A 288,358-nucleotide genomic window follows, 5' to 3' on the forward strand; every position below is an offset into this window, starting at 1 on the left:
AGGTTAGGACCCCCATACGAAAGACAAGTGTGCAGATGACCAACTCTGAGATGGTTTCTGGAGAAATAATTTGGCTACGCAAAGCAATTGCTGCAGCAACAGATGTTGACACGAGATGAGGAGGTCCCGGGCTTGCATGATTAAAAGTGGTCTAGAGTTGCAAGGCCTGCGTGATGCACTTGATGCTCCCTCTAAATTTGTGCCGTGAGATAAAACTGCACATATTCAAGTGGCCTTTTATACAGGCCAGCCTAAGGCACACCCGCGCAATAAACATGCAAACATGAGAACTAGCCCTTCCAAAATGACTGGCTTTTAAATTTGTATATGTATGAATCCATCCATTTTCAGAGCCGGTTATCCCCACAAGGGTGGCGGGAGTGCCGAAGCCTATCCCAGCTATCTTTGGGCACGAAGCAGAATCCATTACATATATATTCTACGGGAGCAGGAACAACATCCCCTTTGAGTGTCAGTAACTTTCAGTGCTTCAAGAAGCATCTGATTTTTGGGTTTGAGTTGATTTCACTTGGAAGGCGAGCAGCAGCATTTTGGGCCAACTGGAGCTGTTTAATCAAGGACTGCGACCTCCAAAATAAAATTCATTACAGTAGTCCAGCTGAGATGTAAAAAAAAAAGGCATGGATTAAGTTTCCAAGTACTCTGGAAGCTGGATCTTCCTCCTGCGCCAATTTACCGATCCAATTGAAAATCCCCGTCCATTTTAAAACCAAGTTTGACATTGTTGGCTTTGCACAAGTCAACAAGTGAGCATTTACAAAAGCCACTTGGACCAAACACTGTATTGTATCTTGTACACTGTACAAGAACACTTTTCTTTTCATTAAAATTAGAATTTTCAAGGCCATCCATTTTTAAATGTCTTCGAGACACAATAGAAGTTTTACTGATGAACCATTTTTCTTTTGCAGAGGGACATGAACCTGCCTGCTGACAGCATAACAGCTGTGCTTTATCAGGATCAAACCTAAGGGCAGCAAAAATAAAGAAAAGAGCAGTGGCCCCAAAACCGAACCCTGTGGAAGTCCGCAGGTCAGCGGACCCGAGCAAGACTCAGAACTACAAAGGCTCACTTCTATACAGTAGTTCTGTTTGCCAAATAGGATCTGAACCACTCTAGCAAAGGATGATACAATGGTCTACTGTATCCATGAGATGTAATTAATCTAGTGAGGATTTTTGAATGGATGCAATAGGAAGTATCACGAATCATCTTAAGTCTCAGACAGATGACTAAAACTTGAGTCATAGACATAATGCTTTCATCTTTTCTAATCTGTCTCATATTATCGTGACTAAAACAGCAAATAAACAAAAGTCCTTGATATCCCCTAGTGTCGTACAGTAGAAGTACATGTTTACATCAAATGGGAGAACCTTAAAAGTTGCATACTTTTGCCAATTCTGAACTTCCAAAAGATGGAAAGAACAAAAAGTCAGGTCAGCATTGCACAGACTTCCACATACATTAAAAGCGCAGTGAGTAATAAAGCAAGGCAAATTCAAAGCGAGGCAAAATTCTTTGTATAGCGCATTGCATACACAAAGTGTCGCCTTTACGTGTGCATCCTTATTCTTTAATTTGAAAAAAAAATGTTTTTATAATACTTACTTTGTCCCTAATAGGATTTCCGACATGGAATGTTAAAACTGAATTGGTCGAGCTACGTATTGTCTTTTTACATTGGTGGTGGTAGTCAAAGGGGCTACCAAGAGCTACCAAAGAAAGAAAGTCGCTTCGTTTGTGTTTCCACACATTTTATACATGTATTTAACTTTTTTTCTCAGAAGACACCAGGTATTACAAAGATAAAGAAAGAAATTCTCAACCGTCATGCCATCACCCTGTAATTTTACCGCTTATCGCAGCAAAAACACAGCGAGTCCACGATCTCGTTTTCCCGGTTCGGTCACGGAATTGTGAACACAGCCACATTACATTTATAAGAGGGTGTCCGCAATTGTGCAGCCATATTATATGAGTTGTTCATTTTCACTTTCCCTCTCAAAACCTTTTTTTTTTTTTCTTAATTGAGTTCTACAGGCTCACAATCTTCTTCTACTTTTCCTTTCGGTCTGTCCCGTTAGGGGTCGCCACAGCGTGTCATCTTTTTCCATCTAAGGCTATCTCATGCATCTTCCTCTCTAACACCCACTGTCCTCATGTCCTTCCTCACAGCATCCATCAACCTTTTCTTTGGTCTTCCTCTCACTCTTTTGCCTGGCATCTCCATCCTCAGCACCCTTCTACCTGTTAACACCAAGCGAGAACCTAAGCATCTTCATTTCTGCCACCTCCAGTTCTGCTTCCTGTTGTTTCTTCAGAGCCACCGTCTCTAATCCGTACAACATGGCCGGCCGCACCTTATAAATTTTCCCCTTCATCCTGACGAATACTCTTCAGTCACATAGAACACCAGAAACCTTCCGCCAACTGTTCCACCCCGCTTGGACCCGTTTCGTCACTTCTTTACCACACTCTCCATTGCTCTGTATTGTTGACCCCAAGTATTTGAAGTCGTTCACCTTCGCTATCTCTTCTCCCTGTTGCTTCAGTCTTCCCCCTGCGCCCCTCTCATTCACACACATGTATTCTGTTTTACTTTGGCTAATGTCCATCCCTCTCCTTTCCAGTGCGTACCTCCATCTTTCTAACTGTTCCTCCGCCTGCTCCCTGTTTTCACTGCAGTTCTACAGGCTCACAACAAAGGTGGGAAATGATATGAAACAATGTATCTTCTCTTTTTTTCAAATTACAAAAATAATTCTTGGCACTCGGATTAGTTTACTGCTAAAAATGAGGTGAAACACTACAAATACAACACCAAACACAACAAATCCAATACAAAATGTTTGATTTCGCTTGTAGGCTACATATTTATACCAGGAGAGGGAGCCACACGACAGTGGGAGTTTAAAGTTTTGGGTTTATTTTAAGTTAAAAGTTGGGTGGGCATGGGCCCAACCTTTTGCAGTCATACTAAGGACAATTCACATAAAGAACAATACAAATTACTGAATAGGAATCTGTAAATGTCAAAGATCAGTTTAGTCTGTGAGGATTAATCTTCTTCAAGGAAATGACATTTTTGGTAAAGAAAAAGTAATATATTATTTCAACGATTCAGTCATTCAGGTGAATAATAATATTTGGAGTTTAGGTTGTTTTTACTCAGTAGTCAATAGCATCAAAGGTTTTCCACGATGGAGATACTATTGCATAGTTTTGCAATGTTTTCACTTTCCAGCCTTGATGCTTTCACCCAGTTTCCCCCCTCCGCGTTCAGACCTGTCAGCTGGTGACGCGACAAATAAATGGAGCTTAATGGCTTGGCCTTGCCCTCCCAGTCTGGGTTATTAATGCATCATTATGCCGCATGTTTACAGCGCTTAAACATACAACTGATAACCGAGCTGCCGCTGCGCTTTTATCAGTGAAAAGGAAGAGGAAATACACATTGACATGCGTTTCTTTCAATGCGCTCTATGGAAAGAAACGCACCAAAGACGAGGGAAGGGCTTTTCACATCAAGGATGAGAGCTCTATTCTGTCTTCAAGGATGCACTCAATGGACTCCAGCCTGCTCTTTTCAGTACATAATTACACAGAAGCCCGGCATGCAGGCCTTTCAATTGTGTTGGATGGGCTGTATGAACGGGGATATATGGACTCCACATGATGGACATTTCCTTCAATGGAAGCGCTTCTCCATCTGGTGCACAGTACTGAACGTGAGCAGGGCAAAAATGGTCATTTGGACCCGGGAAATGTAGAGATCAATTTCAGACAGATGAGCCATGAAGCTGCAAGGCATCAGTGCGTCTCTTTTATATTGCGTTGAAATACTTTCCAAATAAATTGTATTGGGGTCAACCAATTTCTTTACCAATCATACTTAAGGCTGCTATGATTCTTTGAATCCACAAAAAATAAAAAGTCAAAGCAAAATCTGCCAGAAAGCTTTGTAGTGGACATTTACTACATGAACAAATGTTACTTCAGATTTACATGGAAAAAATAGAATCGGTGCAATGGCAGAGTGTCCAAAGTTCGGGATAATTTCACTCCTGGAAACCAAAAAAAAAAAAAAAACGTTACTACAAAGCACAACATGACACTTGACACGTTTACGACAAAGGACAATATGACACTTGACAGAGCTTCTTCGGGCGCCTTCAACAGACAACTTTACACTCTCGTTCGCTGACTTGCACGTGATTCAGCAAAGCAGGCCCGCCTTTTTACAGCCATACATACTCAAAGTAAGTATGATACTGCAATATAGAACTTGAGGATGGCGACCACAAGTGAACAAAAACAGTAAATTAGTGCATTTTCCGCACTTTTAGGCGCACCGCATTTTAAGGCGCACCTTCATTGACTGGCCTATTGTAAAGCTTTTTTCATATATAAGGTGCACTGCATTATAAGGCGCATAGAATAGATGCTATAGTAGAAGCTGGATTTAATATTGATCCAGATATAAGGCGCACCTGGTTATAAGGCGCACTGTCAGCTTTTGAGAAAATTAGAGGCTTTTGGGTGTGTCTTATAGTGCGGAAAATACGGTACGTAGCTTACATACATACAGTATTTTATACTGGTATTTTATTAAAGTCTGTATTCATGGGGTTCAACTAATGACTGGATTTTAACTGCATCTAGTTGGAAACTCTCTTCCTCTTTTATTTCCCAAATATTTTTCACCCATTTACGTGCTGTAATATCCACTGCGAGTGACTGATCTAACGTGACGTCTCTCAAATGCACACATCGGTTCCAATTATTGAATTTGTGGTACAAATAAAGTACTACGCTTCAGTGTTACTGGGAATTTTTCGCTGAATACTTGTTATTGTTGATATTTTCACTCGTGAAGAAAATATTGAATTAGGACAGACAGTATGTCAACCTGTTTTGGTTTGAGGTCCAATAAATAGTAAATGAAATGAACTACCCGTCTATGCAGCAACTGGCCCGTGAAACCTATTTAAAGACATCGGAATTATTTTAAATACAGTATTAGAAGTATCTCCATGCAATAATTCTCTTGTTATTAATTACATGAATGAATGTTTCTAATTACAGAGTACAGAAAGCCCTTTTAAGATAAGTCAAATGTGTCAGTGTGTCAACAATAACAAACTAATACTGCATGTTTGGAGGGAGGCCTTGCGGCGGTATCACTCAGTGATGTCTGTTCAATTACAAAGCATAACTTGTTTTCTGCATGTACAGAAACTGCTCACAGACTTTGAGAATTCCAGATGGAGTCATTGGCGTGTCACAGTTTCAGCGCGTCTGTCCGTACTTGCCCGAACTTTGTCGTGTTCAGTGTATCCCCTCCTCCCATTCAGTCTAAGCGTGGCCTCCCATCTGCTCTTGTTTGTCTAACGTGTGCGTCTAAATCCGCTCTGCTTACTCGGCAAACATGCTCGGTTTCCTTGAGTGATTTTTTTGTCATTCTCTCATGCAGGCCACAAACACTTGTCCAAGCGCATGTGCACAAACACAATATAGCCGACGTTTTCCGAAAAAACAGCAGAAATGCGAGATTACCAAAAAAACTGAAAGACACAAGCTCATAACCAGTACTACAATTAGACACACATCTAGTACGGTAATTACAAATCACTTTGCCGTGAGGGATCGTCGGGTTCCTGGCATGGAAAATTATCAAATGATAGCAATACAATATCATGTTGTGTCATTTATTTTAAACACAGTAGTTCACGGGTGTCAAATCCAAAGCTCGGGGGCCGGACCGGGCCAGCCGCATCATTTTATGAATCCCGCAAAAGCAAATCATTTGGGTCAATAGCCTCGAGAAAGATATTGCAACTACATTTTATTATCAATCCCACTTTTTCAACAAAGTGATTAGAAGCTAAACAGTTTTTATTAGCTTCTGATTTCTAAAGTGATTATCCATTCATTTATTGTGCATTTATAATTAGATGATTTTGTAAACATTAATAGGATTTCACATTTGTAATTGTACAGAGGGAGATCATAACTATCGTGTGGCTTGTGATTTAAAAAAAAAAAAGGAATTGCCATAGTTCAAGAGACTATAAAAGCCGGGGATGCTGCCAGAGATTCGGGACCCCATAAAAAAATGAAACAAATCACTTGTGGCTTAGACAGTCGGAAAGTAATTGCCAATGGTCATGAAATCTCATTCCAAGATTTTGAACTAAATAGTAAAATCGAAACGATGATGTGCGGAATAACATATTTTCCGCAATATAAGGCGCACCTAAAAGCCTTTAATTTTCTGAAAATCCGACAGTGCGCCTTGTAATCCGGTGCGCCCTATATATGGATCGATATTGAGCCTTAAGTGTAGCTCCATCTAATGGATGCATAACGTAACCCCAGCCTCTACTGTAGTGTCTATTCTATGATCCTTATATGTGAAAAAAGCTTTAAATTAGGCCATTCACTGTGTTGGTTTCTTCGTGGCCAGCTACTTCGTCTGAATTCGAACCCGTGTGCTATGTAACTGGCTCAAATTGATAACCTTTAACGCATTCATCAAGCTCGTATTCTTCACAGTTTTCATGGGACCCTTCAGAATAATGTTCGTTGCTCGAATTATCAGAAAATTCATTGCCGTTCTTACAGTGTATTCCTACAAGATCCATGTTTTTGTCACAACGTCCTACGTCACGCCCCTGATCAGCTTTTTCCGTCACGTTTCTGTCCTTTTCATATACAGCAGTGTGCGATCATTTGTTGCGGTTAATCCAAAAATAAAAAGGTTTCCTTCATAATGGATTTAAGATTCATATTCAGCATGAAAACTGTATAATATTAGCAAAAAGGTGCAATGCGGTCCTTGTTATTATTTCACCCCATTGGCATAAAAAATGTGTGATACTTTTAATCATAAAAAAAAAAAAAAAAAAAAAACAGTAGATGGACCATGTCTAAGTGTGACTTTGGGAATGGTTCTATTCAATCTAGAAGTGTGTTTCTCAACCTTCACTGAGGCAGGGCAAATATTTTGCATTACAAAGCCATCAGCACCAATAAAATATGTACACCAACTTAAACAATTATTCCAATTTACTTACTCAGGTTTAAATGTGTTTTGATTTAGTTTATCCCAAGGTAATGATTTGGTTGCATGGACGTCGACAGGTGGAAGGGAGTTGTACCTTCTGCCATCCAGTAGAAAAAACTTGTCTCTGTTCCGGCTATCCCTTTACGTTGCTGCCATAGACACGTTTCTTTTTCTGACAAATGAGGTGAAATTGGATCATTTACAGCGGCACACCTGGCGAGCTCTCGCAGCGCAGTAATTGGGAATCGCTCATTTGGACAAATATTCACGACATCGGATGTTACTCATCCTCAAAATATCGATAATAGTTGAGCCCTGGAAAGTAATTGATGGGCTTACATTCTTCTGTTTCCATACTAAACTCATCCGAGCACCTGCGTGTTGCGCTGGGGCACAGTCAACACCTGCCTGATTACAAAGAGATGTCTGAGGACTTTTGTCTATTCACCAAATAGATCTGACGCACACACACACACACACACACACACACAAAACGAAAAAATTGAAGTAGTTGTGCCTGTGAAGTGTAATATGGATACGAGTGTATACAGACGTGAGTGAAAATGTCCTGATGTTTGCGCCATCTGCCCGGCCTGCGTGTCGGCTCGCGGGGGCCTGGCACCCATCACGCACAGGAAAGAGGCCCTGGCTTGAAGCACACAGGAAGTGCTCTACACACAGGAAACCGTGGCTCAAATCCTCGCGCACGTCTCGCTCACTCCTCCATCCTCGCAGTCACATCCTAAAAGAGGTCGGCGTGGCTGTGTGTTGCGCACGTAGCTGACAAACGGTTTCATTTCTCTGCAGCGCTTCCAGGCTCTCACGTGCAAGAGTCAGCCACCCACCCTCCGTCCCTGGGGCCAATTCTGGCGTTTGGGGCTCGGGGTTCAACATGGAGGTCAACGCTGAATTATCAACAACGTTAATGGTGAATACGAAAGCAGCAGAGTCAGCATATGTTCCTTCTCTCCGAGAGCTAACGTGGCCAAAGACTTTGCAGTTGTTAAAAGGATTGATTTCTCATTTCCATTAAAGTCAGCTTAATTCCATTAAGATAATTAAACCTCCATCTTTCGCTTCATATCCCAAAGTTAGTAGATGGTCCTTGCTGAAATGTTTCATTTCTGGAAAATTCCACTAGATATAATACGTCATTGGGAACTCCTGCACATTCTAACGAGATCGATTTTAATTGCTACAGTCACAAAAGTATTAAGTATTTTTTAAAGACTGTCACTTTCAGATTTGGAGAACTGCACTCAGTCCACTATTATCATAATAAAAGCGGTTACTATTATTTTTTTTTCTTGCCAAGTGCAGGACAGAAACTAATAATCTTCATCAATGTGATATATCATCAATATCAGGTCAACACTTCCAAACACTACAACAATTAAAATAAACTTGATGTATTGCTAAATGAATCGCCAAGTTTTTTTTTTTTAATGCAGAGACTCTTGAGTGATGCTTGAAATCCAAATCGTATGAGTGAATTTGGTAATCATCCATCCATTTTCTGAGCCACTTATCCTCAAAAGGGTCACAGTTGTGCCGGAGGCTATAATAACTGTATTTGGGCAGGAGGCGGAGTACGCCCAGAACTGGTTAAATTTGGCCATCTTAAAACTACAAATTGTGCTTGTGCTTATATTTACTATGGTACGGAATACTATGGTGATTTCCCCCCTCCCCAATTAGGTCCTCCAGTTTGCTCCCACATGCATCCATCCATCCCTTTTCTTTGGTGCTTATCCTCACGAGGGTCACGGGGAGTGCTGGAGCCCATCTCAGCTGTCAACGGTCAGGAGGCGGGGGTACACCCTGAACTGGTTGCCAGCCAATCGCAGGGCACATTGAGACAAACAGCTGCACTCACAATCACGCCTAGGGGCAATTTAGAGTCCAATTAATGTTGCATGTTTTTGGGATGTGGGAGGAAATCAGAGTGCCCGGAGAAAACCCACATAGGCACAGGGAGAACATGGAAACTCCACAAGGGTCGGTCCGGGATTGAACCTAGGTCCTCAGAACTGTGAGGCCAACGCTTTCCACCGTGCTTCCCTAAAACATGCATGCTAGGCTCATTAAGATTCAAAAGATGTGAGTGTGAATGGTTATTAATTTATTGTTTATATCCACTGCGATTGACTGGCAACCAATCGAGGGTCAACCCAGCCTCTTGCCAAAAGTCAGCAGGGATACGATCCGGCCCACCCGAGACCCTAATCAGGACGGGCTGCAAACAAAACGGATGCATTCACAACCATTATTGTTTCATATTTTTCCCCCCCGACTATTTAAGGCTAAAGCTAACGGTGATGACTGTCTCTCTCTCGTCATGCCCCACAGTCATATAACATGTCATATATTTTCAAATATGAGCTTAAATTACCACCTTGTAGTTTGTATTAGTCGTAGTTTGTCTGAGATTTGGACAAGGTAGACTCATAGTTACACTTTGCAACACGTGAAAAATCATCATCTTTATGTGAAGTATTAAGTCTAAATTGCACAGATTTGTCATTAGGTCGATATGGTAGGGTATGGTGGTGTTCCACATCCATGTATAAATACATAAATATCATCAGTATCATATATATTATACATTTATAATATATACACACGTATAATACATTTATTTATCATAGTTTTTAATGTGTTTATTGTGTAATTAATAAATATGTGATTATTTCTATGATTTTAATCCTCTCATTCAAGGGTCCTGCTGATGCATTCCTTCAAAATTAAATAATCAAAATGTAATCAAATGTGATTACTCATATTACTTGGAGAAAGTAACTGAAGTAGTCATAACACTATTGTATTTCCAAAAGGGGTAACTTATAATTATAATCAACTAACAATTCCAAAGTAATCTTCCCGACACTGGCCATTTCCCAGGATAGACCACACAAAAAAAAAAAAAAAACAAAGCCATTATTGTATTAAATTCCGTTTACGTTAAATGGGCTGAAAGATGGAAATTTATGTGTGTGTATTTTAGTTCACAGATATCCCGGGCTGATAAAAAAGTGATTGATAGCGGAAAAAGTGAGGTCGTGCACGTTTGATAGAGGCACGAGGCTACTTTGATTCCTCCGAGCTTCATAAAAAAAAGATGGATGAGGAGTTTGATGTGAGGAACGAGCGGACGATTGTTCGTCGATCCTTCGCACACGTGGCGCTGTGACTTAATTGGAAACCGACTCCTGAAGTTTCAGCCTTGTCTGCCCCCCATCGGCCCCCCGGGGGGGGGGCGACCTCTCTGGCCAAGCCCTGATGACCTTGTGTTGGGGCCGCCTCGCTTGATTGATACTCACCTGGTTTTCATTAGCTGTCAATCAACACGCTCTTCGCAGCGGCAGCCATCAGTGTCGGGCAAGACTGGATCGAAAACCCTTTGAGCATTTGTTTGTTTTCCTTGATCTCTACCTTTAGGTCTATGACTGTGCTCCTACAATTTTTCTCCTCACTATCACGACAACTCTTCACACAAGTCGAATGATTGTTTTCCACATATGTACACTGTATATATTTTTGGGTGCGACTCTGGACCTACGAGTGTGCAATTAAACCTCACAGTAAACAGTGATGCACTAGTAACGCTACTAGACCCAAGTAGACATGTGTCACACACTATTAGCATCCTTTCCAAACAGTCATTTATTTGATACCCTTGATATACCGTAATTCCCTGCCTACAGAGCGCACCTGGTTACAAGCCTCACCGACTACATTTGTAAAGGAAATACCATTTGGTACATACATACGCCGCACCTGTGTAAGAGCCGCAAGTTCCCAAATTGAAACCCACATTGAAACACGAGATATTTACAAAGAAAGACGGTACACAGAAAGAGTTTAAAGCTAGCACCGTGCTAACGCTAGTGCTAACCCTAGCGCTAATGTTAGCGCCGAGCTAAATCGAGCGAGCCCTAACAGGGCCCGTTAAAATCAAACTTACGAGTAAATATCACTGAGACATGCCAGTAACAGAGCAGCAACACGCTAGCATAGCGCTAACAGGGCTGGTAATAGTCACTTCCTTGGTACATATATTCCACCGATCTCATTCTTTCCTTTTTCACTCGAGTGCCCCCTTGCGGACAAATTAGTCACATCACCACATAAACCGCAGGGTTGAAAGCATGTGAAAAAAGTCGCGGCTTGTAGGTCCCAACTTATCGTCTTTGTACTACTACACTTTTGTTCTCACCAGTAGGACAACTTTGTGATTGTAGCTGGATAACTACAGTACTATTCAGGCATACGGTAACACTAAAAGTAAAAGTGAACAACTGTGTGGTACCAGTACTGTGAGTGACATCAAATTCTACCAGTTATTTAATCAGTAGGCTGGTTCTAGTAGTGTTAAGATATCAACTAGTGCAAAGTTTTGCCTCAAAAGTAACGTACTGGTCCTACTAGTATGTCAAAATTTATTTGTTAGTGTGCAGAAATGTCATATAGCAATACAGGAGAAGTAGTAGTAGTAGCTGTAGTAGTTGTAGTGGAAGTAGTGAGGGGAAAAAACAATTAGAAAGCCACTTTTTTTATACGAGTGTGGTAAACCTGTCTCAGCCTATGCTTCCACATTGTTTCGGAGCACCGACAGCAGCCCCATTTGCCAGAAACTGTCAACCAACGGTGCGGGGGTGGACCCAAATGCAGGACTTCCAGGCAGAGGCATAATGTTCAGTGTAGTTTTATTCAGGAAACTGGTCGATACTAAAAACCAGTCCAACCACCCCAATGAGTCCCTGAGGCCCAAGGGCACGCTATTTCAGCCATGGGTTTACCACAGACGGCAATAAGTTTTCTCCTGGTCTGTCATGTTGCGATGGGATCCTTCCCCTTTCTGCTCAGAGCTGAGTGTGCCATCGTCGGTGGCGTTGTTCGTCCATCAGCGATGATATGATTATACATGGGCAACACGGTGGGTCAGATGACCAACCCCGGCTGAAGCCTTGATCGTCTCATCGTGCCTGGGCTGCGGCATTGTCGTTGCTCGTGGCTGAGTACGCTACATACTGTCAGACTCTTGGGGAGTCTGTTGTTAGTTAGAAGTGATCCGCATATCATCTAAATATCGCTCGAAATGTTAGGGTAATATAGCCCTGGCCACTTCACTCAATTGTGACGAAAAGAGCTTCCGTGTCAGGAGGAGCATAGGAAAAGTCCGAGAATCTCTTTTGTTCCTCTGCCATAGCAAGTCCCACTACGTGTTTTCAATGGGGAATGTCCCAGTGTGACATCTGCTGATGACGTAGGCAATATGGCTGCCACTGGGATGTCGAGTGAGACTTCCGCAACTTTGCACATGAATGATACACTTTCTGCTCATTTTTTACCCCGTATAGACATTGAAATGAGTATTATATGTAGTTTTCATAGCAATATATATTTTAAAATGTTTATAGGGATGTCACTTGGACTTTAAATGTTTGATACCAAGACTTTGCTGTCAACTAATTCAATTTATTATTAAAAAAAAAAATGTTATTCACATACACATTGGATTTGCGCAGGGTTCTCTCTCTCTCTCTCTCTCTCTCTCTCTCTCTCTCTCTCTCTCTCTCTCATTATGATGCTTTATGAACAGGTTTGCCACAATATCAACATAGGTTGGGAGAGAGTGTGAATAAACATGTTTCCCCAATCTTCCTCTATTACCTACGTGCTTTCGGGTGGAATTGAATTCACCCTCATTTTTACTCATCCGCAGCCTGACTGCCGTGGCAAATGTTTTGACAATTTAGGCATTTCACCAGGCCAATCCACGGCCTGTCACCTTTGCTAATCCCATCGCTGTCTCACAAAAACGCTGTTTTGTCCACATTGGCCAGAAAGGGCCTCCTAAACATGGTATAAATGTAGCCTAACTAGTGAGGACAAAACCTATACTCGGACAATATGGAATTTAAAATGGATAATCAAGTTCTCAAGTACATTTTCAAATGCTTTCCATATGACAGAAGGTGGGATGTTTTCAAAAAGTCGAAAAAAACCAGAATAATTGCGGTCATATGATACACAAGCTGTAACTTTATGTGCGCTAGGTTTCTCTTCCTTATATCCGGCTCACTCCTTCTAAAAGCTGCTCATCTGCTGCTGTATTTTGTTACTCCACACCGCCTTACGGAACATGTTCAGAGCCGCATCCAGATGGCCGCATGACCTGCGTGAATAGGAATGATCATGAGGATTCCTGGTGCACACACACACACACAAACATCTGTACGGAAAATCTCAGCTCTGATGGAAAAAGTGTGCGGTTGAAAGTCTCCCGAGAGCTCATTTTTCCATATGTTGAATGCTGCAATCTCTCCACTCGCAGCACGCTTGATGGCAATGACAGTAGCCGAATGTAAATCAGTCCTCATAGCCAGCGATTAAGCACGTCCGCTCTCGCCTACCACCGCGTGTCAAGTTATTCCACGCAACGCACCACAGCAGTGACCGGTCCCGCTCACATAGTCTTCACACCTGGCTGATCTCCACGGGCCCAATGACCCAAGGAGGAAAGCGACGGTCTTACCGGGGTCCATTACGCGCAAACAAGACTCTAGGTTTACACCCTGGCAATATAACATGTCTTTAAAATCACCCAGCGTAACCTTGATCTCTCGGTTTTAAACAAGTCAACATGGAAATGGAACCTTGCAGCGCAGCGTATAAACAATTCTGATGGACACAGTGCAGCCGCAAAGGACAGCAGACCACAGACAAATAAATGAATGATGACGGTAGGCTCTAGGTATTTTATTTATTTTGTGCACGTGTGTATTTGTAATTATTTGTAATTTATTACTAACATCATTGTTTTCCTTTCTTCTGGCTGCACTACTTGGGATGTTGGATGTGTTTTTGTTGCCCAATCAGATTTTAGCCTCTCTGTGTTGCCAGGTGAATCTAATTTGCCCTTCAGAATCAGGTGTGTTGGCTAATGTAACTTAAACGAGCAATGGGGCTGTTTCTTTAACCAACAAAATTTAGCCGAGCCTCGGCGTCCGGGGCTAAAGGCCTCCACCGCCTGGAAGATCAGCGCACGGCCCACCGCCGGAGCTTGCTGGTCAGTCTGCGCGTCTTTCCTGTCCGAAGAACCATCCAACAGTGTTCATGCAAAGCACTGGATTTCCACTTTAATAATCAGCATCTCTGTAGGGAGAGTGTGATGCATTTTATTCATTTTTCAATGAGTTTGTGATGGTCTCTATAACTGCGATGTAGTAGTGGCGTATCAAGGCCCAAGCTACCAAATTCACAGCCTGCCAAATCAACGCTGAGCATTCTTCTCCTCGTAAACGTAGACTAGCTCAAGGGGGCGTACCTAATAAAGTGGCCTGTGAGCGCCTTTGTCCAAACTGGGCCGTATTCACTCATTAAGACAAAAAGAAGAGGCAATGACACGCGTTGATGCCTTCAACTTGAAGAAAGTGGAGACGAAGGCAGGACCTGCGAGCCCCTGGGGGCCCCGACTCAAAAGCTTAACTGCCTTGCAAAGTGCTGTACGTCATAAAAGCAACCATTGTTGAGAAAATGTGACCATCGTTTGGAAAGGACTGTCATGATGCTTGCTGAGGCCACACGGAGAACCCCCCCCCCCCTTGAACCCCTCTGAAACCCACCACACTTCACTCCTCCACTTCCTCCCTGGTAGATCATCTAATATTTGAGGTAAGGCTACACCAAGTTGTGGTCTGATGGCAAAGATTTGTTGAAGTAATCATACTGCCTCTGACTCCATATAATAAGAGTCAAATCCTAACACATTGGCCTACCACTGGCGATGTCATATATTGTCTAATCTTATTTTGATTGTAGAATGGTCAAATTATCTGTTCTCGACATCAGAAGGCAATTCCTGGCCGGTGAAGCAAATTAGAGAGTGTAAGTATTGGAGCGACTGATTTAAAAGTGCAGCCTGTCACGTCCCTCGGCTGAGGATGTTGTGGCATGCGGTGGGTGCGAGGAAAGTGCCTCCCCTGGGAAATATTGGGTTGCAGCTGCTGCTTTTTAGATCACAACCGGGATTCGGGATACGGCGGCCCAATGTTGGTTTGGATCAGCGGGCGGATCAGGCGGCAGCTTCCAGGCAAATACTGAACTGGCCGCATTTGGACGACGTCGCCTTTCTTGCCTGTGTTTGTATTTTACTGCACATTTCCAGTTAGTTGGAAATGTGCACCGACTTCCAACATGAAGTTGTCAGTGCAAGACTCAAAATATATCTCAAAATATACTTTATACTCTATGAGACAGTTGAGTGACATTCTGCCGGGTGAAAGGACGAGAAGTGTGCTGGATGGCAGAACTACACAAGTGTGACAAAGCAGACAAAATAATTTCACCCCTATCATTTTTTTATGTTTCGACGGGAGTTAGCTTTAAGCTTTTCACATTAGACTGCCTTGTTCTTGTCAGAGCTCGTGCTGCTAGGTGCAGAAACTGTTGCTCACCACGATGTGATTGGACAAACAAAAACATATACGACACTCCGCAACTTTTTCCCCCCAAAATGTAGCAACCCTAGAGTACTAATTTCATCTGCAGACCACGTTGAGGAGTAAAGCTAAGTGGTGGGTTCCTGATGGTTCTGCAGTGATGCCTCGCACGCTTGCTTCGATCGGAGGCCCGTTTTCCTGCATTCACAGGAAGCGCTCACATTGGAAACAGATTTCCTCCGACGCACGATTTAAAACGAACTCCAGCTGAGAGCAGCCTGCGCACACAAGCAGAAGAAGGCCTTCAGGGAGAAAGCAGCCTGCGAGCTTGTCTCCCTCCAGAGTTGAATCCTGCTTCCTTCATTATTTGTGCAGTTTTACAAGTACATATTTTCTCTCCATCTTCTCCTCCTCCTAACTCCGGGTTCATGTTTCACTATTTGGCTTTACGAATGTCAACACACGGGAGCCATGCCCGGATGGAGGAGGTCCACGCCAGCCACGCTGGTACACAACGCGGGCCCGAGCAGAGCCCCAGCGAGACAGGCTAGCGGGGGCCCAAACATAAATACACCATGCGACACACACACGCACACACTCACGCTCTCTTTTAAACACTCAAGGGGAGGAAGTTATCGTCTACGTGTCGCGGTTCGAGCAGACGCTCATCTGTTGAGTGTATAAAAGTGTCAAGAGAAAGCCGAGTGACCCTGGACTCAACCCAAACAGGCTTTGTGCCGAGTGCAGCATGCAGAAAAACACATGTTGGGCATGTGCACACGCAGGAACAAGGATGCATTCTTCAATGCTTCCTTGTTTGTATTGCGAAGACCCGAGGGGTTGACTTCCCACGTCAACAACACGCATTCCTAAAGTGCATTTGTGCGTACACGCTGCATTTTTAAATCAGTTTGAAATTAAGAAAGGCACATTTCCAGGAGGCCGGCAACAGTTGCGATCGACCACCATGCAGGGCGGAGCAGCTGCTGCAGAGAGCGCAGGTATATCGAGCCGGTAGCTTCAGTCATCCCTCACAGGGGCCGTAAAGCCGGGATTACCATGGTGATAACCCTCAGGTCAAAGGAAGTGTGCCAGGGCCGGGACCCCCCACACTGCAAGCGACGCATGGAAATCAACCTATCTTTGATATGTTCTCATAATAAGTGCATCCGTTTGCATTGAGCTCACGTGCCATGTCTGCTTTTAAATTCTCGTAATGCATTCTGGGCAAATGTTAATAAACATTGAGACCCCACGAGGTGATATCTTCCATGGGGCTCCACTCCGATTGAGATTGACCATCATGCTCTAACAGTGGACCCCTTTTCACCAAGCTGCTTGGCAATTTTTCCTTTGCGCTTTCCAGCCATGTTGAGTCGGACAATTTTGTCTCTGGTGTCTTTGGACTGCTCTATGTTCTTGGCCATGTTACAAGTTTGAGTCTTCCTGATTGTATGGGGTGGACAGGTGTCTTTATGCAGCTACCGACCCCACACAGGTTCATCTGATTTAGGATCATTCATGAAGTGGAGGTGGACTTTTAAAAGTGAGCTAACAGGTCTTTGAGGGTCAGAATTGTAGCTGACAGACAGGTGTTCAAATACTTTTTTGAAGCGGTATCACACAAATAAATCGTTAGGAAAATCATACATTGTGATTTCAGGAATTTTCTTTTTAGATTATCTCTCTCGGAGTGGACATGCACCTTTGATGAAAATTTCAGATCCCTCCAGGATTTCTAAGTGGGAGAACTTACAATATAGCGGGGTGTTCAAATACTTATTTTCTTCACTGCATATATATGAACACATTCTCCAAGTATATGTGCATTATATGTTTGAATTTGAACTGAATTGTACTGTCTGACATTTTATAAATAACTTCAGTACATTCACTTTAGGCATGGTGACTCAGTTCTGAGAACCCGGGTTCAATCCCAGCCCTCCGTTGTGTGGAGTTTGCATGTTCTCCCGATGCCTGCGTGGGTTTTCTCCGGGCACTCCGGTTTCCTCCCACATCCCCAAAACATGCAACATTAATTGGACATTCTAAATTGCCTGTAGGTGTGATTATGACTGCGGTTGTTTGTCTCTACATGCCCTGCGATTGGCTAGCAACCGGTTCAGGGTGTACCCTGCCCCCTGCCCGTTGACAGGTGGGATGGGCTCCAGTATTCCCACGACCCTTGTAAGGATGAGTGGCTAAGAAAATGGATGGATGGATGGATGGATGGATGGACACTCGCTTAATTATATTACTCGATTTTTTTAAATCCCATGTTTTGAAAATGGGCAACACCATCCCTAGTGTCTGCCACAGTTTTGGGGTTCTGGGTTTGAAACCCTAAATCTTAACCCCCAGAGGAACATAATTTTACCAATTAACTATATACCATCGGTTATCGAAACAGATATACTTATATTTGCGATATTCACATTTTTTTCAGCAATACATGTATTACATTTTCTGTTTTCAATGCGAATAATGTGGTACCCACCGTCGGCTGTGGGGCGGCACCCTAGCGCCCTCTAACAACTGTTCGAAACGCTGCTCATACCGTGTCGAATTTGGATGTGCTGCCCGTGCGGCTTTCTTATTTCCCAAAATGTTAGCTTTATTGATGCTATATTTTTTGTCAGTGTATCCGCATACAACTACTTATTTGTCTGTGCCCTGCACTTGACTGGGGACAAGTGCCTCTGAGCCTAAGTCAATTGGGATTGGCTCCAGCTCACCTAAAGAGAACAATTGTCATAGAAAATGAATAAATGGATGCTTTCCACATCGAGCATTCTGCATCTTTGCCTCCAGGCATTAAGTTTCTCTTTCGCTAACCCTCGCCTTTGTCCGACCGCGTTGGTGGGCCAGGCGTCCCCGTACCTTCCAGGTGGAGGTAACCTAGCAACCTGCCATGAGCCGTTTCTGCAGGCAGATGTGGGTAGCCATAGCATCCGCTTTCAGTGGCATTTAAGTCAATCAAAACATCTCTGCTTTTCCCACCGTGCTATGTTTTAATTAAACACGCCAAATCCCCATGTCGCAAAATGTGCAACAAGCCACTGAGGACGGAAGGAACCACTCGAGACAGAGCAAATATGCTGAAGGCAATGAAAATGAAAAAGCTTTTCCACGTATGTGACAATTATCTGTGGCTTAGTGTGCGTTTCTTCGTTGTACTTAAATCATATTTTGTTCTAAGAAGAAGGACGCTGCCAAAGAACATTTTTGGACCGTTTCAGTGTGTGTGCATCTGACTCTTCAGAGTGTCCTCCCTGCGTTCCTGGAGCCTCACCAAGTCTATAAATAAGCATCGCAACCTCCACTTGGGTTCACATTGGGATGTTTGTCTAGGCAAAGGCCCGCTGCTTAAAAAAAGTCGGAGAGACACATGAGAATCAGAACACACCGGACCGTCAAAACATTTCACTGTCTCGGGGCATACATTTATTACCTCTGTCAATAAGTTGTGTTTTCATTGATGTTTGTTTGCCCTGATTAATATATGACTTGGCTGATGGTCAGACATGGATACTGTACAACTTGCACTTAATACGGCAATTCATATATATGGTGACACAAGTGATCCGGCTTGCAGTGTGTCAAACGCGTGCACATTTCCTCTCTTAAGTCCATACTCTGCTAAAAATGCTGGTTGGTGCTTCTTTTGGGGTCACAAAAAGCAAAACAAAAGCTAATTTTGTCTTTGGAATTTTGTGTGATGGACCACTAAGGCATATTTTACCCAAAATGTGGATTGAATTTGGAATGACACAACCTTACAGGCAATAAACTGGTATTATTCCATTGCACGTTTGTTTTTTATTATAGGATAAATCACAAAACCGTGAACAGATTTTGGATCCATGCATGCATTTTCTTTGCCGCTTATCCTCACGAGGGTCACGGAAAGTGCTGGAGCCTATCCCATCTGTCAAGGGGCAGGAGGCGGGGTACACCCTGAACTGGTTGCCAGCCAATCGCAGGGCACATTGAAACAGACAACAGTCACACTCACAATCACACCTCGGGGCAATTTAGAGTGTCCAATTAATGTTGCATGTTTTTGGGATGTGGAAGGAAACCGGAGTGCCCACGTAGGCACAGCAAGAACATGCAAATTCTACACATGCGGGGCCAGGATTGAACCCGGGTCCTCAGAACTGTGAGGCCAATGCTTACCAGCTGCGCCCCCGTGGTGCCCCAGATTTTGAATCAAATTATACTTATAACTCAACTACTTTGTATGACCCGAGGCGAAAGTGACCACATTTGCTTGACGACTCCATGTTTCTCAACGTTTATACATCCAAGGCATATATTTTTAAATTTCACGCTAAACCCATCCATCCATCCATTTTCCGAACCGCTTATCCTGGCAAAGGGCGGAGGGGATGATGGAGCAACGTGCAAACGCCACATAGGCGACGCCGGACTTCAACAGGGTCCTCAAAACTGTGAGGCAGATGTGCGAGCAAGTCGACCACTGTGCTGCCTCGTGCCAAACTACCAACAACAAAAAAATGTCACAAAAAGTATAGACAGTACCGACATCATGATGATGTACTGGGAGGACTGGAAGAGTATTTAATTCTTTTTGATGGCATAAGTGGATGAAGTAAAAATGGGAATTGGGAATCACTGAATCAAGCCACTGCAAACAGGCACACACAATTCCCATTATGTAATACATACTTCGCGATGGATGTATGAAGCAGGCCAGATGTTTGTACTCCATTAAACGCCCCCTCCTACGAAAAACACATCAATAGAAAGGACATCATCTGTCTTGTTTAAAGTGCAGAGCTCTGCCGTTGTTAGTTTCTCACCACACGTCCTATTTTCATTCTCCCTCTTTAGCTCACCGAGGCATCTTTCCATCATGCAAATCTCATCAGCTCCGTGCAAAGGTGACGCTACATCACTGTCCAATCGGTTCTGGTGGCGCCCCTCCATGCACCTGGACGCCATGGGAGGTGAGACTGCTGTACAGTGCAATGTAGCACCTTTATGTAACACCTGTAATGAGGTGTTGGCCAGCTGCACCTGGATCGCATCTGGGAGTTTTTGAGTAATTGGGTTTTCCTGATTTATAGGTTCGCTTTAGGACTCGCTGGACCCATGATCAGACAATAAAGTTAGCAGATTGAGCCTAGCGTGACGATGGGTATGAAAGCACAGGGAAAGCAAAGCAAAAATTGCAGTTTCTTCAGTGTGTGGGGCCATTTGTCAGACAAATAAATATATATAGCAGGGACATTGTACAAGCTTTCACATAGTATGCAGTATTCCTATATACAGTATTCTGTGCCGCTTGCTCGAGTGGCTTTATAACAGAAAGTCTTTGCCATGTCTGTTGGCTTGTCATACTGTAGGCAACAGTACTGAAAAAACTGCATGGACCTTTTTTCCCTACTGCCCAGTGCATAATATCTATCCTGGAGTGATAGGTATGTACCTTGCACGGAAATCCTCATCTCATCCTCGTCGCTACACATGGCGGTTGCAATATTTAGTTTTTTTGCTGGTGGTTGAGGGCCCGATAGCCGTTGGAAAAATTGTTGGCATAGTAGCTGCTTTCGGCCTCTCCATCTGTATCCAGCTCCTGTATCCAATACTTTCTGCTAAGTTTTTCTCAAAACACGGCAGTGCAAAGTGATCAGAGCAGAGTTTGGAATGCTCGCTAGAAGGCACCCTTAACCAACCACGCTTCTTCCCGTCGAATGAATTCGCCTATCCACTGGTCATGCACTTGTTTTTCACTTGTAAAAAAAAAAAAAAACCTCTTGCCACTGCCTGGACCATTCGTACCACCAAATGCTACCCAGTACACAACTGTGACATCACTCAATCATACGACGACAAATATACAAAGATGGGACCAACAACATAGATCAATCGCACACAACGTCGAATGAACAGGCTGTTGGGCAGCGCCGAGTAGAGATGAAGACCAAAGGGTCCTTGCCGAAGCAGAAGGTGCATTCATATTTAGTGATTTAACTGCCGTATGTCTGCTATATAATCACTTGGAAATGGCACGTGGATGGTTTGTAAAGGGGTTCTTAGTTTAAAAAAATTTTTGAACATCTTTGTCGTCTGACTTTTAATGTTCAAATTAGTTTATTTCCATCATATCTCATCAAATTGTTTTGGGTTTTTTTTTTTTTTTTTACGAGCAGGGTTTATGTCGAATAGTATTAAAGGTTTGATCCCTTGAATTAAGCGAGACCTGTTTTTAGCTATTACGATCCAACTTGTGACAAATGTTCGAGCTTTGGCAGATGACCACACACTCCGTGTGATGTAATTGACATTAAAGCAGCAGGGTCGTAATTTGCATTGATTTAGTGAACGCCATTACCATACGCCGTCCTGGCGTGGACGGTATCCTCTAATGAAGCCGTGAGAGGGGGAGCGAGTTCAACTCCTCCTCTGCAGCTCGGGGTCTGCTGCCAATTATCTAGATTGGACAGGGCCTGCAGTGGGAAGGTGCCACCAAAGGCTCACACCTCAGGTGTGAGAACACATGGAAATCCTGAAACAGGACACTGCCTTAACAGGGGGTGCGGTCCATCTGTGATTCACTCAACAAAATTAAAATTTTGTCTTTATTCAGAATTGCTTCTTTCCCAGATGACTGCGCCAATGTGGGTTTTGCACGCGCCTAATCAGGGGAAAGGCTGCAAATATACTCCTAATTAAGTTCGAGCCAGGTTTAATTTCAGTGTGAGCAGAAGTATTTTTCCCCTGCGAATACGTTTTAAAAATACTTTTCCTCATGCAGTTTTCAATGTAGCTCAAACTGGACACACAAGCCGGCTTTTCCCATCTCTCTCTCGTGCTGAGTGATTACTTTGTGATGTGGGGTGCGTTAAGCGTTAACCTTCCTCCCCCAATCTGGTCAGAAAACTCCAAGAGCAGACAATCTCAAAATAAATCTGTTCAGTATTCACACCGACTTCGTCATTATGGTGTAAAACTGACGGATTACAGAACGAGTCAGTTAGGAAGCAACCTGAATTTAAGATGTTGCCAGACACTAACAGAAGAACTTGTTGTGGCGAGTGTTTGTATTAAAGGGCCACTGTCATGAAATGCATGATTTTTAGTATGTTATTATTGGAAAAAAAACGGCAGCCGACATGGACCCATGTGTTTTTTCACCACAAAACATGATTTTGACATATACAGCTTTTTGTAACTCCCGCCATGAAAATCCTCTCGAAGGATTTCTTTTCGAGAAGGAGCAGGAAGTGAGATAGATGGCAGGACCGCCCTCAAGTGGACTTGTTTGTTTCCATTAGTTTTACCTCCGGGAAGGTAGCTCGTTGTTCCTTCGTGTGAGCCAAAATGCCGGCTCGTTGCATTGCTGGACATTGCTTGAACACTCGGGAGGATGGATTTACCCTTCGTAATTTTGCAAGAGACCCGGTTCGTCGTGAAAAATGGATTGCACAGGTGCTTCGTGGGTTCCTAATGACAGGTAGGTGTGTATACAGCTACTTAAAAAAAAATAATAGTTTGGGACGGACCACGTAATCTATTTCTCATAATGTAACAAAAGATCCGCGTACGTATGGCAGGGGTGCTAAATGTGTCGATGTGCACGTTGGACAGCTTCCGCCTTCGTCAGCTTCGGCGCCGCGTCCGCCAGTCACAGACGGTTCGGCTGGGGTGGCTCATCTTCGGCGCCGAGCATGGCCACTTTACGGTGTTGTCATCGCACGCGCCTGGTGCGCCATTGCCGACTGGGTTGTTCATGGCCGCCGCCTTCATCGGCGATGAACAACTCTGCCGATGGTGGCAGCAATAAACAATTGTTTATGGCGCACTCAGCCGTGAGCAACGACAACGTCGGAAAGCGCCTCGGCTCGGCGCCGTGATAAGCCACCTCAGCGGCGAAAATGAGCGACAAGGCCGAGCCGGCAGCCGGCCTTGTCAGCTGGGGTGGCTCGGCGCGGCGCCGGGCCGCGATGGCTCATTTCCACCATGGAAGTGGATTGGACGGGGAGGCGGTTTGGCCATGATCGCATATCATCTGAATATGGTGCAAAACAATAGGGTAATATTGCCCCGGTAACTTCACACGGTTGTGTGATGTTCTCTTCTTCGAAAAGAGCTTCCATGTCAGAAGGGGTTTGTTCGTCTCCCATAGTAGGGTCCACAGCGTGTTTTCAATGGCGAATGTCCGGGATGACGTCACGGACAGGAGATGCAGCCAATATGGCGACCACTTGGATGTCGTCGAATGACACTTCCGCAACTTTGCGCATGGATGACGCGCTCTCTGCTCATATTGATTTTTTCGTATAGGCATTGAAGTGAATAATGTTATATGTATTTTTCATTACATTATTTTAGAATGTTAATAGGGATGACACTTGACCTTTGAGTGTCCTGCAAATAAATTTTCTCACTTTATTTGATATCTACCGAACTAAACTTAATGGTAGTCCAATGTCCAACCTCCAAAATGTCCTGATAAGCCACAGCTGATAAGTCACCATGTTCCATATATGGCTCTTGTTGAGAAAGTGAAGCCTTTCCACGTCTCCCTTGCAGTTGTTTGGACAAGTTCCTATAAACGTCTGCCCATAGGGAGGACTAGTCGAAATTAACTGCGCTGTTTAAAGTCAACAGCTCCCATTGCCTCGCCGCCTTTCTCCTTATATAGACTCAAATTGTGAGTTTTGTTTGGCCGCAGCATCACATTTCCTGCTGGGGTGGTGGACAGTGGGTGAACCCCACAGAAAGGACACCACTGGAGGCGTACGAGGTCACCGGCTGCGGGCACCTTTTAGCCCTAATGGAGTCCCCTTTGTCTTTGTGAGAGGCCCTTTTGTTCGTGACTTTCAACATTGCCGCACGCCACTCCGAAATTATTAGCCGGTCAAGCCCCCGGTGGTCACATTGTGCAGCCCCACAGAGGAGCGGTCTGTCACGGATGACCCTTATTGATCTTATCCCGGCCACCATGACATCTGCTCAGCACTAATTGAGAAGTTGCATGTAAAACTGCAGCACTGTTGTAAAACCAATTCTTGCACTGGTGTTAACAAGGCTGTTTTGTTTAATGGCAGGTTTCAGCCAAACACTGCTTGCCATAAACAGGACTCAGACTGCATGTACCACTCACTAGCCACAACATTAAGGGGATTAGCTAGTATGACCGCCACATCGCTTTGATTGCCATTATTAACGAAGATAGTTTAATTTGTTTCGAATTATGGTGGCAGTTTGCAGTTATGTGAAGCCCCACTGCTCCAAAATGAGAGTTCCATATTTACAGCTCGTAGCACAATAAGCCAACCAAAATATTAAGAACAGCTCTCCACTGCCGTGCACTTGACAACCACAACAACAGTATATTAAATACATACAAGGCAAGGAAGTTGCATTTCTCTAGTTTAGTTTCCATTTCATACATAAGGTAACACTATCTAAAATGAGCATTCAAAAACAAGGCAACTTTTTTTATACATCCCATGTTGGAACGTGGGTCTAATGTTATACTGGTGCACTGTATGAAAATTAAGGGACAGTATTGTGACAATAGTTTTTTCTGTATTGGATGCAAGTAAATACAATATTGCAATGCACGAATAGTGAAAAATCCCATCGAGTGCAAGGGACCTGTGACCTCCAATTTAAAAATGGGAAAATTTTTGTTACAGCTGCAGAATATGGAATGTTCTTTGTGAAGATCTGAAGATTTGGTTAAATAAGTCAGCGCCCACTTTTTGATCAAAATAGGAGTCAACATTTTAATTGGTTATCTCTTCGCATGGCAATATTTGCTTTTTATTTGACGATCCAATCAAAAAAATTAAAAACGGCATCATTGTGGAATGGAGTGTGAAACCTTTATAAAACAAAAAAAAGGCATTCATGTTCCTTACTAAAGACTTAAAAACTGTTTCAAAGACATTATGTGTTTAGTGTGATATTGCAAAAGTAAGTCAAAGTTAAAATTGTAATGTTTCTCCAATATAAATTGACAGCATAGCTATACTGTCTACCACGGTCTACATTCACATTCTTACAATGGAGAATATTCAAATTAGGGCTGCACAAAAAAAAATTACATACCAAATTTTCTTTTGACCTGCGATATATTTTGCTATGTGAAGTAATACAGGACAGGTGTGACCGATTTTCATTTTCTGTGGAATGCCTCAAAGTTCAATTCAATTCCAAAAAAGAATGAAAGGATTCTTCTGGTCTTTTTAAACAGGCACTATTTTGACAGAATTGTCATCTGTACATAAATTAAGCACATTTTCCAGTTTTTACCAGGTTATTGGCAAACATCCGGTTGTCTGTAGCATGTGACCTTCACACCGTGAGAATGAAGGGTGTAATCCAGCCGGGGATCTAAGGGGTCAAGAGGAGCTACGCTTCCTGTCCCCCGGCCCATGGAAGCACTGCAAACTGTTTTACTGGTCTTCTCCATCTTCAGATTTATCATCCCTCCCATTGATGTGGCCTCTCGCAGAGACCATTAAAGACCAAAGACTATCACCCCAAACCAGATGTTTCAACTAACCGAGTGCAGTATGGCGGCAGCCACACATGCAAAGTGCATGACGGACTGATGAGCTGGTCATAAAGCACCAGACCTATGAGATGCCTGCTTTTCATTTGAACAAGCGTATCATCTCACAGGATGCATACATTAGATACTGAGACACAGCGAGTGATGGAAGGCATCCAGTGAGAAAACATCTCCATTCGCATGATGGAATGCACCTCACAGGCTTAAAAACTCACTACTGGCGATAAAACACATCAAAACCTCTCAAGTCCGACAGTTCATCTGTCAGAGACGATGCGGAATTTGACATATTGTGTTGAGAAAATAACAAAAAAAAACACTGTGAATACAGACCTCAAGGCACTGTCATGAATCTGATCATGTGAAACTCCATCTAAGATTGCAGATAGCATCAGAGAAGGGACCAGTGATGGCAAGCCAAAAAGGAAAAAAATCTGATGATGAGCATAGGCCATGAAATTGGAATTTTTGGAAAGGGGATGAAAGTTCACATAAGTCTGGCACCATTTGTTGTGAGGGAGGACATGAGGACAGTGGGTGTTTGAGAGGAGGATGTACAAGATAGGCTTAAATGGAAAAAGATGGCACGCTGTGGCGACCCCTAACGGGACAAGCCGAAAGAAGAAGATAAAGATGACAGCCATTATGTTGAACTGTTACTGAAAGACTCAAGGTTTTATGATCAAGTCAAATTGATTGTTTTGATTTCCATTATTTCCCAATGAATACACACACACACACCCAAACACGGTTAAAAAGTCCATCCATCCATCCATCCATCCATCCATCTTCTACCGCTTTTCCAGAATACATACACACACACACACACACACACCCAAACACGGTTAAAAAGTCCATCCATCCATCCATCTTCTACCGCTTTTCCAGAATACATACACACACACACACACACCCAAACACGGTTAAAAAGTCCATCCATCCATCCATCCATCCATCCATCCATCCATCTTCTACCGCTTTTCCAGGTGGGGTCAGGTCACGGGGGCAGTCGCTTTAGCAGGAATACCCAGACTTTCCTGTCCTCTGCCACTTAATCCAGCTCTACCAGGGGGATTACAGGATGTTCCCAGGCATCTGAGAGAGATTGCCTCTCCAGCGTGCCCAGGGTCATCCCCAGGGTCTCTTTCCTGTGGGACATGCCCAGAACACCTCACCAGGGAGGCATCCAGGAGGTATTCGGATCAGATGCCACCTCACCTGGCTCCTCTGAATGTGGTGGAGCAGCGGCTCTACTCTGAGCCCCTCTCAGATGATCGAGCTTCTCACCCTCTCTCTAAGGGAGAGCACTGATACAGTACCCAGCGGAGGAAACTCGTTTCGGCCGCTTGTATTCGGGATTTTGTTCTTGCGGTCATGACCCACAGCTCGTGACCATAGGTGAGGGTAGGAACATGGATCGACTGGTAAATTGAGAGCTTTGCCTTTTGACTTAGCTAATGTCTTGGAGTGGCCATCTCAAAGCAATAATCTGATTCCCATCGAAAATTTGTGAGCAGATCTGAAGACGCGTGTGTGAGCAAAGCAACTGATAAACCTGACTCAGTTACACCAGTTCTGTCGGAGGAATGGGTCAGGATTCCCATAGAATGCTGTCAGAAGCTTGTAGAAGATTACCCAAAACATTTGATGCAAGTCATAAAGTTCAAAGGAAATGCTATTCGATACGAAGAAAATGTACTGTATGTAAACTTTGACATAGAAAAAAATAATATATAATTCTATAAGAAATTCTCCTTGCCATTATTGGGGCATTTAACAAAATTAAATAATTTTGGTAATCCCGACTGACCTGAAACAGGAAAGGTTAAGTCTGAATTGACATTAGACACAATGTTTTTGCACGGTGTATGTAAATTTCTGGCTTCAACTGTATGTGTGTGTGTATATATAATCAATTCGATCTAAAACATTTTTTAACAATCAAAACATTTCTTCCATTTTTTGCATTTCATGTTATAGCCACTATCGTATCCAACTGTAAATGCATTCAGTGTAAGAATGCATTGTCGTGGCTCTCAAATACACTTGCGAGCGTCTCTGCCAAAGGTTTCTAAAATGGCAATCATTTTAAGACTCAAATATTTCCTTCTTACATCGGTGGCAGGCATTTGGGGACAATGACAGCGCCGTAAAACATACAGCTCATGTGTAATTTAGCTGTCAGAGGCCAGAACGAGCAGACCATTTTGGAGTTATTTTAAGGTCTTGTGTGCATTTTCTAGCAGGCAGCTTTGTGATTGTTCTGGTCGTGATGGTCCCTCGAGGAAACGCGAGGTGGGTGTGACGTCTGCTGCGGCCAGTTGGAGCTCCTGCAGGACCTGGATGAAGAATTTGGGGGTGTAAACTCTTTTAGTCTCTGTACCCGCCTTCAGCTTGTGGTGGCAAGCTTCTAAAAACAAATTTTGTTCCAAAGTGCATTTTGCACAAGTATCCAAGGAAGAAATATTTTGAAAACTTGGCTTTGTGGGGGAAAGATGACAATACCATGAAGTATATGCTGGCTTGGGAAATTCCTCTGATAAGCAATAATTACGTCAGTGTTTCACAGTTGGCGCGTGAGTGCATCTCGTTTCCTCGGAATGTAATCTTGAGATTTAAGACAAATTCACCTTATATGTTCAATATAAATATTTAAAAACGCTAACTACATTATTTCACCTAATTCCAGAGTACTATAATTCCCGGCCTACAGAACAGGCCTGGTAATCCTAACCCTAACCCTAACCTCACCGAGTACATTTATATAGGAAATACCATTTGGTACATACATACGCCGCAAGCGCCCACATTGAGACCCACATTCAAACACGAGATAGAAAGACGGTGCACAGAAAGAGTTTAACGCAAGCGCGGTGCTAATGCTAGTGTCAACGCTAGCGCCACGCTACTGCTAAAGCTAACAGGATTGGTTAAAATAACATTCCCGGTAAATATCACTAAGACACGCCAGTAACACAGCAGCAACACGCTAGCACAGAGCTAACGCAGCGTGAATAATGCATTTCGACGTTAAATTTGGCTATAAGCGGAATGGAGATGTTATGAGATCGGTTCAAAGCCAGCCGCGCCACAAGCGACACGGCCCTTGAACAGGAAAATCGTGAAAGAATTTCTGTTAGCAACTCACATCGCACGGACATCGGCAATGGACTTCATGCACACTAACGCGCTAAACTTTGGCGCTGGGAAGGTCAGATGGCATAATTCCTCCTAGAAGCACTCCTTATTTCGTTGTATGCACAGTCATATGACATATGACATTGAAGGCTTTTGATTTGATTTGATTTGATTTGATTTGGTGCACCACACAGACATCAAAAACGTTTCCCTAAGTAGCACAATTATCTGAAGCCATGACTGCCTTCATACAAATACTAAAATAGAGCGTGCATTTGTTTCATGACACAAGTAAAGCCCATGCCAAATGACAACAGAATTATTGTTCTCGTGCGAACATGTTTGCCACTTGCAACCTCTGCGAGCATATTTCAGGACATAAAAGGCCCTTTTCATTTCAAATAGTCCGAGGGCAAAAGCGGACATGTGGCCAGCTGTGGTTCTGGAGCTGGACATGGCTAATTACGATCATGTGATTTCTCTCTCGCGAAATGGTGGCCGTCCAACTGAATGTCTTCATTGAGCTCGAACCATAGCTTGACGCAACTGCGCCTGCAATCATGTTTAGCATAACCCGCTGCGTCATCGTGGTTAGCTTGGAATAACCAGTTATCTTTTCTATCCTTAAAAAAAAGGAGGCAACCCTCACAGATGTGGCCTCCGTCGAGCGCACGGGCTTAACTTGAGGTTTTCCCGCTTGCATCGCTGCGCTGTTCCCACAAGTCCAAACATCAAGACGCGCTAAATCCCTTTGAGATATGTTTAGACGTGTGTAAAGCGTAAACCTCAAGTGTGGTTTTAGTTTCATTCTGTTTGGATGAGATGACACTTAAATCTCGGTAATGATAATGTATGGAATTCCTTGCCACTGTTTTAGGGGATCTTTCTATTCTATATTTGAGAAGAAAACTCACACAGTAGAGGGGTTGGCCTCCATTACTCCTAACCTTAGATTGACGCTTTTGTTTGACGAGAGTTTTTAATCATCAAGTCTAATTTGATCCTTTAAGATGACGACCAAATGCTAACAGTGCGGCTGAAACAGGCTCAATCCATTTAAATTCAAGTCATCCTTGCACATCCAAGCACACCGTATTGCCGTTGTTGTAATTCCACAGGAATTCAAATAAGGCACATTAGTTATTCTCGTAATGTTGCACGTCGTTGAAAAGCATCCAAGAGCATCAGTTGACTTCTCTTTGTCGTTTATCTGCGCTCATTTGCCTAATGTGTTTGTATTCGAGTGTACAGATGGAGAAAAGGGCACCGCAGATAAGATGAATAACACTGCTCCGGGTGCAGTCCAAGTTTTTCTTTCAGATATTATTTGTCGACGGGGGGATTGGGGCCCCCCGAAAGGCTCTGGGCCTCGGAACAGTTGTCCCCTTTTGGCCCAGGGCGCCAGTGTGTGGGGGGGGGGAGGGCTGGGAGGCTGCTGACTAGTCACGAGGGTCCAACGAGGTGACAGAACTCCACAACAAGGTAATTAGACACGGTGTGGTGAGGTTCTGATGCCACATGTAAAACTAGAAGTCACAATTTGGCTATAGTAGCAGTTCGCCACAGCAACCGCAGTCATTTCCAAAAAGGGCATGCATCCCTGTTACATAAAATGTCATAATGCGTGGCCTTGTTGGCTGGCATTCTTCCCTTTGACTACGACGCATATGAAAAAAAATGGTGACCAATGACAAATGAGTTTGTAACATGGCGTGCCTTCATCGTGGCACCAGCAAGAATCGCGCCAATCACACTATCAGAACTTGAGTTTCTTTGTTTCCATTTGCGGTCATATGGCGCACAAAATATTGTACCGTTTCAGTTATATAGCGTATAGTAATCTAGTTTCATAGGCAGTAGTTTCGTGCATAGGGCGACCAAACTCCTCGGTTTCAATTTTCTCAAAGTTTTTCTCATGACAACATCATCTCCAGTCTCCAACTCATCATGTGGCAGTCACGGTAACGTCACGCTCCATAAAATTAAGCAACAAGTCCGATCAATTACGTTCATCAGATGAGACCAATCAACGTACAAAAGTCACTTTGTGCTTCTTTGTCTGTACTTGTGCCCCAACAGCCGAGCATGTGACCCAGCGGAGAGAGCGAGTGGTCCCTACACACGAGAATCTGCCCCTTAACTCAACAGTGTGCCGAATTCTATTCACTTGTTCACTTTTGATGCCGTCCGATACCAACATGACATCGTGCACTTGACTTCGGAAGAGATACACACGGTATTGCCATGGGAGATCTTTTGATCGGATATTAAAATGTTTACACACGACCAAGATAAATCATTTCAAAACGTTTTCTATTATTGTGGCCTTATTTCAATTGGGAAAAGAAAATGAGAGGAAATTGGAAGAAGGCCGGAGCCCGGGTTTTAACCCTTCACCTCATAACAGTGAGCTAACCACTCATTATTATTCCATTTACCATTTTTACTTCTCTCATCGAAAATATATTTTTTAATCTGTTTATGGTGGGTGCGACACGGTGGATCAGCTGGTAAAGCGTTGGTCTCACAGTTCTGAGGTCCCAGGTTCGATCCTGGACACCACCTGTGTGGAGTTTCCATGTTCTCCCCGTACCTATTTGGGTTTCCTCCAGGCACTCCGGTTTCCTCCCACATCCCAAAAACGTGCAAAATTAATTTGACACTCTAAATTGCCCGTAGGTGTGATTGTGAGTGCGACTGTTTGTCTCTATGTGCCCTGAAATTGGCTGCCAACCAGTTCAGGGTGTACCCACCCTCCTGCCCGTTGACAGTTGGGATAGGCTGCAGCTTTCCCCGTGACCCTCGTGAGGATAACCGGCTAAGAAAATGGTTGGGTGGATGTTTATGGAGGAAAAGGTTTTGACATTTATTTGAATCAAACTGTTTTATAGAAACAAAAACTTGGTATTTGAAGAGGGGTGTGGAATCTTTTTATAGCCACTGTATATCATATATTGGTGCATTTGTGAAGAATCTGCATGGAAACAATCTAAAACTAATTGAAACTTTCGATGGCGAACTCTACGTGGGTTGGGTAGTCAACTTTTCAACATTAGCAAGGTTTTCTTCAATTTTTTTTTTCATAGTATGTCAAGGACTAAAAATGATTTGAATAATGATTTACAAAAGATGAGCCGAGGGGTGGGATGTTGATCGAAGAAGCCTCTACATTATTAGCTTAGAAATAATGAAATCATCCATCTAGCCATCCATTTTCTTTTGCCGCTTATCCTCACGAGGGTCACGAGGAGTGCTGGAGCCTATCCTAGCTGTCAACAGGCAGGAGGCACGGTACACCCTGACCTGGTTGCCAGCCAATCGCAGGGCACATCGAGACAAACATCCGCACTCACAATTAATGTTGCGTGATTTTTTGGGATGTGGGAGAAATCCGGAGTGCCCGGAGAAAACCCATATGCAGGCACGCGGAGAACATGCAAACACCACACAGGTGGGGCCTGGATCAAACCCGGGTCCTCAGAACTGTGAGATCAAGGGTTTACCAGCTGATCCACCCTGCCGCCCTAAATGAAATCAAATGAATCAAATAACTACTTCCTTGTAGCTAATCAGTAACCAAGAAATATTTGGGTTTCAAAATTTAGAGACTTCAGTTAACATAAAATGTAAGTTTAAGGGATGTGAGAGGAAGAATGCGTAACTGGGGGAGCAAAAAAAAAAAAAAAACATAAAATTATGGAGAGAGCATACAAATTCCATACAGGAATTGATGTGGCAGCTCTCAAACCCGCAGGATATTCACCAACCACTTCTTGACTGTGCTGCCCTAATTTAGTTATATTAAGTGTAATGACGTCGGGCCATAAAAGGGGGCGGGGGGGGGGGTTTGGTGTTACTATAGTTGATCATTTTTGACATGCAGACTGATGAATGTTTACATAAAAATTGAGGACATGGCTGACCAATCAGCTGTGCTGCAGCTCACGACTGATTTAATAATGAGCCAAAGATGGAGGCAATGAAATCCTGGGGTTGGTTTTAGACTCCCAGCCAGACAATTTCTGTGGGTCCCAAAAAGTCAAAAGGTTGTCTGGAAGTAGTAGAGGTACTAAAAGTGAGAATGTGCACACTGTTCATGGCATGCATTAAAAAAAAAAAAAAATGTTGCGGTTGGACACTGAACGATTAATATTTGACCCAATCAGCAGTAGGTCAGTCACACATGCAGCATTTAGGACTGACAGCTGTGTTTAATATCAACAGTAGTCCAGGTGCTGGAGAGTAGACCATCTGCTGCCCACGAGCCCACCTCCACTGGGTCTTGTTGACACAAGGGACTGCGAGCAGGATGCTCTCGCTACCTACCAGCCTGGAGTTTTAACTTTCACTGAAGTCGTACGTCGCATTTTTGTTACGGCTGCGGCAATCAGCATTAGGAGCCTTTTTGAAGGTGTTCTGGCTTTGCTGGTTCAGATAACAGGCTGAAGGCTTTTTGAAGCCAAAGTAGAATGAGTTAAAAAAAAAAATAATAATAATCTGCGCATACTAGATAAAGCGAGGCTTTAAAATCATGAAACGTTGTCTCGGCTCTTAACTGCAGTAGCTGCGTCCGCAAAATTTGCTGAATCCATCGAATTGTAGCATTAAATGAAGAACAAAATGCTTCATTCCTTGCATTAATTGTTACTATTTTATAAAGTACAATATTGTAGAATTTTGTTTTTTAAGGGAAGGCTGAAATGGATTAACAGTATCTCCACTGATTTCAATATGGAAAGATGATTTGGCAAACAAGTATTTTGAGGTCTGAGCATTGACATGAAACAAATTGAACTCTTATCTAAAATCACCACTGTGCGGCATAGTTTTCAGTCCTTGCGCAATTTTATTAATGATCATTAAACAAAAAGTATTTTCAGATAAATTTCAGAATTTCATTTATAGCTACATTAGAGAGATAAACACTTTTCTCAACAATGAATGACTTTGGGTCTTTTTTTACAGGCGGTGTGCATATCGTTGGCATGGAGACAAGTGTAGCAACACTTCAGGGGCCAAAAATAAGGCATCTCGTGGCCCACCTATTGAGCGGCTATACAATGAGTACCATCCAAATTTTTTTTGTTTTTTGGTATATATTTTGCATTGAGTAATTTATTTCTGTGTATTTCTTAAGCAACAGAAAAACAACAAAACAGGATCAATCCATCCATTTCTCCTCACTATGGTTGTAGGCATGTCAAAGCCTATTCCAGCTATCATCAGGCAAGGAGGTGGGGTACACCAGGAACTGGTCGCCAGCCAATCGCATGGCACATAGAGACAGACAACAGTTGCACACACATTCACACCTACGGGCAATTTCAGAGTCTTCAATTAACATTGCATGTGTTTTTAAGAATGTGGGAGGAAATCCGAATAGAGGGGAGAACATGCAAACTCCACAAAAGGTAGGTCCAGGATTTGAACTCCGGTCCTCAGAACTGTGAGACAGACGCTCTAATCAGTTGTGCACGGTGTCGCAATAAAACGAGCTTTTAACAAAAAAAAAAGATTTGAAAAAGTATAGGAAGACTTACTTCTTTGTAATGCAATAGAACATCAGTATAGTACCATATGGTGTAGTGGTACACACGCTTGAAATTGGTACGGGCAGCGTGGGATCGATTCGCGCTCAGTGATGCCTGTGTTTGCCCTGCGACTGACGAGCGACCGGTTCAAGATGTAGTCTGCCTTTCGCCCGAAGCAAGCTGGGATAGACTCCAGATTTCCCGCAACTCTTCTGAGGATAAGCGGTTTGGATAATGACATGACATGACATATAAGGCCAAAAAAAAAAAAAAAAAATCAATGTATACACATCCTTATTCCTGTATACACTCAAACAATAATAGAAATGATAACGTCAGTATCAACAGTATCTTGGATTTAGATAATGAGAAAAAGAAAAAGAAAAAAATATGATCAACAACATTTGAATTTTGGTCATGTCACAGTAAGTTGTTGTCATATGATAGATTTTAAGATTTGAGTCCACGTGTTTCTTTCTCAGACCATCTTCCAATGTTGGTCACATGACATAAAAAGAAGCAATTGTCTTTTGTCAGCGTTAAACTCTTTGAAGTTTTGAACGCGTGGCCACACAATGGTGGAAGCCTTTCAGACGAAGCTTATTAATCACCATGACTCATGAACATCTGCTTTTAATATCTGGACTGAGGCCACGTCGGTGAAACCAATCCAAAATGCTTGAAACGAGGTTAATAGTTGGGTTATTATTATTTTTTTTTTAAAGGATCACACAACACTCTGCTCGTTCCGTCTTGTTTGCAGATTAATCTGTGCGAGGGCGCACACACAGAGTCTGCAGATTATCACGAGACGGATTATAATGTGTGCGACCCTCACTTTTTTTTTCTATCTGAGCATTTTTTGTGTTTACACTCAGTCGTTTCTGGCATTCATCAAGACAAGAGGTGGTCAAACATGCTTACAAATGTTGCATACACACAGCGTGAGAACGTCGCATGAAGCGCTGGTCCGTAGTGACAAATATCTGCCGGGGTGGGGGGTACTCAACTGACCCAGTTGAGATGCAAATGGGTCATTAATAGATAGAGAGGAAGAGACGGGGGATGTGAACAGGAAGTGAGGATGAGAAAGGAGACAGCCATCTTTGAGAGCATCTTCAAGAAGGAGAAGGACTCCATTGTGCCGAGGGTCTCGTGCGCCGCCGGAGCTGCGAGCGGGACCTCACGCTGAGGAGGCTCCACAGGACGTGACCTCGCCAAGGTCGCCTCTCTGACCTCGGCTTCCTGCCTGACACAACGAGCGCCTGTGCCGGCGCACAGGCCTCGCTCTGTGACTCTCTCCTCGCTCCCACGTCAACCAAAATGGCTTCTTGCTCGCTCACTTATGCAGCGTTCCTGTACTGCATTCTATGTAGATGTACTGCACCGTCCACCACAGACGTTTTCTTTCTTCCTTCCTTCCCCTCCTCACATTGCGAACTACAGCAAACTAACCCACTTTCAATTAAGTCGGGACCTTTTGTGAAAACAGAATATAATGACCTTTCAAATCCTTTTCAACCAACTGAATGCACAACAAAGATATACTGTATTTATATATAGAGGTATCTATATTATTCTCTATGAAGTAGCCTGCAAATGTCTTCTTTTTTTTTTTTTTTTTAAACTTTTATCACAGGAATTTTTCACTCTCTGCGTCATGATGGCAATTCCCCTCTGCCCAGAAATGAGTCCTTTCGGTTTTCCACACATAACTCTGCAGGTCACATCGACTGTATCTTTTCGGAACTGCGTTCATCATGAGATTAACTCAGAAATTGCTCAACTAACTTTTTTTTTTTAATCTGTCCTGTTCAGCTGTTTGACCACACAAAATGGAGAATCTGTATGGGATTTTTTTTCCCAAGGTTTTTCTGTGCAACAGGGAGTAAGAGTACTCCCTTTGCTGTTATTTATACTATGAGAGATATTTCAGTGGAAATGCGGTCAGGCAGAACAAGGTTTGAATTGTAGATATTACAGTTTGGGATACACATCCAGGAAATGTGTACTACCTCAGTAGGAATTTAAGTTAATTAATATGAAGATAACGGGTGATTTATGTCTATTCTTTCAAAAAGAGGCTACTTACATTATTTACTTGATTGAATGTTGATGGTTATGTTTACAGTAAGCAATAAGTACATTGTTTAATGAATTCACTTATGTATCGTATTTAAATGGGCAGAACATTGTAAGCATTCTTAATACTGACAAATATGTTATGGCTCAGCGGCACGGTGGAGCAAGTGGAAAGTTTGCATGTTCTCCCCGTGCCTGCGTGGGTTTTCTCGCTGCACTCCGGTTTCCTCCCACATCCCAAAAACATGCAACAATTAGCTGGACGCTCTAAATTGCCCTTAGGTGTGATTGTGAGTGCGGCTGTTTGTCTCTCTGTGCCCTGCGATTAGCTGGCAACAAGTTCAGGGTGTACCCTGCCTCCTGCCCAATGACAGCTGCAATTAGACTCCAGCACTCCCCACGACCCTTGTGAGGATAAGCGGCAAAGAAAATGGATGGATGTTAATAGTAATGCGGTCAGAAAATGTCGAGTGCAGTCTGTCACTGTCGTGTAGTTTTATATTATCTTTATCTTTCCATTTCGCTATCGCTCTTGTTTTGCTATTCTATGCACCTCATTATTCATTTTTGTCACTTTGGGCTAATTTTGTTCTATTGTGTTAATTTCACGCACGACCGTCTGGAAGTTTTATTTACAGGCAATATATGTCTTATATCATTCTTCATGAAAGACAAAGTAGCCTTAAATGTAACAAATAGCACTTCATTTTAATTTCCCACTTTTTATGACTGGATTTATTTCCTCTCTGTAAGTCACGCTGTCAGTTCCTCCCTGCCCCAGGATCGAAAAACAGTCCCGTGGTCTCTGTTGCAACTTCTCGAAACTGTTTTTATCATGAGCGTAACTTGGGAATTATTTACCTCATTGATTTCCACGCAAGTTTGTGGAGGAGTGTGCCCAAGGAAGAAGCAATTAAATTGTGGGATTCAGATCCAGGAAGTGTGTCTGACCTCTACCAACATGGTTGGAATGCAAAATGGGAGAATCTCTGTTCATTCATGTACGTCTTGCATCATTAGGAGTAAATTTCCAGCTTACAAATAGCAGTTTCTTTTTTCACCCAAGTCACAATTTAATCTCAAACAAACTACCGGCAGGTGAAACATTAGCCAGGGAGGAAGATGATCAGGAAAAAAGGCTCCAATTGAGGAGCTGCAGCCATGTTCAATTTCCCCCCTTATGCTAACATCTCAATGCCAGGTGGCTGCATATTAGCATTACAAACATTCATATATTCGAACCAGGAACTTAAGCCTAGCATGTGACGTAGGATGTTCGATTGAAAGACAACACCAATGTCAATATTTGTTAAAGATATTGGTTGTTTGTGAATGTTAGTCATCCTGCAAAAACAGAAAACAACAACAAACTAAGGCCGTTTTTGAAAAAGCCTTCAACTCGGGTGAGCCTATATGACCTTCAAATGCACCCTCAGAAAAACATGGCAACACTGTGGCTCTGTTGTTCAGAGTAAGGCAGCTCTTGCACGTACTGCCACCTGTAGGACCGGAGTGGAACATTCCACAACCCCTTTTAACGCTGGATTTAAATTCATTCTCTTCGCCACTTATCCTCACGAGGGTCGCGGGGAGTGCTCGAGCCTAGCCCAGCTGTCAACAGGCAGGAAGCGAGGTACACCCTGAACTGGTTGCCAACCAATCGTAGGGCACATTAAGAAAAACAGACGCACTCACAATCACACCTATGGGCAATTTAGAGTGTCCAATTAATGTCGCATGTTTTTGGGATGTGGGAGGAAACCGGGGTGCCCACCCGGAGGAAACCCCTGCAGGCACGGGGAGAACATGCAAACTCCACACGGGCAGGGCCGGGATCGAACCCGAGTCCTCAGAACTGTGAGGCCGACGCTTTACCAGCTGATCCACCGTACTGCCCACACTGGACTTTTTTTTCCTGATGAATAACAGAAGCATTTTTTTAAAGAGTTCTGCCTCTCAGTTGTTTTCTTTTCCAGGAATCCCCCCCCCCCCCCCCCCCCCCAAGCCAGGGAACAATCCACCGCAATCCACCGTGCTTGTTCGGAGGTCTCCGGTTTATCTCTGGTGCACGAGCCACGCAAGCGCCCGCTCCCACGCCACCGGAGCGCGTGACAAACCCTCTGAGTGCAGTATTTGCACGGGGAAAAGCTCGCATAGCTTAAAGGTCAACGTCGTGAGAAATGCCGCTGAGTGGAGCGCGACTATTTATGAGGACACTGGGGGGGAAAGTTGCCGCTTTATGAAGGGTGGCCGCCCCGACTATTTGAGTCAATGAGGTGACAATGTTTACGTGGATGAGGTAGTGAATATTTGTGTTTGCTAAAGAAAGTTGGAGCGTGCTTGTGTATACAATTACACGCACACGGTGAATGGGCGCTTTGCACTCGCGTCTTCCAACAGCATGAAAGAATGCGTTTTGTCTCCCTCCACATGTGGTTTTTGGGCAACGGGGTGTTTGCAAACTTGTCTTCAGGGTGTTTGTTGTAAACACCAACATCCTCTGCATTTTTCCCCAAAGCCACACTCCATAAATACAATACCTGCAGAGACACAACATCTTATTTTTAGTCAGCAAAAGGAAAATTGGAGTTTGAGACGGTTGAATCATGAAACTGAGGAGAGGGGGGGAAAAAATAGCCTGAGGAGAATTGTTCCGTTTTTCCATCCTCATTACTGTGGTTTTTCTTCCCTGTTAGCCAACAGCGAGGCAGAGACGCGTCACGGATGAAGCGGTGCACGCGGGCCCGGGACGCGGAGTGACCCACATGTGGCTGCATTCTGTTCACAGAAACCGACACATGACAAATATTATCGCCACATTCCGCACACTAATGGATCTTTTGGATCTGATATGAGTGAACTGACAAGAAGGGCTCAGGTCGAAATTGGATGTGTGTGTGGGGGGTACACAGTGATGCATAAGGGGAGATGCAGTAGACCAGGGGTGTCAAACTCATTTTTGTCGCGGGCCACACTGTACTTGCAGTTTCCCTCAAAGGACCGTTATGGCTGTGAAACGGTAAAATTCATATTTACACATGAAATTTTAAACTAGTTTTGGAATCAGAAATCAAGGGTAATGGGTTTTTCTAACTATTGTTGTTTGGTAACACAAAAATGCTTGAAATAGCTCAACATTATCATTTATGATGGGACATTTTGAAATTTTGGTACAGATTTCAACAAAAAAAAAAAAAAAAGCCATGGAAGTTGATACACATGATTTGCTTCCACGGGCTACATAAAATCATGCGGCGGGACAGATCTGGCCCCCGGGCCTTGAGTTTGACACTTGTGCAGTAGACCTACAAAATTGTATTTATACGTGATGACAAAGACTACATAATGATTCTGGAATATTTGATATCATAACTTCAGCTCAAACGATTGCAGATTGTTGTTAAGGCTGAGCGAAATTTGTGACTCCGCATGATTTCAATCCCTTCACAGTAACAGTAAATATCGCAGCATCAGCATTAGCGGAAAAATTGAAATGGAAGTACTTCTGAATGGGTTGTATTGTTCAGCAAAACTGAATGGATTTTTTTAAATGTGCAAAATGAAAAACATACTGAAAAATAAAAACAAGCACATCATGTAATTTTGAGAACCGTTATTGTGCAGATCTAACTCAAAATGTAAAGTTCTGTACACAATGAACCATTATTACGTAAAAGAATGTAAAAGATGCTGAGATTACGAATATTTAACATATAGTGCAGTCTCGAGATAAGTTTAATTTGTTTTGTTACGAAACTCATTACATAAAAACTTGTATCTCAAATAATCTTTTCTTATTGAAGTGAATAGAAATGCCATGAATCTGCTCCCACAAATTTTCATTCATCCATTTTCTTACCCGCTTATCCTCACAAGGGTCGCGGGGAGTGCTTGAGCCAATCCCAGCTGCCAATGGGCAGGAGGTGGGGTACATCCTGAACTGCTTTCCAGCCAATCGCAGGGCACATCAAGACAAACAGCCGCATTGACAGTCACACCTAGGGGCAATTTAGAGTGTCAAATTAATGTTGCATGTATTTTGGGATGTGGGAGGAAACCAGAGTGCCAGGAGAAAACCCACTCAGGGATGGGGAGAACATGCAAAGTCCACACAGGCGGGGCTGGGATTGAACTTGCGACCTCAGAACTGTGAGGCCAACGCTTTCCAGCTTATCCACCGTGTCGCCCCGAAATTTTCAATTTTTTAATAATTAAAAAAAACAACACTATAATATTGCACTTTATAGAAACACAGTGATGAAATTATTAAATGGAAAGCAAAGAAATTAAACAGTTTTGTCACTTTTTTTGCTTCAATTGAATAGACATTGTGCAGCTCCTTCTGGTATGTGCAACGTAGCCACCTGGGAATGTATAATACAGATACATAAAATAAAATGATGTTTGTTTTATGTTTAGTTTGACCAGAAACTTCAACTGGGGGTGGCATTAAACATCGTGAAGCCTCTTTTTCAAATGTTTATTATTTGTCTAAACCGCTGCTTGTTGTGGGGTGCATTGAGTTGAGTTCACTGACATGTATTTCAAATTTTTGCTTGCGAGTCAAAGCAAAAAAAAAAAAAAACTCGTAAGCACCACGATACTATATATTTGGATTATTTTCATATGCAGAAATTTGAAAGATGAACTTAGCAAAGGCTGAATTTTTTTACCTTTTGCACGGGACTGCTGTACCTAATGTTTGGGTCGGTGTGTATACCAATTTTCAATTTATCCATCGATCCTTTCATCAACATCAAATGTTTCCCGCGCCATGCGTTGTGACCCAGGAGCCTCCATTTGACCATGAGAACCAAAGCCAGAAAAAGAAATGTCCCGGGATATTTCTGGTGGGTCATCGCCACTGTTATCCTTCCCATGAACCGCGGGGTCCACTTTCGAGTGGCGAGCGAGTGGTTTGTTTGGATCCCAGGAACCATTAAAGACAAACAAATGAGTGATCACAAGAAAGGCTCCGTTAGTTTTGCTAGTTTAGTTAAGATCTTACCAGGCATGTGCGTTTACATGTTTTTCTTCTGAGTCTTGGTTTTAAGGTTCGAGGAAAAAGGCAGACAATCGAAAAAACATTCGTTGTTGTCTTAGCCAACAAGCCAAACAACCCCCGCAATTCACTTCCTGTCTCAGTTTCTGGGCTAATAAGGGGTCTCGTATGTTTATGTTTATGTTTATACTGAGTTCTTGTGAGCCTATACTGTAGCTACATTTCCTTGATGGACTATTAGGGGAAATGAATGATCAATTTTTAAAATATCATTGGATGGAAAAACATATACAGCAGTGTTTTCCTGACTAAATCGATGACGCCACGCTACGAAGGTGCCGTGGGAGATCGACGGCTGTGCTGCAGGAAATGATCGATTTTCACTTAATTGGTCAGAAAATGAGCTGTTCAAATTAATTGTTGCCATTCATACAGCAGACACATCGTTTGGGGCTCAAATGAGCAGCAAGTACATTTGGCCAGAAAAATACAGATGACATTGCCATTATTTCAATAGAAAGGTTATTTTCATCTCCTGTTTAATGAGGAATTGGGAATATTTATGCTCTTATATCCACAGAGTTTGAAGGGTAACACATGTGACTTGCGCGACACACACTTTTATGAAGCTGTTTTTGTCTTTACCCTTATGTGCTTTTTACATTTGCTATTATAAAAAGAAGTATATTTTAATGGGCTATCAAATGGACTCACATTTAAATTCATGTCCAATGAGAGGCACCCCTCACTTGCCACTATTTACAGTGGCGCTGATAAACCCCAAACAGATCTCAGCTGTTGCAGTTGGCTTTTGCTGACATTTTTCTAGTTACAGCTTCCAACGCAAGGTCTGCGGCGCATCAGATGGATCTCATTGTTCAAAGGTGTTCGTCAGAAAATGGCGGCTAAAACATTACAAAGCGTCAACGCCACATGTGTGTCATATCACATGTACAACACATGCCAAGGACTTCAATAAAGGCCCATCAGATGTGAAAAAACTTTGGGTGGAATTAATGACACACAGGATAAGTGTTGTCTTTTTTAAGGACTGATGAAAGGGCGGCACGGTGGAGCAGGCTGTAAAGCGTTGGCCGCACAGTTCTGGGGTCCCGGGTTCAATCCCAACTTATAAGAACACTCACTCATTTGAAAGTACCACGCTGAGTGTGTTCAGGACAAAACTAAGAGAAAACTAATCCTGAAACTAAATTTGTGGTCGCAGTTGCAAACAAACAGCGTGCGTGCCCACGGGATGATTACAAATGCCGCGATGAGATGGAAGCCGGCAGAATCAATCAACAACAAATACCCTCCAAGCCTTCCAATTAAAAGCTTTGGCTCAATAGATTTGCATTTTGAAGACAAAACTGCGACTCAACACGAAGTAGCAAACACTTTGGTCAGTCTACGCGACAGCGACAAGATCACGGCTACACAATCTGTGAGGTCACAAGAACACGAGACCTTCCCATTTATAGACTGTTTCCGACCACGTGACTACATCCGGGGCACCCGGCCATGTTGGATGAGTTCACTCTACTGATGCGCCGTTCACTCTATTGCTTTTGCATTCAGACCGGAGTTCCACAAATGTTCGTACGACTGTTAAAAGTGACGCATGATGGCTAAAAAGACTTTGGAAAGTTATCGGGACTCATTAGATGCTGTTTCAAGAAAACGTTACGACAAGAGGTGCGCTTTGATCGACAATATCGACCCATACGCCTTGGAGAAACACAAATGGAGCACGCAAATGTGAGCGTCGGAAACCTATCCAGACATCGTCCACTTATCTCCTCTTCTCGACAAGCGCTTATACCGTGGACCAACTAAAGCATTACGAAGGTCTGGAGGCCTACAAACGATTCATCAATGGCTGGGTTCGTCATGCGGCGGTATCCATTGAAAGCAACTCGTGTCTCCACACTGCAATTTAAATATGTACCGCGTGATTACAGTCAGCGTTGTGTTAAATTGTTGATTATACCAACGAAAGAGGTGTAGATTATTATTTTAATTTTTGTTACCGAGAGGGAAGGAAAGAAGTTCGACCGGGACGAGTCCCAAGTGGAGCCTGCACCTCTTTCTCCACTTCCACGGCGACACTTTTAACTCAACTCACGAAACAGCTAGCGGTGCGCTAACTCGTTCTTGGAAACTTGTTATAATAAAACAGAAAATACAGATTTTGGAGACATGGATTGCAATCACACACGAGTATTGTGCTTGGCTGCTAGATCGACTCTGCTAATACGAGACAGCCACAGTTGTCGCCGTTTGGTTGCTAACTGCTACGTTTTCTCACACTGGTTCTTGATCACAGCCGGCAGTCGAAAGAAAGACGCTTTACAACGCCCGTAACAACCGGTAACATAGCAATGCGCCCCCATTCACACGCCTTTCTGAAATGATTCCTGCTTGGTTACGGTTTGTTTATCCCTCCAAATCACCCCACAAAAATGGCAATCCCGTTCTCAACCGGAAGGTGCGTGACGTCAGTCGAAAACAGTCTTTTCCGGCGTGTAAGACGGTAACGCAGACCTACGCATTTGAGTACAACCTAAATTGGAGACACTTCTTTGAATGGTACAAGTTTAATTTCACACTTGATGGCTGGGATGGGTTTGGGTGGAGGCGGGGGCACTCCGGAGGCCCATCTCTTTGCATACGAACAATGAAAAAAGTCAATTTTCCATAATATTTCTCCATAAATGAAATGATCTTGCTGAATGTGCTGCAGACACATTACAGTACTCCCAGTTACATACTGTAGTCCCCCCCCCCCCCCCATCAATTATCACACACTTCTACCGGAGAGTAAAAACTTTGTCCTGATAAGAGCTTGCTTTATATTTCTGCGACATTCCAGCCAGCAGCAAAAGAGAGCCTCTCTTATTTGTTTTGACGATGAGGCAATGCGACGAGATGACGACGTGACGTGTGAGCTCCGGCGGATGGGAACGCTCTCCCTTTATCTCCATCTCGTCCGCATTGGTGTGACTGCGGCAAAGGCAAAGGTGAAGTGATCATTAGCTTATCTCGGTCTCGTCTCCGACGCTCATCCCTCGCGTGCGCGCACAACGTGAAGCCACCAAGACAAATAAAGAGGGAGTTAAACGAGGTGGCGTGACATCCATGAAGTGGGATGCTGAAGGCCCCTTTCGCTTTTCACCCCCCCCCCCACCCCAACTCCCCCTCCGCTGCTCCGTCGAGGTCTGTAAATAGTCCCATTGTCCGGCAGGGTTGAAGTCGCACTCAATGATTTTGCTCGGTAAAAAAACGAAATACCCAACGGATATGAGAACGAAGGCGCACCCCTAATTGTATTACTGCAGAACTTTTTTTTCTTTCTTTTCTTTCTCTTCGGCTTACTCAGAGGTGGGCCGAGTAGCCAAAAATTGTGCTCAAGCAAAATGTAGTCCTCCAAATACAAGTACTCGACCAAAAGTTAAGTTCTGAGTCTTGATGTCCCAAAAACATGCAACATTAATCGGACACTCTAAATTGCCACGATTGTGAGGGCAACTGTTTGTCTCTGTGTGCCCTGCGATTGGGTGGCAACCAGTTCAGGGTGTACCCCGCCTCCTGCCCGTTGACAGCTGGGATAGACTCCAGCACTCCTTGCGGCCCTCGTGAGGATAAGCGGCAAAGAAAATATCTGGGTGGACAATTAAGGGTGTACCTTGCCTCCTGCCCGATGACAGCTGGGATAAGCTCCAGCGCTCCCCGCGACCCTCGTGAGGATAAGCGGTGAAGAAAATGGATGAATGGATAACCACCAGCAGCACTTTGGGTGATGGTAAAGTAATTTCGAAGTACTATAACACGTTCAAACTCAAGCGGTCTAGCCATCCAATTTTTTTTATAGGGGTCATCCTCATTTGGGTCAACGGTGATCACACGCCACTTACATTGACACCTATGGACAATTTAGGATCTTCAATGAACTTGACAGCATGTTTTTAGAATGCAGAAGATCGCAGTACCCAATGAAAACTGACAAGCGGGTCAAATCCATGGAGTGAGTCGAGCCGTACACCTCTCCACTGTGAGGGTAATTGTCCATCCACCCATCCTTCTATTTTCTTTGCCGCTTATCCTCACAAGGGTCGCAAGGAGTTTTGGGGCCTATCCCAGCTGTCAACGGGCAGGAGGCGGGGTACACCCTAAACTGGTTGCCAGCCAATCGCAGGCCACATAGAGAAACAGCCGCACTCACAATCACACCTAGGGGCAATTTAGAGTGTCCAATTAATGTTGCATGTTTCTGGGATGTGGGAGGAAACATCCTATTTTTTTTTTAGGATCTTGTATTTATGCAAAACATGTCCACTTGGATCGAATGTTATTTTAAATCTACTACGGTGGTATCGAAAGGCACCCAGGACTAGCGGGCAGTGAATCATAGGCCACATCTAGACAAACCAGGTCTATACAAACTCAAGAGTCACAAGGAGTCTAAACTCCAGAGATTTGAAACCAGAGCCTCAGAACTACAATGTGGACATGCTAACAACCACTCCGGCAAACTTCCCTGCGGGGAAACTCCAGGGTTAAAAAAAAAAAAAACTCAAAAACTATGCAATGATCATCCTTACGATTTTATTTTCAGTGTAACAGTACAGTCGGTTCCTTCAACGAGCCGTGCGCACATGGACTTCCGAGCAATCACGTAGGAGCGTTCAATGTTTATGACTGCGAAGCATTTAAATAAAGGTTCATTCTTTCAAGTCAGTTATAACAAATGTGAGAAACATGACAACAAATGCAAATAAAGTGACTCCGTGGGTCAGATATAGCCAATGATGTCCTTGCAGATGATGGGCTGCCTGCTCCCCGACTTCATGAGGGCGGCGAAGTGGTAAAAGTCCGTGTCCAGCTCGTGAATGGCCGAGTGGGACTGGTGGAAAAAGGGGACCCTCGGTTCCGACGAGACCACGGGACACGAGAGACGCTTGGGGGCGTTGGCGGCTCTGCTGAGGTGAGAGTCCGCCGACCTCATCCGCACTCTCTCCTCTACGCTCCTTGACAAGCCGGCTAACTTCCGCCGCACGTTGCCCAGGAGACTTCTTCCCAGCCTGCGCTTGGGTTTGGCCTCAGGGGGCTCAGGACAATCGGGTAGGTCCATCCAGTTCTTTACGAGGTCCGCAAAGCTGTTGTCTCCCAGAACCAGGGGTTGCCGGCTGCGTCCTCTGGTCAGCAAAGCGTTGGCCCAGTCCTCCGGGTCGCCGGCCTCGAAGGACGTCCACCTCTCCAGGCAAGCGTCGGACGTCGATTTAGGCCGAACGCGGCCGTTGGACGCCCTGTTGGTGCGGAGGCAGGCCGAGGACGACACGCGCACATTCCTCGTCCTCCTGAGGACCACTCCCTCGTCCTGCCACGAAGACTCCGAGTACCCGGAGTCCAAGTCCAAACTCTTGTGGCTGCTGGGCGAGTTGAGGCCCAGACGACTGCCGCGACCATCGTCCTCGTCGTCCTCCTCCTCTTCCTCCAGAGGGGCGGCCAAGCAGCAGGCCGAGTCGTAGGTGCTGGCCGTGCTGGCGCTGGATATCCTGAGGCGGGCGCGCTGATCTCTGCCCCGGCAGGCGAGCGGCGCCGCCGACAGGCTGCCGACGGCGGGGGCGGAGGGAGGGCGAGCGTGTCTGCAGGCCGCGGGACACGTCCTCCTCAGGTGCTTCAGGTCCTGGAGGGACCTCATCATGTAGTGCACGTGCTCCCGCAAACACTCGCCTGACTCCCGCAGGCACAGCTGAGGAGAGACAAAAAGAATGGTTACATGCTTAGGAACTTTAGATTTGAGTTACTCAGAACTGGAGTGGGATAACAATTTTTGGGCCATTTTCAAACTACATCCGGAAACGATTAGAGAACTTGAATATAATTCAGATAATGATCTAGAGCATGGTTTGTTGCACTTTATTTATTTTATTTTTTTTAGCATCGGTGTCAATTCATCTCCACGATCGTGGAACGCAGGGGTCACGAATATGGTAGCCCATGAAGTTCACTAGTGCTGTGTCATTGTGATTTCCTAAGAATGTTGTCATGATCTGAAAAGACGCAGTGGTTGCAGGATTGAGCCCAGAGGTTTTCCGTGCAGGATGACCAGTTTTGTTGGTACTGTATAAATAAATGTTTTTGTTTTAAATCTTTCATGAAATATCCATCCATTTTCTTAGCCGCTTATGCTTAGGAGGGTCGCGGGGAGTGCTGGAGCCTATCCCAGCTGTCAACGGGCATTAGGCGGGGTACACCCTGAACTGGTTGCCAGCCAATCGCATCACGTGGAGACAGACAACAGTCGCACTAACAATCACACCTAGGGGCAATTTAGTGTCCAATTAATGTTGCATGTTTTGGGATGCGGGAGGAGAACATTCAAAATCTCCACAGGTAGGGCCACGATCAAACCCGAGACCTCAGAACTGTGAGGTCAACGCTTTCCAGCTGATCCACCTTGCCGCCCCCCTTCATGAAATATTGATGGATTTAATATTTGTTTGGACATTGTCAGTTATTGCAATAAACCTTTCCTGGCAGCCATCAAATTTTAAATCCGAGCTCTCAAGAGACTAGCGGTGTAAAAATAAGGACAAATACGTGGATCCGACCTCGGTTACGGAAAAATGTCGCGCCTGGCATTTTGACCTAATTGGACGCGTTGAAAGACTGGAATCGCTCCAACGTGTTTACATTTGCTGCAGTCCAGCTCCAGCGTATAATTGCTCATCCCGTCTCTAAACGCGAAGGTCACTGGTCGCAACATTCAACACAAACGCGACGTCCGTTCACCGATTTTGAGTCTGGAACGTTTCCAGGGGAACTCCAGACACACGTGCGCTCGCGTCCAAATCAGTGTTGCGCGTCTCCAAAGTGAAAACAGCTGCGGCGTATCAAACTCACGACTCACGTGGATCTTCATTTTGTTCGGGGGGAAAAAAAAAAACCTCCCTGAGACTTTCGGAACGTCACCAGTGGACAAACTGGGGATAATGTAATGGAAATTTTTTTCTCTGAGGTTCTTTGATGCTTCTCTGAGGAGATGCGACCGACGGTTTGCGGAGGGTCACGTGACGCCGCGTGCGTGAAGGAGAGCGCAAGGCTGACGATGTGGATGCAAAAACGAGTGTGGAAGCCTATTTGGAAGTCTGTCATCACGTCATAAAAAGAAACAAACACATGGAAAAGTACATAGAGCAACCAATATATTGCTTTTGCTGCGACGCTTTTAAAGAAACCTACCATGTCGTTTCCTCCGCTTCCCGTAGGAGAACACACCAAACGGCAAACAGCGCTTCGTTTTAAAAGAGGGCCACCACCTTCGGCTGCAGTCCGAAAGGAACAAATACTGCCATGCGTCGCCGCCGACGTGGAGCGCGCAATGCAGATGTGCCGCTGATGTGGGGCGAAAGCGAGCTCGCGTCCTGTTTTGGGTCTTTGCGGCTCGGCGCCACGGGCAGCCAATGGGAGCCCGCCGAAGTTCGAGAAGCCAATCGGAGAAGCCCGCTCTCTCTCAAAAAAAAAAAAAAAAAACAGCCAATCGGCGCTCGACGGGCTGGGGGGCTTCATTTGCATCGTCCCGGCAGAGGAAAACAAACCGCTTGGATCTGATTTAGCAGACTTTCGCCTCTCGAATTATGAAAAAAGAAATCACATATGTTAACTTTCCAGTGTAGATACACGACAGAGTTGTAAGCAGGGAAAGTGAGAGCGACAGAGGAAAAAAAAAACTAAATAAACGGAGAGATAAAGTGCAGGCATCTTATGCGATTACTGTTTAAATAATTCACATTACAGTGAAAAGAATGCGATGACTACAATAACCTAAACTCCCTATCATAAATTCGTCCTAATCAACAAGCATATTTTACTTTGTGTGTGCCGTCACTTCTGTTATTTGAATGCAAACTGCTGGCTACGCAGGTTAATTGTAGCTTCTGCCATCTAGTGGAAGAACATTTACAGCAATTGTGCTGCTTGTGTAGATAGATGAACACAAGTACAGTTTTTTTTTGTGTGCGTCTGTGCAGAAATAACATTTTTGGACCACTAACTGTAAATGAATTTACAAACATATACACCTGATGATGCAAAACGGTCCCTGGACTATTTTGCAACTGTAACGTACTCCAACATGTTGGCTATCTGCAAATCCAAATTGCTATAATGTATTGTCTGACTTGATTTTTTTTTTTTTTGGGGGGGGGGATTATAGTGCACCCCCAATTGTACTCATGATGATTCATTGATATTCAAACGCAAGCAAATGCTTCAATCTGCAGCTCAATGGCCTGCTGCTCCCTAAACGTCGCTTTTCACCGTTTCACTCTTTATGCGGATGCAATGGGAACACTTGAGTTGTATGGCCCATAACGGCCCACTATTCAAGTACAGCATTAGCACAAAAAAAGCCGCTATCAGGAGATCGACACCTCTGCTTCACCTTTGACCCTCACTCACATGGACGTGATCACATTGCGGGCGAGTCCTTGTGTTGGACTTTATCTGCAAAGTGTACAAAGTCACCTCATTTAGATTGTGACGACTGTCCAAATGTAGATGCCATTAGCTTTCACGTCACTGCATTAACAAGGCCTCAACGCTTAGAGAACATTTTTTTTTTAATAAGTCATAGATAGATTCATCTCAAGTACATATAACTTCACTGTATTCTGTATGTGGCTGATGTCACAGCGGAACTCCGGAGCGGTCATCTTACCTTCGTCGAGGGCAGACTGCAAAGTTGTAGAGGCGTCCTTGAAGTTCTAAGTATTTGATCTTTACAGCCTTTGTTGTGAGGACACAACGGGGCAGACGAGTGCATCCACAGTGAAAACGTCCACGTTGTGGCAAGTTAGCTTGGCCCGCAAGACTTGAAAGGTTCTTGTTCCATTTCTTGTAGACAGGTTGCTTGTTGCGGGAGCCAAAGAAAATCATTATTTACAGTATTAAACATGTAAAACACAACATTTCATTAAGAAATAATCTGTCTCAGTGATATAAATTACAGCAAATATTTGACTCCTACAGGAGGACCATTTGACCACCAACAGTCAAAGAACCAGAACCAGAATCAGAACATACGTACTCATGTGCTTTTGAGAACCTGCAGTTCTACAGGCCTGACCCCTCAAAACAGTCCAATTTCAACCACGCAAAAATCAATTGAATAGGTTGTATCCATCCCTCCATTTTCTTAGCCGCTTATCCTCACAAGGGTTGCGAGGAGTGCTGGACCCTATCCCAGCCGTCAACGGGCAGGAGGCAGTGTACACCCTGAACTGGTTGCCAGCCAATCGTAGGGCCACATATAGACAAACAGCCGCACTCACAATCACACCTAGGGACAATTTAGAGTGTCCAATTAATGTTGCATGTTTTTGGGATGTGGGAATGAAACCGGAGTGCCTGGAGAGAGCCCACACAGGCACGAGAATAACATGCAAACTCCACACAGGCGGGTCAGAGATTGAACCCGGGACCTCAGAACTGTGAGGCCAACACATTCAGCTGAATCACCGTGCTTGCCGGCTGATGTGTTATAACGTGGGTAAATTGGGATACCCCCCCATCTTTAGGCAATATTGCTTCAAGCTACGCAAATTTACACACCCTTTTCAATTGTGGAGAGGAGAGAGGAAATGCATAAATGCCCCCCCCCCCCATTAAATCAGAATTTGCGCATGTCGTTAAAATTTGATATCACTTCAAAGAGAATTGCTATTTTAATTGTGAAAAGAGGTCAAATTTCGTGTGACTGCTTGAGGAGAAAAACAATCGTGTGACAAAGCAAACAACTGTCGAATCAGTGTGGCAATTTGTGACATTTCAACTTTATCACAACTTTTTACGTTTTGACTTTTCTGTCGGCTAGAGAAGGAAAGGATGCAGTATTAATTAGAACTTCACTCTTTTTGCGAGTGAGGATTTCGTGTCTTAAGTGACACTAATAATTAATCATGAAGGTTCAACTCATTTAGTTGAAACTAGCAAAAGTTTCACTGTTGGTGTCCACCGAAAAAAAAAAAAGGAAAAAGAAAAGTTACAAGTTTTCAACCTTTTGGGTTCTCAAATTGCTGAAGGTGAACGTAACTGTTGAACTGGAGTGCCACCTACAGACGGTGCAAACGTCCATAAAATGCACCAAATGGCTGGAAAGTACGATGCGTTTTATACAAAGTACTAAAAAAAAAAAAAGAAAAAAGAAAAAAAAAGCTCTACAAGTAAAAACGATGCAGTAGCGGCGCAGGCATTATGAAAAAGATGTCCTAAAATGTTTATTTCACCATTGGAACATTACCACAGCACTTAAATGAGAAAATAAAACCCACAATTTGTAATTATTTACGTTGCATCGTTTGAAAAGTGCATATGTATATACTGTGGGATCAGTGAAACAAACAATCCATTTTCTTTTCCACTTATCCTCATAAGAGTCACGGGGAGTGCTGGGGCCTCTCCCAGCTGTCAACGGGCATGAGGCGGTCTACACCCTGAAGTGGTCGCCAGCCAATCGCAGGGTACATAGAGACGGACAACAGTCACACTCACAATCAGGCCTTTTAGAGAGAATTTAGAGTGTCCAATTTATGTTGCATGTTTTTGGGATGTGTGAGGATGCCCGAGTGCCCGGAGAAGGAGGAGAACATGCAAACTCCACACAAGCGGGGCCGGGATTGAACCCGGGTCCTCCGGACTGTGAGACCAATTTACCAGCTGACAAAAAAAAAGTCCTTACCTTCACTTTAGGACAATTAAAAGCTCCAGTAGGATTGTGACATATAAATCTATACATGCATGAATGAAGTTCTATTTTGGTACAGAATGCGTATGACTATAGGGAGGTAGTAGCTACGCCCCCCCCCCCCCCATAACAAAAAGTGCACTTTTGGGGGAAAAATACAATCTTGATTTATCGCAAACGTGGGCCATATTGGAACCTTTAATAAGTTATTTTGCAGAATAAAAGGCGTGATTGATGAGAATAAAGCTGCACTTTGGAAATGTATTTATTACTTTCTCCCCTGATTAAAGTACATCATTAATTGCAATTTTATATTGGAAATTCACGACTGAATTGTCGGCCCAATTACGACATTTCATCCCAACAAAAGCATAAATGATGTTAGGGTTAAGCGGGAATGCTTGCGAAGAACTCACGCTGGACCTCCTGATTTTTGTGAACCCATGAATGAATCGTCGGGGCACCGGCAGAGCTGGCAAGTTAGTACTTCTCATGTCCACTGGGTGACGCCCCACGGAAACCTGTAGAAAGTCAAGTCGGCAACAAGCCCCAACGCTTTTATTTTCTTTCCGCGTTCCACTTTAAATTGGGAAACCCCGCTAAGACCTAATTGTACTTGTCACCATGAGGTGGAAACCGTGCATGGAAAACTAAAACACACTTTTTTTTTCCCCAACCCTGAATGTGACATTCAAGTATGTCTCGAAATCGTGCAAATTGGAATCTATATAAACGCTGCAATATAATTTAAAGTTAAATATACAGTATATATTTAAAGAAAAGCACCACAACCAAGCACCTACATCTCCAATCGTGCCTGTCAGTCGTATCAGGCTAAGGACACAGACCGTGTTGCCGTAATCTCTTTTTTCTTCCAGTTTTCCACGACTGCCGGATGACAAGATTCAGCTAAATAATTTAACCAATTCCATCATTGTAAGCAATAACCGGCACACACTCACAAACTTCTGAGGGCAAGTAAAAACTGAAGCAATGGACCTGCAGGTGTCCACATCCTCTCATAACTGGGATTTATTGGTTCATTTTAATAACCACGCCCCCACTTATCCAACTGAGAGGACACAACCGCATTTCCATTATTTTTGACTTACCTCACAAGAGGGCAATCACGTTATTTCACATTTTTTTTTATTTTTTAATCCCCAGAGTTTACAGGCTATAGGCCATATTGGTGAAAGTTTGATTTTGTGATCTGTACACGAGTGTGTCGACTTTATACCCACAATATCCATTACTTCTGTGGCCTTTCAATACAATTTACTTTCAAATTCAAATTGATGTGAAAAATATGGAATATTTATTAACCGACATCCTGACATAAGTAAGCGATGTGTATACATCAAATAAGCAACCATTAATACTAATACAATCATTCACACCTAACGTGCGGTGAGGGAAAAAAAAAACAAGCCGCAAGGGTCAAGTGAACTCTACTTTTATTTAAATTAAATCAGTGACTTTAAAGCACTTTGAATATTTACCAAAAGAAAAAAAACAACAACTTTGTTTCCCGGAGTTAGATGTGTCATTAATACTCACTATATTTTTATATATGGAAGGCAGAATGGGGGAGGGGGAAAAAGTTGTAAACAGAATTCATGGCACACACGATGGAGCGGCTACTACAGTATAAAGAGTGACAAAGTTATTTAGCTACACAAGGTTAAATATCAGTTAGAACCTTGCAGTCTAGTCTGCCTTTCATTAATTTTATTAATACTTTTTATTCTGTAGGAATGTTAGATCATTTGTGCAGAATACTAATAAGAGTTAATAGCGTCATGTCGAGTCATGCAGAATACAAGGTACGAATGATGACGATGAACCTATGTAAACATTACGAAAACAAAATAATCCGATATAAATCATCTCTGGACTCCATGCGTGTGCTTCATCTCTTTAAAAATAACCTTGCCGTTTTAAAAATTGAATAATGGGACTCTAAAAGTAAAATGAAAGCAATTACATACAAAAAAGAAAAAGTTGGAAGAAAAATAGAAGATAAACAAGAATAAATGCTAATTTTGTGGTCGTAGCCCAAAGAGAGTTAACAAGTGGACGCGCTTGCAAGGCTGCTGGGCTTGGCAGTCTCTTGCAGGTGAAATCGAGATGGTGGTGGCTGGCTAGTGCAGTCGTTCAGGATGTGTGTTTAGTTCCACGGGCGCTTCCCTGATAAGGCACACAAACACAACGTTGCGTCAACGGTGGGACTCAGCTCAACACTGCGCTTGCTCTTCCTCTCCTCCCTCTCCCTCTCCCTCCTCACCTGTTCTCAGAAGAGGCCGCAGTCCTTCAGGTTGTTCTTGATGATGACGTCGGTGACTGCGTCGAACACAAACTGCACGTTCTTGGTGTCGGTGGCGCACGTGAAGTGGGGGTAGATCTCCTTGGTGTCCTTCTTCTTGTTCAGGTCCTCGAATTTAGTCTGGATGTACGCCTGCGCCTCTTCGTACTTGTTGGGTCCTGAAGGGGACCAAGGGGAGAGAGTGAGGTGCTTCAGTTTTCACGCTTGTATAATATACGGAGGAACACATCAATAATACAGTGAAGAAAATAAGTATTTCAACACCCTGCTACATTGCAAGTTCTCCCACTTAGAGGTCTGAAATTTTCATCGCAGGTGCATGTCCACTGTGAGAAAATCTAAAGAAAAATCTAGAAATCACAATATTTAACAATTTATTTGTGTGATACAGCTGTAAATTAAAGTATTTGAACACATGAGAAAACCAATGTTCATATTTGGTACAGTAGCCTTTGTTTGCAATTACAGAGGTCAAACATTTCCTGTAGTTATTCACCAGGTTTGCACACACTGCAGGAGGGATTTTGGCCCACTCCACACAGATCTTCTCTAGATCAGACAGGTTTCTGGGCTGTCGCTGAGAAACACGGAGTTTCAGCTCCTGCCAAAGATTTTTCTATTGCGTTTAGGTCTGAAGACTAGTTAGGCCATGCCAGAACCTTGATTTGCTTCTTACGGAGCCACTCCTTGGGTTTCCTGGCTGTGTGCTTTTGGTCATTGTCATGTTGAAAGACGCAGCCACGACCCATCTTCAATGCTGTGACTGAGTGAAAGAGGTTCTTCCTCAAAATCCCACAACACATGGCCGCGGTCATCCTCTCCTTAATACAGTGCAGTCGTCCTGTCCCATGTGCAGAAAAGCACCCCCAAAGCATGATGCTACCACCCCCATGCTTCACAGTAGGGATGGGATTCTTGGGGTGGAACTCATTTGTCTTCCTCCAAACACGGTCTGTGGAATTATGACCAAAAAGTTCAATTTTGGTCTAATCTGACCACAAAACTTTCTCCCATGACTCCTCTGTATCATCCAAATGGTCATTGGCAAATTTAAGACGCGCCTTGACATGTGCTAGCTTAAGCAGGGAAACCTTCCGTGCCATGCATGATTTCAGACCATGACGTCTTAGTGTATTACCAACAGTCACCTCGGTAACGGTAGTCCCATATCTTTTCAGGTCATTGACTAAGTCCTGTCGTGTAGTCCTGATCGGATTCCTCACCTTTCTAAGGATCATTGAGACCCCAACAAGGTGATATCTTACATGGGTCTCCACTCCGATTGAGATTGACCGTCATGTTGAGCTTCTTCCATTGGATTGCTCCAACAGTGGACCTTTTTTCACCAGTCTGCGTGGCAATTTCCAGCCGTGTGGAGTTGTACAATTTTGTCTCTGGTGTCTTTGGACAGCTCTTTGGTCTTGACCATGTTCAAAGTTTGAGTCTTACTGATTGTATGGGGTGGACAGGTGTCTTTATGCAGCTAACGACCTCACACAGGTGCATCTGATTTAGGATAATCCATGGAGTGGAGGCAGACTTTTAAAGGCAGACTAACAGGTCTTTGACTGTCATAATTCTAGCTGATAAGACTGGTGTTCAAATACTTATTAGCAGCTGTATCACACAAATAAATCATTAAAAAAAAAAAAAAATCATACATTGTGATTTCTGGATTTTTTTTGTTAGATTATCTCTGTCACAGTGGACATGCTCCTACAATGAAAATGTCAGACTCCTCCATTATTTCTCAGTGGGAGAACTTGGAATATAGCAGGGTGCTTTTCCTTCACTGTATATAAATTTTTTTGGGTAGCAATTATCCGGAGTAAACTTGAGCCAATCTCAGCTGACCTTTTGCGACCGGCAGCGAACACAATGGACTGGTCACCAGCCAATGGTATGGCGCAATAAGACAAACACCCCATTCATCCTCACTTTCACCCCGACAGAAATTCTAATTAACCTAACATGCAGGCTTTTGAAATCTGAGAGGAAGTCGGACCACGCACAGAAAACCCCCACAAGCACGGGAGGAACATGCAAAAACTCCACACAGGAAGGCTGGAGTTGAGATTCCGAGTGATGGCAGAACAAATGACAAATCACAAAAAAAGCTCTCGAAAGAAAATATAGCAATGTTGTCCCTGTGATTTTTTAATAACTGAACAGCAAATTTAAGATTTTTGTGCAAACACCCACTTAGTAGTAGTTGGGCTCAGAAACAGTGACTGAATACGTTGCCTATTATAAAAATGTCCTTTCCGAAAAACTACAATATGATGGAAAAGAATTCATTACCATAATTCCATTCAAAATGATACATTTTCATAGATCATAGATTCAGGGCCCACAATTTCAACAACTTCACCTGGTATTTGTTTATTTTTAAACATGAAAATTCGAAATCTTTGGCTGTAAATATTAGATGACTTACTTTAGCTGTCAGATAATTGTAACATATTTCGAAAGCAGGACAAAGTGGTCTAACTTATAGAAGGGGGGAGAGGTTGCTGACTATGTTTGCGGTGGGGCCCCAAATGACTAGCTAGCTACGTACGTCCCTGGTTTGACCCAGCTTGGTTTGACAAAAAGTGGGATTAGGATCTTGTGCATTGATGAAGAAGGCAGCTAGCTACATATTCAATTTTGTGTGTGTTGTGCCCATACCGGTGTACTCAGGGAAGCAGATGGTCAGCGGGCTCTGGGTGATCTTCTCCTGAAACAGGTCCTTCTTGTTGAGGAAGAGGATGATCGACGTCTCTGTGAACCACTTGTTGTTGCAGATGGAGTCAAACAGCTTCATGCTCTCGTGCATGCGATTCTGAGCGGGATGCAAACGAGGGTCATCAATAAGATGTTATTGGAGCGTCAAGTTTGAAAGTTGCCTAAAAGGCTTGTGATTCATTTTTTTTTTGGTTTGTTTACAATTTAGAACAATTTGAAAAGCAACTCATATTTTAAGAAAATGTCAAGTTTAAAAACAAAATTAAGAACGACCCCTGTAGCAAATAGTGAAAATCTGCAACTAAATGACACCGCAACCTAAATGAGGCGTCAAAGCACCCCTTTTCTATGTAACAGGGCGATGGCCTGGGTAACTCCAGCTCAACCTCGATAGAACACCAATAGCTTGAGAAATTACCTCTTCACACAGTTTTATTCCTACATAAATGAAATCATGTAAAACAGCATTTTAAGTTCGCTTGGGTGACATTTGTATTTACATTTGATTGATGACCTTAAAGTGGGGAAACTATGCAAAAAATTGTAGGTATTTGAAAAGAGGGCCAATACTTTTTTACAGCACTGTATATTTCCATGATTTCCTATGGGTAATAAATAAAACAGAAGCTCGGGGTGTTACTGGAGCTCACAATGTGAACTCACCATCTCCTCATCCTCAGCCAGGACCAGGTCGTAGGCACTCATGGCCACACAGAAGATGATGGCTGTGACCCCCTCAAAACAGTGGATCCACTTCTTCCTCTCTGAGCGCTGGCCTCCTACATCAAACATCCTGCAAACACACAATACATACGCACCCCTTAATGGTGTGTTTGGGGGGGGGAAACAGGACGGTATGAGGCAGAGAGCCACACAACATGGCTTCTACGCTTCCCTCTGCAGCATTGTCAACACAACCTGGTCCTCAGTGATTTCTGTGAGCAGCTGCTTAAGCAAAACAACCCTTAAACAGGCTGTGGCAGTTTTTAAACCCATTTGACTTATTCATGAAGGTGTGCGTGCAGGGTGCTAATGCAGAGCCTTTCCAGCTGCTAAAGGTGAAGCGAGGACAGCGATGGTGTTTGATGAGACGACATTTTCACGCGAGGAGTTTGGTTCGTTAGAGACGAGCTCGGGGCTGAGTAAGCACAACTCATTATAACACTGACACACTTTAGAAGGCTTTATAGCTGCTCAGCTTCTGCAAAGCTCTGTGGGTGTCCTTGCAGAGGCTGAGCCAAGATAAACACTAATATTGCATGGGCCTTCTTTATATCCTCACTCCAAAAAGAAAAAAAAAAAAAAAAAGACATGGTGACAGAATTACGAGTCTTAATTATTACATAAGGATACAGAAGACAAATTATTTGTTGGGCGTTCTCCTGCCTGTACAGTGTGCAAATGTCATGCATGTGTAATAAAGATACAGCCACCGGTCAGGACACTTTAAATCAAACAGCACCTCACGGGTTCATCAAAATGTTCTGTTTTGATTGAGAATATTGGAGCGGTTTTAATTCAACAATATTGTTGAAGTTAGCAGCAGTGTGCGCCAAATCACATAGAAAGTGCTTATAATATTCTGGTTGGCCAGATCAGTGGTGCTTAAACTGGGGTGCCAGGAAAAAGGTCTCCCTTGTAAGGGGGGTTTGGTAACCTCTGTAGATACACGAGAGAGCGAAACTGCAGTTTACATCAGCATAAACTACAACCACAATAAAGACTATAAACCTTGAGCATTATGTGTAAAAGATTTTTTTTCACACATTTTACACACATTGTATTAGAGCTTATTAGTTTATGGTGTACCTAATATTGTGGCCCGTGAGATCCAAGTTGTTTTTAAGGACTTGTGAAATTAAAGCATGTTGAGTGACACTATGGGTGATTTTATTGTGTTACTTTTTGTTCCTGGGGTCATCTTTCTGAGTGAATGAGTGACTTAAGAGCGTTATGTAAATGAAATGCTACACAGGGGTACAAAGTTGTGTCGAGTCTTACTTGAAGTGGAGGTCTTTAAAGGTGAAGTGTGTTTCCACAATGCCTGTGGTCTTGACCCGGGTTCGCAGCACATCTTGCTGTGTGGGGATATAATCAGGCTTGGCTATCCTCTCCAAATCGTTCAAATAGCTGTGATAGGAGAGTGGAAAAAAAAAAGATTCAATATTCAGCATCTCAAGAGAGGTGTGCTCTAGGATGGATGGAAAGGTTTCTTCAGGTTAAAAGCCCCAAGTGCTCTCTCAAACAGGCCTGAGAGAAAAAAAAACAAAAACAAACAAACACCTCTTGGCCTGGCTGGGCAGGAACACTGGCAAAACCCTGACAACCAAGCAGCACAGTTTGAATTTATGACCCAATTTCACGACTGCATATGTACCTGTACCAATTACACAACTCCCAAAAATATAGAAGTTGAAATATGGTCTAAAGCTGGAGGGCAAACGTTTGTGTTCAAAGGCAACAGGATTTCAAAAACTGATACATACAGTGGTGTGAAAGTCTTTGCGCCATTCCCGATATTATAGTCTTACGTAAATGTTTCCCCCTATGAAACAAATTGAAATATTACTCAAGACAACAAGTACACACTGAATGCAATTTTTAAATGTCCATTTTCCAAGCCGCTTATCCTCACAAGAGTCGCAGGTGTGCTGCGGCCTAAATGTTTTTTATTACTCGGGACAAAAACAAATCCAAACCAACATGCCTGTGTGTGGAAAAATGTGATTGCCCCCTTAATTTTATAAACTGGTTGGGCAACACTAAGCAGCAACAACTGCAATCAAGTGATTGTGATCAATTGCAATCAGTGTCTCATCTTTGCAGAATTGTTGTATTTCAACCACTTTGGAGGATTTGAGCATGAACTGTCTTTTTAAGATACAGTTATAGTTATGTTCAATTTAACTGCTAACATTTACAGTTAATCTTGAACTATTGTTTATAGGCATTTATCAAAGTATTTTAACTTGTGTTAAATACATTTTAATTAAACCATTTAAAAACAGGTATTCAGTTTGTGCATCCTTGCAGTAAAAGTGGGCAGTTTATTGGGACTTTTGTCAATTACATTTACAGAAAGGGGATACAATATTTGGAGTTAGCAGCTGTAACACTTTCCATTCTCCGAGGAAGATTTTTATCAAGATTTGAGTGTGTCTGTGGGAATTTTTCCCTAAGCATTTAGTTACATGTCATGGAACGCATCTGTGGGGATGTTTGTCCATTGCCGTATGATAGGGTGGAGGTGCAAAGTTCTGTGACGACAAACAATTCTAAACTCGTCTTGTGCATGTGTCGATTCTGAGTCATCCAGGTCATGTTAATCCGCAAAGGCTGGATCAAGGCAACTGGACTTGTTCTTGTTTGTTGACAACATTTAAACTTTAATCCAAAAGTTTTCTTCAGTTCCAAAATTGTAGGTCATGGAGTCTCACTTTTAATGCCTCAGTGTGGGCGTGTTCTTTGAGGGTGGTCAACAATCAGTTGTTTTTGCTGCCTGGTGCTATTGGTTAAACGGCTGACCTGCATACTAATCCATCGTTCACACGTTTTGTTGGAAAACATTACCTCAGGGCTACACTTCCCCTTATATGAGGCCATCTTTGGAGGGAGAGCTGCCAGGACAATTTCTGAAACCTCCTCCTCTGTTTAAGAGAAAACTTTTCCAGTTGAACATTAATGACTTAAGGCCAATTTTTACTCGCATAGCGGCAGGGTCAACAACGCCCAGATTGCATCACGTGATCTACGCTTTGCCCCGCGCACCACCTCTGTGTAGCTTGCCACGCACACGTCAAAAAAAGCTGCTGTACGGGGAAAGCCGCAGAGCTCATCTGTCACGATTGGTCCATGGCTGTGATGAGTTACTCACCGTTCCTCCCAGGTCCGCATACCACCGTCACCTCAGTGTTATAAATTTTGCAGCATAATTAAATGTATCATCTGGTCACTATGGTTGGAGCTTTGTTCCTTGTTACGTAAAGGAAAGTAAAAATGGAAATGACCAAAAGGTGCTGAGGAAACTCCAAGATGTGTCACCGTGGCCAATACCAGCCATAGTGACACCTCTGACTTGTAGAAGAACATGTTCAAAACTGTGGGTCTGGGTTGTGCTGGAAGATAAAGGCAAACTACGTGCAGGAGAGGTGCTACGATGTCAGCACAGTTGCCAGACGCACGCAAGTATAAAGAAGCCTTTACACATTTGTTTCACCAGCAGTTCTCCTTATGGAGAATTTGGACATTGTCTTTGAAGGAATGGCTGTTCTTCTTCAGACAACTTAACTGCTGATTCTGGACCCAAACAAACCGGCTTTGAATGCTGCACCGCAGGTCTGTGAAGCTGCAGCTTCATTCCCTCGATGTGGCGGTTTTTGGACTCCTCACTACACTGCGCCACAGAAGCAACATTTCAGCTGAAGTAATCTTTTGGATGAAAGGTGAAATGTCTTCAGCAAAAGAACAGTCCAGGTGAGGATGCGAGTTTTCAGGTCTCCTCGGTTTAAGCTTTAAGGATGTCAATGTTTTCACAGGGCTCGTGTATTAAATACTGTCGAGATGAGTGCAGTTAAATCCTTCCCGCAGGCCATGCAAGAAAATATGAGTTTCTTTTATTCCCCCTTTTCCTGCTCCATTTCAGACAGCAGAGCATCAGTCATCACCGCCAAACTTTCACTGTTATTATCTTAAGCGCTACGTTATCACACTTCCAATAATGGATGGGGGTTGGGGGAGGGGTCACTGAGGTAAAGAAGATCTGAGGATGTTATGGATGTTACTGCATATTATAGTGAAAGTAGGAGCAAATGTTCTGAAAGACCTCACATTGTAAATACAAATGTAAAAAACAATTGATAGTGACTTTAATGAATATGTCCAACATATTTCATATGGTCTAGACTAGCATTTAAGAGGTCGGCTCTTGTTAGAATTTCAGTGTGTGGTGTTTGCATGTTCTCCCTGTGCCTGTGTGGGTTTCTTCCCAAATCCCTAAAACATGCATGGATGGTTAACTGAAAACTGTAAATTGCCTGTAGGTGTGATTGTGAGTGCCAACAGTTGTTTGTTTGTATGTGCCCTGCGACTGGCAGACATCCAGTTTAGGGTATATCCCGCCTCTCGCCCAGAGTCGGCTGGAATAGGGACCAGCTCGCCCGTGACGTGAGTGATGATAAGCTGTATGGAGAATGGATTGAAACATTGAAGTGTAACAAACGTGGCCCCAAAATAAATAAATAAATAAATAAATGAATAAATAAATCAAGATAGGGCAAACATTTACAGACCACTGCGGTCACTCACATTTGAAAAATGTACAGTTGCGGTCAGTCATGCCCGCAGATATAAAGTTGCAGGTGTGTGTTCTGTTTGTAATTATGAGTATACCTCTTTAAGAAAGCAAGGGGGCAGTGTCAGGTAAACTAGGAAGTAAAGTAGGCTGAGCAGCAGCTCCTTCCGTGTCAAAGAAAAACATTTGAAAAAAAGACATCAGGCTGCGGTTCACTTAAAGGGCTCAGCTTAGAGTGAACATTGGTTAAGACTACATAAAATAAGCGGTTAAGACTACATAAAATAAGCGACGTCTTTCAATATCTATGTATTTCCACTCGGAACATATTTTACCCGTGTGATTTTTTGTGCTTGACTGCGAGTGAGATGGCGCGCGGGAACATACGCGCCCGTCAAATCACAGTGACTGCCACTGTATGTTAGCTTCATTAAAGACTGAATTGTCCGTAGGTGTGAATGTGATTGCTTATTTGATTATATGTGTCGTCTGCCTCTAGCTGTAGCTCACTAACAACTCAAATGAGGATAAGCGTGATAGAAAAGGGATTGATTGTACGTTCACTCACTAGGAAGCAGAGTCATTGAGCTGATACTCTCGGGCCCGTGTGAAGCAGCTCTGGACACCGCCGTCGGCCCACAGTCGCTGGATGACATTTGACAAGTCGTCCGGCAAGATGCCCTGCTCCTCCGCAGCAGCAGACAGGGAAAAGAGTTGCCGGGCATCGTCCTGACAACGCAAAACAAAAACGTCACACACGTCACATTATCAGAGGAGTTGCAGGATGACATTCTCTGGGACGAAAGAGATGATAACTCGACCTTAATAAAGCCATACACGCATGCAAACCAGAGTAATGATGCTTTACAAATCGAGAATGCTGATGTAGTCGGAGGGAGGCGCTACTACTCTTGTCTCTATGGGATTCACTGCTGCGGACCGGTACAAAAAAAGTGTGCGGTTGTTTATGACAGCCTGGAAGAAATTTGAATTTGAAAATCAGTTGCATCGGCCTGTGCCTATGTCAAAGCGCTCACCTCAATCATGTGAAATAGGAAAAGCTAAATCGAAGTTCACAAGCCAGCAAAAACGAGGAACGAAACAAGCCTGTTTGGAGAGCTTGAAAAAGGAAAACTGGCCATCTAAGAGATAAAATTATTGCCTGCAATTGTCAAAGAAAGCCAATATTGGCAGTCCTACCTACTAGTCGACTTTCACACACTAAACCAAACCCACTCTGCATATTGTCTCGACAGACTCGCAAATGAGGCAATGACCCAATTAGAACTGCTTTGACACATGGAGTCCAAGCACCCAGCATTAAAAAGACAGCCCTATGGATTTTTTTCAATCTATAAAAAAAGGATGATCCCAAGATGGAGCTGGTTCTTTGAGAAGAAGCAAGGCCAGGGCTTGCACTACAGTAATGGTGAGTTTATTTAATCATTTGTTTATATATATTTCTGTGCCGGTCTGTCAAAATGTGTATTTACATGAAATTGGTCTTTGGTGTAAAAATGTTAAGAACCACTGGGGTAGGAATGCAAGATAAATTAAACAAACTGATAAGCAAACTATCACGACGAAGCTGGTTGATGTGTTCTTACGGTATTGAACCAAAAAAGGGAAGTAGTGATTAAAATCTTATCCACAAGCTTCCCGAGTCAATAGGCACCAACAAAGAGAGCTCATCTTTTTTCTCTAATTGCAACTTCCCAGGGACTTAATGCTCTGTTTACATGCGAGTGCCTGCCACCATAAATTCCATCGACGAATTGAGAAGATTGACAGAGGAGCAGCGAAAGGAAGGCTCCTCAATGTTGTTATTTAATAGAGGCCAAAACGACTGATGACACCACGTCACTGACATATCTTACATATCAAACTAGTGGCTAAATTATTAACATTGCCACATTTCCCCATGATGCAGGCTGTCTAATGAATCTACAGCTCACACTTGATTTCCTGGTGGAAACTTAACTTTCCCTTGTGAGAGAATTTCAGTCATGAACAAGGTGCCGCAGCACAAAATCCCCAGGGCAGGATATGGGTGTTAAAGATGAAGGCAAGAGAGAGCCTTTGATGGCGATTAGAAGAGATTATATCGCCGGGCAGAAAAGATAAGTTATACTGCACTCGAGCAGGTTCCCTAAAGATGTATTTAGCACCACATTCTTCTCACGCAACTGGTCAGCCTCATGTTACTCAGGTCTCTGGCACTTAAAGCACGTAGTCTTATTCCCAAAAGCCAGCTATAAAACCATAATAAAAAAAACTTAATAATGAGGGGCCCTACCGCCCTTGCAGCCTCCTCGTAGTCGATCTTGAGGTTGGACATGGCTTTGATGATGGCCATGATTGACTGGATGGTGTTGCTGTACACAACTGCCCTGTACTGCTTGCATTCGTCTTCTGAGTAGCCATCTTCGTGGATAATCCTGTAAACAACAACAAAAACACAAAAGAAGTTCAAATGGAAAGGAAGCATATAATTGAATGTTATCAATTTTGGATGAAATGTAGATTTAAAATAACCACCTAACACTCCAAAAAGTCAATGAAATGTGGCGGTATTAGATTAAATGTGAGACGTTTGTGGCCTACAACATCTTAAGACCAATTTATAATGATTTTTGTAAACAATCAGTGTCATGTTAAACCCAACAAGGCTTACACTCCAATAAAATCATGTTTCATAAAGCCAAGTTTTACCATATTCAATGCGGTGAAATTAATTGTCCTTACTTAGTTTTACTATGCCAAGACCCCAAAGTATTGGATTATAACAATACTATTTTTAAAGATGATTTAAATATGTCTATTTTCATGGCGCATAGTCTGTTGTATGCAGGTCAAAATTTGTTGCCTAGATTAAATTCAAATTAGGAATTGTACAGGATGTGACAATGTTACAAATTAAATGTGATACTTTTGAGAACACTGTGAGCTAGTGGAAGCATATCAGTGCTTTCTTTGTCATCAGAAGTTGGAAAATGGGCAAAAGATATGCAGATTCCAAGTAATCATCACAAAAAGTAATTGTTCCAGGGATGGGCATTTGATTAGATTACCTTGATCAACGATGGATAAAATAAATAAATGGGTGTAAAAGTTCATCTGAATCTTGTGAAATTGTTTTAAAGCCAGTGTTGTTTTGAGGGGGGAAAAAAAACAGTGCTGCTTGGAGGAGTTGCCAGAAGAGGCTGTGCCAGGATAAAGGGCAAGTTTGTTAGACAATGGTGAGTCCAGCCATGATGTATGTCTTCGAGGCAGTGGCATGGAAGATAGAACAGGAAGCAGCGCTGGAGGTGGCAGATATGAAGATGTTAGGTTCTCTCTAGGAGTGATCAGGTTGGACAGGATTTGTAATGAGCTCATCAGACGGACAGCCAACATTAGATGTTTTAGATGAGCAGACTTGGAGGGGTTGAATGGTTTGGACATGTCCACAAGAAAGATTGTGATTAGGATGAATACAAGAGACCAAGAGGAACACATCAGAAAAGGTTGATGTAGTAAGGAAGGCATGAACATGGAGAAGATAGGCTTGTAATTAAAAGAATGACGCTTTCTCTGCTACTCTGGGAACCTCTTCTCTGATTAGCTGGTAAGTTTCAGTTCAAAATATTCATCAATAAAGCTCGTGTGGGGTGTAATTCCCAGGGGTTCCCTCAGTCGATTTCTCGAAATTACCATGACATTTCAACTGGAGTCACTTGCGCTAAAAAAATGTAAATAACGTTAATGGAACATTATCTGTGAGAAGAGCAGTGTGGGCAGTAGAGTAGGTCACGTACTTTAGTAATTGCCCCCCCCCCCCCAAAGAATTTTTTTTTTTTATTATGCTGCATTTTAAAGGCATTTGGAGAAGTCATTCCACATCAGGTACAATACTACATTAAGATGGTGGACATTTGTCACATTGCTATTTTAATCAAAGTATATTTGCACCAACAGTCACTGTCCAATAGTTTTGAATCAATAATTCTTTTGATACCCGGGTTCAAATCCTGTCTCTCCTGCGTGGAGTTTGCATGTTGCCTGAGTGGGCTTTCTCCAGGTACGTTTCCTCCAACCTCCCAAAAACATGCACGTTAGATGAATTGAAGACTTTAAATTATCCATAGTTGTGAATGCGAATGGTTGTTTATGTGCCCCGCAATTGACTAGCGACAAATTTAGAGAGTAGACTGGAACGGATAATGGAGTTTCCATTCATTTCAAGAGGTAAACATGATTTGAGATACAAGTGTTTTGAGTAGGAAGCGTGTATAAAAGAACAAATCAAACTGGTACCTTAAAGCACCACTGTACTAAAGAGGAATAGACCAAAACAAAAGTCACAGTCAAAGGGATAATATGATTGTGGTGTCCCTATTTGCAGGCAAAATAAATATTTGCTGCTTTCCGAGCACGTGTTGGGATTGACAGAAAGAGGAGCTGCTGAGCTGCACTAAAACAAGCATGTACTCCGGCTTGTCATCGACCAGAGACCAGTGGCAGTACCAGAATCCTCAACCCTGAGCGATGCACTAAATGAAGCCTCATTAAAATGCAAGTGAGCCTGCTGAGAAGCAGCAAGACAGTTTAGAAGATTGAAAGCACCCACTGTTTCCTCTGCAACCCAACAACACGGAAAACTGTAGCTTTCATTGACTTGATTATGACATGTTGCAAACTCGCAGTCATTTCATGAACACAATTTAAAATACTGGCACACAAAGGATTAACAGTCACGTGGTTGCAGTTGAGTATTTGAAGTTGTTAGGGGTTTTGTTGTCATCTGAACATTAGTTTTATTCTCACAGAGGTGCGGCATTATTTGTATTACTGCTTGACCGAGCGATGCAAGAGCAAGCTAAAACCGCTTTGTCAAATACAGTGGTGTAAAAAAGTATTTAGTCAGCCACAAATTGTGCAACTTCTTTCACTTAAAAGATGAGGCCTAAAATTTTCATTGTATGCATAACTCACTTATGAGAGCCAAAATGAGGGGGAAAAAAACATCCAGAAAAGCACTCATTTTTCATGAAGTTATTAGCTAATCCATCCATTTTGTGATCCACTTATGCTCACAAGGGTTGAGGGAGTGCCGGCGTCTAGCCCAGCGGTCAACAAGCAGGAGGCAGGGTACACCCTGAACTAGTTTCCAGCCAATCGTAGCGCACATGAAGACAGGCAACAGTCGCACTCACAATCACACCTAGGGGCAATTTAGAGTGTCCAATTAATGTTGCATGTTTTTGGGATGCAGGAGGAAACCAGTGCCCACCTGGAAAAAAACCCACACAGGAACGGGGGAGAGCATGCAAACTCCAAACAGGATGTGAACCCTGGTCCCCAGAACAGTGAGGCCAACGTTCTACAGCTGCTCCACCGTGCTGCCTTTGGTAATTTGGTATCATTGTCATGTTGAAAGATTCAGGCATGTTTCATCTTCAATGCTTTTGTTGATTGAAGGAGGTTTTCCCTAAAAATCCCACAATACAATGGCCCTTTTCATTCTTTCCTTTACAGCTCAGTCATCCCGGTCCTTTTGCAGAAAAAAAAAAATAGCTGCAAAGAACGATGTTTCCACCCCATATTTCAAAACAGGTGTGGCGTTCTTTGGATGCAACTCAACATTCTCTCTCCTCCAAAAACGAAAAGTTGAATTTATACTTTATATTTTGGTTTCATTTGACCATGTAACATTCTCCCAATCCTCTTCTGGATCTTCCAAATGCTCTCTAGCAAACCTTAGATGGGCCTGGATACTAGTTTAAACAGGGGTGCACATCTGGGACAGGGCAGGATTTCAGTCCCGGTCGGCGTAGTGTTACTCATGGGAACCTTTGTGACTTTTGGCCCAGATCTCTGCAGGTCATTTACTAGGCGTGTGGTTCTGGGAAGTTTTGCTCACCGTTGTAATCATTTTGACTCCACGGGGTGAGATCTTGTACGGAACGTCAAATGGAGTTTCAGTGGTCTTGTATGGCTTTCATTTTCTAATAATTACACATCAACATCATCATGAACCAGCAGTTTGAAAAGGGCTCAGCTAGCTACTTAAAAAGCATCGTTCTCGGCCGTGATAGTGCTCATGCTAAAGTGAGAATGACGGAAAATCAAGGAGGAAGAATTAATGGAAGAACCGAGAAGGAATCTGGTCGATGAACAATATTAGTAATGAAATCGGACCTGCTAAATTCTAATCAATTGCCATTCAAAACTTTGCCTCTGGCCCAAAGCCTGCTGGGATAGGTTAAAGCTCAGGTATTTATGTGTTCCCTTTATTTTTTGAGCAATGTATTTGAGAATATTTGTGGTGACTTTGAATCCATGTGTGGCTGTGTCATCCAACCACATCCTGAAATGACACACTCAAGTAACTACTAATAGATTTAAATTGTGTAATTACTTTGGGGGGGAGGGGGGGGATCAAAACAAAAAGAAACTCACTTCATCTGCTTTACAATGGTGCTCTTTCCAGACTCCCCAGCACCTGCAAAGAGAACAAAAACAGGCAGAGATTTAAAAATACACTCCTGTTGGACGGGAAATATAAACAGTTGACGCGAGAGGCCTTCTCACATCTGGAACGTCTATCCAGCTCCCCTCTTTCTACCTCCCTGCTCTCATTTATATCCCGCTCACTGGATATACACCGCAGTTACACCCAGCTGACACTGTAGTATGAATTTAAAACAGTTTTGGGCCATTTTAAGTTCATGGTGGGAAGGCCCAGGCCAGGCTGAGCACTAAAGAGTGGCAGGCCTCCTATTGTTCTCATTTCATTTGTGACAAGTTACTCCATAATATTTTAATGGAAATGCATTGGATTGATAAGGCTTTTCTTACCCTCTGCTATGTTTACTTTAATACCCTGAGGCGACCAGAGAGAGCTCATCTGACACAAGGAATCAAATACTACACACACACACACACACACACACACACACACACACACACACACACACACACACACACACACACACACACACACACACACACACACACACACACACACACACACACACACACACACACACACACACACACACACACACACACACACACACACACACACACACACACACACACACACACACACCAGTGTATTAGCCCAGTGTAAAAGCCCACCAGTGTACCCTACTAGGCATTGAGTAGAATGCATATCCACAGGGAAACTTCTGGTTAAGAATAGGCAGGGATGGCTTGCACAGAGCCGTCAGCTCCAACTTACATATGTATATGGGACAGGAGCTCATAGATTCCTCTATAGGACCACAGTGTGCAGCCCATTACTACAGTTCACTAATGTCATGCGTAATTTATTGTAAATGTGTGGCTTTCATAAGAGCTAAGTTACAGATGAGAGTGGATAACAGTTCCGGTAGAGGAGCTGTGAGCTGTATCAACGTATCAATGAAAGCTCACACATTGTCAGCGAGGTCTTAATAATATGATGTTACATGTGAGAATAAGCAGTATGGAAAATTGATGTTTACTATTGCGGTTGCAGTTTCCTGTGTATAATTGCACTGTATCATTTGATAGAAACATCCATCAATAGTTCACCCTTCGTAACACAACCAAAAAAGAAACAAACTCCAAAAATTGTTCAAATAATTCTCGTGTGACAGTGCCGATCAAAATTGACCCTTATTATCTTGTACAAGACCATAACACTATACTGTATATAAAAATAATTATAGAAAGTTCTTGTGGAGCTGAAATGTATGCAGAGGTATACTAATGCTGTTGCCACCATATGTACACCTATAGCAGTCACTGTGATTTGACCGGCACGTATGCGCCATCACACTCGCAAACCTGCACAGTCGAGGACGAAAAATCCCGTGTGTAAAATTTGTTACGAGTAGAAATACATAGATATTGAAAGATAGAAGCATATTTTAAGTATTGACTATTGTTCCCTCCAAGCTGCGCCACTGTGCAATTGCGCACTTGTCACACACTCTCAGCACACATGAAAACCGATCCAGCGCTATGAACCACAGCCTGACATCTTTTTTTAATTGATTTATCTTTAAACATGGACGCACATGATCTCTAACAACGAGCTGCTGCTCAGCCTCCTTCTACTTCCTAGTTTACTTGACACCGCCCCCTCCGCTCATAAAGGGGTACAGTCATAATTAGAAACAGAACACACCCAGAATTTTATATCTGCGGCCATGACTCGTGGACCACACCCGCACATTTGTCCAAATGTGAGTGACTGCTATAGTGAGCTAGCTAATCAGTTTGCAAAGAAAAAACAGATTAACACAGTTATTTGTTGAACAAACAGAGCAATGTTGTTGAGCAGGTGGGGAAGAAAAAGAAATATTCTCTGTAACTGAGCATCCAACAGTGTCAATTGAAAAAGTAAATTCTTCAATGAAGAAAGTGGGTATAAATACAAAGCATGTTGGCTGAATGCAAATATGAAGTTTATTATTACTGTACGTGTGATTGCAAACAGCTATGACGCTCATGATTTCTGTTAATATGCAGAGTTATTGCTTCTTCTAACTCTCGTATCAATTATATATAAGTATGGAGGACCTGGGATAGGCTCGATCACTCCCGCGACCGTTGTGAGGATAAGCGGCGCAGAAAATGGATGGATAGAAATAAGATACAGTAGCTTGCTCGAGTACAACAGTCTATAATTTTAACTGCTTAACATACACTGTTATACAAAATTGAATGGATCAAAGTTAATAATATCCACAAAAAAAACCTCTCAATTTTCCGACTCAAGGAAATTTAATCACACGTTCATTTCAATAAATGTTAACGTGCTTTCTTATGCTGGGACTTTTTCAGTGAGCATGTATTTACAGAGAATAAAGTACCAGTGCAGTACTGATGTGTATGAAATATTTAAACCATTCACTTGTGAGCTGGAAGTAAAAGGCTCCCAACAACTGCACAGGCGCATGTGCTTTAATAACAGTGCGTGTGTAGACTTCCTGAAGGACTGATCTCATTTATTAATGGAGGCATAACTGAAGGAAACGCACATTCAGTATGACGGTTGGGACTTGATACAAAGTGAGAAGTCTCTAATGTGATCTGAAGGGGCAATTCCACCCAAGGATCAGGGCGATTAGCAGATGCTTGAGGTTCTGTGCCAAAAAAAAAAATCAGCGATAGGAAGTGTGACAGCAGGACCAATCACGTGTGTTGTGCTGCATTAGCTCCGTCTCTCCGGTTTGGATCACAGCTGCAGCAGTTTAAAAAAAAAAAAAAAAAACAACCAACACACACACACACACACACACACACACACACACACACTTTCCACATGACCTTTTTCAAAGGACTAACCTGCACATTAGTGCAACAAAGATATTACTGCATTTGACAAGGGTATTGGCATGTTTTGAGTATTTCGATTTTTTTTTTCCGCTTATTTAACTCATTCACTGCCAGCCCTCCGTCGATTACTATTACAACTGTCAAGTTTCACGGAGCAGACAACTAGCGCAATTCAATTACGTCATCAAGCATGAGCAAAGATGGCAGAAATGGACTGTACGTTTGATTCAAGGGGCATGAAAGAAATGCGATGGCGCACTACTTGGCAAGTCACTGTGAAATACAACAAAAGAGGAAGATGCTGTCAGAAAATACAAAATATGAGAAAAAAGACAACATTTCAAAAGTGTGGGATCATTTCAGGCCAAGAAGAAAGGCAAACACTGGTGACGGGAAGTCTCTCAAGACCCAAGATGGATGTCATAAATCAGTAAGTTTAATGTTCATGAAATATAATAATGTAATGTCAGCGCTGCTGATATTAAGGTTAAGGTTTCTATTAATTATGGCTACTGTCAAAATTGTGGCCAGCTTATATGATGGCAATAACTACAATATATGTAGACTTCATTAAAGGTGTTTGCTAGTGAAGGGACGGTTTTGCTCAGTCATTTAAGTGTGCGAAAAGGTGGAAAATCAAAAATAAGTTGATCAAAAATGTGCAGGGACGCAACTTCTCCTGTGGAATACAAAATTAAGACATGTACTTGACAGTTACTCAATGACAATTGATGGCACGTTTGCATGCTCTCTCTAAAGTGGGGGGGGGGGGAATCCCACTGTTTTGGGGCAACCCTATTTGTCATTAACTTTAAATAATCATCTTATTCATCCATCTTTCCGCAGTGCCTGCTAATTGCATCAGCATCCTGGGACCCGCCACACAATGTTAACACAGCGGGGACGGGATGAAATAGGTGGGCAAGTTGTTTTGAGCAAGCATTGACCCATCACAGTGGGGCTCGGGAGTCCGGGACACAAAGGGATCAGTGTGGGTCCCTGCGAGCAGAGAACACAGGCCTGCTGTTGATGTTGTGGCCTTCATCATCCAAAACGGTGCAATGGCTCACACCAGTTACTCACACTTTTCAAGATTATTCAGTGGCGACAAGAAAAGACTTGAGATGACATGAATGAGAAGTACAGGCAGACGATACTGTAAATGATTGAATTACTTTCTCTAACCAGAGCGGGGGTGGATTATACAGTTTGATGACTAGTGTACAGTGTACGGAAACTGTACAAAACAAATACATTATCAGGAAGCTGGTTAACTTCTACTGAACAACAGAATTGTATCTGCAGCATCTGTATGGTAAAAGGGGATACTATTTCGAGGAAAGAAAAAATATTTTGAGGGAGACTTTATACCGATCTGATTGGCTTGATCAGTAGTATTGGCCGATACTTAGCATTTTATGCTCATCAGCTTTAATGATGTAAGACATTAACTCGACGTCGTCATCGTGTACAGCATACTTGCATCCAAAAGCTAATTTATTTTAAGAAAATAAAAGTTAGCAATTCCTACTAGCAGGATCCAGTGAGAAAAGACTCCCTTCTGACATTACACAGAACTTTACACCACTGCTTCACATAGAAATAATTAGCTTGAGCTTTGCCAACAAGTTTTACATCGGAAGCCCTGCAAGAAACACAAGCACCACTTCCTTCTGAAATCCCGTCAAGGAGTAATCAGACCCAGCTGGCACATAAAACTCATGAGCGAATATACAACATATCTGTGGTTTTGATAGACAGGACAAAGAAATTCAGTCAACAGATGGCTCTGATGCTTGGGGCAAAATGCATGTCTGGACAGCTCACTGACAACTGCTGCCAAAGAGGGAAGATCATATCTACTCTGAATGACACAAAGGCAAAATTGATAAAGACAAAGAATAAATGAACATTTGATTCCATTCATTGATGGCATTTCTGCTACTCCAGTTTTCACCAGAAAAGGTGAAAAAAAAAAAGAAAAAAGGACAGTTGTGGGCAGATCACCAAAGATGAAAATAATGGAAAATTGTACTTGACTCCTTTATGGCTCAGATGGAATGTGCTCAGCTCTGTTATGCTGTATTGCACTGAGAATAATAAAAATTGTGGGTAAAGCTCAAAATACTTCCATAATTGCTTTTATCCTCACGCACAGACGCCCAAAAGTGGAAATTTCCATTCCAAATGAAAAAGAAAAATTCCAACACTTTACTCCTCTACAGAATTTAAAGTAAAGTGTGTGTGTGTGTGTGTGTGTGTAGGGGGGTGACTGAAAATGTAATCTCAAAAAAGGGGGGAACCACTGGATTACAGCACTGCAAGAGGCTAAAGCCTTGAGGTGTACTTGGTTCTGAAATGTACATCAAAGTTCAAACAAAGGTCAAAAATTGTGAAAGCGGAGACGTTTTTTGGTTGGAAAAAAAAAAGCAAGGGATTGCACAGGCATGTTGCAAGGTTTGAAAAATGAGCTTGCAGAACACCTTAATAGGGCTCAGCTCAGCCAGCATCAAAGCATCAACTGTACTCGTGGGGGAAAATAGCTTTGAAACACTAACAAATCGAAGGTGAAACACCAACTAGGATTTTTTTAAACCCTCAAAGGCTCCACTACAATATAAAATAATGTTAGAGTATGAATTATTTACTACTTACCTGAAAAAAACTGTCTTAAATAATCGATAGGAACCAGAGTTGAAATTTCATGCAAAGTGATGCATGGTTTATCTCGAAGTGTGAAAGCAAAGGTTGGACAGTGAGGGTCAAGAAAATCATAAGGGTGTTGCATTTCAGTCCTGGGAGGCGACGAAATGTTGTGATGAATGAGGCGGCAAGCTTTTAATCTTGGGAGACAGCAGAGGGAACGAGGAGGATGAGATGAGGGGAAGGACGGAGAAAGTTATGGCCTTTGGAGACCCTGGTGGGCCACTTGAGTGAGGACCCAGAGTGAAGCAGCCAAATCAATGGTCCGAGCCCTCGTCCTGGATGCCAGCCAAGGAGATGAGCTTGAAAATCCACAACACAGAGGAGTTCATAATACTGAAGGAGTCAAACATAATTGTTTAAGCACTGGTCTGTACCAGGCTTGTAAATGTCTACATTGCACTTGGGTTATCTAGCATTTATTCAAGGTGTTTTTTCTTTTGCTTCAAAAGACTGAATGTTCTTCGACAGCGCTGTGAACAGGAATTTCTACCAGGCCCACCAGATTGAGTAAATTCAGATTGAATAAAGGTGCGTCAAACAGAAGGTTGCTGAAGGTTTGCAACCCTATCAGCTGTTTCTCGTGTTCTACACCATCTGGAGTCATTTCAGCAAACTCAAATGCACTGTAGTACCTTTTCATTGTGGAGTTGGCAAACATTCAGATAAAATATATTTTTTGGAGTCATTTGATAAGTTGTCTTTGACTTTGATGAAATGTCAACTATCAGTATACAAAGCATTCAATGTTGATTGTTCAAAAGTAATACAGAATACCAAACGTGTATTTGTGCACTACTTGTGCAAAGACCTGTAAAAGCCATTGTCGTCACCTGCTTAAAGGCCAAGAAATCTATTTATTTATTTTCTAGAAGCCCATTCATGTGTATTTTTGTGCCCCATTGACCTTTCTCCACTTTTAACCTTCTACCTTATAATTTAATCAAGGCTTGGGCTTGCAAGCATCTGGCAAGGTCAGGGTTGCAATTATGTGACTCTCACACTATAGCACATGCCTTGCTAGAGAGACACACTTGCATCAGGGTACTCAAAAGGTAATCTGTCTGAATTCGAAATCCCAACCGCTGGCTTTTATAGACAGTCTTATTCCTGTGCTAAAATGATTAGGAATCATTTTAGAAACAGCATACTCTGTATGGAGAAAAATGGCTGATCAGCAGTATTACTGTTTCTTAAAGATGACTCAACAATTACAAGACCTGCTGTTTAATTCAGACTGAATAAAGTTGGGCAATTCGGTATGGATTTCTCTAGCATGCGCCACCATAAATTAGAAATTAATTAGAACGAGTCTAGGCTTAATGGCCACCAGCAACACGTGGACTTAACCTTGTTTTTAGTTTAATTTGAAATGTTGTACTGGGAAGAATAATGATAGTATGTTTTCATAAAAGATGGCAAAGGATATGTCTATTATGTGGCAGTGGACTGATACCGTTGGACGCCATGAAAAGACCAATAAATAAAGCATGATCCAGGAATTCAAGTGACTTGCGTCTTGTGCTGTGTAGGTAGATATACAGTGCCTTAAAAATTAATACCCCTTGAATCTTTTACATCACGTGAGCTTAAAGGACAAACTTGAAACACCATCACGAAGACCAAGGAACTCAGCAGACAGATCACAGATAAGGTTACAAAGAAGTTAAAGTTCAATCAATCATGCAAAAATCAGAAGTTATGGCACAACTGCACGCATACCGAGACCTGGCCATCCACCTAAACTGACAGAGCAACCGAGGAGAGCGCTGGTCAGACGAGCAGCCAAGAAGCCAATCGTCACTTTGGAGGCGATACAGAAATCCACAAGTTTGGAGAATCTGTCCACAGGGTAATTATAAGTCATGCAGTCCTAAATTCAGACCTTTATGGAAGAGTGGCATAAAAAAAAAATAGTTGAAAGGAAAGCATACAAAGTCCCATTTGCAGTTTTCACCAAGTCATGTATGAAACACCACAAAAATGCTTTGGTTAGATAAGACCAAAGTACAAAAAAAAAAAAAAAAATGGCTTGAATGCCAAGCACTACATGTGGCAGAAGGCTAACATTGCTCATCACACTGAACAGACCATTCCCACTGCAATAGTGGTGGCAACATCGTGCTTGTGGGGATGGTTTCCTGTACCGTGGAGAGTGTAGTTGGTCAGAGTTGATGGGAAGGTGGATGACCTAAATCTTGTTGGAGGCTGCAAAGGACTTGAGACTGAGAAGGACAGTCATCTTCCAGAAAGAAAATGTTCCAAAATATAAGGCCAGCGGTATAATCAAATAATATAAATACCTTAGAATGGCCCGGGCATAAATCCAGACCTATATCCCATTGAACATCTGTGGCAAGACTTGTGAAACACAGCAATGGAGTGTCCATCCAATTTGGCTGAGCTCGAGCTATTTTGCAAAGGACAAAAATGTCAGTCTCGATGTGCAAATCCAGTAGAAACATACCCCAAAAGTATTGACACACTGGGGGCGAATACAAACCACATTTTCAGATTTGTATTTGATTAAAGTTTCCACTTTACAACTATTTGCTACCGTCTGTTGGCCAATCATATCAAATCTTCAATTTAAAAAAAAAAAAAAAAAAAACTAAAGTAAAGTTTGTGGTTGCTAAGAGGTAAAATGCAATAAAGTTTAAGGGGTATGAATACTTTTTCAAGGCACTGTAGGTAATGTTCATTTCTTGCTGCATCATGAACTATGAAAGAATGCAAATGTATTGCTGATGCATAATACATTCAGTCATTTGCCACCATATTCCCACCTTCCAGACCAACTGCATCCATCCCTGTACTCATACATGTATATTCACATGTTCAGGCACACAGGAGTCACCCTTGCGAAAATTTTGAAGGGTCCTTGAGCAAGATATTGAACCTTTTGTTGATCCTGATCCTTTGCAATCAGAAGGTGGATGAGTAGACAGCGTTAAAGCACTTTAAATACCTTGAAGCTAGAAAAGCACTATACAAGTCAAAGCCCATTTACCATAACAATAATGGATAGTGCCATCAGAATATAAGCAACGGGCGAAGGAGGATCCGTGTTGCAAATGTTTACTGAATAGCAAAAGCAACAACAGTCAAAGTTCATTAATATTTTAATTAGAGATGGTCTATGCTTCAATATTTCATCAGTAACGAAGAATAGATTATACAGTGGTGCACTCACTTATGAGTTAAATTCGTTCCATGGACATGCTCTTCAGGCAAAATACTCATATATCGAATCTTTCCTCACAGAAAAGAATGAAAATTCAAATATTCCATTCAAGACTCAACATTTTGCATCTTTTATTGTGTGTTCCTTGGCCACCAGGAGGCAGTATATTACAGACAGAACCGAGGAAGCATTTCACAACCGAGTGACTCTTCAATAAGATGCGTTAATATCAGGTTTTTGTTTTTTTTTTTTTTCAACAGAAGATAGAACATATGCATGACTATTTTATCTGTCTACATACATTGGTACTTTTTGTGTTCAAATATCTGTTGTTTCACTAAAACACAGACTATTTATTAGGTACATATTACATCGTGTGTTAGCATTAAGTTAATTGCCAAGGCAGTTCTCTGGTTGTTAAAAGGACAACATATAATTCTCTTTGTTACATGTTTAGTTTGACAGTAAAATTCAGCTAGGAGTGGTAATAAACAGATATAAGCCTCTTTTTGAAGAATTGTTCACAATCTGCCAAAACACAACTTATGGAGTGGAGTTTAACATGCTGTTGTCACCATGTAGGATTTTTGTCAAATTTTTGCTTGGAAGTCAAGGTGAGTTTGGGGAGCGGGGAAATTACTTGGGCGCAAATGGGTTTTCCAAATGGACAATGATCCTAAGCCAGGGGTGTCCAACTCACTTTTGTCGTGGGCCACATTGTGGTTATGGTTTCCCTCAGAGGGCCGTTATGACTGAAACCCCCAAAAATTGTTTCATTGCTACATCATATTTATACATAAAATGTATTAACTAGTTGTGGAATCAGAAATCAAGGGGTAATGGATTTTTCAACTACTGTTTATGTTTGGTTAGAAAAAAATTGCTTGCAATATCTGTGTTATCATTCATGTTATACGACAGTTTAAAATTTTTGGAAAGATTTCAATAAGAATCATGGAAGTTGACACATAGGATTTGTCTACATGGGCCACATAAAAATCATACTCTGGGCCAGATCTGGCCCCCTCGCCTTGAGTTTGCCCTAAGCATACTGCCAAAATGGTTAAAAAGGTGAGGATAAAGTCAATGTCACAAAGCCATGATCTGAATGCGATCGAAAATTTGCGGGCAGATCTGAAAAGGCATGTACGAGCAAGGCAACCAAAAAAATCTGACGCCGTTACACCAGTTCTGTCATGAGGAATGGGACAGGATTCCAGCAGAGTACAGTACTGTCAGAAGTTTGTTGAAGGTTACGAAAAACATTTGAACTACGTCATGCAGTTCAAAGGAATCCCTACTCGATACTAAGGAAACATATGTAAACTTTACACCTCGAAGAAAATAATGTAAAATTCTCTAAATTCCCTGTGAGAGGAGCACGGTGGATGTTTTGGTTACAGCGTCTGCCTCACAGTTCTGAGGACTGGGGTTCAAATCCCAGCCCCGCTTATCTGGAGTCAGCATGTTCTTCCAGTGCCTGTGTGGGTTTTCTCCAGACACTCAGTTTTCCTCCTACAAACCCCCAAAATGCATTAATTCGGGACTCTAAATTGCCTGTAGGTGGGATTGTGATTGACAATGGTTGTTTGTTTTTACATGTTCTGCGACTGGCTGGCAACCAGCTCGGTGTACCGTGCATCCTGTGTAAGATAGTTGGGATAGGCTCCAGCATTTCTGCGACCCTTATGAGGATAAGCGGCTCAGAAAATAGTTAACAAAATGTAATCATTTTAGTAATCTGACTGACCTGAAACAGGAGAGATTAAGTCTGATTTGACTTTAGACAGTGAGACAAAGTTAGACAAAAAATGAAATGCGTGTTTTTGCAGAGTTTATGCAAAGGTCTGGCTTCAGCTGTATATGCACCTTGTACTTTGTAGTAGTCCATAATGTCACCAACCCTGCCAGTCCCCTCTGGTATAATTATTGAAACTGAAAGGCCATCGATCAAAAAAAGCGGCCGAGGCGACCAAGGCTGCTTGTGATGACTGGTCTTCTGACAGGCCGAAAAATCAGACATCGTTCTGGCCTTGAAGTGTGCGGACATTAAAGGGCCCAATAGCCCAGTGCACCTGACAAGGACACAACAAACATCATTCAGTGCTTTTGCACATCTTTCGATTAAAAGGACAGTGACTGACGTCAACAGCCGATGAAAGGTTTCAAATGTAATTTAAAGGCCTCAAGAAATAACAACTGACCTAGCTAGGCTACCCTACACTCTATATAGTGGTGAAGGCGAGGTCCTGAGCAGTCTCCACTAACTATTTGATGGTGGAAACACAGATACATTCCTGAACCACATTGTGGTGAAAAGAACTTAACTGTCACTCTATTGCAGTGGATCGTAGAATGAAAGCAGGAGGTCCATTTTGTTAGAAGACCCCTTCAATTTTTTTGAGTCTAAAACTGTCTGGAGGCATTTGTGGCCATCTGCCCATCCTCATGAATGATCCTTGGAGTCCACTGAATAGGTACACAGCATAAATCTGTTCATGGGGGAAAAAAATTGCTAAACTATGACTAGACTGCTTAATGATGGTTTTTGACCCAACGCCACAATGTTCTTCTGAGACACACATCCCGGTTTGAAATTCCAGTTTTTTTAGAAGACTTCCTCTTAAGCCCCTTACAAACCAACCATACCCACGCACCACAGCACTATAGTCATCAATGTTTAAACACATTTCTGTGTGCAATCACGTCATGATATGCACGACTGCAGTGGACATGACTTTTTCTGGTTTTATTTATAAAATGTGAAAGTATCAAAAATCTTATATGTAATAGGGAAAGGTCAAGAGCCACTGAACATTTTGACTCATTTAGATGAATGAAGGGCAAAATGTAGAGGGGGAAAAAAATAAATGAGCAAGAGAAGAAGAATGAAGAAAGAAGCCACACTTAACCACAGGAAACCAGAGTTAAGTCTTCCTCTTTGTAACTATAGCAACTTAAATGTGTAAGCTATAAGAAAAGGCACAGGAAATGAAAAGGGGAGGAGTAAAATTCAAGCTTTCAACAGTTCACACTGTTCCTCAGAGCTTACAAGTTAAAACCTGCATTTAAGAATTCACATTTTACCAACTAATTTTCACTTGCCCTAACATTTACAGAACGAACACACACACACACACACACACACACACACACACACACACACACACAGTTATAAGGAAACTGCTGCAAAAGCTCCAAGTCAAACACTTTTTGTAAGTAGCTCAATAAAGCAACAGCAAGACAAACAACATGGATCATGCAAAGCATACTTCCGGCGGTAACCTCAGAAAACTTTTTTTTGTATTGACTCCTTTTACAGGCTTCAGAAAATATACCATCATACATAAAGTGTTTGTTAGTGTTTGGAGGAGAGCGTGGAAGATCAACAGAACTGCCTAGCTCCTTACAGTGGAGGCAGTACAGTACCCTCAAGTACCTTGAATTACAGCCACACATTAAAACACCATTAAAACCCCTCAAGAGATAAGACTCCATTCATCTCAAAGAAAACTGTGTTATTCAGGCATGTGCACAGGCTGGGAGACAACCTTGACATGGTCACACTATCAGACCTCATGTCTGATGACGAATGTGAAAACAAATGTGAGTCAATACATACAGTGGGGCAAAAAAAAAGTAGTCAGCCACAAATTGTGCAAGTTCTCTCTCTTAAAAAGATGAGAGAGGCATTTAATTTACAGCATTTTCACCTAAGAGAGACAAAATGGAGAGGGGGGGTGGATCTTGACAATCATATTCTCTTATTTTTAAATAACTTATTAGCAAATTATGGTGGAAAAAAAGTATTTGGTCACCAACAAACAACTTTCTGACTCTCACAGACCTCCAAGCTCCTCTGTCCTCCACTCATGACCTGCATTAATGCCATCTGTTTGAACTCATTATCAGTATAAAATGTATCTGTACAGAACCTCAAACAGTTACAATCCAAACTCCACTATGGCCAAGATCAAAGAGTTGTCAAAGGAGACCAGAAACAAAATTGTAGACCTGCACCAGGCTGGGAAGACTGAATCTGTAATAGGTAAGCACCTTGGTGTGAAGAAATCAACCGTGGGAGCAACTATTAGAAAGTGAAAGACATGCAAGACCACTAATAATCACTGGGGCTCCACGCAAGATCTCACACTATGGAGTCAAAATGATCACAAGAACGGTGAGCAAAAATCTCGGAACCAGACTGGGGGGCCTAGTGAATGATCAGCAGAGAGCTGGGACTAAAGTAACAAAGCACCAACAGTAACACACTACACCGACCCGGACTCAAACACTGCAGTCCCCCTGCTTAAGCCAGTACATTTACACGCCCCTGTGAAGTTTGCTACAGAACATTTGGATGATGAAGAAGAGGATTGTGAGAATGTTATATGGTCAAATGTAACCAAAATAGAATTTATGGGTGGAACAAAAAATAAATAAATACATTCAACTTGTGTCTGGAGGAGAAAGAATATCGAGTTGTATGTATATAAGAACACCGTACCTTGACTGAAGCACAGTCGTGGAAACCTTATGCTTTGGAGCCGTTTTTCAGTAAAGGGAGCAGGATAACTAACCCGTGTAAAGAAAAAAGTATAAGGCTGTGTATTGTGAGATTTTGAGGAAAAACCTTCCATCAGGAAGGGCATTGATGATGAAACATGCCTGGCTCTTTCAGGATGACAATGATAAATTCACCGCCGAGACGATGATGGAGTGACTTCGTAAGAAGTATTTCAAGGTCCTGGAGTGGCCGAGCCAGTCAACCGATATTTCCCCATAGAAAATATTTGGATGGAGTTGAAAGTCTTTGTTGTGCAGCGACAACACCAAAACATCATTGCGCTGGAAGTTCTGCATGGAGGAATGGGCCAAAATACCAGCAACAGTGTGCAGAAGACCTTGTGAAGACTTTCAGGAAATATTTAACCCCTGTTCTTGCCAACAAAGGATGTACAGTGTAACAAAGTATTGGGATGAACTTTGTATACTGAGCAAGTACTAATTTTCCAAAATAATTTGCAAATAAGCGACAGGGATCAGAAAGTAATTTTCTGTATTTTATTTTCTCATTTTCTCTTTCCTAGGTGAGGTATGACCATGATGAAAATTACAGGGCTCCCTCATTTTGAATTGGGAGAACTTGGACAACTTCTGGCTGACTAAATATTTTTTGCCCCACTATAAGTGGTTTGCTTTGTGTTTAACAATTACAGACTGGCAATAGCAGTGTGTGGTTGTAGTTTGCCTTTGGGTGAACAGATACAAAGACCGGTCTATAATATTCATTTCTAGTAATGAAAACCTTTTTTTGTTGTTTGTTTCTGTTTTTTGCCTGGACAGCCACATGTTAAAGACAAAAAAACGACCAGACACAAAAATACATGATCTGACAGGCACGAAGCACACAGTGGGCAATGCTGTAGCTTCTGTAGATTAAAATAGAAAAGGTTTCCCTGTATTTTGTTTTGGGGAACTACCATAAAGTATGTGCTTTTTCCATCCAAAGCCTTAGAACTGTCCATTCAAGTCACATCATTCTGAGACGATTTACTACCTTAAGCAAAAACTCCCTTCAAGCTTCTGATAGCTCCCTGAGGAACACACCTGACAACAATGAGTGTTCCAGCAACAACCTTGAGTCGACCTCACACATCAGTGGGCCATTGACTGTGAGCTCATGTCCATCAAAACGCTGCATGACCCCATAAAAGACAAGACTAAACAGCGGGGATGCTTCCTTTAGACTAAAGATCCTCCCCCAAAGCACTTCACCCTTTCTGCAGATCATTCAACAGACATTCTAGGCCCAAGTCAAGTCACCAACAGTTTACTTTTTCTGTACTGTTTCCAGTCACTATTATAATTAACAACACCGAAAACAAAACATAATTCATTTCGTAACATCTCTGTTTTCAGTTCAGGAGCAAACCTTTTCAGCAATGTCTTTCTACATTTGACAGATTTAGAATTGCTTACTGTGATAAAATGAGACTTGAAGAGTATGATGGATGTCATTTTTAACATTTTCAGAACGGATGAAATGCAACAAACAAGAATGTAATTACCTCAGTTTAACCTTTACAGATTGACATGACCTGGATGAATTAGCATTTACAGATCATTTTCAGCACGCATATTAGTACTTCGTTTTGACTAACAATATGCAAAGTAAAAAATGTTCAAACAAAGCTAAAAAAACACAAAAAGCAATGAGCAATGATTATTATATAAGTACTATCACTTTCATTAATGTATTATACAAGTGAAACTACATCAGAATCAGCATGTCACCGTTAAATTAAATAACTATAGTAAATCCAATTTTGAGATGCAAGCATCATTTATTGTGAATCATCGGCTCAAAACATTGCATTCATCGTTGTTGGCTTGGCCAGTTTTCAAACAAAGTGAACGGTTATGGTGTGATCTGAAAAGTTTTGTCAATCACTTCCTACGGCCAAGTGAGATACTTGTTTTAAAAGTCCTGCATTTTGGCTATTTAGACATCTATAGTGTGACTCTCAAACATGGACTTTGTATACAATTTTTTTTTTTTTTTTTTAAAAAGCACCTTGGTTTTGTCACACGAATGTCCATGAAAGCCATTTCTGACAGCTACTTCACTTTGATGCAGTTTTGTATTCACGTTCCATATTTGGCTAAAATGCCACACTTTCCTCTGACTGGTTGCCCCCATGAAGAAGACCCACTTGTGAGACCAAGTTCACAGCGCTAGTTTTGGAAAACTTAGCACAATGCATATGTGCTTAGTCGTTAACAAAAGCAATCTGGCTTTTATAAACTGACCACACCTTCTTGCTGATATAATCTCCATCCAAAAACGACCAAATAAAAAAGATTCCGTAGGGGTGTGACATCTCATTCTTTACTGCTGTTCATATTATCTACAAATTCATTTTCAAGTGTCACAAACTAGTGAGTCACGTAACTTTATATACCGTCTTTAAATTATAAATACCACAGTTTACGTTAAAGTGAAGGGTCCCGGCCTCCCCCATGGGGCACCACTCCAACAGGTCTTTCCATCTCTGATGTGTCCTTCTGGGAAAAACAAGAGCGAGGAACCCGTAGGCAAAAATAATATGCTGTCAAGTAAATCAATCTAATAGTCTAATCAGAATAACGTATGAAACACAAGGGGAAAGTCAGGGTACACTAAACTATTTATCTTTGATTTTGGCAGCAAAACCAGCAGCTCAGAGTAATAACTGTTTCTGTGGTGTGAACCGCTTCACTTCCTGCCTCACAGGAAATACGCTGCACAGCCCCAGTCGCGCCCTTCCTGTTCCCTACGTCTGTATTCACACACAGGATGGCAGCTCAGCATTGCCACCAGGGCTTCATAACTGAAAATAAAATCACACTGGAACTGCAGTATAAAAAGGTATATACTACAACAGGGATAGATAGACATAATTGAGTTTAGTTGAGGTTTTTTTTTGGGGGGGGGGGGGGGAGAATTAGTAGGATGGATATTGTTTCCCTAAGGTAGCTTCTTGTGAAGAGGTTTCACCTCAGACAGGTTAATAAATATGAATCTAGTTTTCCCAATGTAAGGTTCAAAGCATTTTAGTGAAATGGCCATTCCTAATCAAACCTACATTTAAAACAAAGATGGGTTTCTGAAGAAATGCATTAAACTTGCCAGACGGTGCCACTCTTACAACACACCCGCTACCATTCCATTCCATCCAACCAACTGCAACACAAGGGTGAAGCCAATGAAATCAGAATCAGAATCCTCTGTAATGCGGAGGCCAGAAAACATCATGATTACCGAGGCTGAGCAATGTTGTGATTGAGAAGTGACGGCATTAGATAAACATTTCTGTTGGAAAGACAAGAAATATTTAGAGAGAGTCCACCACACACACCCTTTGAGAGAGCCTCCTCCCCCAAGATTCTCTCCAGTATCCTCTCTTTGGCCTGTGGTATTTTATTTTATAGAACTCGAGTGGAACGTGCAGGTCAGTCACAGCAGAGAAGACACACAATAAAAAGTAATCAATGGTAATCACTTGAATGAGATTCAACATTGAACCTGTAGTTTGTCACCGTGATTGTGTGCAGTGTTTAACCGGCGGATTGTAAAAAAGAAAAGGAAAACAAGGAAATCAAGCGGGTTGAAAATGACAGTCCATGTGGGCAGGTTCGAATCGATACGAAGCCCTCTGCATTTAGCTCGGCATGCTTTCAAGAGTGGGTTAAAAGGACTGACATTGAGCGTTCACAGAAGAGTCTGGACCCAAACCTCCATACCTTAAATTGACTTTTTTGTTCAAAACTATCAACTTAATAACCCGTATCGATACGAATGAATCATGGGGAACAGATTTTGCTATTTTAGAGGTAGTCTCTCACAATTAACGCCACAATTAAAATGACATGCGCACATAAGGAAGAAGTGACAGACTTTTAAACTGAACTCTGTTATTGTCTCCAGTCAACTTACAGTTTCTCGGATGCTAACTGATAAACCATGTGGGAAGCCAGAAATCTATACAACGCTCCAACGATTTACTGACAGACCCACGAATTAATTCCCTGGCAAAGGCATTCAGAATCGAACTATTCCCTCCCAATGCCGTCTAAAGACATCAGTGACTGAAATGATGTGCTGCCTTTTGCTATGAGCCTACCAAAAACTACCGCAGTCTTATTCTATGCGCAATTGAGATAGATTCTTTTTCCAACTTTGCTTGAGGTAGATTATTCTTCTACGCACACTTTTACTTCTTCTACACATTGGAGGAAACCGCACATGCCCAAACCCGAATTCATTATAGGGAACATGGTCATGTTTAAACCATTACCTTTGCACAAGTTTTTCGTTGTACTGTACTTACTGTACTTAGTTATGGGTTCACCTTGCCGGAAAAAAGAAGTGGCATGTCAACTGGAAAACACGATGAATTGTTTGCAGCTAGCGTTAGGTACATCTAGTGATCAAACACTTTCCTTCAACCCTTCTTACATAAACCTAATTTAGCCCCACTAGTTCACATTACATAAGTTGCCGGTTGTTTTTTTTAACTCTTGCAAAACATATCCATCGAAAGAATTCTTTAGTAATCGTGTGTTTTTCAAAATTTACAGGTAATCCATTAAGCAGGCGTTCGATTTTGTTTTCATTCCACTGCTTTTGCTGATGATGTTTGAGATTCTTACCATGGCCTTATTTTAGTACTGGTATTGCAGTACTTTATGCAGGTGGTATTGAAGTCAGAATTTTGGTATCATGACACAGCAACTGGAGAGAAACCATGTGAAAATTCACAGTGGTAATTAGGGCTTTAACAATTAAATGTATTAACTTGAATAATTTGCTAACGAAACATTTGCTGATCCCTACGTCACTCTCTTGATAAGGGCCCACCTTTGAAAGCAATTTGCATATAAGTGGACAAAAATAAATCACACCTGCATCTCAGCTCACGTGCGTACTACACAGTTGTTGTGCAACAAACTTGCCACAAAAGTAAAGTTAGAATTGTCAAACAGGTCCACCAAGACTGGCCCCATTTCCTGCTCCTGCCATGCCTGCTTCTTGCGGTTAAACTGAAATAGTTAACATCGAGCCAGGCCCCGCCCCTCTCGCTGTTCTCCTACTCAGTATTCCCTGACTAAAAAGAGCCCCAGTGTGGGAGCGCACCAAGCTGAGGCCCCACAGAAAACCACATAATTACAAATCACAATAAAGCCCTCACTGCTGTGTGACTGCCAGAGACTGCGTCCAGACCTGCTTCAACTCTGTCACTGTTCTGACTGCTATATAGCTCCCACCACCTCCCCCCTGCTTCCTTCACCATTTTCTTTCAGTCTGCTCACCCATGCCCTCTTTCCCTTTTTACTTGTCCCATCTGTACATTTATTCTCTTCACACTTTGCTTTTGTCCATTTACCACAACTTGTGTTCAATACCACGCACTGCTCCTCACAGACAGAACAAACAAAAAAATGTGCATCAAATTGGTGTGGAGCATGAGAGCTTTCGATACCACTTCTTATGCATTATTAATTGATCACCAAGTATGTGGTCAACTGGAATTGATTACTGCTGGACCAGAACAGTTGTGTCTTCCAAAGCTCAGAGGATAGACTCTCTGCCAATGGTCCAAAGTCAACAAGGATATGGTCCAGCTCACCCAGGACCCTTAGATTTGGTACACACACAAATATTGTTTTAACCGTATGAGATATATTTGATCTATTACAGACCTCAAATGAAGATTACAAGATAAAAAAGGGCAATTAACAGTTTTAATCAGACTGGATTCGGTGTGCTCTAATAAGATCAACACAGCATATCAAAAAATTTTGTTCCACCACTGATTTAGAATCTAGTTTTCCAGGACAGAAACCGGCGTGGCGTAATAAATGCGATGCAACAAAAAGGAAAACGATACATGGCAAAAAACAAGACAAAACATGGACAAGGATGTTGGTCACAAGTGAGTTCTCAAATTATGCTAATGGCTCGTATATTAGTCACTTGGGTGGGACATTTTTCATGCACGCATCCTTGTTCATCAGTCATGTCCCATCTCGAATGGCTACCTTCCATTTCAGGTCCCTATTCTCAAGAGTCATGACTTGGGAGAAGTCAGTTTTCCCCAAACAAATAATATTAAACATGACATTTGATAACATTTGATATTTAGGATTGTTGGGCCGACCCATTTCTGACCCCATTATGAGGACAAATTCACTTTTATTATCCCTCTGGGCACAAGACTGACAAAAGATAATCAGGAGTTTGTCATCCTTGGTCAAGATGAGTTATTGATTATTCTCACATGACTGCTGTGCCTAATGATGACAAACGGTATTTAAAATGCATGTATGGTTATTTATTGCTGACTGTCCTGAAGCAAGTCACTCACTTCTGACTGGTCAGGAGTAAATGCAAGAATGTAAAAAGGAAAAAGAGTTATGGTGAGTTAGTATGGACAAATGAATGAATAACCACTGCCAAAAAGGACAACTGGCCTGAACATTAATTATCCTCCACTACTTTCGTTAAAAATCACACTACAGTACACTCACAAATGGAAAAAAATACTATAACGTGACCTTGATCTTGCTAATTATCCTCCTTTAAGCGATGGAAAGACATGCAGCAATGTAATCCAATACTAGTGGAAGCTATTGTCATGTGGAGTTGAAAGTCTTTGTTGTGCAGCGACAACACCAAAACATCATTGCGCTGGAAGTTCTGCATGGAGGAATGGGCCAAAATACCAGCAACAGTGTGCAGAAGACCTTGTGAAGACTTTCAGGAAATATTTAACCTCTGTTCTTGCCAACAAAGGATGTACAGTGTAACAAAGTATTGGGATGAACTTTGTATACTGAGCAAGTACTAATTTTCCAAAATAATTTGCAAATAAGCGACAGGGATCAGAAAGTAATTTTCTGTATTTTATTTTCTCATTTTCTCTTTCCTAGGTGAGGTATGACCATGATGAAAATTACAGGGCTCCCTCATTTTGAATTGGGAGAACTTGGACAACTTCTGGCTGACTAAATATTTTTTTGCCCCACTATAAGTGGTTTGCTTTGTGTTTAACAATTACAGACTGGCAATAGCAGTTGTGGTTGTAGTTTGCCTTTGGGTGAACAGATACAAAGACCGGTCTATAATATTCATTTCTAGTAATGAAAACCTTTTTTTGTTGTTTGTTTCTGTTTTTTGCCTGGACAGCCACATGTTAAAGACAAAAAAACGACCAGACACAAAAATACATGATCTGACAGGCACGAAGCACACAGTGGGCAATGCTGTAGCTTCTGTAGATTAAAATAGAAAAGGTTTCCCTGTATTTTGTTTTGGGGAACTACCATAAAGTATGTGCTTTTTCCATCCAAAGCCTTAGAACTGTCCATTCAAGTCACATCATTCTGAGACGATTTACTACCTTAAGCAAAAACTCCCTTCAAGCTTCTGATAGCTCCCTGAGGAACACACCTGACAACAATGAGTGTTCCAGCAACAACCTTGAGTCGACCTCACACATCAGTGGGCCATTGACTGTGAGCTCATGTCCATCAAAACGCTGCATGACCCCATAAAAGACAAGACTAAACAGCGGGGATGCTTCCTTTAGACTAAAGATCCTCCCCCAAAGCACTTCACCCTTTCTGCAGATCATTCAACAGACATTCTAGGCCCAAGTCAAGTCACCAACAGTTTACTTTTTCTGTACTGTTTCCAGTCACTATTATAATTAACAACACCGAAAACAAAACATAATTCATTTCGTAACATCTCTGTTTTCAGTTCAGGAGCAAACCTTTTCAGCAATGTCTTTCTACATTTGACAGATTTAGAATTGCTTACTGTGATAAAATGAGACTTGAAGAGTATGATGGATGTCATTTTTAACATTTTCAGAACGGATGAAATGCAACAAACAAGAATGTAATTACCTCAGTTTAACCTTTACAGATTGACATGACCTGGATGAATTAGCATTTACAGATCATTTTCAGCACGCATATTAGTACTTCGTTTTGACTAACAATATGCAAAGTAAAAAATGTTCAAACAAAGCTAAAAACACAATAAAAGCAATGAGCAATGATTATTATATAAGTACTATCACTTTCATTAATGTATTATACAAGTGAAACTACATCAGAATCAGCATGTCACCGTTAAATTAAATAACTATAGTAAATCCAATTTTGAGATGCAAGCATCATTTATTGTGAATCATCGGCTCAAAACATTGCATTCATCGTTGTTGGCTTGGCCAGTTTTCAAACAAAGTGAACGGTTATGGTGTGATCTGAAAAGTTTTGTCAATCACTTCCTACGGCCAAGTGAGATACTTGTTTTAAAAGTCCTGCATTTTGGCTATTTAGACATCTATAGTGTGACTCTCAAACATGGACTTTGTATACAATTTTTTTTTTTTTTTTTAAAAAGCACCTTGGTTTTGTCACACGAATGTCCATGAAAGCCATTTCTGACAGCTACTTCACTTTGATGCAGTTTTGTATTCACGTTCCATATTTGGCTAAAATGCCACACTTTCCTCTGACTGGTTGCCCCCATGAAGAAGACCCACTTGTGAGACCAAGTTCACAGCGCTAGTTTTGGAGCGCAAAGGTAAGGCGGACATCTTCACAAGTGACATACCGTAGATGAACTCAAGATTATCACAAGACACTTTCAGGCTTCTCAGCAGAAACATGCCTGGACCTTCAAACGCATGGACAATTTTGAGTCATACTTTGCATGTTTAGTGAGGCACCACAAAGGCAATATTCGAGCCCAAATATTAGAAAAGGTTTGTTTGGCAAAACATGTCCCCTTTGCCGTTGAGCTACACATTCTGAACAATAAGAGTAGGGGAAAATAAATTTAATGTTAAAATGTAAAATCAGTCCCCCTGAAGTGGACTTCTGAAATCTTCTTTATTATTGGAATTGTATGCAGTTTCTGACACAACAGTCCCTCTAAAAACACAAGTGGGTTTAGCTTTATTTCCTTTGTGCCTGTCCCTAAACTTTCCAACTCTGCTTTGGGTGTGTGACTCATTGCATACTCTGCAGGAATACAGAACATTAGCACTCTGACAGAGGGCTCTTTGTGCCCCCAAACTAGTGGAGCTACCAGAGGCCTGTTGCAGCTTTGTTTGGCTTGCTCTTCCTTTGTTTAATCTGCTTCCTTTTAGGCCGTTCCCTCTGCAGCTGACTGCAGTGATGGTCTGGAGAGAGCAATTGAGTGAGCCGGGCAGACAGACGGAAATAAAAGCAGTAACTTTGACATAACTGACTATATCTCAAAAGGATGCACCTAAAATATACATGCAGACAATTTATTTTGTGTCAAGCCACAGTGATGCAATGACTGGCAATATTATTCGAGGAAGGCGCTTGCTTACTCATCCTGTCAGCAGCGCAGAAAATGTCATAAGGTTTACACATTTTGACAAGCTTTATTATTTACACATTTAGCCAAATCACCCAGCTCTAATACCTTTCATAAACTTTCAAACCCTTACTGCTGGTCACCGTGACAAAAGAGCCCTGTTTGCTTTCAAAACACTCGGAACCAGCGATAATCACTATAGAAACCGTGGACATGAAACCTTATACTATCAAGGCCAGAATATCGCAGTTAACTGAGACTGTCATTGTAATAATGGAAAATAAGGATATCAAACATGAGGGCAAAGGCGACACACCACGGTTATAAGGTGGAGTGGCCAAAACGCTGTCATTTCCTTGGTGACAACTTTCATTAGGTTGCTGTCCGAAAGAAAAGATGTAGATAAGCTCTTACGGCAGAGGGCATATGGTTGTTGGCCATTTATCTCTTGTTTGTCTCAGCTCGAGTCACCGAGCAAGAAGGCTCTTCACGTATGTTCGGAGCTGCCCTGTGCAAGTGGTACGCTCAAATCGATTGATGGCTTGGAAGCTAAGGCAGAGCACTAAAGGGATCAAGTGTCTAGCTCAAGGGCACCTCAGAAGCGTCCGTCAGTTAAATGCATGAGCTATTTTCATTTTAGTGTAACCTTTCCATTGGGACTTAGTTTAGATGTAGTACACATTTAGCCTCAACATTTCTAGAGGAAAAAATTTGGTTTAGAATTTTTTCAGATAATTGTGAGAATTGCTAGAATGTGTTTGATGTCATGCATGTAGTGTGCCACTGACAACACTGAAGAGCTAATTTTAGGTCAATTTGCCTATGTCTAATCAAGAGTTAATAGGAAACACTCCAGGGCAAAAATTGCAGCAAAGGGAACCCAGCTGTCACTCTTTGAAGTCCTGATGTGAATATGTAGTTTGCCATCATCAGCACTTTGCTGTGCTCTCAGAGGCTAAAGGGGTGAGCATAAAAATGCTATATTACTATTTTATGAATCTAGAGTATGTTATTATTTAACAGTCAAGATTAGCTCGTTTCATTCTGTCAACTGCACTGTTTGACTACATATTCAAAACTTAGCACAATGCATATGTGCTTAGTCGTTAACAAAAGCAATCTGGCTTTTATAAACTGACCACACCTTCTTGCTGATATAATCTCCATCCAAAAACGACCAAATAAAAAAGATTCCGTAGGGGTGTGACATCTCATTCTTTACTGCTGTTCATATTATCTACAAATTCATTTTCAAGTGTCACAAACTAGTGAGTCACATAACTTTATATACCGTCTTTAAATTATAAATACCACAGTTTAACGTTAAAGTGAAGGGTCCCGGCCTCCCCCATGGGGCACCACTCCAACAGGTCTTTCCATCTCTGATGTGTCCTTCTGGGAAAAACAAGAGCGAGGAACCCGTAGGCAAAAATAATATGCTGTCAAGTAAATCAATCTAATAGTCTAATCAGAATAACGTATGAAACACAAGGGGAAAGTCAGGGTACACTAAACTATTTATCTTTGATTTTGGCAGCAAAACCAGCAGCTCAGAGTAATAACTGTTTCTGTGGTGTGAACCGCTTCACTTCCTGCCTCACAGGAAATACGCTGCACAGCCCCAGTCGCGCCCTTCCTGTTCCCTACGTCTGTATTCACACACAGGATGGCAGCTCAGCATTGCCACCAGGGCTTCATAACTGAAAATAAAATCACACTGGAACTGCAGTATAAAAAGGTATATACTACAACAGGGATAGATAGACATAATTGAGTTTAGTTGAGGTTTTTTTTTGGGGGGGGGGGGGGAGAATTAGTAGGATGGATATTGTTTCCCTAAGGTAGCTTCTTGTGAAGAGGTTTCACCTCAGACAGGTTTAATAAATATGAATCTAGTTTTCCCAATGTAAGGTTCAAAGCATTTTAGTGAAATGGCCATTCCTAATCAAACCTACATTTAAAACAAAGATGGGTTTCTGAAGAAATGCATTAAACTTGCCAGACGGTGCCACTCTTACAACACACCCGCTACCATTCCATTCCATCCAACCAACTGCAACACAAGGGTGAACCCAATGAAATCAGAATCAGAATCCTCTGTAATGCGGAGGCCAGAAAACATCATGATTACCGAGGCTGAGCAATGTTGTGATTGAGAAGTGACGGCATTAGATAAACATTTCTGTTGGAAAGACAAGAAATATTTAGAGAGAGTCCACCACACACACCCTTTGAGAGAGCCTCCTCCCCCAAGATTCTCTCCAGTATCCTCTCTTTGGCCTGTGGTATTTTATTTTATAGAACTCGAGTGGAACGTGCAGGTCAGTCACAGCAGAGAAGACACACAATAAAAAGTAATCAATGGTAATCACTTGAATGAGATTCAACATTGAACCTGTAGTTTGTCACCGTGATTGTGTGCAGTGTTTAACCGGCGGATTGTAAAAAAGAAAAAGGAAAACAAGGAAATCAAGCGGGTTGAAAATGACAGTCCATGTGGGCAGGTTCGAATCGATACGAAGCCCTCTGCATTTAGCTCGGCATGCTTTCAAGAGTGGGTTAAAAGGACTGACATTGAGCGCTCACAGAAGAGTCTGGACCCAAAACCTCCATACCTTAAATTGACTTTTTTGTTCAAAACTATCAACTTAATAACCCGTATCGATACGAATGAATCATGGGGAACAGATTTTGCTATTTTAGAGGTAGTCTCTCACAATTAACGCCACAATTAAAATGACATGCGCACATAAGGAAGAAGTGACAGACTTTTAAACTGAACTCTGTTATTGTCTCCAGTCAACTTACAGTTTCTCGGATGCTAACTGATAAACCATGTGGGAAGCCAGAAATCTATACAACGCTCCAACGATTTACTGACAGACCCACGAATTAATTCCCTGGCAAAGGCATTCAGAATCGAACTATTCCCTCCCAATGCCGTCTAAAGACATCAGTGACTGAAATGATGTGCTGCCTTTTGCTATGAGCCTACCAAAAACTACCGCAGTCTTATTCTATGCGCAATTGAGATAGATTCTTTTTCCAACTTTGCTTGAGGTAGATTATTCTTCTACGCACACTTTTACTTCTTCTACACATTGGAGGAAACCGCACATGCCCAAACCCGAATTCATTATAGGGAACATGGTCATGTTTAAACCATTACCTTTGCACAAGTTTTTCGTTGTACTGTACTTACTGTACTTAGTTATGGGTTCACCTTGCCGGAAAAAAGAAGTGGCATGTCAACTGGAAAACACGATGAATTGTTTGCAGCTAGCGTTAGGTACATCTAGTGATCAAACACTTTCCTTCAACCCTTCTTACATAAACCTAATTTAGCCCCACTAGTTCACATTACATAAGTTGCCGGTTGTTTTTTTTAACTCTTGCAAAACATATCCATCGAAAGAATTCTTTAGTAATCGTGTGTTTTTCAAAATTTACAGGTAATCCATTAAGCAGGCGTTCGATTTTGTTTTCATTCCACTGCTTTTGCTGATGATGTTTGAGATTCTTACCATGGCCTTATTTTAGTACTGGTATTGCAGTACTTTATGCAGGTGGTATTGAAGTCAGAATTTTGGTATCATGACACAGCAACTGGAGAGAAACCATGTGAAAATTCACAGTGGTAATTAGGGCTTTAACAATTAAATGTATTAACTTGAATAATTTGCTAACGAAACATTTGCTGATCCCTACGTCACTCTCTTGATAAGGGCCCACCTTTGAAAGCAATTTGCATATAAGTGGACAAAAATAAATCACACCTGCATCTCAGCTCACGTGCGTACTACACAGTTGTTGTGCAACAAACTTGCCACAAAAGTAAAGTTAGAATTGTCAAACAGGTCCACCAAGACTGGCCCCATTTCCTGCTCCTGCCATGCCTGCTTCTTGCGGTTAAACTGAAATAGTTAACATCGAGCCAGGCCCCGCCCCTCTCGCTGTTCTCCTACTCAGTATTCCCTGACTAAAAAGAGCCCCAGTGTGGGAGCGCACCAAGCTGAGGCCCCACAGAAAACCACATAATTACAAATCACAATAAAGCCCTCACTGCTGTGTGACTGCCAGAGACTGCGTCCAGACCTGCTTCAACTCTGTCACTGTTCTGACTGCTATATAGCTCCCACCACCTCCCCCCTGCTTCCTTCACCATTTTCTTTCAGTCTGCTCACCCATGCCCTCTTTCCCTTTTTACTTGTCCCATCTGTACATTTATTCTCTTCACACTTTGCTTTTGTCCATCTTTACCACAACTTGTGTTCAATACCACGCACTGCTCCTCACAGACAGAACAAACAAAAAAATGTGCATCAAATTGGTGTGGAGCATGAGAGCTTTCGATACCACTTCTTATGCATTATTAATTGATCACCAAGTATGTGGTCAACTGGAATTGATTACTGCTGGACCAGAACAGTTGTGTCTTCCAAAGCTCAGAGGATAGACTCTCTGCCAATGGTCCAAAGTCAACAAGGATATGGTCCAGCTCACCCAGGACCCTTAGATTTGGTACACACAAATATTGTTTTAACCGTATGAGATATATTTGATCTATTACAGACCTCAAATGAAGATTACAAGATAAAAAAGGGCAATTAACAGTTTTAATCAGACTGGATTCGGTGTGCTCTAATAAGATCAACACAGCATATCAAAAAATTTTGTTCCACCACTGATTTAGAATCTAGTTTTCCAGGACAGAAACCGGCGTGGCGTAATTAAATGCGATGCAACAAAAAGGAAAACGATACATGGCAAAAAACAAGACAAAACATGGACAAGGATGTTGGTCACAAGTGAGTTCTCAAATTATGCTAATGGCTCGTATATTAGTCACTTGGGTGGGACATTTTTCATGCACGCATCCTTGTTCATCAGTCATGTCCCATCTCGAATGGCTACCTTCCATTTCAGGTCCCTATTCTCAAGAGTCATGACTTGGGAGAAGTCAGTTTTCCCCAAACAAATAATATTAAACATGACATTTGATAACATTTGATATTTAGGATTGTTGGGCCGACCCATTTCTGACCCCATTATGAGGACAAATTCACTTTTATTATCCCTCTGGGCACAAGACTGACAAAAGATAATCAGGAGTTTGTCATCCTTGGTCAAGATGAGTTATTGATTATTCTCACATGACTGCTGTGCCTAATGATGACAAACGGTATTTAAAATGCATGTATGGAATTTATTGCTGACTGTCCTGAAGCAAGTCACTCACTTCTGACTGGTCAGGAGTAAATGCAAGAATGTAAAAAGGAAAAAGAGTTATGGTGAGTTAGTATGGACAAATGAATGAATAACCACTGCCAAAAAGGACAACTGGCCTGAACATTAATTATCCTCCACTACTTTCGTTAAAAATCACACTACAGTACACTCACAAATGGAAAAAAATACTATAACGTGACCTTGATCTTGCTAATTATCCTCCTTTAAGCGATGGAAAGACATGCAGCAATGTAATCCAATACTAGTGGAAGCTATTGTCATGTTAATGCCATTCACACTGTAAAGATGACATGCTCGCCATGATAGTGGTCTCATCCATTGACACGCTACCTTTAGTTAAAATCACCTTTTGGGGTGTCACTCAGTCGAATATGAGCCAAAACAAATCATCTATGCGCCACTCCAGCACTTCTATCCAGAAGCCCTGGGATGGTATGCAGATCCCACGTGATCGCAACAGGATGCTAAGGTGCTAACATAATAAAAATAAGTGTGAATGTTGCTTGCTCAAAGTCATGTAATGACACTGCAGTTTAAGTTCACTGTAAAGCTAAATTTGCATGACCATAAAAAAAAAATTACGCTGATTGAATGTTCAATGTTCATAATGTTCGAATGTTCACAGCCTTTCTTTCGTTTTAGTTCACCAAAATTGTTATGGCCTAATGAACAGTCGCATTGAACTTGCACCATTTATATCTCTCAAAACTATTGGTACAGAAACGCTGTAAAACTATTATTTACAAACATACAACACTCACTGGTATATATTCTTCAAACACTTTGACAAAACTATATTAGATCGTGACTTATACTTTGTTACTGCACGTCTATATATTGCGTGAATCGCACTGCCTTTCATAGGCCAAAACGCACACAATAAAACTAAACCCCAGTTTCATATAGTTATAGGTCAAAGGTGTATTTTCTCACACAGAGAAAGCAAATGATATATTCACCACATACTGACTAGAAAAAAAAAAAAAAAAAAAAAAAACTAAACATTATTTTGAACCTTAAAAATATCATTTGTAATAATAATGATTATTACTGATATCGGATCAGACCGATATTGTTGGCCCAAATTGAATGCTGCGATATCTGTATCAGCTCTGGAGTAGAAAAGTGGGCTCAGGACATCCCTAGTCATCAGTCTGATCCATGATTTACATTGTTCGAATGTTCTCTGGTTATCAAAAGGAATTGTTCCTCTGCCAGTTGGATCAGGTCAAAGAGACCTCTTTCACCTTACAAATGAAGACCACAAAGAGCATAGGAGTAGTTTTGTAACAGTTTCCCTATTTTTTCCATTGTGTGGGAACTGCTCAACAGAATTTCTACCTGCGTATAAAATCACATTCAAGTCACGAGTTTACTAGAAAGTAAAACAGTGGTATTCAGACTACTGATCTATACAACAAGTGTTGTGACAAGAGTGCCTGCAAAATGCTGATTTTGAGTGACGACGAGAAACATGCCGGTGAGCTTTCACTCGGCCAAGATTGGTGCACGGTCAGTTAAGCTGCAGCTTTGAGCAAACAGCCATAAACCACTCATTTATCTCCGTTCAAGCTGAAGAGGTAAATCACCTCAGTATATTCAGGGATAATCATAGTCAATTACTCCAGTGGTATTCCAACTTCAGAGTAACAGAAAGCAGCTTTCATTTAACAGCAACACTTATCTAAGATGAGAGCAAATGGAACTTCGCTCACACTGAAAATACCACTCGCTTATGTTAATAGACTGGCAAAGCCAGAAAATATTCTGTGCGGTGGCCACACAAATCTATTGAAGTAGAAATGCGCAACAGGATGGGCGTGTTACTTGTACTTATAGTGGATAATGATTCGCAGAATGACATGTGCATGCCATGCATACTGTACATGACGTGTTCACCGAGATTGTGGTCTGATACATTAATATCACCAGCCAAATAAAAGACTTGCATCTACTTCCCTTTTATATTCAGCAAGTTGGAAAAAAAGGAAGTGACAGATGAGTTCAAAAACCGGAAATGACAAAAACCATCTGCATAACAGATAGAGAAATAATCAGAAATGGCAAAGACGCCAGTGTGTTTTTATGTATTATACATATATTTGGCATGTCAAAATCAGATCACATGATCGAAATTCAGGGTAGATCACGTGATTTTCAGTTGATCAAGATCAGGTGAGGACGATCTGTTTTATTCAGTTATTTTAAATGTCACAAAGTGGCAAAATAATTCAGAAGTACAAAGATCTTGTTCCACATTGAAGAGTAATAGCTTTGTTTTACGTTACACACACACACACACACACACACACACACACACACACACACACACACACACAAAATGGCACAGCCGTCCCACTCTCGTCGACTCACCACAACAATATACGTTGTAAAACTGATTGGCAGTTCAAGTTTTCAGCGTAGTATTTGAGGTGCAAAATGGGAATTTTATCCCACAACCTGCGATCTGAAACCTTAATTTGAGCCTTGAATGTAATTCTCAATTTACTCAAAATCCATTGAATACAAATCTGATGAACTCACAGCAAGCCATAATTTATTCAATTGTATGAGGCAACAGGTGGATACTGAGGTTTAGCTCTTCCATTTAATGGAAAGATGTCATTCGGCCCGTCACTATACGTCACTGGTATAGGACGCTGAACAAAGATACATTTGTGATGAATAATTTTCTCACACATTGAGTGAAATTGGGTAATTTCCCACAGCAACTCTTATCTCTGACGACACTAGTCTGCCACGTCATCCTGGTTGAGTATCACAGATTTAACACTATGTCGGACAAATGATGTATTTTCGTGAAGACAAGTAAGATGTCACATTGTTTTAACAAGCTCTATTAAAAGCCTAAAATAATGTAACCCAGAACAAAGCTCATTAATTCATGAAATGCAAAGAAAAACACAGTTTCAAGTGTGATAACCAAATAATGGTTGGAGGGCTTGAAAGCATTTGTTAAAAGCAGCAACACATACACATTAAGTGGCCTCACTTCACTCTAAATGGCTTCAATTCCTTCACAACAACAAAGACACATTTATATTCATTACACACAGCCATCGTGTACCACTCCATTTAGAAGTTACACTTTACTAACTGTACAGTAATATCCGGCCTATAAATTGCGACTTTTTTCACACGCTTTCAACCCTGCGGTTTATGCGGTGATGCGGCTAATTTGTGCATTTTTTCCTAACGGCCGCAAGGGCGCACTCGAGTGGAAAAGGTAAGAGTAAGACCGGTGGGATAGATGTGACGAGGAAGTGACTTTTACCGGTCCGGCCCTATTAGCACTGCGCTAGCGTGTTACAAATGGTATTTCCCTTACAAATGTACTGGGTGAGGCTTATAACCAGGTGCGCTCTGCCGAGAATTATGGTACTTTATCTGATGTTAAATTGCAAGTCAGATGGCGCAATGAGACCTATTTTTAAGCAGAACATACAACGGATGGATGGAAGATGAACAATTATTTGAAAAAAAAAAAAAAAAGACTAAGTTAAACCATGATACAATGGCAACAACCAAACCCTGGTAGAAGATTATTTAAATTTCTAGTTTGTCTAGGATCTCGGAGTAGAATGTGTAGTGAAACTTTGTATAGTGTCTTGGAAGTTTCACACTGGATTTTTTTTCCTACAGATCTTTGATTGCTTGGTGTCACCTCTGCTGATCTAAGAAAGAATGAGGTCAAAGCAGGCGTTGAACATGTCATCTCACACCAATGAGAACCAAAATGAAAGGAACTAAAATGACTCAAGGTGACCAACATCTTTCCTAAGTACAACTCATCAGTAGTATATAAACTTTGCAACACACTACACAAAACAAAGCTCAACATAGCAAAAGTAAGGAAGGACACACACGGTGGTCGAATTTGTCAATCTTTGTCACTTATCCATCCATCCAACTATTTTCTATAGTGCTTATCATCATTAGGGTCATGGTGGAGGCGAAACCTATCCCATTTGACTTTGGGTGAGAACCATGGTAGACCCAGCAGGCGTTGAACATGTCATCTCACACCAATGAGAACCAAAATGAAAGGAACTAAAATGACTCAAGGTGACCAACATCTTTCCTAAGTACAACTCATCAGTAGTATATAAACTTTGCAACACACTACACAAAACAAAGCTCAACATAGCAAAAGTAAGGAAGGACACACACGGTGGTCGAATTTGTCAATCTTTGTCACTTATCCATCCATCCAACTATTTTCTATAGTGCTTATCATCATTAGGGTCATGGTGGAGGCGAAATCTATCCCATTTGACTTTGGGTGAGAACCATGGTAGACCCAGTACTGGTCGTCAGACAATCACAATGATCATACAGACATTCACACAACTATGGAAAATTCTAAGTTTTCACTTGACCTAACATGCATGTTTTGGTAAAGTGGGAGGAAGCCGGTGTACTCGAAAAATCAACACCAGCACAGGGAGAACGTGCCAACTACCACCGCACAACCATATTAATTACATTTTACCATGTAAAATTGTTCATGTTCTACATTGTTAATATATGTTCATTGTAAAGAAATACCTTCCATCAGTGTGCACGACTGTAATGTGGTCTACTTGTCAAGAGTAGTGAACTGAGTCCAGACATTTCACCCGGTGTGATATCCAAACTATTCCCACCATCCTTCTCCCCCACAGAGGCCCGTGCTGGTTTAGTTATGCAAGGCACCGTACTTGTTGTGTCTGTGGCCACAGCTCAGAATTCCCCTCCTCTCTACAGTACCAACAAGCTCTGCCATCTCATGTTCAAGTAAAGTTTTTACATCAAAATATTAGCGGGGAACTGTGAAAAACACAACAAATTAAACATATATCAATCTGAATCTTTTCTTATTGTTAGCCAAAGCAAGGAAATTACTACTTTGGAGCTGACGAAAGGGACAGCAGTAGCAAAGCAGAGTAAAACACTAAAACATGCAGAGGGGAGAAAGAGCAACAGATGTTGTACCCTCAGAAATATCACGGATGCAGGGATGATAAATCTGCTTCCCCAATGAATGATAGGGAGGGATTTCAGGTATGGCATCTGCTAACTGGGCTTGAAACCATCCCCACCTATTTTTGCCAATGGAAAAGTGCCATTTTTCTGTCTTCTGAGAGCAGAATTATTACATAATTTGACTACCTTTCCATCAGGTAGACACTCTTTTGCTCTTTATGTGCTGCCCTCCATCACTCATTCCCACAAAACAATGAGTGATTTCTTCAGGAAAACAGGTCTTGAATAAAAACTCCCAGGGAAGACCATTTTTAACGTAATTTGAATCTCCAGCACATTGTCAGTCTTCCTCCTCACTCATTAGCCTCTGGTTTTGATTCCACATAACCATCTTTAAGTGTCACTGCCACCATTGTCCTTTTTGGTGGATTGTACTTTGTTTCAGCTGCGTCTGAGAGTGCAGAGTGCAGGCCCCAAGTGGAGTTCAGGAGTGGCAGGCCTTTCGACTCAGAAAATGACAGGTTAAAGAGATGAGGATGGAGGCGGGGGAAGTGAACTGAGCTCATTTCCAATAATGGCAAGGAGGAGGAAATGGACTGTGGGAGGAGTGACTCGGGATAATGGTTTACAGTACATGTTTCATGATATGATCACACAAAGAAAGCCCCAATCCTAGACTTCCCAAAGGAACTTCAACATTTAAGCATGACTAGGAGGAGGGATGAGAAAACTCCACATTGTGTGCGGCGATGCGATGGAGGACACAAACTTGAGGAGTGAATTGTGTTTTTGCAGAGCCTTGGTAAAATAAACACAGTTGCAGGGAGTACTGCATGAACTGTACTTGCTAATCTCCATCATGTGCAAAGCGGAAACTGAAAACCAAAATAGTTTCTGGCCCTGGGGTAAAATAGGGAAGACGAGGGGAAAGTATGGACACATCGGTTTCAAGCATCAGGTCACCCAAATCACTAGAAATGCTCATTTTTTCCCTCTAGTGTTATGTCGTCATGGAGACTGAAGTATTTTGATGTATCTATTACATAAGGGATAAAAGGGATTGTACCCCGAGAACCCTGAGGACTTTTGAAAAGTGTGCCGTGACTTCACATTGAAGTAATCCGATAACCGAAGAGACCAAGGCTCGAAGTTTTGATTCTCGACTGCCCGTAGCAAATCAAAAATAGTGTTAGGGGAACTACCAAAACATTCAATATTCCCAATTGGGGAAGCATATTGAAAAAAAATTCAACGTCAAAGTGTCACTTCACAATCGACTGGGCGAGCAGAGGCACCTCGCTGTTCACGCCAAGCTCTATCCAATCAAACTCTTACCCACGGGTCAGCATCAGTTTCTCGGTCCCCCACTTTGCAAAGCCAGCGTCACGGCTCGCGGCAGCCACCTTCGGGAGCCCCCGTAAGTCGGATCTCCCCATGTCACCACTGCCTCTCCCCCACCCAATTTAACAGTGTCACTCTTTACTGCTGTACTAGTGAGTCGAAAATCATTGGTGAATGAACCTCACAAAGACAGGGAATAATAATTTTAACTCCCATTAAAACAAACCTCTGCAATTACATTACATTCCTTCCAAAAATGACAAAAGCAGTCCACTATATCACTGCAAAAATAAAACTCCTACACTTTCACCTGTTCAATTGTAATGTCTACATTTCAAACAAAAAAAGAGAGATGCTGCTCAGAAAAAAATCCACTTTAAAATATTACTAAGCGGAGGAAAAGAAACTATGTAGGAGTCCCATGATTATTTTGTTTACTGTCACATGGCTGTTTCTATACCAGCGTTGCCTTTGAGAGGGTTCCTGCCTTTCTGACCCAAGTAAATCAGTGTGTGTCAGCAATAATTTTTGTTAGTTTGAATAGCAGCCACATCTATTGTAATTTCTGGCCTGTAAGCCCCTTTCAAGCCCCCGGCTTATGCGGTGATGCAGCTAATTTGTGCATTTTTTCTAACGGCCGCGAGGGGGCACTCGAGCAGAAAAGGTAAGAGTGAGACCAGTGGAATATATGTGGCGAGGAAGTGACTTGTAACGGTAAGTTTTTTTTTTAACCGGCCCTGTTAGTGCTGTGCTAGCGTGTTGCTGCTCTGTTACTGCCATGTCTCAGTGATTTTCATTGGTATGTTTTTTTTTTTTTTTTAACTGGCCCTGTTAGCGTCGCGCTAGCATGTTTATGCTGTGTTACTGCCGCGTCTCAGTGATTTAGGGGTGTTTTTTTTTTTAAACTGGCTGTTAGTGCTGTGCTACAGTGTTTCTACGTAGGTTTTTTTTTTTTCCTCCCAGCCTTGTTCATGCTACCGTGTTGTTGCTGTGTTAAACTAAGCTAAGGTATTAAAACTTTGAAAACTCTGTGTACCGTCCTTCTTTGTGTACTGTCCTTCTTTGTAAATATCTTGTGTTTCAATGTGGGCACTTGCGGCTTATGTATGTACCAAATAGTATTTCCTTTACAAATGTACTGGGTGAGTTTTACAATCTGGTGTGCTCTGTAGGCCGGAAATTACATCAATCTTCTATCCTGAATAAACAAAGACAAATTCTGTTAATTTAGTGAAGACAATTTCTCAATGAACAGTTTTGCTATTGTGAGAATAGCATGATCATTGCTGCAGCAATAATAGCATTTTGGGGGGACTGTATACTAATGTAAATATTGGATGGATAGAGATAGAAGTGCATTGTAACATGATGTGAAGACATGTTTTCAAACAATCCTATGGGAAAAAAAAAAAAAAAAAAAAAAATCACAAAAACTACAAAAGCCTATTGAGCAGGCCTCGGCGAACAAGAAAAAAAAGGTTTTCGGTACTCCTCCTTTCAAATGTTTGCCCCACCTGTACTGTTAACCTTTCTCTAATACCAAGAAGTTGCCAACAGTATCGTGATAATTAGCGTACTGTGTTATTAATACAGCAGCAACAATGACGAGCTCAAGTTGCCACGAGCACGCAAACCTCTTAGCGAACTTACCTTACACAAAGTGATGAGCCTTACTGATGCGAAATTTTCGGCTACAGGCACTGACCAGAGGCAGAAATATTATTAAATTAATAGAATGTACACAACCTAATTCACTACTACACACCAGCAGGGAATAAATACAGTAACCAATGCACAATATTTTGAGTTGTATGGGCGTAACTCTTGTGGTGGTAAAAAACAATGATTTTTAACTAAACACGAAGAAAATTTGAACGATTTCCAGAACCAGCCACTCACCAAGAGAGCTGGAGTAGGAAACCATATTTGAGTTGGGGAAGCTGATGTTGCTTCTCAGTTTTGCAACAGTTACTGTTCCGTCTGTGCATGCCGTCTACAAGCTTGCACGCTTTAAGTGAACACTTCCTCCTTCCTCTTCTTTCACTTATTTTCCGAGGTAAAGGGCACGCATGACGAACATGGCTCGAGAGTCAATTGTAACATCTGAGCACAATAAGCGTCTTGGAAACTGGATGGATGGAAGTTTAAAACAATATTACCCAGGACAGTACCATAAAAAAGAAATGGGGAAAAAAATGAATAAGGAAAATAATGTGTAGTGTGCAATGGAGAGGTGACGGGGATTATTCAGGACGACTGTATTAGTATTTGCGGAGAGGAGACAGAGCTTTCATGGCCCTCGGGCTTACACACTGCACTTTGTTTTTGCGGGGCCCACCGTGAAGTTGGAGACATACCTACAGTGGGATATCGAAAATTATTTTTCCCATCCATGATGTTTTTGTAAAACAGCCACTTCAACGATTGTTAATAAAGGACACGCCACATCTCCGTCAATGTGCAAAGAGGCCTGATTTCACCATATTGGACATCAATGTCATTTTAGGCTTTTATTTTTAAGTTGGCACCAGATTACAATAACAACGCTTATTTATAAAGCCTTAACCATATATTCACCACCTGTTGGCTGGCTGAGTAGGTTGCAAGCACTGCTGCATTCATTCATCCCTTTTCTGTACCGCTTGTCCTCACACAATGGTCACAAGCGTGCTGGATATGAAGCACTTTTTATAATGCAGAAGTACCTGCACTTTAAATGTTAAAAAAAAAAAGGCAATCAGGCACATTTTATCTAAATCTCAATCATGATTAAAATTCTATTACACCTAAACTGCGCTGTTGTAAATGGTGTGGGATAGAAAAAAAGGTTTGACATTCTGCAGAGGCTTCTTTATCTTCAGGGCTTGTTCCATAATTGCATCAAAGACAAGCCTGACACATTAACACTTGATCTGCTCACCTGTGCGTCACACTGAGGTTCTGCAATATTTTGTTTGAGCATCGTCATGGCATCATACATGTGCACAATAGTCATAGTCATAGTTAAAACTGTGATGTTCCTGTCATACTTTGTTGTGTGTTTTTGTTTGCACATTAAGGTCAAAAGTCCCATCCATCCACTTTCTGAGCTGCTTAACCTGACGAGAGTCACAGGAGTGCTGGAGCCTATCCCAGCTATCATTGGGCAGGAAGAAAGGGACACCCTGAACTGGTTGGCAGCCAATCACAGGGCACACAGAGACAAACAATAGTCGCACTCACAATCACACCGAGGGCCAATTCAGAATCATCTGGAGAAAACCCACGCAGGCACGGGAACAACATGCAAACTCCACATCGGCCGGGCCCGGATTTGAACCCCAGTCCACAGAACAGTGAGGCTAACACTCTACACCACAAGTCCTCTTTTTGTTTGAACTCAAGCAATTGATTTTTCCTCATGTTTTTGGGATCATCAGGTGAAAGCTGCCGCTAGCTACTAGTGTGGCCTGAATGGGTGGCAACAACGGGGAAATTCAATGCGAGTATGTTCAGAGTAAAAGCCAATTATCAACATATTAGGGGGTAAAACGACTAAAAATTATGAACTCGTTCATTTTTGGTCCAGTGAAACTTTGGAACGGTGACCTGAACTTTGAAATAGTTCACATAGAAAAACTTTCCCAACACTGATCCTGTATGTATTAATTCATGTGACAAAGTTTAATATATATATATATATATATATTTCCCCCTCAACACTCGCCAGCCAGCTGTTATTGTGCCGGTTAACCGCTTTGATAACAGGGAGGAAAAGCGTCGATGCAGCAAGGAAACGTGGACTGAGAGGCAGGAGAATAAGTCACCTTCGGTAGCCATCAAACTGGAAAAAAGGACAACTGAAAGCTATATTTTAGCTGACATTTTTCCACCAGGTGTGCCAGCATCCAGACTAATGAAAAGGCTCCCGTCTCTCATCGCAAAAAACACAATAACAATACTGTATTTACCCACATACATTAACTATTAACCCATCCATTTTGTGTCGCGGCTCGTTAGCTCAATCTGACTCATCTATTGTTTAAAAAGGAAGGAAGGACATACAATTTATTCAGACTGACTTGAAATTGCTCAGTATAATGACAATGGTTCGTGAGTCAAAGGAACAGGAAACAGGAAGTGTGAGGGATTTTGCAGAAGATGTTTTTTTTTTCTAAAACTGAAAAAAAAACAAAAGCCAGCTGCCTGCACAATTAAACGCACAGTGAAGTTAGCTACACCTCAGATTCAAGTGGTAATTTGACCAATACTTTCAGGCAAAATACTCAAAACATTTCTGCGCCAGCATCCCAGAATGGATCATGTTCGGCCTCAAAAGTATTTGCAAAGCACAATTTGATGTGAGGATTAACATTAAAATGGATTAGCTGAAGGTCAGAAAAATACGGCTGTCTTTTTTTTTCTCTGCACGCCATCGCAATCAACGCATTGAGCACCCCTGCTTTGAACAGTGTGAAGCCAAAATCAATTGTTTGGTGAAAATTGGTCAATTCCTAATTTGAAGGGTGGCCAATTACAAACTAGTGAAGTTGTACAGGATAATAAAGTATCCATGTTACTGTTACATGCTTGACGGTCACAGCTTTATTTGATATCCAGGGGATGTATGACTACCTTTATAGCTAGGTGATGCGCAAATGTGTTTCTTTTCCCCAAATAGCTTTTTTTCCCCTCGTGCGTCACAAAGCGTCAAAAAAAAAAAAAAAAAAAAAAAAGCATCAGACCAGCAGAACTGAGCATGAGCGAGCCACCAGCAGTCAAGCCAACTGGCAAAAATCGATGAGTTTCTTTGAATGGGCATGTTGGCGCTCCTTTCACTGACAATGTAAGGAGCTTTGGTCAGTAATTGGGAGTTATTTTTAAAAACGTTATTTTGGGACTGGCTATGGTCACTCTCAGCGGGTCTGCAACGACGCTTGCTAGCGGCTAATTAGCAGGCAGGCTGAGTCAACATTGCAGACTGAACCAAACCAACACGGACTCCCTGGAGGGTATTACAGTGAACGTCTGGTATCTCCAGTTCTAAAATAACTAAGTGACCGTCCACGTCATCTAATAGATCATATGAGGTTGTCCTCTTCACACTATTACTACAAACTTAAAAACGGGCTGGGTTTTCAGTTTATTAATATTTAGGTTACAAGTCACTTGCTGCTGTGCCTGCAGGCAACAGCAAGGCGTGTCAAACCACTGCCACAATGTATTATATATGCACGTGTAACTGTGTACAGTGCATTATGCAGAAACTCTCCCAATTGCATGCTGTGATTTTCCACACTGTCCCAAGGAACTTAGTATTATGAAAAAATGGAAATTGATAGGGAGCCAAAAAAGTCATGAGAAAATCTCTGCAAGTCCATAGTGGAGTGGGAAAAAATTAAATGTCAATCAAGAGCCGTACAGGGAGGGAGGGTTACCTGTTAATGAGGTCTTTAAGCCTCTATGTATTAAACTGTCCATTTCACATTAACTAATGACTTTCCCAGGAAAGGGGAAAAAAACAACAACAACCAAAGCTTTCTGGTGCAATTAACAGAAAGGACATGCAATGAAAACGCTTAATTGCGTTTATTTGTTTGCACACAGTGGAGCAGTGTTAACTCATTGCTGTAGTAAATGGGGATTTCAATGCATTGGGGTGGGTGGAAAAACTGAAGCAACGCATACAATCCAATAACTAACTTTACAACAACTTTATAATCTAGACAGGTTGCTTTAAAACTACATTTACCTACGCTGCACTCACGGTAATACTAAGGATTTGCCTTAACTCCACAACTAAATGGAAAATAAGATACCACCACAACTTTTCACTTCAGGTCTTCATTTACAGAAAGATGTCCATATACAAATATTCAAAACAATAGCAGTCCAATGTGACTAACCACATTAATCCGTGTCAAACAAGTTACCAGTAGGTGCAGTAGATTCTCAGAAAACCAACAAACCCAGTAGTCCTCGGGTTAATACGGTCTCAACCCAAGACGTTTCGTCTTTACAATGCCCGTCCCCTATTCGCCATTTTGTCTGGCTATCGCTTGTCTGTGTTTGTGCGCCGGGAGTATCTTTGCATTTTTCGCCCTCCTTTTTATACATTATACCCCCAAAGAAGAAAGCTGTTGTCTTTTAGGAATGCTTCTGCAGCCAAAGCAATATCCATTACCATGGAAACAAAGCTCAAGATCATAAAAAGATTGGAGAAAGGAGAGACACCTACACCACCAAGGCTTCAGTCGGTCGACCGTGTTGGCAATTATTAAAGATAAAGCCCATATTTTAACGCATGTGAAGGGTTCCGTTCCAATGTCAGATACAATGATCACAAAACAAGGTATTTTTTGATACTCGTCGAGATGGAGAGGATTGAGGACCAGATTCCTTTGCAGTAGAGCCAAGTACAGCCTCCCCTTCTTCTTCTTCTCCATCCACCTCTCAGCAGTAATGCTAATAAGTACATCATCTTGTTCATTTCAATATATTTGCTTTTTACACAAAGTATTTTGATGTAAATTCTGACTTTAATGGTGGAATCCGACTTGAGTCGAAATTCAAGTTAAGTCACTACTGTAGGAATGGATCTTAGTCGTAGACCAAGGAGCCCCTGTATATACAAATACACACTTTGAAGGCTGTGCAATTGATAAAGAGAAATGTAAGAACATTTTGTGCACTGATGAGAGTGAAATTGTTCTTTTTGGGCCCAGGGGCAACTTTGTGAGACGACCCCGCCATTTATCCAGGGATCATGGATCAGTTTGCATCTGACAAAATACTTAGTCATGTTGCCTCATGCTGAAAAGGACATGCCCTTCAATGCTTCAACAAGATAATGACTCCAAACACATTAGAAAACAGGTCTTGGTTCCGAACCAACAAAGTTAATGTCATGGAGTGCCTTGCCGAATCTCCGGACCTTAATCCAATTTAGAACTTGTGGGGTGACATCAAAAATGCTGTTTCTGAAGCAAAACCAAAAAAATTAAAATAATTTGTGGAAAGCTGTTAAGGACTCCCGGAGTGGAATAACATCTGAAAGGTGGCAGAAGTTGGTTGACGCGATGGCACACGTATTTGAAGCAGTTACAAAAAACTGTAGTCAAACAATTAACTACTAGTTTAGTGATTCAAAGGATTGGTAAATCCAAGAACCACAAAAAAAAAAAAAAAAAAAAAAAAAAACTTTTGTACAAAATAGTTTTGAGTTTGTTAAGTCTATGGCAGGCTTTTTTTTTTTTTTTTTTTAAACACACCCCTTTCAACAAATTGCCCATTTGCACAGCCTTAAAAGTGTGACTATCATGAATGATTCATCTTGTTGGTTTTCTGAGCATCTACTGCACCTACTAGTAACATGTTTGACATGTAGCAAGAAAAATTATATGGAAAACGTGGATTAATCTGGTTAGTCATGTTGGGCTGCTATTATTTTGAACACGACTGTAGCATTTTTTTTTAACTACTCCTTCGTGCAAGAACAAAGAGGCTGTTCAGTATCATTGTGGTTCTAACTGTAAATGAACAATGAAGAAATAATGCTCACCCCAGTGGAATTAAAAAAAAAAAAAAAGATGCCAGTTAATGTTTGTGTCATGGGGGTACTATTACATCCAAGTGGTAAAAGTAATGGAAAAATTTTAATTTTAAATATTTTGAAAACCCTAACTTTCAGATGTGAAGACAGTCAAAATCTAAATTTGCAATCCTCAGCTGTTATAGGCGCCTCCAAAAGGTAACATTTTAATATTTGTTTTGATAGTAAGTTGAGAACCATCATGATAGCCTGTCTAAATGGCATTTTTTTTTGCAGAAAAAATGATAACTGTTGTTTCATCGGTTTGTTTACACAACAGCTTTGTGGAACCTGCAAACAAGCACGTGCACGGCAACATTATCAAACTGTATTATTTGAAGATGGAGGACATCCGTGTTTCTTTGTAAGACGACATGAAACACATTTCAGCACTCTTTATGAACAGGGGCCATTTTTTTTAAATTTGTCTAGTCTTGAAAATATGGGAAGATGGGAAGATGTTCAAAACGGGGTCTTACACTTGTGCAAATACATCCAGTCAAACCTTCTGTGCAGAACGTGGCAATATTGTGTGACATAATGACCTTGATGACACAGCAACCCTTATAAATATTAAGCCAAATGAACACCAAATGTAGCATTAAAAAAAAAAAAAAAAAAAAAACACTGTGGGGAAGCGTTAATCACCAAAGATTGAGACATGGTGTTCTCTTGTCCATCAATGCTGGACTACCAAACAATGGCCGACCATGCATGCTTGCACCGATGTTGGTCCAGTGAATACCGCCTTTTCGTGCCATTTTGTGTTTCTTTCCCCCCCCCCCCCCTCCCCGCTTTCTGGAATGCCTGAATAGACTGCAAAGGTCCTAGCTAATGGGAAAGTACAGTAGATCCTAAAGCAAATTAATTCACATTTGATAAATGAGCCATTGCATGGATTGATGAACAATATGGTTAAGATTTTTTTTTTTTTTTTTAAAGTCCTACATCAGCGTCTGGCTGAAAAGGCTCAGTTCCAGTCAGATGATGTGGCCAAAGAAAGAAAGAAGTGAGAGTTTTTTGCAGTTGCTGCAACAGATGCTAAATGATGGAAAAAAAAATACATGGTATTATCGAACACCCTTGAAGTGTGTCACACCACCATCACGCTCAATACTAAGATATGACTGCTAAAGGCAATCATGTCGGCTTTACTCCAAAGGGAGAATGACCATCCATGCAGCTTTGAGGCTTCCAACTCATTGACCAATTTTCCTTTTTGTTTTTTTAGAAACAGCATCTTTATGATTTCTTTCATGAACATAGCTCCGATTTAGCGCTCTATTGTTCTCAGTTCTCACGAAGCCTGCTGGATAGTAATTACTGCTATGAAACCTGTAGTACAGAGCAGAGTGTATCATTAGCCTTCTAACCAGGGGGCACAACTTAACAACTAGCTATGTCTTCAAAGAGCACAGGAGAGGAGAAAACAGCCCGTCTATTCTGAGCCTTTATGTTCTATCTGGGGGACAAGATGACAAATCAGCTCAGGGAAGCTGCGATCACGGAGCTGCTAAAATGGCAACAGTGAGGAGGAAAACGAGAAAATGACCAGATAAATGATCGGAGAGAACTGTGGAAACTGTTGCCGTCATTAATCTTGATTAACTATCCAGCCAATGTTAGGAACTGTCACCAGTGTAAGAATGTACCCTTTGTATGCTATCATGTTCACTTGAAAGCTAAAAGAATAATCAAAATCCTTGGACCAATTGTCAACTAGCAAGAGCAAGAAGTCAACATTAGCAGTTGACTACACTGCATCGACTTTACGGTCTCTTCCACCGTCATCTTTATTGTTCTCACTCACCCACATGACTATTGACGCTCAACAATGCATCATTTTAACTGGCTGACAGCAAAATACTCTTAACACAGGAAACTCCATTGGGACACGCCGGAAGAGGAAATTTATTGAATGGGAACTCGCTAATTTGACAAAACATCAAAGGCATATTCGTCAGGTGCTTCGGTTTATAACACTTGTTGATGCTGCTCTTACCTTTAAATAAATAAAAATTACAAACAACAATAAGAACCTGCCCCCTTTTTCTTTTAGTGAGGAAGGCAAAATTTAAACAATCAAATCTAGAGGTTCCACTGAGGGACATAAAAATTACAAACAACAATAAGAACCTGCCCCCTTTTTTTTCTTTTAGTGAGGAAGGCAAAATTTAAACAATCAAATCTAGAGGTTCCACTGAGGGACGGACATACTAAATCAATGTATTCATTGTTGATTAAACATTCCCAGCACTCCTAGTCAAAATAGATATTTGATTTATTAATGGGAGCCAATAAGTTAATCATGTCCTGAAGCCATCGAGACGTGGAGTCTCCTAGGGCTGCAGAATATTTTGTTTGATCGTCATCACCGCGATGTGAGCATGTGGAATTAGTCACATCGCAAAGGTCCTGGGCGATGTAGGGCCCAAAAAAACTCGTGATAAGCAACATTCACTGCACGCATCATTCGCAGTCGTACTGTGAGGACTTTGGGCTTGCTAAAGATTCTCCACACAGAAGGCAAAATGTTCTTGCTTCAAGTAGTCCGTCACCCCTAGCTGTATCTCACTGGCAAAACTACCACGTTAAACTAACAATTTGACAACAAATGTCCGCTAACCAAAGTGCTGGTGTACGGTGATGAGAAAAGCTAGACATGCAAATAGGATTACCTCTAATTTTACAGTAAATTATAATTTTTTTAAATAAGATATGGCAAAGTTGAGTGGTGTGGTGTTGTCCCCAGGTGCTTTGGACTATCCATTCTTCAAGAACAGCTTGAGGTAATGTTCACATACTTTTCATATCGCTCGCAAGGAGGCAACAAATCGATCTAGTGCTAGCACAAATGTTTGTTAGCAAAGAGGCTGACCTGCTGTCAATTCATGCTTTAAAGTTTTGTAAACATCGGTTTGACCCTGTGAATAAAATGTTGACAACGGTCAGCAGGGCATACGAGGCAACGTACTGTGCTTCTAATACTCGACATCAGCGGGCATAAATAATTAAGTCTCAGGGTTCTTTTGTCACACTACAAACTTTTCATTTTTGCATCATAGGGTCCTTATAAAAATGTGTCTGGGAAATGAGCCATGATCACAAATCAGGCCAAAGAAAAAGAGAACAAAAAAGAAAAAAAAAGGGTTATAATCTTGTCATCTGATCCAATCACAAAGCGGACAACAGTGCATGTTGTTTACTTTAAACTACTGCAGTCAAATATAGATATAGTGATGCGTATTATGTTAAAAGAAAGTGTAAATTTTACATACTGATGCACATTGTGTGAAAACATGTAAACTCTTATATTGAAAAAATGAAATGTTAAGAATGTCTATCATACTACAGTATAACTGGATATGGGACAGTCGTGTGCCAGTTGATTGAATTTTGTTGATAGTTTCTTGAAGTGTCCCACGTGAGTGGTGACATTAAGAGGCGGATTAAGCCTATGAAGGCCATGGTACTTTGATTTAAAAGGTGTTAAGACTTTAATGTGTTTAATGTGCTCAAACTGCCCATTTAACGTTTGAAATGAGTTAGCATGAGATACAATACAGCACAGCACGTTAACTTTAAGGCCTCTATGCAGTGCATGACTTTCATTCCCTTTATTTAATCTCCAAGGTAAATACTAAGAAGCATTTAGAACGGCTGAAGAGAAAATGACTGCGTGGAAATGAGGCGTTCACAATCCCCTACTTGGACCCATGAAGAGAATTCTGCAAGAGCGTTGGAAGGACTTCCCCCCTCTCACTCAGTCTTGTTTTGACTAGAGGTGAGCATATTCCCGCCTGGACACTTCTGGGAAAAGTCAGGGCTGTTCACCCTTTGACCAAACAGCAGCTCGCTCATTATCAGGCAAACCTTGTAGTGGAGTCTGACCCAGCAAACTTTTTTTTTTTTTTTTTTTTACTAAATCTGCCCATAAAGCAGAAAAAATAACCCTCAAATGTTGGTGTTACTCACTCCCCATCTAACATGACTGAAGACAGACAAATGCTCGTGTTTGGACTGCAACCTTTTGACCAATTTCTCAAATGGGGCCTTTGTGGGGGGACACCAGTGAGACCATGCAAGGCCACACAGGGTGTAATGGCAATTGCAGCCCATAAAGTCCAAGCGTGAGGGGGGCATCTTATTGTAAACCACACAAAAGGGCCTGGTGTCCACTGGGCGAGACGTTTTAAGGGTATGAATGAATGTAGTAAATCGAGCTATGAGAACATACAATTCAACTTTGTACTGCACAAGTGGTGAGCTTTGAACAGGGGGAGTGTGGGGGGGGGGGGCAGGATGGACGACTCACCCAGTAGCAGCAGTTTCACTTCTCTGGCCGCCTTCTCTCCATCTTCCCGCAGGTTCTTATCAATCATTTTGGACCTCTCGGCCGCGGCTTTATCCTCCTGGCTCACGGTGCAGCCCATGGTTCCGAGTGCTCGCTTCAGGACTGCTGCTTTTGTGGTCAAAATCACCTGGGAGGAAATACGAGGCTCGATGCCGTCGTTTTGGGAAAAGTAATCTAAACTTGAGTAAAGCGACTTCCTTTTTCTTTTTTCTTTGGGGGGGGGGGGTGAGGGACGGTCCACCGAACCCCTTTTTGCAGTCAAATCGAGCCACTTGCTTGGTCACAAAAGCAGCATGAGTCTCTCTCTTTGGAAGGAGCAGCCCTGATGAACTTTTTAAATGCAGGCAAGCTACTTTTGTTAAGTTTGAACAAATTCCGCACTTCCTTTAAAGCATAATAAACTCACGAAAAAACGTCTCCGGAAGTTCCCTTAAAAAAAGGGAGGGGGGGGGAGTATTCCAGCTGTACAAAAAAAAAAAAAAACGCGAGTCAGGTTAATGAAAAGAGTCGGCACGCGCGCTCACAATGGACGTTCTTTTTCTTGTTGTTGTAATTTTAGAGAAGTCTTTGTCCTACTGTCTTTGCGACGTCACGCATTCTTTCAACGCGGTGGAGATTTGTCACGTTTGAAGCCACACCCGGGGGCCGCCGCGGTCAAGTTCCCCTCCAGCCACGACTGACACAAGCGGCGTCAGCGAGTAGTCGCCCTCCCGAGTCCGCTCAACAGCGACAACCTTCCGCGGAGAGAAAACAAAAAAGGAAGCGAGCCGAGAGAAAAGCAGTGCCCCGCCCCCTCGGTCGGCGCTGGGCTTCTTGGGAAATGTAGTCATATCCACCATTCGGCTTTTTTTTTCTCAATGGCAGTAGTACATTTGTGTGTTAACCGCCACATATTATTACGACTATTTTTATTTATTATGGTTATCTTGTAGCTTTAGAACAGCTGTGGATACATTTTTGTGCTCAAAGGTAAAATTTATTTTTCATGTTGATAGATGGGTCATCCATTCATTTTCTTTGCTGCTTATCCTAACAAGGGTCACGGGTGTTGCTAGAACCTATCCCAGCTGTCAACGGGCAGGAGGCAGGGTACACCCTGAAGTGGTTGCCAGCCAATCGCAGGGCACATGGAGACAAATAGCCACACACACAATCACACTTACGGGCGATTTAGAGTGTCCAAATAATGTTGTGGGAGGAAACCGCAGACACGGGGAGAACATGCAAACTCCACACAGGCGCGTCTGGGATCGAACCTGTGACCTCAGAACTGTAAGGCCAATGTTTTCCAGCTGAGTAGATGGGCCATGTCATTCATAAATGAGGTTTTAAAAAAAGTGAAAGTGTCACATGTTACTAAATCACATAAAACAATACAATAACTTTTAGAATATACAATTGCTCATGAATTAGTTCATAATATAACCAAACGTTTTTTAAAATAAAATGTGTTTCATGTTTTTGTAATCTATTCTCCTCTCGCTGCAGATAACCTGCTGATGTTTTGAACAGTGTGTAAATTCTAGTACTCCAATTATGTTAGGTTGTTGTGTTATCAAATGTGTATTGTCAAATGTTATGTCAATATGACAGAAATCCTGCTATGGTCCTTTCCAGCTTTCTTGACCACAGTTATCCTGTCACTATGTTTATTTTTCCAAAGCACATTGAAAAGTCACCCAATTCCCCCAAATGACCCACATAGTCTGTCCTTTTCCTGTTCTGCCAGTTGGTCTCGTCTGGTGAGTCAGTTTTCCATGCCATGCTGCTTGCCAAACCAAGTTTGAAGTTATGTTGATCCTTTGGGTTCTTCGGTGACCACAGTAGTTTTCCCTCTAAGTGAAATTTGGGGAGTTGCCTTTTTTCCTCTTTTCGGCGCACTTAGTTAAAACAAATGTCAAATATTAAAGTGTTCAACAACAAATTGAACTTTGCTCCATGTGGTTTTGAAATGACAGGCGGGGCTTGGGATTTGATCTCCCGTCCTCTCACTGTACTTGCTCCACCGCCTAATTGGTATTTCATTCTGTATTAATTGAAATTTTCTCCTAATCGACTATAGTAGCAGTATTGTGATTTAGTATTTATATTTAGGGGTTTAGTATTGAAATAAAAGGTTAGCTGAGATCTGCTCCAGCACTCCCGCGACCCTTGTGAGCATAAGCAGCCTGGTGAACGGCGACGCGACGCGTTGAGGGCCCGTCAACAGGGCTACAGCGACACCTCGTGGACAATATTGTAATCTTCAAATGTACTGCACTGTTCAACAAATGCATATTTGAAGGCAAATATTCTTTATATATGCAGCGACATAAATAACATTTGCAAGACGGGAAAACGTAAGCTACAATAAAAGTAAGAAAAAAATTATATTGCTGCAGCTTTGTGTTTACAGGTAAGATTGGATTTCATTCAAATGTTTTGTATGTATTGCATGCTACATGTAAAACTTACTTGATCGTTGTGCTGACAAATGGAAAACCACAAATCCCAAACGTATCGCTCCCCTTTCAATTTTTAATATACAGTAATGTATAATCATGCAGCACTGCGTACTAGCGGGTTGTCTCACAATTCAGAGGTTTGGGTTTGATGATAAAAATCTGGCCAGTTCCCACCAGGCCAGAGTGTTTTCCACCACTTGGCTCAAAGTCAGCTTGGACGCGAAATATAGAAAAATGGATGAATATTTGACAAGTGTCACTAAACTATATACGTATTTTTTCCATACGTGTGCTGTTTTGAACAACCCTTATTTATATTCTATTTAGTAAGACAGATGCAAAGATAATTGGGCTTCATTATCTTTATTGCAATATTGTTTACAGTATAATTCTGCCAGCGACATATTAAAATAGAGACAAGAAAATAGACACCGATCGAAAGACGAGGTTTAAAAGCACTTTGAAAATTATATATATATATTTTATTTGACTAAAACTAACTGCTATTTACATGATACAAATTAGATATGCATATGAATATAAAGGGTGTACGTGTATTTACATTTATTTATAAATGCTGGCCAATCTCAACATTTGATATTACTTTTCAATCAATACACCACAAAGAGGGTCACAGACAGCTGACGAAGAGTTCAGAGGTCAACGCAGATCAGCCGCCGACAAGAGTATAACACCGTTATTGATATTACGTATTTTTGTGGAATTTTCTATTGTGCACGGTGAATCAAAATCATTTTGAGAGCCATTTTAATGATTAAGGATACAGTGGTGGACCCAAATGGATCCCTTCTGCGTATGAATAGAAAAACCTTGAAACCAGACACAAAAGAAAAAAAGAGGGATACAAAATATTTGTTGTGTTAGCAAATTGGAAGAACGACAACACAGCACTGAGCAGTATGACCATATTAAAAAAAAATACAGAAAGGTTGACAAGATCACTAATGATTTTGTGCAGCACACCAGTGACATCATAAAACACATTTGCACGAGATCAGATTCAAACACTTGAGTTGTACTTCTCGCTTGTGAGTACATTCAAATTTGACAACACCGCTGCATAAACCCACCGTAGTTGGGATGCTTTCTTATATAAATAAGACAAAACTTGTATGACGATACGTCCAACTAACTTGGGTCACCTTTGCTCTACTAAATAGATCAGGAGAGGAATGTTAGGAAAAGTTCACGTTAATTCAAGTAGTATTCGATATAACACCCATTGACACGTTGCTACTAACTGATTAATACAGCATACGTTGGGTTATACAAAAAGGGGACACGCCCACACACGCTGAACATGTTTCGCACACATAGAACGGCTACAAGATGTTGTGCTTTTAGTCGAAAAAAAGTGCTCATGCTAAACAGCGACATCGCAACAGTATCGCATGTCTTTGATTTCCCATTGTTGGGTAGAAACACGAGTGAAGACAAAACAACTGTCGCCGGCCACTGCTCGAGTGGACCCTGTTGTCGAGTTGATCTCAGTAACAACGCACATAAACTCTTTTTATTATTATTAAAAAGAAGGAACACTGAGAGGTAATTTTCTTGAGGTCTTCAGTATCGGCAATCATTGAAAAAAACAAAAAGACAGTGGTGCCTTGAGATAAGAGTGAGATACGAGTGCTCGTTCGGAGCGTTAAATTTGAGATATGAGTGATTTATGGTGGCGGTGAACTCAACTTGAGTCAATTCACTTCGCAAGCGTTTGCGGATAGTGAACAATTCTTGAAAAGGGGCTTCGAGCAGTTGAATGCCACTTCCACTTGAAGTATACTCCCAAATTATGCTTGAAGAGAATCATACCAACCACATTTTTGTCTTTTTACCTTAATGCTAACAAGCAATACAAAGCGCCATAGATGAGATAACAAATAGCGCCAGTGTTACGGTGTTCTCAACCTTCAAACAACAGATATTTAACTCAAACGGTGAAGCAGCAAAACAGACAGTATAACAATACTCGTAGGCATATAGTCTTCATCCTTTGTAGTATAATTCAGCGTACTGAGTCATTTGTCAAACTCTTCTTCATGTATACCGTAATTCTCGGCCTGCAGAGCGCACCTGGTTATACGCCTCGGTACACAGAAAGAGTTTAACGCTAACAGCTACACAGCGTTAAACTCTTTCTGTGTAGCGAGGCTTATAACCTGGTGCGCTAATGCTAGCGCTGCGCTAACACTATCGCCGCATCACCGCATAAACCGTAGGGTTGAAAGCATGTGAAAAAAGCCGCGGCTTGTAGGCCGGAAATTACGGTATTTCTATTTCTATACTATATTGCCCAGAAGAGACTAAGGCGAGCACACCAGAAGAAGCAGTACAATGTCCATTGAACCAAAGTAAAAGAAAAAAATTCTGGCAAAACTGTGGAATACTTTACATTCCATTTAATTAGGTCATTATTGTATGCTTTTATGAAGCACAATACTGTAGTGTTAATTTTCTCATTTAAAAAACACAGTATAAAAAGAAATTTGGTTGTTTATCACAGGACGAATTAAACTTGTATCTCAAGGCACCTCTTGTACGATAAGTATCCACCTGAAGTCATTTTAAGATGGCCAGGAGCTAAATTCTAAAGGAATACGAGCGATATTTTTTTTTTATTTACATGATTAAAAACATCTAATTTGATCATAAAATGAAGGAATGTTTTGGAAAATGTGTTCCGTCAGCACGACACGAGGGCTTGGACGGAGGCTGAAGTTTGCGGACACATTGCGCAAGTATTTCTTCTATTCGGTACATTTTCCATGCTGAAAAGAACGCGTGTATTGCAGTACCCGCAGGACTGCAGACCAGCCTCACAGGACAGTGACAGATGAACATGGAAAGAAAGCAGCTTCCTACATTGTTGCTTTTTCCTCTTTTGTACACCTCCCCCTTTACAAGGCACCCCCACCCACCTTAAAATGGACTTCTCTCCGTCTGGTAGTGTTGTGTGGCAAGATTTACAGTACAAAGTTTGTTTTGTGCAGAGACATGGCGCCCTCCCGATATTCTCTATGGAAGATCCAAAGTAAAAACCACGAAGGAATAAGAACACATAAAACCAGATTTAAATTCCTGGATGGGGATGGGGATGGGAGGGGGGGGGGGTCTGACGAAGCTGGTTTAATGGCCACTGCTGGCTTTGCTGCTGCCTGAAGTCCAGTCAATAATGATAAAGCTGAGACTCATGATCATGAACAGGAAGCCAAGCCCAGCAAAGCAAGCCGCCTGGAAGATAGACAGAAAACTGAATTATCACATTCAAATAAGGAATTGGTGGGATTATCATTTAGTTTATTCTTCTTCTTTTTCTTTCGGCTTGTCCCGTTAGGGGTTGCCACAGAGTGTCATCTTTTTCCATCTAAGACTATTTCGTGCTTCTTCCTCTCTAACACCCACTGTCCTCGTGTCCTCCCTCACAACATCCATCAACCTTCCTCTCACTCTTTTGCCTGACAGCTCCATCCTCAGCACCCTTCTACCAATGTACTCACTCACTCGCGTCTGGACATGTCCAAACCATCTCAGTCTGCTCTCTCGGACCTTGTCTCCAAAACATCCAACTTTGGCTGTCCCTCTAATGAGCTCATTTCTAATCCTATACAACCTGCTCACTCAAAGCGAAAATCTCAACATCGTCATTTCTGCCACTTCCAGCTCTGCTTCCTGTTGTTTCTTCAGCGCCACCGTCTCTAATCTGTACATCATGGCGGGCCTCACCACTGTTTTGTAAACTTTGCCCTTCATCCTAGCAGACACTCTTCTTTCACATAACACACCAGAGACCTTCCGCCATCAGTTCCAACCCGCTTGGACCCGTTTCTTCACTTCCTTACCGCACTCACCATTGCTCTGTATTGTTGACCCTAAGTCATTGAAGTCGTCCACCCTCACTATCTCTTCTCCCTGGAGTGTCACTCCTCCTCCACCGCCACTCACATTCATCCACATACATTCTGTTTTACTTCGGCTAATCTTCATTCCTCTCCTTTCCAGTGCATGTCTCCATCTTTCTAATTGTTCCTCTGGCTGCTCCCTGCTTTCACTGCAGATCACCATATCATCATGGTCCAAGGGGATTCCAGTCTAACCAGCCTATCCATTACCACAGCGAACAGGAAGGGGCTCAGCCTGGATCCCTGATGCAGTCCCACCTCCACCTTAAATTCTTCTGACACGCCAACGGCACACCTCACCGCTGTTCTGCTGCCATCATACATGTCCTGTACTATTCTAACATATTTCTCCCCCACACCGGTCTTGCGCATGCCGTACCACAGTTCCTCTCTTGCTACTCTGTCATAGGCTTTCTCTAGGTCGACAAAGACACAGTGTTGCTCCTTCTGACCTTCTCTGTACTTTTCCACGAGCATCCTCAAGCCAAAATAATGCATCTGTGGTACTCTTTCTGGGCATGAAACCATACTATTGCTCGCAGATACTTCTGTCCTGAGTCTACCCTCCACTACTCTTTCCCATATTCGTTCACAGTGTTAATGTGGGTTACTCACCAGTATTTTGGGAGTTGAGCGCAGCGGCTCCTCTTCTTTGGGTACAATACGAATGTAGAAGACAGCAGGGAAGATGAAAATGAGACAAGGGGCAGATGTGGCACCTGGAAACACACACACACAAATCAGCGATTCCACACCAACGCAAAGGTTAGGAAGGTGGTGTTTCCCTCAGGCGGATGCGCGTGCCTATGATCCCGAAGATCCCCAAGATGTTGGGGGCAAAGATGACCAGCAGGTTGATGAACGTGAGCAGAGTGAATGCAATGGCGATGTGGCGCGGCCAATTGAACGTCTTGTTTGGGAACATCATCTGCTGGATGGCCCTTCGGACCTGATGACACAGGGCACAACATATAGTACAGGATAGCAAAGTTGCCACTACGGTGAACCCCCGCATATTCATAATTTGGCATTTGTAATATTTTTGGGGAGGAAGTTGGGTCCCTATGTTATTCACTGAAAATCACTGAAAAAAAAAAGTAAATGTATTACTTTGGCGCTATCTAGTGCAATCTAAGTGTTGTTGGTAGGTCAATAGGCAAGTTTTTCATCTGCCCTTTAGAAATTGAGTTTTGTCGGTGGTCCTTGAATGCACCTTCACCTTCCAAATTATATCTGAAAGTGTGTTCCAGCTTCTCTCCTGGTGTAGCTAATAATAGCCTGTGTCATCTACCTTACCATGACACTTTTTTATGTGTGAATGCCATCAGGTGAGTTAAAAGACGCATTTTTTTTTTTTTTTTGTAAATTAGGAGTGCGCATATTTGTTTTCCCAAGTGATGTCATCATTTTGTGATTGCTTGTCATTTAAGTTAGTGCGCTAGCTAATATTATTAATGAGTGCCATCTGAATGTGGTTTGTTTGTGTTAAATTTATTACTGAATATATTAGTTTATATAACATGGGGGCGGCACAGTGGGTCAGCTGTAAAAGTGTTGGCCTCACAGTTCTGAGGTCAAGGGTTCATACCTGACCCCGTCTATGTGGAGTTTGCATGTTCTCCCCGTGTCTGCGCAGGTTTTCTCCGGGCACTCCAGGTTTCCTCCTATATCCCAAAAACACTCTAAATTGCCCCTAGGTGTGATAATGATTGCGGCTTTTTATCTCGATGTGCCCTGCGATTGGCTGGCAACCAGTTCAGGGTCTACCACGCCCCCTGCCCGTTGACAGCTGCGGTAGGATCAAGCGCTCCCGCGACCCTTCTGAGGATAAGCGGCTAAGAAAATGGATGGAAGGATGGATGGATGGATGGATGGATGGATGGATGGATATAACATGGGCTCATGATTGTGTACATGATAGATACAAAGTGTTGGCCCTTCATGGTACTCTCTGTTTAAATGTTTTGCTGCCATCTTTCGGCATCTATATATATTTACACACCCCCTTTTTTTGGGGGGAGGGGGGTCAATTTTAGCGGGGGTTCATTGTGTACTGTAATCTCACACTGCCAGTGCGTTAATTGTCAATTGCACTTACAGGAAAAAGTACGATTGGCACAGTGAGTGTGACCGCAGTGAGGACAGCAACACGCACACACAAAATCAGCGGGTCATACGGGTCGATGCGACTGTAGGTGTGAAGGAGCTCAGCCTCCACTTCATCTGCATGATAAAAAAGGTTCAAGAATCACATTGCAAATATACATCTTCAAAATAACTGATATAATTTATAACAGCAGCTGAGATGAAAAAAGATGACACGCTGTGGTGACCCGTAATGTACAAGCTGAAAGGAAAAGAAGATTTATAAGAGCAGCTGTTTCTGCACATTTGATTTTTAAATCTGATGGATGAGTAAGGTCATTGGTCAATCATGGAAAAAAATAGTTTGTTTAAAATTATTTTTTTATTCAAATAATAAAACGAAAACTTATGCTCATTTTAAAATTATTTTTTTTGTGGTTGATTGTTGATTATTTTTTTTAAAGAATGTTAAATTGTTTGTAAATATGACCAGTATTTTATTTCTTAAAAATAAATCACAAAAAATGAGTGAAATAAGTAAAAAACAGAAATTAAGAAGGGCATTTCAAGAAATTTTTTTTCATAAAAGTCTAACTATTGCAACAAATATAACAGGACTGTTGATAATAAGAACGGTGTTTAAATTTTCAATATTTTCCCAGATTTACAAGGATCCCATAAGTAACAAAATTCACTATCAACGAGGCAGAAGTGAGTGTCCTTTTCTTACTGTATTTCCACTAGATGGCATTAATGCGTTAGCCTCGAATGTTACACAATTTATTTATTTATAATTAACTATACAAATATATATATATATATATATATATATATATATTATATATATATATTTTTTTTTTTTTTTAACATGGGTTTTTGGTTTACAGTTGTGTTCCATTCATTCAGCTTCGAAATAACCCAAACCCATACATATTACTGCCTTATATTACTGTCATAATGGGAGTAAGTACAAATGGGAGTAAATCGGAATTTAGAATGCCCTAAATTTCTGGAAACAAAATGTCTGAAAATCATGTGTGATCTTCATCTAAATTACAAGAACAAAAAAAAATTGTGCTTTAAACTACACCACACATACATGTTTTCATATTTTTCTGTTGAAAATAACTGACAGTCACAGGACAGGGAAGATAAAGATGAGGCTTCAAGAATTTCCGCCCACTAGAAGAATTGCACCAGCTTAGAGCTGTCTCTTGTCAATCAGCGCTGTCTGACATGCTTAAATATACATTAAACATACCATGCCTTGCTCATAAGAGCTCTCAGCAGACCTACGATTAAGGACTGACAACTGATTTCTAAACCAAACCAAAGTTGAATTTTGGAGAGGGACAGAACGCACAATGCTGGATGAACAACGGGGACAGCGCACCCACAACAAACCCTTCTCAAAACGGGGAAGCTGAGTGGAGGCCACGTCGTAGTAAGATTGTGCTTTGCTGGCAAAAATGAATTCACAGGTTTATGAAGATATTTTGCAGAAGAACTTGAGGCCATCTGTTCAACAGTTGCAGCTCAAAAGAAGAGGGCGGGTGCGACAGAGCAACGATCCAAAATACTGTACAGGAGAAAAATCAACAGAATGGAGGGCAACAGAAGAAAAAAATACTTTGCCCAGTCAAAGTCCCGACTTCAACCCAATTGAGATGCTGCGGTATGACCTTCACTGAGCGACATTATTCACCCCAGAAATGAATGCAAGAGTTTAATAAAGACAAATCTTGGGCCTCTGCAACGACAGAAAACAACTTGTTTGATGTTATGCTGCCAAAGGACAGTAAATCCAACGGTTCACTGTCCTGGGAATGTTTACACATTATGCACTATAAAAATACGAAAACAAAAATTGTTTGCGTGATATTAGTTTAAGAAAACTGTTTGTTTATTCTTGTGATTTAGATAAAGATAAGACCACATTCTATCACATCTCAATGGCGAACATTCTTTTTCTTCCCACTGTATTTGTATAAAAATACTTCTGGCCATAAATAAATATTATTCTGCGTAACGTCAAAATGCAGTATGTCATCCAAATTGCAAACGGATATTCTGCGGTGGGAGGAGGAGTGACGTTCCTCACCATAGAAGGTCAGGTATCCAAAGAGAGCAGCCAGGAAATACATGACGTACATGACCGCGATGGACATGTTGGCCACGTGCTGCATCTTTTTCTTGGTGGGGCTGAAATACGAAAATATTGCTATGTGATATCAAACACACGCACAAATAAAAACAATAAAAGTACCTGGTAGTTAGCACATAAGCTTTAGCGGCCTGGAACCTCCCAAGTCAAACGATTTCCGTTCAATCATACTGAATGGTGTCCAATTTTTAAACCATTTTTGCCCATAATAAAAATGTCAAGTGAATGATTGGTGGTGTATTCTTTAACTCGTGTTGACTTATGTGCAATTAGGGTGGGTTCACTTCCCTCTTAATAATGATGTAAATGTGTTATCAGTATGTCTCTCATGTGGCCTGTGATTGACTGGCAACCAGTCCAAAGTCAGAAGAGAACCTTTCTTACCAAATCGGCCAATGATAAGTAATATTTTAACATTCCTAACCGACACAAAAGTATCAATTGGAGTAAACCCATCCATCCATCCATTTTCTTTGCCGCTTATCCTCGCAAGGGTCGCAGGGAGTGCAGGAGCCTATCCCAGCTGTCAACGGGCAGGAGGCGGGGTACACCCTGAACCGGTTGCCACAAACAGGCGCACTCACAATCACACCACGGGGCAATTTAGAGTGTCCAATTAATGTTGCATGTTTTGGGGATGTGGGAGGAAACCGGAGTGCCCGGAGAAAACCCACACAGGCACGGGGAGAACGTGCAAACTCCACACAGGTGGGGCCGGGATCGAACCCGGGTCCTCAGAACTATGAGGCCAACGCTTTACCAGCTGAGCCGCTGTGCCGCCCTTGGAGTAAATCACCATAAAATAAAACAAACCTAAAATTAAGGAAAAGTCCAAGCACATGGTGATGGTTGAAATAGTTTTTTGTTTCAATTGTAAAGGTTATTTTCCATTGGGCATGGTGGCTGGCATTAATTGGACACTAAATTGCCCCTAAGTGTGATTGTGAGTGTGGCTGTTTGTCTCTATGTGCCCTGTGATTGGCTGGCAACCAGTTCAGGGGGTACCCCGCCTCCTGCCCGTTGACAGCTGGGAGAGGCTCCAGAACCCCCCACGAGCCTGGTGAGGATAAGCGGCTAAGAAAATGGCTGGATGGATGGATGGATATTTTCCATTGAAAGCTAAATGTAGCACTTTGTGCAGCGTTCAACTTTAGAGGTTCCACTGTAACTCGGAAATTATAGGAAGCAAGTGTTTTGAAGGGAACATTATACGAACAACATGCCAAGTCATTCAAGGAGTGCCAAAACATTTCCAAGTGGAGTGCGAGGGGGTCAGCCAAACACAAAGTTGACATTGTAGGCCTTTTTTTGTTTTGTTAGCTGGCAGATTACTTGTCCCAAAAGGAAGCAGGAGCTTTCTTTTTCCATCATAAGCACATACTTGCGTAGCTCTGTGTAGATGGGCAGCACCTCAGGGTGGCACACAAAGGCAAACGCCAGGATGGGGATGGTGTAGGCAGTCTGAAAATGAACCCCAGATTGTCACCATTGATACAGCAGCGCCATCCCAGACGTCTTATCACCAACTTTAACTGGGCCAAACAATGACAGAGAGCTAAGTGTTTCCCTGTCATTACCCACCACCTAAACCCCCCACCCCAACCCTCCGTCTCCCAACTTAGAATGCCCTACATGTAACCTGCTAAGCACCAGGTTTGTACATTGGCTAACCTGGGTTCCTGAGGGGCTATTTTGGGTTGTCAACAATAATTAATAAGTAAATTATATCCCTTAAAATAGGTAAAAGAATGTCATCATAAAAGTTAGTCAGAAAATAACAGGTCAATGCTTAAAAATGCTGTCCCAGAGCTGCAATGTAATTCTTATACCACAGGTTAGGTGATGCTGGATTAAAAGACTAACTAAAAGGGAAATGAAAAAGTAAATGTCTATTTTGAATTTTAATTTATTCAAATATATTTGAATGCAATACAATTTCTTAGTTTGATGAGATTAAGTTGAATAGTAATTGCACTCTATAAACTTAAAATGCATTCTAAATGAAAACATGTCTTAGGTGTTTATTTAACTGTATTTATTAGTAAGGCCAAATATTGTTGTTTAGCAACCAAATTTGCAGGGAAATGGCTGTGTGCGCTCAAGGATGACAGTGAATATTTTTTCTTCAGTACAGGGATAATTCAAAGTATAAACAATTTATTGCAGTCTTCAGTTATCGCTTGTGTTAACGCACGACTGAAGCATTTTAAGGTCAAACGTTGCAAACTGTCATATGTTTAACTTGTGATGAATGCAGCGTTAATGTTCCTGACACCTTAGCTACACTTGCTTTCAGTCTTCTGCATTCATTTCTCGCAGAAAGGGTCCATCCTTCAAAAACTGAAGTATATGAGTCATGAAAATAAATAGCTAACATACTGTAAGCCACTCTTGTCGTTGTTATGGACTAGGGTGAATATATTATTTTTAATATGTATGATAGCTTTCAGAGTTCACATATTTGAATAACTAAAAAGTGAAACTGTCTCGTGTAAACTACGATTGAACTAATTAGTGATCAATTATTAAGTCAACTGTAATACTCCATATCTACGTTAAAAGCTTGAAGTTGACAAATCACTAGCGATGTGTTTTTGGCCTCTCATCTTGCAATCAGCCAATTCCAAAGGACTTTAGACTCGCTCGTCTGCTGTCGTCGTTGAATATAATGCATTGTGGAGTTGCGAAATGTCAGCTGAAACAACGCAACAGTCTTCGTACCTTCGCGCTGATCTGAGTGTACGAAAAAAAAGATGCCGGTGTGAGAACAGCAGTTCGCCTGACTAGCTAGGGCTAACCCAATCGCTGCTATTCTTAAAAGATTGAATACAACAAACAAAGGCAGCAGAACGGAGTGAAGATCCAACTTTGTCGCCACTTACATAACCAACAATGCATGGCAACAACAGTGTAATTACAACAACATAATTTATAGGACCAACAATTGATACTTATGACACTTGTTTCACTTTACAACACTTGACGCAGCATGGTAGATGGCTGTAATATGACGCTACAAGCACATGAAAACATTTGACCAAAAATGAGACCAATAGATCCGTCACCTGCAAAATACGCAAGTCTAGAATATCTCAAATACAACTGAGATAGTTCTCAATTCTCAATATCTCAATTACGCTGTGCTACGGATGCTACGGAACAAAAGATGATACTGGCTGACTCGTTGAAGGCAAATATGCGCAGGGCTCCCAAGAACTCCAACAACTACAATGTCATGATGTGTATTTTTAATCCTTTGCATGTATTTGTTTCCATGCCGGTCCATTGAAATAGATCTTTAACGGAAAATGGGCCACGGCCCCGAAAAACAAAAACATTTTTGACACGAGCTAAACTGTGCTGAAAAAAAAAACCCCAAAATCATCATTATCAACGTCATCGATTCATCGTCAGGCTCTTTTCATTACACGATAATCGACTACCGAACAGTTTTTAGTCGTTCAAAAGCCGTTACTGATGCTACATTCACCTGACTTTGGTCCTGGCAGTGTGGGTTCAGTTCCCACTCAGTGAGCGTATGAATGGGAATGCAATTGGTTGTCTGTGTCTATACGTGCCCTGCACCTGACTGGCAACCGGTTCAGTGTGTAGTCAGCCTTTTGCCCGAAGTCAATTGAGATAGGCGCCCACACCCCGTGACGCTAACCAGGATAAGCCGTCTTGAAAATGGATGGATGGTTCAAAACCTATTCTTAACAGAACCTTTGGGTCTCTCATCTGTGCTCACTCGGCACACTGATAGGTGTTGCGTTGAGAGGTCACTGCCCAACCTTGATGTTTGAACCTGTCAGTCTACCATTAACAGCTCGGTAAATGCCTCAGTCTCACGGAGGGTGTGATAGAGTGCTACAAGCCAAGCGTGACCATGCTTGGACTGTGATCTTTCGCTGGCAGCATGCTGGAGATGACACAAGTGGGTGGCTCTCAGTGGCAGTCAGGAAGAGTGGCATGCCCGATTCTTACTTGGGAGTTAAGGTTGGCCATTTTGGGAACGCAGGAGGGGTCATCCGCCCCACCGGAATCCGTGATGTTCAGGAGGCCCCCAGCCGTGCCGTTGATGGTGAAGTCGACGAACGGGCAAGGGACGTTGAACTTCTTGTAGATGACCTGCAGAGGTAAAGAACAGAGTTGCGTGAACTTAAAGAAAGATGCAGTTAGCATATTGAGCAGACAGTCAGGCCCGAAGAGAAGGAGAGAGGAAAAAACGAAAGCGAAACATGGATTACAGCTCACACAGCCAAAAGTAGGTCAGTGAAAGTCAGACAATCAGCGTAGCCTGGAACAGCAGCACGCAAAGAGACTACTGGAGAATACTGAAGAGCTGGTGGGAAGGTGAAAGTGCCAATCTTGTGACAAGCTGATCACAGCGCTTCAGCGTGTACTAACCGGTTATGATTATGTTTATGCGTATCCATATAAGAAATGTCAGAATAAGCTTACCGCGATGAGGAAAAACACCATGCAGCTCAAGGAGAAGCCACTGGTGTATCCCAAATAGCCTGAAACAAAGTTTGTTAGCATTAGGACATGTATAAAGTGCAGCAGAATCTCAAAACTTGAGGGCCCCAAAAGCAAGTTCAACCAAACGTCCTTGAGTAAATCTCGTCAGGCTTCAGCTTTGAGACAGACGGGGGCAGCCGATCTCAGGGCACATTTAAACCAAAAACACTTTTCCTGCGTCCCACCCAAAGACAGCTGGGATGCCCCCACACACCTGTGAGGATAAGCACTTCCGTAAATGGATGGATGGATTCAAGTGTTCATACTACAATGCGGCCCCAATACTTCCTTCCTATTATACGTCTCACCTTGTTAGCGCTTGCTAATGAGTTTTAGGTTACTTTACTTGGATTAGCAATTCACAGACTCACCAAGCTGCTTCATGAGTGCCAGCGGCAAGATCACGGCGATGGATACAATGATCACAAGGTAGTTCCCGTTCATGTACCATTCCCTGCAGAGAGACAGGAAAAAAAACACCAAATACATAAAACACAATACATAAACGACAATAATGTCAATCATTAAATAAAACGAAGTATGGATTTTGATCATTTTCTGGAAGATTTTAAAGGGCCACTGTCATGAAATCCATGATTTTTAGTATGTTATTAATGAAAAAATGGCAGCCGGTATGGACCCATGTGTTTTTTCACCACAAAACATGATTTTGATCTATATGGGTTGTTGTAACTCCCGCCATAAAAGTCCTTTTGAGGGATTTGTTTTTGAGAAGAAGCCGGGAGTGACGTACAGGGCAGGAGCGCCCTCAAGCGGACTCTTTTGTTTCTATTAGTTTTACCTGCAGTGTTAGCTAAAATGCCGGCTTGTTGCATTACTGGATATTGCTCGAACGCTCAGGAGGATGGATTTACCCTTCATCAGTTTCCAAGAGACCCGGTTTGTCGTGAAAAATGGATTTCAGGGGTGCAAAGGAAGAGAGCTTCATTGGTTCGAAATGACAGGTAGGTGTGTATACAGCTACTAAAAAAAAAAACTATAGTTTGGGGGGAGCGTAACCCGTAAAGCAGGGGTGCTAAATGTGTCGATATGGGCACTGGAAGGCTTCCGTGCAGCAGCCGCTGAAGGACAGCCTCCGCAGGCCTTGTGAATTGCCACCGGCCTTGTCGACAAGGCTGAGCCGGACATGTCGACCAGGGTGGCTTGTCGCGGCGCCGGGTCGTCTCCTCATCTCCGCCAAGGAGGTGGATCGGACGGGGAGGCGGTTTGGCCCCGTCATCGTCACTCTCGGGCGGCGTTTATCATCGCCGCGCGGAGGTGGATTGGGGAGGTGATTTGGCCGTGATCTGCATATCATCTAAATATGGCTCGAAACAATAGGGTAATATTCCCCCAGTAACTTCACTCAGCTGTGAGATGTTCTCTTCTTCGAATAGAGCTTCCATCTCTGAAGGGGCGTGTTTGTCTCCCACAGTATGGGCCACAGCACGTTTTCAATGGCGAATGTCCAGGGCGACGTCACGGACAGGGGATGTAGCCAATATGGCGACCACTTGGATGTCAAATGACACTCCCGCAACTTTGCGCATGGATGACCGGCTCTCCGCTCATATTTTTTTTTTCGAATAGACATTGAAGTGAATAATGTTATATGTATTTTTCATTAAAGTATCTAGTTTAGAATGTTTATAGGGATGACACTTGACCTTTAAAGGGACAGTGTGATTTTGGTCACACGTTGTGACGGTTCCATTGCCTTGTATTGATTTGACTGAATTGAAAACTGAAAGTGGGAGCACAGCATGACTGGTTAGCATATCCGCCCTGCACGTTTGAGGACCCGGGATCAAATCCAGCTTTGTGTGGAGTTTACATGTTCTCCGGGTACTCCATTTTTTTTTTTTTTTGTCCTCACGTCCCAAAAAAATGCACGGTAGGTGAATTAAAGACTCTAAATTGCCCGGAGGTGTGAATGCGTGTGTGGATGGTTGTTTATTTAGCTGAGTCCTGCAATTGGCTGATGACCAATTCAAGGTGTACCTCGCCTTTTGCCCAAAGATAGCTGGGATAGGCTCCAGCTCGTCTGCAACCCTAGTGAGGAGTGATAAGTTCGTCACCTAATTTCATGGCCAGTGAGTGATCATTAAAAAAATATATTCTGACTCCAAGGGGAAGTTTTGCAAAGCATAACCGTGACACAATATTTCACGCGACTGCCAAAACAAGGAGCTATTTTTAGTCAGGGTGATTCACTTCCACTCTTGTATGAAGTGGGAAAATTGCACAGATACAAACACTATTTAAAGTTGTCTGGCTCCTGCACACACATACACGATGTAAAAAAAATGTAGAGGCTCAACGGTCCTGTTGTCAACCTGCCCTCTGGCCATCTGGTCCGGGGACACTGACACTGATGAGGACAGACACACAAAACTACAATCTTTTATGAAGGCAAAGATGCATAAGCAAAAATATATCTGGCAATCAAGGAACACTGACATGCCGAGCGGTTTACCAGCTACGCATAAATATACACACCCAACTGCCGAGGCTGATTGGGGGTGCAGAAAATAAACTTGAGTGTCACTCTCGGAAATGAAGATGCGAGGTAAATTAAAAACTACAAAACTGATATTCCCTGCTTTATGCATGAAAATGTGAATATTTTTGAAAAGAGTCAGATTTCAACAGCGATATAGCTGCAAATCAGTATTTGAACACCTGAGAAAAACAATGTCAATATTTAGTACAGTAGCCTTTGTTTGCAATTACAGAGGTCAAACGTTTACGCTGACTGAGGGAAAGAGGTTGTTCCCCAAAATCTCATAATACATGGCCGCGGTCATCCTCTCCTTAATACAGTGCAGTCGTCCTGTCCCATGTAAAGATCATACATGGAGTGGAGGTGGACTTTTAAAGGCGGACTAACAGGTCTCTGAGGGTCAGAATTATAGCTGATAGACAGGTGGTCAAATACTTATTTGCAGCTGTAACACACAAATAAATCGTTAAAAAAATCATATATTGAGATTTCTGGATTTTTCTTTTTAGATGATCTCTCTCACCGTGGACATACACCTACGATGAAAATTTCAGACCCCTCCATGATTTCTAAGTGGGAGAACTTGCAATATACCAAGGTGTTGAAATACTTATTTTCTTCACTATAGCTGACATCATGGTCATGGTCATACGTGGGTTTTAGCTAGTTGCAGCCAAGCAGTGCACTCCAGTTTGCCTCAAATGCTTTCATCAACAATTATTTGAGTGAATTCAGAATACTGTAATCACTTATTCTGTACTGTGCGTCCCTTAACGTGTGAGACAAGCAAAGGAGACGTTGTAAGTGGGGTAAAAGTAAAGGAGTGAGGGGTAACATCACACTCGAACTCCTGAGGAAACCAGAGTTTTTTTGTTTTGTTTGGGGGGCCACCTGCACTTGACCACAGATCTCCTACGGTTTACATAAGCGCTTGTAGAGTGTAGCTTTTTTTTTTTGTGATGCTTTCTCAGTTTGGCCATGGTGCTCCCCTCCTCCGGGGTAACGATCACAGCTGTTTGCGCTTCGTATCCAACTGACACGACAGCAAGAAGGCGACAGATCGTAGCGCCACGCACACGATAGGTCACTGCACTGGTGCCACGAGGCCTTTTTCCATCATCGTAGATTCACATGGACATTTATGCTTTTTATTGTCCAAAATGCTGCCAAAGTGACTGTAGGATTTTGTTTTCACTGTATACAATTTGAACAGCAATAGCGGTTGTTCCAACAATTTCCCATCTACCTCACCAAGGTGGCAGAAGATGACAGACCATTGGCTATTTTACTTGTCATGATTTGAGACCTTATTGGGTGGCAGAAATACAGGTTTCAGGTGCGTGGTGGACGGGTTGGAAGTCGTTATCCTATTCCAAATCGCCCACACCTCACTAAGGTTTGCGTTCTCAGTCTGTCCGCTGAGACACAGGCACATGTCAAAACCTCCCAGGCCAGCATGGAGACAATCGTCCTGGCGTGCGACGAGTGAACCTTGCAAACAACTGAATCTTATGTCACCATCATGGTCCACTTCATCCACAATGAATGGGAGCTTGTTACGAATGGCTTACAAACCAGGGACACGCCCGAGAGCCAAACCGGACACAATCTGGCAGAACATCTGAGAAGGGCCCTCGCTGACTGGGGTACGGAAGCGTATTGCAACGAATCATGTTATAACGTAGGGCATACCATTTTTTTTTTGGGGGGGGGGGGCAGCAATACGCTTCCGTAGTGGGGGAATATAATAACGGAAAAAGATACAATAATTGTCACTGTCAAATGTACCAATAGCACCCAAAGAGGCACTGTTCACACTTCATGTAAAATGTTAGGCTAAGGTTAAGTTCCAAAAAATACCCACGTTATGTGAAATCCGTCAAGTAGATTTTTTTTTTTTTATTCACAGGATGTTTTTCATTTACTGTTTTTTTTTTCATTTACAGTCCATGTTTTTTTTAATTTATAGTGTTTTTTCATTTATTTAATTTAATTTACAGTATGTATTTTTCATTTGAGTAAGGTTTTACTACCGTGATTTCCGTCTTATAAACCGCGACATTTTTCATCCTGCGGTTTATGCGGTGATGCGGCTAATTTGTGCAGTTTTTCTAACGGCCGGAAGGGGGCAATGTAGCGGAAAAGGTAAGAGTGAGACCGGTGGAATATATGTCCCAAGGAAGTGAGTTTTACTCGTCTGGCCCTGTTGGTGCTGCGCTAGCGTGGTACTGCCGTGTCTCAGTGATTTTTACCAGTATGTTTTTTTTAACCGGTCCTGTTAGCGCGGCGCTAGCGTTAGCGTGGCGCCAGCATTTGCATTAGTGCATTAGCGTTAAACTCTCTGTGTACTGTTTTTCATTGTAAATATCTTGTGTTTTAATGTGGGTATGTTTTTGTTAACCGGTCCTGTTAGCGCGGCGCTAGCGTTAGCGTGGCGCCAGCATTTGCATTAGTGCATTAGCGTTAAACTCTCTGTGTACTGTTTTTCATTGTAAATATCTTGTGTTTTAATGTGGGTATGTTTTTGTTAACCGGTCCTGTTAGCGCGGCGCTAGCGTTAGCGTGGCACCAGCATTTGCATTAGCGCATTAGCGTTAAACTCTCTGTGTACCGTTTTTCATTTTCTCGCATTTGAATGTGGGTTTCAATGTGGGCACTTGCAACTTTTACACAGCTGCGGCGTATGTATGTATTAGATCTTATTTCCTTTACAAATGGATTGGGTGAGGCTTATAACGAGCATTTATCGAATTACAGTAATTAAGATGAATATGTACCGCATGAAGTGTCGAGTGGGTCTGGTATCAGCATTTTCTCAATGGGGCAGTGTGCATAAAACCAAATGAGACATCTATTGCTTCCTGCATGATATATTCAAGTCTCTGTATCTGATTTTTATCCCTGCTAATATAAAATGAGAATAATTCATTTCATATCATGCAGTGATTACTCACCCTGCTGGCTTATCCACCTTAAGAAAGGCTTGTATGACCAGCGGAAATTCATACTTGACTATGTACAGGTAACTGGACATGGCTGTGAAAGGGGAGGAAAAACAGTACACAGTTAAATTTCAGATGGGGAACATGATGTAGGAAATACCAGCAGAAGAAATGTCTTCATATACTGTGACAGTAAATGTCGTATAATTATTAGGAAATGCGCACATGAGAGAATTTCAACATATGCTTACCGCCAATGTTCTGCAGTGTGATGGCGATACCTGCCGCCATCTTCCCAGGGGTGCCAAAAGCCCTGTAGCCCAGCTGCTCATAAGCACGGATCCCTTCAAGTGTGAAGAAAAATTAATCTTTATCCATTTTATATAGTACATAACCAATAAGGCTATCCATTAAATAATAGAGATGGATAGACTGTAGACCGATAGATAGCTAAATATAATCAATTGTAGTCCTGTACTGTTACCTGTTTTAATTATTGTTTTTATTTGGGTCTGCAGCTATCTATGTTTTAGCATCAAGTGCTCTTTGATTATCCCTTGGTTAATCGAGTAATTGCATTATTAAACACAATAACCAATGCATGTAAAGTGCAGATTTTATTTTTGTCCACATGGGGTCACCATCCTATTATTCTACATTGGTGTCTCTGACTTTGAGTGTGTATGGCTTTTTAAAAACAGGACCTGGCAAATAAGGGTGGGTGTCAGCAAATGAGGGTGTAGCGATGGCTAGCTGGGTGTTAACATTTGGCGTAAATTGTAGCCATCAGCAGCTCATGTAATAACATGCTTATTACACATTTGTTTCGTCATGTAATAACATACTTATTACGCATTTGTTTTCTTAACAAAATTGGTTCAATAAAACGATTCAAAGAGCAGCAGTGGCTGTGTCTATCCGTGACAACTGGCGGCGGCGTTCAAACAAATGATGGCAGGATAGGTACAATAGATCTGTTCTGTGTTGTACACATTGTACTTACTGGCCGCTATCACACTAACTTAATCCTACTCGGAGTCGTGCACGGGACTGCAAGAACATTAGTCCCTGTGGGGAAATTATTCCTCCAAACCTCTGAGGCAGAAATGTTGCTCCAACATTGTGTTAAATCAAACTATTTGAAATATTCGATTAGGGTTTATTTGCGATTGATGCAAATCTTAAATCGTAAAATATTACTTTTCCTACAGTATCTATTTAGTATTTCCAAATCAAGGAATGCTGTTGATAATAAATGTGCACACTACTACTACACAGTTAACATAGTGTCAAACCTCTGCTTCTACTGTAAAGTCAAAACATTTAACCAATACAAACATTATTGATAGTGAGACCGTTACATACCGACAATACCAGAAGACTTGAGCAGCAAATGAATGGAATATGATGAAAGAGCAGCCACCACTGTTAGGAGAACCCTGAAAAAGATACAAATACAGTGATTGTCAGCAAAAATAGCATTGAAGTTTTTAGCCAAACCAACTGTGACGACTGTAATGAGAAATAGAAAGTACATAGATTCATTTCGTTACCCTGAACTTAAGCATGTTGGCTATTTACACAGCTGCGATATAGAAAGAAACACGCCGGCGAGCTCCCGCGGCTCGCCTTTATGTCGGATTGTTGCTGCAGCTGATCAACTTGGCTGCCCTATGCCCTCGACCACACTAAGCAACCGCACGGCAGATGGACTTTTGCAAAAGAAACGATGCAATGTGGGCTGCACAGAATGAGGGGACAATCCCGGGTTCACGATAATCTCCCTCCTCCGCGCTATTCCGGCTCTACCCGCAATCGTGTTTTACTCAATTGCGCTTAAACTTATCGTATACATACATATATAATCATTTTATTTTCATTCATTTATTTATTTATTTTGGGTGGGACTGTAAAACCTCTCTGCCGCATGAAACAACAAATGCCGCGAGAATATTCTCCCTTTGCCCAACATTCTGAACAGGATAACAGGTGGATGGATGGTTCACAGTAATGCCAAAATCAACTTCTTGAACAAACTGCGAAAAATCTTACTGGTGCTCAGGGAATTAGCAGTTTCTATCCCAATGTGGGTCACTGCGGAAGAATGCCGGGCCGCCTTGAGGTGGGGGATTTAGTCAGTCGAGTGGCAGTGGGAGGACAGATCTGCTGACAATCTCACAAAGTCACACAGTGTAGTGCCGCTCACAGTTTTCAACCACGCTGCATTCTACACTCGGCCTTAGCCACGGACGTGCCGAAACCTCTGAAGCAGCCAATATTTTGTTTGTTTGTTTGGTTGGTTGAATCATTACAATACAGCATAAAAGTCCATGTTACAAATCAAGGAAATAATCTAAAGCTAATCAAATTTATTTGTATAGCGCATTTCATGCACGAGGTAACTCGATGTGCTTTACACGATTAAAGCCATTTGAAAACAAAGAGATAAAACATTTAAAATGGGATAAAAACAATAAAAATGAAAAAACAAAATATTTTTTTTTAAAAAAGAGACAGTTAAAACCGCATACAGTGCAAGTAATGTGATCAAAAAGTGGGTATATTCTAAAAAGCATGAGAAAAAAAAGAGTTTTCACCCTGGATTTAAAAACATCCCCACTTGGTGCTGACCTCACCTCCGTTGGCAACTTCTTCCATTTGTGTGCAGCATAATAGCTAAATGCTGCTTCACCACGTTTGCTTTGGACTCTTTGTTTGCTCCACTATTTGACCTCTACTGGGTTTGTATTCCGTAAACATTTCTTTCATGTATTCAGAACCTAAATCATTTAGTGATTTATAGACCAGTAGCAGAACTTTAAAATCTATTCTAAAGCTGACTGGAAGCCAGTGCAAGGACTTTGGGATTGGAGTTATGTGCTCTGACCGCTTTGTTTTTGTCAGAACGCGAGCTGCAGCATTCTGAATGAGCTGCAGCTGATTAATACTCTTTTTTGGAAGTCCAGTCAGAAGACCATTACAGTAGTCAAGTCTACTTGAGATAAAAGCATAGATGAGCTTTCTAATATATTTTTACAGTACACATATTGTAACTGAAGGAGCATGTGTTAAGGTGCAGATCTTGAGTTGTTCCCAGTCAAAACTACATATTTTATCTGAACTAAGCTATCGTATAGAGCATAAACTTTGGGACAGTTTTCTTCCCGCCTTTATTCTCTTCACATTTTATCCTGCTCAAAGTTGGTAGTGGGACTGGAGGCTTTCCCAGTTGACTAAAGGTGAAAAGCATAATACACCCTGAACTAGTCTCCAGTCAATGGTTGAGCACATGTGAATGGGGCATTGCCCTGAAATCGAGCCCATGCCAGTAGTGTAAAAGTCAGCTGTGTGAACCACTGGCCAAGAGTCTAAAAACTGCCTCACCAACACTACCACCACCACACACACACACACACACACACACACACACACACAGACATACACACGCACACGCACACACCCCCACTTATACACACACACACGCAACTACACGCAAGCGTACGGGGTTCATTCAGTTCAAAAAGTGAAAAATTCAAGATCACACAACTCAGCTCAATATAAGAAGCTTTTTGTAACACGAGGGCAAATCTTCTAGACATGACTTCTTTGAAAAACACTTTGAATTATGTCATGTAATAATTTAAGGTGAGATGAGATTAAAAAATGCTTTTCATAGCTACAATATTGCTTAGAAATAATGCCACGCTTATTATGACTTTTTGTAGAAGAACAGACAGAAAGATGGCTCAATTCCTTACCCACTTCCATAAATCCTCTGTGCTCATGGCTGACAACTTTTATGAACAAATGTACATACAGGTGTAGTAGAACCTTGCATGACTTACCGGTAATTACAGTATCTATAACCATTCCCATTTGTCCCTGCCTTCGTTGGGAATGGAACACTCATTAGCACATGACTTCAAGGATTCAATACACTTCTTAGGATAAGAACAAAAACATCCTCAAAAGTCTCCAAAGTCTGACTGAGTGTTTCATAGATGACCATTGATGCCTCTCACTGCCCACTTCAGGGCAATGTGACAAACGCAGCTAATATAACTTTAAAAGAGAAGCCGGTAAAACCAACTTTTTTTTTATGTACTTGGGACCTGCTGAGGAATTGACTCTGACGCTGCAGAAGCTTAAGGACGTTAAACCCCCTCACACATGGGGCGCATACACACACTGTAGGGAATCAGCGCTACTCTTCCACATTAAAATGTGGAAGCCATACATTTAGCAGAAAGAGGAATTTACTCTCCAGAGTACCATTCGAAGAGGTATCACATCATTGGGCTGCTTAATAGGAGGCTGTTAAAGTTCAATTGGGAATTATTTATGGACAGATGTGACTTGGAAAAACAATTACCATTATGAAAATGAGTCAGACAACATCGCTGAAATAAATATAGTGGGATCTCAAAAGTCAAATGTATGAGTGTCAACATTTTCAAATTGAAATTTGGAGAAAAGCACTTTTGTATTTCCTTTTTCATAATGTCACCACAAAAAAAAGGTTGACAGGTAATGGAAAAGAGGAAAAAAATGATTAGCAGAACCAAGAAATCAAATAAAAAATACACTTATTGCCACGTAGGAAACCTGTCCACATTGCATAAATCCTGACTAAAGCATCCATCCATCCATCCATTTTCTTCGCCGCTTATTCTCACAAGGGTCACAAAGAGTGCTGGAGCTTATCCCAGCTGTCAACAGGCAGGAGGCAGGGTACACCCTGAACTGGTTGTCAGCCAATCGCAGGGCACATCGAGACAGACAACAGTCGCACTCACAATCACACCTTGGGGCAATTTAGAGTGTCCAATTAACGTTGCATGTTTTTGGGATGTAGGAGGTAACCGGAGTGCCCGGGGAAAACCCACCCTGGCATGGGGAGAACAGTCAAACTCTACACAGGTGGGTCCGGGATCGAACCCGGGACCTCAGAACTGTGAGGCCAGGCTTTCCAGCTGCTCCACCGTTCCACCATTGACTAAAGCAGCAATAAGTAAAAAATAATCTAAAACGGAAGAAAATAATACATTTTCCCACAGAAAGTGAGCTGCTTCCACTTCATGTGAAGCTTCTCACCTTCTCACCACAGGCTCTCCCCCCACCCCAACCCACCCTTCGTTGTTTCTGTGCTCACCATATATCCCAAAAAAGACAAGCGCTGTCTTGTCATGTCATAATAATTTCAACACCGCTTCTCCTGGTCAGGGTCACGACGCGCTGGATCCTATCCCAGCTTGATTTCCGCGAAAACTGGACTACTCCCTAAATTGGTCACCACTCAGTCGCATAGAACATAGAAATGCCATCTCTGAGTGGGAAATGAAACCACGCTGCTTGCACCAAAATCAGGCGAATGGACCACTCCACCATCAGTGACCTCCAGTAGTTTTTTTTTTTTTTTCATATTTTCATTAGAACAATGGAAGCACATTGAAATAATGGTTACCACATATTGCATGTTCTCCTGAGTGGAGTTTGCATGTTTTCCCTGTACTTGTGTGGATTTTCTCCCTAGTTCAACCCACAGCTCCAAAAGATGCCTGCAAACCAAATGCTCCATAAGTGTGAAGCTAACCGTGCACTCCATCTAACCCCGGTAAGGACAAGCATTATCGAAATTGGATGTGCAGTATAAAAATGAACAGAATGCAATCAAGTGTACAAGTTTGAGTGTATTTTCAAACAACTTACAAAAAGAGAACGACTCCCGTGTTGGCCATTGCGTACGCCAGTCCGAGGATGCCACTTCCCATGATTGCGTTGCCCAGGTTGAAGACGGACATCCCAAATGATGTTTTTCCTTCAAACTGTAACCAAAGCAGCAGTGGAGAACCTGTCACTATTCCATGCATGTATCATATATACATATTACAGTACTTACTTACAATACTTCAATACAGTACTTACATCAGTAAATCGCGTTCTTTTGCTGCTGTCAGCACCTGATAGGCACTCCTGACCTTCGGCCTGGTTGGCCTCTGTGTTCTCGGTTGGGTTAGGACTTGAGTGATGAGAAAAAAAAAAAGAAAACATTTTGCATCACGAATACAAGCCAAGTGACGTTAACTGTTGCTACGTCAATATTACCACAAAGTGCCTTTAGTGTCCTGATCAGAAACAGTCATCTAGAATATGTCACTGAATAACGATTGCCGAGTTCTTCTTATACCAGTATAATACCTAGTGTATTTTTTTATTATTAGATGTACATGCTTTTGGCTACTCTGCACACTATGTACAAATTAACCCATTCATGTGCAGGGTGGCAATTTTTTGCCTTATTGAGATAAAAGTCTCCTAACAGGCCACAATCAAGGAAATAACAGTTATTTTTCATTTATGGTTAAGTTATATGATAACATGAAGCATTCATGTTCGGTCAGGAAGGAAAGGGAAAAAACTCCGTGCTAACTTTGACCGATGAGTTATCCTCTCCTGACACCAAATTATGGGTTTCAGATTAAAACACTTAAATATTTTGATATACTGAAGGATATAATGCGTGAAAATCATGATGTCCCAAAAATGGGGCGCTGCCCTCGAATGCGTTAACATCATTTTCATTGTCTATAAGTTAATATTGAACGTTTTGGACGTGTCCCTGACCTTGCCATGTAGTGTACCTGACTTCATGGGGTGGCCGTCCCTTTAAGAAAATGGATGTTACGTTTAACGCAACCATTCTGTTTTTGTAAAATATCAATTGATACAAGAATGTTTAAGAAATCAAAATTAATTTGGTAAATAGTACAATGTCAGCTTGCTAATTTTATCGATTTGATTAAAGTGAAGGTTCACCTTGTATCCATTAAATGCCAAAAATAGCCAAAAATGTCCAGCCTGTGTCACATATTTTGCAGTTTGCATGTACATGGTCTACTTGCAGCTAATCTATAGCTAAAAGATCGAAAGTGTGAAATGGGGAAGCTCGTCAAGGCACCTTATAGCGATATTGATCCTGCTAACATTGACAGGAAACAAATGAAATCATTAGCAGAGACGTACCCAACATTCTGGACACTGTTGGATACTGTTTCCCTACAAGCACCGTGGAGAGGCCATCCATCACCCAACGAGTGCACAATTAGAAGATGATACTCAGTCATAACACAATAACAACAACCATACGATGACAGGATTGTCTATGACGGAAGGAGGGACAGCTATTACACGTTGCAATATGACTGCCAGGCAACAGGGACGGGATAATTAGGCTTTTAGCTCAATTACGCCGCACTCACTGTTTTTCAATCGGTGTGTAATGAGGAAGTCAGTGTCTTGCTTAAAGCTACTTACACCGAGCAGTTACGTCACATTCCCTGTTATTCCAAGGATTGGGCAATGAACTCTCCAGTTATGGGACAGTTACTATAGTGACTCGGCCGTAGGGATAATCACATCATTATCCAACACTGTGGCCACGCTATCTATGAATGAATCGTAAACATGTTGGATATTCGCTTTCAAGTAAATGTGTTTTGAAGTTTTGTCACATCGTCAAGTTTAAAGGATTCCAACCAAGGAAATACTAATCCCAACATAAAGTGTTATGACGCACTCACTTTGGCCCGTCGTCCACGGGTGATGTTTTGGATGATGCAGTCGTCTCGTCTACCGCGTCGTGACCTTTCCCGTTAGGAATGGCATTCATCTCTGAGGGGGCCGACTCCCCACCCTCGACTGGCTTGTCCTCACTCATGTCTTCTCTTATGCCTTCGTGGCTATGAAAGCAAAAGTGGCTTCAATTGCAGCTTTGTGCAAAGGGGAATAAGCTTTTACTCCCCCCTGGGGATCTGTGGAAGGGAAAAGATGAACATTATGAACATATTTTATCAACAGATGGGAGCTATAGTGAAATGTTATAGTACATAAATGAAATTCATCCATCCATCCATTTTCTTAGTCACTTATCCTCACGAGGGTCACGGGAAGTGCTGGAGCCTATCCCAGCTGTCAACGGGCAGGAGGCGGGGTACACCCTGAACTGGTTGCCAGCCAATCGCAGGGCACATCAGGACAAACAGCCACACTAACAATCACACCTATGGGCAATTTAGTGTCCAATTGTTGCATGTTTTTGGGATGTGGGAAGAAACCGGAGTGGCCGGAGAAAACCCATGCAGGCACGGTGAGAACATGCAAACTCCACACACGCGGGGCCGGGATTGAACCTTGTACCTCAGAACTGTGAGGCCAACCCTTTTCAACCACCGCACCGTGCCACCTAGATGAAATGAAACAACAAAATAACTCAAATCAAATTTGAAGAATTAAATTACCCACCTGCTGATTTTTTTTAAAAAAACATTGCAGGTGAGATGGCGTCTCTCAGGTGATTTTGAGCAAGATGCTGTGTACACCCTAAACTAGTTGGCAGTCGAACACAAGAACCATACACTCCAATATCCATTCATACTCACATTCACACCATTTTAGATGTTTTAAAATGAATGAAAGTCCACACAAGTGCACGGAGAGAAGTTCCAAATTGCGATTTCATTCCAGAACTTTGATGCAGACCACAGGTGTCAAACTCAATGCCCGGGGGCCAGATCTGGCCCGCCGAATTATTTTATGTGGCCCGCGGAGGCAAATCATGTGTATCAACTTCCATGATTTTTTTGTTCAAATCTGTACCGAAATTTCAAATTGTCATACCATAGATGATAACATTGAGCTATGACAAGCATTTTTGTGTTACCAAACAACAATAGTTGGAAAAACCCATTACCCTTGATTTCTGATTCCAAAATAAGCTCATAAATTTAATGTGTAAATATGATGAGGCGGTTAAAGATTTTTATCGTTTCACGGCCATAACGGCCATTTGAGGGAAACCGCAAGTACAACGTGACACGTGACAAAAATGAGTTTGACACCCCTGATGTAGACGTACAAACAAATGAGCCACGTGCTTCCCTCCCTTATTAATCATGTTGTTATTTTGTAATGTACAGGTGATAATTAATAAGGTAATCACAATTTGCAATTAATACTGACTGAATGCAACCTACTGTACAGTGGATGATCTCGGCTAAGTGATTGATTTGCTTCTAATTCTACTTGCACGACAGGTATGTTTACCTGTATGTTTGATCGTCTATTGTCTGGTGGTTTAATAAAGGTTTTATAATGGAAACTATTAGAAACTCACTATGATTAACCTTTTATTTTGAAAGAATAGCGACTCTAAAGTCAATCAGCAACACAGAATGGATTGTATTCAACTTTCTCAGATCACATTATGATCCATGAGGAGTGAGATTTCTGGATTTTCTTTTCATAACAGGTCTATCTGGGACAATAGTGAAATAAAAAAAAGGGAGCAGTAAATACAGTAGTGGGCAAAGTACAGAAATGAAAAGTTATTTTGACAAATTCGAATCATAGCTGACGTATCAACCAACAGGTCAGGGCCAGCGGACGTTAAGTGTGACACACTTGGCTATTTCCTAAGAATCGTGCGGTGCAGTCTTAGATGACCGCCTGGCTCAGAAAGGCGCCTGTGACGTTTCTTCTTGACGGTCCAGAGTAAAGCCCCCCCCCCCCAAGCTGGCTGGCACCGAATCATCCCTTGCGCCTTTGCTGCATAAACACCCCTGAAGGCTAAAAAGGAGACCACGCTGGGTGCCACACACACACACACAAATGACGCGCCGATATAAACGAGAACCAGCTCGGACCAGCTACTGGCCGGTTTCAGCTGTCTTTTTTTTTTTTTTTGTTTTGCTTGACATTTCTCTCGGTCCCTTTGTTTATTGAGGAGCGGTCAACGATGCAACAATGCAGGGGTTTTCTCTCGGATCATTCCTGGCAACCGCTCGGCCGTCTTTGCTATCCGCCCCAGGGTTCTTCCGCCTCACAGCTTTCCCTCTAATGTAGCTTTTTGTAATATTATCCCACAGTGACAGGTGAATACACCTAGACTTCATCTATCACGCCTGTGAAGCTGCCTTACCAACCACGATGCCTTGCGCTTCGCCGCTCAGCCGGGCATCTCCGTGTCTGTGGCTAAACCCGGGCAACGTGGTTGGGCAGCAAAGCACAGTGCACAATGGCGCATGTTGTGTCGTTTCCTGGGAACAGGTTGGGTAACAGTGGTACTATTGTGCCAAGGGCATCATTATACCGCCGGGGCCCCCTTGGCTGTAGTTTGCTGGGCCACTCGAAAGTTTTTGGAGGAAAAAAAGAAGCACTAATTGAAAAGACGTCACCTTGGATTCAGCAAATGCCACGGTCCTTTATTTGTGTGCAGCTGTAGCAGAACTGCTGACGGCAGCGATGGCCCCTCACGTTCGACAAATCGCTGCACAGAACCCGGCTGCCACTCACGGGGTCTGCAAATCTCGAGAAAGAGTCAGGAGAGGCCATTCAAGGACAATGGACCATGGGCTGTCCAGCTACAAGGGCACCATCTCAATGGCCTCAGCAGCACAGATACAAACAACAGAGGTGATTGGTGGGAGTCATCGCTCCTACAATCATTCTGATACCGAACAAAATGAAACAATATCACTTGTTCACAAGTGCATGCCTACCCAGTTGGAACGAGAGGCATCTGAAGTAAGTAGAACGTGCATCAAAGTTGCTGGGGAGCCATTAAACAGCAAAACAAAACAAAAAAACAGATTATTCAATTCCTTAGGTTGTCTCTGATTGATACTAAAATTGGTTTGATGATTTGAAACTTTTCTGAGTGATTGATATACAAAAAAAAAACCTGAAATAACGGCACTACACCTCTAATTTTATGTCACGACCAGAACACGGGGTTGAACCCAAATGCATCGGGAGTCGCAAAGGCAGTTTGTGTCATAACCAGAACGCAGAGTTGGACCCAAATGCACGACTATGGAAACGTGGAGGCAGTTCGGGAAATATCTTTATTCAGTCCAGAGTCGGTAACCAGGCAGGCAGTCCACAAGAGCAGCAGTGATAATGACGTCAGGCTTACGGGGTAGGTCAGGAGACAGGCAGGGGTCGGTACGCCGAGAGTCGAGATCAGAGTCGAGGAAGTGCGGGAACAAGGCATCAATGGGAACGATCTGGCAAAGCCAGACTGTCCGCTGGGACCTATAAGTACTGCAGGTGATTATTGGGGATGAGGCGCTGGTGTGCGCCTCCTGATGACTGCAGGTGTATCGGGGATCTGCACAGCCAGGGCTAGGACCGGCAGGATCACGACAGTTTGGGAAGCATCTTTATTCAGTCCGGTGTCGAGAACCAAACGGGCAGTCCACGGAAGTAGCAGTAATGGAATAGCCAGGCGTATGAGGCAGGTCACTAGGCAGGCAGGAGTCGGAACACGAGAGAGCAAGAACAGGATCAGGAAATTGCAAGAAAGAGGCATAAGCCAACGATCTGGCAAAGGCCCGACCGTACGTGTGGTCCTATATGTATCAGACGTGATTGCTTGAGATGAGGCGCAGGTGTGCGCCTCTGCTGATTGCGGCACATGGGGGCCGCATCGGGGACCGGTACAACCAGAACAGAGACCGGCCATGACAATTTTATTTCTTGGAAAATACTGCATCTGAGGCAAAAGAACCCGTCAGAGGCACGAGGGGTGACTGATGAGGTGTCAGTCATTCACTGGGGCGCTTGCAAGCACGGTCATAGGGACAACATCCATGCAGACCTGTTACCCTGAGCTTCGGGAGCTTTGCTCAATGACAGAATGTTCACTTTGCCAAGAACTATCCGTAAGAGTAGCAAACAGAAGCATACTGAAGAAGTGACAAAAAGAAGACACTGGACAGATCACAAGAGAAAACAAAGGTAACCATCGGAGTTGCTTTTCAGAGGTGGATGGAGCTCAGAAGCAGCACGTTAGCAATATTTCTGCCTGACTGGTACGTTTACCACCTCTTTGAGCTTTTCACTTGGTTTTGCATTCCAAAAAAGTCAAACTTCAAACAAGTAACATTTAGAGGTCTATTTTCGTGAACAGCACAAATCCAGTACTGCACTGATGAAGAAATCCATGCGTGACTGGAGCATTAAACATTTGTGGTTACACTATTTTAAATACAGAATGAGCTGGTGATAACCTTTATAATAAATTTGATGAATCGATTTCTGCAATAATTCAGAGGGTACCGTATCTGATGTTGAAATATTGTCATCCACCAGGTGCACGTCTGTCTGCTTGCATGTACCGCAACCAAATTTACTAAAACTGCATTCATTCAGCTACCCCAAGACTGAGATGTGGTCCTAGTAGGTGTTAGTCAATATGGACTTTCTGATACTAAAGTTTCACTACTGAGCACATCTCCAAGGGCACAACCTCACATTGCCAATATGGGCCAGCTTGGCGCAGACTGGTCTACCAAATTGGCAAATGCACGTCTTGCGTGTGTACGAAAATCAAGATGTGCACGTTTATATACTCAACCGGAGCTGCGCTGTCTACAAAAAAATAGAGCCCTAGGAGTTATGATAACGCTCCGTTACAAATAAGTCACGCAACTATCGTAGCAGCAACGTCGACATTGGCTTGTTTGCAATGCAAGTTATACATGTACAGTCTTATGCACCTTAGAGAGGCTCTTGGCTTTGGTCAGAAACTCAAGTGGGGTTTGGACTTCATAGTGGATTGAAACTGCATTCAACTCATGCTAGTTGTTTTAACAATGCAAATTCCCCCTTTACAGCACATTTTACATTAAAAAATTATGCTCTGAGAAAAATATCACAAGCCACCACACCATCAAAACAAAAGTGTAATAAAAAGTGAATACACATCTTAATTTAGCATCTTTTGCCACATACTGGATTTAGAATGGTTCTATCACTATATTACATAAATAGCTGAAGAAAGTTTGTGGCAAATGAATCATAATTTAAAAGTGAATTTGATGTCTCGTAAGTGGCTGGAAATCACTTGTGTAAAAAATGAAGCCCTGTTTTATTTCTTAGACTTTAGCGTTAGTGTTATCATTAAAGAGGCTGCAAAACAAAAGTGCCTTGTCATAAACTGTGTGGGGGGGGGTGTTAAAGACGTTTGGTCACACATGACAAAATATTATGTCATCTTTTTCTTCTTTGTTGAAATCACTGCTGTTGCCATGTGTCCTTGTCCGATGATGTCATGCTATTTGGAAAGCTCATGCCGCTATAAGCTAAATACCTGTGGTGCTGGCACTAAACACTTCAGGGTGTAGTGTACTGAACCGAACTGTACTGCTTGCCGGAACATGCCTATAGTAAAGATAATTAGAAGTACATAATGGGACCATTTTACATCTTTTACTTAGGAATGATTTTGACCAAGCAGTGGGGCCATGAGATTGGGGCTTTCTTTATTCCAGAACCATGCTCGTCACGCAAGACACTTGTATCTCAAATATTTTTGCCCACTGGAATGAATTGAAATGCTGTTAATCCGTTCCATTCCCATTAATCTATTCCAGACTCTGCCCCCAAAATTTTGGGAATAAGGAAAATACCACTCTATAATATTGTACTTAAAAGAACATATCAGTTCTGAGGCCCCTTGTTCAAATCTGGCCTTGCCTGTGTGGAGTTTGCATGTTCTTTGCGTGCATGCATGGGTTTTCTCCGGGTACTGCGATTTCCTCCATGCCTGTTAGGTTGATTGATGACTCTAAATTGTCCACAGGTGTGAAAGTGAGTGTGAATGGTGGTTTGTTTATGTGCCCCGCGATTGGTTGGTGACCAGTTCAGGGTGTACTCTGACCACCTTGGCCATTGTGGGCAGAATAATACTGTCATACAGACCCAAATTAGTAAGACTCCTCACTACTTTTAGTGACTCGATAGCCACAACAGTTTTAGTTGTACTTCCCAAAGGATAAAGAACGTATGCTATTGAGGACTGCGTTATTGTCTGACTACATGTGTTGCTGCAGCATTTGTGCCCATATATATCTGTCACTGAAAGCGTCATAACACAGTTACTATGGAGTAATTAATTATTATTGGCCAGTCAATGGTGCATTCCATCACACCTTGGCACATATGCGGGAGCATTAAGACAAAGTTGTTTTACATACACATATAATTCCCTGGCGGCGCGGCGAATCAGCTGGTAAAGCGTTGGCCTCACAGTTCTGACGACCCGGGTACAATTCTGGCCCCGCCTGTGTGGAGTTTGAATGTTCTCCCCGTGCTTGTGGGGGTTTTCTCCCACATCCCAAAAACATGCAACATTAATTGGACACTCTAAATTGTCCCTCGGTGTGATTGTGAGTGTGACTGTTGGTCTCTATGTGCCCTGCGATTGGTGTACCCCGCCTCCTGCCCGTTGACAGCTGGGATAAGGTCCAGCACTCCCCGCGACCCTTGTGAGGATAAGCGGAAAATAAAATGGCTGGATGGATGTAATTCCCCTTTGTTTATCTTTAGCTTGACAATAAACATCTACTGGAAGTGACATTAAACAGCTTGAAGTCTCTTTTCTGAAGAGTTGCTCACCATATGCCAAACTGCTGCATATTGTTAAGTGAGTTGTGTTCACTGTCCCCATACAGCACTCATGCCTGAGTGACAGCTCGTATCTTGGAAAAACTCAGAAGTCAAGTCACTCTTATCTCAAGACACCACGGTATCTGGCAACACTCTGGTCCCAAAATATACTCAAGGACACGAGAAAAGTCATTTCTTAGCAGTTACACTATGTATACGTGATAAAATTCAAATTCCTCACGCAGCAAATTATCTGACAAGCCCAAATATGTGCACATCTGCAGGAACGTCTTGCCAAGATAATTAATTCTCGATAGAAAAAAAAGCTAAAGGCTTCTCTCTCTCCCTCACTCTCTTTCTCTCTGGCGTTTTTCCTTTCTAAATGCGTCATAGACCTTTGCAGAACGCATCGACTGGCGGGATGAGGATAAATCTTTGTCAGCTGTCGGATTGTGCAGCAAAAGTCTTTAAAAGACATAAAATATGACCGTTGAACAACTTTCCAAAAAACATGAACCGGGTGATGAAAATGAGTAATATTGCAAACGCATCTGATAATCCGCAGTTGTTTTATGACTGCAATCCAAGGGTGAGTAAATCGCACATTGCGGTGGTCTTTGTGGGAGTAGTAAATGAGTCTTTTCATGGCAACAAGCGAGGCTATGTTTACTTGAGCCCTGTTCCGAATCGTCACCTCACTTTGCCAGCACAAGCGGAGCCCTGGATTTGGCCCGCTCTGACGCAAGCTTTGTCCTGAGAGACGTCAGCTTCCAGAGCAGTTTTGTTGATTGTTATTCCTAAAGTGATACCTGAACACACTGCCACGTTGCACTCTGATTCATCCGTCGTCATTCATATGCATGTGTGTGTTTGTTTTTCTTTTTTTCACAGGGAATGAGAAATGCGCAACTTTATAAATCACAAGACCCTACGACTTGACGTTTTCACAGGATCTTTTTGTCAAGGAAGATGATTTTAATTTTTGAGTCTAAATCACAGTCTGTAAACTTCTGTCAATGTAATAAAAAAAAAAAAAATCTTACTTTTCTGAATGGTACAACGAACGCAAATTCCTCACCATCCCTTCCGGCCTGTGATCAGAAAGAGATTTTCTGCAGATCAAGAGATTAAACATGCTCACCATTTTACTGAATAGATCTATCAGGCGATATTTGATTGCAAAATACTGGGTCGGAGCCGGAGACGTTGGATGGTCTGGATGATCGGATTTGGAAGCATCTCGCGGGAAATTAGGGTGAAACCTCTCGGGCCATTCCATACGTCCTTGCTTGTGGACAAAAATAGCTCTGGGGGAGTGAATAACCTCACTTTAACCCCGCGGCGTGTTACAAAGCCGTTTTTAAGTGCTGCTGCATGTGCCAATGAAGGCACCAGCTGCCTGATATTACAGTAGTAAACACTTGAGAGTGGCATCAAATTCACCATCTGTGTGTTTTTTGTGATTTTTCACTTAGGGTTATCATGCATATTAATAGACATGATGACAAAACATACACATGCATATTCCGGGAGACTATGAGAGTAAATAAACATTCAGGATCAGGCCTTAGGATTATCAGTACTATTTTGTTGACGGGAAATGATGCACCTTATGGAGGTTTAGCTAAGAAGTTACTTTGAAGCAGCACGGTGAATCAGCTGCTAAAGCGATGGCCTCACAGTTCTGAGGTCCCGGGTTCGATCCTGGACCACCCTGTGTAGAGTTTGCCTGTACTCCCCGTGCCTGTGTGGGTTTCCTCCGGGCACTCCTGTTTCCTCCCACATCTCAAAAACATGCAACATTAATTGGACACTGTAAATTGCCCCGAGGTGTGATTGGGAGTTCACCTGTTTGTCTAGATGTGCCCTGTGATTAGCTGGCAAACAGTTCAGGGTGTGCCCTGACTCCTTCCCAATAAGAGCTGGGATGGACTCCAGCACTCACGTGACCCTTGTGAGGATAAGCGGCTCGGAAAATGGATGGACAGACGGATGGATGGATGGATCAGGCCTTGGGATTGTCTGTAATATTTTGTTGACGAGCAACGATGCAACTTGTGGAGGTGTAGCTAAGACGTTACTTTGAAGCAGCACAAATTCAAACCCCTGGGCACCGTCTTCTACTTCTATGCTCCAATTTACAATTGGAATGTAAATTTGTCAGGTTTTCTCAGTCTCTTTGGGAGAATTATCTGATTGCTTACTAAAACATAGCCTCACTACCGCTGCAATTAGCTATGGTTATTTCTGAGGCAGACATTCAACCAAGGGGGTCGTCCCCAGTGTTTAACAATAAAATGTTGCCTGATGATTTGTAGTCCAGTTTCATTTTTTGAAGTGGTTGTTCATCAAAATATGTAGATAAATTGAGTTAAATAAGTGTAATTTTTTTAAATGTTGATTATGAATAAAATTAAAGCTCATCCCAACTTTTTTGTGTTCCGTAGGATCCTATAATAAGGATTTAAAAATTTAAACTGCTGAACCAATTAAGTTTCAAGAGGCTGCTGTATTAGATTAGGCTGGTAAATCAAGGGGAGACATAAAAATGAAGGACCGGTAGTTGCTTTTTATTTGAAAAATCACACTGAATCAGAGCGAGATTATCAGACGTACCATGAGAAATTATCCAATTTCATCTCATTGGCCTTAAAATTATCATTTATTTGCTACAAATAATGCTGTCTATGCCAGCGATTTATAGTGAAAAACAGAACAATTAAATGTTTTTCCACTAAATGGCAGACAGTACAATAAACCAGTGTATACAACAAAATAAACTATGGCTTCGTAGATTATATCAGGTTTGTGTTTGATTACGTAAACACCCAGATAAACGACTTTGTTTCCTCCGGATCGTCATCGGAGTGAAGTTAGTTGGCACTGTGGAGACAAAAGCAATGCGAGCAGCAAGCGAGTACAAAGGAGAGCAGTGACACGACCGCAGAGGAAAGCGTATGCCCAGATAATGGCCCCGACAATAAGAAAAGCTTGGAATCTGCCAACTGTTGTATAATACCAGAGCCTCTCCTCACGCAGTCATGTGCCCCCACAACAAAGTGCCACCCTCTGTTGGCATCTGCCTCTCCCATCATCGCACGGGATGGGAGCAAAAGAAAGGACGCATGGTGCGGGCAAATGGATTCATCCGGCTAGAAGCACAACTTGGACATTGTGTGAGCACCGTGTTCCACTGCTGATTGTCACATGGAAGACCCCAAGACTGATGAGGAGTCATTCTACTGTTTATTGATGGCCACCGGGCGTGCTCAATAATGCTCCCCTGCGCTATTGCTATCTATTCATTAATTAGGCAGCACGCCATGAAAAGGCTCCATGATGCTATATTGCCATAGTATTGATATGAATACCTCTCAATCATTCAGGAGTTGAAATACAGTAGACCTCTTATTTCCTGATGAATTTTAAACCTTCATCATAGCAAGACTATTCGGATGACTGGATGCTTCCAACTTTTGTGGGAACAGTTTGGGAAGATCCTTTTGTGCTCCAAAGCTTGTTCTGTAAAGCCATGCTTGGATGAGTTTGGGCTGGAAGAACGAGACAAATGGACCAATTTGCGACACGCAGAAATATGGCACTTGTAAAGGGGAATCAAGTCCATAATTTTCTTCCATTTTTCCCCACCTGTGTCTGAAATCTCTGGCACTTTGTCCATTGTACTAATATATGAAGCTTTTACTTTGAAGTTGGCCTTCTCAGCACGTTGGTGGACAGGTGACGTGTCACTGTAAGACACTATTTACAATAATTGTAGCGGCTGGCGGCACAACTGGAAAGTGTTGGCCTCACAGTTCTGAGGACCCGGGTTCAATTCCGGCCCGCCCTGTGAGGAGTTTGTATGTTCTCCCCATGCCTGCGTGGGTTTGCTCCGTGCACTCCGGTTTCCTCCCACATCCCGAAAACATGCAACATTAATTGGACACTCTTAATTGCCCCTAGGTGTGATTGTGAGTGCAAATGTTGTTTGTTTCAATGTGCCCTCCGATTGGCCGGCAACCAGTTCAGGGTGTACCCTGCCTCCTGCCCGCTGACAGCTGGGATAGGCTACAGCACTCCCCGCGACCCTTGTGAGGATAAGTGGCTAAGAAAATGGATGGATGGATGGATGGATGGATGGATGTAGCGGCTGCTTTGACTTAAACTTTTTAGCTGCCCGCAGTCAAAACAATACCATCCATCCATTTTCTTTGCCGCTTATCGTCACGAGGGTTGCAGGGAATGCTGGAGCCTATCCCAGCTGTCAATGGGCAGGAGGCAGGGTACACCCTGAACTGGTTGCCAGCCAATCACAGGGCACATTTGAGACAAACAGCCGCACTCACAATCACACCTAGGGGCAATTTAGAGTGTCCAATTAATGTTGCATGTTTTTGGTATGTGGGAGGAAAGCGGAGTGCCCGGAGAAAACCCACGCAGGCATGGGGAGAACATACAAACTCCTCACAGGGCGGGCCGGAATTGAACCCGGGTCCTAAGAACTGTGAGGCCAACGCTTTACCAGCTGATCCACCGTGCCGCCTCAAAACAATACCAGAGAGGGAAATTGCAACTGTCTGGTTCTTTGGAGTTTGTGACCATTTTACTTTACTGTACCACAGCACTGCTGCAAAGTACCATTGGGTACAAAGTCTTTTGGTGCTCTTCATTACAATGAAAATGCAACTGCGAATCAAAGTTAATCGTTTGGTCAATCATATGTCAGCCCTTGCATGGAATTAAAGTGTCTTACGTTCAGGTTGTGTTAAATGAAGTATAAATGGTCAGAAATCGAAGCTGTTGCACCCCAACACGAAGGTTGAGGGTTTAATCCTGAACTCTGTCGCCAAGATACAGAACCTCCACTTACTCCTGATGTTAAGGATAGAGCTTTGAATACCACAATGTTCCAAAAGTGCTGTTCAAGTGAAAATTAACATTGGCCATGTATCAAAATAACACAAAATTGTGACGTTTATAGGGGGCATGCCCGGTAAGACCTACACAGACGCTGCCATCACCAACTGGATATCAAGTACAGCAGGCTTGTTGCCAGCTGATACTGGGTCAGCGTGTCCTCACTGCAAACTGTATTCCTAAAGGTGGGCCAAACATGAGCTCTGGATCAGCATGTCATCTCCAGCAGCCACCTGCCGCCCTCAAGCTCTTCAACTGACTCATCATACACGAGTGGAGGACTTAGTCTGCGGCAAGGGCCCAGAGTCACCCGCAACAGTGCCGTTGACCAGTATGGAAGATTCTATGACCTTGCAGTCCAAACAAATAAACATCTACTTCAATATAAGGCTTAGAGGAGAGCTCCTAACAACAAATTAAAATTTAAAAAAAAATGCCAATGTCTAATAAGGGGCTGCTACTGTATATCGCTTATGTATGTTTTAGTAAGATTGGACATAAGAATCCAATAATTGAAGCAAATACAAAAAAAAAGGCCAACAATACATTGTATGTGCCTAAAATAGTGTAGTCTAAACACCGTATACTGAATGGTTTTGCATTTGCGGAATAAGAACGACAAATACTGTAAATTTATCCATTTTCACTGATCCCAGGAATCAGCCATGTTGGGAAATATCGCCCTCTGCTGTCGACTGAAATCTGTTGCGTCGCGAAAGGGTTCCGCCATTTACCCGAGATGGAAGGAAGCGCAGCGACATGTTTTGCAAAATGTGGAAGTAGTTTGCACATATAAGCAGTATTAACCCAACATTCTTGTTTGAGCGTGGCTGCAAGATGGAGTACTCAGAGAAAACCAACGCAAGCACGGGAAGAACATGCAAACACAATACAAGAAGGTCAGAGCCTGGATTCAAACGCCCAACCTCAGAACTGTGAGACATATTTGCTAACCGCTTGTCCAAGTTCAAGTTTTTCTGTGAACATGCTTATATCTTATAACATTTGTATCACAAATCATCTTTCGTCATTGAAATGAATGGAAGTGTCATTAATCAGTTCCAACCTCCCTACAACACATCTAATCAGTTTTTCATAAAAATAGCACCCAATAGTATTGTTCTGTGTAAAAAAATAAATAAAAATAAAAAATAATAGAAAAGAATTAAACTGTGCATCCTGATTAATTTGTGAATTTTCTGGTTTACACACGGTGTTTAGAATCACAATCACGAGTATTCAGTCAGCTGCACTAGTACACATTTTGCAGAGGATGAAGAATATATGCATTTGAATATTGTTGCATTTTCTGTTTACATACGTACTGCACCATACTCAAACAGTGCGAAACCGATGCTCCTTGTTAGCCCACCTTGGGCTTTCTGCTATGTTTGCCAGCATTAAGATAAACTTAGTTTCCTAAAGCATTCAAAAGCTATGTGTTTTTTTTAAATAAAGCGGCACTTTTTTGTTGGGGGGGGGTTGACAAATTCCAACTGGGACTGGCATTAGCTCAGTCCCTTTTCTGAAGAATTCTTCACTACCTGCCATAACTCGTGTCTAACCCTTGACAACAGTCAACATAAAGTCAAATCTATCTATCTATATATATATATATATATTATATATATATATATATATATATATACATATATATATATATATATACACACACACACACACACACGCATGATGGTAAGTTGGGTCACCAAAATCACTACTGCAGTTTTTAGGACATTTTTGTTTGGTGGTTTGCCATTAAAAAAATAATAATCCAATGTAAAACCTTGGGTCAATCCTAATCAGCCCATAGAGTCACCCCATCCAACCAAGTTTGTCCTCCAATAAATATTTCTTCTAAATAGCCGATTCGCTCGTGTACATTCAGTTCCCCCCGCAAAAATGTACATTGTAGGCGACAGACGACCCCCGTGCACACAAACAAGTCGTCGACATCCTTACCGGAGAAAAATCAACCACCGCGTCCCCCAACTCTCGAATACCTCCGCACGCGCGAGATGGAGCGGGGGGTCGCTCGCTTGTCGTCCTGCCTTCAACCCCGTCCGTCCGCCGCCGTCCCCCTGCGTGAATGGCTCGTGTTTTACCTCCTCTTGGCTCTATTGTGGACGTTAATCTCCCCCGAAGTGGGATGAGAGGAGAGATTTTTTTATTTTTTTTTGAAGGTCCGCCTATCGCGCGCACAGCGGCGACTCCAATCAAAATGATTGCTGGGAATGTTGATGTTGCCCCCCCCCCCCCCCCAGCCAACCAACACACACACACACACCTCCCACTCTCGCCTTTCTAATGAATAAACGAATGACATACTGCATTATTGATAGCGTTTGGGTAGGGGAAGGTCAAAGCAGCCATTAAAAAAAATAATAATAAAATGACACGCTCGTTAGTGTCGATGTGATCAAATCACGTTTTTGCGGAATTTATCGCAGTGGATTTACCGCCGGTTTGCTCGCGCATGCGTAGAGAGCCGAGCCCTGAACCAGCGCGGCGACGTCACGCTCACATCAATTTTTTTTTTCTTTCCAATTTTAACACGTTGACGTCCTTTTCAATAGTCTCCCTAAATACAAGTCACGTGGACTTCCCGGATGAACCTGTCCAATTGCAAGGTCTTGACGTCACTCGGTACGCAATCAGCAACGTATATGTCATGTGCGCGTCCTCATGTGTGTGGGTGTGCCTTTCTAGGTCATCTGCACACATTGCTTCAGGGTTTGAATCCCCCCCCCCGTCGCCTTTCTGAAGGAAGACGTGACGCACCTGCACTCACATGAAATGTATATTATCCTTTCATGCAAATATAAGTGACATTTTCTCCCATGAAAATGCTGTTTTGTCATTGCTGAACTGAGGCAACCACGTGAGAAATAATGCTGAAAGATTGCTGGAGACAAGCGAGGGAATGACATGCAAGCCGCACAACAATGCCCGAGAAGAGATTGGAAGCCAGAACTGTTGCATAACGAGAGGAATAAGGACTCCAAAAGCAGACACTGTTAGGTTGCGTTTTCATCTTTTCCTTTCGGCTTGTCCCGTGAGGGGTCGCCACACACAGCGTGTCATGTTTTTCCATCGAAGCCTATCTCGTGCATCCTCTTCTCTAACACCCTCTGTCCTCATGTCCTCCCTCACAACATCCATCAACCTTTCCTTTGGTCTTCCTCTCACTCTTTTGCCTGGCAGCTCCATCCTCAGCACCCTTCTACCAATGTACTCACTCTCTCTCCTCTGGACAGGTCCGAACCATCGAAGTCTGCTCTCTCGAACCGTGTCTCCAAAACATCCACCTTTGGCTGCACCTCTAATGAGCTCATTTCTAATCCTATCCAACCTGCTCACTCCGAGCGAAAATCTCAACATCGTCATTTCTGCCACTTCCAGCTCTGCTTCCTGTTGTTTCTTCAGTGCCACCGTCTCTACTTCGTACATCATGGCCGGCCTCGCCGCTGTTTTCTAAAACTTTGCCCTTCATCCTAGCAGAGACTCTTCGCCAACTGTTCCACCCCGCTTGGACCCGTTTCTTCACTTCCTTACCACACTCACCATTGCTCTGGATTGTTGACCCCCAGTATTTGAAGTCATCCACCCTCGCTATCTCTTCTCCCTGGAGCCTCAGTACTGGGAGTAACTCATATAACAAGATTATTATACAAATAAGATAAACTCATGCACTGGGGGAGAACATGCAAACTCGACACTGGCAGGGTCGGGATTTGCACCCCGGTCCTCAGAATTGCGAGGCAAACGCTCTATAGCTGCACCAACGTGCCGCCCACAACGAGCACAAATAATCACAAATAACCACAAAAGCAGCAAAGACTTTCTGATGGAAACAATGTGTGCTTGTAACTTCTGGGAGGTCGGTCAACTCGGCGCAAAAAAACGGATCATAAGTGGATTAAAAAGCTTCAAAGGGAGGTTTAAAAAGTGGAATTACACTGTTTGTCTGGGGCATTAAAAATAAAGCACCTGTGTGATGTGTCATGTGTTTTCCAGAGGATCTGAGACCGATATGCGGCCTTCAGTCAGGTCACCGTCATGAAGAAAAGATCTCATAACAGACCACAACGCCCATTTAATTCTTTTTTTTTTTTTTTTTTTTTTTTTTTTGCTAAACTACACTGGAAGATGCCGCCATTAGACTTTATTAAGGTCACTGGCCCCTCACATTTCTCATGTGCCAGAGACCAGCGGTGCCGTTTTCCAGGGCAACATTTGGTGAAGACGGTTCTCCTTGAATGGCCGAATCATGTCACAGTGATGGGGGGTTCTGTCACATTTGATGTCAAGAACAATCATCCATCCATGCATTTTCTTTGCCGCTTATCCTCACGAGGGTCGCAGGGAGTGCTGGAGCCTATCCCAGCTGTCAACGGACAGGAGGCGGGGTACACCCTGAACTGGTTGCCAGCCAATCGCAGGGCACGTAGAGACAAACACCCGGACTCACAACCACACCTAGGTGCAATTTAGAGTCTCCAAATAATGTTGTGGGAGGAAACCGGAGTGCCCGGAGAAAAGCCACGCAGGCACAGGGAGCACATGCAAACTCCACACAGGTGGGGCCGGGATCGAACCCGGGACTTTATTCTTTTATTTTTCTCATGGTTTTTACAGCATTTCTCCTTTTAAATGCCTGCATTGTTGTGTGTTTTAATTGCACTTTTTATTTTTCTTTATCTTTTAAATGTGCTTACTGATGGAGTACTGCTTCCATTCCCTCTCAATGATGGCGTCTATATGTACCCTGCGACCCTCGGCTTCAGCACCCTGTGTCCCTAACCAGGATAAGCGGCATTGAGAATGCAGGAATGGATGTTTTAGAATGTTTATAAGATGTTTTTTTCCCCCTCATTGTGTTAAATGCTTTTAATCATGTAAACCACATTGCGGTATCTTGTGTATCAAATGCACAATATGAAGACATTTGCTTTGCTTCATGCTGCTCCTTGTGAGCCCGCCTTGGCCACATGAGAGAAGTCTAAATGGCAAATGGACGACACTTCTGTAGCACTTGATCTACACCGTACGTTGCCCAAAGCACTTCACAAAGTTTCACTCACATTATCCAAATGACGTGCATATTCATACACTGATGGGTGGTGAACGGGGAACACAATAGGGTGCAGTTTCTTGCCTAAAGACACTTCACCGGCGAACTGTCAGAGATGGGTTTCGAACTGGCAATCCTTCAGTCGCTACAACCCGCTCTACCAACAAATCGACAGACAGACAAATTTACTATATGTTGAGGTATTCCCATGGGCCCCCGCATATTTGCGGTTCAGCAACCACCAATTCACATATTCATATTTATTCTCAGGTGGCACAGTGGCTCAACTGTAAACCCTTGGCCACACCGTTCTGATGTCCCGGGTTCAATCCCAACCCCTCCTGTGTGGAGTTTGCGTGTTCTCCGGGCACTCTGTTTTCCTCCCACTTCCAGAAACATTCAACATTAAGTGGACACTCTAAAATTGCCCCTTGGTGTGATTGTGAGTGTGGCTGTTTGTCTCAATGTTCCCTCCGATTGGCTGGCAACCAGTACAGGGTGTACCCCGCCTCCTGCCCGTTTAGAGCTGAGATAGGCTCCAGCATTCCCCGTGACCCTTGTGAGGATAAGCAGCTAAGATAATGGCTGGATGGATGGCCATTTTTTCTCATGTATTTTTTTTTTTCAGTGCAATTAATGGGCCCCAATTTTCCATGGATTTTCGCTATTTACGGTCTGGTCTGAGCCCTATTCTCCAAGATCTATAAATCCTATTCGTGTTCTGGGCAGGACAGGCCTTACTGCAATATGATTGACTACCTAATGGAGTCCTCGATTGGTTGCAACAGTCAATCGTATTGCAGCAGAGTGTGTCCTGGCTAGAACAAGAAGAAAGTGGGAGTCATGCGATTGCACATTGCAGATTTAAAGGGCCATTGACTGGAAAGGCATGATTTTTAGTATGTTTTTAATTAAAAAAAAAACAAAAAACAAAGGCAGCAGGAATAGACCCATCCATTTTTTCACCACATAAAATATTTATATGGCTTTTTGTAACACCCGCCATGAAAATCCTCTCGAGGGATTTGTTTTGTAGAAGAAGCAGGAATGGATGTTATTTGCAGACGCCCATTCAGGAGGCCTCGCGTGTTTATGCTAGTTTTACCTGCTGGAAGGTAGCTCTTTGTTCCTTCGTGATAGCCAAAATGCTGGCTCGTTAAATTGCTGGATTTTCTTCGAACACTTGTGAGGATGGATTTACTCTTCATATTGTTGTTTAAAAATGGATTGCACAGGTGCAAAAGACGAGAGCTTCGTGGGTTCCAAATGACAGGTAGGTGTGTATACAGCTACTAAAAAAAACAATAGTTGGGGGTGAGGGGGACGTAATCCTCTCAGAATGTAACAAAAGATCCGCGTACATAAGTCAGGGGTGCTAAATGTGTCAATGTGCGCATCAACGTCCACTGATCACGGCTTCGGCCAGGGTGGCTCATTGCAGCACCGAGCTGGGGTGGCTCATCGCGGCGCTGAACCAGGCTGCTTTATGGCGTTGTCGTCGCTCGTGGCTGACTACGCTACATACTGCCATACATACTGTTGGGGAGTCTGTTGTTAGTTCAAAGTGATCCGCATATCATCTAAATATGGCTCGAAACGATAGGATAATATTGCCCCGGAGAATTCACTCGATTGTGAGACATTCTCTTCTTCGAAAAGAGCTTACGTGTCAGAAGGGGTGTCGTAAAAATCCGCAAATCTCTGTCGTTCCTCTCCCATAGCAGGTGCCACTACGTGTTTTCAATGGCGAATGTCCCAGTGTGACGTTTGCTGATGACGTTACAGCCATTATGGCGACCACTTGGATGTCGAGTGAGACTTCCGCAACTTTGCGCATGGATGACACGCTCTCCGCTGATATTTATTTAGACATTGAAGTGAATAATGTTATATGAAATTTAGAATGTTTATAGGCATGTCCGTGGCCTTTTAAAATAGCCAACCAATCTTCCCGCTAGAATGCCCCCACTGTCTTAAAACTAATACATAATGAAGAAAACGCCATTGATGTGTTAACACTTATCATCAGCAGTTATGCTGTCATAACCTTTAATTTACAGATATTTGAACACAAACAGTGGCGTAACACATGTTGCATGTAGACAGACAATATCACAATATCCAGGAGGCATTAATGACATTTTGATTAATTTTAATGGGGTAAGATGATTTGAGATACAAGCATTTTGAATTTGGACAAATTTAATCTGCATCCCAAAGCAGTGCCGTATCATTTAGTTTTCGATCCTCGGGTCCACATGGATATTGTAATATTTCAATAAGGCTGGAATATGCTTGAAAGCAATTATGCTCTGACAGTTTTGAGATGATTACGTCATTGTTTAGACCACTGAAGAGTTCAACATTCATCAGTAGAGACTCAAGAACAAATCACCATCTTGTCAGCAAGTGTAATTATTACGTAATAAGAGAGCGCAAGAGTAATCGGTGTTTTTGTCAGGCTTTTATCAAGCAGAGACATCTGTCACAGCGGGGGGGGGGGGGGGGTCCGGTTTGTTGTTCATTCCACACTTCAATCGTCTAGGAGATGTTTTCTTTTTTTTTTTTTAACTCAACTTCTTCACAATATGTGTAAAAGAAACAACATACAGGAAACACACACAAACGCGTTTACGTGAATTTACATCAACATGGTGCATCTCAGCGGGAGGAATTCTCTGATGAACGTGCTTATGTTTTCCAGGAGACAGCGAAGGAAGGAAGAATTGGTCTGCATTTAAATCAAATAGTGAACAAAATGATAAAAAGATCATAGTGAACTTTACATTTCAAACTATCTTGTTTGCTAAAATGGTAATGTTTCAAATAGTGAAAGTATCTTTCTTAGGCTATTTAATCCCACATGGATGGAACACATAGGGACATATTGTAAACAGTAATCACGCAATTACATGGATAGTAGCACAAAAAATGAAAAATCTGGTTATTTTTTAATAGACAAATAAAAACGAAAACTAAAATTTTTCCCATGTAAAAAGTGGTGTTTTTTTTAAACTTATGTTTTAAAAAAGTCAATTATGATTTGGTTCCTACCCAACCCAGGGCTTTTATAAATTTCTTCCATTTCTTTTTCATAAAAAGGCAGAACTAACTAAATGTGGCTATACGGTGATGACAAAAAGCCTACACACTCCTGTTCAAATGCAAGTATTATAAAAATGTAATTCTGGTTAATCTGTCCATAAGAAAATACAGCAAAAGCAAAAACAAGGGAAAATGTCTTACGGTTGAATAAAATCAAGTTTGACTTTTTTTTTTTTTTTTTTACAGAATTCCAAAATTATGTCTGGTGCAAAGACAACTTTGCCAGCCTACTAGAACATCCATTCATCCATTTACTTAGCCGCTTATCCTCACAAGGGTCACGGGAGTCCAGGAGCCATTCCCAACTATAATTGGGCAGGGTACACATTGAACTGGTTGCCAGCCAGTCGCAGGCCACATGGAGAAAAACAGCCGCACTCACAATCACAACTAGGGGAAATTTAGAGTGTCCAATTAATGTTGCATGTTTTTGGGATGTGGGAGGAAACCAGAATGCCTGGAGGAAACCCAAGCAGGCACGGGGAGAACATGCAAACTCCACACAAGTGGGTCCGGGATTGAACCCGGGACCTCAGAACTATGAGGCCAACGCTTTAACAGCTGATCCACCGTGTGTATTTAATATGACGGATGTGATTGATCATTTCTGAAGACAGCCACATCCCAGTTATGAGGGTGTGCACACTTGTGCAACCACATTGTTTTCTTAATTTTTACTTCCCCTCTCAAAAAGATTTCCAACGAGTTGACTTGGCCTAAGAAATATTTCATTTTTATTTCTAAGAACTTGTCTCTGGGATGGGTAAGCAGCACAAGAGCAAAATCTTTACAGTATTTCGATCACTTTTTCCTTCCATTTGGGACACAATGTACAGTAAGCGTCCCGAGTCCAGGGCAAGTGTGCATACCAACGGTGTTATGCAAAAGGGGCTTAGTCAACTGGCACAGATTCCGCTAAGCTGAGCACGGCTGTGCCATGCTGAAAAAAACGGGTGGGTGCTCACAAGTGTCCCTTTTGAGAAAAGGGGGACATGGTTCAGTTTGTGTTTAAGCATTCATCAACAGGAATGTGTTCCGATCAAGGTGTTGTGAGCTCTCCGTCCACCCGAATGTGTTCCGACGAGGAAGGTTTGCGGAAAACAAAAAGACACAAAGATTTGCCATGAAACAATCAGTATCTCATAATTAAAAACATTTTTCATCCACGTCATCCATGTCACTCAGGGAGAGGAGTCAGAACGAGGCCACCCAAGTCAGAAGCAAAATAGAACTGTTGATAAGAAGCACATTCAAAAATATATATATAATACAAAAAATTAGGTAGGGGTTAATTGTGTAGCAACTGCATAATTAGCAGGCTGATAATTTACAAAAAAACTTAGTTAAAATATACAGTCAGCAGAAAAATAGTACATAAAGTAGAATTAACATTTCAAGTTCCACACAATGTCATATATTTACTTCAAATTAGGGACTGTAGAAGCAACAATGTTTGTTTGTTGATGCTTGAAAAGGTTCTATGTTACATTGCCCCCTAGCGGTACACTTGTGAATTTCCTCAGTGAGGGCCACACAGCTAGCTGGGACTCGATTTCCGCAAAATGGGAGAGCTCGCCAGGTCTTCTGTGGAAAGTTATCCAGTTTCACTTTATTGGTATAAAAATTGTTGATTCTCTTCATCAATTGTTGCAGCTCCAATTCTTAAAAAATGTCAAGAGCCCCACACATGAAGAGGGAAAAAGATTACTGCAGTGTGTGGCGCACTCAAGATGACCAACAAGACAAATTACGCAAATAATTGGCCAAATTTGAGCCTCCCCTTGTTGTCAAAATCAGCTAAAGCCAGATTTTCAAATGTCTCTGCAAGATTATCCTGAGTGATTATCCTGTGTTGCGGGGGGGGGGGGGGGGTGTTACAAGAGATATACCCTCGCTACTCTGCTTGGAAAGACTCGGGTAACTGTTAAACCTATTTAACATTCACAGATCCTTGTGTGTGGCAGATAAATGAACTGATTTCAATGAATGTTTGTATAGCGTCTCAAATCATTCATAATAAAAGTGATCTTTATAACAGCAATGTCGTTACCACAGAAGCCAACAGTTAGTCAATCTTCTTATTATTACTAATGATAGTAATAGTAAAGAACGTTGCTGTTTGGAACCAATAATGCATATCATGTTTGGAGGAGAGATGGTACTGCATAATCAGCCTAAAAACACCATGACAACAGCCAAGTTTAGAGGGAGGAACATAATGGTGTGGGGCTGCTTTTCAATTAAAGGTACTGGTAAACTTCACATTATTGAAGGAAGGATGAAAGGTCCAATGTACTGAGACATTCTTGACAAAAATCTGCTGCCGTCTACAAGGATGATGAAAATTAAATGAGGCAGGACAATCACTAAAAACAATAGTGCCAAGAAAACAAACTTTGGTGATTTGAAGACTGCTGGTGAGGAGAAATGGGCCAAAATCACACTCGAAGATCAATGTATCTGATCAGTTTACTCCATACTTGAAACTGTCAATGCAAACCAAGCATTTTTACTTGGGTTGTCCCCAACTTTTAATGCTCACTGACTGTTTTTCTCAATGTCTTTACATCACACAAGTATACTTTTTCAATTGACCATTGTCATACTAGAGTACGTCCAACTACTGGAGACACATTTTTTTTGTGTGATTTTGACATACTCGGCAAAATAAAGATGATTCTTATCTGGTGGAATGTTCAGGTGAATAGCACCTTTGCAAATAAGATTCAATGAGAAAAATGGTCATGTGTTAAATACATATTGCAGCCCTGTGCCTAGAGGATTGAGTAAATTTTTTTTTTGCAGAATTGCGTACTGCTTTACTATACCATGTAAAGCAATATGAAAGCATTCATATATAGCTACAAAGTGTGAAAGTGTGTTATATGTTTAAAATCAATGTGTTTATGTGGACGTCCTTTACACTTGCAGAATCTAGTAAAATCCAATCAAGTGCAGTTTCAAAAATCGAGAACTTTTTTCCCACCTCATATACAATATGAATCGATTCATACAGTTCTTTTATTGGATGTCATTAGCGGTTTTGCCAGTGTACTTTGTATGAATACAGGATGCCATTGGAAATAAAATAACAGCAACAAAAGATCTGTTTTTAATCATATTGCTAAGGAATCTTATAATTCTCTATACAAACCCATGTACATATTTCTGAAACTGAAGTGGCCATTCGGAAAGAGAAAAAAAAATAGTTATAGAAAATTACGTTAAAAATACAGAGTGTGAATTCAGCTGTACATTGTCACGTAGGATCGATTCCCGCTCAGTGACTATGGATGCGCATGTGAATGGTTGTCTGTATCTGTATGGTTGACTGACAACCAATGCAGAGCACAATTTTCCCCCCACCACACACAGATGGGATAGGCTCAACGTGGAACATAAATCACTGGGAATTTTTTTTCTTAAAAAAAAAAAAAAAAGATTCCATTTAAGGTTGTGTTCTTCACTCCATGTCACTGAAGCGCGCAAACATGGCTTTACGAACGGCATCCTTGTAGTTGCCCGATGCCGACATTTCCAAAGCGCTTCCTTTAACTCCTAAACCGGTGCCCTTGGTCCTTAAGGAAGCCTGCGAACAGACGTGAAAACAATCATTAGAGGAGAACCAGTCTACACGGACCCCTCAGGTATCAGAGCTAATTGCTTTGTGAGGGAAAAGACATCTGGCCAGAGGAGTTCGAGAGTCACGAACCGAGATGGGAACAGTGATGCCTTGCTGGTGGCGCCCCAAGCCTTTGCCTTCCTGCCAGCCCATGGCTTGTAGCATCTTGCTCCCGATGTTATCACTCGTCAGGCCGTTTTTGGTGGGCTGCTCGTAGTGGCTGTTGGAGTTGCGGCACATTTGAGTAACATTTCACTACAAACGAGTGTCCCCAAAATTAATTGTTGTTCTTAGAATTCAAGTTATTTTTTTTCAAGTTGAAATTTGATTTTTTTTTTAAGGGGGGTTGGTTAAGTTTATATATGTTTTTCTTTTGTTCGATTAAAATCACATTTTTTTTAAAACAGATTTTTATCCTCCTAGATTAATCAATTTCATTTTCCTTAAACTTGATTTCTCATCCAGTTGTTTCAGTTCAAATACGAGTTACAATGACAAGTTAAAATACAAGCAAAACACAAATGGTCTTGATCGTGAAAACGTCATGGTCCTTGGTGATATTATGGAGAAGAATACTGAGTATCATCAAATGTAATGGTTTATGATGATGAGTGTTTTCATCATGTGAACCCCATACAGTGAATCTCAAATATTTACAGTTCAGCTTTTGCATATTCATATTTTTTTGTTACCTTTCCTCCACTACGCGCTGAAAATCTCATCTTTTCACTGTTTTAATGTGCAGGCAAAAGCAACAAGTACTACTTTAGCACAATCTGGGGGAATCTCGGGGTTTAATTCATTTCCTGACCAAGTCCAATCAGTATAATCAAAGAGAAAAGTATTCCAATTATGGAGTAGAACCATCTCAAGGAATATCAGAGGAAATGGAAAGCACCAGAGTCAAATATGAGTGTCACAACAAAGGGTCTGACTACTTACACAGAGGTGAGGTCGAACCAAGTGGGAATATTTTTGAATCAAGGTTGAAAAGTTTTATTTTTCCCATTTCAACTTTTTAATGATATTACTAGCACTGTATGTTGTTATTAATAGTATTTTTTTAAATCAGTTTTTGTTGTTGTCCTTTTTATCTATTTTAAATGTTTCCCCCAGTTTTAAATGTTTTATTTCTTTTTTATTGAAATGCTTTTAATCAAGAGTTTTAAAAGTGATATTTTTTTTGTTATTGGGCATGACTCAACACTGTTTGGGATGTGACGACATCTACTTACATTGTCGGTGCGGTCCGCTTAAAGACTTTCTTTGGGGGTTCCGGAACACCATACTTCTCCCTCCTCTCTGCAGCCCGGTCTCTGTATTTCAACTATGACATTGATAACAAAAGCGTATTCATTGATCACTTATTGCTAAAATGTCTGTACACCTTGTCTAAGGTCATATTGAAGCACTTCTAAAGGATATTTAAGAGAAATTTGATGTGTTGTTTTGTAAATGAGCACGAGGGTCATTGCCCGAGTGCAATTACAAGTACAAATAAAATAGTCTGTAAAAAAAGTCAAAAAAGTTCAACCAATATCATGCGGGACATGAGCAAAATTTTCAATTTCAGCTCTGTGATAACCACCTGGGTTGTTCCCCACAGTATAACTGTTACGGCAAAAGAATTTAAATAGAAATGTTTTTGGCATGGTGGTTTGCATGTTCTCCCCGTGCTGGGTGGGTTTCCTCCCACATCCCGAAAACATGCTTGAAATAAAGACTCTAAATTACACTTAGGTATGATTATGAGTGTGATTGTTGTCTGTTTCTATGTGCCCTGAGAGTGGCTGGCAACTGGTCCAGGGTGTACCCGACCTCCAGCCCGATGATAGATGGGAAAGGCTCCAGCACTCCTGCGACCCCAGGTCCGGAAATTGGGTTGATGGATGGATGTCTTTGTCATTGTAAAAGATAAAACGGGTTGTAGGCTTTTCCTGAGGCTATTTTTTGTGGTTTCTAGCATAAGGCTGATATTTTGGTGCAACTGTTCATAATTCCCTCCAGCTGATGAGCAGTGCTGTGATTTGTGCTAGACATTCAATATAAACCCAAGTCATTATAACTGTCATTATTGTGTTGTTACCAAAATAAAATAATTTTGGTAATCCTGATTGACCTGAAACAAGAGAGGTTTAGTCTGATTTGACTTCAGACTTGCGTGACAACGGTTCGGTGTTGCAAAGTTGTTTAAATATGATGCTTCCAGTGTATTATAAAAAAAATACCTCAGTCTCTTTCCTCTCCAGGTCCTCCAGCTCTGCTTCAGAAAGCTGGGACCTTCTGTGGATTTCCAGGTTTTGCTGAAATAAATGGAAGGCAGTGAAAGCACCAAACATCAATACATCACATACACCAACCGCTTTTTAATGTATGCAAGGTGCAAAAAGAAAAAAAAGTGTGCGTTTAAATGAATAATAATACTTAAAAGAGCACTATTAACATTCATTTTCCATTTGGTACTTGAGTGTCACGTGGGGAACAGATGGCACCGCTCACAATATTCATGACAAATTGCAGATCACCTGCTGTTCCTCTGTCCTCACCTTGTGAAGGTCAGAGAGTTGCTGGTGACGCAGCAGAGCCTCTTTATTGGGGAACTGCCGGCGACACAGGAGGCAGACCATCTTGGCCCAGTCAGTTATTTTCCCGCTGTCTTCTGCTTTGCGTTCTGATCCGCCCTCAGGGTCGCTGTCCTTTTCGTAAGCAATGACTGGCGTACTCTGCAGTTTGGGGAAAAACTGGATAAATGTTCATTCACTTCTTTGTGGTTAAAGTGGGTCGACGCGAGCAGGAGAGAAAGCAAACCTTAGCTGAAGTCTCCTGCTCTGTCAGGTGAAACGGCTCAGTCAGAAGAGGTGCCACCTCAATGGCTCCTGTCTGCTGAGAGGAAACAAATACCATTAAAATCTATATACCATATAGTAATTCCAAACCACCATTGGCACATGGTCTTGGAGAAGTTATTACCTTCTTCTCAAAAATTGAGAAACATGCATCTGCAGCCTCTTTCTTCTCCTCATCCTTGGATGCGCCCGCTGCTTGGACATTTGTTTTGAAACTTTCCTTTTGTTTATTTAAGGTCTTTGCCCAACGTTCCATGTCCTTTGCGATCTGGAATTTGAGAATTTAAGAATTATTTGAGAGACCCCCGGGGGAAATTTGCTGTTACCATGACTCTGTGCAGGAAATTATACAAATGAGAAGACTAAAGTGTTTTCCTGAAATACCAGTTTGTTTGGAATCGGTCATTTTTATGCGGTTTTATAACTACTATACTTGGTCACTGTCATGCCATCAAACGTGGTGAAGGAGAGCCATAGTCACCAACGCACTTTTTAGCCATTTATTGAACACCGGGCACATGCATGTATACAGAGACTGGAAGATAGTAGGTACAGGATTGTGGATATATTTTATCCTTGTAATTTTGTTCTTTGGCCTCAAATATGTTGACAATGCGTTTATAATATTTTCTAATACATTTAAATGTGGGCGAGGTAAAATGTTTCATCATAGATTTTCATCTGTTGTAGGTGGGTCTGGAATGTATTTCCCGCAATAAAAAGGACTTCACTGGAGTACGTACCTGCTGTGCTGACTTGCTTTTGGGCTTTTCGGGCTTTTCTTTCTTCTCCTTAGGCTCCTTGCTGCTGGTGCTTTTGGTTGAGGAGGAAGTAGTGGAGCTATTTGTGTCTGATGCAGCCGGCGCAGGAACATAGGCCTGTTTCTCACTGTCCCAGTAAACATACTGCTGCGTCTCAGAGTTGTAGTAGAACTAATGCACCCAAAAAGCACAGTAGAACTGCTTTAGTTTATAACCTGCACCATTGTGGTAATGTAACAAATACACGTCATTTATTTGTAAAACGTCAAACTTGAGATAATTTGGACAAAACTGCTATGCAGAATTAAGAAGCTGTAATGGAGAATATCAAAATATTTAAAGGGCTAAAACGGAAAATAGCTTCCATGGCATTCAGTAAAATGCACTTTGTATACAAATAGTTGTTTCCCTGGAGTGCTTTCCAGACCATGAAGTTTGAAATTTAACAACAAAGTAAATCTTTTATCTGTTTTGTTTATTTCTTTATGAGTGAATTGTAATTAACTTTGGCCTGATAGTTTCACGAATTTAGATAATAACCGCTCCCACAATGAGTTTTGCTGCCCATGACTTGTTTGCGGCGCTGGCTAAAATCCCACACTTTCACTTTCTAGAGACGGCAGCAGTCCGCTCACCGAACCCACTTGCAACGACTATCTTGCCAAAGCTGAAAGGTAAGCGCGGATTTTGCGCAGCCACCCCAACAGTAAGTTGGCCAGGTTTACTTACACAAAAAACCATGTATGTAAAGTGGTTGATAATGATTGATCCTTGAAAGCATTATTATAGAACCATTACTAAAACACCGAGGAACCATTGGAAAATTGTGGGGGTAGAAATACTTCTTTAATAATTGAAAACCAAATCTCACAGGTTCAGGTTCATTTTGTCACAAAACTAAATCTGAATATAAATAGGGTTCTTCTTGAGTAACACATCCATGAGTGTGTGCACACACCTGACTGTTAGGATCATAGTACAGGCCCGTCTGTGGATCGTAATAATAACCAGAAGATTCATCGTACTGATACAGCGACGTGTCTGGGACAGCTGGAGCTGTGACAGACAAAGATACAGTAGATGGATGCAAAACACAAATATACTGCTTCTTCCATCTCAGTTCATCTGATTAGTTACCAGTTCCAGTGCTGCGGATAGCATTGTTGGCTGCTGCTGGGACCAATACTGCCGTACCAAAATTAGAAGCCAATTGGACTGCATTGAGTGGCCCAGCCAACTGATTTGACAGACATTACAAGTACTGTATTAAGCACACAAAAGCATAACTGCAGCAAAGTAATTGATACACGTCTTACATGCGTGGCAGCCTGGTTGACAATGACTGGCTGGAAAACTTGAGGTAAGACTAAACCTGCAGGGAGCATATTCTTCATCCCTGGAGCAGCTAAAAAAAAAGGCAAAGGTACAGTTAACAACCTTACCTTTGTATGGAGGGGAAAAAAAAATCTCTTTCACTCTCGCATAGACACACACACACCACACACACACATATATATATATATATATATATACCTCCTAGCAATCCATCTCCAATGACAGGAGCCAATCCTTCAGCTTGTGACTGCTGCCATACTTGGAAATTCTGTCCCTATGGTGGAAATTTATTGAATTTCATTAACACTCACAACAATCAGGGTCAAATATTAGGTGGAAATTTAGGGGTAGTTAAAATACTAAGCTTTGCAGTTAGTATAATTATAAAAGAACAAACATCCATAACTAAATATGAAAATGGATGGCGGTGTGGGTTTTCTCTGGGTACTCAGACTTCCTCCCACATCGCAAAAACATGAATGGGAGGTTAATTGAAAACTCTAAAAGGCCCAAAGGCATGAATAAGAGGGCAAATGGTTGTTTGCTTATGTGTGCCCTGACTGGTGACCAGTTCAGTGGGTACACCCCCTCGCTCCCAGCCTGAAGATAAGTGAGGGAGGCTCCAACACACCCACGATACACGTGAGGATAAGTGGTACAGAATATGGAAATGAAAATGGTTATAAACATTTTGGGTTAATTACTCATGCATTTTAACATTATATATTGCAGTGGTTCTCAACGGTTTTGTACTATGTACCACTTCGAAAAATACTTGAAAAACAAAAATAAAATAAAAAATGACATGGTTTTATACAAAGACTTATTAAAGCAAACTTATTGTCCTTAAGTTAATTAAAACTAAATTGTACTTAAAAATGTAATTTGCATTACACAGAAAAATGTGCTTCCCCGAATTACTGGATAAATGGTTTTGATGGCTGTATACATAGCTACTAGCTTCATTTTAATGTTTGGTTGTATTTTATGTTTCAAATACAGTACGTTTTTTTTTTTTTTAATCTAGTGCTCCACTAATAATTTGATGATCACAGATTTTTTTTTTTTTAGCAAATTAGCTTGTCTGTTGGACAAGACAAAACAAAGTAAAGTGGACTGACCTGTGTGTGATGTTCATAGCCCTCTGGAGGGTGACCAGTGTCAGTGGCAGCACCTAAACCTTGCCTTAGCTTCAGTATAAAAACACAATGAAAGCAGATCAGGCAAAGTAGACTTGATGACTCAGTTTCTGATGACCCAAAAGACCAGTCTATGTCTGTAGTTAAGAGTACCTGGCTGGATGACCACTGGGCAGCAGCTATGGCTGTGCTGGCAACTGAGAGTGCACTGGTTCTGATCGCATCTGCCTGCGATGACTCTCTGACAAAGGAAATCGTGACAGTGACAGGTATTATTGATCATGATTTTCTTGTTTCTCTGATGCTAATGTGGAGAAGCATGTGCCTCAACCTAACTAATGTAGTTAACTGAAATAAAACGTGCAATTACACTAATTTGCGTTCAATTGTTTTCTTAAAGTATGACATGCTACAGCACAAGAAAGGTAAACTGTTAAACAGACTAGTTAGGGGTCTCTTGGTTAGCAATTTTTGATGCATATATAGAAATGTTTCCAATAAGACGCACGTGTGGACAATTGTGCACTGCTGATGTGGTCTCTGTGCACAGACGTTCTGCCTTGCGCAGAAAAAAAATATCCAACCCGAATTGAAAGTAGAACATACAACTTTTCAGTTTGTGCCATTTTGCAATGTGATTCAATGAGTGAGGGTAACTAGTTGTTGGATCCCTTGCCACAATTGTTTGCTCAGACGAATAAAAAAAAGAGGGAATATTAATATCCAGGTAAAAGTTTGGATCACATGATTTACTTTCACTGTTTGCAGTTACTGTCCATTCACACTGAGACCAAAAGTCAAAACGAGTCTGTGCAACCCCTCCTAACATAAAGAAATGTTTCACAATGTTATTTCTTAAAATTTTGCTTGTTATCGGTACAATTTGAAGCTGATGAAAAACCCACAATGCACCAAGATTTTACAATATTTTACAAGAAACAATCAGTGCCTTTTAAACCAGACGTTTAGTCAAAATTGGCCTTCTGAAAAGTATTTTCTTACATTTCTAGTGAATCAGTTTAGTATGGGTTTTTCTTTTGGAGTTTTACTACTGAAATAAACGAACCTTTAAGGATTTTTTTTTTTATTGCCATCCACCTGTATGTCTCATCAAAAAAATATATCCTGCTTCCATGCACTTTGTGTTCATTCTGTGTTAGTGTTTGTTCCCTCACTTCCTTGCACTCTTGGCATAATCCACAGCAATGGTTTTACCATCCATCTTCAGAGGTGGCTGAAGGCTCTGGAGAATGGTAAGCAGCTGTGAAGCTTCCTATGTGAGGAAAAAGGTACAGCACTGTCATACTTTAAGTGTGCTCACCAGCCACAACATAGGCATGCCTGGCAAGATCTTGTATTAAACGTGCAGGTACCTAATGATTTAGCCTGTGTCAGTACATTTGTAATACACTGACATAATTACTGAGCTAACGCACCAATGGAGAGGAGAGCTGAACAAAGCTAAAGCCTCGGTTGTGTCCCGTCTGCTTGTCTTTGATTAAGCGGATGTTGCATGGAGACAAGTTGGCGAAGGGAGCCAGAGCTTTTAAAATCTCATCAACAGTACACACAGGAGGAAGATTCCTCAGAATTATTGCTGCAAATAGAATAACAAGTCAAAACAGGCAAAGAATGAATTGATGGATGATCTGCACGTAAATCTATGGCACTCACTGTCCCCACAGTATTCCCAAGACTGCTGAGACTCGGCATTTGAACCAGCTGCTGCATCTCCATCTACATGGAGGATTGATAATTGTCAGTCGTCATAAACACAGCATGGGAATATGAAATACACAGAGGAATCTCAACAGTCAAACCTCAACAGTCAGTTTTCTGGACACTCTTCACCAAAGTGTTTTTTTTTGTTTTTTTTTAATGAAATAGCCATGTTTGTGCTACGTCCATGTTAGAGAGTCCTTTTATGGAGATAGCCAAAATATTTGTCCTTTAAATGATCACGATATTTTCATACAGAGATGTTTCTACTTGCAGGATAGTTCAGAACATTATAATGTGACTTTCAATATAACCTGTAGATGTAGGCTTTTGATCCTAGAACAATTTAAACTTCATTTTGGGGTTTCCATTGTGTTTAATTCCCCGGCGCGTCAACTTACCAGTTTTAGTAGCACTACACCTGAAACACTTCAGCCTCTTCCGAAAATTGTAAAGACCACACTACATGAAGACAAAAATCATAAAAAATGTTGTTTAAATTGTTCTGAAGTGACTATTGTTGGAATCAAAGTGTGGATTAATGGACACTCACAGTGCTGCAAAGCCAGTTGTCAAATCTCTGCTTCCTGTTGCTGTAGTGGACAGCGATGTTTCGCCCCTGGATAACCAGCTTATTCTGTGGAGTGAAGAAGTGCGTGTTATTTCAGTTTTCTATGTTGACGGTATTGAGGCAGGTGAGGCACCTGCCTCTGACTCACCACGCAAGTGAGCGCGGCGGGGAGAAGAAAGAGTGGCTGGCCTACTACTCGCTGCTTAGGCAGAGTGCCATTGGGAGGGATGGAGCAGAGATTTTAGCCTCTTTTACACAGAAATCCCACAAAATATCAGAGCAGTAACAGAAGACCCGGCATTTATCTACCTCCAGTGAAGTGGGTTATTATTCAAACTTTGAATCCTTCTAAACACAGCATCCCACAATCAGATAATTACGTGTGGTGACGTCAGCGCCAGCCTGTGGTGTGACATGTACATTACGTTTTCACCGCAATAAGGGCGGAAAAAGCGAGTGGCAGATGTTAAAACTTGACACCTCCTTCACTCAAGGCGGAAAATTGTCGGGTCGAGTTTGTCCTCCCATTTCTTGTCAGTGACACACTAGTTTTTATAGGCTGTGTAAAAGGAGCTAAAGAGAGAGACAGGAGAGGTGGGAATGTGATTATGTGTGTGTGCGATTTTTTTTCCTCTTCTTTAAAACTGTGTTTGGGGCTGAAGTACTGGCAGCTAGCGCCTCTGTCACCAGTGTTTAATGAAGAAGAGACTGAGGTGGAGTAGAACATGTCCATTTTCTTTAAAGAATATTATTGGGAGAGTATAATTGTGAGTAATTCCCAACAGCATGAACATAAGAGTAAGCTAAATTGAAAATAGGGCACACTGAGCAGTTTAGACATTTCTGTTTTGGCTGAAAAGGGTGCTAAAAAGCGCGTGATATCGCAAATCGTACTTTGTGACATCACAATAATCATCTCTGTAAGGTTAACAAATAAACAGGTATAGGCGTCACAGGATGGCATTATCATCATTGTATCGGGGCTCTAACCGCCAAGAGTAATTCTAGACTCAGTGATTGTTGAGGCAACCTGATTGGTCTCCATCCACTGGGTAGAATCTTGCAAGTGATAAAAGTCCACGAAGGCGAAACCTCGGCTTATACCTAGAGACAGCATTCAAATATAGACGGGAGGCGTGTTAGTGAGAAGGCTGTGGTGCAATGTTCAAACTCACAATGGGCGTGTCGGGTACACTCCAATTCAAAGTCAAGCGGGGGGGAAGAGAGGGCTTGACAACGTCAATGGGGTATTGAGGTGGAGTTGGCATATCATAGCATGTAATGTATTAAAAGAAAAACAAAATCATGTAGGGGTTTCAAATGGAACCTCCAAAGAACAAAATCAGTTTTGTTACACCAAATGACCTGACCGTTGTAATTCAAACAAATTTCCATAGAAACACATGTTAAATCATCCTTTACAAAATATAATTCTAGAGGCTGAAGCATAACATTATTGTCATTGAAAACACTAACATGTCGTTTCTTTGCATAGTTTCCTCACTTTAAGACCTTCAAACATATGTAACTAGCCAACAAAATGACCCAAGTAAACATAAAATGCAGTTTTTAGATGAATTCATTGATTAAAGAAAAACTATTTAAAGCTACTTTGACCTGTGTGAAAAAAAAAGTGATTGCCCCGAAACCTAATAACTGGTTGGGCCAACTGTACCGTATGAGTTTTATTAATTGATAAGTCTTTCAAAACTCTGTGGAGGCATTATGGCACACTATTCCTTTGTTGAAGTTTTAATTCCATGTTTTCGAGCACAAACGGTCTTTTTAAGGTCATGTCTGACTTTGAAAAGGCCACTTAGAAAACCCCTCCTGGATCGATGTACCAGTCCTCCATTATTTTCTCCGTTGTAGGATAACAGCGCTCACTCCTAAAGCTTTAGAACTGGTTTTGTAACCCCTTTAAAGAATGGTACCCCAGTTACCTTATTTCATATCTGTTCTTGAATTTCTTTGGATTGAAGCATTTTGTTGCATCTTTTTTTCTTAACCCTTTTGGCTGACTTCATTTTGTCACACACATTCCATTCAAGCGATTTCTTGATTGAGAAGCTCTGGAGATATTTAAGGTCGACGGTAATAATTAAACTTTATACTTATTTTTGTTGTAGGTTTATGTAACGGGATCACAAAAAGAGAAAAAAAATTAGGCAATTGTTGGGAATTTCGGCATCGTATATGAAGATGTTTCTAACTACGGCTGTCACAATATATATATATATATATATATATATATAAAATATTTTTATAATCGATTAATCTACAGAATATTCCATCAATTAATCAAATGTTCACATAAAATTCACATCGCTTTAAAGTTTATTGCAAAATGATTTTTTCCAATTACAGTGCTATTTAATAACTGATTTTATCAATTTGATATTGTTTACTGACTATACAAAAATATCACAAGAGAGGGCATGATGTATTCACCAACTTTTTGAAACAGAGCTACTGCTAATTTGGTGTACACTCCTGTGGATGTTTCAGATTCAATTAAATGTCAATTACACATTGTTTGTACAAAACTTGCAAATAACTATTTTCCCAATACATTTTATTGACTATAATTTTTTTTTTTAACCATAAATTGATATCTCAGTAACGGACTTGGTATTCAATTTTTAAAAATAGGTAATCGAACGTTGTTTTCCAAAGTAAAGCCATATTTTCGGTCTGCTTTCATGAAGGACTACATAAATAAAAACATTTGCTAGTGACAGGCTGCAATCAGAGGATTTGCAAAATGTAAACTTAAACAATGGTGCTATTTGGTTCAACTATCAAAATCAATTATTAATTTTACAATTAATTAGTTGCCGATAAAGCAATAATAAACTGTAGCTTGAACTCCCAAGTTTTATTTGGCCAGAACACTCGCCTTCAGGCCACATGACTTTGGAGGTCCCACTGCAAGTATACAGTTCCCTTCATACTTGGTCACATCAGCACAGACAATTCAAGGAGAGTAAAAGAAGGAATACAAGACGAGTTTTGAAGTTGAAAGCAGGACGCTTTACTGAGCACACACACGTCACTCACCAGTCCTTTTCTTCATCAAACGAACGTCCACTGGCTGGGGCCCCGGCAGCTGCTCCAGTGCTGAGCGGATCTGCAACATGGCAACAAGCAGGGAACAAAGACAGACATTTGTTACTAGTATTTCATCACTGTATCAACACTTGTACAGACTTCATACTCCAGAGTGTAAACAGATTATTCTTCAGATCAATCTGTACTACCGGTCCTTATTTGGGTGGGTCCTGGTGGAGCTGGACCACATGACGGGGTGCATCTTGGGAGTGGTCCCCAGCCAAACTAAGGGTACATGTAGAGTCCAGGGTGTACCCTGACTCCAGCCTAAAGTCAGCTTGGATAACTTTTACATCATCCACAAACCTTAATGGGGACAATCTCGATAAAAAAAAATGGATGGATATCACCAAAGTGTTGCTTGAGACATTTTACACTGAACAGCATGCCGATTAAAAAAAAAAAAGCTTCTGGTTCCGATTTCTCTACTGCCCCTAAAAATTCCACCCAATCCTAACATTTTTAAACCATAAAATAAATATGCGACGGACATGATTCTCCACGGCCACGTGCGTGCATTCACGGCACGCCATGTTGGGTGTTTGACAGCAGCCGCAGCGGGCGGCGGCATTGCCATGTGCCACTTCCTCGTACGCGCTGCTGCACATTGTTCCATAATTATGTTGTATATTTAAGCCTCGTTTTTCATCCCACTTGTTGCCAGATCTTTGCGTGTACATATATGCATGTGTGTTCACGAGCGTCAGCTCACTTAGCTGCCCTGTCCCAAGTCATATCAAGCCAAGTTACGTTTTCATGTTTTGCCATGTCCGATTTTTGACAGTGATTCATGTTTTTTGGACCAAGCCTTCATGAATTTTGATTTTGTTAATGCACGCTTGAACTTACATCTTCCTCTGTGACCTGGAGAGAGAGACCTCTGAGCATGATCGTCTTGTTCTCTTCCTCCTCTTCCTCCTCCTCTTCTGCTCTGTTGTCATGGTCTGCATAATCACGATCGTATTCCTCATCTGATCGGTCACTGTTGTGGCGCTTTCGACCCCTCTGAAGGAAACAAAACATAAAAAAGATAGCACAAAGAGTCAGTGAATCATGTAAGTTTCCATAATGCGGTTACATTTCCTCACCTCTCGATTGTCTCTGCTGTCGTCAAAGCGATCTTTGGCTCTGTCATCCCCCCACTGCCGCTTGTAATCCCTGTCTGCATCACGACTTGGCCTGTCGCGGCAATGTGGATCATCTCTTGTGCTCTCTGAACCATACCTTCCACTCCGTTCTCCCCGACTGGGCCTGAAATAAAACCAAAGGAATGGAGAGATTTTAAAGGATCTTTGTTTGCGATGCGATTTAGCAACTGCAGTATGTTTTACCTTTTGTCAGCTCCCATGCTTTATTTGACAGGAAAATTATTGACCAATAAACTGTAAGGGGAAAAAAGAAATCTCTTGAAACAGTAGCTGTTGGCTTTAAAGAATAGCTTTTTTTTCTTTAAATTTTTAAACACATCTCCACACATTGAAAATGTTTTTGTTCTTTTCCGAACACGGAAGTAAGAAAGTGAGGGTGTACATGACAACTGTAAGAAACTAAACATCAATTGCTCAAAACAGAGCCATAAAATTTCACTTACATCTTGCCATTGATCACTTTTCTTTCAGTACAGTGTAACTATCAATTGCATTTTTACATTTTTAAAAGTTTAAATTATGATACAAAAACATCAAAGCCATTTGTCATGTAGTTTTCTTTCAGTCTGCACTGTTATTTAAATGAGGATGATGTGGAGTCAGTAGCCAGAGGCAGAGCGACACACTGTTTGTTTTACGAGGTAGTCTTGTGACAAAATGGTGAAGCACTGAAAGTACCTGCCTCCACCACAATACGCTCCTTGTGGGATCTCTGTATGATCCAGAGTGGTAAAGAATACAAATTCCTGTACTACCCCAAATAATAATGCCTCTGACATGGTCTATCAGTATCTTACATGAAAACAATCCAAGGGGAAAAACTTAACGTGGCGGTAAATGAGGGTGGCTTCTTGTGCAGTGTGAAAACGTGTTCTTAGGCGACTAGTAAAACTATATCATTGGGTACCGTTCATAACCTTGAGACAGCTCATGTCGGTACCAAATGTAAATGCATCGCCGCCTGTCATTATTTTACAAACGCTGACTCACTGGTTAAAAAGTAACTGCCTAAAACCTCAAGTGTGAAAAATAAACCCATACAACGAATACTTTGAGGGGTAAGAACTCCAAAGATTCAAAGCAGTAACCTGACCATTTTTAACAGCGTCAGCATTGTCCAACACTAAGAAAGCGCATGCTAGCGGACCATTAGCCGAAGAAATAAACAACAAGACCCCCACATTTTTAGGTTAAAAGTCATATCGGTTAGGAGATGGATCTATAAGCTTAATAAAAATACGATACAGATCCATGTACATAAATATATAGACATATAAAAGGCCCTCTCACGTACCATCTGCTAATGGACCTTTATCCCTGGGAGTGCTCTTCAAAGATATTTCCGTTGTGAAGGCAAAAAGCATTACAGTATATTGCAGTGCACACGTTCGCTGCCGCCACCTACCAGTCGGGAGGATCCACAGCAACACAATACAATTAAATCCACGGTACCATCCATAACGCAGTGGCATTAAGCGTTTGTCGAAGCTTTGACATGTTTTAACCGATAATTTGACTGCCTTACTGTTTGTATTTCGCACCGGGGAAACGTCCCCGGTGGTGTGCGCTACGTCAAGGAAGCAACCGTGACCGCTCACCAGAAAGGGGAAAAAAAGGTAGTCGCTTGGCTAGCGTTAGCGTACTACTAGCATCGTGTGTCATTTCCGACGCTGGTTGCAAGCCTTATGCAACCATTCATGTTGTAGTTCAAGGGTCTATGATGTTTAACAACCAACAAGAACCACAATTGATTTTTTTGTTTACGCGAACGCTTGGTGATGTTATCTCTTTGATGACCGTTAGCAGGCAGAATGGCTGAGCCGGAGCTCCTGCTGGACTCCAACATCCGACTGTGGGTGGTGTTGCCCATTGTCTTCATCACCTTTCTCGTCGGGGTCATACGCCACTATGTGTCCATTCTTCTTCAAAGTGACAAAAAGTTGACTTTAGAGCAGGTGTCAGACAGGTGAGGCTTTTCAAGCACTTTGAGGTTAACAAACACCTATTGATTTCAAAACAATACGGGACACACATAATTTATGGACAGTATCTGATATTCTTGTTCATTCCAGCCAGGTCCTCATTCGGAGCAGAATCCTCAGAGAAAATGGAAAATACATTCCTAAACAAGTACGTATTCTTGTATGTGTTGTATATGAAATATTAACACACACCTGCATAGCTGGGTATATGTAATGGTGCCAAACACTTCTTTTCCAAACAATGCTCACATTTTGCAATATACTGTGCAATATAGACAGAATTTTAGATTGAGCTATGTTAGTAATTTGAAATCTCAATTAGAGATGTGGTTAACTATTTCAACAATCTATTTGTTTTGAATGAATGAATGAATCTTTTTTTTTTAAAGCATTTTTAATTTTGTTGCTTTTCTTCAAAAAGAGGATATTATTTCAAATTGTCTTTCCAGAGAATTCACAAAAAATTGGATTGTAATTTAGATCCTAGTTTTGTCTGTACCAGAAAACGGGCATGTTGATCTTTTTTTTTTTCTTTTTCCAAAGTGAAAAGACACGTTTGCAAATGTCTTTCAATCTTTGAAGCACAAAGATAATTTGTCTGCGTTCAAGGGGGACTACAGAAACCAGAGAGGATTTATTGATGGGAAGATGAAATTCTGAGGGTTTGGATCAATTCAAGTGAAGCAAGGTCTATAAATAGATAATAGATTATCAAAAATAATTGCCAATTAATTGTGACCACTTAAATTTTAATTCGAAGTTTTATGTCATTCGACATCCAAGTGATTGCCATATCTACTGTCCGTGACATCACCAGGGACATTCATAAAAATATGAAAACGCAATAGTTTATTGTGATTTCATACCACCAATGTCTCCACCGCCTTTATTGATGTTGCAGCATAATTAAAAGTATCATGTTGTCATTTAGGTCCATGTGTTCAAGCAGAGACCATTCCTGCAGTTGCTATTGTTGTTGCTTTATTCCTTGTTATGGAAAGTAAAGTAAAAATGGCGAGCAGAAATAACCAAAAAGTGCTGAGGAAACTCCACCCTGTAGCATCCCAGCCAATACCAGCCATAATGACACCTCTGACTTGGAGAAGAACTGCAGCACATTTTCATACCTGTAGTGCAAAGGCAAACTACGTGTGGGACAGCCGCAGTGACGGCAGCGCGATTGCCGCATGAGCATATTTAAAGCGGCCTTAAGGCAGCACATAGGCAAGCTTGTTTACCATTGTACTTTGTTTTTCCCTTTTGAGCGTCTTATGTGTATGGCCTAGAAGTATTTTTCATAGACATTTACTGTAATAATGATTTTACTACTGCATTGGTTTTCAAAGATTACATTGCGTTCCGACTTGTGTACAAATGTGCCCCGCGTGGGTGCCTTAGGAATGGAACTGTCGTAAACTTTTATACCAACGTATTGAAAACACTTCTCAACATGAGTTCAGTTTTAGCCTCCAAAACAATATCTTTTTTTTTAATTACTGTTTTGTGGGTTACTACTCGTTATAACAGCTGTGTTGTTACCATAATACAATGCGACCCCCCCCCCTTCTCTTAGTCCTTCTTAATGAGGAAGTTCTACTTCAATAATCAAGAAGATGGATTCTTCAAGAAAACAAAAAGAAAGGTCGTTCCGCCCTCTCCAATGACTGGTAATTAAGAAAATGTTTTAACTATAATTCCGAATGATTGAGTTTTGTTGTTTTACAATTATTGTATTAAGTAGAACTTAATTTGTTCCACAGTCAAACTATCACCAAACCTTTAACTGACAAAATGGATGGCTGTATTATTTTTCTGTTCATAAATATTGTGTTAAAAGTGGCTGCTTTGAGATCCGAGTTAGCTGAAGTTTTACTTTGGACATGGAACATAAGACTCTATTGTTTAACATGGTGCAGCTGCTTCTTGACTCTCGCAGATCCAAGCATGCTGACAGACATGATGAAAGGAAACGTGACCAATGTGCTTCCCATGATCCTGATCGGAGGCTGGATCAACTGGACCTTTTCTGGATTTGTAACGAGTAATGATTTTTACACTGTGCAGTACTTACTCTAATTGTGTGTGTGTATTCTACTAAACCTTCTCTGTCGTTCATGCAGCTAAAGTCCCTTTCCCGCTCACGCTCCGCTTCAAGCCCATGCTGCAACAAGGAATAGAACTGCTGTCACTGGATGCTTCCTGGTAAGGTCAAACATCAGCGATAAAGATTGTGATTGTCATTTGTTCTATGTTTTTTTTTTTAAACAATTCAGGGTGAGCTCAGCATCATGGTATTTCCTGAATGTCTTTGGATTGCGAAGCATGTACTCGTTAATCCTCGGCCAGGACAATGGTAATGCATCTATTAATTTGTTGATATAATCTTGTGTGGTGTCCAGATGTGTTTTTTGTAATGCGCTGCTATCCTTCAGGTGCAGATCAGTCAAGGATCATGCAGGAGCAGATGAGTGGGGCTGCCATGGCCATGCCTGCAGACACAAATAAAGCTTTCAAGGTATATACCGGTTCTTTTTTTTTTTTTTTTTTGTAAATCTCCTAGAAAGTTTGATATTGCATCTTAAGGTGCTATCCAATTAAATTTAATGTCCACACTCCTCCTCTAGGCTTAATATTCTTTATACATAAATGTTTGTTATACCAACACCTGATTCATATTTCTTGGAGCTTATTGTTATGGTTATGGCGAGTTTACAAAAGCTCTCAAAGTAGCTGCTGTTAAGCCTCTTCTAAAAAAGAGAGCACTGGACGATTCCATGTTAGCAAGCTATAGACCCTTCTCAAATCTTCCGTTCAGAGCCAAGATTCTTGAGAAAGTTATTTTTAATCAACTCTGCAATTTCTTGAATTTAAATGGACTTTTTGACAAATTTCAATCAGGTTTCCGAACTCATCACGTTACAGAATCTGCTCTTTGCAAAGTGCTAAATGATTTAAGGTTGAATACTGACTCAGGAAAGGTGTCAATTTTGGTCTTGTTGGATCTTAGCGCGGGTTTTGATACGGTAGATCACAATTTACTGCTAAACAGGTTAGAAACGTGTGTAGGATTAAATGGAACAGTCCTTAAATGGTTTAGGTCCTACCTAGAGGAAAGGAACTACTTTGTGACCATTGGAAGTGCTCGGTCTCGGCGAATGGCAATGACCTATGGGGTCCCTCAAGGGTCACTTCTTGGACCTCTCCTGTTCAGCCTGTAAATGATACCCTTGGGTCAAATTCTTCAAAACTTTAATTTTGACTACCATAGCTATGCAGATGACACACAGTTATATTTAGCAGTGTCTCCAGATGACTACAGTTCAATTGAGATGGCTCGGGAGCTTGCGAGAGGCTGGTTGCTTGAAAAATAGATCTTGGGTTAAAGTCTGGGCACCCCTGACCTAGACTCTCTATCTTTTGAAACCAAAGACAAAGTCTGAAACCTTGGTGTTCTGATTGATTCCGACCTGACTTTCAACAATCATATCAACTCAATCACAAAAACTGCCTTCTACCATCTGCAAAACATATCGCGAGTGAAGTCATGTATGTGTCAAGCAGACCAGAAAAAGCTCATCCATGCTTTTATCTCAAGTAGACTTGACTACTGTATTGGTTTTCTGACTGGACTCCCCAAAAAGAGTATTAAACAGCTGCAGCTCATTCAGAATGCTGTAGCTCGCGTTCTGACAAAAACAAAGCGGTCAGAGCATATAACTCCAATCCTAAAGTCCTTGCACTGGCTTCCAGTGAGCTTTAGAATAGATTTTAAAGTTCTGCTACTGGTCTATACATCACTAAATGATTTAGGTTCTGAATACATGAAAGAAATGTTTACGGAATACAAACCCAGGAGAGCTCTGAGATCGACTGACTCAAGGTCAAATAGTGGAGCAAACAAAGAGTCCAAAGCAAACATGGTGAAGCAGCATTTAGCTATTATGCTGCACACAAATGGAAGAAGTTGCCAACAGAGGTGAGGTTAGCACCAAGTGTGAATGTTTTTAGATCCAGGTTGAAAACTCTTCTTTTTTTTCTCATGCTTTTTAGAATATATCCGCTTTTTGATCATATTACTTGCACTATATGCACTTTTTAAAAATATTGTCATTTTTATTGTTTTTGTCCCGTTTAAAATGTTTATCTCTTTGTTTTCAAATGCCTTTAATCATGTAAAGCACATTGAGTTACCTCGTGTATGAAATGCGCTGTACAAATAAATTTGCTTTGCTTTGCTTTATTGTTATGCTAATTACTAATTGTTATATCACAACACATTCACGCTTACACTCTCACTTATGGACAACTTAGTTTGAGTGACGTGGCTGAACACGATTGAGGTTAACCATCGAGTGAACATGTGTGATTTGGGTGATAATAAAGGAGAATATGGATATTTTGAGAGACTCTTGGGAACGATTACCCCATTTACTGACTGCACCCTTTGATTTCAACAACAATAGACTCTTTGCTTCAAGGCACAAGTACATATGAAATTATAAATGCAATTGAGAATTATTGTAAACTCTATACAGTTGTGCCTTGATATACGATTTAACCAATTTACGTTTTTTTCCAGATACGAGCTGTCTTAATGACATGCATTACTTTGACATGCGAGCAATTATTTACGATACAAGTTCTGTATGACGCCAGTGAACACAACTCTTAAGAAAATAAAAAGCAGCACTTTGGCAAGTTCTGAACAATTCTTGAAGAAATAATTCAATCTGTTTATCACTCATAATTGAAGTTTCCTTTCAAGCTAAACATAATAGTAGTAGAATAACATTAAAAAAAAATAATAATAAAAACTTCCATACAGATAGCTTAGCCTTTAGTATGCTATCTTAATGCTAATACTCTACTAATGACCAAGTCATTCTCCTCTTTTGAGGAGCTGAGATGAGATGAGCCTCTATGAACAGTATACAGTATTTGTCTTTTTGTCTGTTTTTTGGGATGCTATAACAGGTTAATGGCATTTCCATTCATCTGTGGTCACGGAACAAATTAAACTTGTCATATCTCAAGTTATCACTGTAATGCAATAATAACAGGATCAAACGAGGTAATTACTACGTTACGTGTACTGTATGGTCTTCAATTAACAATTGTTGAGACATGTCTCAAAAAAAAAAAAAAAAAAGCCAAAGAAAAAGAATAGTTTGTTGCTTGCTGAACTGCGGTCCATGAGGTAAATTGAGGTCTGGCAGAATGTAATGCATGCTTGTTTCCTTCTTTCCAGGCAGAATGGGAGGCCCTGGAACTGACTGACCATCAGTGGGCACTGGAGAATGTGGAGGAGGATCTGATGAGGATGGAGCTGGACTTTGACGGCATGTTTAGCAAGGAGCTGCCCACTGGTATCTTCTGAAACCCTCGTAGTTTCTCCTCCGAGGGGGGCTCGAATGCAAGGATTTTATTTTTTACAAAACACTGAGATTGGACAAATCCCTCCCTATTATGCAATGTTTACATTCCTTTTGTTTGAGGTCCTTTGACCGTAAGATGTACTAACTTTTCATGACTTAGAATGTCTCAGAGAAAACATGTCCTGTTTTTGGATTATAGTTCGCTTGCAAAATACACTACTCACAAAACAGGCCTACTCAAGAGCTGAACAGCAAAATTCACAACAGATGGATCTGTGAATGGACTTGTAATTTTCTCAGTTCAATTACGATTGAATTGAAATCATTTTTTCATGGCGGCACGGTGGACAACTGGTTGCATGTTTTCACCGGGCACTCTGGTTTCTTCCGACATCCCAAAAACATACATTAATCAGAGACTCTAAATTGCCCTTAGGCATGATTGTGAGTGTGAATTGTTGTTTGTTTCTGTGTGACCTGCGATTAGCTGCCAACCAGTTCAGGGTGTACCCCTGCCCCTCCTTCCCGAAGATTGCTGGGAGAGGCTCCAGCGTTCCCGCGACCCTTGTGAGCATTAAGTGGCTCAGATAATGGATGGATAGACAGTCTTTTCATCATGCTTTTATCAGTTTGACATTGAGACAAGGCAGTCCCTAAAATTAAACAACAGTACCTCGCCGACAGGATGTTCTTAGAGGTAAAGTGGCCCTTGAGCCTAATGTAACAGAGTGTAATCAGCAGGTCGCAACAGAAATGCAAAGAGACTAAAGGAGTCACAGAAAAGGAATGACATTTAGTTAGATTTATGTACCCAACATCTAGAAATTTTGCTGTTCAGGTCATTATTAAGGAAGAGAAAATGATGCAAAAAGTACCAAAACATTGAAATGGACATGTGCATTCAAATGTTTAGAGAAGGTCAAAGGCATTTCACCTGTGAAGTTTATCGAGCATTTTAGGTTCATCCTGACATTTCACCAAGGAGCCAAACATCCCTGACTTTTTCCTTTTGTTGAGGTGAGGGGGGGTCATAGTAATGTGAACAACTTCAGATTTCATTGTACTTCATGTGTAGCTAATATCGCTAATGTTATCTGCACCATCAGTTTCAAAATACAATTTGAGTGCTTGAATTATGATTAATTTGATGACTCATTTGTTAGATTGTAAATCTTAATGACTACTTGTTGGCCTAAGGACCCATGTGTGTGTGTGTGATTTATTTTATTTTTCCGGTGTAAAAGGTTTTTTGTAACCCTCTGTTTGTTTTGTACAGTAAAACCTGCTTTGACTAAACTGGTTTTATTTGTTACAATTGAAGGTTGTCGCAAGATATATTTCGTTTTTGCATAAATTATAATGGTCAGAGAAGTTGTAATCCAACTTTTAACAATTTTTTGGTAAGAAGAAACTTTTATCGACAGATATTTATGATAAACTGCAATCTATTTTGGTTCATCAGAGAGACATCACGACTTCCACCATCCATTCATCCATTTTCTGAGCCGCTTATCCTCACGAGGGTCGCGGGGAGTGCTGGAGTCTATGCCAGCTGTTACTGGGCGGGAGGTAGGGTACACCCTGAACTGGTTGCCAGCCAATCGCAGGCCACATAGAAACAAACAACATTCACTCTCACAATCACACCTAGAGGCAATTTAGAGTCTCCAATTAATGAACGTTTTTGGGATGTGGGAGGAAATCGGAGTTCCCGAAGAAAACCCACACAGGCACGGGGATAACATGCAAACTCTACTTAGTCGGGGTCGGGATTTGAACACTGGTCCTCGGAACTGTGAGGCTAATGCTCGAACCAGTTCCCCCACTGTTCCGCCCGACTTCCACCAATCCAACGTAACTACTGGTAGCGTTTGACTCCGTTTGTCCAATCAAACCGAGGAAGCCAATCACATGACTGCACACTCTGCATCCAGACCCCACGCGGATACATTTCAAAGCGACTCATTGTATGTGAAACGTGGCGGAAATCTACTGTATATTTACCTTGCAAATAGGCTCTCACTCACCTGCAAGTGCGACCTGAGTTAGAGTGAGCGATACAGGCACAGCTATGGAAGCCGGTCCCCGATGCGGCGCGCACCTGCTTCAATCAACAGATGCGCACACCAGTAATTACAGCTCACAGATACATGGCCACCCATGCGGTCCGGTCTTTGCCAGATCGTTGTACTTGTGTCACGTTCCCACAACCCCTTGCTACTCCGTTCCTGACCGTTTCTCTTACGCCTGCCGATTCTGATACCTCTGTGGACTGCCTGCCTGTGTTTTGACCTTGGACTGAATAAAGACACTTCTCAAACTGCTCCTAAGCCTCGTGAGTCGTGCATTTGGGTTAATATTCTGTCTTTTGGTGAAATGTTAAATTATTTATTAAGAAAATGCATGAACTCATTTTTATTGTGGAATTGTTCCTTGTTAGGCACGGTGGAGCAGCTGGTAAAGCGTTGGTCTCACAGTTCTGAGGTCCCGAGTTCAACCCTGAGTTCTCCCCATGCCTGCGTGGGTTTTCTCGAGGCACTCTGGTTTCCTCCCACATCCCAAAAACATGCAACATTAATTGGACATTCTAAATTGCCTCTAGGTGTGATTGTGAGTGTGGCTGTTTGTCTCTATGTGCCATACGATTGGCTGGCAACCGGTTCAGGGTGTACCCCGCCTCCTGCCCGTTGTCAGCTGGGATAGGCTCCAGCACTCCCTGCGACCCTTGTGAGGATAAGCAGCAAAATGATGGATGGATGTTCTTTGATATTAAATTATTTGAATTCCATTAAAGCAGTAGATTGTATTCAAAGTGGTCTACAACTGTCTTGTATTTGTTTTTTTTAACAGATGTCTGTCACAGAAGGTTCTGGATTAATTCCGAGAGACATATTTGCAAAATATCAAAATTAGATTTTTCCTGCAAATTTTAACAATATGATGAAAAAAATGATTATTCTTAAATACACATAATCCATAGAAATGCATTAAGTCTTGCACAGAATGGTTACACAATCCAAATTATTGATGAGCTCAAGATATGTATTTTTTTAAAAAAACAATCTTAGTATACTCTTCTGTAAAACAGTAACAAATCAACAGTGTGTTTTTCAGACAAATATTTTCACTAAAATAAAAAGGTCACAGATTAGTCTGAAATTTTGTCAGAATTCTTTAATAACATACTGTAACAGTGCACTTTTTAGCTGCATTGATGTACCTTAACATAAAATATTTGTGCCTTTTTTAACAGTTTCAGGTGAATGTGAAAAAAGCAGCAAGAACATTATGCAAAAGAAAATCTTTTGGTGTGAAAACATTTAACTTTAAAACAGGCGGTTTGGTTCTGGGAAATAAAATGCATAATATTGCAAGAACGAGGAAATATGGAACCCCTTTGGTGTGGTACAGGTAAAAATAACTTTATTACACTTTGTCAACAAACATACAGTGATGAAAAGAAGTATTTGAACACCTTGCTATATTGCAAGTTCTCCCACTTAGAAATCATGGGGGGGGGTCTGAAATTTTCATCCTCGGTGCATGTCCACTGTGAGAGATAATCTAGAGAAAAATCACAATGTATGATTTTTTTTATGATTTATTTGTGTGATACAGCTGCAAATAAGTATTTGAACACCTGAAAAATATAATGTTAATATTTGGTGCAGGAGCCTTTGTTTGCAATTGCAGAAGTCAAACGTTTCCTCTAGTTGTTCACCAGGTTTGCACACACTGCAGGGGGGATTTTTGCCCACTCCTCCACACAGATCTTCTCTCGATCAGACATGTTTCTGGGCTGTCGCAGAGAAACACAGAGTTTCAGCTCCCTCCAAAGATTTTCTATTGGGTTTAGGTCTGAAGACTGGCTAGGCTGTGTCAGAACCTTGATATGGTTCTTAGGGAGCCACTCCTTGGTTTTCCTGCCTGTGTGGTTCGGGTCATTGTCATGTTGAAAGACTCAGCAACGACGCATCTTCAATGCTCTGACTGAGGGAAAGAGGTTGTTCCCCAAAATCTCAATACATTGCTCCAGTCATCCTTTCCTTAATACAGTGTAGTCGTCCTGTCCCATGTGCAGAAAAACACCCCCAAAGCATGATGCTACCACCCCCGTGCTTCACAGTAGGGATGGTGTTCCTGGGATGGAACTCATCATTCGTCTTCCTCCAAACACAGTTCGTGGAATTATGACCAAAAAGTTCAATTTTGGTCTTATCTGACCACAAAACTTTCTCCCTTGACTCCTCTGTATCACCCTAATGGTCATTAGCAAACTTAAGACGGGCCTTGACATGCTCTCATTTAAGCAGGGGAACCTTCCGTGCCATGCATGATTTCAAACCATGACGTCAAAGTGTATTACCAACAGTCACCTTGGAAACGGTGGTCCCAGCTCTTTTCAGGTCATTGACCAAGTCTTGTCGTGTCGCCCTGGTCTGATTCCTCACCTTTCTAAGGATTATTGAGACCCCACGAGGTGATATCTTGCATGGGGCTCCATGTTTGGCTTCTTCCATTTTCTAATGATTGCTCCAACAGTGGACCTTTTTTCACCAAGTTGCTTGGCAATTTCTCCGTAGCCCTTTCCACCTGTGTGGAGTTGTACAATTTTGTCTCTGGTGTCTTTGGACAGCTCTTTGGTCTTGGCCATGTTGCAAGTTTGAGTTTTACTACGAAAACATCGACTTCAGCATTAAATATGGGTCTTTATGCCAAGTGTCTCTCATTTTTCCACGTACCTTTAACTATTATCACTGTCATGCTCCTGGCATCCTCCCCAGGGTGGGTGTGGTCAGCCAATGAGTCGACACACACCTGCACCCTGTTTCGGCTGATTACACCCAGTACTCATAAGACACGGGGGACAACTAGTCCTCCGCCAGATCGTTGATTCTCATGCCTCGTTCCCGCATTCCCGTATACCTGACCTACCGTGTACCGACCCTCACCTGTTCCCTGACCATCCTAGTAAGCCTGCCACTTCTGATACTGCTGCTTTTCCTGACTGACTTGCTGATCATTGACCATGGACCGAATAAAGGCTTTCTGTACTCTACCTGCTTGCCTCTGGAGTCGTGCATTTGGGTCCGCCCTGGAGCCCTGGTCGTGACAATCACCTTCTAAATATTTAACGGTATTGGATAAAACTCTGGAAGTCGTGCAATAAGACGTATTTTCGTGTCATCTCCAATCGACTTAGCTTTAAGAATGGATTGTTTGACCGACACTTCCGGCCAGTGAAGTGATTTGTTGATGTAGGTGTGGGGGCTTTGTATGAAGTTTTCAGTCTTGTTTTGAAATTATGCAGAAACGCTGTGTATTTTGCGATTTGGTATGCAACAACTACTTTGCGTGTAAAATGCTTATTATTGCACCAAAACTTCACGCTTCTATCATTCAACCATTCTCCACATTTTTGTTACTTTAGATTGAGCTTGTCAAAGCGTGTCTAGGTTCAGCGTCCAATCCAAGTTGGCGTTTTGTCCCTTGAGCAACAGTGATCTGTTCTGGTGCCTGAACTGGCTGTATCTTAGCCATTGCTCCGGGTTTGAACAGTTTTTTTTTTTTTTTTTTTACATTTAAAACCCATCTCAGACATAAGTCTGCCAGTAAAAGAGTCCTGGGTAAAATGTTCACTGCATATGGCAGACTGCTGACCGGGTTTGGAAAAAATAGCTCTCTTCATTTGCACAAACCTTACCCACTTCTGAGGCCTGGGTCTTTGGGAAAATAATGTGAACTGTGACCAGTATAATTCGAATTGCTACAAAACTGAACCACAGACGTCTTCACCATTTTCACGGATTAATTTCAGCTTACAATCACTGAGGAATTCTCGAAACAAATGGGTTTTTCTTCACCGTAAATACAAAAGACTCCTAGCTTATCGTTGTTCCTAAACACCCCATCCCAGATTTTATGACGTCAGAGGTCCGCCCACTAAATGAGTCGTTTTGCAGGTAAGAGAAACTAGGTCAAAGTTTGCGGACTTTAATATATAAACACTTATATTTTTTGGTAAAAACATCGAACAGGATATGCATTTTATGGAACAGTGGAACACATATTTTCGTCTAGATAAGACAATTTGCGTTCAAAATTCCACATTACATACCCTTTCAGAAGACCTTAAGTTACCTTGCCTCCTTAACACTGAATTCAGACAGTGAATTTCAGGCAGTGAATTCTAGCCAGTTGAATATCGAGAGACTGAAAATATTTGAGCTTGAATTTTAAAGGTTGAATTTTTTTTACATGGCGAGTTTTTTTAAGGTCCACTGCCATGTAATACATCATTTTTAGTATGTTATTAATAAAAAAAAAAAAAGGCAGCCGGAATGGACCTATCCATTTTTTCACCACAAAACCTAACTTTGACAAATATGGCTTTTTGTAACTCCCACCATTTTACAGATTATACCAGCGCTATTACCAGATAATTGCACCTGGGAAGTTATGAGTAAAACAGTACCTGATAATGAATGCGAAAATTGGAATTCTGTATATCCAATGACTTTTTTTGAAAAATGAAAAACATTGTTTTCTGATTCTCACCAGGTATTTCACTTGCGTCCATTTTTTGCTAGGAACCAGAAACAAATTGGGAAATTTATCAGCAATGATGTGTAAAATCAATCATTTTGGTGATTGAGAATTCATTGAAGCCATTGTCACAAAGTGACATCTAGTCGTGGTAAAGAGATAACGGGCTTTTTAATAAATTGCCCAAGAATGTAATATTATTGTACTTTATTCATCCTATTAAATTTCATTTGAACAATGGCATAGAAGAGAGGAGCTGAATGCCAAGGATAAAACAATCCAACATCTGCGCATTGGTGTTCCCGTGGTGTTCCGACTGTAAATTGGCTGACCAAGTGGCAACTGGATTTGAATCTCTGGTGTGCAACCAACAAGAATGTGGAGAGAATAAGCTACATCCACCACAATGTCAAAATTGGGAAATTGGACTCAAAAGTGTTTTTTGAGGCTGTGCATGAACAACTTGGAGCCACTTAATGCCATTTCAAAACCAAATAGCCATGGACATGCGCTTGGTTGAAAAAGGTGGTGTCTGCGCTCTCTTTGGGGAGCGATCCATCTTCATCCTGAACCGTATGGCTGCTGATGGTGGTCTGACCGAGGCTATAAAAGGCCTTAGGGTCCTTGACAGTAAGGTGAATGAGGACTCTGGTGTTGACACCACCATGTAGGACAAATGGATGAGTGTGTTCGGCAAATACAAAGGACTCGTCTCATCTATTTTAATTCTATTGCGAGTTTCGCAGCTATTTTGACTTTGTGTGGTTGTTGCTGTATTCTCTGTCTGCGATGTTCCCTAAACTGAATTGAAGATTTTGGTCTATGTATTTGACATTTTCATATTGTAACAACACTTGCACTAGAGCAACAAGACGTATCGGCTCGTTCTTTGACGTGAGTCAAATCGGAGTTTAATCGTGTAAAAAGCGTGACGTGTGGAGAAACTGAGAAAGTTGCTGGCACAGCGTGTCTGTGTGGAGTGGCGAGGAGGCAACGACATCACAGCTATGGCCGGACCAGCAGCTCCTACTTTGCGCCTCTCAGCCACCGTAGACTAAGAACGCCCTCCTCGCCCCAAAGAGCCTCCCTTTGCAGCCGCGCTCTGGACACCGGCACAGTCGCTTTACACCATGGCCGAGGGAGGCGGACCGGACTCGTGCTGCTCGGCGGACCTCAACTCCGATATTCCAGCCACATCCACCGAAAACCAAAAACAGATTATCGGCTCACTCCTGAAGACCACGTTAAGAAAGGGCGACGAATGGTGAGAAGAAGACAGGGGCCGACTTGGCTAAGATAGCCATCCGCTTAGCTTCAAACCGGAAACGCTAACATGCTACATAGGGAAGCTAAGGCTGCTTAACAGTTACTACTATAAAAAAAAAATGTTCGGCAGTTTTGTCATGCAAATGTTTGACGTTTTATCTCTCTTGCTGCTAGGTAGCCCATCTCTTAAGTTTTCCTCATTGTTGTTCAGCGTTGAGTCACTCACACTGACGCTTTTGTCACCAAATAGCTCAATAACACGATGGCTACTACTGTACAGTGTTTAAGTGAAATATTTACATTTGCATTCCACGAGTTTTTGTTTTCGGCTGATGCGGTGGATCATGAGCTCCCGGAACGGGCCCTGTTATCCGAATTCTGGGTTCAACCACCAGCCGGTTGTTCAGTTAGCCGAGAAGACCCAGAACCGTGTTAGCTATTTGACAGGGGCATGAAGCACTGTCATTTCGTGTTGTCATGTGTAGTAGTGGGACAAGGTACAGTTAGAACTGCCCCACCCTTTATGTTGCCTTGTTAAAAAATTATAATCTAAGTATGCAGTTATTAGATGTGGCAGTTCGTTTTGTGTAAATTGAGTCCGCTGCATGTTATATGGTAACTTGTGTGGTTGTCCATCAAATAGATAGATGCACCAATATCACTTTTTTTCAGACTGGATGACTCCATGGCAATACGTCTTTTATTTTTTTTTTTTAAATCAAGCATTGTTCAAAAATTGAAGTGAATGTGAATGTTTTTAACCCTGCGATTGGCTGACCATCAGTTCAGGGTGTATCCTGGTTCTTGCCCGATCATAGCTGTGATAGTCTTCAGCAAGATCCGAGTGAGGATAAGCGGTTCAGGGAACGGACAGATGGTTATATTCATAAACTGAGTATATACATTAAAGTAGAGTTGGGACAATGTAGTCTGGTGCATGTAAACAAGAACACCACAAGCTATACAATAAAACAGCTGTAGTCATACTTTCACACTTTGCTTTATTGCACGTACTTTGTCACCTGTTCCTTGAAACTTGGTGACAGGAGCTCAGCTGCTTTCGCTGTAGCTGAGCAGCGTTGCGGAGAGCTCGTGAAACTCGCTCCTGGCCAGGTGGTAGCAAACTCCGTCGCAACCAAGGAGAGGAGCGTTTAGTTGACCAAAAGTGTTGGCATCTGTCACTTTAAAGCAAGGGTCTCAAAGTCAATTTACCTTCGGGCCGCTGGGGGCGGAGTGTGGCTGAGGCTGGGCCGCGGCCTCGGCGCACATGGATTTATGTGGAATTTCAATTAGAAATTAAAAACAATCCTATCTTCTCAATTATTTTTTTTTAAAACACAAAATAAGATGAAGAAGGATGCTGGTGTTTAGCTTAAAGCTTAAAAAAAAAAACCCTCTCCTTGGCAACGCTGCTGTAACTTTCTCATTGAAAGTTGTTTCCCTGCTTGCATTAGGCCTGTCGTGATTGGTCTGCTCCGCACACAACACTGTAAAAGTGCCATCCCTATAAAACTCGATGGCCGTACGACCATTATACTTTCATATTAAGGCGGGGGCCGCAAAATATCATCTCAGTCCATGGGCCGCATGTTTGAGACCCCTGCTTTAAAATATCTGTGTTTAGTATCTGGACATTTTTGTATGAATTTCTTTCGGCTCGTCCAGTACTTTACTGAGTTACGGTATCAGAACCGATACTAGTATTTGTTTCACTGCATCCCTTGGGCTCTAATATTTCAAATAAGTGGAAACGTGGGATCTTTTACCTAGGCCTATTTTAATTGTCATTCTAGCTCATGGACTGCTGTCTTTGCATGTAATTTTTCTGAAGCATATTTTTACTTAAGCAGATTGAGAAAGGGGGAGATCACATGTGATTCGGCGAGAGAGGTAGAAGTCTGCATTTTAAGGCGTGTCCCAGTTGCATAATATTCAAGCCATATATTTCCTCTTCCTTCTTTCTTCCCCTTTGAGTCCTTGCTTTATATCTACATCAGATATGTGCCAGTATGTCTTCATTACAGAAGTCTCCCCCCGCCCCACAGGTATCTAGTGGACAGTCGCTGGTTCAAACAGTGGAAGAAACATGTAGGCTTCGACAACTGGGACACATACAATGTTGGAGAACGTAGCCTCTATCCAGGACCGATTGATAACTCGGGCCTGTTTGCCGGTAAAGCTATTATTTGGACATAGCTCCCTACAGTCTTTAGTTTAGAAATGTATAAAAGTTTCCATTATCATGTCTTTATTTTTGTCATTTTCACCCTCCTAAAGACCAGGACAAACAGGTCCTGAAAGAGCATCTTATAGATGAACTGGACTACGTCCTTGTACCCACGGAGGCGTGGAATAAGCTCGTCAGCTGGTACAGCTGCCTGGGTGTCCAAAGACCAATTGTCAGGAAGGTGAATCTATTTTTACGTGACTAGTTTTTCATTTTACTTTTTCTTCCTTTTACTTTCACTTATTACTTTCACTTTCACTTATTAAAAGTTTCACTATTACTCAGCACAAGTGTTGTCTTCCCCCATCAGGTTGTTGAACATGGCATGTTTGTCAAAAACTGCAAGGTGGAGGTCTACCTGCTGGAGCTGAACCTCTGCGAGAATGATAACATGGACAATGTGGTCACTCGACACTTCAGTAAAGCTGACACTATCGGTGAGAAACTTCCCGAGGCGCCAACTGGCCTTTAATTGTCATCTGTAGATGGCGCCATTTCACCAAATGTTAATATTTCTGACCAGATACCATAGAGAAAGAGATGAGGGCACTATTCAGTATTCCACAAGAAAAGGAAACAAGGCTCTGGAACAAATACATGAGCAACACCTATGAGCAGCTGAACAAGCCTGACAGCACTGTACAGGATGCTGGCCTCTTCCAGGGCCAGGTAATGTAAACCCATTTTTTTTATTCAGTTCAGCCACGTTCTGCATGCAGTGGTGCCTTGACCTATGAGTTTATTTCATTCCATCACCACGTTCTGTGACCGCTTGTACCACAGATCAGCATTTCCAACTGCAATGGATGCAAGTCTTATCTTCTCCGGCCCCACAAAAGACACTGACAAAACATTCAGTCATGCTTCTTAATAATACCACAGTAGCAGTATTAGTATGAGCAAAGTACTAGTATTTTATTAATATGTATGATAAATGTAATTTAAAGAATGAAACCATGCTGATAATTAAATGTAATTGAAAGAATGAAACCATGCTTCAATGGAAATTGTCATTGTGCTCCATCTAGTGCGCGTGCCTTTGCCACAAGTGGCAAAGTATAATTCTTACATGCAAGATGACTCAGTAACTTGTAGTAAAAGTAGTTTTTCCACATTAAAGAATATATGTCAGTGAGTATTGTCATATTGTCCATCTACATGTGTTGCAGCACAGTTTGTGTCCAAATACAGTTGAAGCCAGACGTTTACATAAACTGTGCAAAAACACACTTTTTGTCTCACCATCTGAAGTCTAATCAGACGTTTCTTTACGAGTAATGGCTTAATTCTCGGTGAGTGACCTATCAGCCCATGTCAGTGCAGACTCGTTTCACTGTGGATAATGACACTTGCTTACCAGCTTCAACTAGGATCTTCACAAGGTGTTTTGCTTTTGTTGGGGCATGTGGGGTGTTGATTCGCACATTTTGGACCAAAACATGTTCAGCTCTGTAACATGGAGCCCGTCTTCTTCCTGAGCGGTGTGATGGCCGGGAATTCCCTTCATGTTTATGCTTGTCTAATTCTTTGACAAGGTGAATGTGGTGAACATTTTCCTCGCAACTAGTGATAAAGACAAAATTGGCTGAGCGGTGGCTCATTTCTTGGAAAACAAAGGCATTGGACAAAATGTGATGAGCCAGTTGGACACATCCAAGCTAAACAGTAGTCTGGGGATGGAGACGGATGTGAAACGGATGAGTCACCATTAAACAGACCGATACACTTGTTCAAGCACAATGACTGATGCACGACACAAAAGTTGCTATTCATTGCAACACATCTATTGTTCAGTCTTCTGGATGAAATTTAGAAAGAGCAACTTCATGTGCTCACATTTTAATGTTGATTTTGGAAAAACTCAAAAGGACTGAGGGCCACACTGAAAAGATAACGTGGCAAATTGTGAAGATTAAAAAGTGGTAAGGTTAAAGACTGTTGTTTAAAAAAAAAAAAAAAAGTACTCGGTGAACCGCTTTTAAAAAACTTCACATGGTTGACCAAGTAGTTCACTAGTTTTTAAACAAAATAAACCAACCACTACATGTAAAAGCTATGTGCTTAACGGTATATGTATTTCTAGCAGTCATTTATAATAGCATTAAGGCATTGGCCAAGATTGAGAACTGCTTGAAAATATGAGCTGGGTATGCTTGTCTGAACTAAAAATAGTTTTATACAAGTATTTAATCCCCAATAAAACATCATTGCAGCCAAAAAGTGTCATCATATTTGGCATTCATGCTGCAGTATGTGTCCGGATGAACCAAGGCTTAAAAATAAGTGAAAGTATGGCTCATAAGCAATGGTAATGTTTTTAAGAAAAACACCATTAATGTTGTATGTATAAAAATTTAAGTGGAGACCACTTGTATAGTCCCCCGGAAGTGCAAAACAATTTGACAAATTGTGAAACGCATTTACATTTCAGGAAACGAATGAACGAAAGCCAAAAACGATAATATTTTGGGAAACAAATTTACTAAATTCAAAACACATTTGCAAAAACAACACCTGCAAAGGGAACGTCCGATTTCACAACCTTCTTTGAGATCCCACGCCCTTTCTTGGCGAGAGCCGCCATGCTTCAACATGTTTGATTCCCACATCGCGATAAGCGAAGGCCACGCGACGTAATGTGTCCCCAACCCAGCTCCTTGACCTAACCATAATAAACCTTACTTTTTTTTTTTTAATACTATTTGGGATGGATATCCCTAATAATGTCTGTGAAAGGGGATGCTCCTTTTCCGAGTGTTTCGTCTTTTGCAAAAGTCCATCTATTCTCTGACCCAGTTATCCTCACAAGGGTCACGGAAGTGCTGGAGCCTAACCCACCTATAATCGGACAGGAGGCAGGGTACACCCTAGACTGGTTGCCAGCCAATCACAGTCTTTTGCAAAAGTGTATAGGCTTCTGTTAATTTGTTTCCTGAAATGTACCGATAAGTGTTTTGGCTTCGTTTAATTAGTTTCCTGAAATGTAAATGTGTTTCACAATTTATCATGTTTTGCACTTCCACTTTCCCCAGTGTTAGATTTAAAACAGCTTCTTTGTCCCCTCAGGTGCTTGTGATTGAGCGGAGGAATGAAGATGGCACGTGGCCCAGGCAAGCCTCTCATCCCAAGTCAGTAAATACTAATAGTTTTTTATTCTTTTTTACAAGTCTCTATTTGCTTTATTCTTTATGTATTCTTTAATCTGCTTCACTAGATCCAGTTCAACCTCATCTAGGACTTTTACCACCTCCCCAAAACTGTCGTCCAACTTGTCAGCCAGTATCTCCCCAACAGTCATCAATGGAAACAGCAGCTGTGGGGCCGGTTACATGCTCAACAACAGTTCCACGGCTGGCAGCAGGAATGAGTCTGTATCTGACGTAACACTCATTCAGCTAAAGTTTTTCATTGTATAGTTTAGGGGCCACATGGCAGGCTAAAAGTTGGTCTGCATCACAGTTCTGATTTCATTACTGTTTGGACTTCAAATCATGGCTCCAGCCTTCCTGTTTGAAATTTGCATAATATATTGATGCTAGAGTATTTTTTTTCCCCCAAGAAGTCCAGCCTCCTCGCTCATTCCAAAAATACGGGTGTTAGGTTAATTAAAGACCCAGAATTGGCCATAGATGCGAATGCAAGTCTGATCATTTTCCTTGCGATTCGCTGGAGATCATTTTAGGGCGTACCCCACCTCTTAATGTCAGCTGGGATAGACTCTACCCAGAAAATGGATGTCTGTATAGTGTACCTATGTGTGTTATAATATTACAGTTGGTGCTTTACTGAAAATGGAATTAACAGCAGTGTTTTTGTTAGTGTTTCTAACACGGTTTTAATTGTTTGGTTTTGTGCCCTGCTCAAAGAAACAAATACAGTGAAGATAAGTTTGGAGGAAAACGAATGATGACTTCCATCCTAAGAACACCATCCCTACTGTGAAGCATGGGGATGGTAGCATCATCCCTTGGGGGTGTTTTTCTGCACATGGGACAGGACGACTGCACTGTTTTAAGGAGAGGATGACCGCGGCCATGTGAGATTTTGGGGAATAACCTCTTTCCCTCAGTCAGTGCATTGAAGATGGGTCGTGGCTGGGTCTTTCAGCATGACAATGACCTGAAACACACAGGCAGAAAAACCAAGGAGTGGCTCCATAAGAAGCATATCAAGGTTCCGGTGTGGCCTTGCCAGTCTCCAGACCTAAACCCAATAGAAAATCTTTGGAGGGAGCTGAAACTCCGTGTTTCTCAGCAACAGCCCAGAAACCTGTCTGATCTAGAGAAGATCTGTGTGGAGGAGTGGGCCAAAATCCCTCTTGCAGGGTGTGCAAACCTGGTGAACAACTACAGGAAACGTTTGACCTCTGTAATTGCAAACAAAGGCCAAATATTAACATTGGTTTTCTCAGGTGTTCTAATACTTAAAATCATACATTGCGATTTTTGGATTTTTCTTTTTAGATTATCTCTCTCACAGTGGACATGGACCTACGATGAAAATTTCAGACCCCTCCATAATTTCTCAGTGGAGAATTTCCAATATAGCATGGTGTTCAAAAACACAAAACAATTACTGCATATCAAGGGAATGGGTGTTTGCAATGAAAAGCGTTGTTCTGATATTTGAATGTCTTAAATTCTTTTGCGTTGTTAATTCTTGAGAGTAATTTTAATTGCTCTTCCAACAGATTGGGGGGTTATAATTCCTACAGCTCCTCCTACAACTATAGAGAGTCCCAGTCCCAGCCTGGCTTGTGTGGTTTGAGTAATCTCGGCAACACATGCTTCATGAACTCTGCTCTACAGGTAAACGTAACTGATATTTATTTGTGTACTCTACATAGAGTCCACCTTGTATTATTATTATTTTTTTGTCTGTTCTATTCCCACAGTGCCTGAGCAACGCGTCACCGCTCACCGAATATTTTCTCAACGACCAGTATGAGGCGGAAATTAACCGAGGCAATCCGCTGGGAATGCGGGGCGAGATTGCGGAGGCCTACGCTGACCTAGTGAAGCAGATGTGGCTCAGCCACAGCAGTTCTGTTGCCCCACGCACCTTTAAAGTATGCCCTTTAAGACAACTGTTCTATCGTCAGAGAGAGGATCTAAAATCCACATTTTTATTTGCAGACCCAGGTTGGGCGCTTTGCTCCCCAGTTTTCAGGCTATCAGCAGCAGGATTCCCAAGAGCTATTGGCCTTTTTGCTTGACGGGCTTCATGAAGATCTGAACCGAGTAAAGAAGAAGCCTTATCTGGCCCAAAGGGATGCTGAGGGCCGTCCCGATGAGGTACAGAAATTAAGCCTTGAATTGTTTTTGCTAATAAAATGAAAAATACCACTGTGTTGACACCTGTAAATCAGTCATCAAGCACTTGTTGTTTTGAATCACACATTCGGTCCTGGTTCACTGGGTTCACCCTGGCCCAGAAGTTGCTCAGTAAAAAAAAATAAGGGATAATAGGTTAAATTCGTTACTGGTGGCTTCAGTCACAAAAATAAAAAAAATATTCATTTACCTTTGGTGTTGGGTGACTATGCGAAGAGAACGGTGATTGACAAAGCAAAAGGCATCGTGGGGGATGGAGGAGGAGGCAAGCTTTGACAGCCGAGAGAAAACACATATGACAACTTAATTCAACTTGAGTTTCTTGGGGTCCTAGGTGAAGAAAGATTAATAAACTTGGAAAAAACACAAAAAAGTTGTATTTTCCCAGTGTGCATTAGCTTGTGACAATGCCAGCATGATTCGGTCACAGTCGAGTGTCCAAGAGAGCAGCTGTATCGTACCACACAAACCAAGATACAGGAAGTACATCATTGGTAAAGATTGAGGTCCTTCAAAGGCATGGGATGCCAGGAAGATGCTACGTGATAGCCAATATGGGAGCAGCTCTATCACGCCATACAAACTTAAGATACAGGAAGTACATCATGGGTAAAAATTGACATGCCTCCTAGCCGATGGAGTACCAGGAAGATGCTACGTGACAGCCGACAAGAGAGCAGCACCGCCGCACTTGCCACGATACAGGAAGTGCATCATGGCTAAAGATTGCCATACCTCCTAGCTAATGGGATGCCAGGAAAATACTCTGGCAATAGCGAATGGCAGAGCAAGATGTTTACGTTTGGTGGAATTTGGGGAATCCAACGCCTATTTTTTTCCTTTCGTACCCTGAATTTCCTCCGTAACTAGATACAATATTTTTCCGAGGGGGCGTTTTGTAACTTGAATTTTTCGTTACGAGAGATGTTCTTAATTTGAGGTACCACTGTACTTCTTCAAATCATTCATTTATGGGTGAGTTTTAACTCCCCAAATAAAAGTTTTTCTCAACTTCACTCCAGATTGTCGCCATAGAAGCCTGGAAAAACCATCGCTTACGGAATGACTCTGTCATCGTCGACATCTTTCATGGCCTCTTCAAATCCACTCTGGTGTGTCCAGAGTGCTCCAAGGTGTCCGTGACCTTTGACCCCTTCTGCTACCTCACTCTGCCCCTGCCCATGAAGATCGACCGAAACATGGAGGTTGTGCTTGTGCGATCCGACCCGCAGTCTAGACCCACAAAGGTAAGCTGTTTTACAGAACTAAAAGGCTTCTCACATGTTCGCGAAAATTCTTTTTGTTGATGGGAATAGTTTAATTTTTGAGGAAACTAACACATATAATGTATATACTAAATTGAATAGTACACTTGCTATAAAATAAGAAGTATGAAAAGCCATCAATTCATCTTTGATACCGCTTGTCCTTGTAGGGTCAGCCAATCTTAGCTGGCTTTGGGTGAAAGCCAGGCAGCCAATCCCAGGACACATATAGATATAATCGTTTTGTCTCAAATTCAAACCTATTGGTTAATTTAGGGTCTTTGATGAACCTAATGTTCTTGTTTTTTTGGAATGTGGGAGGAATCAGGGGTACCGTGAGAAAACCCACATCTGCACACATAGACCATGCAACTACCACACAAAAAGGTTGGAGCTGATATTGGAATGCCAAACCTTAGAACTCTGAGGCAGAAGTGCTCACCACGAGTCTTCCGTACTCCCTAAGAATGAATTATTTTTTTAATAGAGTACTTTTTGAAAACAAATTCAAAATAATAATTTCAAGTATGTGGAGTAGTGTAAGAAAGTCCTAAAAAATGCTCATATGATCTTAAAGAATGCATGTTTGTTAGTTCAGTGCTTAATGTTGTATTTCAATTTCTGTTCCTGTGACAGTATCGGGTCGTGGTTCACAAAATGGGCACGGTGATGGAGTTGTGCAGCGCTTTGTCCAGACTCTGTGGAATTCCTCCAGAAAATGTTAGATGTTACACTTTACTCAGAAAATCAAGTGGGCTCGACACTATTAGATTCATTCTTTTATTTTCAAATGTAAACAGAAACTCTGTCTGCTAACGTGCTGCATGTCTTTTTTAGATGGTGGTTGCCGATGTTTATAATCATAGGTTCCATAAAATTTATAGAAGGGACGATGGCCTCAACCAAATTGTGGATAAAGATGACATCTTTGTGTAAGTCTTTTGCTTGATCAGACAATTCTTGCGTGTTGACATTATGCTTGACATCATGCAAATGCATTTGTCCACTGCAGGTATGAGGTCCAGGAGGAAGATAGCGAGACCATGAACCTGCCAGTCTATTTTAGGGAGCGACATTCAAAACACGCTGGAATCTCCTCCAGCACTATGCTGTTTGGCCAGCCTTTACTCATCACTGTGCCTCGGCAAAACCTCATAGCAGATGTTCTTTATGATAAGATCCTTCAGAGGATTGGGTAAGAGGCCACGGATGATCAGAAATGGTGGCCTGGGTGTGTCCGTCGCTCAACGCATATGGTCTTATCTCCGGTTGCAGGCGCTATGTAAGACTCCCGCAGAGTATTGGCAGCGAAAGCAGAGCCTCGGCTTCTGCCACCTTTGCGAGCTACAGTCAAGTTCCTGAATGTTGCACTTCATCCTGTGCCAACGCCAGTCTTGGTGGCTGCAGCAGTCCCCTGTCAGAGGGGGCCTCCTGCAGTGCCATCTCCAGTAATGGCAGCAACCACTCGGGGACTTGCATTGAAACCAACGGCGTGTATGATGGTCAGTGGCTAACTTGTCACCTTGTGGCAATCATGACTGCGTGGTTGAATATTTCTTAGGCTATGGGGAAAATGAATGGAATCATGGATCCATTAAAATATTTTTTTAAATGCTATTAATCACCATTTTTACCATTATTTTTAAAAAGCAGGTAGATAACTTTTTACCCCACAAAAAAATACATTTATTGCTGAAATCTTTTTTACAGTTCACTTAAATACCTCAAAGTAAAAGAAAAGGGATGCAGTCTTTCTGCTGTTCCTTTTTTTATTTTACCACAGATTTCTCCGTCATCCAGGTTAGAGTAATCAGAAAAAGTTTTTAAAAAGTCATGGTAACTGGACTCTATATGTATTTCAACCATCAAGGCAGATTCAGCCAACTTTATTGATCCTGGTGCAGGCTGTCAATTTGCAGCTTCCAGGTCCAAATGCGCATTCGTCATCAACAAATATGTAAAACAGTGTCATAAAAGACATGGTAAATAGTTTGAGATTGGTTGCAATAAAAAAGAAATGAATGCATATATAAGTGATAGGCGGCATGGTGGGGCAGCTGTGGAACGTTGGCCTCACAGTTCTGTGGACAGGGGTTCAAATCCTAACCCTTGTGTGGAGTTTGCATGTTGCCTGTGTGGGTTTTCTCAAGGGCCTCCGCTATCCTTCCATATCCCAAAAACATGCAACATTAATTAGACGCGCTAAAATGCCCATAGGTGTGATTGTGAGTACGACTGTTGTCTGTCTCTATGTGCCCTGTGATTGGCTAGCAACCAGTTGAGGGTATACCCTGCCTCCTGCCCGATGCCAGCTGGGATTGGCTCCAGCCCTCCCGTGACCGTCGTGAGGATAAGGAACTCCAAAAATGGATGGATGAATGGATATAAATGATATGATAGCCAATGCAACAATAAAACCTTATCATACAGAAAGTAATTTGTTTAGAGTGTTGTTATTGTTGCACAGCCTTATAAGAGAAGCAATAAAACACTGAGAATATGTTTGTACTTTAACACCAGCCGGAAGGCACAATCATAGATTCTGGGATAAGAACAAGCTTTTTGCTTGATCATTTTTGTGGCATTTTCATCCTCCTGTTCCTCCGAATCAGAGCCCACATCTCTGTGCTTGACACCTGTTATCTCGGAGCACACTAGGCAGGTTTTATTTTCGACTGACAACCCACATGAAAGTTCAGTTGCCTCGATTCAATTGTTTGTTACACTTTAAACCTATTGTAGATTATTCCAGCGATTAATCATTTTTTTCAATTTATTTTATGTACTATTTGTTTTTAATTACATTTATACATTATATATTTTATTTGTATATCTTATTTTGTCTTTATTTGCTATTTATGTATGCATATATTTTTTAGAATTTTATGCATATACATATGCATTTATTATTTTGTGGGTGGCGATCGCTCAAAGAAACCTCACATCAAACACAGATGACGCAGCTACTGGTTCTTGTTGACAAATGTAAGCATGTCAAAATGATCGCAATCTTGTGACACCCACTCCAGCGTGAGCACTGGTGAGATGTTGTGTTAAATGATTTAGACTAGATTTGAATCCAGGTTCTTAAAAATGTGATGTGCTAACTACTCACCATTGTGATGCCTGTTTTTTTTTTTTAATGTTGTCCTTAATGAGAGCCTTTTTAAAATTGTTTCCAGGGGAGGAGGAAGAGGAGGCTATGGACCACCAGGTGACTCCAGAGCCACAGAATGGCCAGTCCGAAGAGGAGGAAGATGAGACGTCTGATTTGGAAAACGGGACTAAAGAGGATGAAACCAAGGCCACCTCCCTACAGGGCAAGCTCTTTGCCTTCAGCGTTGTGAACTCTTATGGAACAGCCAACATCAGTCCTCTGCCTTGTGACGGAAACGTGCTCAAACTTCATCGTCGGTTATTTTTCTAAATAATTGCAGTCTTATTTTTTGTTTTTGTGTTTAAATAGCAACTTGTTGTGATTTGACTTTATCTGTGCAGCACACTCCACTGTGGCTATTGACTGGGACTCTGACTCCAAGATGATGTGCTATGATGAACAGGAAGCAGAGGTTAGAGGAGTTTTTGTCGTTTTTTTTTGTGTGTGTATTTTACCAATGTGTCAAATTTCTTCTTCAGGCATATGAGAAGCATGAGAGCATGCTCCAGCCCCAGAAAAAGAAAGCCACTGTGGCTCTGAGAGAGTGCATTGAGCTCTTCACAACCATGGAGACGCTTGGAGCTCATGATCCATGGTAACGCACTGCTGTAAGATAATTGTATCCCTCCCGCATTTCTATTAACATTGCATATTTCCACTTGTTTTGCTTTCAGGTATTGTCCCACGTGCAAAAAACACCAGCAAGCCACTAAAAAGTTTGACCTGTGGTCATTGCCTCATATTCTGGTTGTTCACCTGAAGCGCTTTTCTTACAACAGATGCTGGAGGGACAAACTGGACACGGTGGTAGATTTTCCTATCAGGTAGGCACGTGGAGTCAATGTGGATGTGATTTGTGATACTAGGAAATACTCAAGTATTACGTCAGGTCCACCACTAGATGGCTCTAAACCCAAACGAACATTGTTATTGGAATAAGGAAGTAATAGTACTTTTCAGAAATGACACCAACCCTCCCTGAAAAACAATGGGCCCTTGTGTTTCTGTCAGCAGCTCTGTGTGTCATCTGAAGCAAAGTTTCAAAATGTGCATGAATTACAATTATTTAAAAAAAAAAAAAAAAAAAAGAGAAAATGCTGCTCATTTCCTCTTTTGACCTCAGAGGAGGAACTACACACTGAAAACATTCAAATCCTGCTCTGAAATGCTTACTACAGAGAGATGTAGTGTCCTGACATTTCACTGTCAACGCTGAATAACAATGTTCTTGTCATGTCTGTTTTTTTTTTACCCCAGAGATCTAAACATGTCAGAGTTTTTATGTGACCCTAAGGCCGGGCCACATACGTATGACCTTGTTGCGGTGTCCAACCATTATGGAGGAATGGGAGGAGGTCATTGTAAGTCATGCCATTCATTTTCATGTTATTTCGCAATCATCTTTCCACAGTATGGTGCCGACCTGGCTAGCTATGACCAAAACCACAGCTTTTTGCTCCTTGGTTGAGTTTATTTTTCATTGTCCCAAGTAAACACAATAGGGCCTAGTGACGCTTTTCCATTGTGAGTCCCTTCTCCCCCTCCAGGAGGAGCAGCAGCTTTAGCACTTTTGTTTGTGTGGGTGGTTATCCGACCCAGTTGCGTCATGCACTTAGATAGCTAGGTATGCTTATACCTAGAAAATTGATCTTCCTTTTGGATAATCTTCTACCATGACTGCTTTAGAGCGTTTCGTTGTTGGGTGTGAGTGTGCGCATGTCGTGAAGAGACAGGTGGAAGAGTGAGGGGAAAAAATAGTGCGGTGCGACATGACAGACAGCATGTGGACCAGGGCTTTGTGTGGGTGTGGCTGCTTTGGAACGCCTTGTCAGCCATGAGTGCACACTTGTATGGGCAAAAAGGCAGGATCTTTGCACTGGTGTGGCCGCTTTGGAGTGCCTTTTTGTCACAGTGTGAAAAAGTCCTGCAATAAACCGGAGGGCTACTATTGCAGCTCAAACATGGAGCTACTACATGTACAGTATATATGTCACTGTGATTTGATGGGCGCGTATGCGCCCGCGCGCCATTGCACTTGCATATCTACACAGTCGAGCACGAAAAATCACGTGTGTAAAATTTCGCTTATTTTGTGTAGTCTTGACCAATGTTCCCTCTAAGTGAACCGCAGCCTGATGTCTTTTTTTTTTTTTTTTTTTTTTTTACACAGCACAGTCTTCCTAGTTTACCTGACACCGCCCCCCTCCGTTCTTAAAGGGGTACACTCATAATTACAAACAGAACACACACCCGCAACTTTATATCTGCGGCCATGACTGGTGGACTACACCCGAAACTTTGTATCTGCAGGCACGACTGACCACACCCGTACATTTTTCAAATGCGGCTGTGGTGTATACATACCAAGGAAAATAAGTATTTGAACACCCTGGGATTTTGCAATTTCAGACCCTTCCATGATTTCAAAGTTGGACAACTAACAAAATCGCAGTATGTTCAAAGACTTATTTTCCTCACTGTATGTGGGCATAAGAAAAATAGACAAAGTAGCAAGTGGGGGGTGCATTAAGCATACATGCCCACACGACGTTGACATTTCCCACAATTTTTAAGTTCTATTTATAGGATAGGTGATTTTTGTAATTTATTTGGAAGGGTTTTTAACACTGGTGTGTCGTATTGAGATTTAATTTATCTTCGCTTTACAGGGAGAATAAATTTATCTTCACTCTACAGGGACTTTAAGGTGACTTAAACACTTGCGTAAATATTTTTAAACGATTTTCCTCACTGAATTGTCAAAGTATAGCCTATCCACATGAAAATACATTCTGGTTGTCAATTGCATGGCAAAGTAACAAATGTTGACATATTCCCCAACAACAAGGTTATTTTAGCTACTTAGAAGTTTTAAGAAAGTAATTTTGGGAAAAAAAGCACATCACCAATGCTAACTTAAGGAAAAGAGATGTGGATTATAACCATTCCTTCTGCGAAAATGATAGGCTTCAGCTAATTTCGCTGCCAACCTGCCAATCAACGTGTTTTCTGCTGTTTGTTGCTGTTGCTTGTGTGTTATTTGCTCGTGAAAAGAGTGCTTGTTTACTCTCAGATGACTCTTGCCTCTTTCTGACAGACACTGCCTACGGCAAGAATAAGGTGGACGGAAAGTGGTATTATTTTGACGACAGCAGTGTGTCGTCCTCCTCGGAGGACCAGATTGTGGTAAGCTCGAATACAGTGCAAAGACATGAATAGCTTCTGTCTGCATCTGATGCTCTCCAGCCTCGGTGTCAAGTGACCCCGTTTTTTGTAACCCTACCCTTGCCGTTCCCTCGCAGACTAAAGAGGCCTACGTGCTGTTCTATCAGCGCAGGGAAGAGGAAGACCTCACCAAAACGCAGCCCTCCGCCTCGCTTGGAGGAGACCCCGACGCTGCTGACGACCACATGGAATTAAACTGAATTTATGATGGCAAGCAGACACACGGGCGCTTGCTTTCTTGATAAAGACTATCAAAGTTATCCCCACCATAACAATACCCACTTTGATTTATTTCTACATTGTCAGCCGACATGGAAGAACAATAAGTAAAGGTAGTTAATTAAGAGGAGAAACTTGGTTGCTCTGGATGAACAAAAGCTTGTCGCTCACCATAAAGCAGTAAGAATATCTTCTAAAAGCCAAATACAAAGCTGGTCTCAACCAAAGTGTACCGAGGTATGTATGAAAGTCAATTTTTGATGAGCGTGCAGTGAGATTCAACTCCCAATTTTTATGGATATTAAGCCAAAACAAGCCGCTTGTCCGCCCGCCCGCCCACACACACACACACACATTCAATTATAGTTGTGATCGTGCTCCAAAAAGCGGCCTTTAGTATGCAGCTACTGACTTATAAGGAACCACTTTGACTTCTGTGTGAATACATCTACCTGCTTCTGGTGCACGAGCCTGGGCATACGTGATCCATTCACAGAACTGTTTTTGCAAATGGCTTGTGATAAAACATGTACATGAATGAATGCAGCTCTGCAATGAAATGGCTACATTGACGGACATTTTAAAAAGCACACAGAGTTAGGAGACATAAAATAGTGCTTTATTCAAGATAATTGATCCACCAGGCCAGTCTGCTTATTTTCAGAAGGAAGCAAGGCTAGCAGCATCCAGTCAATGATTTTACTCCACTGTCCTAGACTGAATAGATATCCGTTTTAGCCAACTCGTCTCTATAATAAACAATTTCATTAAGTACAGCTAGTGGATGTTGGATTGAGCTGCTGATTATAAAGCACTGAAGGTTTTAGTAGTGGTGGTTAAATAACTGGTGGGCGTCACGTAAAGGTCTTGTGCTGGGCAAACACCACCGTTATCCGTATGCCACTGACATGTCATATATATGTAATCTTAATTTAGCAGTTAAAATAGTGATTTTTTTTGGGTCACCAAATCCAAAAGGATCCAGCATAGCAGCAGAAATGTAAATAATCCCATTATTTTAAATAGGTGTAAACATTCTTCTCATATTTATCATGCTGATATCTACAGAATTTGTTTTTAAATGGAAACAATTTGAAGTCAAAGTACAATAAAGACTGGATGCCTCAATGATAATGTATTTTTTTTTTAAATGTGTTCCCAAAAATTTACATCCAAAAGTGGCAGCTCAGTGAGCATAAGGATTAAGTCCAAAAGTGTTATGCCTTTTTTTTTTTTTAATCTTTTTTTTTTGTCATACCACCACAGAAATAATACAATGAGCTGTAAACTGTAATAACTGAACCATAAACAGCAACATAGCAAAGGGTTGAACTGCTCACTCAGTGCAAAATGAACAGTGTGATTATCAACTACATTGTTTACAAGCAGATATTTAAGGTGAATGACATTGGTCTGAATACACCTCAATATTCCAGTGGGCTTAACTATAGTGCTCGTGGGTCACAATTATTTGAAACTGGTGAGTTAAGATGTGGCGGCACGGTGGATCAGCTGGTAAAGGGTTGGCCTCACAGTTCTGAGGACCTGGGTTCAATCCCGACCCACCTGTGTGGAGTTTGCCCGTGCCTGGGTGGGTTTTCTCCGGGCACGCCAGTTTCCTCCCAGATCCCAAAAACATGCAACATTAATTGGAAACTAAATTGCCCTGAGGTGTGATTGTGAGCGCGACAGTTGTCTGTCACCATGTGCCCTGCAATTGGTTGGCGACCAGTTCAGGGTGTCCCCCGCCTCCTGCCCATTGACAGCTGGAATAGGCCCCAACACTCCCTGTGACCCTTGTAAGGATAAGCGGCAAAGAAAATGGATGGATGTAGTTGAGATGTACTGTATATGTAAAATCTAATATGACAGTCATTTTATTAAAAAGAAAAATTAGCCATTATCTGACTGGGGAAAAATATGAATCCAAATAGCTGCATTTTTAATCAGTTTTAGGAAAAAACTGCAAGAAAAAATTACAGATCTATTAAGAGGATACTGTACATGGTTGGCCACTGAGTGGGCCAACGAATGGAAGTCAAGAATGTTCAAAAGTTAATTATAATACTATGTTCAGTTAGTGATAGATTTCATGACAGACCGTGGTTACTTTATATTATTTGTATTGGGAATATTTGTTTTGAGATTTAAATTTGGAAGTCAGCTGGCGTTCCAAAAGATTTTGTTCAACTGTGGTGATTCACTGTCCCCTCATACAAACAACATTATGTGGTTGATGTTTCATGGGTTGTGAAATATTGTCGCAAACAGAGTTTCACTTTAAGATGGTGCAATCTACAATTGTAGGGGTATCTTAAATGGACTAAAAAGGAACTGCAAATGACTGTATGAGCTGATCTTAATTTTAGGAGTTAGACAAGGCCATGAAGGAAGAAGCATTTATTTGTTCTTTTGAACCACAGCTGTGCTTTACATGCGTTTAATGTCGCTGAAGAGTTCCGTTTCTTTACAGTCCATCGGTTAACCTCCTCACAATTGGCTTGGTTTCAGAGGTCGCCTTCATCAAGTAAAAAAGCAGAAAACAGCATACATCTCGACAAAAACCCACAGGTGGTCTTGACAATTTCAGGCGCTTTCCTTTCATTAGTTTGCCTGGCTCAGGAGCTTCTTGATGTCGCCGTCGATGTCACTCGTGAGGAACCTGCGGCTGTAGCGCTTGAAGGGCACGCCGTCCGAGCCGATGAGGAACTTCTCAAAGTTCCAGGACACGTCGTTCCTGCACACAGGGCTCCAGATGATGCACTTGGGGTCACCCATCAGGGAGGTGGGGTCGTCGCTGGGGAACGGGAGACTCTCCCGCAGGAATACAAACAGCGGGTGGGCGTCCTTCCCATTCACCTCCACCTTCTCCAGAAGCTGGAACTTGGGCTCAAAGCCATTCCCAGGTCGGACATACTTCAATGCCGGGAGGATTTCCTCATTCTTGCTGTTCTCCTGCAAAAAAGCAAACAAAAACAAAACGATCACACTGGCACGTTAAGAGGCCAAGATCATCAATATCCACAGACAGTGTATACTTTTTGCGAGATTTTCTGAGCTTCTGTTTGTATATTGTGATGGGAAAAACTTTTTATTCAAATAGGCAACAACAAAAATCTGGTTGGGCAACTTCCTGGGAAGAGAGTGTCGAGCTTCCTCTTATTTGACTAACGGCAAATACCAAACAAGCAATGACTTAGCAACAGTTTGACTGGTCTTGGCAGTTTAAGCATTAACTACTAAATAACAATGGCTGGTTTGTTTGGTAAGCAAACATTATAAACCGTCATGCAATTTCTTCATTCCAACATGTTAGCATTGACTCCTAACAGGAAGAGAGGTGATGTGGGAAATTATCCAATTTCAATTCATTTGCGTAAAAATGATTTAATTACAGATAGTTCATTCCTATCTTTGCCAACGACCGTGATCTATGCAAAACAACTGAACGCTCTTCCATCTGACTGCAGAAGGCACAACTAACCTATTTACCCACAAATGACCATTTACACAACAGGATAAGCCATGGCTTTCTATAAGTATTTCCGTTTTGAATTCACTGGAAGAGGCCCAGATTTCTTTTGGAATATTTTCTTTTTTTTTTTTTTTTTCAGACATTTTGCTCGGTGGTGTGCCATGAGCCTTGCAAAAAAAATTCAAAAACATTTCTCAATGTCTATAGAACTTTAAAATTTCTATAAAAATTCGAGAGAAAATCACAGGCAAGGTTCTATAGAACAAGTTGTTTTGTATATATTCTATAAAATTTCTATTGAATTTTTTTCGCAGGGAGATTTTTTTCATTGGAGGTTGGGGAACACTGCAGTAATCCACTCTATTGTCTAATTTTTAAGGGGTATTTTAGTTAATACAGCATAGATTTTTTTCAGTTCCTTGTGGGGAGACTTATGCAGATGTATATATTTTATTTCAAAATCTTACATTGTCGAGTAATGACTTTTTCGCCTTTGACTGTTGAGGCACGGTAGCCAAGCCTTTATAACCAGACAAACCTGAAATTCTGCAAATTCGCTTTTAAAATCAGAATAATACCAACCAATTGAGTAACGGAAAATGTCAGATGACCTTTAAATGTATGATGTATGCACTAACAATTACTTAGAAAATCGGCGTTGTGTATGTAATTAGATACGTTAGTATTAGTAACGCAAATGTGGGGGGAAAACAAGTACTAAATACTACGACGACATTAAAAAAAAGATAGAAAAAGTAGAGACTTTAGGTTTATTTTGCTTACCTGGTGGCCGAACTGATTGCAGGGCACACCCAGGATAACGAGCCCCTTGGCGCTGTAACGCTCGTGGAGCTCGTTCATCTGGGTGTAATCCCTGGTGGTCGTCCCTCAGAGAGACGCGACGTTCTCAATGAGGACCACTTTGCCCCGCAGCGAGGAGAAATTGAAAGGTTCCCCCGTTACCAGCTTGGCGGTAAGCTCGTAGAATCGCTTTGCCATTGTTGAGCTCAGACGAGTATCGCTTCTGGCGAAAAAGTGTCCACTCTGATTTGTGTGCGACTCACTTCCCGAAAGTCTGGAAGAAACCTTGAGGCGGACCAAAGAGCCACCTCACCCGTCAAGATAGTTCACCGCCCAGCTATGACGACCAACAAATAAGTACAGAAGTCCCTTTTTTTTTTCTCGCGTAAACATATAGCCGAAATAAAACATTTACGTCTCTTGTAAACTGTGAAGTTATCACAATACGTTGAATTCATATAACAACACCGGAATTTAATAATATTTGGTCGCCTTCGATCCAATGCGGAGGTAAACTGCTTTGGGATGTGCGTGTTTAAATGCACAATGCGTCCCGATGCGAATAATGTCAGTCACAATTTTAGCTAACCGCCCGGCTGGGAGAGCAACATAATAAAAGCAAGCAATTCAGCTGAGCTAGAAACCGTCAAGAATTATGCTGCGTAAAGGTTAGTTTGCTAGGGAAACTCCAATTTGCCTTGGTAGCATGAGAGACAACGCCAGTATCTTATTATACAGATTATGTAATATTTATCTTATATTCAAAGGAAATCACACAGTTTGATGCGTTCATGTTAACCGGTCTACTGCATAAATGTAGACAGTCCCTTGACGCAACAGCTGACGTGCTAAACATTGGCGGGAGTTTGAGGCGTTTGGTGGCGGAGGAAAAGTCGTCTGTTGCTCGAACTCGTCGTAGCAGACAACGTATCAAGGTTACATTTCTAAATCCACTAGAGGAACTTTGGCACAATTTCGACACCCTCAGATATCAGCTATATTACGGATAGCTGCTGTTAACTTGACATACAACACGTTATCTTGGTTTTGTACAGTACAGTACAGTACAGTACAGTATGTAGTAAACGTTGTGTCTCTACCAGATGATGCGGAAAAGACGAGGCTCGTCTGTGGATGGTGGGGAGAAACAACACCCTTCTTCCACTAGTAAGTTAATTCATTCTCCAAGGCTCGTATGGATCGGTCTCAATGACGTCACTACAGTCCCAGGATTCACGAGACCAATCGGAGAAATTAACGATAGAAAAAAAAAAAAAATTCACGCTTCACCTATCACCTGACCTCTATGACACACAAGATGGCGTAGTTGGAAATCTGTCCATTAAAAAAAAAAAAAAATTTGCACACTAAAAAGACAAAACAGTTACAGGAAATTTCAAGAGTTTACTCACAAATTTTTCTTGGTGTGAAATCTGGGACCATTTAGTTAGATGCAATTGATTTTCTGTTGTATGAATGGCCACAGGTGACTACACAGCTGCTTTTTCTGCGATCCCGTGCATGAGCTTTTAATTGCTCTGCCTCTCACTCTATGTTGCTAAATATAAATAAAGTACAGTACACTATTACTTGGGCAACAACTGTGGCTGTCTCGTATTAGCAGAGCCGATCTAGCAGCAAAGTCATTCCCTTACATCCGGGTTTGCTCGGTGCATTTTGTTCTTGGTAAGTATTGGATACCTTTTAGACTTCCCCACCTACTTAGCAATAGCTAAGTTCAGTGAAGGAGAAGTATTCTTTAGGGCCAAGGGCCTACGTAATACTCAAGTGTGTGAATGCAGTGCTTGTCTCCAAAATCTGTAGTTTCTGTTTCATTGTAATGAGTTTGCAAAAACGAGTTACCGCAATGCGAGCTGTTTTGTGAGTTGAGTTAAAAATGTAGCCGTGGAAGTAGAGAAAGAGATGCGGGCTCCACTTGGGACTCGTCCCGGTTGAACTCCTTTCTCTCCCTCTCGGTAACAAAAACGCAAATAATAATCTACACCTCTTTCGTTGGTGCAATCAACATAATTTAACACAACGCCGACTGTAATCACGCGTTAGTTATTTCAATTGCATTGTGTGGTAAACTAATCTTAGCAGTGTGGGGAGACAGGTTGCTTACAATGGATACCATTGCATGACGAATGGCTACAATTGGTTGTAGGCCTCCAGACTTTAGTAATTCTTTAGTTGGTCCACGGTATAAGTGCTTGTCGAGAAGAGGACAACATCTAATGAGTCCCGATAACGTTCCAAAGTCTTTTTAGCCATCATGCGTCACTTTTAACAGTCGTAGAAACGTTTGTGTAACTCCGATCTGTATGCAAAAGCAAAAGAGTGAACGGCGCGTCAGTAGAGTGAACCCTTCCGACATGGCCGGGTGTCCCTGATGTAGTGACGTGGTCGAAAACAGTCTATTAAGCATATTCCACTGCCATTTTAAAAAAAATTATCTATACCTATTTTGCTTTGTTTGCACACAGAAGAAAAGAAGAGTCGCACTGCTGGTCGCCAGTCTAAGGTGTCTGCTCCAGAAGAGACAACTGAAAGTACATTCAGTACACTTGTGCGAGAGGCGGGTGTCACTTTGAGCCACAGCAGCGCCTCCAATGTGATTGGTAAATTTCAAAATGCATCCAGTTGAAATGTAACTCAGTGATTCCCAAACAGTGTGCCCGGGTACATTCGTGTGCCGTGAGCGATCTTCAGGTGTGCCGTGGGAAGATATCCAATTTTATGTAATTGCTAAAAAAACATTTATTCCAAGAAATAATGTATCTTTATTCATCTATTTATGCCAGTGACGCACAATGACAGACAGAACAAAAAAAATCCTCTTCTATTAGATGGCAGGAAGTACATACAGTAATTTATCGATCCATTTTTGGTGACTTTTACTTTTGTTGGTGTGCCGTGAGATTTTTCAATTGTGAAAAATGTGCCTTGGCTCTATAAAGGTTGGAAATCACTCATTCAACTCACCATTTATTTGGATGTACCTTGATCTCTTTCCCTAGCTGTTGACCAGGTGGTGTTTCAGAAAAGGATAAAGCAAAAGCTACAGAAGAGTCCCGGGTACCCCAGTGTAAGTATACAATAATATACACCTCCCTGAAATGAATAAAGCAATACCATTCGGGGAGGCACGCCTCTGTAAGGCTGAAATAAACACTTTGCACTTGTCAAACAAGAATGTGCATAAACAACAATTCACCAAGAAAATGCTCCACAGGTAAAATTATTAATTAAAAAAATATTATTCATTCCAATTCCTCCCGTAAATAAAAAAAATGACTGCCTCAGTTCTCGTAATGCAATTAAAACTGAAACTTTTTAAGTAACATTTTAACACTCTGAAATAGCAAGTGAATCCCTGTAGCTAAAAAAAATGTATTTACCCTTAAGCAGAGAGAGAGAGAGAGAGAGAGAGAGAGAGAGAGAGAGAGAATAGCCACTTAAGACCACTTAAGAGCTCCCCTTTTAACATTATTATCTTTCATAGAAGTGTATCACGATGTTAACCACAGTAGGTCACAATGCACATGGACTGAAACCCACTGAACTCTTGCGTAATGCATGTGGTAATATTCATGAGTGGCCAACGACGCCTACTGGTTCTGCTGCGATTTGATATGGCAACGAAGAGCGTTGCAGATGTTACGTAAAAAAATACGAGACTTCAGAAAATATATACATTATATATATGCATTGTGTTTTAAAATGATATTCAACTACAGTGGAACCTCGATTTCACACACTAATTGGGGGACGCTTGTTGCAGCTGATTGTCCATTATATTGATTTTATATTGATTTCTTTTTTTCCTTTTGTGGCTATCTGCGAATATATTACTGTATAGGACAAAATGTTTTACTTTTTTGTGGCCTAAAATACCCAGTAGGCCTAAGGTACAAAGTTACTGTAAATAATTAGCTTGACAAAGTTTGAAGCGTTTTAACATTTTTGCACTGATGTGCGTGATGGTGACATTGTTGTCACAGGCGAGTCCAGGTGGTTCAGTGTCATGAACCAGAAGGAAGTCGTGTGCTTCCTATTCCCAAAAGTGTTGCCATGGATGGACGGCTTGACAGAAAAATTGTTACGGTGTTAAAAATGGCCCAAGAGACTTGTGTGTCGTTTGTCTCTTCAGCACCATCGCCATGTGCGCTCTCTCTGCGGAGACCTCCTTCTGACATTTTGTCTGTCACGTCAATACAATGTCTGGAAATGTTCCCAACTTTGGTTTGTCAACCAAATTTTGTGGAAAGCATGCAGGCAATAAGATACACACAAACATCGTGTTGACCATGAACCATGCCAATAGAGACCAATTCCAATGTCATTGCACAGATTTTGAAGGAATTCATCGCTGGACTGGAATCTCATATTGAGGATGCAGACAGATTTCGGAATTGCCTCCTCCCTTGTGTTCCAAGAATGGCCGATGCCGACTCCAGGTGACTATCAACCAAATTCCGCACAAAAGTCGGAATAGTAGCAGCAACAAAACAGATTTCTGGAGACATGCACATATTCTTGTATTGTAGGTGTATCAGCTCCTTCCAGGAAAGCCTGCTCCGCATGCTGCTTGGCATTGAGATCCTTCAGGTACAAATGTCCCAGTAAAAAAATTGAAAGTGTGATTCATAGATCTGCCGCTAATATCTGCTTCTTTCCTTTATGTAGACTCTTATCATAAACATGTTGCTTGAGAAATTGCCTGAATATATGCTCAGCAGGTCAGACCGCATGTCAAGTGTCCTTCTGCCCTTCTTCGACTTTATGTACATTCATTTTAGTTGTGATGTCAACGTGTTCTGTTTTTTTAGTGCTGATGATGCAGGGCTCAGTATTCCACGTGTTATCATCAACCAACTCAAGTGGCTTGACAGAGTGGTGGAAAGCAAGGTAGTGACATTTTTTACATTGGGGTCAATTCTTGGCTCTGTGGACGGTCTTAATCACGCTCTTGCCGATTGACAAATGCTGATCGTGTACGAGATCATTTTTGTTCGTGTTTAATGTAGGAGCTGGCGGCCAAGCTCATGGAGCTGCTCTCAGTGGCACCAGTGGACGTCCAGCGTGATATCATCAGCAGCCTGCCAGAGATACTGGAGGACTCTCAGCACAATGATATAGCCAGGGAGCTGAAGTATGTGCAGTAGGCGACAATCAGCTAGATTCATATAAAGAGGGACATATTGTTGAAAATCTTATACATTTTGTGCAGTTCTTTGCTGAAGAAGAACACTCAGTTGACTGTAGCTATTTTGGATGCCCTTTCAAGTCTGAATCTCAGCTCCTCATTACTGACTGAGGTAATTAAGCATAATGGAAAATCTTACTTTTTTTGTTGCTGTTGTGAAACATTTGCAATATCTTGCAATGGTTAAGGGGACATGTTTTGCCATTTTTTGAGATTTAATACAGTCTTGGGGGAGACTTAGAAGTTGATCGCTGGAAGCCCATCATTGATGTGTTTGGTAGTTGGGGACCGTTGCTGTACACTGCACAAAAGATGGTCCATGTTGACGTTTTCTCAGGTTCGTGGGGCCATTATGACCACCTTGGCTGCTGTGCAACTGGAAGATCTGCCTGTGGTTGTCAAATTTATTCTGCATTCCATTTCGCCGTCTGATGCATACGAGGTCAGAGCACTGGAATCAGCTACCAGATTTTTTTTTTTTTTTTAGGGGCTACAAACTAAAAATTTCCCTCTTTTTAAAGTACACTCTGGCTAAAAGATAATCCAATGAGATCCATTGGAAGACATGAATCAAATATTCTGCTGTAATGCTGTTTTGTACATCATGTCAAATACACAACCACAATAATAAATGTTTTGTTAAAGTAATACCTATCTGACCATGAAGATGAAAAAAAAACTATCATTTAAAGGAATTTTTACCCCTCATGTATTAGATCTTATTAGGTCTTTATAACAGATTTGCCCGAGTGTATACTCATGTAATATTTGATTGTGGACAGGTGGTGAGTTCGCTTCGTAAGAAACTAGAACTAGAAGATTGTGTTCTCCCTCCTGTGATGCAAGCATCCCAGAGCCGCCTGAAGAGCAGAGGATCAACGACGTATGACTTAGTCATCTACACACATGAATGTACAGTGCTGGTAAACCCCAATTATAATGTGTTAATGGGATTATAAACATCCCTGAAAAAAACGTCATGTAAATTCAACACACCACAGAGAAATGTTAACCAGCCTGCCAAATTTGAATCAAAAATCGCTAAGTATACAAAATTAGTCATTAGTCATTTCTCAGACAATGTGGGTGTGTCAAATGCATGCGCCGGTCTGACATCTAGGTGCTCTTCTGATTTATGGCATCTCCTCACACACGAATGCCATTTCTCTTATAATTTTCATCCGACTGCTTTGTAAAACAGATGGTATGCCGAAAAGATTATAGTTTTATAGGAATCAAACATACTGGGTGGGTGGTACCTTATACAATGTAAAATCCTGTTAGGAAGCTCTTGCTGTTGGTGACAATGCCGAGCACGGCGCCTAATAACAGCGGATGGTAGGGAGACAGTCGGCATTGCCACATTCCCTAGAATTAATTTACCGGGGAACCTACGGAGCCATGTTTTCATTGGTGAAAGTTTGCAAAACTTTCTGTTGTAAATCGGTACTGCACAGTTGCAAATGTTCAGCTGGCATCTGTGTGTGTCTTCAAAATGTCAACCCATCGCTTTGTTATCTCATCATTTTTTGGGAAGCTTAGATAACGTCACCGAGCTCTTGTGTAAATTGAGGCATCCGGCGAAAATGCATTTTGGGAGTGCCGATTCTTAGACATTCTTAGTTTGCTGTAAATGAACCTTATTATGAAGGCTTTGCAAAGCTAACCCACAACTCTGCAGCGTAGCCTGACAAAACAAACTTATTTTGTCCTTGTATACAGTAGTGCTTATGTCACACGGCTGTTTTAGTCCCACCTACAAAATCAGGCAATTTCAAATCCATAGCAACAATTCATCACTATATTTTGCCTTATAATATGTTTTCATAACTTATCTTGTAACACATTTGCAGTAATATATTTAGAACTGAAACATATTTATGCTTTCTGCCACTCTGTTTTTGTGGATCAGGTTCAACTTAACTACAGCAACCACCGGCAGCCAAGATGTCATTACCCTGATTGTGGATGCCATTAAGTCGGCAGTGCGCTTCCAGAAGACAATATCCGAGGCGTGGCTCAAGGTGCACAACTGTTATGTCCCCTCCGTTTGGTGTTTTGAGAAAAAAAACAACTGATCCACTGATACTGCTTGCGTACTATTTTCCCACAGGCAATTGAGTCTGTGGAAGAAGTGGAAGATCACAAGGTAAATGTTTTATCAAGTCCACTTCATAGCTTAGGTAGACATTTATTGGCCATAGTTTTATCGGTGACTCATACACTTACCAAGATATCGGAAACAGTTCCACAAACTAATCCCAAATTTTGACATTGACAGAGAGGAATTAATTTAACCGAATGTTAAGATTTTTGATTGTTGTTCCGATTGGATGGCAACCAGGTCAGGGTTTACTTCGCCTGCTGCACTAAGACACTTATGAGGATAAGTGGCTCAGAAGATGGATGGATAGATGAATGTTTTGAGTGCAGTGTAACACCACAAAAATACTACCACAGTAATAAATATGTTGAATTCATCACCCTACTCTAAAGGTCTCAATCAAAGCTGAGCTTTATTATATTTGTAAAGGTAAATTTCGTTATATGTAGTTCTTGGGTCATTTTAAAGTTGTGGCTCAAATGACTCCAATGGTCCTAAAGAAAAAAAAATTGTGTGTAATAAAGAGAGGTTGGGAGAAAATGCATTTTAACAAGATAAATTCGATTTGTACAAAAATATTTTTCATGCATATTCAGGAATACCTTTTCTAATTGAGAAAATTCATGTCTTTCATGTTATTGCATCAACCAGCCTGTGTTGCTTTTTTTTGATGCAAGTAATAGGGTTTTATATATACATACACACACGCACAGAGTAATTGGAAAATACCATTTTCTACCATTTACCATGTTCGGGATCACAGGTCAGCTGAAGAACTTTCCCAACTGACATCTCAGACGATCCAAAAATCTAAACTACTACATAAAAAAAATAAAATAAGCATTCGTTTGAGTTGATCCACCCCTTGAAATTCAACCTTATGTCATTGCTGAATGTCAGTATGAATCGAAATTCTGTTGCTGCTGCATCAGGTTATCGATCTGCTGGTGCTGTTCATCTTGCACTCAACCAACGCTAACCAGAGTCGGCGGGGCGCTGAGAAGTTGCTGAAGATCAAAGTGAGGTCTGGCCTGATCTCTGAGCCGCTCCTGCAGAAGACGTTTAAGGATAACAAGCAGGCAAGTATATTCACTGACTCTGACTCTCAGATTTGTCTTTATTTGACTCGTGCGTTTTGTCATTGTTTTAGGTTCTGCAAGGGTATTTCTTCTCTATCCTTGCCCTGGCTCAGAGTTTGTTGCGCTCGTCAGATCCCTGCGTTGTTCCATTTGCTGGACACATGTATCGGCATTCCTTCACGTCTTTTGATACTTACTGCCAACAGGTTGGCAAGCGTTTATTCTTTAAATATTCACGTGTTATAGTTCAAAAAATGTATAACATATACTCCATGTCTTTTATTAAAGGAGGTTGTGGGCTCTCTGGTGACCCACGTGTGCAGTGGTGTCAGGGTGGAGGTAGACATGGCCCTGGAGCTCCTTTGTAATCTGGTTACTGAACTACCTGCTGAAATAGGGCCCTATGCTGTTTTTGTCAAGGTCAGGTGAAGGTCGTTTTTTTCTGTTTTTGCAAACTATTTGTTTTGTGAAGCGTCTCATTCTATTTGCTTAACTAATGTCATGGCAGTTTATTTTATGTCTTCTAACATTTTGATGGTTCAGTTGTTGATAGCAGTATGTATTAAATAAGTCAGTAAATGCCCTTCAGGTAATACGGGTTTCTCTTTATTTCATCACCAAGTTTAGTGATATTTGTCCTTCTGATGAGAATACAGAGAGATTTGTCAGCCTATTCATTGTAAATATTTTCTGCAGGGAATTTTGGACTACCTGGACAATCTCACACCTCAGCAAATTCGCAGACTTTTTCACCTGTTGAGCAGACTTGCATTTGGACCACAACAAGGTTCACACATACAGGTGCATTCCCTCATTTAGTGACGTTTCTGGACATTTATAATGATTTTTTTTGGAGCTGCTGGTGATTCATTCAGTTACTCCTTTTAGGACGACATGCACATTGTAATCCGCAAACAACTCTCAAGCACTGTGCCCAAATATAAGCGCATTGGCATCATTGGCGGCGTTATGATCATAGGCAGCATGGGGGCACTCGTGTAAGAGCTTTTCTTCTCAGATTGTTGTGTTGTTTTTATTCTTCCTCCATTTTATTTTCTGTACCATGCTCTTTGCACAACCAGACCTAAATGCAAAGATACTCCGAACAGCTCGTTACCACCGGAGACATTCAGACAAGTACGCAGGAAGAAAATCTATACTTAATTTTATCCACATTGTTTTTGTAGTGGTTTGTTTAAGTTCAATTTTGTTTTCAGTTGTCTTCCCTGTTGGAGTTGGTGCAGTCCAGTAGTGAGACTTCACCTGAAGCTGCAGCTCTATACTGTGACGAGCTGGCCAATCTAATTCAGACCTCCACTTTGGATCCACAAGTGCAGGTAGGTAAGACTACTAATTCATATAAAAGATAAATTGCGGTGTTTGCTACAGGTTTAGTAGCCCATAGCATCTGACAGTAATCAGAATATACAGTACCATGCGAGTGGTGTTCTGAGCAGTATTGTTAAAGGATGCATCAGAGACTTCTTGGTCAGTGCTTTGGCATTACACCCTTATTATTCTCTCCATTACCTGATCTTTGATGTAGGATTTAGTTGTTTTTGTGAAAAACGAGAAAAGCAAAGTAGGAAGTAGAACTGTTTATTTTTATGACTGCATTGAGTCTGAAAAAAAAATACTCCTTTCTTCACAACAGCTAAAATGTCAGGCAAAACATTTTATTATTTCATTTGGTCTATTATGTGCTGTTTGTCTTCCTCGTGCACAGGAGAAGATCAGCCAGAGAGTCTTAGATGTCTTCCAGGGTGACTTTGTGGTGGATCTGGGGCCCGAAATATCAGGGTCAGTGATCAGCAGCTTTAATTCATTTTGATTCCTTTGATAATCAGGCCTTCTGTATTAATAGTATCTGGTTCGGGTCTCAGGTCGTTCCCCTTCCCGGCCCGTGTCATGTACGATCTGGATGAAGACGAGAGTCAAGGAGGCATTGCCATCAACTTGATGCCTCTGCTGGCCAATGACATGTTCAGCAGGGCGGAGCAACACAGTCGAGCCAAGGACAACAAGTTGGTGACCTTAATTTCATCTATCTGGGTTACACATTTAACTGCCAACTGGTGAATTTAACAGTTCTTTTGTCATCAGGAGTTCTCTCTGTTTGTCACCATTTTTCCGCCTGCTGCGGTTCTGCGAGGAGAAACAGAACCAAGGTGACTTAGAGGAGATAGATGCCTTACTGGGTGAGAAAGAGATTGGAATTCATTGTAAAGCCACCTTATTCTTTATCATTGTGTGGCTCTTAAAAATCTTGAATCCATGCTTGTGAATTTTTGTGGGCTTTCAGGCTGCCCTCTCATACTAACAGACATGGATGTTGTTGAAAAAATCGACAGCCTGTCCAAAGTGGAGCGGGAGTTCATTTGCACGCTGCTATTTCACACCATCAACTGGTTCAGAGAGGTAACTGCACATTTGCAAAGAGTACATGGATTGTTAGTCTTGATTTGATTTCGGGTTACGAGTGATCTGGAGCCTATGCTAGCTCATTTTAGGCTGGAGGGTTTACACACTTGACTGGTTGGCAACTGATCACGGGACACAAATGCACAAACAACCGCTCGCACTCAAATTCAAACCTAATGAAAATTTCCAATCGTCAGTTAACCATGTTATTGAATCCATGTTTTTCGAATGTGGGAGGACTACAGAGTATTTGGCATTTTAAGTGAATAAGAGGTCTTAACTGAATCAAAATCATTTAAATATGTTTTAAAGACCTTGTAAAGAGCATTTCAAGATTTGTTTTGAAATACATTATCCGTTTGATGATAATTGTTGAGAATGTGTAAAGACGTAAGGCTTACACAATTGTGCATATTATTCAATTGTAGCCATAGAGTTTGTTTTCAAAATTTTCATTGCCCAATTGTACGGCTGTCACCGTAATGGCTGATGTGTACTTGCAGGTGGTAAATGCCTTTTGCAAGATCAAGGACAAAGAGATGAAGATGAAAGTGATGACCCGTCTGCAGAACATCACTTACCTTCAGACCCTGTTGGAGAAGGCTTTGGCCGGTGGGTATCACGTACACAGTATCAACTCTCATTACCAGTCTCAGAGAGTTTTAAAATTGCTGTCTTTGTTCCAGGAACTCCTGGATATGTTCCACCTGTTGCTAACTTTGATGGAGAGACTACAGATGTGATTTTACCCAGCACCACTGCTCCTGTGAATAAGACAAAGAAAGGTAAGCACACATCCCTGGCTATATTTTATACTGCGATTCTATTATAAAAACAAATGATCATAGGAGAAAAAGGCACTGTGAGGATGTCGTTTTGAATATGGTTTCAAGATGGCACAGGAAAGAAGAGGAAGACACCTGGGAAGAATTCCTCCGAAGGCAGCTCTCAGATGGAGGACAAGATAGAAGAGGAAACGCAGCAGGTGAACAAAAAATGCTCCAGTTTTTCATTCCAATTATCATGGCATAAAAGTTAAGACTGTACTTCAGAACCGTTAATGTTCTAAAAATCTCAAATTTGAAGTGAGCACATTTCTACTTTGGCTTATATGGTCATAGAAAATAAAGTCAACACCCCGAAAATTGAAAACTGTAAATGGTAAATCCAGAGGACTTACTGTAGATACAGGCTTGCATCTAATTGACTTATTGTTAACAGACTACCTTCATGTGACATTTTCTTGCATACTTGACTTGCAGACGATAAGTAGTGACCAATGAGCCTTTGCATGTTCTAAAAGGAGCCAGAGAAGGAGAAAGAGAAAGAGAAGGAGGCCCGCCAAGGAGTCAACCTGGCGTCCTACAGGCCATTTTTCAGGGAGCTCGACCTGGAGATGCTCAGTGTGCTGCAGTGTGGCTTGCAGGCCCGCTCAACGCTGGACTCTGAGCTCAACACCAAGGTGAGACACGGAGACCTAACAGCAGTACTCTCAAAATTTCAAACCAAAATACACCTAAATGTAATACACATTGTGTCTTTGACATCTCTTTGAGGAGCGGCAGGAGGTTCTTTTAGGTCCATCAGAGCTAGTTTACCTGCTGGAAGATATGCTTCGCAAAGTGGAGTTTCGTCTGACTGCTTCTTCTGCCAAGAGAGTACCTTTCCTCAAGGTTCGCTGCTGACAAATCAATAGAACACAAATACACGCCGCAGGCCACAATTAAGTACACTTTGCCAACCTAATCGGATCCAGTCAAAGATAACACAGCACTGTATAAAAATAATTTTGCTCATTTTCGACTCATCCTGATCATTAGAGGAATCCATTTGTTTATTATTGTGGGTGTAGTCTGTTGTGGGAATCCATCGCAATTCTAAATCAAACGTCTTTAAGAAGCATGGTAGTATTAGTTGCATTTAGAATAAGATTCGCGCACACATTCACAATTTACCTTATATGAAATTTTAAAATGTGGCTGGAAGCCAAAGTACTTGGCTTAAACTCATGCAAGCCCGGGGAGAGCATACAAACGCAACAGACTGAAACTTTAAGGCGGACGTGCCACCCACTAGGGCACCGTTCTACCATGACAAAGCACAATAGTTGTGATTGTTTTGAATTCTACAAATATCATCATACTAGAACTCACTAGAAAAGTTCTACCTGATTATGTGCTTACTGAAGTTGCGTTGATAGCAGTTGTATTAAAACAAAATGAATAATTTATTTAACAATGACCTATAGTTCAAACGGGTATATAGACTGATTTGACTTTAATATGGAAAGCCAAACTTTACTGTATTAATTGTCGTATTGTGGCAGGCAAGGGCTGACAAGAGCATAGGCTTCTCCCACCTCCAACAAAAGAGCCCCAAAGATATAGCTTCATTCTGCATCCAGATGCTGCCTGCTCTCTGCTCACATTTGGAGAGCTGTCACAACCATTTACAGGTACTAAACAAAAGATTGGGTTTAAAAACAACTTCATTTCAGCACGTCTGCTCTTTTGTGCCTGCAGTCATTGCTCTCTAACAATGACGGTATTGTGGACGGGCCCGGCATAGATGCTCAGGAGCACCAGTTAATATCTTCTTGCTATCAGCTTCTCCTAAAGGTGTTCAACTCCATTTTAAGCTGGTGAGCAAAAGAGCACTGCCTCACGCCAGGCATCCGTGTTTTTATACCCAGAAGCAGCTAATATCAGTCTGTCTGTGTTTGGGTGGTCATTGAAATGATTGACAGGTCTGGATTTAGCCATCCCAACCATCGGGGCTTACTGAAGAAAGCTTTGCAAGTCTTTGCAGGACGACTGAAAGATGGAGAAGATGAGCTGAACCTGGAGCTTCTTGTAAAGTGAGTAAGAAGACTGAAAAGAAATGAGACAGCACTGTTACTCAAACTTTTCTGGAGGGGAAAAAAAAAAAAAAAATCAAACTATCTGACTCATTCCCCAGATTGACTGTTGCTAAACTGACACACAAGCCACACTCACTGGCCACAACATTAGGTTTCTTTCTTAAAAATATTCTTTTACAAAAATAACAATGATCACTTTTGATTGACACTAACAATACTGTATACAGTAGTTATTATTGGAGTGTGGTTTATAGAAGTATAGCAGCGCATTGAATACTGCTGAAAACTTTACTGACATACAGTATTGCCCAACGTATCCTAATGCGGTTTAAGATTTATTTAGTCGTGCAGGTTTAACTAATATTGAGAACAATAACTTGATTTATTCAGGGATCGTTCTCAAGAACCAATTTGTTCTTAAAAACCCAAATTACCCACTCTTCAACCAGACTTTCACTATTTCTGAAAACGCAAAGTAATACCTGGGTTTTTACAAAAGTTGTAATTGAACAAGATCATTATTGTATTATTTTACAATGAAATTATATTTAGGGCTGCAATCAGTACTCTGGTATTTGGAACAGCTCAAATAAAAAAAAAAAGGCTTGAGGATTTTTCTATGCTCCTGTTTATTTTATTGCAAAGCTCAAGGGATGACCTCAAATAAACAGACGAAAACAGATGAATGGGTAATGTGGAAAAACACTGGTCAGAAAGGACTTATGAGTAGAATGGATCATGTGGCCAATCAGAGAGGTTTTGGGGAAGTCAAAGGAAATTATTGTTTCGTCTTGAGGTGTCTTCATTTTGCTGCACGCTTCAAAAACATCATGTACTATAAAGAACATTTCATTTTGCTAGTCATCTTGTCAAACTCATAAAGCAAATCCATGATCCTACTGGATTATATAGCATCTTAAAATGTTAGCTGCTAAGTGAAATTGCACAAAGTTTGTTCATGTATTTTTTTTTTTAATGAATGCCTTGTTTTTGATACGATAAATGTTTACTCATATTCATTTGGAATGAAAATGCTTGATATCTACAGCCCTAATTATATCACAAGATTTAACATTAACATAACATAACAAAACCTTTACATTATGACGAGCAGTGATGTCAATGTAGATTGTACCAAGAACAAGGCTGCAGTAATCATGGCCTTCACTTGGTGTCACTGCGACGAACACAACTTTTTCTCACAATGCAAATGGTTTCTTTAGAACCCAAGAACACATTTATCAAAAGCCTTACTAGCATCTTTGTGAGCCAAACCGAATGGTCTATCCATGCAGTATTTTATTAACATTAGGGTACCTGCATATTGAAACAAACTTTCTTTTTGTTCTCAGACACAGCTTCAATTACCTGCTGAACTTCCGCAGCACCGTTCCGAATCTCAGCTCAGCTCTGTCTCTCTCTCAGCTGTTGACCACTGTGTCAGAGAAAGGAGGCAACGCTCCTGCTTATAGGGAGCAGACTGGTCAGACTTACACTATTTTAGTACTTACATTGCCTCCTCTACTTTCTAGTGGGCGGCCATGATGTTTGTTTGTTTTGCCCACTTAGCTTCTCTTGCGCGGAGCTTCCTGAACCAGTCGTGGGTGACCATCAGTGGTGAGAAGCAACGAGGGACCAAATTCAATGAAGCACTTCATGCTGTCCTCAGGTCTGTCAACTTGACATCATCAAAGACACCTCACAATAGGATTACTGTAATGTCTAGCAGTATGTATAATATGCTCTTGAGTATATTACATACCCAAAAATCAGGAAAACCTTTGTGTATAATACGCACCATCAATTTACTCCTCTCCAGGCTCAAAGCATGAAATATTTGTGTATTTTATTAGGCTGATTTGTTTGCATGCGAATCTGCACAGCGTCTCAGTGAATCATCATTCATCCACTTATCCTCACTAGGGCTTGCTTGGAGCCCCTCCCAGCTATCTTTGGGTGAGAGGCAGGGTACACCCTGAACTGGTCGCCAGCCAATGAATCAATTCATTTTCCTTATACCTATGTATAATATCCTCAGTCGACTTAATAAGAAATATTGGCCTTTTTACACATGAAAAATTACGATAGCCGCATCTATACACCACTGCGCAACAATAGTTACATTTTTACATCAAAACTTACAACTGAGAAATTTCCGGAATTGACTTATGATTTTCACTTGAAAAATATAAATGTAAACAGAAGCTAGTATAGACAAATGTATTTATGTTCACAGCACTTACCTGGAGCATGTGGACGATGTTCTGAAGGCGGTGGAGGAAATAGCTAATGAAGGCTTCCCTCAGATCATTAATGCATCAAAAGACGAGAGCTCTTCCTCTTGGCCCACCCTCAGTAGGTAAATACATCCATCGTTGTCATCACACCAATTCCTCTGCGATCTATGCGAGGTTTCATTCAGCTGTCTTCCCAAAGGCAAACATTCGTGGTCTTCTATAAAGTTTTGATGGCAGAGCTGGAGAAATCAGTCCGGAAGATTCCATCAGGCAAAATCAGTGACAACAGCGAGGTCTACCACCTGACGTCAATAAACAACAACCCCTTATGCAGTCACGAGCCACATTAGGCACGCCTGATGAGTTTGTACCTAATAATCTGCCTTAACAAAATAGTCACTCACTAATTGCAATAATTATCTTAAAGGGAACTTGCTCACTAATGAGCATCATGTATTGGATCTCATTAGACCTGAACCTAATCACGTGGCCAGTGACTGTATGATTGGTTCTAACTTCATTTACGTAATGAATGAATGATTATTATCTCCACATATCCATGCCCTCGTCAGGCCCAGAGTTTGAAGCTGCTGACTTGGAATTTAGCAGTCCGGGACTTTCATATCCTGGTCAACTTGGTAAAGGTATATATTCTCTTCATTCAAGTCCATTTAGAACTTTTATTTCACCTCAGTTTTTGACAGATGATCATTCATTCACCTTTTTTGGTCTCGAACCCTGTCACGCAGGTGTTTGACTCGAGGCCTGTGCTTAATGTGTGCCTTAAGGTGAGCTTGGTTCTCATGCTGAGTTGTATTTGGGTGTTCTGAAGGAGACTTCAAATCAGTAAATTATGTTTTCTTCATGAGTAGTACGGGCGTCTCTTCTTGGAGTCTTTCCTGAAGCTGGGGATGCCGCTGCTCGATTGCAGTTTCAAAAGGCATAAGGTGCATATGAATTGTCTCTCTTTCGAGCAAGAATTTTTTTTAACATATGCCTTTTTCATAAAATTAGAACTGTTCCATGAATGGAGCTCCACAACATAAAGTTGGAGAACATTAAAAAAAAATGTAGAATTAGGTATAGTCAGTGCGGTGACTTGGTCTTGGGTTGTCTCTTTTCTTAGGAGGACGTCCAGAGCCTGTTGAAGACCTTCCAGCTCAGCACCCGGCAGCTCCATCACATGTGTGGACACTCTAAGGTCACTGTCTTAAGTATATTGTTCATTTTCTGTGGTCTTTATAATAACCAAATTCATTTAATAACAAAATAAAGCTCACGTATTATACAGTACCTTTCGTGGTACCAGGTATTAAAATGAATTAGAAATTGATGAAACAACGGTAGCCAAATATTCTTTTTTTTGCACATTTATTGAAAAACAGCCGGGATCAATGGAATTGATTTTTAGAAAATGACATAATAAGCTAATAAAATGTCAGACACACCTTTTAACTAGTCATATAAAAACAGCAATAATAATCTTAAAAACTTAATCTGGCAATTTTCTAATGTGTTGACTCATGTCCTAAATAAGAGTGAAAAGGATATTTCTCATCACTTTTTCCCTTGTTTCATTGAAGTGCTTTTATGTGCATTTATGTATCACTGATGGCCTTCTGCGTGCAATACGATGTCACTCAACGAGAGAGAAATTTCATTGGGCTGCTTGCACTTCCAAATTTATCTTCGTGCAGTTTTTCGTTCAAATCCAAGCTAGAATATCATTTACGATATAGTGTTCCACAATTTTGAATATGCATATGTCATGTAAATTGATCAAATTGCGCACAGTGCCAGGTTGTATAGTATATTTGAAACAAATAAAGACCAGAATGTACCCTGGTATATTCCACGATGCTCAGATTCACCAGGACACAAGTTTGACCAACCATGTGCCGGCCCTGAAGAAGAGTCTCGAGCTGTTTGTCTACCGAGTGAAGGCCATGCTCACCCTGAACAACTGCCAGGAGGCCTTTTGGATGGGCAACCTCAAGAATCGCAACCTGAAGGTATGACATTTGAGTTACATTGCCCTGGTGGACTGATCTTACAACATGTAACGATAAATGTGCACCTGTATGCTGCAGGGTGAAGAGATACTTTCTCAAAGGACTGAAGAAAGTGAGGAGGAAGAGGAAGAACAACTGGCTCCACAGATCCAGGCAGAGGAAGAGGTAATTACCATGTTCATATTTTTTTTCTGTGGGTGTCTTCTGGTCAGAAATTACAGAAAATACTTGCAAAACTCCAAGTTGTTGTTTTTAAAGCCCAAGTGTCATCCCTATAAACATTCTAAAATAGATATTGTAATGAAAAATACATATAACATTATTCACTTCAATGTCTACACAAAAAAATAAATATGAGCGGAGAGCGCGTCATCCACGCGCAAAGTTGCGAAAGTGTCATTCGACATCCAAGTGGTCGCCATATTGGCTGTATCTACAGTCCGTGACTTGAGCCCGGACATTCGCCATTGAAAAAACGCTGTGGCCCCTACTGTGGGAGACGAACACGCCCCTTCTGACGTGGAAGGTTTTTTTCGAAGAAGAGAACATCTCACAACCAAGTGAAGTTACTGGGGCAATATTACCTTATTGTTTCGAGTCATATTTAGATATGTGGATCACGGCCAAACCACAACCCCGCCCGATCCACCTCTGCGCGGTGGTGATAAACGCCGCCCGCGAGTGACAAGGCCGGTAGCAGTCCACAAGGCCTGCGGAGGCCGTCCTTCAGAGAAGCCTTCTGATCCGCACATCGATACGTTTAGCACCCCTGATTTACGCATTACACCCCCCCCCCCCACAACTATTGTACTTTTAGTAGCTGTCAATTGGAACCCACGAAGCTCTCGTCCTTTGCACCTGTGGAATCCATTTTTCACGACGAACTGGGTCTCTTGTAAACTTATGAAGGGTAAATTCATTCTCCTGAGCGTTCGAGCAATAGCCAGCATTACAACAAGCCGGCATTTTAGCTAACACGAGGGACCAACGAGCTACGTTCCCGCAGGTAAAATTAATAGAAACAAATGAGTCCGCTTGAGGGGGCTCCTGCCTATGTCATCACTTCCTGCTTCTTCTCGAAAACAAAACCCTAGAGAGGATTTTCATGGCGGGAGTTACAAAAAGCCATACATGTCAAAATCATGTTTTGTGGTGAAAAAAGGCATGGTCCATACCCGCTTCCGTTTTTTCATTAATAACATACTAAAAATCATGCATTTCATGACAGTGGCCCTTTAAGAGATGCATTCAACATGTTTTTTTTTTTTTTTTTTTTTTTTTTTTTTTAGTTTTACAATAAAAGCATATTGGCCTTGTCAAACATGCCGCATGGAACTGTAAAACACAGTGCTTTATGACACGATACGAGTGTTAACTTGATTTGAACTATTTGTTTACACCCAAAGGCCTGAGCTCATGTTTTCAGTGTGGTCATTAAGGAACAGTCACAACAAACACGTTTTGAAAAATTCAAGGCACAATGTGCGGAGCCGGTTGAATGGACCCTATTAAAAGCGAGTGCGTTATGCAAACACAACGGTGCCGAGTAAGCAACATGTAGCTTAAAGGTTTGGCAGGAGTGAGGACAGACCGCTTAATAGAATAGAGCCCACAGCACTGCTATTCTAGCCAAGGCAGCCTGTTGAAAGTAAAAGAGGCCAGTGTGCTTGATAAGATAGCCGAGTTATTTATTACGCAGTCTTCTCGCGAGTGAATGGTATTTTGTCAATTCTGAGAACCAGTTTATCTGCCGTTTATAACAACTTACATGAACACCGAGTTATGTAAAAGAGGTTCACAATGTCACTTGTGTGATTTCCCTTAGGAGCAAGACAGCGACGCTGAGGCAAAAAGCGAGGGCGCCAAGGGGGACAGTAGCGATGAGGATCAGACAGATGACTAAAATATATTGTATTGATCCTTCAACAAAAGCATTCAACACATTTTAAAACAAAATGGACACATCCAAGCAAATATCTATTCATACTTTGGGCCATACAACCATATTTCCCATAGAAATTTTTCACGTCAGCTATGGAAAGTGCATACGTCTTTATAGTTTACAGTAAAACTTTTTCATGATAATGTTGACAGTCGATTTGATCATTTTGTTCAAAAAATGTATGTATATATTTTTTTTGCCAAAATAAAACTTTTCTTGTGAATTATCGGGACCACAGATACATCTGTATAAACAAGACAAATAACAGCAGCTGCAACATTTTTCCGTGTAAAAAAAATGTTGACGATACATGATACAGACGGACTTAAGTTATACATCATATAAATAGGGGGCATGCTGCATATTAAAGTGTGTGAAAGAAATACATTTGAGACTTAAGTGAACGAGCAAATACTGTATTTCCACGTTAAAAACAATTCACCACCAGTTTTGTGAAAGCGGCAATTAAAATGCTGCAATTTCATTTTCAAGACGACACGCCATTTGAAACCACGCGATAATTACGTTTTAAACGTAAATTTGAATGAACTTCCGTAGTTGACCTCTGCAGGCTTAACGCAGCTTTTTTTTTTTTTTTTTTTTTAAAGCATACGTTTGACACTGTCATTAATTCAACTTGATGAAACAAACATCTCGACAGCACAAAAAGGCGAAAACATACGTTTGAACCTGTCATTAATTCAACTTGATGAAACAAATGAACATCACTTGGACTGCACGAGAACGCGAGTGGAGAAGAAAGCGCAGATGCAAGCCAAGTTCGTGCGAACGAGCTCCGTCGCCGGTCAAAGATGGACCGTACCACTACACTTTTCACGGGCTGGCTTACATTAGTCTCTAAATATAGTTTATATCAGAACAAAAATTAATCATAGCTTGATTCACGATGCGTCTAACGACGTTTGCTTTTGATGAATATTAGATTACCGTCTTTAGGAAAAACTCACGTCCACCCCTCAATGTTGAATTGTGTGGTCTATCCAGGAAGCTTCGCCAACTGTTCGGGGGAAACCACCGTAAACAAAGTGTCGTTTCTGAGCCACCGGACGATATTTGCGACCGGGCTAGCAAAATTGAACACCGATTCTTCTTCACGCTCGCCCTTTTAATTGTCGTATGCTGGGCTGCGTACGCCGCGACGAAACCGGAAGAGGACATTTGAAGTCTTGACAGATTCCCCCAAACGAGCTGCAGTCAGCCACCGGTGCCGCTCTTCCGAAAACATGTCCGAGTTCCTCCTGCTGCTCCTCATCGTCGTCCTTCTGCTGTGCTTGCTGGTGACCCTGGGGGGCTACCTGATCTACTCGGGGCTCCTGACGGACGTGGACGTCAGGGCGGGACCACCTCCGATTAAAAACGTGACCCTTGCTTATAAGTTCAAAGAGGGAGCCTACAAGGAGTGCGGGGCAGCCTTCACCGAGACGTGCAGTATTGGACCCAAGCAGAGGACCATCGCTATCTTCTATGATGACCCCGAGCAGGTAGGAATGCGTGCGTGCGTGATGACATAACACCACAGCACTTTGTGGCACGATAAAAGTAGTGATGGAAGGTGGGGTCGCCCCCGCTCATAGACAAGTAGTACTATCCCGCACCCCCAACCTCCTCAATTGCTCACGAACCAACTTCTCTTTTTAGACACCAACTGGCCTCCTGCGATTCGCGAAAATCTTAAACGAACCATTAGTTATACAGGTAAAGCAGTTGAGAACCGATTGCAAGTTGTCATCAAAAACAAGCCGTAGTCATATAAAAACTGTTGTTGACTGCCTGACTCCCTCGAGCCAAAGTTGAAGCTGAAATGTCCTTTGTTGCCTGCGCTTTCATCTCTTTCTTTTGTTTATTCAGATTTATTACACTGTAGAACAAAGTGGAGAATGCGATGTACATACTTACATATATTACATTAGTTGGCCCGCAACCCTTGTGAGGATAAGCAGCTTGGGTAATGACATGACATCGCAGTTGGGGAATAAAAGGTTAATAACGAACTGAAAACATGTCCAATGCTCATCTGCGTTGTACAGTAACCTTTAAAACATAGTTCACGATGAATGAATTTTGAGTTTTTTTTCTGTCCACTCTAAAGGGGTAGAAAATGAAAAACCCATTGATCAAAGAGGTTAAAGTTTGGGTGGTGGTATGCACAGTGAGCAGACAGTGAAGATAATGTGGGATCTTTTCCCTGAATCCTAGATGAACATAGATCTGTGACTTTGTGTGCGTGACTGACGAGAGTGCCAATGCTAATTGTGAAGTAGATTATGAAGGAGAGAAATGCCAATTTGTTTGAAGTCAGACAAGGTTAGGCACCTGGGACTCAAGAGTATGTGTATTTATGGCATAAACTCCCATCGTTTCTCACTAACACAGCTGCGAAGTCCCATTTATTGTAAATCCTTGTATGATAAACATCCATCCATCCATTTTCTGAGCCGCTTATCCTCACGAGGGTCGCAGGAGTGCTGGAGCCTGTACCAACCGTCAACGGCCAGGAGGCGGGGTACACCCTGAACTGGTTGCCAGCCAATCGCAGCGCACATGGAGACGGACGACAGTCGCACTCACAATCACGCCTGAAAAATTGTAGGCCATACATGTGAAACAAATACAGTAAATACAAATAGATAGATCAATCAAGCGAGAAACACAAGTGAGGCTGGAACTGAGCGTACATTCTGGTGCCACATGACAACATGCTGTGATGGCACTGCCCAAACTAGTTTGTGAATTCAAAATCATGTTTTGTAAAGAGAGCACCCCCATTCATAACGTCAGCATCAAGGTTGTTGCCTAAATGTATTTAAAAGTCCCATATTATATTTAGAGTGACTCTCTTAACATGAACTGAGCATAAAAATGTCAATTTCAGAAAAAAAACAACAACTTGATTTTGTCATACGAGTGTTCAGAAAAGGCCCCTCCCAAAGCTACTTCTGTTTGACCCAGTTTTGTAACCGCTTTGTCCATATTTGGCAAAGACTGTTCCCTTTGCTCTGATTGGTTGCCTCCGTGTAAAAGACCCAGTTGTGAGCACAAACGTTTATGTTGACAGCGTTGACTCTGGTGCAAAGAGGTAGGCTAAGATCTTCGCTAGAGATGTAAATAAACTCAAGAAATTTGAATGACCTGATTTTAGGCCTCTCAGCAGGAAAAAAATCTGGATCTGAGGAATGCTTAGATGATTTTAATTCATATTTCACATGTTTAGTGAGGTAGCATAGAGCCAATATAACATCCCATATAAAAACTACAAAAAGTTGGTTTGGCAAAATATGGGACTGCAATGCACAGCAGAAAATTTTGCTTTTAAATATCAGATTGGAGGGACTTGAGAAAAAAACAAAAGCAAATGTAATTCATATTTAGTGCAGTACTGGCCTCTTTTCATTGAAATTAAAATCTCAAAGCAAAATGTGGTATTATGTGTGATCTATGTGGTACCTGGCAATAATCGTTTGACAGCCCAAATTTCAATCCGTTCTTCTCACTAAGTGAAGATTTGTAGGTGTAAAGTAAACATTTCTATGATTTATGGTTGATATGAATCAAAGAAAAGTCTGGCCTCTAGGGGTTTGACAAAAGGACTCTGGATGATGAAACCCGTCAGCTGTTAAATGCCACGTTGCACTGTTGATGTTTTCCACCCTCATAAGATGGCTGCGGGCTGCCCCACTCGAACGTTGCAAAGTTGCAAGCAGAATCTTTCCACTGCAGAGCTGGAAACGCACACTTGAGTTGCGCCATCCCAAACGCTTGTAAATAACGTTCGTCCGGATGGAAGGGAGACATGAAAGTATTCAGTGAAATGAACATTTTAGACCACCGCACAATGTTAACTTTTTCTCACAATTGCAGTGTTGGTTAATGCAACACTATGTAGAAGTTCCTTAGCTGAGATATTTTTAATGGGAAGAGGAGAGGAGGCTATCCCGGTGAAATTGTGTGCACAGTACATATTGGAGTACGGAGTAGAAGTTTCATGATTATCTGAAGAATTTCCCATCAAAGGGGTGCAAGGGCCAGTCCATCCTCAAGAAATGAGATACAACTTTTTAGAGACACGTTAAAAGTCCTATCTAAAGGCACCACTGCGCTCCTGAATCAGAAATGTGGGTGCAAACGTGGGAATCCTGTTCGAAATGAGTCTTTCCTGTTCAAAAATGTAAAACACACACAAACATACACACGAGTTATACAGCATGGTAAAACTCTTAAGAGTAATGCGATGACATTATGTTGAATTTCTCTACCCATAATCTCAGTTGTGTTGCGCTGTCGTCCAACTGTGTGCCAAAACAAACGTTTTTATCTCCAGGAGCATTGTGACCTAGTCTATAGCAATCTATCCTTTATCTCCAGATAGCGTATAGCACAGGTGTCAAACTCAGGGCCCGGGGGGCCAGATGCGGCCCGCCACAGGATTTTATGTGGCCCGCGAAGGCAAATCACGTGTATAAACTTCGATTATTTTTGTCAAAATCTGGACCAAAATTTAAAATTGTCATTTCATAAATGATGATGTTGAGATATTGCAAGCATTTTTGTGCTACCAAACATACCAAAAAACACAACACGTAGGGAGAGTTGATCCTTCATGCTGCCTGAAGGGAGATTTCAATTTTAAATTTTAGCGTGCTAAAATGTTAAAGCTCTTTCAGTCTGAGCCCGAGGGAATTGACCCCTCCGTACAGGGCACTTAACCACGCCTCCTGAAGTGACATCACGCCACGTGCGCTGACGTAAGACAAACAATTCGTAAAAAATGGCAAATACAATATAATACATTGTTAACTGAGAGAGACGCCATGCCTCTGATTTCATTCAATCATTCACACGTAGCAATGTTATGCTTGCGAAGAACGTCTCATTCATTTTTACGAGACGTGTATTAAAAATCAAATTTAGGGCATATCTTCGTGCAAACGCAGTCTGGTTAAGCTTCGGCCGCGAGCCAGCAAGAAAGCGACACGTTTGTGCAGTCCGATCTTCGCTAAATATCGCTCAACAAAGAATAAGTGTGTCAATCGTTCACACGCAGCAGTGTTATGCTAGCGAAGAACTTCAAATTCATTTATACGAGACATGTATTGAAAATCAAATATAGGGCATACCTTCGTGCAAACATGTGTTCCGATTGATATTAGATGGATTTAGTTGATGATGCGGTCTTCCACAATGTTTGATCCATCGGAGGCATTTTTCGTACTGGGTCTTCGGTTTTGGAAAGGGTACGAATCGAACTCCACCAACTAGCCTTTCAGGATACCTGTCGTCACTATTACAAAGTCCGTGACTACACCTCTTAACCATATTTTTTGTTAAATAACCCAAATACGCGATAAAACGCTAACAAAACCTATACTTGACCGTGCAATGTTGTCTGAGAAAATGGCGGGAGCAAAAACGGGCTTTGGTCTATGCAGATCTCTGGCCTCTGATTGGTCAGTGACGCGGATTGCGCAATATCCACGGAGGGGTCAATTTATAGAAACGTTGCGCACAGCTTTCCAGTCTGTGTCAGTGGAAAGGTTGAGTGTAAGTACAGTTGTGGCCAGAGGCTCAGCGAGGAGCTTTTTTTCCAAACATTTCTGCCGGTGTCACTGTTGTTGGATAGTCTGGATCACAAGGCCGCCACGGTCCTCTTTGACCCGCTCCTGACCCGCTTCATTTCTAAAGAAGAAAAAAAATAAGAATGACTTTGACGGGAATTTGATTAGCTAGTTTTACATGTGATACAAATTTGGGTCACAATGTTAGAGTCAGCAGGAACTACTCAACTGGAATTCACTTAAGCCGCATTCATGGGTATTTTCTCACGTTGGCTTTGTCAACCATTTTCAAGTCTATTTACTCACCATCAGCCACACACAAAAGAGGGGAAAGTTGCTTTAAGATATTAAGAGTGCGTTTCATTTTTGTGCTTTAATCTCGCTCACAACACGTGGCTGACTCACAGAGGATGTCTCTTCAGTGCTTATGTAACAAGTATTGTCTGAGTCCAAATTTCACGTCATGAAGTCTTGAATTATGGATGTGTGTTGGGTTATGAAAATTGTAAAACTTCCTTGAGCTGATGTTTAGATGTAAATTTGATCACCATATTTGACGTCAGATGTGATGAGATGCACACCTTCTTAAAAGATCAACTTTCGTTTCGTTAGTCCGTATAATCCATCCATGCATTTTCTTCGCCGCTTATCCTCACGAGGGTCGCGGTAGTGCTGGAGCCTATTCCAGCTGTCAACGGGCAGGAGGCAGGGTACACCCTGAACTGGTTACCAGGCAATCGCAGGGCACATCGATACAAACAGCCGCACTCACAATCACACCGAGGGGCAATTTAGAGTGTCCAATTAATGTTGCATGGTTTTGGGAATGTGGGGGGGGGGGGGGGTGAAACCGGAGTGCCCGGAAAAAACGCACGCAGGCACGGGGAGAACATGCGAGCTCCACACTGGAGGGGCCGGGATTGAACCCGGGACTTCAGAACTGAGAGGCCAACGTTTTCAAGCTGGTCCACCGTGCCACCCAGTCCGTATAATATACACCCAAAAGTCTTGGGAATCATTTTGATGTTTTTCTTGCAAAAGTAAATCGAGCGTTTTTTAAATGTATTAATTTTTTTTTGTCAGCAGTGGTTTTCACCTTGGAACTCGTGACACGAATGGCATTTTTGCTCAGTCTTTTCCTTATTGTTGTGTCACGGATCTTTAACTTACTTAGGGAACGGGGGGCGTGAAGTTGTCGTTGTTCTGAGTTCCTTTGTGGCTCCCTGGATGAATCATTGCTGTTCTCTTGGGGTAATCTTTGTAGGCCACGCACTCTTGGGGTAAGTCCACCACTGTTCCCTGTTTTCTCCACGTGAGGATAATGGCTCTCCCGATGGTTCACTGGAATCCTAAAGTTTTTAGAAATGGCTTCTGCAACCCTTTCCCAGCCGACAGATGTCAATTACTTTATATCTTGGTTGTTCCTGGAATTTCTTTGGATTGTGTCATTTTATTGCATCTTTTTGAAATATTTTGTCCGGACAAATTCTGTCTTGGGGCGGCACGGTGGTGCAGCTGGAAAGCGTTGGCCTCACAGTTCTGAGGTCCCGGGTTTTATCCCGGCCCCGCCTGTGTGGAGTTTGCACGTTCTCCCCGTGCTGCGTGGGTTTTCTCGAGGGACTCTGGTTTCCTCCCACATCCCAAAAACATGCAATATTAGTTGGACACTCTAAATTGCCTCTAGGTGTGATTGTGAGTGCAGCTGTTTGTCTCGATGTGCCCTGCAGTTGCCTGGCAACCAGTTCAGGGCGTATCTCCTGCCCGATGACAACTGGCTACAGCAATCCCGCGACACTCGTGAGGATAAGCGGCAAAGAAAATGGATGGATGGAAATTCTGTCTTGAGGTTTTTTTTTCTTTTTCTTTTGATTACACAAGTCTGGAGGTAATCAGGGTTTGGTGTGATCGGTGACAATTAACCAAAAATTGCGATTAGCCACAATTCATGGTTTAACAAGGAGGGTATTTACTTTTTTACACAGTGCACAGTGCTCGAGTCTTCATTTAACCTTGCATGTTCTTGGAATATGGGAGGAAGCTGGCTTACTTGGAGAAAACCCACTCAGGAAGGGGGGTGAATACGCAAACTCTGTAGGGGAAGGCTAAAGCGTGTATTTGAACTCACCCTCTCAGAACTGAGAGGCGAATATCTTAACCATTCGGTGATGGTGCCGACCCCACAAATCACAAATCTAATTGTTGAAAGTATTTTAGTTTGCATGCATGCTATTACTGCTTTATGGTAGATTTTCTTTTGACTATTTCCCAAATTCCTCATCTGAATTGCCCATGAAAGGTTGTCAAAAAGCAATACAATGTCCACCATTTGTAAGCCGACATGTAAACATCCCATTTAAAGTCATCCTGGTGAACATGTGATGTTTGGCCTTTGCTGCAACCACAGACTGCTAGTAATATGGAATTGCCTTTCTGTTTGAAAATTAATCAGATTATCAGTTTCCTAATGGAAAAGAAGAAAATGTAAACGCATGTTATAAAAAAAAAAACTTTTGCTTTATAAAAATGTAATGCAGAGTTTCCAATTAAGTAGTAATGAACTGAGCGGTTTTCCAACGCTGTTACAACCACAAGATGGCAGTATTATTGCAGGCATTAAATTGTGTGGAAGGACCCAATTGCAGTAATGTGTTACGCTCACAGGACTAAAATACAATTTAGGCAGCATGGTTGGTCTCGACTGCCTCACATTTCTGAAGTTTAGGGTTTGAATTGCAGTATGGATCACAGATATTCCGTTCAGTAATTTATGTATTGACTCATTAGACTCTCTCTCAGCCTCCAAATGTTCATTTGACAAGTATGGCAACTTGTTTGCGGTGTAACTGACCTTCTCTTCCTGCATCGTTGAGGTCTTCGAGTCAACACTGGCCAATTAGCACAACATCTCGTTGCTCCCCCTTGAAGTGTTTTGATTTGTTATGCGCAACCATGCTTGTGACTGTTTGCAAATGTGCTCGCAATTGCAAACACAAGCCTGAGGGATGGAAACAGTTTAGCCGGCTGTCATCTGCTGGCCTGCGTGTGCACTAAACGAACATAGATCACCCACATTTGAGGTTATCGTTTACGATCAAAGAGTATCCTGAGGGTAAGGGTTTCCTCCCTGTTCTAGCTAGCCCCGATGTAAAAGATTCCCCGATGAGGTAAACAAGCTTTTGTTGTGTAGCAGGGTATAAAAAGAGTTACCGCTCCATACGCAGGCTGTCTGGCCGCAAGATTCATCATGGAGAGTGGGCAGAGACCTTTGGGTGTGTCGCAGGGGAGTATGGAATCATTTAGCAGCGTCTGAGCAGCTCACAGATAAGTTGGTCTTTTACAAAGACGCGGAACCTCTAATGTCCAACACAATTCGTTCTGTGGCCCCGATCAACACCCGTCTTGTTTCTACAATAATGTGGAAAGAGAAATGGTATTTTTATTATTAAGTATTTAACATATTTTACACAAGTAAAGCATCTGCTCTGCGGCGGGTATTTGGAATACAAGCCGCAAATCAAGCATGTGTCGATCAAATCCAAAATATTAGGTTGATTGTTGTGATATTTTCATTGACTGAACTGGGCACAGGTGGCACAGTGGAACAACTGTTAGAGCGTTGGCCTCATAGTTCTGAGGACTGGGGTTCAATTCTTGTGTGGAGTTTGCATGTACTCTCCGTCCCTGTGTGGGTTTTTTTTCCAGGGACTTTGGTTTCCTCCCACATCCCAAAAATACGCATTAATTGTAGACTCTTAAGTTTCCCCTCGGTGTGATTGTGAGTGCAACTGTTGTGTGTTTCCATGTGTCCTGCGATTGGCTGGCAACCAGTTGTAGGTGTACCTGATGATAGCTGGGATAGTTTCCAGCCCTGCTGTGAGGCTTGTGAGGATAGGCAGCTCAGAAAGTGGATTAATGGATGGATGGATGGATGGATGGATGGATGGATGAAGTGGGGACAAGTGGAGATGTCTCCAACACGTAGGAAAGACTCTCCAATTTCATTGTACAGTTTGTAAGATGACAATAAATGCCATTCATAACTGCAAATTCATTTGTCATTCCAAGGTTAATGCAATAGATACTTAATCTTTTAATTTGACAATTATGATTATAGAATAATGATTATGTTGTGTAATTGAGTAGTATGCGGAATTATCCATCCATCCATTTTCTTTTCCGCTTATCCTCACGAGGGTTGCAGGGAGTGGTGGAGCCTATCCCAGCTGTCAACGGGCAGGAGGCGGGGTACACATAGAGACAAACAACATTCACACTCACAATCACACCTATGGGCAATTTACTGTCCCCAATTAATGTCGCATGCTTTTTGGGATGTGGGAGGAAACTGGAGTGCCCGGAGAAAACCCACGCAGGCACGGGGAGAACACGCAAACTCCACACAGGTGGGGCCGGGATCGAACCCGGGTCCTGAGAACTGTGAGGCCAACGGTTTACCAGCTGAACCACCGTGCCACCTGTGCAGAATCATATTTTATCCTATTTTTCATTCCAGAAATTAAAATTTTGCTTTATTACTACTAAATACTATTAGAATGTTCCTGATGTCGGTGTCTTTTTGCGTTGCTCATGAGGGGAAAAGCATTTCACACGTTGACATGTGTGGGAGTGCCACTGAGGGATGATTTGAGATGTGACGCTGCTTGGAAAGACGCATCTAAATACATTGGAGTCTGACTCACCTTGAGAGCCTCGCAGTGCACCAATTCATCAATGTGAATTTCTGATCAGAGCACCCTGCGCCACTGCATCGCTCGTGGTATTTGTTAGAATTTTACCGCCACTTGTATGCCTATCCCCAGAAACAACATGGAAAGTGGGGGTGGTGACAAGGCGCATGAGCAGCTTTTATGGCGAGGAGCTGCCACTTTTAAATGCAAGGGGAAAAAAACCCTGGTTATATTCTGGTGTGGTTCTCCAGGTTCCACAGTGAATGTTATTCAATGCTGCCAACACGCTGACTGTCCCTGTTATGAAGCACCCATTTCATGTTTATGGACGGTCCCAAAGAGAGCGACTGCAAAATGAGCATGCAGGCGTCCAGACCCAAACACGCAGGGGCAATGTTTTTCCCTCGTCAAGATGTCTGTGCTCAAGGATGCTCCATTCATCCCTTTTTTTTTTTTTTTTTTTCCCTGCAGACTAAGACATTTTCCGACATGCTGCTTTTAGTCAGTGAAACAAGATGTTGAGGAAATTCTTTAAATCGTTGGTGTGAACCATCAGTTCTTGTTTTTTTTCACCCCGATGCACAGGAAACCTGATGACACGCTCTTGTATTAATCACAGTGATGAAAGAGAGCTAAACAGTAGTAGGCGAAGCAGTCGGGAGCAAGGAGATGAGGGAGCAATTTGTTCCTTTCTCCTATTAGAGAAGACCACCGCCTCGCTCTGTGACATCTGGCTGAAGGGAGGGCCGCACTGCAGCCAGCTGGACGACGAGAACCACAACTGCGGCCAAGGATAACCACGTCCCGCCTTCAGCTGGCCGCTCGCGATTGCCAGTAATTATACTTGCCAGAGCTCCCACGATGTCGTGTGTAATTACCAGCTAGGTCTGAGCAGAAATGCACTTGGTTATAGATGGATTGACAGGAAAAAAAATGTTACCCAAGGCCATTGGGGTCCATTCATCATGATTCCGGCGGATGCTAGAGATGGGTAAAATAAGAAATTGGTTGATCATGTGCCAGTCAATCATTGAGGTTGCCATTTCTTGATGCAATTAAGCCATACGGAGCAACCGCCCGAGGGCACAATTAAATTGGCTGCCTAAACAGATTGCCAGAAATAAAAAAAGAGAAGTAAAACAAATAGAGAGACAGAGCTGAGTTTGGTACACGGGTTGCAGGAAAAAAAGAGGAGTAAAACAATAAACAGAGAGTTGAGTGCAGGACCGTTTTGTGAGCCTTATGGTATAATTTGTTGTTTTTAACTGCTAAAAATTGTTACCAAACTGATTTAAAAATTAGAAATGTGCTTGCTAAAAATGCAACCATTTTCTTTGCCGTTTATCCTCACGAGGGTCACGGGGCATGGTGGAGCCTATCCCACCTGCCAACGGGGAGGAGGCAGGGTGCACCCTGAACTGGTTGCCAGCCAATCGGAGGGCACATAGAGACAAACAGCTGCACTCACAATCACACCTAGCGGCAATTTGGAGTGTCCAATTAATATAGCATGTTTTTTGGGATGTGGGAGGAAACCCGAGTGCCCGGAGAAAACCCACGCAGGCATAGGGAGAACATGCAAACTCCACACAGGCGGGGCTGGGATCAAACCCGGGTCCTCAGAACTGTGTGGCCAACGCTTTACCAACTGATCCACCGTGCCGCCTTGCAAAAAATAGTTTTCCCAAAATGTTAAAATCTATATATATGTTTTTTGTTCACTGCGGGTCGTGGCGCAGCGATGACAGGGCTTCAGTGCAAGCTGGTTTCTTAGTGGCCTACCACAAAGTTGCAAGATGCTTTTCTTGCTGGTTAGTCTATTTTGCTGCTAGCACTCTCAAATCACGCCACTAACCTCGTCTGGCTGGATATTGACCAATTTTTCCTTTAATCTGCGTAATATGCACAGGTACATCTCTATAAATTAGAATGGTAGAGGTTTTTTTTTTCCCTGTCCTCATACACTCGATAGATTTATTAACCTTATTATCCTGCATAATTTATACATTAAAAAACATATTTTGCTTTAAACTATAGTCATCAAAGAAAATAGAAAAAAAATCCAGAAATATTTCACTTGGTGTGTGTCCTGCATCTCTAACATGGAGGAAGGCAAGGAAAAGGAAAATTCAGGATATGAAAGGCAAAAATAGGCACTGCTATATAGCTTGTGCACCTATGTCATAAAAACACGTGACCCCGTCATATTGCCGATCTAACAAAGCATTGTTGAAAGTGAATTCTGTTGAGACGAAACAAAAATACATCTGACAGCACGACATCCAGAGTTTTGTTCGATACTGTTAAACATTTAGACTGTGATAATAAATGAAGGTACGTGGAAAAATGAGAGACACTTGGCAGAGGACCCATATTTTTTGCTGAAGTCGATGTTTTCGCCGATAAGAAATTGGACTGTTAATTCGCTTCCGTTTGTCTTGGACAACTGGATATACACATGGATCTGGTGAGTAGGTCATCAAAATTTACACTGAAAAGTTTGAAAGTGTATAAAAATCTGGACGCATACAAATACTTCGTTGCTGGAAATCCATCGATCTTTTCAGATGGTATTCAATACAAACACCAAAATTTATATAAATGACTCCTGGTTTTACACAAACCATATTCATTAACTATGATTGGGAGAATAAAAGTAGAGGACAGGGAAGTGGGCTCTTCTGTACACGGAAGACTATTGCGGCCACAAGCACACACACACACCTCTAAACCTCTCTGCGACAGACGTTTTTTTGTTTTTAATAACATTGTTCTCAAATGAGTCAATTTGGAATTGAAAATTTCAGAATAAGAATAATTCCTACCTGAAACAAAGTGATCGCTACTCAGGTGTGTGTGTATTTGGTTGGCCACCATCCATTATGTTTAATTGCCGAAATCCATCTGTCTTTTCTGGTCTTTTCAGCTGGTATTCTTTCGAATAGCTACTGTGCAAAAAGACAGAATAACTACACAAGATGTACTGTCATTTGTCAAGTTCTTTGAATATCTGTCTCATCTGTTGTGACAACCAACAGCACAACAGGTCTTGGGTATTGTAAATATTCTCCTGCAGTTCAATGTCTCCCACAATGTCGAGCAGCTCTTTTAGTCCGGCAATTTGCCGCCGTGCAAACTGTGACATCACCTGCACGAGCGCTATATACCTGACAACCTCACTGGGGGGTGCCATCTTGAAATTATCTAAGGATGTGTTTTGATTGGGCACCTGCATTTCTGCCCTCAACATGTCGCTCCAGTAGCCAGCACTCGAGTTTTACACCTTGAGGTGTAAAATATCAAACATTGATATTCGTCTGAAGTCCTTGTGAGGCAGAGAACTTTATAAAAAATATCTGCACACAGTAAGAAATCTGCTGAGCAACTGGACTCAAATACATTTTTACTTGGTAGATAGGTCGAGACTGCAACTTGTCATGATGGAATTAACTGTATCCCACGTTATCGCATCCAGGTCGTGCAATTCATTTTGTTTTAAACGCTTCAAGACTAATTTATGAACAATTTCAGGTTTGACCCTTGACCACCAGATTTTCTGGATGACAGCACACAACGCTTAATGGGCCACGCTCACTCTTTGTAGCGTCCCCCCCCCCCCACCCCCCATACACGAGTTGCGTCAGGCCATGGGCTGTGGATATATACGAAATGTGTCGATACATACACACAAATATACAGACTGTAAATGTCACGGTCAGGGATAGTGAAGGGCGAAGAAGGCAAGGTACGGCGTGGAGGCCATAAATGCAGGGAAGCAGGGAGGCAAGCCAGCAGAAGTGGAATCTGAAAACATCTTTAATTCTAAAAATAACTTAAAAGTAACAACCAAAAATACTCAAAGTATGACGTAAACCTTGCCCTGTGATTGGCTGGCAACCAGTTCAGGGTGTACCCTTCCCTCCTGCCTGCTGACAGCTGGGGTAGGCTCCAGCACCCCCTCGTCCCTCGTGAGGATAAGCGGCTCAGAAGATGGATAGATCGACTTAAACCTAAACTAGAAACTTGACATGACTTTCATAAACGCAATGAGCAAAGAAGCAACAAGCAACCCGTGACAAGGAAAATGGACCAAAAAGACTTCAAAGAAAACATGGAGCTAAGTAGAGACTAACGAGACAATGAGAAACACCTGGACCTGGAGTGAGCTGATTGGTCAGCAAAAGGGAGGCGGGCAAACACCAACAGGTGGAGACAACCGGCAAAATCAGGACACAAGACATGCAACACAGGAAGAAACAAAAACAACCCAACCAAAACTCAGAACATGACTGTAAATGTTTATTCACATACCTTGTTTGGCTGAACCACGCCAGTAAAACGGCTCAAACACAACAGGAATGTCATTGTTTTTATTCGTTGTCCTCCTGTCGTCGTCTTCAGTATCGGAGTTGGAGAGTCTCAGTCTGTCTGCGTCACACAGCATTCCGGTGTCTCTGTCGCCCTCGTCATTTTCATCTCGAGGCACAGTTCCTGCTGAAGTTCTGTTCTCTTTTGCTAGCAGTCCAGCATTTCTAAATTCAATGGTGATGGTAAATGCTCCACGCATTTAAAACCCCCTGGCATACCGCAGAAGTACGACCTTCGCATGCGACCAGTTTTTGTAAAAGACTTCTCGCCGCTTCTCTTCTCCAAGCCTCCCACTCACTTCGGAGTGCTGCATTAAAAGCATGATTCACGCTGATGTCCAGTGGCTGCAAAAACTTTGTTGTACCTCTGGGAATAACAGCTGGAATGGAGTTAGATCTCTTGATGGCTGTTTTCACAGAATCTGTTACGTGGGCCCTCATTCTATCCAAGACAAGCAACACTTTTATTTTTCAGCGAAAAAAATCCCCCTGGGTGCCTACTCTTAACACTCTTTCAGCCATTCAGTCAATAATCCAGCCTTTTTTTTTTTTTTGTTAATTTTAACAACTATGCTTTTTGGGAGTTTTTCTTTTGGCATGGTGATCCGCTTAAAAATCACCATTGGCAGGAGCTTTTGTCCAGAAGCGGTGCAGCTCAAAACAATCTGAAGTGCGTTCTCTCGTTCAAGTTAGCGGCAAGTTCAACGCTAATGGCACTTCATCCATATTTATGATGTCTTCTAGTCCGATGCAATCCTCAGCTATTTTTGTTGGAACAAATTTCTGGAATTTTGCAACTTTTTCTCCATAATTGGGGGGGACGCGCCCTGATTAGACAAACCTTTTCGTCGCGTGAAATGAAAACACCTTGAAAACCTTCAACGCATATTTCACTAGCGTTGTCTTTAGCTTGAGTCAGATCTGCACGGTGGATACACTTCGGCCATATGTTCTCTGTGCGTTCACCCAGTCCTCAAGAACTTTTTCAAGTTCGGGCCATCTCCTCTTCTGACCTGAAAGCTTTTGTTGTTTTTCGGCACAACATTAGTGCCTCACGCTGCCATCGATTTCGTTGATGCCAAGCTTCGGTGCAGCAGCCCAATTTCCCCTGCTGACGCGCGGCTAAATCTCTTGGAAATGTCCAGCCATCATACCGCTCATAGATGAAAAGATGAACGTGCTTTGGTGTGAAATTTGCATACCAACTCAAGAACAAAAGCAAAGATCTTGTGAAGATGATGGCAGAAGCTGGATGTCCGATATGCTAAAAGGCTACAGCCAGGAAGAACCCGTTACTCCAAACAAAAAAAAAAAGAAACAAAAAAGACAGAATACAATTTGCAAATGCAAATAGGGAAAACATCTTCATTTTTCGAGACATATCCTGTGGTCGGATGAAACTAAAACTGAGTAATTTGCATAATTTCATTTGTTAAAAAAATAAAAAGGGGAGTTGAGGGAGACTGTTGTATGCCCGAGAATTCTACTTTGAAATACGGGGCTGGCAGTATCATGTTGTGGGTTTTTTTTCCTGAAAGATAGATTGATGTACGGTAATTCCCGGCAGACAGACATTTTTTCATTTTAGTGTTTGACCAGGTCAAAACAAATAATAAACCTGGCAAATCATCAAGAAGTATGTACCGTAATTCCCAGCCTACAGAGTGCACCTGGTTATATGCCTCACCGAGTACATTTGTAAAGGAAATACGATTTGGTGCATACATACACCGCAGCTGTGTAAAACCCGCTAGTGCCCACATTGAAACCCACATTCAAACACGAGATATTTACAAAGCAAGACGATACACAGAAAGAGTTTAACGCTAAAGCTAATGGTAGCGCCGCGCTAACAGTAACGCTAACAGGGCCGGTTAAAATAAAATTTACCGGTAAATACCACTAAACACGGCAGCAACACAGCGCTAATGCTAGCGCAAGCGCTAAGAGGGCCGGTAAAAGTCATTTCCTCGGCACATATATTCCACTGGTCTCTTTCTTACCTTTTCCACTCGAGTGCCCCACTGCGGCCGTTAGGAAAAAAATGCACAAATTAGCCGCATCACCCGCTGGGTTGAAAGCGTGTGAAAAAAGTCGCGGCTTGTAGGTCGGAAATTACGGTACCTCACAAAACAGATGGCATCATAAGGAAACAACATTATGTGTAAATACTGAAATTACATTATTAGCCAGGAAATGGACAATGACCTGAAGCATACTGGCATTCTTCTTCTTGTTTTCCTTTCGGCTTGTCCCGTCAGGGTCACCACAGCGCATCATCTTAGGTGCACGCATATTTGCCATACTGGTTACAAATTGGCTTACGGCTAATCACAAATTTCTGATCTCAATCTTATTAAAAATTTATGGGCAGACCTGAAAAAAACATGTTAGTAAGGCGGCCTACAAATTTGGCAAAATTCCTGCCAAGTATTCAAAGACCCTTGTAGAAGGATATCCAAAATGTTTGACCAATATTATACAAACAGTTAAAGTTGGCCGTCGTACGAAACACTACTAGTAACATACTTAGATGCATGTAAACTTTTGACTTTGAAAAAAGTCATCACATGGTCAAAAAAAAATCTCTCATCATTCATTTACCGAATAAAAATAATTTTGACCTACGGTTAGTTTTATTTAATGTTGATGGGAGGTAAAAAAAAAAAAAGTATACTACATGAAGATGTTAATATTGCCCCTCACTGCCCATGTAGCCAGGTCATTTCTGTCGATGTCACATTGAAACTAAAATGATCACACCACAGCAAACGGAATAGCACAACTAGCAAATAATAAAATAAATAAAAGAATGGCAAGAAATAATTGACACAAAACACGCATTTTAAACGCCCCTCACCACCTCCCAGCATGGTTTGCGGCACTCTCAGTTGGCACTCTTAAGTGTCGCAAAGCATGCTGGGAGGAGGTAAGCAGTGTTTAAAATCTGTAAAAATCAAATGGTAAACGCTGAATGGGCAAGGGGACACTGTCAGAAATCATATTTCACATTTTCAACCATATCTCGCTCATGCCAAATCAACTCCACCCAAGACATTTTACCTTTCTCAACAATTCTATAATGTACAGTCATAAAAGTCAAAGTAATTTTGTTGAAACGGGCTGTTCCTAGTCTTAATTGCCTTTTGTTTCAGAAATTCTCTGCGTTGTCGAAGCAGAACTCCTTTTTGTGTTTGTGCAAGTGCGTGGGATGAGAATGACAGCAGGAGCCGTGCACGATATCATTAGCGAGCTCCGGCTTTGGCAAACGCTCCCTCATCTAATAATCAGAACAGAGGATGAGAGATGGCAGCATTGTGCCAAAAGAGGAAAAGTGGGAGGACGGCTATTCCCTTTAGTGTGAGGCTTCTTACGTTGTGGTTGTCTACGTAGCATCACAATGTGGCTGTGTTGAAGTTTTGTTGATACCCTGGTCCATTTGATGTGGAAAAGCCAAGGGGGTCACAGCTACCATCTCTCGCTCACTCGTAAACCCTGACTCACGACAATCAAGTCAAAACCAAACAGCTAACAATAAAATCAGCAATATGCTTTGATTTTTTTTTTTCTTGAATTTATTCTGAACCATTTCATCCATGAAATGTAGTGAAACTCTTCACTCTTTCCTGTTTTTAAATCATTGGGAAATATGTGCTTGGCCTAATTAGCGCAAGTAAACAGCCTCCAGTTCCCCATTTGGACTGCAATTATTGTAATTTATATTAATGTTTTCAATGTGTTTCCAACTGTATGTCATGGTAATGTAGCGTCTTTGTTTTTAAAATGTTTATTGCTGATTAGAATTTCACCGTGAAACTGATGGGAAAAACACATTTTGTCTGTATATGCAAATGCTTGTGGAATGACAGTAATGATGTGACATCTTTGTAATGTAAATGACTTAGTGTGAAATTTTAAGCACAGCAGTTTTTTTTTTTTTTTTTTTACATTGTTCAACACCCGTTTTCAGGGAGGTGTATTTTGTTAGTATTAGCAAAAAACGTCCATCCACCCATTTACCACTTATCCTCACTAGGGTCGCAAGCGTGCTGGACCCAATCCCAGCTGACTCTGGGCTATGGGCAAGCAACGAAGTAAGTACACCTTGTACTGGTTGCCACCCTATCATGGGGATCATATTGACAAACAACCACTTGCACCTATGGATGTAGGAGGAAACCAGAGCACCCAGGAAAAAAAACCCTCGCTGGCATGGGAAGAACATGCAAACTTTACACAGACCAAGGCAGATTTCAACCTGGAACCTCAGAACTGTGATGCACATGTGTTAAACCGTTGGAAAAAGTGCCGCCAACACAAAAACAGGGCTCTTGACAGGGAACTTGAATATAGTTGGGGGAATATTTTAGGACTGTCTAAAACATCCGCTTGCTTGTTGAGGTAATAGAAGACTAAATTTGTTTTATCGCTGTGAACAGAAGTGCAAATGGTTGTTTATGTGCCCTGCGATTGGCTGCCAACCAGTTCAGGGTATCCCCTGCCTCCTCAGTCCAACAATAGCTGGGATAGGTTCCAGCACTCCCGTGACCCTTGTGAGGATCAGCGGCTCAGAAAATGGATGGCTAGAATTAAGTCAAAATTCTTCACGCGCTCCCACACACATGCCCAAAAACACGCTATAGTAAGCCGAGTCTATCAAAGGTTAAATGAAATCTCTCTCTTCCTCCCACCACCGTGTGCTCCTTTCAGCAGGCTGTGTCACTCTCATAAACTTGTCATGAATGTCTTTTAATAAAAAAAAAAATTGGACTTCACTGCACCCATTGCACTTGTGATGTTTTGCGACTTAAATCCTGTGTGGTTGTGTCAATCTCCACATTCCATTTGCCTGACTGGCTGACTGGTTGTTTATACATATTGGCTGGTGATAAGTTCAGGGTGTATCTCGCTTCCCACCCGACAGTAGGTGGAATAGGCTCCATTATGCCCACAATCCTAGTGAGGATAAGCGGTCGGGAAACAAGACAGAAGTACCGTAATTTTCGGCCTATAAGTTGCAACTTTTTTCACACGCTTTCAACCCTGCGGCTTATGCAGTGATTCGGCTAATTTGTGCATTTTGTCTCACGGCCGCAAGAGGGCACTCGAGCGGAAATGATAAAGAGTGAGACCAGTGGAATAGATGTGCCGAGGAAGTGACTTTTACCAGTATGTTTTTTCTTAATGGGCCCTGTTAGCTCTGTGCTAGTGTGTTGCTGCTGTGTTACTGCCGCGTCTCAGTGATTTAGGTTTTTTTTTTTTTAGTTTTTTGTTTTTTTACCGTTAGTTTGACAAATTACAACTTTTAGTGGAAATCAACAGCTTAAAGCCTTTTTTTTAATTATTTACTCTTTATGTTTTGCAGTGCCATCTGCCATCATATAGCACTTGTATCACCAAGTAAAGCAAAAGCTTGGCCAATCGACAGCTCTTATCTCAAACAACTCAGTTATTTCCCAAAACTTTCTGTAATTCCAATGGAGAGTTTCCAATTGTTAATATTTTCAGACTTCCCCATCTTAACATGGACAACTGTGGACATTTACTGGAAATAGACACTTTGAACCTTACTGCAGTTCTAAGAAAGATTGCCATGCTTTTTTTTCCCTCTCCAAATGAGCACCAAATCAGCCATTAAAATAGACATACCATGGCTGTCGTAATGTAGTCTGACAGTGCAGACACGGCTATTGACAGAGCCAGGATATGTCCTGCTGGTCTTTCGTGAATAATTCAAACACAGCAGAGGACAGCTGTTGAACACGCTGGGGTGGCTCTCTGCCAGGTAACAGCGTAGCCTCACATTGAACCAAGGCTGTTGTTCCCTTTGCCTATGAAATGCAGACATTCACAGGCACCGTGGAATATAATGTAATATATTTACTTGTGCTGAATTCTTATGCGTTCTGACGAAAGCATAGTACAATGCATGTCCCACATGGGTGCAAAACGAGACAGATAGGATGAGCTGTGTTTTCGATAATTTTATGGCGAAGTCAGACACTTGTGGATGAGTGATGGTAGCTCCCATCTGTGCCTCCCTCAGCGCCAGCCCTCCAGAGACGGTTGCTGTCATTTAGCAGGAAGCACTAGTAGGTCTTAAAGGAATGTAGCACAGTTTTTTGTTTTATTATATTGCACAGTGTGCACTATATTTTAGTCCAGTAGTAAAGTGGTGTCAAATCCAGAGCATCTTTAAGGCCTCTATCTCTTTTTATGAAGTTGGCCGGTGTAGATTGCCTTGGTAACTTTAAGGTTGAACATATTTCAGTCACGTCCCTGCCAGCGCGATGTTGATCTCTTGATACCTCAGCTCGGTGCTCCTTGAAAGCTTATTTACTGCTTGGCTTGTTTTTTCCTTACCATGTCATTTCCAACTTCATGAATTAGCTCAACGTTTCTAGTAACGGGCAATGTAAGTGACTGTTCAGTTGATCAAAAAATATTTTCAGTGCTTTGGAATTATCTTTGTATTTTTCCACATCTATAAAATGTTACAATACATTGGAACCTGAATGGTGTAGCAAATATTTTTCACTTTCAAAGTGCCACTATAAAAAAAGCCTCCCCTTGCTTCAGCCTTACATATTTGAGGTTCACTTTTTGTATATACATTTAGTTGCAGTTTGATCTGTGGAACCTGTCCACAGCTATTTGGAGTTTTGGTCTGAAATGCCCGAAGGTGCTCAGAGATAGCACCAAAGCCCTATGTAAATGGGAATTGGTATCAAGGAAGTATGTTTAAGTGATGCAGCACCAAAGCCCTATCTAAATAGGAATTGTTATCAAGGAAGTACGTTGAATTGATGCAACTTGACTGAAAAGAGCTTTGTATGTCGTCCAGGAGCTATGTTTAGCCTGGGTTGTGAGCGGAAACTAAGGAATCTTTGGGGCATGCACAGTTAAACAAGGACTCCTGTTACTTTTTTTTTCAAGGAATTAGTTTTTCAGGGTCATGTTGTAAGATGCCTGAAGTGTTTTTACTTTGTCGATCATAGTTTGTGGTACGGTTAAGTTTTAAATTATTAATATAGGAATTTAAAATTACTATTAGTCACGTTTTGTTGTGTCGGGTTCAGTCACTATATTTTGCTTTTTCCTCCTTAAAAACAAGACTGCAGTGTCTGATCTATGAGGTTTTGTTCATCTATTCTTTATAGATATGCGGACAAATAGCTCTAAGATAAAGACAAAACTAACATAAATATATGGCACTGCTCAAATAAAGGCAGCTCCCCTTCCAGCATTTCTTGCTTAGAAGCTGAAACCTCAACCAGTGGGAGCGAGTGGGAAATGTGCTGTCGCATCTTGTTGTGACTGACAAGTGGCTTTGTGATTGTCATTCTGTCTGTCAGATCTGCATGCCTGAGGTGTTGGCACACAATTGAAGTATAAAGGTGAAGGCTTGAGCAAGAGAATCCAACATCCCCTTATATGATAAAAATTTGGATTAATGGCCAAGGACACTGACTACTGCCTCAGGCTTAGGCTATGTGTATTCATATTTTGTATTTCGTGAACTTTTTAACAGAACTTTTATGGTCGGAGACTCAGCATCTTACAAGAGCACACTGTGGAGCACAGATCTCTGTCAAGGCCGAACAATCCAGATATTGCCCTTTACACAGCACCATACCAACTCGGCTTTCAACGGCTCTACTTTCTCTTCTCTATTGACACATTTCCATCTGTCGTGTTTCAAAGTGCATTGAGCTCATTCTGTATGTACAGCACTGCTGGTCTGTGCACCATTTGAGAGTACAGAACTAGAAATGACCTTCCACAGTCCACTTTTCTGCAGTGGTATTATAGTGGTATATCTTTTTCTCATTGACCATTGTTCCCCCCCATTGTTGCTGCTTTTAAGATGTCTTGTCCAGGCATGAGTTTGATGGTTTTCGCAGTTTGCGGCAATCCCTCAAAATCGAGAGATGATCAATTGAGATCATCTGATGACTGATAGTCTTTAGCGCAGATGTTCTCCACAGTCTTTCGCTCTCTGGTCCGGCTCTCACGATTCAACCTATGTGAACACACCACATTTCTATCAGTTAATGGTGAAAATATGGCTTTCTATAGTTACCTCAGAGGGTTAAGCTTTGTGCTGACCGTCTGTACAGCAGACAGTCATCATCCATTTAGTCTTAACTTTGTAAAAATCACAGACCATTTAGATCATATCAGACTTTTTCTTACAGGCAAAATATCACTGTAAAGCAGTGTTTTTCAGCAAGGCATTATGGTGGGAGGGGGGTGAGCTGAAGATTTCATCTCTAAAAAGGGGGGTGCTGCAAAAAATGTTTGGGAACCACTGCTGTAAAGAATAGCTGACATAAGTTGGTTGAAGCACTGAAACAGCCAAATCATCTAACCATCCATTTTCTATGACACTTGTGATGTTCAGGGACAGATGAAACATTGAGAGTTAATCCCACTCCAGCCAGGCAAAAGTCAGTCATTTGAAGCTGCTACATGACCTTTATTACAAAGTCAAACCTGTAAATCTTTATTTTACAAAAGGTGATCTTTCTCATTCTTTTTCATCACTTACCTCACCTTTATTTTTTTTTTCCAAGAGTGTCAGATACAAGAAGTTGATGGCTGAATCGCTCCACACTTATTTTAATTTCCAATTGATCTTCAAAGATGATCTTTGTCAGTGCAAGAGCCTGACTTATTTTAAGGATTTACAGCAGCAAGTTTTCTGACATCTCCTCCTCCCCCCCACCTTTCCAATTCTGTCTTTCAGAGGCCGGCAGAGAAGTGCCGCTACATCGTAGGCAGCGTTCTGTCTGAGGGGGAAGAGAAGCCAGATGAAGCACTGCAGACACTTTATGAAAAGTTTGGCTTCAAGCTGTTTTCTCTTCCGGAAGTGAACCATGCCGTGACCACCAGCTTTCCCAGCACCACCTCGCTCTCCTACATCCTGGCACCTTTCAGGGTCTACCCGAGGCTCAAATCCTACATTGAGGTACTGACACCCATTCTACTGCTTTTCAATATACAATAAGTTGTAATAACCTTGTCGTGATTTGTGTTTTTGTCATGTGCTTAGATATTCAAATAATCCACATAGGAACATAGCACCTGCAATTGGTTCATGATTAGTTCAGTGTGTACCCCACCTCTTGGCCAAAGATAGGTAGGATAGGCTCCAGTGAGGATAGGATATACAGAAACTGGATGGATATGCGTGTTTGAGGGCGTATTCAACCAAAAAAGAATATCGATTAATTTTCTGAGCCGCTTATCCTCACAAGGGGCATGGGTTGTGCTGGAGCTAATCCCAGCCATTTCAGGGAGGACAGAATTGCTTGCCAGACAATCAGAGGGCACATAAAAACAACCAAACATTCACATTCACACCTACAGGCAATTTAGAGTCTTACCAGGCTTGTGTTTGAGATATGGGAGGAAAGCGGAGTTCCCAGAGAAAACCCACACAGGCACAGGGCAAACATGCAAACTCCACACAGGCAGAGCTGGGATTTGAACCCCGGACCTCAGAACTTCAACCAGTCATGTATCGTGTCACCAAAAAGCAACAGTGTCTTCAAATTTGTGTCGGCTAAGTTACCCCACACTTCCATGTGTCTCTTTGGCGGTCACCAACTCCTTCCTGTCAGCTGCCCTGTCAGTTGTTTTTTTATTTTGATAATGAAACACTGTTATCTTGACCTCAAATGTAATTTCTAATCCTCAAGTAACCACAATGGTGATAATCTCTCATAGATTCTATGAATGTATCATTGTTTACCAGTTTTACAGGATCTGGGCTTCATTGCGTCAAGATGCATTTTGTGTTAGCTGGAAATTAAAAATTAATACTTCCAACATTGTATAATCACCTTTTCTGATTTTAATGTTGATCCTCTAACCTTCTGGATATATTTTATTTTCTTTTATTTTTTATTTCTCTGATGGTCTTCTTGGGTGACATGATGCATGCTGGTATGCTCAGGACATGTGCACAAGTTTCAAAGTGTATTTTTTGCAGAGGATGTTGGTGGGATTCCAAATGACCGTGTGGCATTCAACTCTGGAGGTTACTATACATGGAAGAGATGATATTTTTCACATTTTTTTTCACATGTGTCCCAAAATGATGTACAATCAGTTGCACAGGAGTGGCAAGGCGACATCGGTAGTATATTGGCATCTTGGAAGTCCATCAGCTGACTCCAAGTGCTGTGACGGGTCACTAAGGAGCAGCTGTTGTTAACACACCACGGGGTCATCACACCCTGCCCCACCCACACCTCATACACTTTGAGTTGTGGACTGCCAAGCATAGTATGCAAAAAGCAGCTCCAGCCAGGCTCATGCATAATGGAGAATCGGTTTATGCAGGCTTGGTCTAGAAGGGTCCAATGTAAATTTACTAGAAATCCGTACATATACAGCCTGTATGATTAATTCAGTAGGCTCAGCAACGTGCGAGGGAATTTGAAAGGAGGGAGACAACTTGTGATGAGGTTTTGTATACATCTGCTTTCTGTTGGTTCAACTCTCTGTTTGGCAAATTTATGCCACACTGTGTGCCAACTTCATACTGCATGTAACAATCTCATTTTCTGAAGTTGGCAAAATAAAAATAATTTGAATTGATTCCATCTTCAATTTGTCAGCCATTTGGTGCCGAGCGGTCTGCAAGGCCTCCAAAGCAAAATTAAAAGCGATTTGCCTCTTGACAACATTTAGTGTTGCAACAATTTGAAAGCTTGTTGGCACCCCTGGAGAGTTTTACAGAGAATGGTTCACCCGAAGGGCGGAGGAATTAAAAAGTATTTGTTTTTTATTTTGTGCAGCAGTTTGCTTTGTGATTAGTAATGTTTTGACACACCACCAGGAAACCTGGTTAACTACTCCAACTAGTTTGTCAACACAATTGTTTGCTCGACGTCCTTCCTCACTGCTGGGCTAGGATGCATATTACAGCATTCTCAGCTGTTTTTTTTCACATACTCACAATGAGACTGTAAAACTAGAGATGAGGTAAGTCGTGTGTCTGGTTTTAAGCAATTAAACATTTTAAAATGAGTTGCACACTCCTGTAGTGCTTCATAGGTTCAGTGCAGTAAAGACCTCTCGCACTCTCTAGTGTGTCTCATTTCCTATGCTAATTATTTTGGTGAAAGTAGCAAACACGTACAGGAAATGCTGATTTCGTGTCATTTGTAAAGCTCATCCACCAAGTGTACTGCACTGTGCGACCACTTCCCTTGAGCTGTAAAGTATACTGCTGAAATGCACACCCCAAAATCTTCAAGAGACGAATCTCCATGTATCTTCTTCCATACTTGGCCAATAAAGCTCGTTCTGAAATATTATTGTAATTTTACGGGTTTTGGCAAAGACTATTTTAAATTAGGTCAAGTTAGGTTTTACTGTATTTTGGTGTCTGTCTCGCTTAAACCTCCAAGTTGAAGTTGAAAGGAGAAAGTTCTCCTACATTTTGTAATCCACTTATACAAACTGAGCATCAATCACCAAGAAACATTATTTACTTTAGTTTCCTCCATGTACTTCATTCACATCATGCAGTGTTATCCATTTTATCATTTTTTTTTTTAATTATACGTGTTCATTATGGATGGACCATGACCACATTTTTTTTAAAAACACAAGTACTTGCAAGTGAGTACTGATACTTGATAGTGGATTTATGGTGAAAATGTGTTATATTTTTAAATAAAATTTTCAAAAATAAAACAGAGGAGGAAGAGTGACCCTCCAGGGAGAATAGGGTGGACAACTTCAAATACTTGGAGTCAACAATACAGAACAATGGAGAGTGTGGTAAGGAAGTGAAAAAACGGGTCCAAGCGGGGTGGAACAGTTGGTGGAAGGTGTCTGGTGTTCCATGTGACAGAAGAGTCTCCGCTAAGATGAAGGGCAAAGTTTATAAAACAGAGGTGTACGGATTAGAGATGGTAGCACTGAAGAAACAACAGGAAGCAGAACTGGGGGTGGCAGAAAAGAGGATGTTGAGGTTCTTTCTCGGAGTGAGCAGGTTGTATAGGATTAGAAATGAGCTCATTAGAGGGACGGCCAAAGTTGGATGTTTTGGAGACAAGGTTCGAGAGTGCAGACTTGGATGGTTTGGACATGTCCAGAGACGAGAGAGCCAGTATATAAGTAGAAGGGTGCTGAGGATGGAGCTGCCAGGCAAACGAGCGAGAGGAAGCGCAGAGAAAAGGTTGATGGATGTTGTGAGGGAGGACATGAGGACAGTTGGTGTTGGAGAGGAAGATGCACGAGATAGGCTTCGATGGAAAAACATGACACGCTGTGGCGACCCCTAACGGGACAAGCCGAAAGGAAAAGACTGTCAATGAACAGAATTAGAATCAACTTTATTGGCCAAGTATGGTTTCACAACAACAAAAGATGAATAAGAGATGAAAGCTCAGAATTCCATCATTTATTCCACGGTACTTTTATCAAGATGTGTTAAGTAACTCAAAACAGAGAACCTTTTCTTTGAACCCATTCAGTTTTCAAGTGAGAAAAAGTATTAGAACAGATGTGATTAACAAAGTATGTATTGTAATATTTGGTGGCCTAACCATTACTTGGAATCACAACATCAAGCCTGCGACCCATTGACTTCACCAAACTCTTGCGCTCTTCATCAGAAATGCTTTTCCAGGTCTTACTGCGGCCTCTTTCAGTTCTTATTTGTTTCTGGGCAATTTCCCTTCAAGTCACCTCTTCAGGTGGTAAAATGCATTCTCTAATGGGTTAAGGTCTAGTGAGTGAATTGGCCAGTCTAAGACTTTTCACTTTTTCCCCCTTGATGAAGTCCTTTTGCGGTGTTGGCATTGTATTTTGAATCATTGTCTTGTTGCATAATGAAGCTTCCCCTGATTAGTTTGGATACATTTTTCTTTAAATTGACAGACAAAATGAATTGCCCACAATGAACAGTGGTTCACGGTGCAGTTTCATTTCCGTTTGTGCTACGTTCAAGGTGCAAACAGATGAAAATGGATTTTGGTGTTGGGTGCTCAAAAACTTTTTTAAGTGGTGACATCTTGGCAAATCGGCGTAACTTTTCCATAACCCTGATCAAACAAAGCAGAGACAATGATGCTTCTACATCCAGACGTGTTAAACCCAAGTGTAATATTCTCTATGGTCCTTTCGCAATTCTTCTTCTGCTCCGCATCAGCCACACTGCTGAGGCTTTTCTACCTTTCAAGGCTGCCCTCCCTGCTCTTTTGTCAGCCACTGAAGAGCCAAAAGGGAGACGGAGGCGGGGGGAAGGCGTGGCGGATTTGCACCTGCTTTGATCCTCTTCAGCCCCTCTACATCTTTAATGTCTCGCAGGCAGGCTCAGGGTGCCCCCCCACATCCCCACACACCGCCAAACCTCCCCTTACTGCGCTCTTCTCAACCCTGCTTGTGTGGGATTGTGTAATACAGTGGCCATAAGCGCACAGGGTGAAATTACAGACATAAGAGAGTGTCTCCAGGACTGATTTGGTTGTGCACTTTTTTTCCAAGTCCGCTTCATGTCTGAGTGGTTTGACACGCAGCCTGTAGTGGAATCAAGCCCCGTCTCTATTATTAACTCTACACTTCCACAGAGCATTGTCGCATGTTTTTTTTTTATTACTAAGACGCAGTTTTTTATTCTTGCGGCTCTCTTGAATAATATCAATATGATTGAAAAAAATCCACATGAGTAGAAACTTCTCAGAATCAGAATCACCTTTCATGGCCAAGTATGCTACAACACACAAGGAATCTGTCTGCGGCAGTCGGTGCCGCCCTGATACAACATTGAATACTGAGAAGAAGAACAAACAAAAGAATAGCCATTCAATTAATAAGAACTGTTCCTTATAAGTTGTGCCCCGTGTCTACTTCTCTTCAAATTTATACTCTTTCTGCACCCCAAACCTTTAGTAAATCAGACCCCAAGTGTTAATTTTGTTGGAACAATATAGACAAATCTAATGATTTAGAAGATCCAGTCATCTTTTACTCTCTTGGAAAGATGATATTTTTGTTTTAGCTACTGCACAGCCGGGAGGGGGAAAAAAAGCGTATCCTCCTTTGCACAAAAGCTAGAAAACTGAGGACTGTAATGCGCTCCCTTGTTTTTTCAGTGAATAGAAATATGGAAGAATGCTGTGAATCGGCGCATTTTGCAGAGAAATTAGCTCTCAAACTTTGTCCACCCTGCTTGTGTTCAATACATTCAGTTTTTTGTCTCCGAATAAAATCACTCATCATCAGGAAAATAACAATTAAGAACGACTGACTGCATTTTAATGAGAGGCAAGACTAAAGATATGAGTTCACTTGACACTGTAATTTAACTCTGCTAATTTCAGTTTTGCTTGACACTGTAATTTAACTCTGCTCAGAATGGATTCCTGCCACTGCCAACAGAAACAATAACGCCATTATTGTGTGAAGTCCTTTGGATTGCACCAGGAAGTCACATTAACAATATGATGCATAACTAATGAGATTCCTATAAGTAGCTGTCTACCTGTAGTTGTACTGACCGCATGCTTCACAGGATTCATATTTTGGTTACCTTGTTAAGCGACACAAGGGAGACAAGCTTTGTTCATATTCAGCTTGTAGACACGAGAGCTTTCACTATCGCTATCGCTCTTCTCACTTTCCTGAAGAACATGATCTTGTTATCCCAGGGCGCTTTATGAACAGTCCACTCCTCGACGCTGATTGATTGCAAGCTTAAGTGTTAGTGATGGTTGTATTCATCTCATCCAGTAGGACCTCACACTTTGTCCAGCTGTGTATCTTCTAAGCACACACGCGTAGGTGCTTTTCCCCTCTTTAAATTGACTATAATTTAGTCCTCGCTTTGCATTATTCCCAGTCAATAATGAACTTGTATTTTCCTTACCTTTTGACTCAATTGATATGCAAATAAGCTTTTTTGTGGTAATATCAACTCATTAAGCCATGGTAGTTTCATTTACATTTAGATTTAAAAATAAAATTCTATATTTTTGCATGTGATTGCACATACACTCGGAAATCAGTTTCCATTTAAAACATGCTTTCAAATGATTCCCTTTGTTGAAGAGAGGGTTCATTTTCTTTGAGACTAAAAATGGCCTCTTTCAGACATGGGGAGCTCAGCATGCTGGGTGCAAGTGAGGTACATTTTTTGGAAGTTCGACGGGAGAACCTTTGTGCATTCACAGGCTAAATCCCTTTAGTGTGCGTCAATGGTTGATGTTTATTGACTTGATTTCTGCTGATTAAATCCAGATAAGTCTGAAAGTATGTTGGCCTTTAAACAGAAGTTCACAGCCTATTAGAAGATTTGACCTCACTGGAACCGAACTTGTGCCTTTAAAGTGGGAGAGTCGGGGGTCTCTCGCACGTATATGAAAAGTACGTGTATGAATGCTGAAGCATGCTTAACACCCAAAATCCAGATTGCTTGACTCGTGTGAGTACTTGGTTCCGTGGATTGGCATTCGACTTAATATGCTTGATTGAATATTGACGAAATGAACAATCAATGACCCCTTGAGCACTGTAATATCAATTCTCTGTTTGTGTTACGCATATTGATGAATTGACAATAAAAGAACCTTGCACCTTTTAAATCAAGTACTGCACATGTATTATTTTTAATGGGTCAGAGAAATACTCTCTGAATGAGTTGAACGTTTGTTTCAGTCTCAGTATTGTACTGCATAGGATAATTAGGCCCATAGCGGAAATCATAGGTGATAAATGGGAATCAGCTTTTCTCTGATTGGTCCTAGGTGATATCATTGTGTCTCGTGTGGCTTGGGGTGGCCATGCGTTCATAGCGTGTTGCTTTGAATTAACAAGCATTGAATTATTGGCCCACTAATAGGGAACGTGAGCTGTACGGAGACGTGCTGTTGGTGAAAATTGACTTAAACTTATTTTTAGCCCTTGCGCACATTTACATTAGACTGTATTTGTAGGACTTGGCGACTGACATCCAATCAAACCCAGAAATGCCGTGGTGCCCTTCAGCTGAGTTGAGTTGGGTGGGTATCAACCATGAAGTGGGCAGGCACCGTAATTCCCAGCCTACAGAGCTAGCGCGTGGTGCTAGCGTTAAACTCTTTCTGTGCACCGAGGCTTATAACCAGGTGCGTTAACGCTAGCGCCACACTAAAGCCAGCGCTACATCACCGCATAAACCGCATGGTTGAAAGCCTGTGAAAAAAGTCGCGGTTTGTAGGCCGGAAATTACGTTTTTTGAATAATGACTAAGTTTTGAGGTCACAATCTGATCTGGTTCTTTGCAAGATTTGTGCCGTTTATTGACTTTTGCATTCAATCTACAAATGGCATAGATGTTACACATAAATCATGATGTTCTCATTTTGACCTATGTAATCCATAAAAGCGGAAAAAAAGGATTTTGATGGGAGGCCACCTTTCATCATAATAATTATGGTCTTACAGTGACCCAGCATGCTTGTTCTGAGGCACACCCTCTTTATCTGAGCACATGTCAGTTTCTCAAAGTGCTCCAAATAAAAGGTTCAATCAAAGGCCCATACGCTTAGCCTGCAGCTTTTGACAAAACCTTGATCTCCATTTCGTGTGGAACCTTGACCTCAACGTGTTGTGTTTTGGTGTGTATCAATCCAGGACGCCATTTGTCCTCTCCAGCAATCTTTGAATGAAAAGTCCGCACTTGAGTTTTTTTCTTCTGCATTGAACGCATGCTGGTGGAAAGAAGGGTCAATATCTGCTCTAAAGACACGCTTTGTTCACATTTTCTTGAATATATTTTGAATGTAGCTGGAGCACCTCTAGATTTGATTCACAGTGTAGTGCTTGGGGGTTTTGTGTTCGAGATTATTTTGCATCTGATGCACACAAGAGCTAGTGCGCTTATATAATGTAGTGACACTGCCATGCACCGGTCCTCAGGCACTTCCAAAGAAAGGGTGCATATTGCAGAGGGCTCGATTTACATGTTGGTATTTTTCTAATGCACCTTACTGGGCCTTAAAACTGGCATGTCTTTTTCTTATATTAATATTTTCATTTAGTTTGATTGTACTTATACAAAGAGTCAAATTACTCGAGCGAACTGAAATGCAGAAATGCTTGTTGAACCTCAGAAAGGGTAATTAATTTGCTTTCATTCTGTGAGAAGGATAAAAAGAATATTTACATTTATTTGTTGAAGTAAAAGTATGAAGGTTGACAATATTTAAATGAATGCCCAAAACTTAGTGCGTTTTAATCACAACGTGGTAACAAGAATCACATAACCCAGCAGATCGAGAGCAGAGCAACACGAGCATCACGATGGGGTCTCGTTTATGGCTGCCTGTCAGCCTCACACTCTCTATGCTTCCCAGTTTTATGGCCGCCTTGTAAATTATGCAGATTTACTGCTCTCACAATGTAGCATTTATCCTTTTTACATGCTACTCCTTACTGCTTTTAAAGGACAGTTTGAATCGTGATGTAGTGTTGACTACGATTACGGAGCCAGTCTTTAAATATTTTTGGGGAATTATTTTGTGGATGTTAGTCCCAATCTAAAATTAAGTAAACTGCAAAAGTGATCTCATTTAAGCAAGTGATATTAAACTGACAAGTGATTAATGGATATATTTATTAAATTAATGTACAAATTAAATCTGTTGATCTGCAGATTTTGGGATATTGTTCAATCCGACATTCTTTACTTCCCATAATTGACAATGATGGACTGCATGCAAATATTGATAAATAAGACAATGCTAACCTCTAATGCTGTCTGGGCTACTAAAATGACTTTACAGTGGTGCATTGAAAATAGCCTTCAATCTATTAATCGTTTGCTTTGCAGTGAACGACTCACTGGCGACCTGTCCACGACCACTGAACAATCCCGTAGCGCACACAGCGTGTAACTAAAGTCAAACGAACGTCGTTTGGAGTACATTGAGCGTCATTCGTGCGTTTCCCGAACGTCCATTCATATGGGTATATAAACCGATGCTTTGCATTCTTACCTGCAGCGCTAGTTTCTGAAGGCCGCACCCCACCTTTTTTTCGTCTAGGCGGCATGATGCTGACTGTTCAAACTCACGAGAACAACTGAAGTAACTATGAACTTTCCAACGTTTTAGTTCCGGTTCCACTGTAAAAATTACACGGCAGCAAAACGCTTTTCTGTCGTTATTCACCCATTGGTCACAGGCTCAACACGCTCGTCTTACGTTGACAAATGGCTCGTCGCGCTCCAATGACACGTTTGCACACGCTAATGGTTTTTAGGGGTATCTTATTTGGTCGCTGTTACTCGCTTCTCGTGCGTTAGACACACGTTAAGTCGTGCGTTAGACACACGTTAAGTCGTGCGTTAGACACACGTTAAGTCATGCGTTAGACACATGTTAATCACACGCCAGATGTGTCATCCGCGTTTGAGAACGCTGAAAAATAGAACGATTGAAATGTTCAGACAACGTTGACCAGAACCTCATGGTGTGACGGGGCCATAAGGCTGTGAGCGCTCCTTTTGACCACTGTGAGCAACATCAGACGTATGCAGCGGGGATCTGATCAGTGTCATCCATTGAAGTTACATGGCTCATTAAAAGGTTCAGATTACATTGCCATCAGAACATTTTTAAGAACAATTTTGTGTTTTTGCACAGTTACACTGAAAAGGTCAACAAACAAAAAAATACATTACAATACAAATACATACCAAGCAAACTATTAACTATAAATGTGAAATGTCATTTCCAACTTTTTAAAAATTTTAACCCACAATGATATCCCCTCGTTTTTCTTGGTGTAAAACTGAATTATTGCTTGCAGAATATCTTTCGCAATGCATGTTGAAAGCTGAATGGTGCTCCCAAACAGTTTTAGGGTAAATGTTAACGTTGCCTCCTATATTATAAAATACAGAATTAACTTTTTGTGGACTGTATTGTCTGTGCTTTCGTCCTCAATCGGGCTGTGCCAAGGTAGGATTTTAACATTATACACCATCTCATCCTGTTCTTTCTATTTTGGCTTCAAACCAGACCTATTTTACTCAAAAGAAGAGTAAAGCTCGTCCAGTTTTCCCACATTTTCTTCTATTATTCACATATCATTACCGCAGATATAAAGTTGCGGGTGTGTGTTCTGTTTGTAACTATGAGTTGTACCCCTTTAAAATGGAGGTGGGGGGTGTCAGGTAAACTAGGAAGTCAAGTGTGTGGCCCGGTGTGGCCGAGCAGCAGCTCTTTGTGAGAGGCAGTGTGCTGCGCTGGATCTGTTTTCCTCTGCGCTGAGAGTGTGCGACAAGTGCGCAAATGCACAGTTGCGCAGCTGAGAGGGAACATTGCTTGACACTCTTTTTCTTCAGCAGTTATTGACTATCTGACAAATTGCAGCTTGTTGTGAAGTGAGTTGAGTTCTCTACCACCACACTGCGCGATATTACATTTCTGTTTGCAAGTTTGGAATCGTCTCACAGTTCTGATGACCAGGTTCAAACCTGTGTGGAAGGTTGTATGTTCTCCCCGTGCCTGTCTGTGTTTTTCTCTGTGCGGTTTCTTCCCATATCCCAAAAACATCCGTGTTAGGTTGTTTTACTAGTCTAAATTGTCCATAGGTGTGAATGTGAGTGGTTGTTTGTATGAACCCTGCGATTGGCTGGCAACCAGTTCAGGATGTACCCCACCTCCTGCCCGAAGATAGCTGGGATAGACTCCAGCGCTCCCATGACACTTGTGAGGATAAGCAGCTCAGAAAATGGATGGACGTTTGCAGGTCAAACCAAAGCTTTGCTGAGTGACAGCTTGAATCTCAAAAAAACTTCAAATCAACTGTTTCTCAAGTTACCACTTTACTGTGAACCCTTATTTATGGTTGACTATTCCCAAATTCACCCATTAAGTTTTTTGAGATACATATTCTCAGCTTTTCACTGAAAAACTCACAATTGTGTATTTTTTTCCCATTCAGTGTTGCCCTAAGTTGCAACAAGATAGTTTGTGCCAAAGCACTGGCTAATATAAAAGTAGTAATGGTGTCAAGTTCAAAGTAATACATCTCGACTTAGACTCAGATCTTTGTCGGGAAGTTTGACCTGTGTTGTTTTTCAAAATCAAATAGTAATATGTTTTTGGTTTATTTTTAAGGGTAATTGTAAGAGGCAATGAAAAAAGATGGTTAGGGTGTGAATTTCTTTATTGCTATTCCCAGCAGGACTTGAATAGAAAACAAAATAGAAAAAAATGTTGTTTGTGCAACAAGAGATCAAAAGCATGCCTTACTGGGTGTCTATCCAGGGTTTTTATGAATGAAAATTCAGGTTTTGAAATACAGTACATGATATGTTAGAGACAATTCTTTAGGCAATTGTAGGTGCCATATGTTTTCCTTTTTTTGGTGGAGGGGGATTCTCTCTGCGGGCATGCTCTGTGAGTGCATGTGACAACAGCAGCATCCAGGAGCTGCAGTGGAAATAATCAGTGTTAAAGCGACATCCCCTCATTAAAAGAGATGAGCCATCAGTGGCTTGTTCTGTACTGCGCTGCCTGGAGAAATGATGCATGGGTGCAAATATTGATTCCGTTTATTGTCTCCCAGCGGGACACATGTTGGACATCCATGTGGATAAATATTTGCACTGTTTAATGATCAAAGCAGGAAGTCAATACAAAATGTCAATGCTATTACACTCATTCTTCTCAATGAAAAAATAAATATGACAAATGCTTTTAATGGGAAGTCGCCAGTAATGCTTGCATTTTTTTGTCCATCCATCTTCTGAGCTGCTTATCTTCTCAAGGGTTGTGGGAGTGCTGGAGCCTATCCCAGCTGTCAACGGGCAGGAGGCGCGGTACCCACTGAACTGGTTGCCAGCCAATCACAGGGCACATAGAGACAAACAACCATTCGCAGTCACAATCACACCTTAGGGCAATTTAAAGTCTCCAATTTATGCATGTCTTTGTGATGTGGGAGGAAACCGGAGTGCCCAGAGAAAACCCACGCAGGTATAAGGAGAACATGCGAACTCCACACTGGTGGGACCGGGATTTGAACCCCTGTCTTCAGAACTGTGAGGCAATTGTGCGAACCAGCCGTCCACTGAGCCACCATATTCAGATTTGAACATGAACATCATGAATTCTTAATTCTGTGAAAGAGTGGTGGAGATGGGGTTTAAATTCTTTGAGCTTTTAAAATGTACTTGTCTTGAAAGTCATGCAAGAATTGACTTTCTCTGATTTTATAGTTTGTTAGTAATATCATTTGACACTTGTGGCTAGTAACTAACTTTTCTTTTTTCAAGGAAAATGTACTTGTCTTGAAAGTCATGCAAGAATTGACTTTCTCTGATTTTATAGTTTGTTAGTAATATCATTTGACACTTGTGGCTAGTAAGAGATTAGTTTAAGTCTGTAAATAAGTAAAAAGACAGAAGAACATTTGGGCCCATTTATTGTCGCCTTAGTCATATTGTGCTGAGCAGCCAGTAAGAGGACATTTGTATCACTGAATAATTGACTATCGAAACACCATTTTTTAATGCAAAATGATTAAAATTTAAAATGTAATTAGTCTGTTCCAGGTTGAAATGACACAATCATAAAATCTTTAATAACTGTACAGTCAACTTGTTAGATTACATTTAAAATTTCTTAACTGTCACAGAAGTGGAGTAAAAGTGCAACTTTGTCCTCAGTTTGTGGCTGCGTTCTGCTTCTGAATTGGATGATTAATGTAGCTAGAAAGCAAGCTAATGTACAGCGTATCAAAATGCTAACTTCTGATTTAAGAGCTAGAGCACCGAGTCACAGACATCTCCATGTCAGTCGATATTTCACAATTCAGAATTAGCGACTCACTGAGCATTACCGCTCAACGTTAACATGTCCTATTCATTTGTCATACTGTCTACGTTCATATGTAAAAGTGTTCCTCAACTTAACATGGCTTGTTTGTTCTATTTTGACTGCTTGAGTACTCCTTCGTGTCCGCGCCGTGACTTGCAATGCATTCAAGAGCAGCTCTGAAATGTGTGTAACCGCATTTTAAAAATTAATTTGATAGTTTTAATGACTATAAAAGTGTGTTTTGTGTGTATGAGTGAGGAATAGCAGGAGACAATCAGTGCTGTCTTGTTTCTTTGCTGCTACGGCGCATCTGATTCCGGTGTAACTTTGTCTGGAAAACATGATTCATTTGTGGATGTCGGTTTTCAAACGGTCTTAATAAATAATAACTTGATACGCTTTTTTAAACATGGTTACATGTTTTTTTATGAAAGGTCCCAGACAGGCTGCTAGCACATCCGTGGCTAGCACCGCCAATTTAAATGCGTTTGACAGATCTCGACTGTAGCAGGCAGACTAGTCAACTGCCTCTCACACTTAGACAACCTGTTTTCTTGCCTCCTCATATTTAAATAAAACGGGCCTTTGAGGTAAGAGAGAGGTCTGAGATGAATATGAATGACGAGATGGATGATTTGGAATGTTGACTCTTGTCGGCACAACTCTGTTCCATGTATTTTTTTTTTTTTTTTTTGTGATGTTCTTGTGCGCTGCCATGAGCGTCCACTTACTTAATGGTACACTCCTGGCCCAATTTCTGCTCTAGAGTCTGCACTTTTGAATAACAAGTTAAATATATTATGTCAACTTCAGGAAGTTTGGAGCGTTTCTTCTCTGCGTTAAAAATTAACTGACAAAATTTTCTCGCTCATCTCTATATGGTTGTCTGCACCTCACATAGTTGTGAATTATTCCGTAGTGGATAACCAATACATCATTTATTATTTTATCTTCCTCCTTCTGAGCGATTATTCTTTTAGTCTTATTACAAGACTAAACATTTGTATTTATTTTATTAGTGTTTTGATTTGAGCCGGAACGCATTAACATTTTTTTATGCCTTTTGCATAAAAGTCTGTTCTACAAAATGAAAACAATTCAGAGAAACGGTGCATGAACTAACCAGTAATGGAAACTTGTGGGGAGTTTTCTATTAAGAACAAAGGCAATAATGTCCAATAATAAATAATGTAATAATGCAATAACAAAATATGGAGATTTATATTTTAAAAATGAAGTATCTAACTGAAAATGTTCCAAACTACAGGTTGGGACATCATAGGGGACTTTAATTCAATTGCATAAAAGATCTTTCATAATCCCATTCAATACGAATCTCGTCCCGTGGATGTGATTGAAACAAGGCTATGTTTGCATGTGTTGTGTTCTTCAGCCACATGCAGATACCCCTGTAATTAGCTACAGTGAAGAAAATAAGTATTTGAACACCCTGCTATATTGCAAGTTCTATTCCAATTAGAAATCATGGAGGGTTTAGGTCTATTGGTTTTAGGTCTGGAGAGTGGCTAGGCCAGGCCAGAACCTTGATATGCTTCTTACGGAGCCACTACTTGGTTTTCCTGGCAGTGTGCTTCGGGTCATTGTCATGTTGAAAGACCCAGCCACGACCCAACTTCAATGCTGTGACTGAGGGAAAGAGGTTGTTTCCCAAAATCTCACAATACATGGCCGTGATCATCCTCTCCTTAAAACAGTGCAGTCGTCCTGTCCCATGTGCAGAAAAACACCCCCAAAGCTTGATGCTACCACCCCGATGCTTCACAGTAGGGATGGTGTTCGTGGGATGGAACTCATCATTCGTCTTCCTCCAAACACAGTTGGTAGAATCATGACCAAAAATTAAATTTTTGTCTCATCTGACCACAAAACATTCTCCCATGACTCCTCCGTATCATCCAAATGGTCATTGGCAAACTTAAGACGGGGCTTGACATGTGCTGATTTAAGTAGGGGAACCTTCCGTGCCATGCATGATTTCAAACCATGACGTCTTAGTGTATTACCAACAGTCACCTTGGAAACGGTGGTCCCAGCTCTTTTCAGGTCATTGACCAAGTCCTGTCGTGTAGGGCCGATTCCTCACCTTTCTAAAGATCACTCACATGCAGACTCCCCATAGCTTATTTCATCTGGCCAACCTCCCTCCATCTAGAACAAGTAAGCCCACAAGGCCCCTTCACATAAAGGCAGACAGGTAACAGATACCACAGAATGCATGGCATTTTCCATTGGTTTTATGCTGGGCATATTTGGTGTGTGTTCAAACACAAAAAGGTGTGTTTTAGTATGTTTAAATGTGGTTATAGCAATCAAGCGGGTAAAAGTATGCAAAAAAGGTCTTCATGGTCTTCCTACGTTGCAGATTTCCGCTTACCTCTAGTGAGTCTGGAACATATCCCCTGAAATAAACGGGGGTTGGTTCACTGTATATCACTAAAATGAAGGATTTTGTCCATATCCAGAAGGTTCGGAGGTGGATGTGTCAAATATTGCTGTGAATTTGGTTTCTGTCCTAGCGCCAGTTCCCCGTCTGCCTGGCTGTGACGCAACTCTCACATCTCACCTACTTGTGAAGCCGCTAAAGTCATGGCGGAGATATAATGGGTGTTGATTAAAAGGCTGGAAGAGTGAAGTGTCATGTCTTGGCACAGTCTGTACATGCTTGTGGCAAATACATCATAGAATAGAGCAAGGCATGCTATTGTGCGCGTGTGTGGACACAAATGAGTGTTAATAGGGTTCCAGGATGTGTGACCAGTATGTGTGTTCGTGTTGCCACTGATCTTACTTCCCATGTCATCCCCATGTAAGAAATAAATCAAGGCATCGCGATGCATGTGAGCTACTCCATGAGATTAGCCTGGCAAAGTGATTGTAAATGTGGAGTCGTCTCCATTGGAAAGTGGCACTGATTGCAGTGGTGGGTGAATGCGCTGCCGCTTAATTTGATCACGCCGTAGATAATGCTGTGTGCAGTACGGCACACACTCTAGATTGGGATTAATGTGGCCGTCATCTGATCTGGAATGGCGCGGTGGCGGGAAGTTGGGGATTGCACTACAAGTGTAATCAATAAAAGTTAAACTATCTATTCCCAAACACCTCCTGTGATGAGGTCCAGCAACCCCCCCCCCCCTTTTTTTTTGTAACAGTTTTACTGCGGGTTGAAAGCCCTCCCGCTAACCTCGTAAGGATAACCGGCTCAGAAAATGGATGGACGCATGAACAAAAACATCCTTTGGTCGGCCATTATGTGTGTGTTGCCATGTACAGTATGTCTTAGTCCCATCTTCTTACACCAAATTGATGGACAACTCATTTTGAAAGGATAACTAATTTTGAAATCATAAGTGAAGTCATAAAAAAGGGGTTTGGTAACAAAGAAGTGATGGTAACTTTTACATTATTCATTACATATTGCTGGCCTCGGGCAAAAACACATCTCCAAAAGCATTCCCCTTTCAGGAAACCAAAAGGACTGTTTGTTGCGCTATTAACATTCCATCGTCAAAGACTCAAGACTACTTTCAACATTTTCTATTTATTAATAGTGTAAATGATACATACCCACGTGAGGAATGACCGTTAGTATTGACTTGTGAAGAAAAATAGGAAATTAAATTTGGTCACAGAGGTTTTCAGCCTGACACCAGTGATATGATGATTTGAAATTTTGGTACACATTTTAGCATTTATCTTCGAGGGTGATGCATGATTGGCTTTCTCAGGCAACATAAAAGGATGTGGCAGGCCAGATGTAATGGCAGTACTATCGCGACTTTGAAAGCCACTTACAAGAACTCTACTTCGAACATGAGAAAAGATGTAGTTCTCTGTGTAATCCCTTCCCATTGATCTGATTGTCCCATTTCACGAGCGGAAACTTTTTGCTTTTACTTGAGTCCGATTGGTCTAAAGTAGTGCTTCTCAATTGTTTTCCTTACGACTGCCAAGGAAGAAGAAAAAAATTGGCGAGCTCCAACTCCCACCCACAACCTCCGCGAATACACCTCTATTAACATTTAAGGGATAATTCCCGGCCTATAGAGTGCACCTGGTTCCAAGTCTCCCCGAATACATTTGTAAAGGAAATACCATTTGGTACATACATCCGCCGCAGCTGTGTAAAAGCCGCAAGTGCCCACATTGAAACCCACATTGAAACACGAGATATTTACACAGGAAGACTGTACACAGCTGCGCTAGCATGGCGCTAGCGCTAACACTCACGCAGTGCTAACAGTAGCTTCGCACTAACGCTAACAGGGCCTGTTAAAATGAAACTTACTGGTAAATATCACTGAGACATGCCAGTAACACAGCAGAAACATGCTAGCACAGCGCTAACAGGGTCAGTAAAACTCTTACCTTTTCCGCTCGAGTGCGCCCTTGCCGTCGTTAGAAATATGCACAAATCAGCCGCATCACCGCATAAACCTGCAGGGTTGAAAGCATGTGAAAAAAGTTGCGTCTTCTAGGCCAGAAATTACCGTAATCTAATCCTCATAAACATTCACAAAAGTACAAAAGAAAGATATTGATTTACAACAAAAAATACATTTATTAATCTTGTTAATCATGTTTTCAGTCTCACATGAACCCCCCACCCCCACCCTGGGATCGCAACACAACTTCCCCACTATTTGAAGAGCACTGGTCTAGAGCAATAGTAACCTTACTTGAGTACAATTTTTGATGCTCCACCCATCCCTGCAGGCTTATTACTATTTATGCCTGGGAAGTGACTCTATTTACATAAAGGCTAAAGAGAACTACCTTTATTCTTTTATTAATGTCCATTTATTGTTGTCTTAGCTGTTTCGACCAACTAGGGCAGAGACAAATGTACTGCTTTCCTATGATGAAATGAGTTCAGTTTATAGTTATAATACTTTTCTTTGCCAAATCTGGTACCATTCTGCGATGCCATCGCAAAACGCTTTTGTGGAGTGGATCCTATGGTCAGGGAGCTGCAGTATTATGAGGTATGCAGAAGAAATATTTATGCAACCTTAGAGACAGATTTTTCTGGGGAATTTAAATTGAATTTCAAACTTTACTACCGCATAACCACTTTCATTGACAGTTTCCACATATGCAATGAGCGACCAAAAGGAACGATCTTGTAATTACCGTGATAATAACGGGTCCGGTCTGCCCCTTGTCCTTTTCCACCTCCCCTTGTCACATTCACTTCAGAAGTCAAATGTCACATTAGCATCTCTGGGTTCCACAGCTCCATCACATTGATACTTCTACAGTGCCCTCAAAAAGTATTGAAACAGCAAGGTCAATTCCTTTTGTTGTAGACTGAAGACGTTTGGGTTTTAGGTCAAAAGATGACAAATGTTCCGAATTCCTGCTTTTATTTTATATTATTATTATTATTTATTTTATTTACATGTAGATGTGTTAGACAACTCACAGCAGTGGAACCCACCCACTTTTCAAGTGAGCAAAAGTATTGGCGCATGTGACTGATGGGGTTTTCTAGTTTCTCAGCTGTTGCCGCTTCGATAAATTGCTACCACATTAGATAGTGCTTATTTTTGGCTTTGAGTTTCACCTGTGAAAATTGTATTTGCTGTTAAGCAAACATGACGACTAGAGAGCTGCCTATTGAAAAAAAGCTTGCCGTTTTCAAGCTAATAGCAGAGTGAATGTCAACCAGAACTATTGCACAAACATTGGGTATCAATGATACAACAATTTTCATTGTCCTCAAAAATAAAGAAACTACTTGTACCACAGACATCAAACAGGTCGGTCAAGGACATCAACAGGAGTTAATGAGAGAAACATTGTAAGAGCTGTGACTAAACATTCAAAGACAACAGTCAGTCACGAAGAAGACATTGAGGGAACAAATATACAGCCCATACCAGAAGATGCAAAGATCCAAGATGCAGCAAAAAGAATTAGAAGTCCAGATTGGATTCTGCAAATAAATACAAGTAGAGATGAGCCACACAAGTTTTGGAACAAAGCTTTCTGGACTGATGAGACCAAGATTAACCTCTATCAAAATGATGGAAAGGCCAAATTATGGCGATAGAAAAAGTCTGCTTATGACCCAAAACACACAAGCTCATCATGGTGGAGTTAATGTCACCGTTTGGACTTGCATGCTGCTTCTGGAACGGGCTCACTAGTCTTTATTGATGATATAACTCAATGATGGTAGCAGCAGAATAAATTCTAAAGTTTACCAAACCATTTTGCCTGGCAATTTACAGAAAAATGTATCCAAACTAATCATGAGTAGCTCCATTGTGCAACAACACATTGACAGAAAACACACTGCCTCACAACAAAGGACTTCATCAGGGGGGAAAAGTGGAAGGCCTTAGACTGCCCCAGTCAATCACCGGACCTTAGCCAAATAGAGCATGCAATTTACCTCCTGGAGAGGAGACTGAAGAGACAAACCCCCAGAAACAAAAAAGTATTGAAAGAGCCTCCAGTAAAGGGCTGGAAAAGCATTTCAAATAAAGAATGAGACAGTCTGTTGCAGTCAATGGGTCACAGGGTTAATCCGGTTCTTGCAAGTAAGGGTTATATCACCAAATATTGAGTTAATTTAATGTCTGTTCAAATATTTTAGCTCACTTGAAAAATGGGTGGCTTCAAACAAAAGTGAGTTGTTACAGTGAAGGAAATAAGTATTTGAGCACCCTGCAATATTGCAAGATCAACCACTTAGAAATCATGGAGGGGTCTGAAATTGTCATCAAAGGTGCATGTCCACTGTGAGAGAGATAATCTAAAAAGAAAAATCCAGATATCCCAATTTACAATTTTTTTAACAAAATATTTGTGTGATACAGCTGCAAACAAATATTTAAACACCTGAGAAAACCAATGTTAATGTTTGGTACAGTAGCCTTTGTTTGCAATTACAGAGGTCAAACATTTCCTGTAGTTGTTCACCAAGTTTGCACAGACTGCAGGAGGGATTTTGGGCCACTCCTTCACACAGATCTTCTCTAGATCAGACAGGTTTCTGGGCTGTCGCTGAGAAACACAGAGTTTCAGCTTCCTCCAAAGATTTTCTATTGGGTTTAGGTCTGGAGACTGGGTAGGCCACGTCAGAACCTTAATATGCTTCTGACGGAGCCACTCCTTGGTTTTCCTGCCTGTGTGCTTTGGGTCATTGTCATGTTGAAAGACCCAGCCATGACCCAACTTCAGTGCTCTGACTGAGGGAAAAAGGTTGTTCCCCAAAATCTCACAATAGACGCCTGTGGTCATCCTCTCCTGAATACAGTGGAGTCGTTCTGTCCCATGTGTAAAAAACCACCCCCAAAGCAAGATGCTACCACCCCCATGCTTCACAGTAGGGTTGGTGTTCCTGGGATGGAACTCATCATTCGTCTTCCTCCAAACACAGTTAGTGGAATTATGACCAAAAAGTTCAATTTTGGTCTTATCTGACCACAAAACCTTCTCCCTTGACTCCTCTGTATCCTCCAAATGGTCATTGGCAAACTTAAGACGGGCCTTGACATGTGCTGGTTTAAGCAGGGGAACCTTCCGTGCCATGCATGATTTCAGACCATGACGTCTTCGTGTATTACCAACAGTCACCTCGGTAACGGTAGTCTCATATCTTTTCAGGTCATTGACCAAGTTCTGTCGTGTAGTCCTGGGCTGATTCCTCACATTTCTAAGAATCATTGAGACCCCACAGGATGATATCTTGCATGGGGCTCCACTCCGATTGAAATTGACCATCATGTTTACCTTCCTCCATTTTCTAATGATTGCTCCAACAGTGGACTTTTTTTCACCAAGCTGCTTGGCAATTTCTCCGTAGCCCTTTCCAGTCATGTGGGGTTGTACAATTTTGTCTCTGGTGTCTTTGGACTTTGGTCTTGGCCATGTCACAAGTTTGAGTCTTACTGATTATATGTCTTTATGCAGCTAACGATCTCAGACAGGTGCATCTGATTCAGGATAATACATGGAGTGGAGGTGGAGTTTTAAAGGCGGACTAACAGGTCTTTGAGGGTCAGAATTCTAGCTGATGGACAGGTGTTCAAATACTTATTTGCAGTTGTATCACACACATAAATCGTTAAAAATCATACATTGTGATTTCTGAATTTGTATTTTTAGATTGTCTCTCTCACAGTGGACATGCACCTACGATGAAAATTTCAGACCCCTCCATGATTTCCAAGGGGGAGAAGTTGCAGTATATTCTGGGTGTTCAAATACTTATCTTCTTCACTGTATGTTGCATTGAATTTCTTGGGCAAAAAAACCTATACTCCAATACAATCACGGCAAAATGTGGTCTCAACTGTACCAACCGCACCCACAACCCTTTTTGAATGGTCAACTAGTGACTGCAGGAGAATAGCAAGTTTATTTCCTTTCTGTGATTCAAAACTGGCCTGCAACTCTGTATTGACTATATATTGCATATCCTAAGAAAGGGAAAGGGGGTGGGGGCGTGGGGGGTGGACGCGACGCCTATCTGTTGTTGCAGTGCAACGCTGGCAGTAAATCAGACAAAGTGGGCAACATGAGCCTATTGGGAAGTTTGCCCATCAACTGCAGAAAGAATCATGTTAAATCCTGAGATTAGGGTATTTGTATGTAAAGTTATAAAAAGAGTCAGACCATATTGTCTTTAAGCGGACAGAAATAAAAAATGTGCCATTTGCAGCAGGCTGCTTATGTCTTTCCCACATCTGACCCGAGCTCCCTCATAAATGACTACTGAGATCTGGAGATGGCGAGTGGGGCTGTTGCGTTGATTAATGCCATTCAGGAAGCCTTCCCTCAGAGGAGCAAGCCAGCGCAAGGACAAATGTAAGAATACCACAAATATCTCGCGGGGCGCAGTGGCGAGCAGGACGAGATGGGATGGACTCAAGTGCAATGAAGAGGAGCGAATGCGCATAAGGAGTGAAGAGTTCACGCTCCCTTGTGCTCCGCTAGACAGTCTGCCTCTTTTCTGCTCCATGGATTCTTCTCTGCTCAACTAATTGGATAAAACAGTGCTGTTGTAGTCAATCAGCATATTGTTGAATGATGTGTGGTTAGCACATTTTATCACATACACTAAAGACTCACTGGATACAATTTTATAACATTCAATATGTGAGCTATGGCAGATTCACTTTTGCAATCCCAACAATGCTCAGTTTTAATTAACACCTAATAGAACAAAACATTTATTGTTATGGTTGCGTTTTTGAGCTTTTTAGCGGTCTGTAATGTTTTTAAGCCACAGAAAGAGAAAGAAATAACATTAGATGAGTGAAAATCCAATTTTCCATTTCACTGAATGTACTTTAAATTAGTGGGATGGTCCTTTTCACACTCATAATGTGTTAGTTATGTCAAGTCTACTCTGTATTTTGTTTTAGTCACCATCATTACAGAAAATCCTGCTTGACGAAGGTTAGATGTTGGAGGTGAAGCAAAGTATTCATTCCAGTGCTCTTTATAGGCCGGTTTTGAAGTCCTTCATTGGTTCATTTTTTAGCCTTTTTGCTTCATGTGAAAAGCGACTGTTGTGATAAACCTATATGTTACATACCACTGCTTACATTATGTGTTTAAAGTGCCACTGTCATGAAATGCATGATTTTTAGTATATTAATAGGAAAAAAAGGCAGCCGGAATGGACCCATCCATTTTTTCACCACACAACATGATTTTGACGTATAAGGCTTTTTGTCACTCCCGCCATAAAAATCCTCTCAAGAGATTTGTTTTGGAGAAGAAGCAGGAAGTGACATTAGTAGCAGATGCCCACTCAAGCGGTCTCGTCTGTTTATACTAGTGTTACTTGCTGGAAGGTAGCTCTCTGTTCCTCTGTGTTAGCCAAAATGCCGGCTCGTTGTATTGCTGGATATTGTTCGAACACGGGAGGATGGATTCATTCTTGTCATGAAAAATGGATTGCAGAGGTGCAAAGGACAAGAGCTTCATGGGTACCAAATGACAGGTAGGTCTGTATACAGCTAGTAAAAAAAAAAAAAAAGTTTGGGGGGGCCGGGGGGGGGGCGTAATCCTCTCAGAATGTAACAAAAGATCCGCGTATGTCAGTCTGGGGTGCTAAACGTGTCGATGTACTTGTCAGCGCCGAGCCCGGCTCTGGACGAGGGGCACGGCTTTGGCCGGGCTGCCTTATACATACTGTCTGGGAGTCTGTTGTCAGTTAGAAGTGATCCGCATATCATCTAAATATGGCTCGAAACAATAGGGTAATATTGCCCCGGTCACTGCACTCGATTGTGATGTTTTCCCTTCTTTGAAAAGTGATTCCGTCTCCCATAGTAGGTGTCACAGCGTGTTTTCAATGGCGAACGTCCCGGTGTGACGTAATGGACAGGCCCTGCAGGCAATATGGCTACCACTTGGATGTCAAATGAGACTTCCACAACTTTGCGCATGGATGACGCACTCTCCGCTCATATTTATTTTTTCGTATGGACATTGAAGTGAATAATTTTGCATGTATTTTTCATTACAATATCTATTTTAGAATGTTTATAGGAATGACACTTGAGCATTAATGCATGTTCAGAAGTTCTATGCTCTTCTTCTGTGGTTGTTGTTGTAGGCAAGTACGACCGTTGTTATTCCGTATTAAGGTCCAGAAAGTGAGCCACATCCGTCGGGGCGCTCCACAAGTGTTCCACCGTCAGCGTGGTCGGTTTTTGAGCACAGTTGAAGAGATCACGTGTATCGTGGGAGGGGGGGGCGCCGTCACACAATGGGCATTTATTGACGTTGTTGTTGTCTCTCTTCTTCTTCTGTCTCATCATTTGCTGTTTTCCCCTTTCTGAAGTTGCTCTCCAAAGGTGTTTGTTTTTATTTTTGATGCTTACTACCGTATCACTTGACTGTAATGCACCAGGACCGGATTTTCGAATTTAAGCTTTCAGAAACTCTTTAATTGTCCCAAAGCCCAGCAGTTTTGAAGAGAAAAGCCCACGGCTTCTTCTCCTTTAGTGGTGCAACTATTATCAACCACTTTGTAATGCACGTTAGGGACAGAATTAGAGTGGAACTGTCCAAATGTTACAGTATTGTTCTGGGGTTTTGAATGCATAAACTGCAGAACAAATTTTCAATTGGCCATAAAATTTGGCAGATTTTACCAGCATCTGGTCTATTATCTGCTAATGCTGTGCTGCCTTGGTGGAAATCTATGCCCTTACGCTTTATCTCCGTAAAAGCATTTTATATGGCGCTCTTGTGTTGGATGTCATTTGGTTGTTATATGTGCCTATAAAAGTGTCTGATTAGACCACACAATTGCTTGAATTTTCGTTGAATGTTTGTGTTTCATATGTACACGCCTCGGGGCTATAGATGGTTTTTTTCCGCTCGGTGGATTGGAAATTTGCAATTGGCTTTTGCAATGGCCTGTCATTTTTTTTCAAGCGTATGCCTGCGCAGGTATCTGCGGGCATGTGATGTGGCTCGTCGCTGCAGCTTGACTTTTAATCAGGCGGGGAGGAAGGGTGCAGCATGTTTCCCTCTTTGAACGCACAGCAATCTGCTGCACTTTCATTCACGGACCTCCTCCCAACAGCACAACATCAGCGCTGAGGAACGTTTTCATATGGAGCCTCATTCCCCGGAGACTCGTTGGCAGCTGATTTTTCTCCATATTTTCACGTCTGCGCAGCTTTTTCAGATTGGGCTGAAAATGAAGATAAATAGTTGTGCTGGTTTTCATGTGGCAAACGAGGGACAAATTAACATTTACTTCCTCAGCTCGTTTATTTGCATATGCTGTATACAGGATGTCCCCTTGCCCACGAGCGAGCTGAGTTGTTTGGAAATAATGATGGGATTCAAATAACTGGGTTTATATTTTTTTAACTGTTCCCAGAAGCAGTCAGATTTTGTGTCTTATGTTAAAATAGTCACCAACATATTATAAATATCATGTTCGTCATTCTGTGAGTTCGAGTTTACTCTTGTTGGAAATCAGAACCAATCCAATTAGTTCAAAGAGGGTGTCCTTTATTGTGATGGTGAATTAGAAAATTAAAAATATGTATATTTTTTTGAAAAGCCTCCACTTAAGAGGATTTTTTTTTTGTCCGTGTCTTAGATGGGCTTAGCAGTCAACCGTGGTTGTTGAATCATCTCACTAAGATATTTGTTTATGTCACAAATCCAATTAACAGGGTGACGGTAACCTGGGGGGAATGTTTTATTTTAAGCAACTTGCATTTAAAGACCAATCATCTCCTTGAAAGTTGGTTGAACAGATGGAATTATGGTCGCAGATATTTAGAGAAGCGATACGCAACAAAATGGGATCCACTCGTTTGCTTAAGGGGGAACCAGGTTGCTGACGTGAAAACGTGATGAACTCACAAGCGTGGAGAAGCAAACTCACTTTTTCATTTGTAGCATGCCACCTAGTCCTAGTTTACTTCTTGCCTCAGCTGTCCTTGTGGCCAAATTGGAATTACACAACCAAATGAGATTAGGATGCAATTAATGTCTGCTAATCAAATACATTTGTCTTCTATGCATGCATACATACCGTGATTTCCGGCCTATAAGCTGCAACTTTTTTCACACGCTGTCAACATTGCGGTATATGCGGGGATGCGGCTAATTTGTGAATTTTTTCTCACGTCCGCAAGGGGCCACTCAACTGGAAAAGGTAAGAGTGAGACTGAATATATGTGCCGAGGAAGTGACTTTTACCGGTTGGCCCTGTTAGCGCTGCGCTAGCGTGTTACTACTGTGTCTCAGTGATTTTTACCAGTATGTTGTTTTTTTTTTTAACCGGCCCTGTTCGCACGGCGGTGCTAGCGTTAAACCGTTTTTGTTTGTAAATATCTCATGTTTCAATGTGGGTTTCAATGTGGGCACTTGAGGCTTTTACACGCTGACGGGCTATGTATGTACCAAATGGTATTTCCTTTACATATGTACTGGGTGAGGCTTATAACCAGGTGCGCTCTGTAGGCTGGGAATTACGGTACATACTTCTTGATGATTTGCCAGGTTTATTATTTATTGTTTTGACCTAGTCAAACACTAAAATGAAAAAATGTCTGGATTACTTCTGATGGTTCTGATGCTGTGTTTCTCATTTATTGCACACATGTAACCCAGTAATTAGTGTAAAATGAAATCTGTAATTGTAACAATTAGGCTGTCGTTAACATCACGCTGACGGAGCTGTAATGGATGCCCTGAGTTTTAATCTTGACTATCGCCGCTGGACTCTAACACGGAAGCAAAAAAAAAAACCCCAAAAAACAGTTAATATCAGAATAAAGAAAATGTAAGGGTGGGAATTTTTAAAAATGTTTGGATATATTTACATTTCTGACAGATAATAACTGTCTTCCCCTGAATAGATGCAAAGCACTGTAACTGTAATTAGTACTTACTGTACTCCGGTATAGAGCTCGTGCACCGACGTCACCAAAATCAGGTGACTGGCCATATTGCCGGTACAACAAACCATTCTTCAATGCTAAGTCTTACCTCTGTCTATGTCATGTCTATGTCTTATTGCATGACACCCAGAGTTTTGTCATTAAATATTTAGAAGATGATGATAAACCAAGGTACATGGAAATATTAGAGACACTTGGCATAGAGGACCCATATTTAATGCCGAAGTCGATGTTTTCGCCGATAAGAAATTGGACTGTTAATTCGCTTCCGCTTGTCCTGGATAATTGGATCTACACATCTATCTGGTGAGTAAGTAATCGAGATTTACTTGAAAAGTTTGAAAACATCTGAACATATACAAATACTTAGTTGCTCGATCTGTTCTCAATCAAGAATAAATCCCACATAGTGATGGAGCCACTTTTTTCAATCCAAATACCAATATTTAAATTCCAATATTTAAATAAATGACCCCTGGTTTTACACAAACTCGCATTCATTAACTCTGGAGAAAAAAAAAGGACGGGGAGTCGGCTCCTCCGTACACGGAAGCGTATCGCTGCCACACGTTACCTCCGTTTAACCTCTCGGCAATAGACAGTTCATTTTCTTTTTTTAAAATACACATTGTCCTCAAATGAGTCAATTTTGTGTAATAAATACTTATTGGTAATTTGAGATTTAGAAGAATAATTCCAACCTGAAATAAAATGATCGGTGTACTGGCGTGTATTTGGTTGGCCACCATCCATTACGTTTAATTGCCGAAATCCATCGATCTTTTTTGATCATTTCAGCTTGTATTCAATACAAATGCCAATATTTAAATAAATGACCCCTGATTTTACACAAACCATTCACATTCATTAATAATTGGGGAAAAAAAGAGGACGGGGAGTCGGCTCCTCCGTACACGGAAGCGTATTGCGGCCACACACATACACTTCTAAACCTCTCTGCGACAGACGTTTTTTTTTTAAATACTTATTTTTCTCAAATGAGTCTACTTGGCATTATAGATACTTTGGAATTTGAGATTAAGAATCCTACATGAAATAAAGTGATCGCCACACAGGCATGTGTATTTGGTTGGCCACCATCCATCACATTTAATTGCCGAAATCCATCAATCTTTTTTGGTCTTTTCAGCTGGTATTCCAGAGAATGATCACTTTGAATATCTGTCTTGTCTGTTGTGACAACCAACAGCACAACAGGTCTCGGGCAATGTAAATATTCTCCTCCGGTGTTCAATGTCTCCCACTGTGTCAAGCAGCTCTGTTTGACTGGCAATATGGTGCCGTGAAAATGGTGACGTCATATGCATGTGCTCTGTAGTGCAAGAAATCCTTTGTATCAATTTTTGTTTGCGTGTGTTTAAAAAAAAAAAAAAAAAAACACTCACTTGACATGAGGATTTATCACGGCAGATAGAGGTCGACGTCTGCTGTAAATATACCCAACCAAACGGTGTGTACAGGTAATTGTATTGTTAGCCTATATTTACTTTTCACCGCTACTGAGGGGGAGTATTGAGTTTTCCGTCAAGGGGCAAGGCAACGGCGCTTGCTGCAGGCTGGTCGGACAGCCTCACCAGCTTTCAGTCGTGGGGAGTGGAGCAGGCATAAGCCCTGAAATCGATCAAGGAACGTTTGAAGTACAGTGCGGCTCGCGGGCTTGCTAGCTGCCTTCACAAGCAAGTAATCCACCAAGCTGTCACAATTTGTGGCCTGGCTAAGCACTTTGGCATGCTCCAAGGTAAACTCAGTTGAACTCTTCACACCCACCTGAACTTAAATATTGTATTTAATTTTGGTTTTGGCCCAAATTTTCCTCCTTTTTAAATCTCTCAATTATCTGAAGGTTAAGTTGCTGTACATAAGCAGTTTTATACTCTCCCCATGCCCAGTAAATATTTACCTCCCAAAATTTTAAATATTGATGTCAATTCTTAGTTTTTTTTCATCAGTTGGTTATCTGTTCATAAACTAGCTACTTATATAATAATACATTGGTTATCTAGGCATCAACTGATTATCCGTATATAGTAATTCCCCCTCCATCAAGGATGTGGGGTTAAAAATTACAGTCCACCACCACAATAAGTGAAATTTATGAAATAAAAATGCCTTAATAGGCACGGTGGATCAGCTGGAAAGCACTGACCACACAGTTCTGAAGTCCCGGGATCAATCCTGGACCCGCCTGTGTGGAGTTTGCATGTTTTCCCCGTGCCTGCATGGGTTTTCTCCGGGCACTCCGGTTTCCTCCCACATCCCAAAAACATGCAACATTAATTGGACATTGGTGTGATTGTGAGTGCGGCTGTTTGTCTCTATGTGCCCTGTGATTGGCAGGGTGTAGCCCGTCTCATGCCTGTTGACAGCTGGGATAGGCTCCAGCACTCCCACGACAATCGTGAGGATAAGCGGCAAAGAAAATGGATGGATGGATGGATGGATGGATACCCTAATAAAATCCACATTCACCATGTTTTTGTTGTAGTTACAGCACTTATGTTTTTTGAAAGCAAACACAACAAACCCATTTAAACAATAATACGGTAGAGGAGGATAAAAGTGTTGTATATAAAAAAAAAACAGTCCCAACTGTATTCAAAATTTAAGATAGTGGAACCACGAAGCATTATGCTGTGCCACAATGTTACGACATTAGCATTACTCTTGCCATCAAACCATGCGTGGATAAACAGTCGAACATTTGCCCTATTCAAAAGCTATCCACCGATTTGTGGCCCTGATCTGTTCTGCCCTATCCACACTACACATACGGCAGCATTACGTCGACCTACCCATTTATTGTGAATGTGTTGCCACGGTCCAGGAAAGCGGGCAATACAAAATCCACGTATGTGTTTTGTTTGGCTCAGCACATGTTACCTGAACTTGTCTCCATGGCAGCTATACACATACAGACTCGTAACCACTGCTGCGTGTTCACGTTTTATTTTTACCTTTCACATGCTTCACATGTTAGGACACCTTAGCTGTGATGATTTCCAATTTTGAAATAGCATGTTGAGATAAAACAGTCATTTTGAGTGAACATTTCCTCAAAAGTCAGAGGAAGGAAAAACAAAGGTAAATGCGCTGAAATCATCGCGTAAAGCCGCGAGCAGGATTCTCGTCACATCTGTGACACAACGACACGAGGAAACAGTGCTCACTTAGAATAGCGCACAAGGAGTAATTCTCAGATGCAGAAATAACAAAAGAATGATAAAATGATGAGCACGATGTTTGAAGACAAAGCAAAAGACGAAATGGCAACAAAAATCAAGCGAATTCCCCTCCGTTTCACTCACTCATTTTAACTCATATAAAAATAAATAACAAAGGTTGTGCCTCATAGCTCCTGGATTTTAACACCTATTTAATGATTACTTGTGAATATATTGCTTTGTCTCTCTTTATTCATTTTCATTGCTCAGTACTTTCTTTTTCCTTTCCTGTGTGTTATTCACATTTCTTTTGGTTTAACCACACGTCTGTCATCTTATTCTTTGGCTCCGTCTTTCCAAACTGACAGTTAAACTTGGTGTCATGGCCTTATTAATCACAGATCTTTGGACATTTAAAGCTTGATTGATTGGCACAGAAAAGAGCCACAGGGGATGTGGTCACGAGTCAGATAATAATGATCGGGGGCTTCATTATGCCAGTGCAGTTTAACAAAATTTAAATTCTACTTGCCTGACAGATGAGGAGCGATTCACGGGCCGGTTTCTCGGACCTCATGGCTCCTCCAGGTTCCTCGCTGCAGCGCGTAGAGACTAATTATAACGTGTTTGAATGGGCCAACCATT

General features: G+C 41.7%; 9 protein-coding genes and 1 long non-coding RNA gene across 19 annotated transcripts in view; 4 read left to right on the forward strand and 6 right to left on the reverse strand.

Moving 5' to 3' along the window:
• Positions 1-46,431: 46,431 nt before the first annotated feature.
• On the reverse strand, positions 46,432-50,685 carry LOC133508012 (PAK4-inhibitor inka2-like). The gene is made up of 3 exons (XM_061833671.1): positions 50,566-50,685; positions 49,089-49,475; positions 46,432-47,595 (listed from the first exon to the last, which is right to left on the reverse strand). The coding sequence occupies exons 1-3, from the start codon at positions 50,668-50,670 to the stop codon at positions 46,636-46,638; spliced, it is 1,452 nt and encodes a 483-aa protein (XP_061689655.1). The 5' UTR covers positions 50,671-50,685; the 3' UTR covers positions 46,432-46,635.
• Positions 50,686-54,030: 3,345 nt separating this feature from the next.
• LOC133507175 (guanine nucleotide-binding protein G(i) subunit alpha-2-like) lies at positions 54,031-116,343 on the reverse strand. Its single transcript, XM_061831972.1, has 9 exons — positions 115,501-116,343; positions 69,375-69,417; positions 65,230-65,371; positions 63,502-63,662; positions 59,645-59,773; positions 58,307-58,436; positions 57,587-57,740; positions 54,878-55,074; positions 54,031-54,780 (listed from the first exon to the last, which is right to left on the reverse strand). Exons 1-8 carry the CDS (start codon positions 115,616-115,618, stop codon positions 54,884-54,886), a joined length of 1,068 nt encoding a protein of 355 aa, XP_061687956.1. The 5' UTR covers positions 115,619-116,343; the 3' UTR covers positions 54,031-54,780; positions 54,878-54,883.
• A 2,043-nt stretch (positions 116,344-118,386) lies between these two features.
• Positions 118,387-157,699, reverse strand: LOC133507888 (sodium-coupled neutral amino acid transporter 3-like). 3 transcript variants are annotated; one of them, XM_061833432.1, is made up of 18 exons: positions 157,446-157,699; positions 144,315-144,360; positions 143,699-143,929; positions 143,142-143,174; positions 142,044-142,137; positions 141,828-141,943; positions 137,484-137,557; positions 136,370-136,462; positions 136,131-136,212; positions 131,045-131,127; positions 130,614-130,672; positions 130,137-130,280; positions 127,534-127,613; positions 126,090-126,190; positions 124,002-124,126; positions 122,708-122,852; positions 122,519-122,622; positions 118,387-121,235 (listed from the first exon to the last, which is right to left on the reverse strand). In XM_061833432.1, the coding sequence occupies exons 3-18, from the start codon at positions 143,833-143,835 to the stop codon at positions 121,131-121,133; spliced, it is 1,575 nt and encodes a 524-aa protein (XP_061689416.1). In that variant the 5' UTR covers positions 143,836-143,929; positions 144,315-144,360; positions 157,446-157,699; the 3' UTR covers positions 118,387-121,130. The 3 variants fall into 3 exon arrangements, with proteins under 3 accessions (XP_061689416.1, XP_061689414.1, XP_061689417.1); XM_061833430.1 differs by lacking the exon at positions 144,315-144,360; XM_061833433.1 differs by lacking the exons at positions 143,142-143,174; positions 144,315-144,360.
• Positions 157,700-166,665: 8,966 nt separating this feature from the next.
• LOC133507140 (RNA-binding protein 5-B-like) lies at positions 166,666-181,578 on the reverse strand. Of its 3 annotated transcripts, none has more exons than XM_061831896.1 (26): positions 181,440-181,578; positions 181,209-181,315; positions 180,098-180,148; positions 179,855-180,017; positions 179,616-179,771; positions 178,716-178,785; positions 176,686-176,759; positions 175,638-175,721; positions 175,486-175,546; positions 175,040-175,102; positions 174,802-174,962; positions 174,541-174,638; positions 173,519-173,606; positions 173,348-173,416; positions 172,425-172,500; positions 172,208-172,296; positions 172,029-172,128; positions 171,850-171,947; positions 170,874-171,062; positions 170,255-170,398; positions 170,093-170,164; positions 169,831-170,007; positions 169,513-169,587; positions 168,520-168,611; positions 167,375-167,504; positions 166,666-167,251 (listed from the first exon to the last, which is right to left on the reverse strand). In XM_061831896.1, the coding sequence occupies exons 3-26, from the start codon at positions 180,112-180,114 to the stop codon at positions 167,126-167,128; spliced, it is 2,472 nt and encodes an 823-aa protein (XP_061687880.1). In that variant the 5' UTR covers positions 180,115-180,148; positions 181,209-181,315; positions 181,440-181,578; the 3' UTR covers positions 166,666-167,125. The 3 variants fall into 3 exon arrangements, with proteins under 3 accessions (XP_061687880.1, XP_061687878.1, XP_061687879.1); XM_061831894.1 differs by having other exon boundaries at positions 170,093-170,167; XM_061831895.1 differs by lacking the exons at positions 181,209-181,315; positions 181,440-181,578 and adding an exon at positions 180,593-181,086 and having other exon boundaries at positions 170,093-170,167.
• emc3 (ER membrane protein complex subunit 3) lies at positions 181,391-188,567 on the forward strand. Its single transcript, XM_061831897.1, has 9 exons — positions 181,391-181,530; positions 181,718-181,880; positions 181,987-182,044; positions 183,470-183,563; positions 183,833-183,937; positions 184,017-184,098; positions 184,170-184,249; positions 184,329-184,411; positions 187,145-188,567. The coding sequence occupies exons 2-9, from the start codon at positions 181,726-181,728 to the stop codon at positions 187,271-187,273; spliced, it is 786 nt and encodes a 261-aa protein (XP_061687881.1). The 5' UTR covers positions 181,391-181,530; positions 181,718-181,725; the 3' UTR covers positions 187,274-188,567.
• Positions 188,568-194,525: 5,958 nt separating this feature from the next.
• On the forward strand, positions 194,526-212,699 carry usp4 (ubiquitin specific peptidase 4 (proto-oncogene)). The gene is made up of 22 exons (XM_061833938.1): positions 194,526-195,081; positions 197,129-197,256; positions 197,361-197,491; positions 197,621-197,747; positions 197,834-197,979; positions 200,377-200,438; positions 200,525-200,677; positions 202,001-202,118; positions 202,205-202,378; positions 202,446-202,604; positions 203,666-203,890; positions 204,545-204,628; positions 204,746-204,840; positions 204,921-205,103; positions 205,184-205,410; positions 207,091-207,318; positions 207,407-207,477; positions 207,545-207,660; positions 207,740-207,889; positions 208,323-208,426; positions 210,163-210,251; positions 210,368-212,699. Exons 1-22 carry the CDS (start codon positions 194,948-194,950, stop codon positions 210,488-210,490), a joined length of 3,027 nt encoding a protein of 1,008 aa, XP_061689922.1. The 5' UTR covers positions 194,526-194,947; the 3' UTR covers positions 210,491-212,699.
• A 195-nt stretch (positions 212,700-212,894) lies between these two features.
• On the reverse strand, positions 212,895-215,010 carry gpx1b (glutathione peroxidase 1b). Its single transcript, XM_061833940.1, has 2 exons — positions 214,768-215,010; positions 212,895-213,464 (listed from the first exon to the last, which is right to left on the reverse strand). The coding sequence occupies exons 1-2, from the start codon at positions 214,981-214,983 to the stop codon at positions 213,114-213,116; spliced, it is 567 nt and encodes a 188-aa protein (XP_061689924.1). The 5' UTR covers positions 214,984-215,010; the 3' UTR covers positions 212,895-213,113.
• A 29-nt stretch (positions 215,011-215,039) lies between these two features.
• fancd2 (FA complementation group D2) lies at positions 215,040-235,153 on the forward strand. 4 transcript variants are annotated; one of them, XM_061833936.1, is made up of 45 exons: positions 215,353-215,453; positions 215,606-215,720; positions 215,889-215,952; positions 217,272-217,406; positions 217,806-217,873; positions 219,139-219,245; positions 219,336-219,396; positions 219,475-219,527; positions 219,618-219,696; positions 219,816-219,940; positions 220,019-220,106; positions 220,332-220,436; positions 220,777-220,877; positions 221,907-222,018; positions 222,108-222,143; positions 223,031-223,177; positions 223,249-223,383; positions 223,466-223,597; positions 223,874-223,978; positions 224,066-224,175; positions 224,260-224,314; positions 224,395-224,514; positions 224,904-224,977; positions 225,061-225,201; positions 225,281-225,375; positions 225,480-225,595; positions 226,102-226,210; positions 226,285-226,383; positions 226,492-226,583; positions 226,902-227,060; positions 227,155-227,271; positions 227,925-228,053; positions 228,121-228,239; positions 228,345-228,455; positions 229,811-229,941; positions 230,028-230,127; positions 230,695-230,817; positions 230,895-230,988; positions 231,268-231,339; positions 231,445-231,483; positions 231,568-231,642; positions 231,822-231,896; positions 232,561-232,707; positions 232,786-232,872; positions 234,533-235,153. In XM_061833936.1, exons 3-45 carry the CDS (start codon positions 215,889-215,891, stop codon positions 234,608-234,610), a joined length of 4,320 nt encoding a protein of 1,439 aa, XP_061689920.1. In that variant the 5' UTR covers positions 215,353-215,453; positions 215,606-215,720; the 3' UTR covers positions 234,611-235,153. The 4 variants fall into 4 exon arrangements, with proteins under 4 accessions (XP_061689921.1, XP_061689920.1, XP_061689918.1 ...); XM_061833937.1 differs by lacking the exons at positions 215,353-215,453; positions 215,606-215,720 and adding an exon at positions 215,040-215,142; XM_061833934.1 differs by having other exon boundaries at positions 215,425-215,720.
• LOC133508145 (uncharacterized) lies at positions 225,188-230,808 on the reverse strand. 3 transcript variants are annotated; one of them, XR_009796994.1, is made up of 8 exons: positions 230,702-230,808; positions 229,970-230,136; positions 229,827-229,893; positions 228,380-228,468; positions 227,197-227,279; positions 226,180-226,362; positions 225,410-225,599; positions 225,217-225,322 (listed from the first exon to the last, which is right to left on the reverse strand). It is a non-coding gene; the product is annotated as an uncharacterized LOC133508145 (long non-coding RNA). The 3 variants fall into 3 exon arrangements; XR_009796993.1 differs by lacking the exon at positions 230,702-230,808 and adding an exon at positions 230,257-230,688; XR_009796995.1 differs by lacking the exons at positions 225,410-225,599; positions 230,702-230,808 and adding an exon at positions 230,257-230,688 and having other exon boundaries at positions 225,188-225,322.
• Positions 235,154-235,646: 493 nt separating the features above from the next.
• tex264a (testis expressed 264, ER-phagy receptor a) overlaps positions 235,647-288,358 on the forward strand; it is a 73,546-nt gene continuing 20,834 nt past the window's right edge. Inside the window, exons 1-2 of the mRNA XM_061833939.1 lie at positions 235,647-236,151; positions 258,027-258,248. Of these exons, the coding sequence (XP_061689923.1) occupies positions 235,894-236,151; positions 258,027-258,248 (480 nt within the window). The 5' untranslated portion in view covers positions 235,647-235,893. The remainder of the gene's footprint in view (positions 236,152-258,026; positions 258,249-288,358) is intronic.

This window comes from Syngnathoides biaculeatus, chromosome 10, assembly GCF_019802595.1.
Source record: "Syngnathoides biaculeatus isolate LvHL_M chromosome 10, ASM1980259v1, whole genome shotgun sequence".
NCBI lineage: Eukaryota > Metazoa > Chordata > Actinopteri > Syngnathiformes > Syngnathidae > Syngnathoides > Syngnathoides biaculeatus.

Excerpts from the sequence above, each read along its gene's own strand:
- LOC133508012 (XM_061833671.1), bottom strand. The coding sequence starts at position 50,670 with ATGCACTCGTCTGCCCCGTTGTGTCCTCACAACAAAGGCTGTAAAGAT. Across the intron at positions 49,476-50,565 it reads GCAGTCTGCCCTCGACGAAG|AGGCGAAAGTCTGCTAAATC; the intron begins GTAAGATGACCG and ends TCATAATTCGAG. Across the intron at positions 47,596-49,088 it reads GAAGCGGAGGAAACGACATG|CTGTGCCTGCGGGAGTCAGG; the intron begins GTAGGTTTCTTT and ends GTCTCTCCTCAG.
- LOC133507175 (XM_061831972.1), bottom strand. The coding sequence starts at position 115,618 with ATGGGCTGCACCGTGAGCCAGGAGGATAAAGCCGCGGCCGAGAGGTCC. Across the intron at positions 63,663-65,229 it reads ACGAGGAGGCTGCAAGGGCG|GACGATGCCCGGCAACTCTT; the intron begins GTAGGGCCCCTC and ends TTGCGTTGTCAG. Across the intron at positions 57,741-58,306 it reads TGGCTGAGGATGAGGAGATG|AATCGCATGCACGAGAGCAT; the intron begins GTGAGTTCACAT and ends CATCCCGCTCAG.
- emc3 (XM_061831897.1), top strand. The coding sequence starts at position 181,726 with ATGGCTGAGCCGGAGCTCCTGCTGGACTCCAACATCCGACTGTGGGTG. Across the intron at positions 183,564-183,832 it reads TCCGCCCTCTCCAATGACTG|ATCCAAGCATGCTGACAGAC; the intron begins GTAATTAAGAAA and ends TGACTCTCGCAG. Across the intron at positions 183,938-184,016 it reads CTTTTCTGGATTTGTAACGA|CTAAAGTCCCTTTCCCGCTC; the intron begins GTAATGATTTTT and ends TCGTTCATGCAG.
- fancd2 (XM_061833934.1), top strand. The coding sequence starts at position 215,577 with ATGTTAACCGGTCTACTGCATAAATGTAGACAGTCCCTTGACGCAACA. Across the intron at positions 223,598-223,873 it reads CCTATGCTGTTTTTGTCAAG|GGAATTTTGGACTACCTGGA; the intron begins GTCAGGTGAAGG and ends TATTTTCTGCAG. Across the intron at positions 226,584-226,901 it reads TAGAAGAGGAAACGCAGCAG|GAGCCAGAGAAGGAGAAAGA; the intron begins GTGAACAAAAAA and ends ATGTTCTAAAAG.
- LOC133507140 (XM_061831894.1), bottom strand. Across the intron at positions 179,772-179,854 it reads ACAGCAGAGACAATCGAGAG|AGGGGTCGAAAGCGCCACAA; the intron begins GTGAGGAAATGT and ends TGTTTCCTTCAG. Across the intron at positions 172,297-172,424 it reads TGGAGATGGATTGCTAGGAG|CTGCTCCAGGGATGAAGAAT; the intron begins GTATATATATAT and ends CTTTTTTTTTAG.
- LOC133507888 (XM_061833430.1), bottom strand. The coding sequence starts at position 143,835 with ATGAGTGAGGACAAGCCAGTCGAGGGTGGGGAGTCGGCCCCCTCAGAG. Across the intron at positions 142,138-143,141 it reads AACAGTGTCCAGAATGTTGG|TCCTAACCCAACCGAGAACA; the intron begins GTACGTCTCTGC and ends TCATCACTCAAG. Across the intron at positions 130,673-131,044 it reads GGCACTCATGAAGCAGCTTG|GCTATTTGGGATACACCAGT; the intron begins GTGAGTCTGTGA and ends ACTTTGTTTCAG.
- usp4 (XM_061833938.1), top strand. The coding sequence starts at position 194,948 with ATGGCCGAGGGAGGCGGACCGGACTCGTGCTGCTCGGCGGACCTCAAC. Across the intron at positions 205,411-207,090 it reads AACCAACGGCGTGTATGATG|GGGAGGAGGAAGAGGAGGCT; the intron begins GTCAGTGGCTAA and ends AATTGTTTCCAG. Across the intron at positions 210,252-210,367 it reads CCTCGGAGGACCAGATTGTG|ACTAAAGAGGCCTACGTGCT; the intron begins GTAAGCTCGAAT and ends GTTCCCTCGCAG.